The sequence below is a fragment of the Schistocerca nitens genome, chromosome 8 (assembly GCF_023898315.1).
Source record: "Schistocerca nitens isolate TAMUIC-IGC-003100 chromosome 8, iqSchNite1.1, whole genome shotgun sequence".
Lineage (NCBI taxonomy): Eukaryota > Metazoa > Arthropoda > Insecta > Orthoptera > Acrididae > Schistocerca > Schistocerca nitens.
In genome coordinates this window covers 440,782,654-440,992,020 of record NC_064621.1, presented here as the reverse complement: position 1 = coordinate 440,992,020, position 209,367 = coordinate 440,782,654, and the positions used below count along the sequence as shown (strand labels likewise).

The following is a 209,367-nucleotide window of genomic DNA, read 5'->3' as shown; positions in this document are numbered from 1 at the left end:
TGTTACAGTACATTTAAACTTATAAATTATTGCATATTTTTACTTTTCACCCAAAATATGTAATTAATTTTATGTTACAAAGGTGTGTATATGTTACTGCACTTTATCCTCATTCTGGCAGGTAAAATTCAGGTATGTGCAATAATAAAAAACAATTCCATATTATGTGGTGGGTGGTTGAGCTACTATTTTTTCTACGTTATTATTAGTAGTTTCCCTTCATATATGTACTACATTATTGTATAATCTATGACAACTACGATTTTGTTAATTCATTTCATTATCAAATGACAGTCTAGAAATAGATGAAAAATTACCAGAAGTATGACAAAAATTTTTCAACTAGATGTGTTTATATTTTACTTCACTCAAACTGCATCATAATAAAATGAAAAAATAAAAAAGAAAGGAAGGAAATAAATCTATGAGTGGCTGTGTTGCACTTTATAACTCTATACTGTTAATACTGAATAGCTTACACATTTTGTTCTGTCACATAGTGACAGCATGTTGGTTGTCATTAGGTGGATCTCATGCTTATAGGATTAAATCATAGATTCACTTTCCTGTGGTAAACCAGTTATTATTTATGTTTCTGTAGACAATTCTCAATCTATAAATTTGATTGAATTTGTTCACTTTCATTTTTTCTTATAATTTCTACAGTGTTTAGCTCTCATCTTTCATCTATCAAATGCATCCAGCTCATTCCTAAATCTATTAAAAAGTTGTTAGTTCAAAGATGATCACAGGTTTTAGGAGTAACTTTCTTTTTCCTTGTACTCTGTGCATTTCTTCCTATTTCCTCTTTTCACCTTTTGAAATATCTTATATATGTGAAGCTGCACCATGGTTTTGTTTGTGTTAAACTGTAGATACCCAAGAAGTAGCTAAAATCAATTACAGATTAAAGAAAAGCAAGGGAACACTATCTCAAATGAAACTGCAGCCTCTCTGACAGTATTTATGAAGTAAGTTTGCAACAATCTCTCTCAAATACAAAAATTATGAATATTGACGCACCAGTAATGTCTCACAATTCATTTGTTCCAGAAATGCTCTGTGCACTCCATTTCTGTCAGCTCATGGCAAACTTTTTCTCTCATTGAAGACTAGGTAAATTCTTTGTTCATAGATTTTAAATATTTGTCGATAAAACCACTAAGTCACATACATATGGCAAGAGGTACACACTTAGTCTTCCTCGAATCGGTAGAGTTCAAGTGGTATTTAAGTATATACACCCTTCCACTCTTTTGTTCCTCAGTTTCCATCCAGACTACAGTTGTGTTCTGTGAGAATTTGGGAAGAACATTTAACAAGTAAGGATGTGTGCCAATTAACCTGTGTGTTTTGTACCAACAGACAGTACAGGCCTGGTTTTGAAATAGAACTTCTAATGTAATATATACATGTGATTCCTTCATTTGTGTTAAATTAACGGAAAATGTCACAACAATGTAGCCATAAACTGGATGATAGGAAAAGCATTCCAAGTCAACGAAGCTGATACATGAAAACCAGTTAGATTTCCCACCAGGATGTAACAAACTGAACAGGCTATTGCCAAACAGGTGATCATGCTAGGATCTTCTGATTATACAGTGAACTCATGTAGTTTTCTCTTTATTTGCTTAAATTTCTCAAAAAATAGAGAGAACTTCAGAACTATTAGCTGTGTGTCGCGGTATTATCCTGACTATTTTCCACAACTTTTTGAACAGGGTCTAACGTTTGAAGGTGCAGTAAGTAAGCTGATATGCAGAATGCACACAAATGTAGGAATTAAATGAATTTCCTTCCAGTATAAATAAAGAAAAGAATTCGCAAATTCCCAGATGTTAAACATATACATAAATATTCTCATTAGCTATATGAACTAAAGTACAGTAAGCAAAGAGCTACATTTATCAACTCGAAAAATCCAGAATGGAATGTAATAATATTAGAGAAGGGAAGTTGCTACTCACCATATAGCGGAGATGCTGAGTCGCAGATAGGCACAACAAAAAGATTCTCACAATTATAGCTTTCGTCCACTAATTCCTTTGTCAACAGCACACACACAAACACACAGACACACACATATACACACACGCACACACAAATGCAACTCGCACACATGACTGCAGTCTCAGGCAACTGAAACCGGTTTCAGTTGATTGCACTCTCAGGCAACTGAAACTGGTTTCAGTTCCCTGAGATTGCAGTTTTATATATATATAACAAAGATGATGTGACTTACCAAACGAAAGCGCTGGCACGTAGATAGACACACAAACAAACACAAACATACAAACAAAATTCAAGCTTTCGCAACAAACTGTTGCCTCATCAGGAAAGAGGGAAGGAGAGGGAAAGACGAAAGGATGTGGGTTTTAAGGGAGAGGGTAAGGAGTCATTCCAATCCCGGGAGCGGAAAGACTTACCTTAGGGGGAAAAAAGGACGGGTATACACTCGCGCACACACACACATATCCATCCACACATATACCTGAGGTATACGTGTGGATGGATATGTGTGTGTGTGTGTGTGCGAGTGTACACCCGTCCTTTTTTCCCCCTAAGGTAAGTCTTTCCGCTCCCGGGATTGGAATGACTCCTTACCCTCTCCCTTAAAACCCACATCCTTTCGTCTTTCCCTCTCCTTCCCTCTTTCCTGATGAGGCAACAGTTTGTTGCGAAAGCTTGAATTTTGTTTGTATGTTTGTGTTTGTTTGTGTGTCTATCGACGTGCCAGCGCTTTCGTTTGGTAAGTCACATCATCTTTGTTTTTAGATATATTTTTTCCCACGTGGAATGTTTCCTTCTATTTTATATATATATCTGTGTGTGTGTGTGTGTGTGTGTGTGTGTGTGTGTGTGTGTGAGTGTGTGTGTGTGTATTGCTGACAAAGGCCTTAATGGCCAAAACTATAATTGTAGAATCTTTTTTTATGCCTATCTGCGACTCACCATCTACATTATATGGTGAGTAGCAACTTTCCTTCTCTAATATTGTTATATTTATCAACTTGAGTCTACACAGACAACAATTAAAAGAAACTGTTGAAATTACTTAAATGGTAGACAGTACAGGTTTCTTGTGAAGTAGTTTCAAATCCTCTACATCTCTTAATTTATTGGCTTCTGATACTCTACTGATTGGATATCATACATAAAACAAATTTTATAAGTGGTTCCCTATGGTGTAACATATAGGCAGCACTTATTACTTCTTGTAACACACTGTAAAAAAGTCATGAGTAAGGAAATTACTTTTTCATGTGTCCAGTCTTAAGGCTTGGTAAGTTCTGCTCTAACAGAAATGTCACCTCAGATAAGTGGATGCTAGAAAATTTCATTAACAAACTGCCTCGAACGCCAATCAGAAAAAAACCAGCAATTATAAAATTATCTTATCTTCTCGTAACAACCCATACTTTTAATTCCTTCACAGAGCAAAGGAACTTTAACAAAAAATAAACAAAAATGAGGACAGGTAAACACTCATCTATAACTGATTGTGTTATGTTTGGTGCTTGTATCATGAATGTAATCTTTGTCAACATACTTTGTGATAGAAAAGCAAAAATAATTAATCAGACAATGAAACAACTTATTTGTGACATCTGCAAACCAAGTAATGTGAATTCCAAAGTTAAGAATATATATATATATATATATATATATAGAAATGGTTGGAAGAGTGGAAAGTGTACATGTATAATCCACAAAATGTTTATTTTCCTATGATGAATGGTTGGTTTAGAAGTGTGCCTCTAGAAATCAAATGAACTTTAACATTCAAAATGCTCTGAAAAAAAGAATCTTACAAAGTTGTTTTGTTTGTAGTATTTGTATGTGTTCCAAATTTTAAAAATATAAACAAAAATAATTGTTACATACTGTGCAATATGGCCTTTGATTGTTTTGTAGCTAATTAATTATACTGTACAGTCATTGTATTAATAAATTAATGTCAATGTTAACTTGTTTTTAAGTGTTATTGTAAATGAAGAATAATACACTCCCTATTTGCTCACCTGCAAGGAAGAATGTTCCAGACCTTTTGAAGATCATATAATTAGATTACAATATCGTACTTGTATGACAACATCAAGTTAATAATCCTGATAGGAGTGAAACATGGAAGGACATCATTTTGCCACCATTGATGAGATAGATATAGAATTACCGAAGGAGCTGGACACCATAATGAACAGTGGGTTCCAGAAGTGAGTCCAAGATTGGAAAAAGTGCTGGCAGGTTTTCTACTGCATCTCACAAGTGCTCAACAGGACCAAAGTATGGTGACTTGAGGGCCATACTAGCACCTCCGTATGAGCGGAGTGTTTCTAAAACCAATACGGGCACGGCTTAGGAAGGTGGGAGGCTGAACTGTTCTGCTGATATTTCAGGTAGCCTGCAGGGAGCTACAGACAAGCAAATGATGGCAAGTGATCAGACAAAAGGTTACTGTACAGCTTAGCAAAGAGACATGATAGCAAATACACTGAGATGACGAAAGTCATAGGATACCTCCTAATATAATGCATACCTCCTTTTCCCTGGCATAATGCACCAACTTGATGTGGCATGAACTGAACAAATCATCAGAAGACCCCTGCAGAAATAGTGAGACATGCTGCCTCTACAGCCATCCACAACTGCGAAATTTTTGTCAGTGCAGGACTATGTGCACAAACTGACCTCTCGATTATGTCCCATAAATGTTCGATGGGATTCACTTCAGACAATCTGGATGGCCAAAACGTTTGCTCGAACTGTCTGGAATGCACTTCAAACCAGTCTCAAACAACTGTGGCCCAATGACAAGGCATATTGTCATCCATTAAAATTTCATCATTGTTTGGGGACATGAAGTCCATGAATGGCTGCAAATCATCTGCAAGCACCAGAACATTACCATTTCCAGTCAATGATTTGTTCAGTTGGACCAAAGGATCCAGTCCATTCCATGTAAACACAGCCCACACCATTATGGAGCCGCTACCAAATTGCACAGTGCCTTGTTGACAACTTGTGTCCACGGCTTCATGGGGTTTGTATCACACTCGAACTCTACCATCAGCTCTTTACAACTGAAACTGTAACTCATCTGACCAGATCATGGTTTCCCAGGTGTCTAGGGTCCAACTTATATCATCACGAGCCCAGGAGAGGCACTGTAGGCAATGTCATGCTGTTAGCAAAAGTACTCGTATCAGTCGTCTTCCGCCATAGGCCACTAATGCCAAATTTTGCCACTGTCATAACGGATATGTCAGTCAAATGTTTCACATTGATTCCTGTGTTTATTTCACGCATTGTTGCAACTCTATGCAAATGTCATTGCTCTCAGTCATTGAGTGAAGACTGTTGGCCACTGTATTGACCTTGATGAGAGGCAATGCCTGAAATTTGATTTCTCGGCACACTCTTTAACAGTGTGGATCTAGAAATATTGAATTCCCTAACAATTCCTGAAATGGAATGTCCCATGTGTCTAGCTCCAACTACCATTCCATGTTCAAAGTCCGTTAATTCCCATCGTGCAGTCATAAGCACGTCAGAAACCTTTTCACATGGAGCACCCGAGTACAAATGACAGCTCCACCAATGCACTGTCCTTTTATACCTTGTGTATGCAATACTACTGCCATCTTTATATGTGCATATCATTGTCCCATGACTTTTGTCACCACAGTGTATATCTCAGACCCCATTTCAATCACTGTAAACTTCCCACAACAAGAATACCTTCAACATCTGAACAAAGTCCACCTCGATAGCTGAGTGGTCACCGCAGCAGGATGCCAACCAAAGGGTCTGGATTCAATTCCCAGCTGGGTTGGAGATTTTCTTCCCAGCTGGGTTGGAGATTTTCTCCGCTCAGGGACTGGGTGTTGTGTTATCTTCACAATCATATAATCCCCATTGACACACAAGTCACCGAAGTGGCATCACCTAAAAAGACTTGCACCAGGTGACAGGTCTACCCAACAGGAGGCCCTCACCACACAACATTTCATTTCATCTCAACAAAGCGTGTCCTGCTGGCTAGTGGGATGCATATGCTCATGTGATATTTGATGCACTCATACCATGGCCCCTGTTATTGGAGTGTAACAAGCTCATGAGAACTGGTTTCCATCATGAGGTTAAAGCAGAGTAGGACAAACGGAATGAAAACATTGTCTTATTCAGCAATGGACTGAGAATCCAGCCAGCAACCATCAGCAGCCAAGTTACTGCATGACAATGACCAAGGAGTACTTGGATGATAGCTCGTGGATGTACAGGGTAACCCAAAAGTCTGTTAACATTTGAAAATTCAATACTTCGGGGGATAATGTAGGTAGAGAGCTACAGATTGAGACATACTTGAAATTACTTTTTTTGAACCAAAAAAGCAAACAAAAGACCAACAGATAGCACTTCATATGATACAAAAGTAATCATTAGCATAAAAATCGATTTTTAGTAAAGACAATTGTCTTTACAGCAATGCTCAACATGTCAATCACCATTCATCAAAAATACCAGAAGTTGCACTGTACAGCATATCGGTAGGTATGATGAGAAATTCCCATTGGAGGTTGCCTTTTACCATCCATAATGAGGTTGGATGACCACAGTTGATGTGCGACTTCAGGTAACCCCACAACCAATAATCACATAGACTGAGGTCTGTGGACCAGAGAGGCCAAGCATGACGGAAGTGGTGGCTCAGCACATGATCCTCGCCGGATTATATGCGCAAGATATCTTTCACACTTGTAGCAATATGAGGTGGAGCATCATCCTACATAAGATCCTACCTTCTAGTACATGTTGATCAACCAGGCTAGGGATGACACAATTCTGTAACACAGCAGCATACCTCGTACTCATCATGCTGATAGTTTGTAAAGCAGCACATCACTGTCCAGCACCATCCGTTGGCCGCTTTTTGCACTCATGCCATTTCAGGATGTGTGAGACAAGTTTTACCTCTCTACCAACATTATTCTATGAATTAGTGCTTTCTCAAATATTAACCCTTTATAGTCCCATCATGCAGCTGGAAGCCAAAAAAATGTTTTATTCAATGGCAGTTACAATTTGCTACAAGAGCAATATTATGAGTGATCTTTTGCTGTGTCATCAGTCATAATATCTGAAAATATCAGCCACAACAAAGGGAAAGTGATTTCTTGCCACAGACTAAAGAAAAGCAATGAGAGGAATGTATTCCAATAGGTATGTTGTGGCACAGGCCGTGAAGAGAAGTGATGATGAAAATTGATCGTCAGATTGTGAATGGCTCAAGCAATATATGAGTTCTGTTAGAAAAGTAGACAACATTTGGCAGAGAAGGGCTTACCTGCAGTGTTGGACGTGTAATCACCCTCAGAATAGTTCTCTTGGGACTCCACACACTTCTCCCAGCGGTGCTTCCATTGTTGGAACAAAGCCAAAGAAACCTCTTTCGGAATGGAGTTTAGCTCAGCTGTCATAATGTCCTCTCTTGTCTCAAATTTCATTTCTTTTAAAAGCCTTTTGAGTTTGAGGAACAGCCAGAAGTCGCAGGGGGCCATATCAGGAGAATAAGGAGCCTATCAAAGCACAGGAAACTGGTTTCACATCAAAAATGTCTGAATCAAGTGCAAGGAACGTGCTGGAGCACAGTTGTGATGGAGGCGCCAATTTCTGGTTGACCAAAAGTCTGGTCTCTTGCCCCCAAACACCATTACATAAGTGACAGAAGATGCCCCTGCATTATTCTTTGGTGACTGAGCTGGTGGAGTGTACTTGTGGTGTACCACACTGCGGGAGTCAAAGAAATCAGTCAGCATCACTTTGACATCGCTGTGCGCTTGTCGGGCCTTCTTTGGTCTTTGTGATGAGAAATGCTTCCACTGTGACAACTGGCATTTGATTTCTTGGTTGTACCCGTATACCCTACACCCAGGACTTGTCACCCGCGATTATGATGTTCAAAAAGTCGGGCTCACTGTTTGTGGACTCCAACATGTCTTTTGAAACTTTAACCACAAGTTGCTTTTGTTTTGCCATCAGCAGCTTTGACACAAATTTCCCTGACACTCTCTTCTTGGCCAAATCTTCAGTCACAGTGGAATGTGCCAAAAAAGTGCTGATGCCCTCCCCTTCCACAATTTCTACAATAGTCATACAACGGTCTCACATCACCACAGGATTTAGTTTGGCCAAGACCTGGTCAATTCAGCGTGTTGGAGACCAACTGGAGCGTGGCTTTCTCTCCACCAATCTGCAGCCATCTTTGAACTTGTTGTACCACTCCTTAATCTGTGTGATACCCATATCATCGTCACTGAAAGCTGTCTGAATCTTCTGAATGATTTCCACCTGGCTGTCGCCCAGTTTCTGGCAAAATTTGATGCAGTAGTGCTGCTCCAGTCATAACGTCATTTGCCTTGCCATAGAAAACTAATGCAAGCACTCCACAATACCTCACTCAACAGCTGCTTGCCAGCAACTAATGCTATCGACAGCCGTGAAAAAAATTCACACATGTGTATGAAGGTTAGAAAAAAAAAATATGAAGAAGAAGAAGAGAGAGAGAGGGATAAGAAGAAGGAGAGAGAAAGAAAGTTACTTGGATACATTTCTAGCAGACCTCATATTACCTGGATTTCTGGACAAGGTATGATTCACAGATGAGGAATATTTAAATTAAATGGCTAAGCTAGTTCATAAATACACATACAATTTAGCAAAACCAGCTTAAACATGCACAATCATATTGTTGTACTCAAATATCACCACCACCACATTTTCTGCAATGTTAGCAGTTCCTTTGCATCTCCGTTTCCTGTAATCCACTGCATCCTTCTTAGTATTGCTGTATATGATGTCGATGAGCACATCATTTAGGATCTGAAATCTCTTCCTCTCTCACCTCATCTAACCTTCCAAATACCCCTCTAACAAGAAGACCACACGGAAATCTGATTTTTGTAATTTTTTATATTTACAGTAAAGTACATGAAGTTCAGAAAGCAAATATCAGTCACATGAAACAGTCTGATGCAACTCCAAAAAATTCTCTAGAAAATCAACATTTGAAAGTTTTCTAAGTGATTTTAATAGTGTAAAGAAAGATCGATTTTTCGACAGGCAGTCAGGCAGTCTAGTAGTGTGGTAAAGTACTTGTCTACCACATGGGCACCAGGGTTAGATTCTCGGCCTTGGTAAACTTTTAAGCAAAGGTGCATGTTCTACGTGCATTTCAGTCAAGCGGAAAACACAAAAAGATGAAAAAAATTAACTTGTAATGTTTTTCTTTAATTGAAACAAACCTTATTAACAATGTTTTGCAAAATATCAGTAAATAAGAATTTATATTTACAAAGGAAACTGGCTTTTTGTATATGATATTCAATTAGAAATAAGAAGACATCATTTTTCATAAAAATGAGAATTAGATATGTTTTAAGTAGGATATAACTGATGAATTTTGATTTTAAATGAATTGAACAAAAAAATAATGACTGGAATGAGACTCAAATCAGCAATTACCTGACTCAAGCGCTACAGATTTTTTACCATTTTTCACACATTAAGCATCATAGAAAATGTACATTTGTGTAAGAATTTGCAGTGGCCGGCAACTAAGCCTAGACTGCCCACTTGGCGTGTAAGCACTCTACCACAAAGCCACACTGCCCATCTAAAAATCGACCTCACTTTATGATATTAAAGACACTCAGAAAACTTAAAAGACAATTTTCTCGAACATTTTTGAGAGTTGCATCTAACTGCTTTGTAACACTGACATTTGAGTTTTGGACATTGCATACCACAAATATAAAAAATTTCAAAAATCTGCTTGCCATATGGTCTCCTTGCAAGACTGCTTTTATAATTCCCTCCTCATTTCATAATACGTGCCCAATTCCATTTCTTTTCCTCATTTTCTTTACATTCCATAACTGTATACATGTTTGTAGTCTCACAGCAAAGTTTTTGTTGATACTACATATCTGGATCATTTCCCTGGTTGCTGTTTGAACAGACACCATTGTTTGTACAATATGTCTGCTTAATATGTTCTGTACTACAGCTCACATCACAAATGTTCTGAACAAGACATGCAGCAATCAATCACATGCATTTCCCTCCTCACAAGGTGATAATACAAACTCTATTCAGATGGATACTGGTGTGCAGAATGAGCACATACACATTGCAGGGACACTCTTAAATTACAGACACAACAATTTATATATCATGGTGCTACAGTGTGCATCTGCCATACCAATGAATATCAATGAAAGCAACACTCTTACATAACAGTCTGCCAAAGGGGAGGTGAAAGAGAACCTATCTACTCTTGAATGGGACATATTAGTCACTAACACTAAGATTCTGACTTTTTTCCTGGTGGAAAATGTTTTACTTCTGGTACACAATATTAGTCTCTGTACAGCATTAAACATTGTAATTTTATTTTTCGAATGATTTAAGCACTTCAGAATTCTAGGCTGGCTGATTTCCTAAAGTTATTTATTTTTATACAACAGATTATCGCACTATTGAAATTTTGGTGATACGTAATCTCCATTGTCTGTGTAGAAAAATATGCTTTAACAGCTCAGCTAGGACCTGTAATATTCTTTTGCCATCTTGAGTCTGATTTAGTAGAATCGATAACTTAGTCTTCTGGATAATATACACTAGTGCTGTCATCTGTTTTCTTAAAACACCAATAAATTTACAAGTATTCATCCCCTCAGCCAATTCGTGCACAATATTCACAGGTGCTAGAAAGGGCTTATTTCTATAAAGAAGATCAAGATGATTTATTTACATTTCATTTTGCTGGTATTTCAAATTACATTCCTTACATTTGGGAGCAACATGTTACAGACTTCTGCACACGAATAAAATATTCCATTCCAAACCCTTCAGAAGACTGACAAATTATGTGTGTTTTTTTCTGTTGTTAATTTAAAAATTAATTTCCTTGTTAGCTATGGACAATGTTTGGTCTCCAATCCAAATATTGGTTTGTGGAAAGCTCTCCATGCTACTCTATGCTGTGGAAGCCTCATCATCTCCAAATAACTTTTGCAAACCACATCCTTCTAAATCTGCTAACTGTATTCATCTCTTGGTCTCTCTCTACGATGCTTACCCCCCCCCCCCCCCCCACACACACACACACTTCCATCTAATACAAAATTCATCATTCTCTTGCTACCTCACAGTGATCCCTTCTTTTGGTCAGGTTGTGGCACAAATTTCTTTTCTCCTCAATCCAAATCAGTACCTCCTCATTAGTTGCAAGGTCTACCAATCTAATCTTCAACATGCTTCTGTAACACCACATTTCAAAAGCTTCTATTCACTTCTTGTCTAAACTGTTTATCGTCCATGTTTCACTTTCACATGTGGCTACACACCAGACAATTACCTTCAGAAAAGACTTCCTAACACTTAAATCTAAATTTGGTGCTAATAAATTTCTATTCTTCAGAAACACTTTTCTCGCCATTACCAATCTACATTTTATATTCCCTCTACTTCGGCCATCATCAGTTACCTTGCTGCCCAAATAGCAAAACTCATCTGCTACTTTCAGTGTCTCATTTTCTAATTTGATTCTCTTAGCATCATCTGATTTAATTCAATTACATTCCATTGTCATTGTTTTGCATTTGTTGAGGTTCATCTTATATACTTCTTTCAAGACACTGTCCATTCCATTCAGCTGCTCTTCCAAGATGACAGAATTACAATGTCATTGAGAAAGTTTTTATTTTTTCTCCATAAACTTTAATTCCTATTCCAAAATTTTCTTTGGTTTCCTTTACTGCATGTTCAGTGTATATACTGAATAACATCTTGGATAGACAACAACCCTGTCTCACTCCCTTCTCAATCACTGTTTCCCTTTCATGTCCTTCAAGTCTTTATAACTACCTTCTGGTATCTGCAAATGTTGTAAATAGCCTTTCACTCCCAGTATTTTACCCCTGCTACCTTCATAATTTCAAAGACAGTATTCCAGTCAACATTCTCAAAAGTTTTCTATACATGCTATAAATGTAAGTTTGTGTTTCCTTTACTTATCTTCTAATATAAGTTGTAGGGTCAGTGTTTCCTGCATTTCTCTGGAATACAAACTGATCCTCCCCGTGGTCGAATTCTACCAGTTTTTCCATTCTTCTGTAAAGAATTCTTGTTAGTATTTTGCAATCACGACTTATTAAAATTGTTAGTTTGGTCATTTTCATACCTGTCGGCAACTACTTTCTTTGGAGCTGGAATTACTACATGGTTCTTGAAGTATGTGGGTATTTCGCCTGTCCCATACACCTTGCACATCAGATGGAGGGGTTTTGTCATGGCTGGCTCTTCCAAGGCTATCAGTAGTTCTGACAGAATATCGTCTACTCCCATGGCTTTGTTTCATCTTAAATCTTTCAGAGAACTCTCGAGCTCTTCTTGCAGTGTCATATCTCCCATCTCATCTTCACCTACATCTACATCTACTTCCCATTCTATAATATTGCTTTCAGGTTCATCTTCCTTACATAGACCCTCTAAATACACCTTTCACCTTTCCCTTCTTTGCTTAGGGCTGGTTTTTTATCTGAACTCTTGATATTCATACAGTTGCTTCTCTTTTCTACAAAAGGTTCTTTAATTTTCCTTTAGGCATTATCTATCTTTCCCCTAGTGAAATATGCTTCTAAATCCTTATATTTGTACTCTAGCCATTTCTTCTTAGCCATTTTACACTTACTGCCAATCTCAGTTTCTAAAGGTTTGTATTCCCTTTCAACTGCTTCATTCGCGGCATTTTTATATTTTCTCCTTTCATCAATTAAATTCAATATCACTTGTGTTATTCAAGGATTTCTACTAGGACGATCTTTTACTTATTTGATCCTCTGCTGCCTTCACTATTTCATCTCTTAATACTACTGATTCTTCTTCTACTATATTCCTTACTCATTCTAGTCAACGGTTGTCTACTGCTCCTTCAAATTCTCAGCAACATCTGGTTCTTTCAACTTCTCCATGTTCCATCTCCTTAATTTCCTACCTTTTTTCCAGTTTCTTCTGTGATACTCTACAGTTCATAACCAACAAATTGTGGTCAGAATCCACAACTGCCCCTGGAAATGACTTACAATTTAAACTCTGGTTCTTAAATCTCTGTCTAACCATTATATAATCAATCAGAAACCTTACAGTGTCTCCATGTCTCTTCCTCGAATACATTCTTCATTTAAGATTCTAACGCCAAGTGTTAGCAATGATTAAATTATACTCTGTGTAAAATTCTACCAGGCAGCTCCCTCTTTCATTCCTTTCCGCCAATCCATACTCACCTACTATTTTTCCTTCTCTTCCTTTTCCTGTTATTGAATTCCAGTCCCCCATCACAATTAAATGTTCATCTTCCTTAACTATCTGGATAAATTCTTTTATCTCATCTACATTTCTTCAATTTCTTCATCATCTGTGGAGCTAGTTGGCATATAAACTTGTATTACTGTGGTGGATGTGGACTTTGTGTGTGTATCTTGGCTACGATGATGCTTTCACTATGCTATTCATAGTAGCTTATCTACATTCCTATTTTCTTATTCATTATTAAACTTCCTCCTGCATTACCCCTATCTGATGTTATGTTTATAACCCTGCATTCACCTGACCGTAAGTCCTGTTCCTGCTGCCGCCAAACTTCACTAATTTTCACTATATCTAACTTCAACCTATCCATTTCCCTTTTTAAATTTTCTAATCTACCTGTCCAATTAAGGGATCTAACATTTCATGCTCCGATCCACAGAATGCCAGTTTTGTTTTTCCTGATGACAATGTCCTCCTGAGTAGTCCCTGTCTGTAGAACAGAATGGGGGACTATTTTAATTATTTAACCATACAGTAAAGCTGCATGTCCCTGGCAAAAAATACATCTGTAGTTTCCCATTGCTTTTTGCCATCCACAGTACCAGCACAGCAAGGCCATTTTGGTTGATGTTATAAGGCCAGATCAGTTAATCATTTGGTGCTGCCCCTCTTCAGGGACCACACATTTGTCTGGTCTTCCAACTGATACCTCTCCATTGTAGTTGCAGCTACAGTATGGCTACCTGTACTGCTGAGGCATGCAAGCCACCCCACGAAGGGCAAGGTCCACGTTTAGGGGGGAGGGGTTAATATTAAAGAGCTACCGTATTTACTCGAATCTAAGCCGCATTTTTTTTCCGGTTTTTGTAATCCAAAAAATCGCCTGCGGCTTAGAATCGAGTGCAAAGCAAGCGGAAGTTCTGAAAAATGTTGATAGGTGCCGCCACAACTAACTTCTGCCGTCGAATATATGTAGCGCTACACAAGTATGCTTTGTGGGCACAAAGATAAATACTGGCGCCAAAACCTCTGCATCAGTAAATAAATTTTAAAAAAAGGTAGAAGACGAGCTTTTTTTTTTTTTTTCTCCGCCCCGAGTTTCGACCACTGCATTTTCATACATTATCCAACGAAGTAAATACAAATTCCGTATTGTTCATCTTCGAATGTAGCAGAATTTCAATGTACTACGAAAATCCGACTGGCAAGACTGTTAGGGATGTTTGTTAATATGGCCAACTCTACGTTCCTAGTTTTTTCCTACCTGTGAGAAGAGATAGTTAGATGGTTGCTAATAGGAACCTGATGAAATGTGAATCACATGCAGTATTCTCTTCACCATAAGAATAATACGAATATAAACATTTTGCCATGTATTCTTTCGTGTTTGCTGCTATCTCATTTAAATCCTGTTTGCCTAATAAACTACGAAACTAGAGTGAGACAACAACAAACGCGGAAGAATATACGTATCGTGTCATGTTTATATTCGTATTATTCTTATGCCTAATAGTGATAACAGTCAGAAATGAAGCACGGCAACTGACTAGATTTTAAATGTAAGATGACTAATTTCTGTGCAGAATTTGATGTACTAAAGAAGCGGCCGCAAAGATTTTCAAACGGAGAAAAATTTTCGCTAAACACTCGTTCAGAACATGTTCTATCATACGCAGTCTATTATTTAGTTCTTGTTGATCATTATCAAAGAAAGCAGCAGTGTAAGTAACAACAAATAGCAGTCTCTTGCCATTGTTTCGCTAATGAGACGATTCCTCTTTTTTTTTATGCGGCGGTAGCGGGCACAAAAGCAAGTCATGCCGCGAGCGGCGACAGGCCGTAAACACGCACTATCAAAATGCGACAAACAATGCATGACACAGTACAGTAATGCATTTTCAGCTTAGAGTGACGTAAACACCTATAACAAAGAAAACGGTACTTATCAGATCAAAGCAAAATAAGCAATCGATTCAAACCAGACGAAGCACGTGAAAAAGGAAGGGTACCCGTATAAATACGGACGGAGCGCCTGACGCATAGCAATGGCTACCTGGTAAAGCTTAACTGCTAAGCTTACGACTCGAACCAACCTACTGTAGCTGTATCGTCTTTCATTCGACCTAAATTGTGTCTCATATTACAATGGACCAACTTTGTTTCGATTTGGAGGTGCGGCCTAAAACTTTTCTCTCCCCTTGAATTTCGAGTCTCAAATTTCAGGTGTGGCTTAGATTCGGGAATTTTTTATTTTTTTTTCCCTTTATTTCGTGTCTCATTTTTCAGGTGCGGCTTAGATTCGAGTAAATACGGTAATGATAACAAAATATTTATTATTAACAATACTTGCAATTTCAAGAATAGATTTTCAAGATCCCTTCCATTTCTCAAATAGACTCTCATATTCATGTTTAACCATATTTATCTTTTCCCTTTTTTTAGTTTAAGCATCCTGTATATGTGTAACTAGTTTACAAACCCAGCATTGGGCCAGTATTCATTTTGCCAATTTTCTATTACAGATTAAAACAAACAATGAACTGTGTTTGTAGTGAAGTTCCAAAACAATTCATTTATCTGTATTTGTGAAAAAACCTTTGAAATTACGAAACAGTTGTATAAAGACATACACACAATGTACAAATGCATAAGTGCAGTATCCAAATTTTTAAAAAAATGTGATTCTAAATAGTTTCTGTACACTGGGCACAGCAGCTTTGTGTGTCTACAACACAATTTTGTGAATTTCTCTATGGCAACACCTCTTCATAGCTCTATGGATGACTACTGTTTTTGCCTACAACAGTTTGCACTTGCCAGTTGAAAGCTGTTAAAAGCACTGCCACACGTCAGCGATTTCCTTAATTTGAGTCGACTGTAAAATTGTCTTAGTAGTAGAGAGTAGATGAGTTAAAACTTCATGCAGAAATTTTTCATACATCTTAGTATTTATGACTTCATCTCTGTTAAATGTCTCTAGCACAATGATTTGTATAGGTACATTCAGTGGCATATGTGTATATTGCTTGCGAAGTATGATTCAAATAGTTAGTAGGAAAGGACTAATAAATTGAAACGTAAAATATGACACAGCAGTTTCTCCTGCATCTCAATGTTTATGATGTCATATCTCTCAAACTATATTATGTAGGTGGTTCTTACCTCCACGGTAACTGTTACCTGACAGTAAAGAATATGTGTACCAAGTTTGCTCAAAATCTTTCTGACGGTTTAAGAGCAGATGTGGGGGCAAAAAAAAAAGACACACACACCACTCACATGTGTGTTTGTGTTATAAAAATATACAGGAAGTTCTCGCTGAGATTAAAAAATTATTTAGGAATAAAAGAGATGCCACACTGAAAGGCAGAAGGGCTGTGTTTTTGACAGATACAAGAACAAATGCTGCAGAACTCAATGTGGGTAGAATGGAGTGGGGTGAGAGATGGAGATAGGTGGAAGGCAGGGACGGGAGGGGGAGTATCTAGCAGCTCATGGGAGACTTCCTTGGGCTAGCTAAGCTGCAGGTAGAGTGGGGCAGATGGCAGACAGATAAGCACCCAAATTCACAGACTAGGCCATGAAATGGCAGCACACAACTAGCTGACACATACTGGGGCAGGAGCAATGGGGAAGACTAAACACACACACACCAGCACCACCCCTCCCCCCCCCCCCCCCAAAAGGCGAGGGGTGAGGGGTGGACAGCGAGTTATCTTGGATTTAGTCTAGGGAGATTATGGGAGCGAAAGATGTGCTATAAGGATAGGACCCATCCGCGCAGCTCAGAAAAGATGGTGGTGGTGGGAAAGATCCAGATGGCACGAGTTGTGAAGCAGCCACAGAAATCTCGCATGTTGTGCCCTGCTGCATGTTGTGCCACTGGGTGGTCCACCTTGTTCTTGCGAACAATTTGGCGGTGGCCATTCATTCTGATTGACAGATGGTTGGTTATCGCACCAATGTAAAATGCGGTGCAGTGGCTGCAGCAGACCTGGTATGTAACATGGCTTTTTTTCACAGGTGGCTCGGCCTCTGATGGGACAGGATAAACCTGTGATGGGACTGGAGAGGGAGGTGCTGGGTGGATGGATAGGGCACGTGTTGCATCTGCGTCTTCCACAAGGGTATGATCCCTGTGGCAGGGGGACTGGGGGTGGGAGTGGGAGTGGGAGTGGCATAGGAAGGGACTAGGATGTTGTGAGGTTGGGGGGACGGTGAATCACCACTTTGAATGGGCTTGGAAGTATCTTGGGTGGGATGACTCTCATTTCAGGGCATAATGACAGATAAACAAAGGCATGACGAAGGTGGGAGGATGCTGCCACAGGTGGCCAGGCTGTATGGGAGGGACTTTTTGGTGTGGAAGGGGTGGCAGCAGTCAAAGTGCAGATACTGTTGTTGATTGGTAGGTTTGATGTGGGCTGATGTGTGGATGGAGCTCTCTGAGAGGCGGAGATCGACATCTAAGAAGGTAGCATGATGGGTGGAGGAGGACCAGGTGAAGTGGATGTGAGAGGTGGTGTTGAGATTGTGGAGGAATGAGGATAAGATGTCCTGGCCTTGGGTCCAGATTATAAAGATGTCATCAAGAAACCTGAACCAGACCAGGGCTTTGGGCTTTGGGAAGCTAGCAATGTTTCCTCTAGGTGGCCCATTGGCATAGGAGAGTACTATTCATGAGCCCATGGCTGTGCCATGAATTTGTTTGTAAGCCTTCCCTTCCAAGGTGAAGTAGTTATGGATTAGGATGTAGTTGATTAGGTCTACGAGGAATTAAGTGGTGTGTTTGGAATCTGCAGGGTGTTGGGAGAGTTATTGCTCAATCGAGGCAAGGCCACAGGATTGAGGGATGTTGGTGTATAAGGAGGTTGCATCTACAGTGGCGAGCAGAGATCTCGGAGGTAAGCGTGTGGGGATGGTGGAGAGCCAATGCAGGAAGTGGTTGGTATCTTTAATGTGGGAGGCTTGGTTTTGGACAATTGTTTGCAGATGTTGATCAACAAGCGCCGGGATTCTTTCGGTGGGACACAGTAATCAGGCACAATGGGGCACCCAGTATTGTTAGATTTGTGGATTTTGGGGAGCATGTAGAAGAAACAAATTCATGGCACAGCCATAGGCTCCCGCATGGCACTCTCCTGTGCCAACCTCTTCATGGGCCACATAGAGGAGACATTTCTAGCTTCCCAAAGCCCTGGTCTGGTTCAGGTTTCTTGATGACATCTTTATAATCTGGACCCAAGGCCAGGACACCTTATCCTCATTCCTCTACAACCTCAACACCACCTCTCCCACCCACTTCACCTAGTCCTCCTCCACCCATCGCACCACCTTCTTAGGTGACTATTTCTTCCTCTCAGATGGTTCCATCCACACCCCAGTGCACATAAAACCTACCAATCAACAACAGTACCTGTGCTTTGATTTCTGCCACCACTTCCACACCAAAACATTCCTCCCATACAGCCTGGGCACCTGTCGCAGAATCCTCCCAGACATAATATACAAACAGATCTCCCATGCCATATCACCACACACACCAGAGCTTCACAGCCATCCCAACCACAAAGAAGTGCTGCCCTTGTCACCCAGTACCACCCAGGACTGAAATGACTGAACCACATCCTTCGTCAGGGCTTTGGTTATCTATCATCATGCCCTGAAATGAGAGTCGATACATCCAAGCCCACCCGAAGTGGTGGTCCACCATTCACCCAACCTCACAACATCCTAGTCCATTCCTATGCCACTCCAACCCCCCTTCCCCCTGCCACTGGGATCATACCCTAGTGGAAGACACAGATGCAACACCTGCCCTATCCACCCACCCACCACCTCCCACTCCATTCCTGTTACAGGCTTATCCTGTCCCATCAGAGGCTGAGCCACCTGTGAAAGAAGCCATGTTATATCAGTTCTGCTGCAACCACTGCACAGCATTTTACATTGGAGTGACAACCAACCAGCTGTAATTCAGAATGAATGGCCACTGCCAAATTGATGGCAAAAACAAGGTGGACCAGCCAGGGGCACAACATGCAGCAGAGCTCAACATGCGAGATTTCAATGTCTGCTTCACAACTCATGTCATCTGGATCCTTCCCACCACCACCAGCTTTTCTGAGCTGCGCAGATGGGAGCTATCCTTAAAGCAATCTCGCTGGCCTAAACCTAACGTAACTCGCTGTCCCCCCAAGCAAAGCTCTGTACCTATTGTTTATGTATCTATCAACGACAGAGTGCTTCTGCCTTTCGGTAAGTCAACTCCTTTATTCCTAAATAATTTGTTTTTGTCTTATAATACACAGGAATTTTGAGATGTGGATTCCTAGCTCAGTTTTGAGAATCACATGGTGATTTGAGTGGAGTTATTTCCAAAATCATGTGAGAGAAATACAGCAATTCAAAACCACGTCAGCTGTGTCACCAAGGCTATGATGTAACGTTCTAGTGTGTCAGTAGGTTTTTATTCTTTCTGTACTGCCTCTACATGAAATAAAAGAGAACCAATGCACAACGACGTCATTATTTGACTAGGATGGAAATCTGTAGTTGTGATGTACATGTAAAGACAAGGATATGATTACAGTTTCACAAAAATAGGAAGATTTATTCAAGAGAAAGAGGGTCACAAATTGAGCAACTCAAATCACACGTTTCTCCACTTCTGGCTCTTATGCAAGCAGTTGTTTAGCTTGGCATTAATTAAGAGAATTGTTGGATGCTCTTCTGAGGGATATCATGCCCAGTTCTATCTAAATGCCATGTTACTTTATCAGAATCTCTTGATGGTTTGAGAGCCCTGCTCTTAGTGCTCCAAATGTTCTCAAGTGGGGGGATTTTTGACGACCTTCCTGCCCAAGGTAGGGTTTGCCAAGTATGAAGACAAGCAGTAGAAACTCTCAACATGTGTGGGCAGGCATTATCTTGCTGCAATGTAAGCCTACCACGACTCCTCATGAAGGTCAACAAAAACGGGGCATATAATATCATCAAGGTACCACTGTGCTGTAAGGATGCCTCAGATGAAAACCACAGGGGTCCTGCTATGAAAAGAAAAGGCACCCAAGACAATCACTCCTGGATGCCGGGCCATATGATGGGCAACAGTCAGGTTGGAAACCTGCTGCTGTCTCAGGTGTATCCAGACACATCTTCGATGGTCTTTGGAATTCAGTTCGAGATGGGACTCACTACTAAAGACAATTCAACTCCAGCCAAAGAGAGTAGTCTGAAGATCTGTTTGGAAAAGCCCGGACAGTGGTGGCATACCAACTTGACAGTTTAGCGCAATACTGCTCGACAGCTAGTAGTGATGGTCTGGGCATCCATTTTTTCTGAAATTGTATCATTTTTTTGTCTGTACATGTACCTCACATCTACTGCTTTCTGTCCCATTTGGATAATTCCTCTGAGGTGTATCTTTTTTTACGTCTGAGGTGTGTGTTTTTTATGTCTTAAGAGTGTATCATTGGCAGCTGTGCTCTACCCTTTTGTTCACTTAACATTTATTGTTTACCCTAATACGAAAAAAACTCTACCATCCGAAAAAAAAAAAAAACTTACATGAGAAGAATCAAAGTTTTTGGCAAGACTGAATACTGTGTCACAACGTCCCAACTAGATATGTGATCACCATAGTATCACGCTGCAGATTACATTACCAACAATTGTATTTCAACAATATTGCGTCAAAATTTGAATTATTTGAAAAAAAAAATATGAACAACATTTTGGACAGAAAAATTGCATCCTTACCAGCTTGGGGGAATAACCCACTGATCACAAATGGCAGAGGAGGAGAGAGTAGGTTGGGGAGACAAGGGAGAAAGGGGGGAGGAAACAGAGGCAATTACAAAGAAACCTATACCTTCTATATCTTTCAACTATTTTAAACAATTTCTTCACTGAGAGAAAGGGAAATATAAGAAGTTAATGTAAGGAAGAGAAAAAATCTTTCCAAATGGTGGGTCTGTTGTGGTGTAACATTTCCTTCCATGTTCCTCTCCTGTCCCTTTATTACATATCTCCACTTCCTACTTAATGCAGCCCATAAGCACATAAATTGACAGGAGGGCAAGACCTATAAGTTTCAAAAGTGCTACCTGACAGTCCCAACCACACTTGGTTGACAAATCACTTTTACTGTAGATATGCAACCAGATAACAGAGTGGAGGATGGAAAAAGGTGAAAAGGACTGTGTCAGAAAGGGGACGATGACAATGGCAGTTAGAACATGGGAAAATGGAGGCAGTCCTTTGGGATGGTGGAAGAGGGGGAGCGGTAATATATGGCTCTAAGAGCATAGCAGCAAATTTTGACTTAATAGGAGAAAGAATCACAAAACTAATGCACAGTATGAGGAAACTAAAAAAACATACCAGAACAGGTGGGATAGGAAAAGCCAAGAGAAGAAATAGAGTGAGAGGGAAGGGAGTGGCTAAGAATGGGAAAAAACTGAGTTTTGTGCCAGAGGGATTTTGAGGATCGAGGATTTGCTGGAATGAGAAAAGCTGACTACACAGCTCAGAGAAGCTAGTGCTACATGAAGGTCTGGGGATTAGGGGGGGGGGGGGGGGAAGTGTCTAAAACGATATAGCAAATCTAATGATGCAGCTGTTTAGGTGAAGAGGGTTGATCAGTTGTCAAAATGGATATATTAATGGCAGCTACACTGACAGGCAGAAGCTTTATAAATGTTGGGACTGTAGAAGTTGACAGTCATCAGATTATACTTCATCACGGCTGTAGAGGTTGACAGTCATCAGATTTGTTTCTCTACCGAGGACAGGATAATGAGACAATGCAGCAACAGGACACAATTTTTGTAGTAAATTTATTTTTCATATTGTATAAAATATCATTTATTAATAAACCAAATTAATTTTTCAAAAAGTGTTACAATTACATTATTTTTTCAAGAGACTTAAGTCACTGCCTTTCTTACGATCTTCTAGATGGGCCTGTAAAACAAAATAAAATTCAGCTAAATATATATTTATAAACACACTAACGCTGATAAATGCCACTGAGAGTAAAATGTCTGTAGTAGACAAATCTACATGGTAAGTCAGAAAGAACTTAATAACTTAGGGACGATATAAAAATTTAATGAGATAACTAACAGAATTGGCAGATGTGTCATTTTGTAGCAAAAAATCTGAAGTTTGATTTACGTAGTGCATCAGTACTCCATTCTGCCACCAGGAGCACCAGTGTAGTTCACAGTTAAAATGGCTACTTTCACTGGTGCGGAGCATGCTCACTGTGTGTTTTGGTTTCATGCAATGAACTCTGCAACAACTGTTCAGCATACATTTTGCACCAAATACACTACTGTACCTCCAAGCAGGCCTACAATTTGCTCTTGGCACAAGAACTTTGTTGAGACGGGTTGTACACTGCGACATCATAAATTGCCAGGTAGCCTGCTTCTTTTTGATTATGTCAAACATGTTTGATAAAGATGAATGAGATGGGATGGTTTACTACCAGTGAGATGGTGAAGCACCTCACTTCCTCACAGGAGCACGAGGTTTTCTCCGTAATAGCTTCCCAGTCAATGGATTGGCCATGAAGTGCCAATGGCATGGCCACCTTGCTCCACACACTTGACACCACTGGATTTCTTTCTCTGGGGTTTCAGTAAAGATGGTGTGAATGTTCCCACCCTACCAAACAATTTAGTCGAGTTGAAAAATTGAATCTACAGTGCTGTTGCACAAGTTACGTCTGGTTTGCTGCAACAATTGTGGGAACAAACTGATTACCAGTGAGATGTTTGCTGCATCACAAATGGTAGTCACATCAGACCAAAAGAACACTTGACACTAAGTCATTTGAAACATGAAATTGTATGCTACAAAATGACACATCTACCGATTCTGTACCGCATCTCAATAAATTCCGAAGTTGGAATGTGCTTCTTGACTCATCTGTATCATCTAACTCTACTATTAAAAAATCTCCAATTACACACAAATTTCACATTCATACTATAGTTTTTGCTTAAGTAATACTCATAATTGTGATATAATTCTGCCAACCAAGCATGACTTTTTACAGAATATTATAAACAAATGCACATGTGAATGCAGTACACTTGAAGATTTAATTATTAATTCCATTGCAGTGGACATGATCTATTGCGTGTACAAAATAATTTCCTTGCTGTAAGGAAGTTAATGTTATACTTATACAGACCTCAGTTGCGTACACATGTAAGGTTACGTATACAAGGTTACTTGCTTTGGACTCACTTTACTAGATGTGATGTGCTAAAAGTCAAAGAACTTTTAGCATTTTTATATTTAAATTGAAGGTGGAAGGGGGAGAATGGGAAAAAAAGGGAAGGAAGCGGATTATTGATGTCAGTCAGCTGCATCGGGACTTCACGTGGAACCAGCAGCGACGAGTGAAAATGTGTGCTGGCTTGGGATTCAAATCGAGGATCTCCTACTTTGTATTTGATAATGGTGTAAAAGCTAAATCTATATTGCACAGAAGAAAAATGCAGTAATATACAGTCAAATAGCAATGTATTATTTCAAAAAATATGTAAGGTTGTCTGTTTCTTAAACATACTTCATGAGGTCACACCACAAGAAGTAAGTGATGGTAAATCAATAAATGAAACAAAAAATTTAAACTATACAGTTTTTGTTCATTGGAGATAATATAAGATTTTGAAGGTGGGACGTCAAAAAGTTGACTTTTTCTCTCTCTCTCTCAATTCACTTATGTCTTGTGGCATCATATTCTGGCACAATTCGTTGCCAAAAACAAAAGTATTTGTTGCACAGAAGCATGTGATAAAGATAATATGTGGCATCCACTCTAGAATTCTTGCTGATAATTTAAAAGTTGGGCATACTGAGAACAAGCTCACTGTACACTTACTTCCTAATCAGTCACAGTTTGAAAACTGCAGTGATATTCACAAATACAGTACTGGAAGGAGAAATGATTTACACTATCTGTCACTCAATCTTACTGTGACACAGAAACAAGTGAAGCATTCAGACATAAAAATAACTGACCATCTATCCTGTGATGCAAATAAGTTAATAGCTAATAAAATTAACTTCAAATAAAATCAGAAATCATATCTGCTCAACAACTCCCTCTACTTCAAACAGGACCATGTGGAACAATCTTACATGTTCTTGTACCACTCCTGACATTAATTTGTTTCCTTTATTTGACCACGCTTTGTAGAAAACACTCACATACTTATCTGACTGCTCACTTCAAGCAGGCACTTTACCTGATGTATTGAAAAGATCTTCAATTACTCCCGTATATATATTAAAAAAATGAGAGAGTGTATGTAAGTAACTACAGACCCATCACAATTTCCTCTTGAATTTCAAAAATACTAGAAAAATTTACATATGACAAACTTATGGAATTCTAAACAAAAACAATGTTCTATGTAATGAACAACACAGATTCTGAAATAAGAGGTCAACAACAACTGCATTTAATAGTGCATAAATTGCAGACTAAGCCTTATGGACAAGAAACAGGCATCGACACAAGTATTTATTGACCCATTTAAAGCTTTTGGCATGGTGGATTGTCAGATTCTACTGTCAAAGCTTGAAAAATATGGTACTTGAGGTCTGTTCCACAACTGGATTATTTCTTTCCTCAACAATCTGAAGCAAGCAGTATGCACCAGGCACACAAATGACAACCTTAAAACTACTTCTGAACACTTGATGGATTATACACTAATTAAATATGGTGTACTCCAAGGATCAATAATGGGGCCCTTCTGTTCCTTCTGTACATAATTAACCTAACAAAAATGGGGATAATCATCATTAACCAATCATATTTACAGATGACACCATAATTCTATTAAGAAGACAAGTAAGGAAGAATTACAATAACCTACATCTACATTTACACAGAAACTCCACAAGCCACTACACCGTGCATGGTGGAGGGTACCCTGTACCACTGCTTGTCATTTTCTTTCCTGTTCCACTCTCAAATAAAGCGAGGGAAAAATGACTGTCTGTACACCTCTGTATGAGCCATAATTTCTCATATCTTATCTTTGTGGTCCTTACACACAATGTATGTTGGTGGCAGTAGAATCACTTGGCAGTCAGCTTCAAATGCCAGTTCTCTAAATTTTCTCTGTAGTGTTTCTCAAAAAGAACATTGCCTTCCCTCCAGGTATTCCCATTTGAGCTCCTCAATCAGGGGGAACAAAAACTAAAATTTCACACCACTTCACAAAGAAAGTGTACACCCCATCTTTCTCCATCAACGATGAACCAGTTGGTATCAGCACAGAAACTAAGCTCTTGGGACTAAGTAATGTGGAACTGAAGAAATCTATTGAATGCCTTAATGCAAAACAGAGCAAGGCATGCTACCTTTTTTGCACGCTAGAAACCTGTTATAGTGCTAAAACAGTAAAAAATGCATACCATACTTACTCTCATTCTTGCCTTAAATGTGGAGTCACTTTCTGTGGAAGCTCTAAGGCAGCTACTAGCACTTTTAAACAGCAAAAAATGGTCATTAGAAACATGTCTGGATGCCTAGATACTCATGTAAACTTCTATTTAAGATCTCTGGATTCATCCTTTATCATGTATCTACATTGTGGAAGCCCTTATATTCTTTAAAATAAATGTAATGGGTAAGTACTGCGGATTACGGAAAATGAACTGCGATCCACATGATCACTTTATTGAGGAGAAAAAACTATATGATCCAAATCAACACATTCCCGTGTCAAAACTGTTCTTTCTACATGAGAGTTAAACTTTACAACAAAATTCCTGACAAAATTTAAAAGCAATTATTGAAGTCAAAACATTTGGAAAATATTTAAAGTCATATTTACAACATCACTGCCCTTATTCCACTGAAGAATATTAACATTTATGATGTATAAATACATAATGTATGTAGTTTATTACTGACATCTTAAATAAGTATTTGTAGAAATCACTTCCACTTGAATACTTATAAATCCTTTTGTCCAACGTCTTACGCATAAGCTGCTTTATAGACAAGAGAACCAATAAAATACAATCTACAAACACACATAAGACAATTAAACAAAATATTATTCTTATTTCATCTGATGTGATGTTTCACAATATAGTTTCGCAATCACTGGCAATAATGCTATAGTTAATTTATCTGGAAATAAGTTTCATAGTAAAATATTCATTATTTAAGTCATCAAGAATACACAGAGATAAAAATCTGCTGGGAGCTAGCTAATAGTTCCTCTTTGCTTAATTGATACAACTCATAAAGGGGTCTCCATTTTCCTCTTTTTAACAAATGTCTTTCTTTTTTCTAAACCTTACTATTTAAAAGTATCAACAAAAGTAAACAATTTTTGAAAATATAATATAATTGGAAAGATTTAAAAAAAAAAAAACCTTCTCGCTAAGCAGCAGGTGGAGAAAACACACATAAATGTTAACAAAATGTGCAAGCTTTCAGAACCAGTGACTCCTTCTGTCAGATGAGTTGAAGTGGAAGAAAGAGGAGTGACAGAAGAGGACTGGGGAGATTGGCATATGGGGAGAGTTACAAAACAGCCATCTGTAGCCCTGGGTCAGAGGTGATTTACGAGAAGGGATGAGAAGGAAATACTGATTATTGGGGACAGCACCAGACATGATTTGAAAACGTGAGAGCTTAAAAGGTGGAAGGTAGGGTAATAAGCAAGACAGGGATTACTGATAAACAACGTGCATGAGTTAATAAGAGCAGAAAGCTAGGTGCGCTCTACAACATGTCAGTCGTGACTCCGGTGTCTGTTTCACCACACGTGCCACCTGGTTTCTGCACCTTGACACCAGTATTTCAGAACTAAGCAGGTTTTGGGACTGGTGTTGCAACATGTCCTTGGTTATCCCTTTCCAATCGGTATTTGGTCTCACATACTTCACTCCCTCTCAGTTTTATACAACTTTTATTTCCTGACCTGTGTAAACCAATGCCCCCCCCCCCCTCCCACACACACACACACACACACACACACACACACACACACACACACACACACACACACACACACGTCTACCCCATATAATGCACTTAGTTTCTGTTCTTATTAACTCTTGCATGATGAGTGGTCAGTAATCTCTATCTTCCTCAGTACCCTATCTTCCACCCTTAAGCTCTCAGGCTATCTGGCAGAGCACTCAGGGACTACAATAAAGGAGAGGAGAGGGGAAAGGGAAAGATGGGTGGATACTGAAATTGCTACCTATCAGAAACCCTCGGAGAGCATTAAAGATAAACACCAGTCCTAATTGTTCAATTGTAAAGTGACCTGTTTCCAAATTACATACATAAAAAAAAAAACACTATTTCAGTATACATATAATTCGTAAACGATGCTTTGCTGATTAACATTGTTCTTATGTGAGAAACATAATATAAATGTGAGATTAATACTGTAACCAATCGAAAGAAATGTAGCACCTGGTCAGGATGTACCAGTAAACTTATCATTATAAAATTACTACAGCAAATTAAATAGAACATATAAATAAAGCACGTTAATTGAATCTCCAATATATGTTAGCACTAAAATTCAGGCACTAGTTGATTTGTTATAAACAAATTTAGAAATGGAATTGTTACCTGTAACATAATTAGTCAGAAAATGTTATATTAACTCGTAACTAAGTTGAAAATAGGTTCACCTTGTTCAGCACTGAGATTGTAAATTTTTAACAATGTGTATCTCATATTCGGCTTAACTTTTAATTGTGATTTTATATAAAATTGTAATTTTCATTGTAGGTAATTGTTAACAAAAGTATAAATAGAGGTCACCCAGGCACCTTGGGGCACTCGTTTTTTGGCTAGGGTTGCGAGCAAATGTATTGTAGGCTCACTCGTTTGTTGATTGTTGTGAACTCTGTGTCTTTGATGTCAATTTTGGGTACATGTGATGTAACCGGTACAGTTCACCAGGCTCGGACACCAGAGTCCTGGAAATATATTGGTGTTAAAACTGCACTGTACTTTTGAATTTATTTGGGAGTCTTCCACACTCTTTTTCATAGGCTGCACAGCGACGAGACATGAATTCAGGAATTTTACGAAACCCAGAGAACTAAACAACTCTCAATGTTGGTAGAATTGACGTGAAAACAACAGCGCATCGACTGGGCATTTCAATTAAAACATTTGCAATGCGGAGGTGGGAAAATATAAACATCTCAACGTGGTGGAGGAGCTGGGATCGAGTGGAAGACTGTGCAGAGGACGACTCGCAAGAATTCCATGTACAAGAGCCAGGAACCATAATCTTGTACGTTGCAGAATGCGCCATGGACGTCGCCAGGAGCAAAAGTGAAATTCTGGAATGACATCGCAAATTGATCAGATAAGTGCCCTTTTTAATTGTTTTTATTTCGGTCCCAGACAGTGTCCTACAATTTTCTGTTTTTGTTTCATTGTGTGCGTGTGACAATTTCACTTGATAGGCAGGAAAGTGTTTTGTCTAGTGTTTAGCCACTTTGATCAAAATGAGCGAAACTCAGTTAAATCGAATAGGCATAACCACGCAGTCAGGCCGTCAATTTCATGCTTCAACTCCAAATGTACACTTAAACAGTGAAGCAAATTCCGCGAGCAGTAGTTGTTCGCCTTTTCATGGTTTTTCGGGAGCAAATCAGCAACCTAATTTAATTGATCAGATATCTCAATTGTTCAATAATAAACTAGAACAATTGGTAACTCAAAATAACCAATTAGGTAGCAACATTAAAGAGGTCACAGAAAAGCTGGACCAAAATTTGAAATCATTGAGAGAAGAAATCAATGCAACAAGTAACACAGTACAAATTGTTGCATGTGACATAGAAAGGATAGAAACCAAAGTTGACTGTTTGGAGATTTTCACAATCTCCGAATTTAAAGAAACAAACAAAGGCATTGAATTAGTTAACGAACGTGCCAAAAACACGGAAGTAGTCGTTTTAAATGAATCAATGAACCGAAAAGATGAGTTAAAAATGTTGCAGGAACTCTTTGTTTCAGAAAAACAATTCATAGGGGAAAGATTGAAATAAAATTCTGAAGTTGTTTTTGATAAGATATCTCGTATTGACGAGAAAGAAGAAAGTGTAACAACAGAACTGCAAACAGTCAGCTCTGAAGTTTCAAAATCACAAAATAATATAATGTCCAATTTTGATTCAAACCAGATGTTTGTGCATAGTTGTAACAATGTTAGTTTAAAATGTTACCCAGGTGATGTGAAATTGCATCCGGTTAACTATGTGTATCGGTGCAAGGACAGTTTCCAACCAAACATGCCAGTGTCTGCTAAAGTTACATTTGCGAAACGTTTTTTGGATGGTGAAGCCCTTACATGGGCGAACCAAAACACTGATACAAATACTACGTCTTTTGCCGATTTTGAACGCCAATTCTTGGCAAAGTTTTGGTCGGAAAACAAACTGGCAAGAATAAAATCTTAATTTCTTAACGGTAGCAAATATCACACAAGTCTTGCAATTAGCATGCGAGAATTTTGTGAAAATCAGTTAGGGACATTGTCACATTTGAGCAAACCTTTGGACGAACTGATACAGATTGACGCACTGAAACAGCGCCTACCACACTGTTTTCAGTGGGGACTTGTATATGGACCAGATGACAGTGTTGACGAATTTTTACGTTATGTAGACAAAATTGACCATGCATGGCAGAATGATGAAAGACAGTACAATCAAAACCTCAGAAACACTCACAATAGGAATGGGGGGGTCACAACAATATAATGGGCACAGAAATAATAACTGGCGTGGTAACCAAAACAGTAGTTACAAAAGACACAAAAACCATCAAGAACAGAGAAACAGTAACCAGTTTCACAACAGCAATTCCAACCAGGGAAACAGGTAACCACCTCGTTGGGAGCCTGTCAATTCGAGGTGAATAATTATGGCACAAACCAGGCAAATACGAGGTTAAAGAGACGGAAACATAAAAGCAATCATTGTTGTTGTTGTTGTTGTGGTCTTCAGTCCTGAGACTGGTTTGATGCAGCTCTCCATGCTACTCTATCCTGTGCAAGCTTCTTCATATCCCAGTACTTACTGCAACCAACATCCTTCTGAATCTGCTTAGAGTATTCATCTCTTGGTCTCCCTCTACGATTTTTACCCTCCACGCTGCCCTCCAATGCTAAATTTGTGATCCCTTAATGCCTCAGAACATATCCTACTAACCGGTCCCTTCTTTTTGTCAAGTTGTGCCACATACTCCTCTTCTCCCCAATTCTATTCAATACTTCATCATTAGTTATTTGATCTACCCATCTAATCTTCAGCATTCTTCTGTAACACCACATTTCGAAAGCTTCTATTCTCTTCTTGTCCAAACTATTTATCATCCATGTTTCACTTACATACATGGCTACACTCAATACAAATATTTTCAGATACAGCTTCCTGACACTTAAATCTATACTCGATGTTAACAAATTTCTCTTCTTAAGAAACTCTTTCCTTGCCATTGCCAGTCTACATTTTATATCTTCTCTACTTCGACCATCATCAGTTATTTTGCTTCCCAAATAGCAAAACTCCTTTACTACTTTAAGCGTCTCATTTCCTAATCTAATTCCCTCAGCATCACCCGACTTAATTCGACTACATTCCATTATCGTCGTTTTGCTTTTGTTGATGTTCATCTTATATCCTCCTTTCAAGGCACTGTCCATTCCGTTCAACTGCTCTTCCAAGTCCTTTGCTGTCTCTGATAGAATTACAATGTCATCGGCGAACCTCAAAGTTTTTATTTCTTCTCCATGGATTTTAATACCTACTTCGAATTTTTCTTTTGTTTCCTTTACTGCTTACTCATTATACAGATTGAATAAGATCGGGGAGAGGCTACAACCCTGTCTCACTCCCTTCCCAACCACTGCCTCCCTTTCATGCCCCTCGACTCTTATAACTGCCATCTGGTTTCTGTACAAATTGTAAATAGCCTTTCGCTCCCTGTATTTTACCCCTTTAAATTAAAGGAAAATTCCAGGCAAAAATTGGAATGATAAAAGATAGAAACGGGAAAGATCTGAGTGAAGCGGAGGATGTTAAGGAAAGATGGGCAGAATATGTAGAAGACCTATACAAGAAAAAACTGCATAATGACAGGGCTCCTACTGCTGATGTTAATGTTAATTTAGAATTAGAGCCAGATATTTTGGAGAGCGAAATCCAGTGGGCCCTTGAAAATACGGCTGATAACAAAACTAGTGTACATGATGAAATACCAGCAGAATTGTTTAAAGTCACTGGAAAGGATGCAGTGAATGTGCTGCATTCAATATGTCAAAAAATATGGATCACGCAGCAGTGGCCAGAAGACTGAAAAAGATCAGTATTCATCCCCATTCCAAAGAAGAGAAGTTCTAAAGAATGCTCAGACTACCAAACAATCGCACTTATCTCACATGCTAGCAAAGTCGTGTTGAAAATCTTACAAAATAGACTTCGCCAATATCTAGATCGAGAGCTACCAGAAGAAGAAGCTGGATTTAGGAAAGGAAGAGGAACTAGAGATCAAATTGCTAACATTCGGTGGATTATGGAAAAAGCAAGAGAATTCCAGAGAGATGTGTACCTCTGCTTTATTGACTACGCCAAAGCCTTTGACTGCGTCAATCACAACAAATTATGGGACGTACTGAAAAACATGGGTGTACCAGATCACCTCATTCATCTGATACGGAGTTTATACCTTGACCAAGAAGCCACGGTGAGAACTATGTAAGGAACAATGAAATGGATAAAGATTCAGGCTGCATACTGTCACCGTACTTATTCAATCTGTATGCAGAATATGCTATGAGGAATGCGAGGCTAGATGAAGCAGAAACAGGAATTAAAATAGCTGGAATAAATGTAAACAACCTCAGGTACGCGGATGATACGATGCTGTTGGCAGAAAGTGAAGAAGAATTGAGAACACTCTTGCTGAAGGTGAAAGACGAAAGTGAAAAGGCCGGTCTTAGGCTGAATGTGAAGAAAACGAAAATTATGGCAACTACACCTACCAATCCGTGGGATATAGCAGGAGAAACGATGGAGGTAGTGACCACATTCAGCTATCTTGGTTCCCAGATCTCTGCTGATGGTGACTGCAGCCATGAAATCTGGAGACGCCTGTTGCTCGGTAGACAGGCGATGTCAAACCTTGACAAGGTTATAAGGTCCAGAGATATAACATTAGCAACAAAGATCCGTATTGTGAGGGCTATGGTCTTTCCAGTTGTGATGTATGGATGTGAGACCTGGACCATTAGAAAGGCTGAACGGCGAAGAATTGACTCCTTCGAATTGTGGTGTTGGAGGAAACTTCTTAGAGTTCCATGGACTGCAAAGAGAACCAACAGATCAATATTGGAGCAAATAAAACCAGATTTCTCCCTGGAAGGTCTAATGTTAAAACAAAAGCTGACCTACTTTGGACACACAATGCGAAGGCATGCCTCGCTAGAAAAAACATTAATGCTGGGGAAGATTGAAGGAACTAGAAGAAGAGGACGTCAGAGGATGAGATGGATTGATGGCATCACACAAGCAATGTGTTCCAATCTGGAAGGTCTACGGGAGAAAGTGCAAGACAGGAAAAAGTGGCGTGATTTGGTTCATGGGGTCACGAAGAGTCGGAACCGACTAAACGAATAGAGAGAGAGAGAGAGAGAGAGAGAGAGAGAGAGAGAGAGAGAGAGAGAGAGAGAGAGAGATTTTACCCCTGCCACCTTTAGAATTTGAAAGAGAGTATTCCAGTCAACATTGTCAAAAGCTTTCTCTAAGTCTACAAATGCTAGAAACGTAGGTTTGCCTTTCCTTAATCTTTCTTCTAAGATAAGTCGTAAGGTCAGTATTGCCTCACGTGTTACAACAATTCTACGGAATCCAAACTGATCTTCCCCGAGGTCGGCTTCCACCAGTTTTTCCATTCGTCTGTAAAGAATTCGCATTAGTATTTTGCAGCTGTGACTTATTAAACTGATAGTTCGGTAATTTTCACATCTGTCAACACCTACTTTCTTTGGGATTGGAATTATTATATTCTTCTTGAAGTCTGAGGGTATTTCGCCTGACTCATACATTTTGTTCACCAGATGGTAGAGTTTTGTCAGGACTGGCTCTCCCAAGGCCGTCAGTAGTTCTAATGGAATGTTGTCTACTCCCGGGGCCTTGCTTCGACTCAGGTCTTTCAGTGCTCTGTCAAACTCTTCACGCAGTATCGTATCTCCCATTTCGTCTTCATCTACATCCTCTTCCATTTCCATAATATTGTCCTCAAGTACATCACCCTTGTATAGACCCTCTATATACTCCTTCCACCTTTCTGCTTTCCCTTCTTTGCTTAGAACTGGGTTTCCATCTGAGCTCTTGATATTCATACAAGTGGCTCTCTTTTCTCCAAAGGTCTCTTTAATTTTCCTGTAGGCAGTATCTATCTTACCCCTAGTGAGATAAGCCTCTACATCCTTACATTTGTCCTCTAGCCATCCCTGCTTAGCCATTTTGCACTTCTTGACTATCTCATTTTTGAGACATCTGTATTCCTTTTTGCCTGGTTCATTTACTGCATTTTTATATTTTCTCCTTTCATCAATTAAATTCAATATTTCTTATGTTACCCAAGGAGTTCTACTAGCCCCCGTCTTTTTACCTACTTGATCCTCTGCTGCCTTCACTACTTCATCCCTCAGAGCTACCCATTCTTCTTCTACTGTACTTCTTTCGCCCATTCCTGTCAATTGTTCCCTTATACTCTCCCTGAAACTCTGTACAACCTCTGGTTCTTTCAGTTCATCCAGGTCCCATCTCCTTAAATTCCCACCTTTTTGCAGTTTCTTCAGTTTTAATCTACAGTTCATAACCAATAAATTGTGGTCAGAGTCCACATCTGCTCCTGGAAATGTGTTACAATTTAAAACCTGGTTCCTAAATCTCTGTCTTACCATTATATAATCTATCTGATACCTTCTAGCATCTCCAGGATTCTTCCATGTATACAACCTTCTTTCATGATTCTTGAACCAAGTGTTAGCTATTATTAAGTTATGCTCTGTGCAAAACTCTACCAGACGACTTCCTCTTTCATTTCTTAGCCCCAATCCATATTCACCTACTATGTTTCCTTCTCTTCCTTTTCCTACTGTCGAATTCCAGTCACCCATGACTATTAAATTTTCGTCTCCCTTCACTACCTGAATAATTTCTTTTATCTCGTCATACATTTCTTCAATTTCTTCATCATCTGCAGAGCTAGTTGGCATATAAACTTCTTCTACTGTAGTAGGCATGGGCTTTGTGCCTATCTTGGCCACAATAATGCGTTCACTATGCTGTTTGTAGTAGCTTACCCACAAACCTATTTTTTTATTCATTATTAATCCTACTCCATGTAAATGTAATGTAAATAGGGACTACTACTTAGATGATACTAGTTATAAGCAAAACTTTTGGTATCACATGTTGAGTGAATTGAATAATGCACATACTCGAGCAGGACCACAGTTTGAACTTAATGAACATGACTTAGCATTAATTGATGACACATTAACACCTGATGTAGACAGAACTTATGATATGTATGGTATCACTAGCTTGTTTTCTGATGAAGGTAAGGATAATGAGGTATCAATATTAGTAGAAATTGGTAGCCAAAATGAGGAAATAACACCTGACTCTGATAATGAAACAGGTAGCGATTTCAGTAGTGTAACTTCAGATGTTGAACACTTAGTAGTTAAGGCAGATGTGCATGCAGAGGCATCACCCACAGATTATTTTGATGATGATTTTGGTAAAGACAGTGTTGCGAAGGATGATGCATTTGATGACATATGTACACAAGAGGAATTAGATGGCATTATTTATTTTGAAATTATTGATAATGGTGTTGCAGCTGAAAGTAACTCTGAATGCGAAATTGGTTCATGTGAAGATATTAAGGGTGCAAACAAGGTATTGGTAACGATTTTTATAAAAGAAATCTTAAGTAAATCTACTAATAAGAAGGAACAAGCTAAGTTGATAGGTGAGAAGATTTTGGAATCAATTATCAGTGAAAATGAAGTTTGTTTAGAAAATAATAAGGAAAGTGAAGTCATCAAATCAGATCCATCCATGAAAGATAATTTTAAGTCTAATGAAAAAGGTATCTGTCTCTGTTGTGACTCGCCGATCATTCAAAGCACCGCCGCGCAATTACGTGCATCCTCTACGTGCGGCGCTGTCTGCCAGCCATGCAGTACCTGCGCCACCTAAGCGGCCAGCCGTGCAGCAGCCACTAGACTGGGACTTAGTGCTCATTCGAATGTTAACGCGTGCACATGTCTTGCTTGTCAACTTACTCTGTGATTTATATGTGTTGTGTCGTTCTGAAATATGTGTGTTCAACTTGACGTTATAACAATTGGCGACGAGGTAGTGGATTTCCATGGCTACTGTTGAGCAACTATTGCAAAGTCTCCTTGAGCAGCAAACGCTTCTAACAGCAGCGATTCGCAATTTCGTCATGGCGTCAAATGCGGGGCGTTTCTCATCGTTGGCTATACCTCCTTTTCCTCCTTACGACAAGACGGCGGAAGACTGGTCTGATTATGAAAAACATCTTCGACAGCACTTCTTAGCATTTCATGTCACGGACGAACAACCATGTAAGTCTCTGTTCCTTTCCTTGATTTCACCTCAAATGTATCGGTTGTTGTCGCAATTGGCTCCTTTGAAGGATCCTGCGTCTTTGTCCTTTGCTGAAATGTGTTCACTTCTGTCTGTCTATTTTCAAAAGCAAATGCATGTGGTAGCCTCTCGTGTTGCCTTTTATCGTTGTCAAAAACAGCCGCATCAATCCTATCACACTTGGGCTGCTGAACTTCACGGCCTCAGTCGAAAGTGTCAATTTGTTACTGACGTTCACAAAGAATCCTATGCCGATTCCATGGTACAGGATGCTATTATCCGATCGGCGCCCGACAAAGAAGTTCGGCAACGTGCCCTTCAGTTGGCAAATCCGACTCTCGATGAAGTTCTCTCCATTGTGCAGTCTTTTGAAATTGCTCGCGCCGCTGGGGCGCAAATCGAGGCGTGGGGTGATGTCGGGGAAATACAACCTCTGTGGGCTGTTGACGACGCGTGCGGTGCGTCCCCGCCGGCCGACGTGGCCGCAGTGCGCTCCCATGCGTAGCCTCGGCCTAACCGTAAACAACCCGCTAAGAAACTGCACCAAACCCTCGGCAACTTCCTTCATGTCCGCGGTGTTTTACAAAACATTCACGCGAGGATAGTCCCCAACATTGGGCTGTGTGTCACAATTGCAAAAAGAAAGGTCATGTGTCTTCCATTTGCAAATCCGACCGCATACATGATGTTCATGAACGTGCCACTGATTCTGATTCTGTGTTGTCTGTCAATTGCACTTCTTCCCTTTCAGGGAAGTTATTCCTAACTGTCCAAATCCTTGGTCGAGATGTTCGCATGCAGGTGGATACCGGTTCTGCTGCCACTATAATTAATTCTCAGACATATCTTCAGTTGGGTTCTCCACTCCTGTCATCTGTCACTCGGCAATTACGGACGTATAATAAACAGAAGAATTCTCTCTTGGGACAATTTAATGCTGAGGTATCTTACAAATCCATCGTTCGCACTGTTCCCATATTTGTGGTCGACCAGAGTAACGCAGAGAATCTTTTTGGTTTCGATGCCTTTCGTGTTTTTGGGTTCTCCATAGATGACTCTGTCAATATCGTCTCTGATGCTATTCCTTCTGCTCAATTGGATTCCTTGTCGACGACATTTTCGTCCCTTTTTTCTCCTAGGTTAGGCCGTGCAAACAACTTTGAAGCTCATATCACGCTCAAACCCACTGCTCGGCCTAAGTTTTTTCGGGCTCGGCCCATTCCTGTGGCCCTTCGTGATCAGGTAAAACAGGATCTGGACGTCTCACTACTTCAGGAGTCTTGCTTCCTGTCACTTCTAGTGAGTGGTCCTCTCCTGTCGTTGTCGTTGCTAAGCCAAATGGTGATATTCATCTCTGTGGCGATTTCAAAGCCTCTGTAAATGCTCAATGCCTCATCGACACTTACCCTATGCCCGGACCTGAAGAACTGTTCACTAAACTTGTTGGAGGCTAGTATTTTTCTAAAATTGACCTGTCGGAAGCTTATCAACAACTTCCTCTCGACACTGCTTCCCGGCAGTTTCTGGTCCTTAACACGCCTTTCGGCCTCTATCAATACAAATGCTTGCCTTTCGGGGTTGCTAGTGCCCCTGTTCTCTTTCAGCGATTCTTGGAACAATTATTGCTCCCTGTCCCTGGGTGTATCAATTACATGGACGACATTGTTGTCACTGGCTCCAACACTGAAGAACATCTTCAAAATCTCCGCACACTTTTTCATGTCTTACAGACTGCCGGTCTTAAGTGTAATCTTCAGAAATCACAATTTTTTCAGGCATCTACCACGTACTTGGGGTTTCAACTCTCTCGGCAGGGTATTCGTCCGCTTCAGCAAACTGTCGCTGCGATCGATGCCCTTCCTCGCCCTACATCTGTTAAGGAACTGCAGGCCTTCTAGGGGAAAATAGCATACTATCACAAGTTTTTACCGTCTGCGGCTTCAGAGGCTCAGCCGTTGCATCGCCTGTTGCATAAAAACGTGCCTTTTCACTGGCCCGCATCATGTGATGCAGCTTTCCAGAAATTGAAGACTATGCTGAAACAGGCCCCGAGCCTGGCTACTTATCGACCTGGCCAACATCTTGTTCTTGCCACAGACGCCTCTCAATACGGGGTCGGTGCAGTCCTTGTGCACCGTTTTTCTGACGGTTCGGAACAACCCATTGCTTATGCCTCCAAAACGCTCACGGATGCCCAACAAAAGTATTCTCAAATTGAAAAAGAAGCTTTGGCCATTATTTATGCCCTTCATAAGTTTGGTGTTTTTCTCTATGGCTCAAAATTTCATCTTGTTACCGATCACAAAACACTTGTTTCCTTGTTTCATCCATCAACATCACTTCCCGACAAGGCTGCACACCGCCTCCAGCGTTGGGCTCTTTACTTGTCTCGTTTCAATTATGACATTCATTTCTGGCCAACGGCTCAACATGCAAATGCTGATGTTCTATCTTGCCTTCCCATGGGTCCTGATCTGGCATTCGATAGGGACAAACTTTTGTGTTTCCACCTGGATGTTGCCGAGCAGCAGGTTGTGGACGGGTTCCCCATCACTGGGGACAGGCTGGCGGCTGCTACGGGTTCTGACCCTACCCTCTCCTGGGTTTTACACTGTATTCAGAAGAGTTGGCCAGATCGCCCATCTGCTAAGACTTCTGATCCGTTGCGGAACTACTATGCTTCGCGCTACCGCCTCACGGCTAGGGATGGTGTTATCCTCCTTTCCACTGACAATGCTTCGCCGCGTGTTGTGGTACCTGCGTCTTTGCGTGCTTCGGTCTTGCGCCTCCTTCACCAAGGGCACTGGGGTGTGTCTCGCTCAAAATCTCTGGCGTGCCGTCATGTGTACTGGCCTGGAATCGACTCTGAAATAGCACACATGGTCGCTGCCTGCGGCCCTTGTGCGTCACAGGCCACTGCCCCGAAGTCATCTTTGTCACCATGGCCTTCGCCTGATAAGCCCTGGGAGCGCATTCATGCTGACTCTGCGGGACCCTTTTTAGGTACTTACTGGCTCCTTGTAATTGACACCTACTCTAACTTTCCTTTCATTGTCCGTTGCATGTCACCTACCACCGCGGCAACCACCAGTGCTCTCGCCCGCATTTTTTCTTTGGAATGCCTCCCCTCTACTCTTGTTACTGATAATGGTCCGCAATTTGCCTCTTCCGAATTTGCGGATTTTTGTGCTCGTCATGGCGTTATGCATGTCACGGCCCCGCCGTTCCATCCACAATCAAACGGTGAGGCTGGAAGACTGGTCCGCACATTTAAGGCTCAGATGCGGAAACTTCTGACTTCTTCTGCTGCTGATGATGCGCTTCTCCAGTTTCTGGAATCTTACCGTTTAACCCCCATGGGCGACCACAGTCCAGCTGAGCTCTTACATGGCCGACAGCCCCGCACGCTACTTCATCTTCTGCGGCCTTCCACCTCACAGCCGCGGGTGCCTTCACTTGGCCGGTTCACCGCCGATGACCTCGTCTAGGCACAGGGATTTGGCAGGCGGCCAAAATGGAGCCCGGGCCGCATCTTACGACACCGTGGCCGACGCCTGTATGAAATCCAGACGGACACGGGTGTTGCAGTGCATCATTCGGACCAGCTTCGGCCTCGTGTGCCGGCAACGCCTGTTCCGAATGCCGCTACACCACCTTCGGCTCTACCTGACGCTCGGGATCTTGGCATCTCTCAATACTCACAACGCAGCCCTCTCACTGTCATCGCGATGCCAGCACAAGAACGGACGCCACCAGGAGGCGTGCCCATGCAGGAACCGGATGACCATCCTCTGTCAGAGCCAATCTACTCACCCCCTCCTCCAATGGACGCCGACACATTGCCCGTGTCTCCTGTCATATCAACTGGACTTGCCACAATGAGCAGATTGGTGCATGGGGCCCCAGCAGATTCGACCCCTACGTCTCCTGTCATCTCGACCCGTTTTCATCGGGGACACTTCCATCCGTACGGGAAGCCTCCTCCTCGAGACTTTACGGCGAGTCAAACAACGCCTATGGACGTTAGCCATCTCCAGGACGCCTCCATCAGGACCAGTGCAACAATTTCAAAGGGGGGAAAAGTGTTTTGACTCGCCAATCATTCAAAGCGCCGCCGCGGAATTACGCGCGTCCTCTACGTGCAGCGCTGTCTGCCAGCCATGCAGCAGCTGCGCCACCTAAGCGGCCAGCTGAGCAGTGGCCACTAGACTGGGACTCAGTGCTCATTCGAATGTTAACGCGTGCACCTCTTGCTTGTCAACTTACTCTGTGATTTATATGTGTTGTGTCGTTCCGAAATATATGTGTTCAACTTGACGTTATAACAGTCTCATGTGTATTTAATTCCAGTCATAATGATACTCAATCTTGTGTTGATTCTGACATTGAAACCTGTAGTGAAGAAGTATGTAACAACATTGATACAACTGAATTAGAAAATGACTTGTTGGCAGATAATGTGAATAGTGACCCAAAAATTACCTTAGGTAGCCCTTACGTAGAAATAAGCATTAACAATTGGTCAGGACTTTGTTTGATTGACACTGGCAGTCCCATTAGTAGTATCTCAGCCAAGTTGAGGAACAGGATAAAAGACACTGAAAGTTACATCGAATTTCCCATCACAGGTGTACGGATTAAAGGTGCCACCGGCAAGTTTATTAAGTTAATAAATAAACAAGTTTTAATTACATTTTCTGTTCGCAACATTAATATTGAACATGGTTGTTTAGTTATTCCAGATCTCAATGAGCAAATGATTTTAGGGATGGACTGGATAGTTAAAGCAAAGGTGAGTTTTGATTGGCAAAATTCAGAATTACTGTTCACTGAACCAAAGGCTAGTATTCAAGGAAAAGTAGTGATCCAGTTAAATTCAAGTACAAACAGTAGTAACCATATTAGGGAAATAATTTATCCAGAGTGTAGCCATTACATGGAGGAAGAGGAAAATAGGGATCACAATAACCAGAATTTGGTTGATGATAGTTACTCCCTAACCATATCAAAAAATGTAAAAGAAGCAAATGACTTGACTGAGTCTGAAAAGCAGGAATTGGAAAATTTTATCTGGGAAAACTGTAACATTTTTAGTGATCAACCTGGTAGGATCAAAGATTATGAATGTCATTTGAAGTTAAAGCCACACGAACCCTTTTTCATTAAGCCTTATGGGGTACCCATCTGTAAAAGGAAAGAAGTGGAGAGGGAACTCCAGAAAATGCAAAAATGGAGAATAGTAGAGAGAAGTCACAGTCCATAAACAGCCTGATGATCTGTATTTCAAAAAAGGATGGTGGTGTTAGACTGGTGTTGGATTCACATCACCTGATTAAGTTTATAGAAAGAGAAACAGATCATCCTGAATCCATGGAGGAACTCCTGTACAAATTCAATGATACAAAATATTTTTCTAGCCTGGATTTGACCTCAGGTTTTCATCAAATCACATTAGCACAGGATTTTTATATAATGGTAAATGTTTTCATTATTGTGTTGTTCCGTTTGGGCTGAATGTGTCTGTAGCCGAGTTTATTCGAGCTTTGGATCATGTGATTGGAAGTGAACTACTATCTAAACTAATTATTTACGTGGATGATATATTAATAACCAGCAAAACTTGGGAGGAACACCTTGATACTTTGTAAAAATTAGCCAATAAGTTCAGGCAAGGCGGTATGACCCTTAAATTAAGTAAATGCAAATTTGGAGTATCAGACTTGAAGTTTTTAGGCCATATAATTAACAGAGAAGGCATTCTACCTGACAGTGATAAAATTTCTGCAATTGTCCAGTTTCCATGTCCAAAGAACAAAAAACAGCTGAGGTCATTTTATGGTTTATGTAATTTTTATCTTAAGTATGTCAGCACCCAAGCTTTAATTGCACCATGTTTGAGAGAGCTATTAAAAAAGAACACCATATGGGAATGGACAGATCAGTGTCAAGCAGCATTCGATGAGATCAAACAACAACTAAATAACAGTCAATTACTCCAAAAAAAAAAAATGGTTCAAATGGCTCTGAGCACTATGGGACTTAACGTCTGTGTCATCAGTCCCCTAGAACTTAGAACTACTTAAACCTAACTAACCTAAGGACATCACACACATCCATGCCCGAGGCAGGATTCGAACCTGCGACCGTAGCAGTCGCGCGGTTCCGGACTGCGCGCCTAGAACCGCTAGACCACCGCGGCCGGCTCAATTACTCCACAGACCTGACCTTTCACTACCATTTTGCCTAATGACAGATAGTTTAGATTACGGATTTGGTGTACATTTTTTTCAACAGAAGGAAATTAATGGAAAAATAGAACATCTTTCAATCAGTTTTGGCAGCCGAGGTCTGCAGAAACATGAACGTAATTACACGGTGACTGAGAAGGAACTACTTGCCACTGTATGGGGTTTCACTAAATACAGGAACTATCTAGCAGGCCATAAAGTCATAGTTTTCATGGATCACAAAGCTCTATGTTATATTCAAGACTGTAAACTTTTCAATAGTAGATTAACCAGGTGGGCCATATTTTTGCAACAATTTGATTATAGCATTCAGTATATAAAAGGGGATCAGAATGTAATTGCTGATGCTTTGTCTAGATTACCTGTGGGGGGTGGTCAGGAAGAAGAACTATTGGATAACAAAGTGTTTAAAATAATGGACATGAGAGGGATTAAGGGTGAAAAGGAAATTACTAACATTTGCAGTCAGCTTAGGAGATACCAGAACCAGGATGACGATTTGAAACTTGTGAAAAGCCTTATTGGTAAAAATGGTTATGAAAAGGTTGGCATGTATTATCAAAACTTTAAAGGTATTTTATTCAGGAGACATAACACTGACTCTGACATCTGGAAGGTTTGTTGGCCTATACAATGTGTTGACGTTTTAATTAAGTACACACATGAGAGCTATGGACACTGTGGAATCATGAAATGCACTGACAAACTTAAGGAAAATGTCTATTTTAATAATATGTTTAGAAGAGTGAGACAGGTTATACAATAATGTGATCGGTGTCAAAGAGTAAAAGAGTAAAAGTCACAAATCAGAAATACCAAGGTTATTTACAAAGTATTGTGCCAAAAGGCAAATTGGAACTGATAGGAATTGATTTGTTTGGCCAATTGCCGAGAACTAAAGAGGGTTATACATATTTGTTTGTAGTTGTTGACTTATTCACTAAACTAGTAAAATTGTATCCACTAAAGAAGGCAACAAGCAGGAAAATTTTAAACTGTTTCTGTAATGATTACTTCACACAGATTGGAAAACCAAAAGCCATACTTTCAGACAATGGGAGCCAATTTACATTTAACGTTTGGAAAGATTTCCTGAAAGATGAAGACATTAAGCACATTCTTATTTCCGTATATTCTCCGTCTTGTAACCCAACTGAGTGCTATATGCGTGAAATAGGCAGGCTTTGTAGAACTTACTGCTCTAAAGATCATACAAATTGGTCAAGTTACATATGTGATTTTGAAGATGTTTTGAACGCCTTACAACATACAACAACTGGCTTTACGCCTTATGAAGTCCATTTTAACAAACACCCACCAAACATCTTGTATGAATTGATCAATTTCCCTGTCTGTAATGAGTTAACACTGGACGAGAGAATGGAAATAGTAAAGAAAAACACTGAAACACGCTGTGCCAAGAGAAAGCTTAAGGGAGGCTGTGGGGAGGGGAGAGGGAAACAGGTGCAATAAAGGAGAGGAGAGGGGAAAGGGAAAGATGGGTGGATACAATGGCACAAGATGGCACACAAAGAGGGTGGGAGATGAGAATAGGGAGGTGATAGGACAGAGGGGGTGGAAGCTGTTGGGTAGAGGGTGTGGGGTCAGCCGGTTACCAGCCGGGATAATTTCAGAATTAGAGAATGCGTTGTAAGGATAACTCCCATCTGTGCATTTCAGGAAAGCTACTGGTGGAGGGGAGGATCCAAATGGCCTGGGTTGAGAAGCAGCCATTGAAATTAAGCATGTCGTGTTTAGCTGCATATCATATCATAGGATAGTTTCTTTGCTCCTATGCACAGTTTGGCAGTGTCTGTTCATACCAGTGGACAGCTGGTTGCTCGTCATACTAATATAAAAATCTGTGCAATGATTACAGCAAAGCTAACATACGACGTTGCTGCTTTCGGGAGATGGCCTGGACTGGACTATCAATACTGGAATAGGAAGTGCTGGGTGGGTAGATTGGACAGGTCTTGCACCTTGATCTTTCACAGGGATCATATCCCACATGCAAGACCTACCCAATCAACTCACCCAGCACTCCTATTTCAATCCTGTCACAGGCTTATCCTTCCCATCAGAGACCAGGCCACTTGTGAAATCAACAACATCATATACTAGCTCTCCTGAATCACTGCACGGCTTTTTATATTGGTACAATTACAAACCAGCTCTCCACCAGGATTAACAGCCGTCGCCAAAATGTGGCCACAAGTGAAGTAGACTACCATGTGGCATAAAATGCAACTAAACATGACATGACATGCTTTATTTTAATAGCTGCTTCGCAAACCAGGCCATGTGGATCCTCTCCTCCACCAATAGCTTTTCTGAACTGCATAGACGTGAGTTATCCTTATAACACATTCTCTACTCCCAAAATCATTCCGGCCTCATCCTACAGTTTCCTACTGCCCCACACATTTCACCCAACAGTTTCCATCCCCTCTGTCCTGTAACCTCCTCCCTATTCTCATCTCCCACCATCTTCATGTGCTGCCCTCTGCCAACGTACCCACCTGTCTTTGCCCTTCCCTGACTCTCCCCTTTTTCGCTCCCTGTTTCCTCCTCCCCACCTGACTGCCCCACAGCCTCCTGATGCTGTGTCTGTTGAAACTCTAGTACCTGCACACTCCACCAAACACGCTCTTTTCCCCAGCCACCCATACCCTGCTATCCCTTCCCCTTCCCTGCCCCCTCCAGATTGCGAAACATTCCACATGGGAAAAATATATCTAAAAACAAAGATGATGTGACTTACCAAACGAAAGCGCTGGCACGTCGATAGACACACAAAGAAACACAAATACACACACAAAATTCTAGCTTTCGCAACCAACGGTTGCTTCGTCGGAAGGAGAGGGAAAGACTAAAGGATGTGGGTTTTAAGGGAGAGGGTAACGAGTCATTCCAATCCCGGGAGTGGAAAGACTTACCTTAGGGGGAAAAAAGGACAAGTATACACTCGCACACACACATATCCATCCGCACATACATAGACACAAGCAAAATGTCTGCTTGTGTCTGTGTATGCTCTCCTGCGAGCTTCTGTAAAGTTTGGAAGGTAGGAGACGAGATACTGGCAGAAGTAAAGCTGTGAGACCGGGCGTGAGTCGTGCTTCGGTAGCTCAGATGGTAGAGCACTTGCCCGCGAAAGGCAAAGGTCCCGAGTTCGAGTCTCGGTCGGGCACACAGTTTTAATCTGCCAGGAAGTTTCATGATGTAGTTTTGCTGCCTGCTCACTACTCCCATCCCTATACTCATCCTTCTTCTCAGCCAAGCTGGTATCACTGTCCCCCGTGAAACCTTTAGATAGGGTTGTGCTTGACCAAATGTGTATCACAGACAGAAACAACTTCCAGCGTGCAAATCATATGTAACAACTGCAACAATACATAAATGAAAGATCGTAATCACGATTCAGTCCAGTTCTCAATCTTTCGTTTGTTCTGCAATCAAATAGTGAGGTATGTTCGTACTATCTTCACAATGGGTCTTGCTGCTGTAATTTATTCTCGCAACAACAATTAGTAGGTTTATTTTGTTTTTTAGACATTTCATTCTGAATTAAATTTCCTTCTTGTTTCATCTCAAAGTCACCATCTTCTAAAGCTTATTAAATGCTGGTAACATTTTTACCTAGTATTCTAATACGTGAACAGCGAGAAAATTTCTCATTTCCAAATCATTTAACATATCTGTACAATGTCTCATAATCTGGGTTTAAAATCAAGCAAAGGGTTTTGAAAGACAACATTTGTGGTTTTTTGTGTTATCTTTACTTAATAAGCAGCATTAATGTTGGTATACAGTATCCATACACATATGAGAACTTTTATTGTAAACCTGTTCAAATACCACAAGAGTCTGTAAGTTGATATAATTTAGCACTACTTCCTCCTGTGTTTCACAAAACTGTCAAATTTCAGGCAGAGCAATAGATCGTTGGATGGGCTAGTTCATAGTTTCTTATGTATCCTTTGTACTAGCACCATAAGAGTCGAAAGTCATGACTGCTCAAGCAACATCAATACTGTAACGAGTGCTTCAACTTATCAGGAAATCCTAAGCCTGTTTGAAAGTCTAAATCATCTACCTAGCCCTGCTATCACAAATTCATCAAAATAAATCTGCATGTGACCTCATAGCCAAAGCTTCATCTGTAAATGTAAGATGACCCCTATACGCTATATTAAATAACGAAAAATCTCAACCCTGCAGCTATTGTTTAATTTGTGAATATAAGACAACTCTATTTTTAGAATGACTAATTTGTGGAAAAACCTCATCTTATAATCAGGTTAATACTGTTTTCCATTACTGCTAAAGAAAAAATAAGCCAAGTCTGAAAACCTCCTTGGCACTTCATCACACAATGGGCACCTTAATGGTCAACTGCCTTAATAGTCAATCACACTCACGGTACAACCTGCTTTGACTGCTTTAGCAGTACACACAGTCAAAGTGATAACAATGTTGGCCTAAGGAACTTGCTGAGTTTGTTCACGGATAAATCTTTCCTACATCAATTGCTTATAGTCATCTAATGAGTCATAACCTCACATTTAAAGAAGAACAAGTGATCTGTTGGAAGAAAATAATGTTTACTAAAATAAGAACAAAACTCAAGTTACCTCAAGAATAGTAGCAAAGTCTTCTCGACCCAGTAGCCCATATGCTGTTCCTGCTAACTGCCTGATGGTATTGTGGAAGACATCACCACCAAAACAAAACAGTGCTACTGCTAATTCCAGTCCCGTACCAAAATCACATTCATCAGTGGCGATATTGGCTGCTGTAATAATTTCTTGTAATTTTCCAAGGTGTGCATCACGTTCCTCATCTGTTGTTGCTGTTACAACCTTTTCCAACAGCTTCTTCAAGGTTCCTTTTCAGAATTGAAAGATAAAAGTAAGACTTACTAGTAAATATAAATTATGAAACTGAATTACTGGCCAGTAATGGAAGTAACTATTGTACTCTGCAGAGAAAGAAAGAACACACATTGAATTTTCTTTACTGTCTATATTAAACTGTTTTTAATAAAACTTCAAAAATTTGAGGAAAGAAATAACCTTCAAAATCGAATATCCTGTCCTTCCCTGCCTGACTCCCCCCTCCCTACACACACACACACACACACACACACACACACACACACACAAGATTTTAGAAAATTTTACATTTGTTGTAATAGTTAAAATTCAGCACAGATCTACTCTTAACGTTGCAAGTAACCTCTTGTTAAAAAATGGCATTCAATGTTACATATACCGGATAAACTCCACAAACTGGAATCTTACCCTAGTGAAGTGTAAAGCTGTAAATAAAAGAATAATGACCAATTCAAAGGCGGATCACGGCAATTTCATCCCTCCTTAGTGACCGGTATGAGGTACATGAGCTTTTGGCCGAAGCCTTCTTCAGAAATGAACACACACACATTAACACAAGCAAGCACACCTCATGCGCACATTACTGCTCTGTACATTGAAATGTAATCTGGTCATTCTTTCACAGGGATCAGTTCTCAGTTCACTTTTCTTTAGCTTGCACATTGCAGACATGCCAAAAACAAAATTATGAAAGTTTGGTGACCCTAGTGACTGCATACTTGCAAAAAGGTGTACCTAAATTGAACAGTCAGAAGAGATCCAAATGGAGGAACTGGAGGAAGTGGGAATTACAAATGGAGACTCCAACCAAATGTCACCAAAATGAAGGCTTTCTGCTTCCCCCTAAATAGTAAAAGTGAAGAAAAGAAATCTCAACAGACAGTTTGAAAACATTACACTTACTCACAATAAAACATATAAGTACTTGAGGGGAATCCTTGATAGAACGCTGTCTTTCAGAAGGCATCTAACAAAAAGGGCAAAAAAATTGAAAATCAAACTCATCAGCATTCAAAAGTTACGTGGTACAACGTGTGGAGCATCGGTATCCACCCTATATTCTTCTGCTTGGGTCTTGCCTTCTCGTCTATTGAACATTACGCCTCAGGTTGGCGAAACTGCCAGAATGCACAAAAGATAGATTTCCAACTAAATAACACCATGAGAATGATTGCTGACATCACTAAATCAATGTCTATGGGATAGCAGCCAGTACTAAGCTACCTTTCACACCCCCAACTACGGCAAATAAGTGCTCTCATGAAAGAGTACAAAAAGATAACTGATAGTAAAAATCTACCGATTCGTCAAGATGTGAATGATGCAGACTGTAACTGATTCTGCTCTAGATGACCACCAATAATAATAGCAAGGGTCGCTGTGGAAGATAAGTTCAACATAACTAATCCATCAACTCAAGAATGGACTGGACAATAAAATAATACAATGCCATGTATCACCCAAAAACCACTGGGATTTGACTTGCCATGCAAAACATGGCCAGTGCTAAACAGAATTAGAACCCAACATGGCAAATACACACACCTTTTACACAAATGGGATAAAGAACCATACTCACTTTGTTTTTGTGAAGAACCAGGAATTGTCAGACATATCATCAAATAATTCCCCACAAGATCATACAATGGCGGACCAGAAGACTTGCTGCTGGCGATTCCAAAATCAATAGATTACATAAATGCTGCAGATGTTTGTGTATAAGATTTTATACTGTAAATGTTATGTTCTAAACTCTGTGTATTTTTCTCTCAATGTGTCAAAAAGCCAAATGATAGAAAAACACAGGCAAAACATACAGCATTAAAGAAGAACACATGACACTATCCAGGCCATTTACCAACATGCATATCCACTTTATAGCTTTCTATAAAAAGATGAATACTACCAAACTGGCTCACAGCATCCATGAAGAACTGTCACGTTAAGGAGTTGTGAGACGAATTTGCTGAGCGTGCTCCACAACGTTATTCAATAGACCTACGTGATTGTTGTATTACACAGGACATCTGGATTTTCTCATCAAGAACCAGTTTCCTCGAACTCCAGGGGTACGAAATTGTCCTTCAAGATATCTGCTCACCATTTAATCAACAGTACTAGTACTTATGATCAACTAGTATACCATCTACCTCACTTTTATGCTTCTCCTGGATGCTGGATTTGTACTTGCTCCCCCCCTCCCCGTCTCCCCGTCTCCTTGTGGGTACTGGAACTGGGATTTCTACAAATGGATGAGTGGAAATCATAACTGCCTTGAAAGCTGAGTATTTAAATATATTTGCCAATGAGTAACGTGACTGCCCATGTTGATTCACAATCAATACCTTGAAAGTGAGAGCCAAACTCACTTAGAACATCTTGGTGTTCACAATGAGACAAATAAATAATAAAGGATGAAAAACACGAGTACAAGACTGAAACCATATATTGCATATGTGATATAATTCTGAATAGATGGTCAATACAAACTTTAACAAATAAACAATAAAAAACTATTAACACCAATAAAATGTTGGGCCACCAAAATCATATACAGTGGTCTAACAGCTCTAAATACCATCATTTAGTTAACAGTTTGAGGCACATGAAAGCCTGAAAAGTGTAATCACTTAAAAAATGTTTAATAGATGCAGTTCCAACAATTATGACACAAAAGATGAAATTAATTTATTCTGCTTTCAATAATATACTGGTCTACAACTGGATTTTATTTATTTCAAGATACTCAAGATTTGATCACGGAGTCATGGCTCAGTATCTTTAGGAAGCATGATTACTGCCACTACTTTTACTTCCTCACAAAAGCTGTGAAACCAAACTGTGATAGAAAGAAACATTATAGGTTTCGGGCAAACCAACGATTTCTAGGCACCTAACACTTTTGAGCTTCTGTAATCTGATCTTACAATCCTCAAATGACCTTAACCTCTTTAAACACTCGCGAAGCATATTAACAGAGAAATATGATTGCCTTCTTTTTCATCAGAAATTTCAACACCTTAAGATGTTGTCATTTAGTTGCACTTACTTTCAGACTCTATGAGGCTTCTGTAACCAAGTTCAGTCTTCTTGTCATAAGGAACAACCATTCCTGCCTGATGAAATGTCTTACAGACAGTTTTCCTAGATCGAGCTTTCATTTGTGGTGTGTTGAGATCCAGAGTGACCTTGTGGTTTGTGGCCCATTCTTGCAGACTACTCTGTATTCGAGAAACTTTCATTTTTTGGAATGGATCTGCTTTAGAACGGTATTCCTCAAGATATGAGCTGTGAACAGAATGAATGAAGCATGCAGAAATAGGTTACAAAATAAAAAAAATATTAAAAAACTAAATTTCTCAAACTATTGTTTTAATAATAATAATAATAATAATAGTGGTAATAATTAATGTGCTGTATATGCTATCTTGCAGTACATCATCCAGGATCTGATTCTCTTCCTCCCTTGCCTCCTCGTCCCTTCAACATACGCTTCTAAGATTGTTTTTATAACTCTCTTACTCCTCCTTTCTTAATATATGCTCTTCCTTTCTTAATATATGCTCTATCCAGTTACTTTTCCTTCTTTTTATTACACTCATGAATTGTCTCTACTCTCCCACTCTTCTCAGGATCTTCTCATGTTTCACACTATTCACCCAACTTATTCCTTGCATCCTACACCAAGTCCACATATCAAAAGTCTCCACCTATTCCCAACTTAAGTTTCTCATTACCCACATTTCAGCATCATACAGGACGGCACCTCCCACGAAATATGGATCTTGCCAAGTCGGAGGCTCGTGTACCTCAACAACACAGAAAGTCATACTGTACATGCAGCCAAAATGGAGATGTAGCAGTGCAGAGACCAGTGGGGCAATTTTCTTTTCAATAGTGGGGAATACTCAGGAGAATGTCATAATCAGGAAAAATAAGATTGGTATTCTGCAGTCAGAGAGTGGATTGCTACATTACTTACTCAGGTAGGTAGGTTAGAAAATGTAGAAAGGGAAATGGACTGGTCGAAGTTATATATAGTGGGAATCAGTGAACTGTGGTGGCAGGAATAACAAGACTTCTGGGTAGGTGAGTACAGGGCTATAAGTACAAAATCAAATAAGGGTAGACATAAAAATGAATAAGAGAACACAAATGTGACTGCTATGAATAGCATAGTGAATGCATTATTGTAGCCTAGGTAGATACCAAGCCAACACCAACCACAACAGTAGAAGTTTATATGCCATCTAGCTTTGCAGATGATGAAGGGACAGAAAGAGTGTATCATGATATGAAGGAAATCATCCAGATAGTAAAGGGAGATGAAAATTTACTTGTGTCAGGTGTCTGGAATTTGGTAGCAGGAAAAGTGAGAAAAGGACCAGCAGTAGGAGTACATGAGCCAGGGGAAAGGAATGAAAGAGGAAGCTGCCAACAAGAATTTTATATGGAGCATAATTTAATCATTGCTAACACTTGATTTAAGAATTATGAAAGAAGGCTGTATACTTGGGGAAGAGCCAAAAACAGTGAAACATTTCAGATTGATTACATAATGGTAAGGCAGAGCTTTTGGAACAAGGTTTTAAACTTTAAGACATTTCCAGGGGCAGACCATAAAATATGAAAACTGGATAAATTTAACAAACCACAGGTTGTTGAGAGTTTCAGAGAGAGCATTAGGCATTGTTGGATTGCAACAGGAGAAAGGAATACAACAAAAAATGAATGGGTAGCTTTCAGAGACGAAACAGAGAAAGCATCAGAAGATCACATAGGTAAAACAACAAGGCCTAGTGGAAATTCTTGGATACATTAAATTTAATCAACCAACACAGAAAATACAAAAGACAGACAAAAAGTGCAAAATGGCTAAGCAGGAGTCACTAGAGGACAAATGCAAGGCTGTAGAAGTAAGCATAACTAGCTGAGAGATAGATGCTGCCTACAGGAAAATTGAAGAGCTCTTTGGAGAAAAGTGAAGCAACTGTAAGAATATCAAGAGTTCAGATGGCAAATCAGTACTTAGCAAAGATGGGAAAGCTGCAAGTTGTAATGAATATATAGAGGGTCTATATAAAGGAACAAACCTGAGCACAATATTACAGAAAGAGGAGGAGAAGAAGAAGAAGAAGAAGAAGAAGAAGAAGAGATGGGAGGTAAGATACTGCAAGAATAATTTGAGAAAATGCTGTTGTTGATATAATGCACCTGGATTCATTACCTCAGAATTATTGAGATCCTTGGGTGAGTCAGCCATGACAAAATCATTCAGCCTGATGTGCAAAAGCAAGATATATGAGGCAGGCAAAATACTTTCACACTTTAAGAAGAACATAATAATTCAAATTCCAAGGAATGCAGGTGCTGACAGGTGTAAATATTACTAAACCATCAGATTAATAAGACATGGTTGCAAAATATTTACACAAATTATTTACAGAAGAATGGAAAAAGCAGTAGAGGCTGACCTTAGGAAAAATCAGATAAGAAATGTAGGAACACGTGAGGCAACACTGATCCTACAACTTAGAAGACAGATGGAAGAAAAGCAAGCCTATGTTTACAGCGTTTGTAAATTTAGAGATATGTTTTGGCAATGTGGAATAGACTACAAAATAGGTAGCAAGGATAAAATACAGTGACCATAAAGTTATTTAAAACCTGAACAGAAACCAGACTGAAGTTACGAGAGTCAAAGGATGTGAAAGTGAAGCCATAGTTGGAATGGGATTGAGACAGGGTTGTAACTTATCCCTCATGTTTATAGCTGTGAAGGAAATCATGGAGAAATTTACAACGGGAATTAAAGTTCATGGAGAAGAAATAAAAACTTTGAGAATTGCCAATGACAATGTAATTTTATCAGAGACAGCTTATGACTTGGAAGAGCAATTAAATGAAATGCGTAGTGTCTTGAAAGGTATTATACGATGACCATCAATAAAAGCAAAACAAGGGTAATACTATGTACAGAAGTTGAAATAAATCAGCCAACACTGAGGTAATTAGATTAGGAACTGAGACACAAAGTAGTGTACGAGTTTTATTATTTGGCCAGTAAAATAGCTGCTGATCACTGAAATAGGGAAGATACAAAATGCACACCGGCGATAACACAATAATATCCGGAAAAAAAAAAGGAATTTGTTAAATCTAGTATAAATTTAAGTGTTAGGAAGCCTTTACCGGAGATATTTGTTTGAATTTTAGCTTTCTATAGAGTGAAACATAGACAATACACAATGCAGAGAAGAAGAAAATAAAAGTTTTTGAAATAGGGTAGTATAGAAGAATGTTGAAGATTACATGGGAAGGTTAATAACAAATGCAGAGATTATGAATCAAACTAGGAGAAAGAGAAATGTGTGGCACAACTTGGCTAAAAGAAGGGACTGGCTGAATGGACACATTCTGAGGCATCAAGGAATTGTCAAAGTGACAACAGGAAAAGATGGATTGTAAAAGGAGATCAAAGATAGAATATAGCAAGCAGGTTCAAATGGACACAGATTGCTGTATTTATGCAGAGAGGATGAAGCTTCTTTCACAGGACAGACTAGATGGAGGGCTGCATCAAAACAGTCTTCATACTGACTTGTCTGGCATAGCAGTAATAGGTTATAAACACAAATATTCCTCATGAAACAGTCATCTATTAGTGAAAACTGTATTAAATTCCCTAAAGTAGTTCCTGAGATAAGCCTCCACATACAAATGGAAAAATGTGGCTGGGGACTTTAATTTATAATATTATTGATTTGCAAAGAATTAACTGGGTACAACTGGGTAAAAGTTAAGAAACATGCGATGGCTAATGCAACAGGCTGCATTAGCAGATCTCACCACAGCTGACCGAATGTTATTGCAATGGGGACTGCTGTTGGTACAAGGACTGCACTGCAATGCCAGGCAGTTACTATGTCGCTTGGTGCAGCCGGATTGGAAATATCAATGACACAGCAGGAAGGCAGAGACATTGCAGCACTGGCAGCCCAATTACTTCACTTACGAGCCACGGGTTTCTTGTGGCTTAAGTGATAAAAAACAATGCTGTAACAAAACATGCCAAGTCCAAAGTTGTGGAATTAGTGCTCTCTACCTACCCTTTGGGTCACTTGGAGGTCTCTGGCTATCATACAGGGCCATGCAACTGCTTGCAGGCAAATTTTTGCTTGCTTGCCTCTGTTCTGGAAAGATATTGCTGTGGTGAGCAGTTCCTACTATCCTACGACTACACTGTGATCTCACGCACCACATCTGGGGCTACCTGGTCACCTTTAGGAATCACAGCTGTTGCAGTGGGACACTGACTACCTTGCCTCCGGCATTATCGCTCCCCCACCTGCGCAAAACCACTGAGCTGTGTGCTGACCATCGTGTCTTCTCTGTCAGCACATACGGTTTTTATGTTCTGTGGCATTGGCCTCTATGGGCATCAGCACGACCATTGCAATACAAAGTGATAAATATGTGGTTTATCAATGTTGTATCACTGATGACATGTTGGATTCTATCAGGCATCTACTCACCACCTTGCTGCTACCCTGCCTGGATGCTGGGCCACAAGCATCCAGATTTCCAGAACCTCATGCATAACCCACCATAGGGCCAACCATCACAGTCACTCTAATACGTATAGAAGATATGTATAGATTCTGGTGATAATAATTTCATGTGGCTTAATGGCCTTGTGAAAGTCTTTCAATTGGACACCACTTCTGAGACTTAACTGTCCCCAAGGGGACTTAAAGTTTAATGTGGAATCTGAACTGTGTGTCATTTCTGGTGAATCTCCACTTCACTGAGATATGAGTGTTAGATTAAAAGGCAGACAGAAAAATCCGTAGCCCGAACTGGATTAATTCCATGACCTTCCAGTTTCCAGGCCCAAGCATTACTGCTAGATCACCAAGCCTGACATAGATTCAAGTCAATCTTTGCTGCTCCCTGTTGTTGTGGCAAATGTTTACTTTACTGCTTTTTTTCTGCCAGATACTGCCTTCTATGTAGCTGACTAGCTTATTTATATATTTAAAAACAAAGATGATGTGACTTACCATACGAAAGCGCTGGCAGGTCGATAGATACACAAACAAACACAAACATACACACAAAATTCTAGCTTTCGCAACCAATGGTTGCTTCGTCAGGAAAGAGGGAAGGAGAGGGAAAGATGAAAGGATGTGGGTTTTAAGGGAGAGGGTAAGGAGTCATTCCAATCCCGGGAGCGGAAAGACTTACCTTACCTGAGGGGGAAAAAAGCACAGGTATACACTCGCACACACACACATATCCATCTGCACATACACAGACACAATCAGACATTTGTAAAGGCAAAGAGTCCATGAGATGTCATTCCATAGGTCAATTAAATTCAGAAAAGATAAAAATACAAATATTAATGGTCCACAACTACTTAGCAGTAGCAAATTACACATAAACCTTCCTTGTGAATCAGTCTACCAATTAGTGAGAACAGTATTGAAATCACTACAGAAGTTCCCAAGATTAGTCTGAATTTCTGCACAGTAACTGAGGCAAGGGATGTTAATTTATAATACATATTTACTGATTATCTACTCAACCTATTAATGTTTTATCTTTATTTATAGAGCTGATGATGATCATTAATTGTTCATGGCAATTAATAATGTGACAATCCGCAACCCCAACTATTAAAATAAATATTTCCAGTTCTTTACTCACCATTCTCAACACAGCTTTCGTGGCATGTGTAATGTATGTATGTATGTATGTATGTAAATTATCATATACTGTAAAATCTTTTAATTAGTAACAGTTTTCACTTACACTTAGAATGATCTCCATGCAGCTGCTTTGTATCATTTGGCAACCTATTAAGGATACAGGGTACTTATAAATGGTGGAAAATGTTTTATGACTTTATTAAATTCTATACTCTTTCCTGATTACATTGATATATACATTACAGGGTTTCAAATGAAAAATAACCTATATATATCAAATTTTAAAGTTACAGTCATGTATGCCGCCACGGCTCCTCTATTTCTGTTACAGAAACCAGTATTATTTCGGAAAGAACTGTGAACTTTCTGTTTCCAGCGATTATACATATGACACATTGTATATGTTGTTAACAGTGCAGGTTTCTAGTGTCTGTAAATGATTATCTTTACTTTTGTCTCGTTGAAGCAGTTTGTTCACATGTTACTGAGTGCTTGTTGCCCAAGTGCTACATATACAGGGTGTTTCAAAAATGACCGCTATATTTGAAACGGCAATAAAAACTAAACGAGCAGCGATAGAAATACACCGTTTGTTGCAATATGCTTGGGACAACAGTACATTTTCAGGCGGACAAACTTTCGAAATTACAGTACTTACAATTTTCAACAACAGATGGCGCTGCAAGTGATGTGAAAGATATAGACGACAACGCAGTCTGTGGGTGCGCCATTCTGTACGTCGTCTTTCTGCTGTAAGCGTGTGCTGTTCACAACGTGCAAGTGTGCTGTAGACAACATGGTTTATTCCTTAGAACAGAGGATTTTTCTGGTGTTGGAATTCCACCGCCTAGAACACAGTGTTGTTGCAACAAGACGAAGTTTTCAACAGAGGTTTAATGTAACCAAAGGACCGAAAAGCGATACAATAAAGGATCTGTTTGAAAAATTTCAACGGACTGGGAATGTGACGGATGAACGTGCTGGAAAGGTAGGGCGACCGCGTAGGGCAACCACAGAGGGCAACGCGCAGCTAGTGCAGCAGGTGATCCAACAGCGGCCTCGGGTTTCCGTTCGCCGTGTTGCACCTGCGGTCCAAATGACGCCAACGTCCACGTATCGTCTCATGCGCCAGAGTTTATACCTCTATCCATACAAAATTCAAACGCGGCAACCCCTCAGCGCCGCTACCATTGCTGCACGAGAGACATTCGCTAACGATATAGTGCACAGGATTGATGACGGCGATATGCATGTGGGCAGCATTTGGTTTACTGACGAAGCTTATTTTTACCTGGATGGCTTCGTCAATAAACAGAACTGGCGCATATGGGGAACCAAAAAGCCCCATGTTGCAGTCCCATCGTCCCTGCATCCTCAAAAAGTACTGGTCTGGGCCGCCATTTCTTCCAAAGGAATCATTGGCCCATTTTTCAGATCCAAAACGATTACTGCATCACGCTATCTGGACATTCTTCGTGAATTTGTGGCGGTACAAACTGTCTTAGACAACACTGCGAACACCTCGTGGTTTATGCAAGATGGTGCCCGGCCACATCGCACGGCCGACGTCTTTAATTTCCTGAATGAATATTTCGATGATCGTGTGATTGCTTTGGGCTATCCGAAACATACAGGAGGCGGCGAGGATTGGCCTCCCTATTCGCCAGGCATGAACCCCTGTGACTTCTTTCTGTGGGGACACTTGAAAGACCAGGTGTACCGCCAGAATCCAGAAACAATTGAACAGCTGAAGCAGTACATCTCATCTGCATGTGAAGCCATTCCGCCAGACACGTTGTCAAAGGTTTCGGGTAATTTCATTCAGAGACTACGCCATATTATTGCTACGCATGGTGGATATGTGGAAAATATCGTACTATAGAGTTTCCCAGACCGAAGCGCCATCTGTTGTTGACAATTGTAACTACTGTAATTTCGAAAGTTTGTCTGCCTGAAAATGTACTGTTGTCCCAAGCATATTGCAACAAACGGTGTATTTCTATCGCTGCTCGTTTAGTTTGTATTGCCGTTTCAAATATACCGGTCATTTTTGAAACACCCTGTATTTGTGGAAGTACATATCCTTCAGTGTGCAATAAATATGAACTATGCCATGCATCAAGAAATTCAATAAAAGGAAATTCCTTGGTAACCAGTTCACAAACAAAGCAAGCCACATTGTTGAAAGTAACCTACATATCAGTTCTTCAGCGAAGATACTCCCACATGGCACGTCTCCTGGTGATTCAAATTTTTGTGTTAACAATGACACTGTTTGTAGTGGATTTGTTGTTGTTCATGTGGACATCTTATCTTCTTTGATAAAGGAAGAGGCAAAGTATAAACAATGTGATTGTGTAGATTGTCTGGAAATAACTGGACAACAAAGTAGCAGGAAGGTAGCGTCAAAATTGGTTCTTCTGTGTAGATCCTGCAATAAATCTACTTCGAAAATGACTTCAAACGTTGTGCATAATTCATATGATGTGAATTTGAAGTTAGTGTATCCAATGCATGCAGCAGGAAAAGGAAAAAAGGCTGCTCAAACATTTTGTGGTTTGATGGGCTGTCCTCCTCCTCCTCCTCCTCCTCCTCCCCCCAGTAGGTTCAGCAAGCACATAAAAATACTTTTAGGTGCCTTGACGGTTGTGTCTAAAGCATCTATGAAACTTGCAGTAGAAGAAACTGTAAATATTAGTGGAACCAGGGGCATTGCTGTTGCACTTGATGGGACATGGCAACATCGAGGACATCATTCCTTGAATGGTGTTGTAAGTGCTACTTCTCTGCAGAATGGAAAAGTTGTTGATTTTGAGTGCTTGTCTAAGTACTGCCGCACCCACCATGGTAACACTGACGGACATATTGAACATCATGTTCTAAGAATTATGATTGTTACAGTGGAGGTATGGAGTGTGATGGAGCTCTAAAAATATTTCAGAGGTCAGTGCACATTTATAACGTTAGATATACGAACTACCTAGGCGATGGGGACTCTAAAGCTTTCAATAAAATTAATGAGTTCATTGTTTATGGTGATACCTTGGTAACAAAACTGGAGTGTTGTGGACATGTGCAAAAAGAGGATGGGTGCTAGATTGAGGAAGCTACAAAGAGAAATGAAAGGAAAGTTGCTATCAGTTGGAAAACCTCTGTCTGGCTGAGGCAGATTGACAGAAACTGAAACAGACCTCCTTCAGAGTTATTATGGACTGTCCATTAGATGAACTGCACCTCTGAATGACGTTACAGCAATGAGAAAAGCTGTATGGGCCACCTACTTTCATAAGTTGTCCACAGATGACCATCCTGTTCACAGATTTTGCCCTAAAGGAGAAGATTCTTGGTGTGGTTACCAAAAATCAAAAGAAAATGGTCAAATATACCAGTATAAGCATTCTCTTCCTGAGCTTGTTATGAATGTAATAAAACCAATTTTTAGAGACATGAGTGACCCTGTTTTGCCTAGTAAATGTCTTCATGGAGGCATTCAGTAGACAAATGAAAGTTTCAACCATTCCATAAGGGAAAGATTACCGAAGAATGTTTTTGTAGGATTAAATACATTAAAAGTTGGTGTCCTAGATGCAGTGATTGTTTCAATGATGGAATGATAGGAAGGTTGGAAGCCTTGAGAAATTTAGGCACAAAATGTGGCTCTAATGTGGAAGATCTATTGCTTGCATGTGACAGACAACAGGTGCATGAAGCTGAAAGATTCACTCTTCAAGTTACCAAAGAAGCAAGAAGTGCTAAAAGGAATGCCAAGAGGAAGTTTGAAGATGAAGAAATGCTGCAGGATGAAGACTATGCTTCAGGAATGTTCCGAGGCAAAGTTTAACATATCTTCATTCACAATTTCCCACAAGAAGTATTTTTCAGATTTCAGGTACAAATATTTCCTAAAGTTTATAAAGCATTGCTCTAATTTTTTCTGTAACTTGCAAATATTCCATACTTATGTACGAGGGCGGTTCAGAAAGTAACCTCCGATTGGTCACAGTGTGGGTTGTGGGGGGAGTAGCGACGCCATCTGTGCGTTCACGCACTCAACAGGTCAGTCGGCATCAAGCCGTGGTCGAGTGAACGTCGTACCTGTGCTAGTTTAGTTTTTGTGGCAGTTTGAAATGTGTGCTGCAATAGAAAACCCCGCCAAATGTGAAGTGCGTGCTGTCATAAGGTTTTTTACAGCCAAAGGATATTCTGCAGCAGCTATTCATCGTGAGCTTTGTGCCGTGTACGGACCAAGAGTTATGAGTGAAGGAGTTGTCCGTGAATGGGTACGTTTATTTAAAAGTGGACGAGAAAACGTTCATGATGAAGAGAGGAGTGGTAGACCATCATTGGTGACTGACGAACTCGTTCAGACAGTTGATGCAAAAGTTCGTGAAAATCGATGTTTCTCAATGTCGGAGTTGTCTACTGGTTTTCCACAGATTTCTAAGACTCTCTTGTACGAGATAGTGACAGCAAGATTGGGTTACCGTAAGTTCTGTGCACGATGGGTGCCCAAAATTCTTACCGACCACCACAAAACTCAAAGAATGGCCTCTGCATTAGACTTTCTGTCACATTATGAGGACGAAGGAGAACCATTGTTAAACAGAATCGTGACCGGTGACGAAACCTGGATTAAGTACGTGAACCCTGAGACAAAAGAACAATCAAAGATGTGGGCACATTCAAATTCGCCTACCAAACCAAGAAAAGCCTCGCAAGATTTTTCTGCCAGAAAACTGATGGCAACGGTGTTTTGGGATGCCAAAGGGGTGTTGTTGGTTGAATTCATGGAACGTGGTACGACCATTAATCAAGACGTGTACTGTGAAACAATAAAAAAGTTACGACGGGCTATACAGAACAAACGCCGTGGTATGCTGACTTCCGGTATCGTTTTTTTGCACGATAACGCCCGTCCTCACTCTGCTCGCAGAACAACGGCCCTTCTTGAGTCCTTCAAAGTGGGACGTTATCAACCATCCACCTTACAGCCCAGACCTGGCGCCAAGTGATTATCACCTCTTCATGCATTTGAAGAAATGGCTCGGGTCACAGCGGTCTGATGACGACGAAGAGCTCAAAGATGCGGTCACAGGCTGGCTCCAGGCACAAGCGGGTGATTTTTATGCAGAAGGAATTTCAAAGCTTGTGAAGAGATACGATAAGTGCCTCAATCGCTATGGAGACTATGTAGAAAAATAGTGCAAATATGTAGTTGTAAGATGTATATATTAAAATATTTTTATTTAACTTGGTGTATTTTTTTAAATCAACCGGAGGTTACTTTCTGAACGGCCCTCGTAGTAGATGTACGCTTTATTGCAGAATCAACTACATTATAGAAAAAATAACATTTTTAGGAAAAAAAAGTATAAAAATTAAAAGGTAAGATGTGATTTTTTTATCCTTGCAATATACATAATAGGTGGAAATAAATAGGTCTAGTACCTCAGCCATCATGTCATGTGTATCTGGTAAAAATTTGGTCTCCTTCAAATGTATAACATAGGATTAAATGGTACCTCAATTTGAGGGAACATTTTGGAAAAAAAAATTTCATCAATGTCTTTGTAATTTTTTTTTAATAACCCCAAACAGGTTCAAAAATATTCAAAATACTTCTAATTTGTTTAGAAAGTGTGCTGCATTACCTGATATCAACAAAAAAATCTGTAAAACACATACATTATAAACAGTGTCTGAAGGAAATAGGTGTTGACTTTACATAATATTGAGCCGGAAAAGTGCCCTGTATCCTTAAAGAAAAGACTTCCAACAACAAGTGGGCTCTGATCCAAGAGCTCTTTTATTGCTCAATACTAAGATAATCATCTCTGATTGCAGTATTGTAATGATAAATGTATTTAATCATTGTGCTACTTTCTAGGTTCTTTTCTATGGATGTAATTGTCTTTAGAATAGACACAGAAAACACAGTTAGCAAATTATACTTACTGAACTATTCCCTGCTAGATTTACATTTATTTGAATTACCCAGTATTCTAACTGCTAGCTTCTATAGACTGTTTGGACTTAAGGATTGACTGCTGCCATGGAAATACTAGGGAGTGGAGGCCCATATGGGAGGCAAGGACTGCATTTTGCCAATCCCATAAGACCTGCCTAGCTGCAGCAACCACTTGAAGTTGCCGAACCTTGATACCACCACCACAAAACTTATTGCTTGCACTATGCTACAGTTTCAGTCTGCTCACTGACCTGTGTGACCACTGTACTCTGTGACTTTGTTCATTTTCGTTTTTGTAACTGTAGGATTTTATTTGTTTTTACCACTATTTGTTGTACGGTTCTGTACAATGTCAGTAGGAAGTCTGTCAAAAATTTAGAGTAGATAAGATCTCTTGGCCAGGGGATTGCCACATGAGGGCAGTCAAGGGTTTGCATGTTACATGAAAAACTTAATAGTGACCCGCTGCTCACCGTTAACAATGTAATCGATAGAACTGCTACAGTTTTGATACATAAACAAAAACACTGCTGTGAACGCTGACAAAGAAAAACGTTTGAGAATGAAAAGTGTATTACCAACACATGAGGGGCAGTCAAATAAAAATCGAACACCTGCCACAACAGGACCATGGAATCATTGCATTGAAAACTAATCATCGTACGAGTTAAGATATTTATCCCACTGAGGAATGAAATGATCAATTCCTGTCTCATAGAACGAGTCCAGCTGCTGACAGATGCACATTCGCTCTCATTCTTAGACTTCCTTGTCCAACTGAAACCAACATCACAACTTTTTTCTCGGGTTGTCAAATATGTGAAAATCACACTGTGAAAGACCTGGTCTGTACAGAGGATGCTGTAGTGTTTCCAAACCAAATTGCTGAAGCATAGTCTTTGCCCAATTGGCAGCACAGGTGCGGGTGTTATTGTGCAACAGGATGATTCTGTCTGACAGCATGCCAACAGCCCAAGGGTAAACGACAAAGCCAACAGTGGATAAATCCCACACCTCCCTTGCCAAAGAAATCAAAAGCTGAAACTTTCTGGCAGATTAAAACTGTGTGCCAGACCAAACTCGAACCCGAGACCTTTGCCTTTAGCGGGCAAGTGCTCTACCAACTGAGCTACCCAAGCACTACTCACGCCCCATTCTCACAGCTTTACTTCCGCCAGTACCTCGTCTCCTACCTTCCAAACTTTACAGAAGCTCTACTGCAAACCATGCAGGACTAGCACTCCTGAAAGAAAGGATATTGCGCAGACATGGCTTAGCCACAGCCTAGGGGATGTTTCCAGAATGAGATTGTCACTCTGCAGCGGAGTGTGCGCTGATATGAAACTTCCTGGCAGATTAAAACTGTGCGCCGGATCGAGACTCGAACCCAGGACCTTTGCCTTTCGCAGGCAAGTGCTCTACCACTTGCCTGTATGTTATTTATTGACATATAGGGCTACCAATTTTTTCTGTGTACAAAGTCTTCTAATATAATATTTTGCACTGTCGGGTGTACCACTGGAAAGTGAATTGGAAAAATACACACACACACACACACACACACACACACACACAGACAGAGAGAGAGAGAGAGAGAGAGAGAGAGAGAGAGAGAGAGATCCCTATGTGGCAAATGTACAAAAGTAATCTTGTAGCAATATATCATCTGTGTGCAGAACTCATGATTATAGGAAAACACAATTTTACATTCTTGTTGTATTCTTATCCCAAAATGAATCCAATCACAAATAAAAAATACAGCTACAAATGAAAATAATGTTCAATGTCACATGTCAATTTGACCACTGTCACTGTTTTACGTTTATAAAAAAAGTCCCTCTTTTCTAATGTTAACATGCTGGCTGTTCCACATGTTACTGTATTTGCAGGTGTAAAACAGTTGAAATACCTAACTAGTGGCAGGCAGTGATATACATTGGTCAGTAAAATTTACCCTTCTTCCACCATCTTGAGAACAATCTGACATTGTCTGTTAAGCTAGCTAGCTCTCTCTCTCTCTCTCTCTCTCTCTCTCTCTCTCTCTCTCTCTCTCTGTGTGTGTGTGTGTGTGTGTGTGTGTGTGTGTGTGTGTGTGTGTTTTCAATTCACTTTCCAGTGGTACACCCAACAGTACAAAATATTATATCAGAAGACTTTGTACACAGAAAAAATTGGTAGCCCTATATGTCAATAAATAACATACAGCCACATATGTCCTAACGTTATCCCTAGGAGTTTACAAGTAACTTTTATGTTTTGGCTTGGGGACAGCTGCAAGTATGTACACACCTTTTAGTAAAAATAATGATAATACAAACAAAGTATGATGTTCTCAGATTTACTGACAAACAATTGCTTTTGAATGGCAAGTGGCAACAGATGTGCCAGCATTGAGAGTAAAATGCAAGGATGTGAGAAATGAGAAGAAACAATACTTATAAGAACTTTGTGAGACTTTGTGACATGTAAATGCACAATCAGCAACATGGAAAGGAAACACACTAGCTAGGCTTGACATTCTTTGGTTTGAATTCAGTACTTGCAGGTATACACACATTGTTATTCCCAACATATATTAGGGCTCCAATATGAAGGCAGTAGTAATTATCAAATTTTTATTTAACTACTTTCATTCTAATGCGGTAAGTATTGTGAAGCTGTAAATCTTCTTACTGTAACAACTCACAATTAAGCTCTTGGGTTATGATAACTTTTTCTGTTATTAAATGCATGTTATCCTTACTTGACGGCACCAAAGAGATTTTCAGCCATGGGTTTTATCAAGCAATCCACAGCAGCACAATTACTTGCGACGAAGCAAGGTGCTTCTTTGGGATCATCACGAAAATATCCAATATGGAACAGTTTCTTTTCATCTCCTTTAATTACTGTCTGTAATTAAATAAAAGCAAGTTTAATGGGTGGCAAAAATATAATCAACTGGAATAATTAGTTACTTTTAAATTATTACTGAATAGTTACCACCACCATTACTGGATTCTCCATTCTGTCAATAAAGAATGCAAAACTCACGTACTATGCTTAAAAAATAAAACACTTCAAGAATAAGGCAAAAATTATTTGGAGCATCAAAAACAAGCCAAACTTGTTATTCAAATGAAACTGAGTGTCTGGAAAACAGCTCAGGCAGAAATGGTGACACTTTCAAATCATTTGCTACCAGTTCAATTTTTACTTCCTTATAATGCCTACAAGCACTGCACCCAATAATGAACAACCAAATACATATGCACTAAATCTCTTGTGCAGACACTGCCTGTATCACCAATGGACAGTAGTTTTAAAAATACAATTCCTAAGGAAACTACAGAATTCAGTAGCCAGTGCCACTGGCTATGATGGTGTTTCTAGCAGAAAATTAAAACCTTGTTCTGTCTTGATAGAATTACCCTTAACTTATCTTTGCAAATCAGGCAGTGACTTGGGGTATTTCCTGAAAGACCTAAATAGATTCTACTAACACCCAATGACGAAACTGGAGAACTGAACTACCTGTAATTACAAACCTATATCACTCCCAGCCTTGTCAGAAGTGTTGGAGGAGGTACCTTACAACTGAGCAGACTTGTTAACTGCCTCTCACTTTGGTTTCTGTACAGGATCCTCCACGCAGAAAACAATACAAGATCCTATGAATGGAGTATCAGCATAGCTAAACAAGAAAAATTATCCGGTTGATATATTCTGTGGAGCACAAAATTCTACTTAGCACACTTAGACTTCCTTCCCACTACCTTAAATGCTTTTTGTAGCAGATAATAAAAACCTGTTTCAACTAAACTGTGATACGCACATTTGCAGTACAATATACAAAAATAATATTCATGTAGACTGCCTTCTTGTTGATGGTTCAGTATGGAACTATGAACTATGCTGGTAAGACATTCAATAACTTACCCTCTAACATAGAGCAAGAATTTGGGAACCACCACCAGTTCAAAAGAAAATTAAAAACACACCTCATTACAGACTCTTTCTACTAAAGATCTGAATACCTAGTGCAAGGAAAGCTCTGTTAACTTTATGGGAAGTAGTAGTGTCTATTATAAAGCTGCACGACAAGTAATAATGTAATAGAAGTAGGACTCAGTACTTTTAGACGTAAAAAACTATATTATGCGAAAAACATCATTGTAATCAAGCAAATATTAAGCTACTAACATGAGTTAAACAGCGCCTATATAGTGAAACTGAGGAGGTAGCAGCTTTTTTTTGAAGAAGCAGTCTCTTTACAGCGTATGTAATATTAAGTAGGACACTGATAATTTTTGTTAATGCAGTACATAGATTTAAGTCTTTATAATGTGTCTGTCTCATGCCAGCTCATTGTACAGCCCTTGGTGTGGTTGGTTGGTTTGTGGGATTGAAGAGACCAGACTGCTACAGTCATCAGTCCCTTTTCCAAAACTTCAAACACCCACACAGAATAAAAATGAACAATGGAGGTGACAACAGACGACACAGGACAAGAAAGACTTAGACAGAGACCAGACAAAAGGAATTAAAATCACACAGAGTGTGACAGTGGTTGGCCGACCATAGAGACAAAAAAGGAAAAGCCAACCACCTAGAAACACACTAAAAAAAAGTACCCAGTCTAAAATCGTAGGCCAAAGGCCAGACTCAAAACAAAAAAATGACAAACACTCAGATTAAGTGATAAAATCCCCCTGCCCAAATAATACGCAGAACTAAGCCTGCCATGGCAGTGTCATCTGTTAAAAGGGCAGGCAGCGTATCAGGCAGCACAAACGTCTGCCTGATCACAGCTAAAAGGGGACAGGCCAACAAAATGTGGACCACTGTCAAAGCGGATACGCAGCGATATAGAGGTGGGTCCTCACAGCGCAATAAGTGGCTGTGCGTCATCTGCGTGTGCCCAATGTGCAGTCGGCAGAGGACAACAGACTCCTTGCGAGAGACCCACAAGGAGGAGCGCCATGCACTGGTAGCCTCCTTGATGGCCCGAAGTTTGTTTGGTGAAGGCAGGGTGCGCCATTCTTCACCCCAGGTGCGAAGGACAGTCTGCCGCAAAACTGCCCTGAGGTCACTCTCCGAAGGCCCAATCGATAAGGCTGGTGCACTGAAAGCCTGTTTGACCAGCATGTCAACACGTTCATTGCCCGGGATGCCGACATGACCAGGGATCCACACAAAGACCACAGAGTGGCCGCAATGGGCAAGAGTTTGGAGGGACCCCCGGATAGCCATCACCAGACGAGAGTGAGGGAAACACTGGTCGAAGCTCGTAAACCGCTCAGGGAGTCGTTACAGATAACGAAGGACTCACCTGAGCAGAAGCGGATATACTCTAGGGCACGAGAGATGGTGACCAACTCAGCAGTGAAAACGCTGCAGCCAGCCGGCAATGAGTGTTGTTCGCAATGGTCCCCTAGAGTGAGAGCATAATCGATACGACCAGCAGCTATCGAACCGTCAGTGTAGACAACGCCAGAGCCCTGATACGTGGCAAGGATGGAAAGAAAGCGGCGGCGGAAGGCCTCAGGAGGGACCAAGTCTTTTGAGCCCTGTGCCAATTCGAACCGCAGGCATGGCCAGAGCACACACCACAGGGGTGTATGCAGAGGGGCCCAGAAAAGAGGTGGAAGAGGAAAACCTCTAGCCCAGAGAGAAGCTCTCTGATGCGAACCGCGATCATACAACCCAACCGGGGCCGACATTCTGGGAGATGGACAACAGACTGAGGGAACAGGAGATGGTAGTTGGGATGCCCAGGCAAGCTATAAATGTGTGTAGCATAAGTGGCCAGTAGACGTTGGCGCCGTAACCGCAGTGGAGGGACACCTGCCTCCACAAGTATGCTGTTCACAGGGCTGGTCCGGAAAGCTCCAGTGGCAATGGCTCTGAGCACTATGGGACTCAACATCTTAGGTCATAAGTCCCCTAGAACTTAGAACTACTTAAACCTAACTAACCTAAGGACATCACACACACCCATGCCCGAGGCAGGATTCGAACCTGCGACCGTAGCAGTCCCCGCGGTTCCGGACTGCAGCGCCAGAACCGCTAGGCCACCGCGGCCGGCTCCAGTGGCAAGTCGGATCCCACCACTGAGGATAGGGTCCAGCACCTGCAATGCGGAAGGGGATGCTGAACCATAAGCCAGGCTACCATAATCCAGACAGGACTGAATTAACACCTGATAGAGCCATAAGAGGGTAGACCGGTCGGCACCCCAGCCGGTGTGGCTCAAGCAATGCAGAGCATTAAGATGCCGCCAACACATCTGTTTAAGCTGCCGAATAAGAGGGAGCCAAGTCAACCGGGAATCAAAAACCACATCCAAAAACTGACGTGTCTCCACCACAGCAAGAGGTTCACCGTCAAGATAAAGCCGTGACTCAGGGCGAACAGTGCGTCGCCGGCAGAAATGCATAACGCAGGTCTCGGCACCCGAAAACTGGAAGTCATGCGCGAGGGCCCAAGACTGCGCCTTGCAGATAGCGCCCTGCAGCTGATGTTCAGCAGCTGCAATGCCAATGGAGCTATAGTAGAGGCAGAAGTCATCAGCATACAAGGAAGCTGAGACAGACGTTCCCACCGCCGCAGCGAACCCATTAATTGCAATTAAAAACAGGCAGACACTGAACACAGATCCCTGCGATACCCGTTCTCCTGAACTCGGGGGGAACTATGGGAGGCCGTAACTTGCACGTGGAAGGTACAATGCGACAGAAAATTTTCATATGAAAATCGGCAGCGGACCCCGAAGACCCCAACTGTGGAGGATAGAGAGGATGTGATGTCGCCAGTCATATTGTATGCCTTCCGCATGTCAAAAAAGACAGCGACGAGGTGCTGATGGCAGGCAAAGGCTGTACGGATGGCAGACTCCAGGCTCACCAGATTATCGGCGGCAGAGCTGCCTTTACGGAACCCACCCTGAGACAGAGCCAGAAGGCCCCAAGACTCAAGTACCCAACTCAACCGCCGGCTCACCAAGCGTTCGAACAACTTGCAAAGAATGTTGGTGAGGCTAATGGGGCGGTAGCTGTCCACCTCCAGTGGGTTCTTGGCAGGTTTCAAAACAGGGATTACGATGCTTTCCCGCCATTGTGACGGGAAGTCACCCTCAACCCAGATATGGTTGTAAAGGTCAAGGAGGCGTCGCTGGCAGTCTGCCGAGAGGTGTTTGAGCACCTGACAGTGGATGCGATCTGGCCTTGGAGCCGTATCAGGGCAAGTGGCTGGGGCACTTTGGGATTCCCACTCACTGAACGGAACATTGCAGGATTCAGGGTGGCGCAAGTGAAATGAAAGGCTCTGACGTTCCAACCGCTCTTTCAGGGAGCAGAAGGCCAGTGGGTAATTTGCAGAAGTCGAACTCAGAGCAAAATGCTCTGCTAAGCGGTTTGCAATTATGCCGGAGTCAGTACCAACTGCTCCCTTCAGTGAGAGCGCAGGGACTCTGACAGGGGTCTGATAGCCATAGAGGTGCCTAATCTTGGCCCAAACCCACGACGGAGAGATATGGAGACCAATGCTGGAGACATACCTTTCCCAGCACTCCTGCTTGTGTTGGCGAATGACGCGGCGGGCCTGCACACAGAGCCCTTTAAAGGCGATGAGGTGTTCTAATGAGGGATGTCGCTTGTGACGCTGGAGCGCCGGCCGGCGATCTTTAATCGCCTCAGCGATCTCAGGTGACCACCAAGGTACAGTCCTCCGCCGAGAGGACCCAGAAGAACAGGGAATGGCAGATTCTGCAGCAGTAACGATGACGGTGGTGACCGAGTTAACCACTGCATCAAGGGCGTCATTGGAAAGAGGCTTAATAGTGGCAATGGAGGAGAAAAAGTCCCAGTCAGCCCTATTCATAGCCCACCTGCAAGGGCACCCAGAAGAGTGATGCTGTAGCAGTGACAGAAAGATCGGAAAGTGGTCACTACCACACAAGTCGTCATGCGCACTCCATTGGACAGTGGACAGACGGTAAGAGGCTAGGGCTGCAGACCGAAAGGTCGATGGCCGAGTACGTGCCATGCGCAACACTGAAATGTGTGCAGGCACCATCATTTAAAAGGGAAAGGTTGAGCTGTGCCAATACTTGCTCAACGTTACTGCCTCAGCCTGTTGCCACTGCTCCACCCCACAGAGGGTTATGGGCGTGTAAGTTGCCCAGTAACAGAAAAGGTGGCGGCAACTGGGCTATCAGCGCAGCCAGGACATGCTGCGGGACATCACCATCTGGTGGAAGATACAGACTGCAGACAGTAACAGCCTGTGGCGTCCACACCCGAACACCGACAGCCTCTGAAGGTGTTTGTAGAGGGACAGACTCGTTGTGAAGGGAGTGAAGGACATAGATGCAGACACCATCAGAGACTCTTTCTTAAGCTGCCCGGTTCCTCTAACAACCCCGATAGCCACGGAGGGCAGGGGTGCGCATTGCTGGAAACCAAGTTTCTTTAAGAGCAATGCAGGGGAAAGGGTGAAGGCTGAGAAGTTGTCGGAGCTCAGCAAGATGGTGGAAGGAACCGCTGCAGTTCCACTGGAGAATGACATTATCCATGGCCGAGAAAGGCGTGAAGGGACTTGGGAGGCAGATTACGCCTCCTAGTCACCTGCTGCCACCGATTGAGTACCTGTGCAACTGCAAGCCATTGCGTCTGAGGGACCGGTGAGATCCAGGCCCTCAGCAGACGCCAGAATCTCCACCTCATCCTCAGATGCAGAGCTTGAAGGTTGCGGTGGGGTGGGTGCCACCGTGAGTTCCTTGGGCTTAGATGTCTTCTTCTTGGATTTCTCACGCTGCTCCTTGGGTTTCACTGGCTGGCAGGGCTTCACCGATTCAGTCTCCGGGACGGAGGAGGATCGCAAAGCCCTACGACCAGCTGCTTGTGGGCACTTATGCCACTGTCGGGTGTCATCCTTCCCGCTTGTGGAAACCTGGGAAGGGGACCCAAGGGACCTCTTGTGAGTGAGAGTAGCCGAAGAAGTTGGACGCTTCTCCGGCTTGGAAGTGGGAACGGACGTCGCCGATGGGTGGGGAGTGTTGCTCCCAAGGTAGGCGGCGCAGGAGCAACAGGGTGGGTAGTGCCCCCCATGGGCAAGGGGGCATGTGGAGTTGTACGGCTCAGCGATCTGGCTGGAATTCGCTGAAATGACGCGGCTAGCATGGTTGTTGTAGCAGCGGCGTATGAAGATGTCATTCGCACGGGATGTAGTCAGTCATATTTCCTCTTAGCCTCCGTATAGGTCAGTTGGTCCAGGGTCTTATATTCCATGATTTTTCGCTCTTTCTGTAAGATCCTGCAGTCTGGCAAGCAAGGTGAACGATGCTCTCCACAGTTGACACAGATGGGAGGTGGGGCACATGGAGTATTGGGATGTGAAGCGTGTCCGCAATCTCGACATGTGAGGCTGGAAGTACAGCGGGAAGATGTATGGCCGAACTTCCAGCACTTAAAGCACCGCATCAGAGGAGGGATATAGGGCTTGACGTCACATCGGTAGACCGTCACCTTGTTCTCCGGTAATGTATCACCCTCGAAGGCCAAGATGAAGGCACCGGTAGCAATCTGATTATCCTTCGGACCCTGATGAACTCGCCGGACAAAATGAACACCTCGATGCTCTAAATTGGCGTGCAGCGCGTCATCAGACTGCAAAAGAAGGTCCCTATGGAAAATAATACCCTGGACCATATTTAGACTCTTATGGGGTGTGATGGTAACAGAAACATACCCCAACTTGTCACAAGCATGTAACCTTCGTGACTGGGCAGAGGACGCCGTTTTCATCAATACTGACCCAGAGCACATTTTGGACAAGCCCCCCCACCTCCCCAAACTTGTCCTCTAAATGCTCTACGAAGAACTGAGGCTTTGTGGAGATGAAAGACTCCCCATTAGCTCTCGTACAAACTACGAACCAGGGAAAATAACTGTCACTGCCATCCTGAGACTTACGCTCCTCCCACGGTGTGGCCAGGGAGGGGAATGATGCCCCAGGATGATACGCATCTACTCCTTGGCATACGTGGGGAGTTAATGGTGCAGGCATCAGCAGAGCGATCCCTGTGTTGTCAGGGGGCTACAACCAACAGGGTACATGGCGGCCCCACCACAACGCACTGGCTACCATGCTGGATATTAGGTGCAAAGATGTCCATGGTCGTCATCAGCACAAAAAGCAACACTGCGTAGTCATAGTGGTAATCGCACCCAGGAACATATCCTCGCCCAAGAGATGGAAAACGAGCGGGACAGCATTGCGACAACAAGAAAGCCGGATAAAGTTCTCAATGCACGAAGGATACAATGCACCATGTAAGGGGGCCCTTCCCCAATTGGCTCGCTCTTCGGAAGAATTTGGAAAGATGAAGGTCAAACCCAAAAGGGGATCATCACATAAGGCCGAAACTTTTGAGACTCCTTTTAGTCGCCTCTTACGACAGGCAGGACTACCGCAGGCCTATTCCTACCCCCGAACCCGCAGGGGGACCCTTGGCAATGCATTGGAAGAGCTGTTATTTGTACTCAGGTGATTCATTTGAAAAGGTGTCTGACATGATTATGACTTCATGATGGGAATTAACAGACTCTGAATGTTGAATGATAGTTGGAGCTAGACACATGGGACATTCTATTTTGTAAACCATTAGGGAATTCAATATTCTAATATCCATAGTGTCTAGAGTGCGCCAAGAATACTAAATTTTAGGCATTACCTCTCATCACAACAATGCAGTGGCCGATGGCTTTCACTTTACGACTGCGAGCAGCGGCATTTGTGTAAAGTTGTCAGTGTTAACAGACAAGCAATGAACTGGGTCCTCTGGTGCAATGGAACTGGTCATAGGCTGGAAATTGTTATTTCAGCTAACTGGAGACCATTTGCAGCAATAAGGTTTTTTTTTCCATTCCAGGCAATTCTCAGCAGTGGATATATGTTTAAAAAAAACTCATGACTTGGATCACATCCTTCATGATGGCTACAGTACATGAGCATGTACCTGATATGAAAAGATATATCCTCCATTGCCAGACATTGTCCTCAACGATGTTCCATGTATTCCATGAGCTGCACTGCATTAACTGGATTTTATAAGTACTAACGGTTTCGTCCATAAGCCAAAATCTGGTACCTAACACCACAGCATTCTAGTTTGTAGAAAAACATTAGGACAACACAAATTGGTGCCTAGAAATTACATAATAATATACTTACGAAAATCACTTGAAACATTTCATTTGTCATGAATATTGAAACAAAAAGCAATGAATGTATAACTTGCTGATGATGTAGATGACACATACAAGATTCATTATTCTGTAAACGTACAGTACAAGTACAAAAGAGTGAAGAAGTAGGGTACTGGAATTGCTGAACCTGTGGTAATTAGATCAACAAACCATAGTTATCTCCCAAGTATTGCTAAAATACAATTGGTTTTCAGTTATCTGACACTGCTCACTGCTCATAATTTTGATGTCTTACAATGTAAAAAAATAAAAGCTGAAGAGGGGAAACAAAATTCGTGTACAGTTTGAATCGCACTGCATTAGAGCTTGGTTATTTTCCAGTGTGTGATAACACAGAAACACACATGATGTGATGTAGAATGCCACAAAAATATCAATCGAATAGTGCTCGTGTGCAGCAAGAAAATGCCAAACATGTTTACCACCCAAGTCAAGATGTGTAAGAAGTACTGGTGTCGAGGCAAGTCTTCAGTGACGAAGAAACTAAACAATGTGAGTGCAACAGTGTGTCCACTAAGCATAGTCTCCACATGTCCTAACACCTCGGATGGACATCCCAGCACCATGCCAAATGAAGTTTGCCTTCTGCACCTTTGTCCATAAGTTGGCACCTGGTCTTTTTGGATGGCTACAGTCCAAGTGGGTTCCAGGAATGGACAGCAATGTGATCAGCATTGTAAAATGCTGAAGAAGGAACACTGTGCCAGATAGAGGAAAGAAGCGATGCAAGCAATATGAATCTGTGTTTATGCATTGCCAGCACCTTGAGCCATATAAACAGCAAAAGTGTCCCAATCCATTCACACATTCTGAAAGCTCATGGAATACATGGAAGATTGTTGAGGACAATGTCTGGCAATGGAGGGTGTTTCTTCACATTAGGTACATGCCCATGTACTATAACCATCATGAAGGATGTGATCCAAGTCACAACAAACAAGTATCCTATGCTTATGAAGGCTTACAGATAAGGCTGGTACAAAAATGCAGCACAATATTGATAAAGAATCTGTATATGACCAATGTGGAGTACACAAGATTAACTGTGAGCAATGTGACACATTTTATATTGGTCAGATGGGGAGAAACTTAAAAATCAGTTTTACAGAACATTCTTACCCAAGTAACACTTCAGTTCTAGAAGCGTATTTAAAAACACACAAACGTGTATTACGTAATATAAATGATCAGATGATTTTGTTACATAAGGCCAATAACAGCATTGGAAGGAATTTGTTGTATGAGACAATTTTTCTCTCTTTTTTTTCTTTTTTTTTTCTTCCCCCCCCCTCCCCTCCCCCCCCCTCCCCAATGCGATAACCCAGAAAAAAATACTCAATGAGCAAATTGATTTTTCTTTGATGTAATTTTCCTTCTGATAAGACCCTTACAGACAATAATTACGTAATGGGCAGGTATGGTTCTAGATTTTGTGATAAGGTTTTTCCACTTTCAATTCTGCTGGATTCTCTCCCACCTTAGCTATATCCAATGCATCACAGTGCATGTGTAGTAATAAAAAATATAAAGGAATGCTGCTAGCTTACTGAGTTTTATTCTTTTTATCATTTGGAGATTTTTGTAAGTATAGTGATGCTCATGGAGGCTGAGGTTCTTAAACTACTGTACCAATTGCCAGATATGTTAACCTGGCAGTTCTACTGTTATAGAGCATCAAGTATTCTACTCTCACTTATATCCAGAGCATTAACACAAATGTTTAGGTATCTATTAAGACGGTGTTTTTACATGAATGTTCTAGTTATTAGCTAATGTAACGAGAAAAGTATTTTCCCCCATAATTTCTCTGTCTGAAATAGGATACAAGACATACAACTCAATGAGGGGATTTATATTTTCACTGACACATAGGACCAGTGAATACACTGGAATGAATTTGTTGGAAGGGACAAGACAATATTCTCAGTATGATAACAAATGGTGAACAACTATGAGGTCAATTTCCATCTAGGATGACCCTTATAGTCATTAATAAATTGATAGCTGTGTGGAACTTGAATTTGTGGCAACATTTTTGCACTTTCAATTCTGTAGGATTTCCTCCCACCTTGTCTTTATCTAATGTTATGATATTACATGTATATTAAGATTTTTTTACTGCATCCTACTTTAATACTATATTACTGGTGAGATAATCCACCTGACAGATTTTTATTCTTACAGTGAGTTGAAATAGTCCACTGGTACTACCATCCAGAGTATGCATAAAATTGGACTGACAATAGTAAAGTTTTAATATAGGTAGAGTTTTATTCTTGAAGTATCTGTATCTGTGTGCAGACTGTTCCATAAAGAACTTACCGACCTGACTCAAATGGTTAGTCACCAAGATAGATTTTTACTGTTCCAACATACCTGGGAGATAAGCATGGTTTGTTGATATAATTACCATGGGTTCAGCAATTCTAGTACCCCACTTCTTCACTCTTTGTACTTTTATTGGGTGTTAACAGGATAATGAATCTTGTAAATGTCACTTAGAACATCAGCAAGCTATATAGAGCTGGAAATGCTTAGGGACAGGATATGTAGTAACTTGGATGAGCCACACAATTGTAAGATCTCACCTTATCCTGTCACTAACTTTAAAAAAATGATTGTTAATTGTATTATGAGAAGGAAAGTTGCCACTCACCCTATAGCGGAGATGTTGAGTTGCTGATAGGCACAACAAAAAGATTTTCATACTTAAAGCATTCGGCCAATGGCCTTTGTCAACAATACACTCACATGTGCGCACACGCAAACGCAACTCACACACATGACTGTAGTCTAAGGCAACTGGTTTCTGTTGCTGGGACTGCAGTCGCATGTGTGTGTGTGTGTGTGTGTGTGTGTGTGTGTGTGTGTGTTTGTGCACACACTTATGGGTGTCTGTGTGCACACTTATGTGTGTCTATTGTTGACAAAGGGCTTTGGCTGAAAGCTTTAAGTGTGAAAATCTTTTTGTTGTGCCTATCTGCGACTCAACATCTCTGCTATATAGTGAGTGGCAACTTTCCTTCTCATAATATTGTCACATTCCATTCGGGATTTTCCATTGTTTGATTGTTAATGGATCATTTTTATGGTAGGTCTCACTTTTGTTTCAGTCTGTGCTATAATTTGCACAATATTGTGGTACTGTAATTTATATAATGTTACATTCTCAGTCTTTAGATGGTGATTACGTCAATTGAGACCTTGATGTATGCTTTTCATTCTGTCTTTTTCTGTGTGTTAGGATGGCATGATGGTAGTAAAAAAAAACTACTGTGCTACATGACAACAGTGATGATAAGATTTAGCTTTCTTTATGTTATTTGTCACATTTTGTAATTGAATAACGTACATGTCAATATATCTTCATAGGTATATCTTCAGCATAAGGAGATCATTGGACTATGATGCTAAGTCACTGTGTATTTGTTGTTGTCATCATCTCATATGATTAGGATGATTGGTACACTTGTAAATGCTATGGTGAGGTTTTTTATTGTATGTGCCATGTGGATTAAAATATTCATTGCTTTGTGTTTCAATATTCATGACAAATGAAATGAGTTAAGTGATTTTCGTAAGTATATTATTATGTGATTGCTAGGCACCAATTTGTGCTGCCTTAATGCGGTTCTACAAATTGGAATGCTGTGTTGTTAGGTACTAGACGATGACTTATGGCTGAAACTGGTAGTACTAATAAAATCCAGTTAATGCAGTTCAGTGCCATGAGCTTTTTGAAACATTTGCAGCCATTTATGGACTGCATGTTGCCAAGCAACAATGGAATTTTTATGGATAACATGTGCCACATCACCAGGCCATAATTGCTCACTTTCGGTTTGAAGAACAATTTGGAGAACTCTAGCGAAAGATTTGGCCACCCAGATGGCTCGACATGAATCCCAGCAAACACTTATGGGACATAATCAAGAGATCAGTTTGTGCACAAAACCCTGCACCAGCAACACTTTGTAATTATGGATGGCTACAGAGGTAGCGTGGCTCAATATTACTACAGAACTTCAAACAACTTGTTTTGAATCATTGCCACATCAATACAATATTAGGAGGTATCCCATGACTTTTGTCACCTCAATGTATATATTAAAAGAATAAGAACAGACACAATATCGTGCCCTGTGGTACACATGTGAAAATTATTCCCTGTTCTAAGGATGACATTTCATTATGTACGCTACCTGGATTTCTTAATGTGACACTCCGCAGCTTTTTCTTTTTTTCTTTTTTTAATATAGATAAACAAGAAGCTAGTTACCAGCAAGATCTACGCCATAATATTTTACGTAAGCGAAGGCTTGCAACAGTAGCCAAAATGTCGGGCACTTTTATATACTGACAATGCAGTCAGTAGCCAAGAAGAATTTTATTGACAGCCATAATATTTGAGTTTCTCTAGAAGAATACTGTGAACTGCTCCATCAAATGCTTTTCACCAGTCACAGAAAATCACAAATGCATTGTAAGATGCCCCATGTGGAAGACATGCTCTTGTTAGTTTGTACTCCAAAATTTTTGCTACTGCGTGTGATAAACTGAACTTTAATGTTCATCTTTAGCACACTAGTGTACAAAAGTCATAAATTCAATTAAGTTAAAATATCAGTGTAATCCACATGTTTGTTTACATATTTAAGACAACTTTCAGGTTTCTCTTAATGAGAGAGTGCATGTACATTATAACTCCAATTCAAAATTCTAGATACATTACTGTACATGTCTTTTTCCATAAACTTTTATGGGCTGCATCACACCTTAAGGGTATAATTTGTGAGGTGTTCAGGTGCCACCCAGCTACCGCAACACCCACCTGACTTTCGTTCGTTGCTGAGTCTCATGGCTCCTACAGGGTAGTTATCCACTCTTTGTGTTATACGGGATGTAACAGCTCATGCATCATCTGGGTGAGCTCTGTGTCATCAACGGACTATAGCCGAGATGGTACATGATAACTCTACCATGTCGAATTGGCTACCTTGTTGACCTTTTTTAAAAATTTATGTAAAAACTCCTTTCCCCACATTTTCCCATTCATGTTTAAGATATGTATTGCTAAATTTACAAAGAACCATTGGACGAGCTTTTTTATTTAGAGCATTTGAAGGTGAAAACTGAATGGAGATCAAAAGAAATAAAGAGAAGAGCAACAAAGCATTTTGTTTGGACCATCCCAATTTTGTTTCAGATAAACTAGTACAAACTCCAAAGTGACTGAATGCAGTAACTTATCTCTTGTTGGGTTTGTCTGGAGCACAGAAAATTTCTGTTTACATCACTTCTTAGAGGGTTTGTAACTTTATTTCCCTTTTTTTTACACAGCAAAGCATAAACAGAAACTACTTCAGTGCAAGTAAAATTACTACATGTAAAATTTTATAAGAAGTGTTATATAGACTTAATTGATTCATTGTTAAATAGTATATGTATGTGTCTTTGTGTATTGTAACATGCCAATTCATTGAATGGGTGTACGTAGCTGTTATAAGTGATAGGAGGGAACAACTTTACCAATCTGAGAGGATAGTTTTAGCAACCTGAGGTACAGGTTGTTCTGCTTACACAGAGTATATACACAGACAAAAAAAAAAAAATTACAGATTTTTTCCAGATTTTCCAGTAAAAAACACACTTTTTCCTGGGTAAATTACACTATAAACGGGGTAAAATAAATATTTTTCCGTGTTAAGTGGCAGTATACTTTCACTTGGAGCTGCAAAACCTATCAGTCCTTTGAAAGGTAAAGGTCCTATACTGGCATAGGACTTCCCAGCACTTTAGGAAACGAAATCCAGCAATAAACAACGTGTTTTGAAAAGATCTTTGAAATGCAACACTATGTCCACTGCTTATTTTCATACTGAAAAAGTATATATACAAATGCCACCAATTACAGCACAGTAGCTTCTGGAGCTCTGACATAGAGATTGCATTGCGTGATGCACTTTTGTCAGCCAATCATAGCTCACATCAAGAGATATCGCCAGCCAATGACGGCAGATATTCAGAGCATTAGACAAGTTACATTGTCAGCCAATAGCAAAATCACTGTTATGTAGGGCGACCACACGAAGAGGAAAATTTAATGGTTTAAATTAATATAAATACAGTACTGCTACTTGAAAAGCTGAACTTTCACATATAATATTGGACATCAACAATTTTTTGCTGTTTTTCTCTGAAGGTATGGTTAGGCAGGAACCTACGAGTGCTTTGGAAACCAAACTTCAGTATCTGGTGCAATTCGTATTTCTACTTTTGTATTACACAAACAAGCAGTCCAAATAGTTCCAGAATGAGATTTTCACTCTGCAGCGGAGTGTGCGCTGATATGAAACTTCCTGGCAGATTAAAACTGTGTGCCGGACCGAGACTCAAACTCGGGACCTTTGCCTTTCATGGGCAAGAGCACTTGCCCGCAAAAGGCAAAGGTCCCGAGTTCGAGTCTCGGTCCGGCACACAGTTTTAATCTGCCAGAAAGTTTCAGTCCAAATAGTGATTGGCATCAAAGATCTTTCCAAAACGCATTGTTTTTTGCTGGATGTCATTTTCTTAAGTGCCTGTAAGTATAAAACCTGTAACCTTTCAATAATCTGTTTTTCAATAACTCAATTTATTTAATATTTATTTTGTGATCATGGTTGCAGCACTTTTAGGAGAACCTTTATGAAGAGTGATGCAACAACTTTTACATTGTTTTTACACAAAACTCCAGCTATAATGTACAATACTTGAACAACCACTAACATAAGGCTGTGAGCACTCACTGAAAGGTCAAAGCATTCAGCATTCTGAGTGACAGACTGAAGTGGCAATGAAGGATGGGACTGAATAAGAGCAGTCATCACAGCGTCAGCTGCTCATAGCAACACGATCCAATGACTGGATGAAGGGGGAAGAGAGACCACTGTGAGCTGAGGAGATGAGGTGAGGTGAGGCGAGGTAAGTGAGCCAGCAATCGGTCACACGAAGGAAGAGCCATCACTTTCACCAACTAACATCATTATATGCCTGCTCAGAATCCCAATACTGTGAAATGCCATAATCATACAGCTGCTGTTAGTGTGATTTAAATACAAATAAAACAATAACCATTTATACACCCAATAAAAATAAATATAAGTTGATATATGTAAAGTTAACAAAAAGCGTTGCGGCAGTATACGCGATTTTCGGACATGTAGTATGTTCTTGAGATGATCTTTGGCTACCGTGTATATAGCACACTTCGGTTTGTTTTTGTATCCTATCTTTGCAACAAATATTCCAGGATACGGAAGCAGTTACTAGAGAGCACTCCGCAACACCTAAAGTCTCCAGCCATCGGATCAAGGGCAGCCGTTCTGATTTCATGGTCCAAATACACAGAGCCATTCTGGCACGGAAATCCTTAAATAGGTTTTACAAGGCACGTAAAATGTGAAATATTAATCACAGTGTTTCCTTTACTGTGGACTTGATTAGGTAGAAAAATATGGAGAGGGGGACATCAAAGAACAGCTAGCAAACATAATGTGAACACAATAACACCTGAAGAGCATTTATTATATTTTTAGGTGTGAATAGGTACTTAAAAAGTGACATGATCAACATACCGGATGAAGTAACACCTTATTTTAAACTTAAGCAGGTAAATCATTCCTCTACAAGTAAATCAACATGTACGCTGGTATAGAATCTAGGCTTTAAATTAAAATCGGTATATGTACAACAAAAAGTCTAACAAGTCCTAAAGCAAGTTGGAAATTTTACATACAGTACACAGTATAGCACCTCTATTGTAAAATAATTGGGAAGTAAATTTGTTCGTAACCGCAGACTTCATAACTTAGAAATCATGGCTGGGAGGATAGAGCCGAGAGATACAGAGAGGGGAGGGGGGAGGGGTAACGGAGGGGGGAGGGGGGGGGGGGGAAGTGAACAGGAGTGAGAACAAAAATGAGGAGAATCTTGGAGAGAAGAAGGGAGGAGTGTGTGAAGAGCAGCGACCAAGATTTTGAGCTAGAGCGAAATGAAAGCAAAGGGATATGCCAACCAGCATTCAGAACTTTGGTCAGAGAGCGCAGCAGCCGTAGCATCTTTCATCTTTACAACTAATGCACTCTACTGTACACAGAAAATTAGCTAAAAACACACAATGGATTACTGGAGTAAGACTGGTTGATATTCTTGTCACTGATAGTTTCTTAAAAGGTCAAAGAAAGCTATTAGTAATTTCGTAACTTATGATGAATGTTGCTTGGCAGAGACGGGGTTGTCAAACCTGTCTTGCTTGCTTTTCAAATCACCCAATTCGTCAGTAGTCAATCAGTGTGCTTGGCTCACCTGACGAGTTCAGTTCTGCTCATATGTGGAGCAAAATTTTATTAACTGACAATGTGGGTACCACTCATTTGTGTCATATTTTGTCATGCGTAACAACAAGGCTCAACCTTATTTACATCTATCGGTCCTCTCTCTCCAATAAAGGTTGCCCATCAACAATCACTGAGACAGCACCCTGCCAAATTGTTTTCAAGGCAGCTGGCTTTCAGATCCAGCATTCAAGGACTGGTCGATGAAAGTACCCATGCACCTTTATAGTGCTAAATGTGAATATGTCCAGGGACCCCTATAACATCAGTACTACAGGAAGATCGGCTCTTACAGGTCACATGACAAAATCCAAGAAGCATGTCGCAAAAGCAGCTGCCTTCAGAAGCACAGCACCAGCAGGCAGGTTCTACTTCCACTACTACATCTACAGATTCAGCTGGACCCACAACAGCGATGCTGACTGCTCGAATTGTTTGCCTCTGCAGAAGAACCTCACTGCAACATCAAAACCCAGGGATAAACTGAGAGGATTTGATCAGATGACAATAAAGGATGAAGTAACAAAGGCAGAAATATTGTGGTATTTGTAGTGCATCGTTTCACACAAGTCACCGCCTAGTTCCCCAATAGTGAAGTGGCCAAGAGCATGTGTTTACAAAAGGACAAAATTGGTTATACCATGCAATACGGACTAGCTCCCTTTTTTGAGTCTGAAGTTAAAGCTGACCTCATAAATGTATCATGGGTTGTTTCTTTTGATGAATACTTCAACAGGGTGTGCAAAAGAATACAGATGAACATTTTAGTGCAGTAAAAAAAAAAAATCTAGTGTGCACTATTTACTACGCATTGGCTTTTTCCCAGCAGTTCGACAGCACCTAAACTACTCGAGTCCTTCAGGAAAAAAATACCCAGTGAAGCAATGAAAAAACTTTTTTACAAGTATTGATGGGCAGCCCTAGCATCAAACTCACATTCTTAAGGGAACTTAAATGTTTTGAAAGAAAACAAAGGGACAGAGACAGTTTTATTGAAAACTGGGACTTGTGGGCTTCATGTTGTTCATGCACCTTCAAGTCTGCAATACAGGAGACACAATGGATGATAATTCACATTTTACAAGCCTTTTACAACCTTTTTAAGGATGTCCCTGCCAGAAGAGCTCTGTACATTTCTACAACAGAATCGGATCTGTTTCCCTTAAAGTTATGCACAATTCAATTTCTGGAGAATGTGGAAGTTGCTGAGCAAGCTCTAGTAATGCTTCCATTTCTTCAAATATTTGTTCCAAAACTGGAAGACAAAAACGAACCAAAATGTGCAAGCTACAAGGTAATGAAAGATCACCTCAAGGACAAGCTACTCAGTCCAAAAACTGCCTTTTCCAAGACTCTTGCTGGAGACTTGACACCTTTTCTACAGGATTTCCAACTGATTGACCACTAGCATCATTCTTCCATTCTTATTTGACAGAGATAATGGAGACAATGATGACATGGACTGTCCAGCCGACGAAGATCTAGCCGTCAGTTAATTTGGACAAAGAATCCAATCTTTTGGCTGTGAACCACGAATGAGTTTAGGAAGTACAAGTCCCTCACAGCCCTTAAAATCACTACATTCTGGAACAAATGCAGAAGAGGAATTATCTAACTCTTGTCAAAGTTGATGGACAAATCACTCCTAAGTTTAGGTTGACAAAATTCACCATTTAACTGAAAATACGATGATAAAAGCACAAAATTCACCATTAAACTGAATATAAGATGATAAAAGCACATGTTCATCTTATTTTCAGTTAAATGGTGAATTTTATGAGCAGATTGATGGTGTTGCCATGGGAAGCCCTCTCTCCCCTCTGGTAGCTAATTTATGCATGGAAGACTTCGAGGACAAGGCACTGGACTCAGCAAGTTTTAAACCAACAGTCTTCTGGAGGTACGTGGACGACACATTTGTGGTATGGCCACATGGAATGGATGAGTTACATCGATTTCTTGAGCATCTGAATTCCATCTATGTTAGCATCGAATTTACTATGGAAATAGAGAAAGACGGCTGCCTCCTATTTTTGGATGTTGTTGTTCACCGTGAAGTTGATGGCACTTCAGAACATGCCTTATATCAGAAACCAACACACACAAATCTATATCTTCATACCAGTAGCGGCCATCACCCTTCACAGACCATAGGTGTCCTTAAGACCTTAGTGCATAGAGCGCACTGCATATCCGATAAATATAATTTGCAAGAAGAGCTCACATACCCAAGAGCATTTTTTAATCGAATGGATTTTCTCCGCAGCAAATTCGTAGAGCATTCAATACAAATCTAGAATGCAAATATGTGATGGGGAAGAAGACAGTAATTCCTTCAGATCTAGTGCATTTTTGCCCTATGTGGGTGCTCTTTCCTCGAAGATAGGCTGTATTCTAGAGAAACACTGTGTTAAGTGATCCTCCGGCCCCCCATGAAGATTGCAGCTTTGCTCGGCTCTGTAAAGGATGATTTACAGCTTCATAAAGCGGGTGTGTATCAGATTCCTTGCGGAAATTGTGAGAAGTCGTACGTAGGTCAAACAACACACACCATTCATGAGAGATGTGTGACGCATCGAAGATACACATGCTTATTACAGCCACACAAGTCAGCTGTGGCCGAACATTGTATTGATACAGGGTAGGCCATGAATTACAGTGATATGAAGATTTTAACACCCACTTCTTCCTTTTGGGAATCTGTCTTCAAAGAAGCTATAGATTAGATTAGCTAATAATTTAATAAATAGAGATAGTGGTTTTAATTTGGACGAAGCATGGAATCCAGCTCTTGGGATAATTAAACTGTGGAGAAGTCGTCATGGTGTCACTGCCGCCTATCATACATTGATAAGCGAATCTAATGCCTGTACGCCTTCGCCACAGGCAGTGCATGTGTAAGAGTATTTCTCTGCCGCCAACCAGCATCTGCGACTCGCATGCACAGTACTGCTGCAGTGGAGCATATAAGGCCGCACTTGGCAACTTGTCGTCAGTCTTGTGACTCACTCTGCGGCCGACATATCAGTGGAGGAAATTTTATTTGCGTGGCTGCATGCCCAAAATTTAATGGACCATACTTGTCCTAATTGAAAGCAAATTTCAGAGTGGTGAATAGAGTTGTTGCACTTGACACTTGTTTTCACTATATGTGAATCACCTATCGCTCTAAAACTGGACTAATTTCATACGAGAGCAAGGTACGAATGTGGTGCTACCTGTCACTTGACTGGTGCTGGCTTCTGTTGTCTATTTATAGAATTACTTAGAAAGAAGCAGTAGCAAACATTAGGAGAAGACGAGACAATTCATTGGCAAAACAAGGAGAAAAGAAGCAAACCAGTATTGCTCTTATTGCAACACATATCTCTGCACACCAGAACACTTCGCCTTTTTTGTAAAGATAATTACACTTTTTTCCATCACCATTGTATTATTTTTAATCTATGAAAGAACAAAAACAAATATGAAAACTAACCTTGAAGTTTGGTCTTTTTTAGTGAGTATTACCATTTATGACACATCAAACACAAATGTGCCAGTAAAATTTTAAATAATGGCGTAAGTGGTTAGTCTTCTGGGCCGGAAAATTTTTAAATAGCTGATCCTTCAATGAGAGTCAAACTCTCCACGATTTAAGAAATTCACTGCACATTCTCAAATATACTGTAATTCATCTTGCATGGAATTTTACTTTGAAATGAACGCTTCTCAGGCCACCATTTGCAATATTTTCCCATGATCTGTTAGAAATGTAAACAACTGTGACATAATGCTCATCAAATGTACATTTGTTGTTACGAAATACTGCATAGTCTTTGTCATAAAGCCTTTGCCTCATTTTTATCTCAAGAGACTTGTGTGTGCACTGTGTTTTGTTGTTGTAAATGGCCCACTTTCCTTGCAACTGAAGTTTTATTTTGGTGTTTACTCTCTTGTTTACATTTCATTTCTGCAGTATTATCCAGCAGTAGTGGGCTAAGGTAAAATTCTTTGTTAGGGTATCAGTTCTTAAAAGTCAAACTTACACAAATTTAACTGAAAACTAATACAATGAGAAATTCACGGAATTCTAAAAATTCCCAAGTTTTCCCAGATGAAAAACTCCCAAGTTTTTCCCAGATCTCCCAGTTGTCCCGGGAGAGATACTCCATTATATCGTAAAAAGAGTGTCTTTGAGAAATTATGGAAATTCTTTACAGTTGATTTTGTTAGGTCTATCTCACATTGAAAAAAAATGTATGACTGTTCGACAAGCTGGACAAAAGCATTCCCTTGTGAGATAGAGAGGTGGCATAAATATGAACACTTTCACAGAATACTTATAAAAAAAGGGCTGTGGATGTTTCATGTCAAAATTTATTAACAAATTACTTAAAAATAAGAGAAACTTGATAAACATTCATTACATGTTGGAGCATGTGTGATTTGTGTTCCTCACTATGATTATGAACACTTACTGTTCCAGACAGTTATTTACCTGGAATTCTGGTGGGTCATAGTAATATCTCCAATGGCGAAGATATTCTGATTTCTTGTACTTGCTTCCTGGACCCAAATTTCCACACAAAACATCAAATGGTCCTACCAAAGTCAGTCCAACTGGACATAATGCCTCTGTTGGAAAAAAAAAAAGGTATATGAGAGACATGCAAATGGGAGCTGGTGATTTTGAGTCGTACAGCAGCTCTTTACTTTATTAAGCTTTTTAACCTCTACGCAGAATGAAGCAATACCAAGTTAAGACATCTAGAATCATGCTAACGCTGTCTAATTATTTTGTATAGCCAATCTCTTCTTGTACAATTTGAAACCTGCATTACAGAAATCAACAAAACTGCTACTGCTAACATTTTTATGCAAAATGTATCCTGCAATATCATCCTATAAATCCTTCAGCCAGTGTTTGTCAACCACTGAATATACTATCGCAGTAGTAACATTATTATTATTATTATTATTATTATTATTAGTTAATATTATCATTATTAAGCAATGGAAAATCCGGGGTGGAATGACGACAACATTATGAAAAGATTGGGTTGCTACTCACCTTACGGAGGAGATGATGAGTTGCAGGCAGGCACAGCAAAAGTATCAACAATGCAAGAAAAGACAGATTACTACTCAACACAAAGATGACACACTGAGTTGCAGACAGACATAATGAAAATACACTTTCACATTAACTTTTGACCAAAGCCATCTTCGTAAAAGGAAACATAAACATATTCATTCATGAGGCGTGCTTGCTTGTGTTAACGAATGTGTGTATATTTTCTTTTGAGAAGAAGGCTTCAGGCAAAACATAATGCATAAGCATCTTTACATTGTGCCTGTCTGCAACTCAATGTGTCATCTTTACTGTGAGTAGAAATTTATCTTTTCCTTGTATTGTTGATATTCCAACCTGAAGTTTCCATTGTTTGATCAGTTCCTTTACTTAGAGAAAACTTAGAGGACTGGTTTAGGCCCCTCCCCCAAAAAGAAGACAAACAGAAGATGGGAATAAGAGTAATGGGTGTGTTAGTGGGATAGAAGGTTGTGTAGTACTGGAGTGGGAGCAGGGAAGCAGATAGGTGGGTGAAGGACATGGACTAGCGAAGGGTGAGGTCAGAGGGGTTATGGAAACATAGGATATATTTCAGGGAGAGTTCCCACCTGTACAATTCAGGAAAGATGGTTTTGATGGGAAGAATCCAGATGGTGCAGGCTGTGAAGCATATTGTGTTGGGCAGCATGTTCAGCAACTGGGTGGTTCAGCTCTCTCTTTGCCATAACTTGTCGGTGGCCCCTCATAGGGACAGAGAGCTTGGTATGCCAACATACCAAGAAGCACAGTAGTTGCAGCTTAGTTCGTAGATCACATGACTGCTTTCACAGTAGTGCTGCCATTGATGGGGTAGGTAAGGTTCATTCAGAGAGAAAGCTTGTTGTTTGTCATGCCAACTTGAGTAAGAAGTACAGTAGTTGCAGCTTACCTCATATGTCACATGACTGCTTTCACAATAGCCCTGCCATTGATGGGGTAGGTGCTGCCTGTGATCAGACCACCACCACCACCACCACCACCTACTCCAGCCTGGGGTTGGATCCAGTGATGTCGTCAGTAAACAGCGGTCAGAACAAAAATGCACTGCTATTTCACTCCACTAAACAAGTGGAATGTGTATCTGTACCTGCCAAGAGGTTCACAAGTGGTAATTTAGGGTGGGGAAAGCTGCTTGATTGGCTGCAATCCCACACAGACAAAGTCGTGGGTATAAGCTAGTTATTTCATACACACACAAGCAAACACTGCATGTGACTGTCATGCTTTCAAGAAATGTGAAATATTCCCAGTACTTAAATGATGTTGTCTTTGTTTTAAAAAATAGGGAAACTTACTTTCTGAATGTGCCTTGTAACTGATGAAACAAAAACCTAACCTCACACAAATTACTGGGATTCTATCATCAATGAAGTTGTAGAAGTCAGCATTTGCTGCAAAATGTTTCACTGAGATAGCACCTCTAATCTTAGTTATGGCCTTGACATTGATTGAAAAGAGAGAAATGCAGGGTGATCACAAGCAATGATACAAAATCTGGCAGCAGGACAACATCAAGATGTTCCTGATGAAGACGATGAGGTTTTTTTGCGCAAACCAGTGACAAGAGGGTAATATTGTGGTGTGTGTAACGAGGTGTGGTTCTGACCAAAGTGTGGAAGTTCACAGCCCGTCACTAGAGGGCACATGTGCACGTCACGTGACTATACAGAGCTAGCAGAAGCATGCACCGATTGTCCAACACTGCCAGTCACATTGCAAACAGTGACATGGAGGCATCAACAGAAGAGCAAAGAGGTGTTGTTTGTTTTCTGACAGCAGAAGGAGTAGGAGGAAAGGATCATCATCGACGAATGTCACAAGTGTACGGCAAACACAGCATGTCCCTTGCAAGGCTCAAGGAGTGGCACAAGCACTTCAGGTAAGGGCGGGTGTCGTTAGCCGATGATTCATGGTCTGGAGCACCACACTGCATTACTGATGACATTGTCCAGCTGATGGATGTACTTATTGCCCAGGACCACCAAGTGACAGTGAACGCCATAGCCGACATGGTCGGATTGAGCATTGGAAGTGTTCACACCATCATGAAGAAACGAATGCACATTTGCAAAGTGTGTGCCCAATGGGTGCCCCCAGTCTTCCACCACACCAGGAAGCATGTCGAATGGCCCACTGTCTTGCTCATCCGCAGCACTCTGCTTGGGAAGGGAATGCGTTCCTTGTATAAGTGGTGGCTGGAGGTGAGTCATGGTGTCATCACTTTGAACCAGAATCAAAACGACAAGTCTCCAGTGGAAGCATCCAGGGTCACCATCACCAAAAGAAGCCAAGGGCATCCACACGAGGGCAGGAAAGGTTATACTGACATTCTTCTTTGACCAAGCTGGCCCCTTCTGATTCACTTTCTGCAGCACGGGACAACAGTGAATGCCCAGCATTACTCGCAAACCTTGACCACCCTACGCCATGCGATCAAATCAAAACGACCAGGCAATCTCACCCATGGGTCATTCTGCTCCACAACAATATAAAGCTTCATACCACCAACACAGTCAAGGCACTCCTGCAGAAATTCAAATGGGAGGTTCTCGGCCACCCTCCATACAGTCCGGACCTCTTCCCTGTGATTAAGCCCCTTTTGGTCCCCTTAAAAAGGCTCTGAGGGGCAAACGATTCACCTCGGACGACGATGTCCAGCTGCACGTGCGGAACTGGTTAACATCGCAGCCCCGGGAATTTTATGAGACAGCCATTCACCACTTGTGTTGCAGTGGGACAAATGTCTCAACAGCCAGGGTCAATACTTCCAACATACAGGTACTGGTTTCTATAACTATGCCTCTGGCTTGTTTCTTTTTGGGTGCCCTTATACATACATACATACATACATACATACATACATACATGCACACATACATACCCACATACATGAAAAACACTATGCTCAGAAAAATGCATGGTACAGAAAAAAAGCACTGGCATCGAAAAAGCACTGGTACTGTGGGAGGGGGTGGGGTTGTACATATCTCACAAGGCACAGACATTACGAGTCATGAAAAACACCAATGACAACGCCGATGCCCATTTCATTGCCAGACAATGACTGCCGCTATAGCATGTGGTGGGCAGGACCAGTCATCAGGGGCAGAAGTGATGAGAGGCGGGTTGGTGCAGCATACCACTCTCATGAGAGGCTGTAGAACAGGACAGGGGACAGCGTCTCCATAGCGACGTCCTCACTGAGTTCAACAACGGCGCTGGAGAAGTCAACAGGGGCATCTGAGATGACAACAACACAGGACCCAGCAATGGAGCTGGTGGCGGCAGCGGCAGCGGCAGCAGCAGCAGCAGTGGGGACTGCATTAGTGATGGTAGTTGACAATTGGGGACAGAGACAGGAACCCCAGACAGCTATCTGTCAGGCAGCGATTCCCTCTGCAGCACGAACCAGACCATCTGTGACATACAAAAAGGTGTCGGAGGAGGTGGAGGTGTGGGAAGCGGTGGGCTCTCCAGGACAGGCCCCACCACATGCAGCCAAAGCTGGTCGAAGTGACAGGACATCTGCCCGTTAGAAGTTTGGATGATGCACAGGCACCGGCCTCTGTGATGCTCAATGATGGCAGAAACCCAGTTCGTCCGATAGCTGAAACCATGAGCCCAAACCGGCACACCCAACCAAGACCGTCACATAGCTGATAACGTCAGATGCAGCAGCTGGAGGGGAGTCCAAGGTTGGTGTCCATGTAGCGCCTCCACCGGGCTCTTATAACCCACCGGAGTGAAACAGTAATAATTCAAAATACGGTCTAAAGCAGCTTCGCGGGACCTGCCAGATACATACTTCCGCATCTGAGCTTTAAACGTCCGAACCATGCGTTCGGCCTCACCATTAGATTGAGGATGAACCAGGGGAGCTGCGAGATGGCGACACCACTAGCCTGACAAAAATATACATACCCTCGAGAAACAAATGAGGGGGGGAGGCACTGTTATCAGTACCCATGGTATATGGAGGATCCTCAATTGCAAAAATATTAGACAAGGCTGCAATAGTGGCCGCCATGGATGTGGGCAGACAATGCATCATATAGGGAAACTTGGAGTAGATGTCCACTGCAGTGGGTCAATACTGATTTAGGAAGGGCCCAGCAAAATCAACATGTAGACATTCCTGTGGGTGCTGTGGCTTCTGCCGGGGGGGTGGGGGTGGGGGGGGTGATGGAGATGTTTGGTTTCTGGGGTGCTCAACTGCGCGGTCATCAGCACCCATTTCCATATAATAAAGTCCCAATTTTTACACAGTCCAGTCTAGCCACTGTCACTGATGTCACTGATGATGATTATAATATGATGAGGACAACACAAACACCCAGCCATGGGCAGAGAAAATCCCCAACCCAGACAGGAATCTAACCCGGGACACCATGATTCATGGGCAGCAACACTAGCCACTAGACGACCAGCTGCGGACATCAGAGGGGGTGGGGGCCTGCAGAGCAGCCTGTTGCTGTGATTGCAAGTTTGAAGTACAGGACCTATGGCGATGGCCGATGCTATTGTGGCACTTATGATGGGAAGACCATCAACCGCGTTCTGATCCTCAATATCTAAATAGAAACAAAGCAACTCAGGCTGATCAAACACCGGGTCAAGCCGGATGAGAAGGCAAGATAAGGCATCAGTGTTGGTATGTTCCAATTTTGACTGGTAAAAGATCTGATAATGATAACGAGAGAGGAAAAGAGCCCACTGCTGCAAATGCTGGGATTCCTTGTCTAGCACAAAAGTCAATGTGTTAAAAAAGCAACCAATGGCTTATGACATGTGATTAAATGGAACTTACAACCACACAAGAAAATGGGAAATTTCTTTAGGGCGAACACAATCTCAGATGCCTTGTTTTCAACCTGAGAATACCAATGCTGAGCAGGAGTAAAAGTCTTAGAAGTGTATACAGTGGGTCATTCAGACCCATCCAAGTATTTGTGTGCCACTACTGTGCCAAAACTGTGCTGAGAGGCATCTGTAGCCAATACAAGATCATGACCCGGCTGAAAAGTGGCCAGTCTCGAGACAGACTGAAGCTTAGATTTAAGGATAGCAAATGCTATGGAGCAGAAAAAAGGCACATTTTGATGCAAAAGCGTGTGCAGTGGTTGAGCAACAGTGGACGCGTCCGGTAAAACTTATGACAGTAAGCAACTTTACCTAGAAACACCTGCAGTTCTGTAATGTAGGTTGTCCAAGGCAAAGCCACAACTGTATCAACACAGTGAGGCAACAGCCTGACCCCTGTGCAAGAAATCTCAAATCCAGGAACTCAATTGATGGCTGAAAAAAGTGAGGTTTGGCCAGATTGCACTTGAGACCATAGACTGCAAAACGGAAAACAATGATTGGAGATTGCTAAGGTGATCTTCAGTGGAAGAACATGAAAAAGTGATATCATCGAGCTAACTGAAGCAGTCGTGTACAGAGGCTGTCAACTGTTCTAAATAAAACATTGAAAAATTGCTGGTGCACTAGCGATGCCAAAGGCAAGTGTTGATATATGTATACACCAAAAGGTGTACTGACAATGAGAAGGTGCACAGTGGCTTCATCCAAGGGGAGCTGGAGGTACGCTTCCAACAAATCAGTCCTGGAAAAGTAGAGGCCACCTGACAATTTTGCGAGCAACTCATCAGGGCAGGGCAAAGGGTATGTATCTATCATTAACTATGCAGTAATCACGACACTGAGATCACCACAGAGACGACGTTTACCCATCAGCTTCTTAACGACAACCAGTAGTGTGGCCCACTCACTGGAAGAAATAGGCCAAATGACATCGAGAGACATCAAACTGTTTAATTTGGCCTTGACAGAGTTGCACAATGTGACAGACACCTGTTGCACCTGAAACAAATGAGGGTGGGCAGACTCTTTTAAGGTAATGCGGGCCTGAAAACTGTTATCACAACCAGCCCAGGGGAAAACTGAGATGAAAACTTAGAGCACAGGGACTCCAACTGCTGAGTCAGAACTTGATCTAACCCAACATGTCTGCAGAATGGGAATGATCCACAACAAGGAATGTGAGAGGACGAACAACAAATTTGTAAGATACAGGAGCAGAGAACTCACGTAGAATTGGAATCTGCTGTTTACTGTAGCTAACCAACTTCCGTGAAACCTTTGTGAGGGGAAGGGAGCCCAAGTCCATGTATGTTTGTTCGTTTAGTAAAGTCACTGCAGCTCCTGTGACCACTTGCATTTTTAGCAGCTTATTAAATACACGCAAGACAATAAACAATTTGCTCAGGAAAACAATCATTGTAGAGATACAGTTTATGTCCATTGGTACTACCGTATTCACCACACTGGAAGAGAAGTTACACAATGGAGCTATGTGGCCTTCCTTTCAACATTTGTTGCAAACCATCCAACTTTTAGGGCTTGCAGCAAACTCACATTGAGCAAAGCAGTACAAGAAGGACGGAAGGGGGGTATGCAGCTGCTGCTGCCACGCGGCCTGTTGCTACTGTGACCATAACAGGCACTGCTCCATGTAACACTCAGTTGGAGCTTGTACTGCTGCAACGGCTTCCCCTTCATCTTTCTGTGGACTTCCCTGTCCAGGGCCAGACAAACAACAACATCACGCACCATGTGATCAGCGTAGGATTTGTGTTTGGCACTAGTGACAAATTTAGACGACTTTTCAACCAGTGTAATTCTGCAGCCCACGTTTTGGGCATTTCTGACAATGGTAATATTCTACACGTATTGTAACGACATGTGCTCTGCCAGAGCAATACGTGGAGAGAAACTTCTACATTTCATGAAATGACACTCTGGGAGGTTCTGGCAAAGGCAGAAGTTGGCACAGCAACTGAAACATGTGCGGCGAAAGCCATGAAAGAAAGAAAGCCCCACACAGGTATGCATTGCCCACGCAAAATATGTTGACATAACCGTGTCTCACAGGAGTCTCAGTCTTCAGCCAATTCATCATATGCAGGAAAGGGCAATGGTTACACTGATCAGAGAGTAGTGTGACATGAACACGCAGATGCCTCTTGACTGAGAGCAGTGGTGAGAACCTGCTGTTGCTCTGCGAAAGCTTGCTGCTGGGCACTGAGATGTTGGAGTATTTCTTTCATCAAGATGTTTGTCAGGTGACTAAGCACTGACACCAACACGTGGGGAAAACGTAACCCTCACTTGTCATCAAGTTTGCTATAGCAAGAACAAACATGATTTATGGAACATAGTACTTTATAGAGCAACATGCAAGATACAGGTTGTACATAGCACTGAACACATTGACTGGGCAACAGTAACACAGTGTAAAGTATAGGCTGAACACTCATTTGTGATTGTTTAAATAATGCTGTTTCTTTGGCGACTCATCACAGCACTATACGGAAGTGCGCTCTCTGAAATCACGAGCACTATGAGTGAAGATACATCAATTAGAAATAAATCAGGTGCTCCCGAGTAAGAAGACATTAATCTGTTGTTTTCCCCTCTCAGTCAACTGTTTAATGTATGGTGTTACAGCTAAAATTATCATGATGAAAATTTATGCAGCATTTTTGGTTGTTTTCTTATTTCATCAATTGCTTGTGGCAAAAAAATAGATAAATAACATTCTGCGTTAACTGTTATTCGACTATCTAAAACAGTGGCCACGACATGTTCACTGTAACCTCGTACACAAGCGATCAATTTCTTGGAAGTGTTCCACATAACAATTGTGTTTGTTGATTTTGGTTAACCTCAGAACAAACAGATGGTTATGCTTTATTTCAAGCTGTACAAGTATGTCTCCTGTTATGATGTTGTAAATGTATTTTGTGTTCACCCAGTTGAATTTCATGAGCATTTCTTCACACTGACAGCCACATAACTGTTTCTGAGCTTTGGTCAAATTGAGGGACATCCATTGGGATAAGATCTTTTTCACATCTGAATATTAATGCAAATTTCATGTACTGCAGTCTTTCTCCATTACACTGATAGTCACATGCTGATCCTCTCAAAATTATGTTGTACACAACATTGATGGTTTTGTTTTGATCAACAGCATATAGTCTGCTCCTATGCTGCACACGAATATTTGAATATTTAGTGGCACTTTATGCTTTGTTTTATTAATAAAAACATGCTAAGATGCTTACATTTCTTTAGATATAATGTGAAACAGTTGACAACAAAACAAATCGCCATGTATTGGAACTTACGTAAGTGAATCCAACTATTCCACACCACATATAAAAAAAAATGTAAGCACTTTAACACGTTTTTATTAATGAAACAACTTATAAAGTGGCACTACACATTCAAATATCCTTGTGCAGTGTAGGAGCAGACAACATGCTGCTGATTAAAACATCTCTGTAAGATGGGCTTGGTAGCCCGAAACTAGTTATGGCACTAAAATAAAACATTTTACAAAGTAAATATGGCTGGTTGCATCATCACCAACTATTGGTGACAGATGCAGAGTTCACAAGAAGCAACTTGGATACAACGATAACAATTTTGATCAACCTTTCGAAATTCATCTTCAACAGACGTAAAACCATGTTGTAATCCTGGAAACCAATTGTAAACAGGCTTTCCTGAACAGGCTTAAAGCGTTTATTATTCATCTATGCCTCTACAAAAGATAATATAAAATCATCCAACAAAAAAAAAAAAAAACCCTTCATGAGATTTTTTTTCACAATACTGTTCCTTTAAATACTAAATGAAGACAAAAGTAAACCAACTACTTGCCAATTTCAGAGTTACACAGTAACAGCACATCTCAAGAGTGCCATCTAGTGTTCATTTTTAAACACTTAAAACTCAGTCCTCATTTCTATTATTGGAACATACCTGCACCATCTACAATTTACTTATGGCATTGAATTAAATGCCTATAGTGCAGACAAACCGCAGCAATAATTCAGTTAACTCAATGACGCAAGTTTAAAAGTAGGCTTACCATACTGACGATTCCTTGTTGCCTTAGGATGTGTCCTATCAACAAATGCCATCTTTTAGCCAGATTTTGTAACAAATTTCTCCTCTCTATTATTTGTTTCAGTACATCGTCAATAATTACTTCATCTAATCATCTAATCTTCTGCATTCTTCTGTAGCAACAGATTTCAGAAGCTTTTATTCTCTTTTTATCTGAATTGTTTAATGTCCACGTTTCATTTCCATGCCAGGCTACACGCTAGATAAATATCTATCCATTCTGAAACTTCCTGGCAGATTAAAACTGTGTGCCGGATCGAGACTCGAACTCGAGTTCCAGTCTCAGTCCGGCACACAGTTTTAATCTGCCAAGAACTTTCATATCAGTGCACACTCCACTGCAGAGTAGAAATCTCATTCATCTATCCATTGTATTCTAATGCTCTTCCAAGTCCTCTGACATCTCAAAGAGGATTATTGTAAGAACAAAATCTTACATTATCAAACTAATGAAAAACAGACTTTTGTATCTGCTTGGCTCGGCACAACAGCGCCATTAAACTGTCCTGTTGGCACAAATGTCGTGTTGGCACAAATGTTGCCTCCACTATGAAAACAAGGGAACTGGACTCCTGAGGAGGCAAAGAAACTCAATGTGCAATTTAGTCTAAGGGGGAGCAGTGTGTCCAAACACAAGATAGAGATGGGCACAGTGAAAAGCACAAAATGTGACCAGCACAAATGACTACACAACTAGCAAAAGCACCAAGAGAATAGCACAATACGAAGGTCAGGTCCGATCTGAACAAAGTCAACATAAGAACTGATGGGTCCAGCCTACAGCTGCCGACAAATAGACGCATGGGTCAGTGATTCCGCACCATACGACACACTGTATGCACCATCTGTGACTGCTTGCATGCCACCTGCGACAGCCTGCCGCAAGACCCATACCAGCTCATGTATGTCCATATTAATGTCCGCCAGAGAGCGTACCCAACAAACAATGCAAATTAGGAATTAAGTCATAGTTGATAAGTTTATGTATGCTAATGACATTGAACACAACAGTTGGATGCACACCAAATTAAGAGGAAAGAATGAGTAAAATGGTCTGGAATGCTTTCAGTAAACTTGACTAGATTTTAAAAATAAAGCTGCTAGTGCAAACAAACAGAAACGCTTACAATCTGTTGTATATGTGGCTTAAGTGATACAGAACAATACTATGAGAGGATGCCACAAAGGCACAACCACTTGCCTGATGCCTCTCAGTTCTGAGCAGCAGCCTCCAGGTGGCACTCACTATTTGGGAGCACTTACTGCTTCTGCCGCCATGTTCATCAGCAAGTCATATTCGTCCATCAATAGTGTTTCCAGCCTCCAAAGAGAACGCTGTCAACCAGGGACAACACTGTTCCTACCTAATACTGGCAGAGGTGGAAATCCTTCGACAGACAGGCAGAAAAACAATGTGCCGCAGACATTCTGTCAGTTCCAATCCTGCAGTCAGACAGTACTGTTATGTGACTACAGCCTTCTCATTACTCCTACTTCAATTATGCTACAGAGCACAGTTCCACAAGTTCTGTTCTGAAGACTACATTCCAACTTAGCAGTCACTATTTACATGGTAAACAGATACAAATAAGTATCTGTCTAATTATTTTCATTCATCATGACTATATTATAGACTGTCAAGTTATTTAAATTTCATTGTCTTGGGTATAGGACATCAAGGGTCATGCATCAAACTGCTACAAAAGATAAGTTTTGTAACATACTCTTAATAAATGTCATTTGTTATTTTTCATTGTGTTGGTACATTTCTGTTCTAGTGCCACCCGTAAAGCAAGTGTATAATTTTATAATAACTAGAGTGCAGTCTGCCACCCATATTAATGAATTATAGCAGTAAACAAGATTTTTGCTACTGTGGCTGTTAGGGCTGAATAATAGTAATACTCAGTCACAACATCCCAACATTTGTTGACAAGGAAAAGATTAATGATTATCTGTAATTTTTCATCAGCTGTCAAAATTTGGTGGCGAGGTAAAAGTTTACAAGCTTTTAACAAAAATTTTGGCATTTCCCAACAATGGTGACAAGAAAAACTGGAAATTGATCACAAATTTCAACCAGTTTCCAACACTGACAACAAGACGGTGTAGACCCACAGTATTACTGTCAACAAAGGTGATGAGCAAATGGAAACAACACTGGAGAAAAAATTCATTCGGGAACTAAGAAGAAATTTTACTATCCAATTTTTTTTTTAAAGCATAATTCATTACTTTGAGTTCTTTTACCAACATTGTATGGCTTATTAGCCTGTGCATATTAGATCCTAGAACTGCTAATTCATTTCCTTTCCGAGCAGACTTTTGTGAATTTTCTAAAATGTTCCGAGCATACTTTTTGGACTTGGCCTAACCAGAACTTGCTATTCTACGGCCCATGCTACATTTACTACAACTTCAGCAGCTCAGAGGTGCTTGGCCAGACTTTTAGAAGGCAGGGACAGAGATGAAAAACAACCACTGCAATTCAAGATGCTCCTGTCACCACCTTTCCAGCATTCAACTGGAAGGCCTGGAACAACTATATACAACATCTGGGGCAGCACTACCTAACGCATCAGGTATCAAAGAATAGGTCCTTCTTATTGGCTTATGCAGGCACCACAGTTTTCCAGATTATATCTAATGCATCAGGTATCAATTTGCAGGCACCACAGTTTTCCAGATTCTTCAGATATTGCCACCTACTCATGAAACTGGTTCTCTCCTGTATGAGACTAAAGAAACACTCAAGAAATATTTTCACTCTCAAATCCATGTTACTGCTGCCACACCGGTTTTTTTTTTTTTTTTTTTTCAATGTTTCAAGAAGTCAAATCAAAGCTATAAAGAGAAGATTACTCAATTACATGGCCTGACAAGGGACTGTACATTTCTTTGTCAAAATGATCAATGTAAGACAGCTTGAGCGTATTAACTAATTCACAATGTGCTATCATGCACTCCCTTGACAATAAACTAAGCAAGGACCTACTTGTTCAAACAAACCCATTTTTACAAGACTGCCTGCCATTGATTTGGGGATATGACCAAACACGTGTATTTGCTACAGCAACACAGTGCAACGATGCAGATGTATTCAGTATATTTCAGCAGCTGACGCAACCAAGCAACGGGCACAGGGAAAACACAGGATGCACTGATTACTCAACTGAAACAGTCAATAAGTTTTAAAGTACTAAGTAATAATCTTGTTCAGGCTGCGGTGTAAGCCACAAAAGAAGTAACTGTTTCTGTCTGAACATGTACTGTAATAATTGTGAAAGGACCAGACATAGGGCTGAGGTGTGCAAAAAAAAAAAAAAAAAAAAACACCACCAAGTAATGTTCATAATAAACAGGTGCGAATTCAAAAACTTTCACAGACAAAATATCAAGTGGATGCCATCTTGTCTGTTGATACCAAGTGTTATTGTCTTCATGTTAACAAAGTGCCGACCAATATTGACATGGGGTTGTGAATTTCAATAGTTAATCTACATGCAGTCAAGTAAAAGAAAAATTTTCAACAGATGTGTATAAATGGTTTATGAAACAAGTTACATTTGTAGAGGTAAATTCAAATAATGCAAAGAATTTACTAGGGCTAGATCTCTTCAATGCTTTGGGCTTCACCATTCACAAAGGAATGCATCAAATTCAACCTGAGATGCTGAAGAGAATATGATGATTTTTTTTCTGAAGCAACAGGCAATATTAAAGCTCAGCAGGCAAACATTACGCTGAAGCCAAATGTGGTACCAAAATTTTTTAAATCATATAACTTTCCATTTGTGTTAAAAGAAAGCAAAACAAGAACTCAACTGTCTTGAACAGAATGAGACTACAAAAGCCTTAACCAGTAGCCAATGGGCAACGACAGTTTTAGTTGTACAGACTCAGAATGGCTCACTAAGCATTTGCAGATATTTCAAAGAGACAGTTAATGTTCATTTTATTATTGACTCATATACTGTTCCCAAGCTGGTGGAACTAATGTCAAAAGTAGCCTGTGATGTGTGATTTGCCAAGCTAGATCTTAAAGAAGCATATTTCAAAATTCCTTTGGTAGAAGACACACAGAGAAGTGCACTGACAAATATTCCATTTCGTATCTACCGTTACACAAGATTACTTTTTGGAATAGCCAGTACACAAATTTTGTTTCAGAGGTATTTAGAACAATTAATTTGGGAACTTCTAAACACTGTTAATTACTTGGATGACAGATTTGTCCAAAGCATCACTTTACATAATTAGGAGTCTGTTTTCCAAATTCTACAAGTGACAAATCTGAAATGCAACAAAGAAAAGTGCATCTTCTTTCCATGTGAATTACAATACTTAGGGACACATTGTCTGCACACGGTATCAAGCAGACGCTGCAACATATTGATGCCATTACGAACCGTCCAGATCCCAAGGACTTCTTGCAATTACATTCCACATTAGGACAAAGAAACTACTGAAGTTTCTCCCTCATGCAGCTTCCAGCAGTGAAGCAGTGCACCAACTCCTGTAGCATTACTTTTCATTACAGTAGTTGTCGATACCAATAGTATTTTTTGAATTTTGGACAGGTCAATATTATCTCAGTTGCTTTTCTGAAAACTTTCATGTAATTTTATACACAGTATGTTATATTTCAAGCTAAAATTTATGAAAAGGAATTACTTTATAAAATATTTTGGTTTCAATGTTATAATCGATAAGTACTAGTTCTGAATGTACAGTTAAAATTATTTATTTTAGAAAATTTGAAATTATGAAATATTTGCACACTTAAAATTTCTATTATTAATTACACAATCCTGTACTATTTACTACGTTTATTTCTGGATTCATTTATGAAATAATAATTTAAATTAACAATGTAAAGAAACCTAGTAGGATTCATTTGTTAAGAAAAATTGTAAACCATTTGGAGTATTTTTTTCCACATAGTTGGAGAGTTGTAACCTTGCCTCTGATGTGCTCGGACATAATTTTGTAGAACAGGTGCAAACAATGTAATTTCAGCTTTGTTAATGTGAAGAATCAAAAGAATGTATGATATACTCAAATGTGAGAAAATATATTTATATATTTATGTAAGCACTGTCCTGCTGCATCAACATGTGCTTTTGAACAACCTATTGCATTTGCTTTAAAGACTCTGACAGTGGTACAAAGAAATTATAGTCACATCGAGGATTTGGCTCCTGTAATTATATCTGCAGCCAAGAAATTTCATTATTACATTTACAGACATACATTTATCCTCCTCATAGACCATAAACCTTTAGTAACTATCTTTGGAATGAATAACATTGTTCCCAAGCAGACAGCTTAATGTTAGCAGCAATGGGAGCTATTTCTGTTAAGTTATGCCTCTGGAATTATATTTGGGTCCACCGCACATCACACAAACACAGATTTGCTTTCATGTCTGACAACAGTGCAAAACAAAAAGTTTGATTCACTAGTTGAGTCTGTTTTCATATAAATATCAGTAGTCAAGATTGTGTGGAAAATCTCTCAGTCAGTTCTAATTTAACTGCTAAACTTGTGCATGCTTACCCTGTTTTGACTTAAATTAAACAGTGTATTCAAATGGAATGGCCTCAGGATAAGAAGTTACTTAATCAAAAAGTGATTAAATCCTACACGAATATGAGGCATCCACTTGTAGTATACAAAGGTGTCATTCTGGTACATTCAGAATAGGGCAACTTGCCATAAAAATCAAATCGGATGCACTAAGTTCACCTGCATTTAGGCAGAGCTCCTAGGCTATTTTCTTTCACATAATCAGAACACCTGTAAGCCTGAAGGACCAACCGGTACAGCTGGCAGATGTTCCCACCAACACCTCCAACAGTGGAGCCCAGCTGCACCAGCCAGCAGTGAATCAATGGAAGTGGACATTGTGCCTCCCACCTCAGACCAGCCTACGGACAGTGAAATGGCAAACCTCTCACTGTGGTTTTGAATGACTTTCCCATTGTGCCATGGGTGAATGCCAGGGGGCAGCAATATATGCCCACCCATAACAATGCACACTGGAAAGCAATTAAGTAGAATGATAATGAAGCCAACTGGCTTCGTCAGCCCCCCCCCCCCCCCCCTGTCCCCCACTCCTCCCATGCCAGGGGTGGGATGCTGTGTACATGGCTGAAAGGTACACAGTAATACTGTAAGATGTTGCCACCGCAGAGGCACCATCACTCACCTGGCACTTCTCAGTTCCAAGCAGCAGCCGCCAGAAGGCACTCACTTTTTGGGACCACTTTCCGCTTCTGCCACCACATCCATCAACATTTCGTATTCCTCTGCAAGTAGTGTTTCCAGCCTCCAAACTGAATCCTGTCAACTGGGGACAACACTGCTTCCACCTAGTACTGGTAGAGATGGAAATTCTCCCACCAACAAGCAGACAAAACGAGAGCCCACAGGGATCTTGACAATTCTGATGCTGCAGTCAGACAGTACAGTTCAGTACAATTCCTGCAAACGTGCTATGGAGCACAGTTCCACAAGTTATGTTCTGAGGACTTCACAATTTACATAACAATTAATGTCTGCCTAATTACTTTCACTGATAGTGGCAATACTATAGACTGCAAAGACAAATCCTAGTTATTTAGATCTCACTGTATCAGGTATACGAGATAAAGCGCCACATACCAAACTGTTACGAAAGTTAAGTAAAGTTTTGTGACATACTCTTAATAAATGTTATTAGTTATTTCTTATTGTGTTGATACATTACTGTTACAGTACCACCCTACAAGTAAATGGGTAATTTGCTGGTACTAAAGTGCAATTTGCCACCCATATCAATGAACCTTAACAGCAAACACTTTCTTTGCTACCATGTATATTGGGGCTGAATTATTAGTAACATTCAGTTACAACATCCCAACATGAGCAATGTTTATTACCAACCTATTATCCTGTCCCCCACCCCATCCTCCTACCATGAACCATGGACCTTGCCATTGGTAGGGTGTCTCATGTGCTTCAGCGAAACAGATAGCCATACAATAGGTGCAACCGCAACACAGGGGTTTCTGTTGAGAGACCAGACAAATGTGTGGTTCCTGAAGAGGGATAGCAGTCTTTTCAGTACCTGCAGGAGCAACAGTCTGGATGATTGAGAGATCTGGCCTTGCAACATCACCAAAACGGCCTTGCTGTGCTAGTATTGCGAGTGGCTGAAAGTGAGGGGAAACTAAAGCCTTAATTTTTCCCGATGGCCAGCAGCTCTACTATATGGTTAAATGATCGTGGCACCCTCTTGGATAAAATATACCAGAGGTAAAAGAGTTCCCCCTTCAGATATCCACGCGGGACTTAACGCAGGAGGACATCGTCAACAAGAGACATAAAACTAGCCTTCTATGGACTGGAGCATGGAATGTTATCTCACTTAATCTGTCCGGTAGTTCAAAAATTTTAAAAGGGAAATGGATAGGTTGAAGTTAGATACAGTGTGAATTAGTGAAGTTCGGTGGCAGGAAAACATGGCTCCTGGTCAGGTGAATCGATTGATATAAATAAAAAATCAAATAGGGATAATGCAGGAGTAGATTAGTAATGAAAAAGAAAACAGGAATGCAGGTAAGCTAGTATTAACAGCACAGTGAACACATTATTGTAGCCAAGATAGACACAAAGCCCACATCCTTCACAGTAGTACACGTTTATGTGTCATGTAGCTCTGCAGATGAAGAGATTGAAAGGATATATGCCAAGATATAGGGAATTCTTCTGATAGTAAAGGGATATGAAAATTTAATTGTGATATGAGACTGGAATTCAGTAGCAGGAAAAAGAGATAAGGAACAGTAGTAGGAGAATAAGGGCTAAGGAGAAAGGAATGAAAGAGGAAGCCACCCAGTAAAATTTTGCATTGAGCATAATTTAATCATTGCTACCACTTGATTTAAGAATTATGAAAGAAGGCTGTAAATATGTGAGAGACCTACAAACACTGGAAGGTTTCAGACTGGTTTATATAATGGTAAGACAGAATTTTAGGAACCAGAGTTTTAAATTGTAAGGCATTTCCAGGGGCAGATGTGGACTCTGACCACAATTTATTTGGTACAAACTGTAGATTAACACTGAAGAAATTGGAAAAAGGTAGGAAATTACGGAGATGAGACCTGGGTAACTTGAAAGAACCACAGGTTGTTGAGAGTTCCAGAGGGAGCATTAGGCAACAGTTTACTAGATGGGGGGCAAGGAATACAGTAGAAGACAAATGGGTAGCTTTGAGAGATGAAATAGCATCGGTGGCAGAAGATCAACTAGGTATAAAGACAAGGATTAGTAGAAATCCTTAGATAACAGAAAATATTGAATTTAACTGATGAAAGAGGAAAATATAAAAATGAATCAAATGAAGCAGGCAAAAGGGAATAAGAACACTTTAAAAAGGAGATTGACAGGAAGTGCAAAATGGCTAAGATGGAATGGCTAGAGGACAAATATGATGATTTAAAAAGCATACATCACTTGGGGAAAGATACATATCACCTACAGGAAAGTTAAAGAGGCCTTTGGAGAAAAGAGAAGTAACTGTGTGAATATCAAGAGCTCAGATGGAAAATCATTCTTAAGCAAAGAAGGGGAAGCTGAAAGGTGGAAGAAGTGTACCGATGGGCTACACAGGGGAGATGAACTTCAAGACAATATTATAGAACTGGAAGAGAACATGGATGAAGATGTGATGGGAGATACGATACTGCAAAAATAATTTGGTACAGCAACGAAAGACCTCAGTCGAGATCGGGCCCCAGTAGTAGATGACATTCCTTCAGGACTACTGATAAGCCTTGCGACAGACAGCCATTAAAAAACTCTTCCATTTTGCATGCAAGATTTATGGGACAGGCAAAATATCCTCAGACTTCACAAGAAGAATATAATTCAAATTACAAAGGAAGTAGGTACTGACAGGTGTGAACATTGCCGAACTATCAGTTTAATAGGTCATGGTTGCAAAATAAAAAAACCTTCAGCTGAAAAGCCCATGAAGGCCAACAGTACCAACCGGCCATTGTGTCATCCTCGGCCCACAGGCATCACTGGATGGAGGTATGGAGGGCCGTGTGTCAGTACACTGCTCTCCCGGCCATGTCAGTTTTCATGACAGGAGCCGCTACTTCCCCATCAACTAGCTCCTTAATTGGCCTCACAAGGGCTGAGTGCACCCCGCTTGCCAACAGCGCTTGGCAGACCGGACAGTCACCCATCCATGTACTAGCCAAGCCTGAAAGTACTTAAATCTGGTGATCTTACAGGAACTGGTGTTACCGTTGTGGCAAGGCCATTGGAACATATGACGCAATACTGGGCCTACAACTTATCTTAGAAGATACGTTGAGGAAAGGCAAAATTCTGAAGGTAGCAGGTGCAAAATATAAGAAGCAAAAGGCTATTTACAAGTTGTATGGAGACCTGACGTCATTTGTATAGTCAAGGGACATGAAAGTGAAGCAGTCATTGAGAAAGGAGTAAGACAGGGTTGTAGGCTATCCCCAGTCTTATTCAGTCTGTACATTTGGATTAGATTAGATTGGACTGGGTTAGTGTCAGTTTTTGATCCACAGACCCAAAAATGAGATGATTCTCATGGGTGTGGAACAAGTCAGAAAATACAACACAAAAATCATAAAACATTTGAATATAATACTCACTACCCTGATAATTTGTCAGGAGGTTGTCAAAATGTGTGAATACATTACAGTAAACTGGAACTACTAATATTTCCAGAATTAATACATTGTCAGAATGAAACATAGTTATGCACTTTTAATAAATTTATCAAACACAAAATATCTATTTTTTACTGTATTGACCAAATGCTGTCAAAACTGAAAGCTAAAAAACATTGTTACTTAAGCTGGTCTAACAATCTCTAAGATATTCTTCTATGGTGTAGAAGGAGCTGTCTTTTAAACTCTGTTTAAACTGTGCTTTATCTGAAACCAGTTTTTAATGGTTGCTGGCAATTTATTGAAAATTGTGTTTTCCTGAATATTGGACCCCTGTTTGGACCAAAGTAAGTGATTTTAGGTCTTTAGGTAGATTTTCCTTAATCCTAGGACTGATACTATGTATTGAGCTATTGGAAATAGAGCCATATTGCTTGGAACTGTCATATACTGACAAGCAGCATTTAGAATACCAAGTTCCTTGAACACGTTTCTACTTGATTTTCTTAAATTTACACCACAAATGAGTCTTATTACATATTTTTGCATGCTAAAAACTTTCATTCAGTTTCATGAGTTACCGCAGAATATGATCCCATTCCACGTAATGAAAGTAACCAAAGTACGCAAGTTTTTTTATATATCTCCTGCAGCTGACATCATTCTCCCTGCAAGTGCAGACTTGTTTAGGCACTTCAGTAATTCAGAGCAAGCAATAAAGGAAACCAAAGAAAAATTCGGGGAGAAGAAATAAAAACTTTTGAGGTTTGCTGCTGACATTGTAATTCTGTCAGCATCAGCAAAGGACATGGAAGAGCAGCTGAACAGAATGGACAGTGTCTTGGAAGGAAGATATAATATTAACATTAAGATAAGCAAAACTAGGGTAATGGAATGTAGTCGAATTAAATCAAGTGATGCTGAGAGTCAGAGTAGGAAACAAGACACTTAAAGTATTAGAAGAGTTCTGTTATTTGATCATCAAAATAACTGATGATAGCTGAAGCAGAGAGTATATAAAATGTAGACTGGTAATGGCCAGAAAAGCGTTTATGAAGGGAGATTTGTTAACATCAAATATAGACTTAAGTGTTAGGAAGTTATTTCTGAAAATTATTTTATGGAGTGTAGTCACGTATCGAAGTGAAACATGGACAACAAACAGTTAGGACAAGAAGAGAATAGAAGCTTTTGAAATGTGGTGTTACAGAAGAAAACTGAGGATTTGATGGATAGATAACATAACTAATGAAGAGGTACTGTGTAGAATTGAGGAGAAAATTAATTTGTGGCACAACCTGACTAGAAGAAGAGATCGGTTAGTAGGACACATTCTAAGACATCAAAGGATCACCAATTTAGTACTGGAGGGAAGACGGGTGAGGGGTAAAAATCATAAAGGAAAAATAAAAGATGAATACAGTAAGTAGTTGCAGAAGGATGTAGGCTGCAGTAGTTATTCAGAGACAATGAGGCTTGCATACAAAAAAGTAGCATGGAGAGCTGCATCAAACCAGTCTTCGGACTGAAGTCCACAACAACAACAACAACAACAACAACTTGATATAAAATTGAAACAGGGTAAACATAATTGCTGTACACGAACTAATAAACAGTCACTTTAGGGAACACAGAATAACAAGTACAATGATTTCAGATGAACAAGATGGCTGGATAATGGAACCAGAAAAGGAGGTGATAAGATGGAAACAACAACTGCAGAAACTTTAAAGGGGCCCAGATGAAATTAGGCTAATTGAATACGAGGACATGGTAATATAATAAGTATTAAAATAATTTTAAAAATTCATAATACTGGAAGCCTCTGTACCAGAACACACATTGTAATTAAGTTTTCCTTCAACATTATTATTATTATTATTATTATTATTATTATTATTATATAGGTACTGTCAATTTGGCCCAGTTGTGTAAACAGTAAATATGAGCTAAATGGATTCCCTGCTGGCAATGTTTTCCAAATAACCAAGCCTAAAAATAACCAAGTTCATAAGATTACAAACATTGTCACATAAAGACTACAGCACAAAACACAAACATTACCAAACAGTCAAAGCTTACAAGTTCTGTGTCTCACCTTGAGGCTTGTTGTTAGACAAATGTTCACAAAATAACCAGAACTCATAAAAATCTTCAGGCATTTCAACCAAGAACTTCTGCTTAATAAATTCTTTTACATCACAAGGGGAGGAACTTCCTTTGTCATCCATTTCACTGGAGTCATCTTCGCGAATAATATGCGCTTGAGGAGTATGTGCAGTTTCAACTTCAACACTGCTCGTGGATTGTTGCTCTTTTTTTTCATTTTCACCACCACTAGGCTGAAAAATCACATTAATTTACTACGTGGAGTCAAGCATATGAATGACTAACATAAACTGAAAGCACACAGAAGAAGAACGTAACTTTCCAACAATATTCAAAGCCACCATCAATACACGGTACATGCAAATATTTAATATTTTTTAAAACAGGGTAAATTTAAAACTGTTCATATTTTACTGATAATGAACATGCAAAATGTTGACATCATTGAACTGGCTTTGTTTCATATCCAAAATCGATGTAAGGAGTAAAGGAGACCACTACCCAAAAATAAGAAGCGTTGAGTTGTCAACACACACATGAAAAAGAATTAAAACTTTGCTAGATTCCACACAAAATCTTTTTATGACCTAGTGCGCACGTGCGCACACACAAATATATACACACATGCACCCACAGACATATGGACGCGTGCGCACGCACGTCCACACACGCACCTGAGCGCCCATTTGTGTGCATTGTGCGTCCCACTACATAATGTAGACTGTGTGTGTGTGTGTGTGTGTGTGTGTGTGTGTGTGTGTGTGTCGGGAGGCTACGTATCCATGCATGCATTTGTGTTCTAGCTCATGGAAGGATTTCCTCCAAAAGCTAATGAAGTTTTCATTCTTTCTTGTGTGCCTTCACTCCTGAAATATTTATTCTGCCAGAACTTTGTTTACTATACAAAATAAATTTAATTCACTTCTCAATCACCCCCCCCCCCCCCCCCCACCACCACCACCACCAACACTTTATTTTCAGACACAGATAATTTTCCAGAATGGGATTTTCACTCTGCAGCGGAGTGTGCGCTGATATGAAACTTCCTGGCAGATTAAAACTGTGTGCCCGACCGAGACTCGAACTCGGAACCTTTGCCTTTCGGGGCAAAGGTCCCGAGTTCGAGTCTCGGTAGGGCACACAGTTTTAATCTGCCAGGAAGTTTCACAGATAATTTTACATTTGCAGCCTGCACTCCAAACTAATGAAAACTAAGCTGCTTATAATTTTGTTCTGAACATACCTGGTCGCTGGAAGAATGGGCCGCCACTTCATCTTGACTCTGCTTTACAATGTTGTGCTTATCTGCTTTATGTCTCTTGTTTTGTTGCAAACCATGATGATCCTGAAATAAATTCAGTATTACTGCAAGCAGATCACTTATTATAACATAACTGCACTGATAAATGCAAAATAAAGGATCAAAGACATTTTACTTAGATGGTTGGGGGTGAGGCTGTTTAACAAACTGGTTCACATTGCTTACATTGACTTAGGCTATTCATTTTTTTAATACTGCTACAGCTCCTGTCAGCCACGAGATTCCCTCTTCACATACTGCCAGAAGACAATTCCATGAGAATGCAGGTTTTCAATTAAATTTCACTGAATAACTCTTCTCTATTAGCCAAGTGGTACTATTGCCTTGGAGCAATGTTTCAACAAATTTCCTATTCACTATCTTCATATAAAGATGATGAGGAAGAAACTTGTGGAACTGTTACTTTCATATGATGCTGCCAATCTGAGAAGATTTTATCAGAAATTACTTTTCCTCTCCACCAAACTATTCCATCTACACCAAACAAAGTGCAACAACTAGAAGAGGGATCAACTACAGATAGCTCACTAGTTTGCATTACCAAACATTGGTGTTGATGAACTGAAATAATGTGTATAGCTTTAAACTTGTGCAATCTATCATGCCATTATACTAGAAACTCCGTAGAAGTAGTGGGTCAGAAATGTCTGTGAAGAAATGAATTGTGTATAAAGTTAGAAGTAACAATTTCACTAACGAAGAGAAATACTAAATTATCTGCTACATCCGTGTCAGATTTGTACCAAGACTAACTAAGCCAGTTATTTACTGTTCTCCCAGTGGTGACATGCATGCTCTCAACAATAAATTAATCAAGGTTCAGGATGCAGTTTCTATTCCCAGGTAGAAAAACCTCATTTGCACAGACCTGAATATGAACACAGTGAATCCAGATGGGTTTTTGTGGGACATTATTTACTCAACAACATACACAGTTTTAGAATTTCACCAATGACACACACTGCCACAAGGATAACAAAAGATACAGCACCAGTCATTAATCATATACTAAATGACATAATAAAGGAAGTTGTGTTACTGTTGCAAACAACCTTACTCTTTCGGACTACTACCGCCAAAACTTGTAACAAAACACAATCCTAAAAAAAAAAAAAACAGAAGAGTCTTTGTCAATGCAAAAGGTTTGAAATGACTAAATAGTTAAACATTGAAAAAGAAAAAGGGTACTTAGAAATCAATGTGAATTGGAAGTTTTCATGATTGTTGTATATATCGAAATTTAGATTTCTAGAAATATTCAAGAAAGTATCAAATTCCATAGAATCACAAGAGACAAACAGCTAGGTACTCAAAAGTGACAAGCAAATCCTCTGCGACATAAACACAACTTTTACTACACATACAAACTAAATCTACACCTATAAATCGCAAGCCACCTTATAGCATGTGGCAGAGGGTATTTCTGGTATCACCATCAAAAAACTCTTCCCCATTCCATTTGCGAATTGTGTGTGGGGAGAATGACTGTCGACACACTTCCATATGAGCAGTAATTTCCCTGATTTTCTTGTCAGTTATTTCACGATATCTGTGTTGTGATGTTAAATAATATGATGGCTGGCTCCTTTGAATGTAAGCTCTCAGAATTTCAGTAGTAACCCTCCCTGTGATATGCAATGCCTCTCTTGTAGCATCTGCCACTGGAGACTGTTTAACATCTATGTAATGCTCTCATGCTTATGGAACATGCCACACTTTGTTGGCTCTCCTCTATCTCTTCTATTAACCTGACCTGCAAAGATCCCAGATCGATGAGAACAATACTCAAGAATTGGTCTAACAAGTGTTTTGAAAGCCACTTCATTAAAGGATGAATAGATTCTTCCCATGAATCTCAGCCCGATATTGGCTTTTTCTACAATTAAGTTTTGTAAGATCACTCCACTTTAAATGGTTCCTGAATCACAGACCTTAATCACTAACATCAATTTGCAATGTGATTTTGGAACCTATACTGTGTCTGAACATTACAAATTACCTTTAAGAAAATTATCTATTGACAAATAGCACACATTCAGAAAATATTGTTCTTGTGAAACACAACCAGCTCTTCTGTCACATGAAGTAATCATTGCTATCAACAGGAGATCTCAAACTGATTCAACATCTTAGATTTCCAGATGGATTTTGACACTATTTCTCACAAGTAGCTTCTAATCAAACTGCATTACTAAAGAGTATCATCTCAGTTGTGTGATTGCAATTATGTTTTTCCCATATGAAAGATCACAGTTCATTGTAACTGACGGAAAATTGTCGAGTGAAACAGAAATGGTATCTGGCATTCCCTAATGAAGCATTATAGGCACTCTGCTTTTCTTAATCCGTATAAACTATCCTGGAGACAATCTGAGCAGCTCTATTTACTGTTCTCCCAATGGTGACATGCCTGCTCTCAATGATAAATTAATCAAGGTTCAGGACGCAGTTTCTATTCCCAGGTAGAAAAACCTCATTTGCACAGACCTGAAAATGAACACAATGAATCCAGATGAGTTTTGTGGGACATTGTTTTCAAATGATGCTGTCACTGACCATCTAGTGAAAACATCAAAAAATCAAACAAATTACAAAATGATATATGTAAAAACAAAGATGATGTGACTTACCGAACGAAAGCGCTGGCAGGTCGATAGACACACAAACAAACACAAACACACACACAAAATTCAAGCTTTCGCAACAAACTGTTGCCTCATCAGGAAAGAGGGAAGGAGAGGGAAAGACGAAAGGATGTGGGTTTTAAGGTAGAGGGTAAGGAGTCATTCCAATCCCGGGAGCGGAAAGACTTACCTTAGGGGGGAAAAAAGGACAGGTATACACTCGCACACACGCACATATCCATCCACACATATACAGACACAATCAGACATATTTAAAGACAAAGGGTTTGGGCAGAGATGTCAGTCGAAGTGGAAGTGAAGAGGCAAAGATGATGTTGAATGACAGGTGAGGTATGAGTGGCGGCAACTTGAAATTAGCGGAGATTGAGGCCTGGTGGGTAATGGGAAGAGAGGATATATTGAAGAGCAAGTTCCCATCTCCGGAGTTCGGATAGGTTGGTGTTGGTGGGAAGTATCCAGATAACCCAGATGGTCTAACACTGTGCCAAGATGTGCTGGCCGTGCACCAAGGCATGTTTAGCCACAGGGTGATCCTCATTACCAACAAACACTGTCTGCCTGTGTCCATTCATGCGAATGGACAGTTTGTTGCTGGTCATTCCCACATAGAATGCATCACAGTGTAGGCAGGTCAGTTGGTAAATCACGTGGGTGCTTTCACATGTGGCTCTGCCTTTGATCGTGTACACCTTCCGGGTTACAGGACTGGAGTAGGTGGTGGTGGGAGGGTGCATGGGACAGGTTTTACACCGGGGGCAGTTACAAGGAGAGGAGCCAGAAGGTAGGGAAGGTGGTTTGGGGATTTCATAGGGATGAACTAACAGGTTACGAAGGTTAGGTGGACGGCGGAAAGACACTCTTGGTGGAGTGGGGAGGATTTCATGAAGGATGGATCTCATTTCAGGGCAGGATTTGAGGAAGTCGTATCCCTGCTGGAGAGCCACATTCAGAGTCTGGTCCAGTCCCGGAAAGTATCCTGTCACAAGTGGGGCACTTTTGTGGTTCTTCTGTGGGGGATTCTGGGTTCGAGGGGATGAGGAAGTGGCTCTGGTTATTTGCTTCTGTACCAGGTCGGGAGGGTAGTGGGTTATCTGGATACTTCCCACCAACACCAACCTATCCGAACTCCGGAGATGGGAACTTGCTCTTCAATATATCCTCTCTTCCCATTACCCACCAGGCCTCAATCTCCGCTAATTTCAAGTTGCCGCCACTCATACCTCACCTGTCATTCAACATCATCTTTGCCTCTTCACTTCCACCTCGACTGACATCTCTGCCCAAACCCTTTGTCTTTAAATATGTCTGATTGTGTCTGTATATGTGTGGATGGATATGTGCGTGTGTGCGAGTGTATACCTGTCCTTTTTTCCCCCTAAGGTAAGTCTTTCCACTCCCGGGATTGGAATGACTCCTTACCCTCTCCCTTAAAACCCACATCCTTTCGTCTTTCCCTCTCCTTCCCCTCTTTCCTGATGAGGCAACAGTTTGTTGCGAAAGCTTGAATTTTGTGTGTGTGTTTGTCTTTGTTTGTGTGTCTATCGACCTGCCAGCGCTTTCGTTCGGTAAGTCACATCATCTTTGTTTTTACATATATTTTTCCCACGTGGAATGTTTCCCTCTATTATATTGAATTTACAAAATGATTTAGATAAGATACCTGTGTGGTGCAAAAAGTGGCAATTGCTTCTAAATAATGAAAAGTGTGACATCATCCCCAAGAGTACTAAAAGGAAACCATTACATTTTGGTTACATAATAAATCACACATATCTAAAGGCTGTTAATTCGACTAAATACCTAGGGATAACAATTATGAACAACTTAAATTGAAACAACCACATAGGAAATCTGTAGGGAAGGCAAAGCAAAGACTGTGTTTTATAACAGTATTTTCACAGTTGTTGAAAATAGGCCAGGGATGCCAAGCCTGGTGCAGAGCGGAACCAAAACACTGTTGCATGAGATGCAGCAACATCACCAGCTGGTTTCTACACTGCCATCGGAGGCCCATGGCTTGCAGTGCTGCCGCCACAGCAGAAAGGCTGTACGACCGCAGCAACAATGGGCTACTTGCCACACCCAACTGGCTGCTGCCTTGTTTCAGTGTATGTGTTTATAAGCAGTACATCAGCACGATACTTATGTACATAACCAGTACAAATACCTGCCATTTCTAGCCAAAGTATTAGCTGTTTGGCAGTGCCTACAATGACAGGAGGTTCATGCCAGGTGACAGGGCGACACTGTCCTGTAAGACTCCACCTACTGGTTACTTGGTACATTCCAGCTGATTTGCTACCTCAGGCTCGCATCAGCTGTAGCTGGTCTCCTGCCTTGGAACGCAGAAGTTTTTGTCCAACATGGTGCAGCCACCCACCACCTGCACTTGTGCAGCCAAACTGTTACTGCATAACACTGCTTGCAGGAGCGGGCTCCACTGCCAGAGAACCACAAGAAACACAGCACGCTGCAGAATTTTGTGTCTGCAGGAATGCCCTGTACTGAATCCCAGAGCCATGCCAAGGTGGCACATGTGTCAGCAGTCCTGCTCTGCACTTATCATAAGGCAACCAATGTTTGGAAAATGCCTCAGTGACTACTGACCTCGGTGCCATCAACACAAGCCTCGTCAATGTTACAAGTGTTGCAACTTGAAACTGAATGAAATTTTTGACTACTGATGCCATTCAGATATGCTCTGATGGCCATCCTGACAACAACCTACTACCACGTCCCAAACCTGCTAGTGTAGTGACCAACCACACCGGCGCACTGCAGTTGGTGTCAGAAGTTTTGACTACCACCACTAACAGCAATGTTTGTAGTAACACATAGCATCAAGTCACAGCCAATGTTCACAGTGGAGTATTATTCTCAATCAGTAAGGTGTTCATAGAGCAACTTACTAGGGCACTGCATGCCATGCGCTAAGTCATTATCGGTGGGATGTTCTACACACCACAGCTATGGCCATACTGCTAGGCAGTGTACTGAAACAAAATGGTTAATGATTAGGCATAGGGCATGGGTCAGTATGCTATGGTTATGAGTTTGTAAACTATTGTTTTGTATTACTGATTTTTATATCTGGTTGTGTATTGTGGTTAAAGGTTCCACAATGGCAAGGTCCAGGACATGAGGTATTTTTGGGCACGAAGCAATTCAGTTGTTAATTAATCAGTTACTTCAATTGCCAGCAGATAATACGGAGTTGCATAGGCAACTGGCAGCTAAGAAGGAAAATGAGATATTGCCAAAGCCAGCTAGCCCCTAATACATGAAGCAACCACTATTACTCCCTTTTCTTGCAAATCAACTGAGGATGTTGTGTCCTCCTTGGATGACTCGGAGGTAGCAGCAAATATTGTAGGTTGGGTGGATAGTCAGCTATTGCAAATGACATACCTGAGATTGATAGAAGAGAGAAAATATTTTGTGAGATGTACAGATGGTATAAAAAATGGACACAAGTTTGAGGATTTAAAACAAGGCCTCCAGTAATGCTACAAAAAATGGAATAGCACAAGGTTGGTTTATCTGTGACCAGTTAAGTAGAATAGCGAAAAACACAATGAGATGGTTGAAAGTTTTTCTCATAGAATATGGAAAGTTAATGCACAGACTTATGAGCTGGGTGACAGTGACCAAGTAAATAGGATTAAACTGCAAGAAGCCAAGCACAGGGAATTAGACACCTTTCTGAGGGGGCTGCCACCAGACATATCTACAGGGGTTTGGTTGGTTGGTTTAAGAGGGGGGAAGGGACCAAACTACAAGGTCATCGGCCCCTTGTTCCAAAGGAAACAATGCCACAAGGGTGAAAATACGACAATGAGAATTACAGCACAAAACAGAATGAAAGGAAAAACCACAACAACAACTGAAGGGTAACTGGACAAGAAGGGTCAAGAAAACCACAAAGACGCAAGAAACAGGTAAAAGGATTTAAAACTAGAAAGCATGTTTTACCATGGCTGGCTAACCATGAGGATAAAAAGGAAAAGCCAGTCACTCTGCTACACATTAAAACCTCCACCCTGAAAGCACTAGGGTGGAGGACACACAGGGACAGAGGACATGTGTTAAAACTTAGAGCAAATGATAAAACTCATCCTCACGAATAAAATGTAAAACTAAAGCTGCTGTTGAGGTATTGTCACCCAACACTGAAAGTAGGGTGCTGGGAAAGTTAAAAGTCCGCCAAAGATCGGCTAAAAGTGGGCAGTCCAGCAAGAGATGGACGACCGTCATTCATGAGCCACAGCAACACCGAGGTGGGTCCTCATGATGGAGGAGGTAACCATGTGTCGGCCGTGCATGGCCAATGTGGAGCCGACAGAGAACCACAGAGTCCTGGCGAGAGGCACACACAGGGGTCTTCCACACATTCATAGTATCCTTAATGGCACGCAGCTTGTTGTGCGTACTGAGGTTATGCCATTCCGTCTCCCAAAGCCGCAAAACCTTGCGGCTTAATACTGAATGCAGGTCAGTTTCAGAGAAGCCAATATCCATAAGCGGTATCCGCGTAGCCTGTTTGGCCAGCCTGTCGGCAAGTTCGTTGCCTGGGATTCCGACGTGACCTGGGGTCCAGACAAACATCACTGAACAACTGGACCATTCCAGGGCATAGATAGACTCCTGGATGCTTGCTACCAAAGGATGACGAGGTTAGCACTGGTTGATAGCTTGTAGGCTGCTCAAAGAGTCAGTTCACAGGAGAAATGACTCATGTGGGCATGAGCAGATGTGCTCAAGAGCATGAGATATGGCAGGCAGCTCTGCAGTGAAAACACTGCACCCATCTGGTGAGGAGTGCTGTTATATATGTCCTCCATGAACACAGACAAAGCCAACGGGACTATCAGCCATCGAGCCATCGGTGTAAACCACTTCATGGCCCTGGTACATGTTGAGAATTGAGAGGAAGTGACAGCGGAGAGTTGCAGGGTTAAATGAGTCCTTAGGGCCACGTGAAAGGTCCAGGCAAAGCCGCGGCCTAGGTGTGCACCATGGAGGTGTTCGTGAACAAACCTCAAGTATAGGTGGTAAAGGCAAGGACACCAGTTCGGAGAGAAAGGATCACACACGAACTGCAATTAAAAGCCCTGACCTGGCCTGCCGATGAGGGAAATGAACCGTCATGGGCGGGAAAAGGAGACGGTAATTTGGATGCACAGGGGAACTACAAACGTGTGCAACATAACAGGAGAGCAATTGTGCATGCCTAACCTGCAATGGCGGGACTCCAGCCTCCACCAGGACGCTGGTCACTGGACTCGTCCTAAAAGCTCCTGTCGCTAGGCGAACATGACAGTGGTGCATTGGGTCGAGTAAACGCAACACTGAGGGTGCTGCCAAACCATAAACCAGACTCCCACAGTCAAGGCAGGATTGTACAAGGGCTCTGTAGAGCTGCAGCATAGAACGATCTGCATCCTAGTTGGTGTTGCTCAGGCAGTAAAAGGCATTGAGGTGCTGCCAGCTCTTCCACTTAAGCTGATGGAGGTGAGGAAGCCAAGTCAATTGGGCTTCGAAAACCAGTCCTAAGAATTGATATGTCTCCACTACGGTGAGTAGATCATCATTAAGGTAAAGTTCTGGTTCCGGATGAACGATACAATGCTGACAGAAGTGCATAACACGTGACTTTGCTGCCGAACACTGGCAGTAGCCCACGACTGCGCCTTGTGGATGGCTCCCTGTAGGTGCCGCTCAGCAACACCAGTACTGGTGGAGAAGTATGAAATGCAGAAGTCGTTTGCATACAGAGAAGGTGAGACAGATGACCCTACAGCTGCTGCTAAACCATTAATGGCCACTAAAAATAGAGATACACTCAAACTGAGCCCTGCGGCACCCCATTCTCTTCGATATGGGGCGAACTATGGGTGGCACCAACTTGGACACGGAAAGTACAAAGCGACAGGAAATTGTGGATAAAAATTGGGAGCAGGCCTCGGAGACCCCACTCGTATAATGTGGCAAGGATATGATGTTGCCAGGTCATGTCTTATGCTTTTCGTAAATCAAAAAAGACGGCAATCAGGTGTTGGCATCTGGAAAGGCTGTTTGGATGGCAGACTTGATGAACACAAGATTATCAGTGACAGAATGCCTTTGGCAGAAGCCGCCCTGACATGGAGCCAGTAGGCCATGTGACTCCAGGACCCAACCCAACTGCTGACACACCATACGTTCCAGCAGCTTACAAAGAACGTTGGTGAGGCTGACGGGCTGACAGCTCTACACATGAAGCGGGTTTTTACCGGGTTTGAGAACTGGAATGATGGTGCTCTCCCGCCATTGCGATGGAAAGATGCCATAACACCAGATCCGGTTGAAGATGACGAGGCGATGTCGCTTGTAGTCAGATGAGAGTTGTTTAATCATCTGACTGTGGATCCTATCTGGCCCAGGATCTGTGTCTGGGCAATGTGTAAGGGCACTGAGGAGCTCCAACTCTGTAAATGGGGTGTTATAGGGTTCACTGTGGCTTGTAGCAGATGAGAGGACTTTCCTTTCCATCCCCCGTTTGAGGGTGCAAAAGGCTGGGGTATAGTTCTCCGGCACAGATGCTTGGCATAGTGCTCAAAAAGTGCTCAGCAATCGCGTTTGCATCAGTAGATAACACGCCATTGATGTTAATGCCAGGGACACCTGCTGGGGTCTGGTAACCAAAAAGACGTCTGATCGTCCAGACTTGGAAAGGTGATGTATGGCACACAAAGGTAGAGACATACCCCTCCCAACACTCCTGTTTCTGTATTTTGATAAACTGGCAAATGCGGGCATGGAGCCGCTTAAAGGCTATGAGGTGCTCCAGGGAAGGGTGCCACTTATGGTGCTGTACATCTCGCCAATGCTCCTCAACTGCCTCAGCGACTTCTGGTGACCACCAAGGGATCACCTTTCTCCGGGGGCACACTAAAGGGTGAAGGATCGCGTTTTCTGCCGCTTTAATGATTGCTGTAGTCATCTGCTCAACCATCACATCGATGTTACCGTGTGGAGGAGTGTCAACGGTGACCGCAGAGGTGAAAGTTTCCCAATCTGCCTTGTTTAAAGCCCACCTGGGCAGGCATCCATGGGCCTGACGCCAGGGCAGTGATAGGAAGATGGGGAAGGGGTCACTACCGCACAGGTTGTCATGTGCTCTCCAGTGGATACATGGGAGAAGTCCTGGGCTGAAAATGGATAAATCAATGGCCAAGTAACTACCACGAGCCACACTGAAATATCTGGCGGCCCCAGTATTTAAGAGGCAGAGGTTAAATTGAGACAGTAAAGTTTCAACATCTCTGCCTCAGCCAGTAAGCATAGTACCACCCCACAAGGGGTTACGGGTGTTGAAATCTCCAAAAAATAGGAAAGGTTTAGGGAGTTGATCAATCAGTGCAGCTTATACATTCAGGGGTGCTGCACCATCTGGAGGAAGTTATACATTGCAGACAGTTATTTCCTGCGTCCTTATTCTGACAGCCACAGCTTCAAGAGGAGTTTGAAGGGACACAGTTTCACTACAGACTGAGTTTAGGACATAAACGCAAACACCACCTGATACTCGATTATAGTCACTATTGTTCCTGTAATATCCCTTATAGCCTTGGAGGGCAGGGGTTCCCACTGCCGGGAACCAGGTTTCCTGGAGGGCAACGCAGAAAGTAGGTGTAAAGCTTAACAGTTGCCGTAGCTCAGCCAGGCGGTGGGAAAAACGGAAGCAATTCCACTGGAGGATGTCGTCGTCATGATATTCGGAAGGCATGGAACATTCATTCAATGAGGCAGTTTATACCTCAGGGTCACCTGAAACCACCGACTTATTGTCTGAACAGTCTATGTCCATTGCGTCCGAGTGTCTGGCGAGATCTAGGTCCTCAGCGGATGCCAGAATCTCCACCTTATCCCCAGACACAGAGCTAGTAAGTAGTGATGGTGTGGGTACCACCACATTTTCCTTGCTCTTAGGGTTCTTCTTCTTGGACTTTTGTCACTGCTCCTTGGGTTTCTCTGGCTGGGAGGGCTTCACTGACTCAGTCTCCGGGACTGAGAATGATCGTGAAGCCCTACAACCAGCTGCTTTTGGGCATTTCAGCCACTGACAGGCATCATCCTTCCCACTAGCAGAAACCTGAGAAGGGAGGGACCATTTTGTGGTGCGGGAGCAACAGAGGGGGGGGGGGGGGGGGGGGAGTGCCCCCCCCCACCATCAAGGGGGCAGGTGTAGCCTTCTGGCTCTGAAAGCCGACTGGAATTCATGGCACTGATGGGAGCTACAACTGTTCTCTTAGCAGCAGCGTATGAGGAGGTCATAGCCAGAGGATGTAGGTGCTCATATTTTCTCTTAGCCTCAGTGTAGATCAGTCAGTCCAGGGTCTTATATTTCATGATTTTCCTCTCTTTCTCTAAAATCCTGCAGTCTGGCAAGCAAGGTGAATGATGACACAGACGGGAGGTGGGGCACATGGATTATTGGGGTGTGATGGACGTCCACCATCTTGATAGGTGATGCTGGAAGTACAGCGGGATGACATATGGCTGAACTTGCAGCACTTAAAGCACCGCATTTGGGGAGGGATATATGGCTTGACATCACTACGGTAGACCGTCACCTTGACCTTCTCGGGTAAAGTGCCACCTGATTCCTCGGACCCTGATGGACGCGCCGCACAAAATGAACACCTTGCTGCTCTAAACTAGTGCGCAGCTCATTGTCGGCTGGCAAAAGAAGGTCCCTGGACCATATTTAAGCTCTTATGTAGCGTGATGGTAACAGAAACATTCCCCAACTTGTTACAAGCAAGTAGAGTGCATGACTGCGCAGAGGATGCTGTTTTGATCAAGACTGATCCAGATTGAATTTTGGACAAGCCCTCCACCTCCCCAAACCTGTCCTCTAAATGCTCTACAAAATAACTGTGGCTTCATCAAATCAGAAGAGTCCCCATCAGTTCTCGTACATATGAGATACCGGGCTGAATAAGGTTCGGTGCCATCCTTAGCCTGGCGTTCATCCCATGGTGTGGCTAGAGAGGGAAATGATTTAGGGTCGTATTTTCTTGCATTGTACTGAGACTTGGAACGCTTAGAGACTACTGGTGTTTGATCACCAGCAAGTGATGACGTGGTACGCTTCATTGCGCGTCATCCACCCTGATGCCACCCACTCCAACCACGAGTGCTCCTCACAGACGCCACCCAGCCGCAGCAAAGGCCACCTGGCAGGATGGCCATTGCTGGGAGTCCCGATGCCCCAGGATGACAGGCATCTACTCCTTGGCATTCGTGGGGAGTTAACGGCGCAGACATCAGCAGAGCGATGCCTTTGTTGTCAGGGGACTACAACCAACAGGGTACACAGCAGGTCTCACCACAACGGACTGGCTATCGTGCTGTATATGAGGTGCAATGAAGTCCATGGTCATCATCGGCACAAAAAGCGACACTGCATAGTGCATGGTGGAAAACGCATCCAGGAAGGCATCCACGCCCAAGAGATGGAGAATGAGCTGGACTGCAGTGCGATGATGAGAAAGTGGGCTAAAGATTTCAAGGCATGATGGACACAATGCACCCTGTAAGGCACCCTTCCCCAATTGGCTCGGTCTTCGGGAAAATTTTGAAAAATGGAGGTTAAACCCTACAGGGGACCATCACATAAAGGCCAAAACATGAGACTCCTTTTAGTCGCCTCTTATGACAGGCAGGAATACCTTGGGCAGGGGGCTACAGGGGTTTGGATATATATCTCCTTTATGCCGCTGTTAGGTTGACTACAGAGTTAGAGGAGAATGATGTACCAACAGGGGTCTGTTTTCTGCTGATATAAAGTGTTATTGGTATGGATGATCAGAGCACGTCTAGAGGTGATGTTGTCAGCCAAAGATGAAAAGTGTTGTGCGACTGGACACTGACAACAAGACTGTAGGGGCAACAGACAATGTAGGAACAGGGGAAATAAGCAAATGTTAAATATAAATGGGAAACCCAAATCTACTTATGCAGAGACGGAGTGTGGTGATGTAGTAGGAATAGTGAGAGGCAAGAAATATAAATTTATGTTGGACACAAGGGTACATATGTCAATGGTAAGTTTGGACCTCATAGGGAGGAGGCAATTAAACCCACCAGGCTATAGTTTGCATGGTGTGGGGGACAGTGATGTGGAATCATTAAGTTCAGCAATTTTGAGGTTTCATTTTAGGGCACAGCAATTTCAGCACTATGTAGAAGTAGTGCCTCATGTACACAAAGGTTACAGCACAATTTTGGGGGACTTTCTGTTCAAACATCATGCCAAAATTGACCTTTGGCAATGCATGGTGCAACTTAGAGAAACAATGTCAGCTGACAAATATCCTAAGGCTTAATTCGCAAGATTTAAAGCCAGAAGGCACTGGGAAGTTATCTTGGGTGAGTGCAGAACTGGAGTTTACTGTAGATGTGGGTATTGAACACTTACTGGAGAGAGATGACAGGAGGGTAGTACCCGTCAGTTTGGATAATTTTGGCACCAATGAGGTAAAGGTGACCAAGAGGCTGATGGTAGAGAATTCGGGCATTCTAGATGACAACAATTGGGACATGTCAAGAGAACCATCGTCATACACAAACTGTCATTAGAACTGCTACTTATGAATGTGGTGCATCTAAAATAAGGAATGAGGTTGGAAATGGAAAAGCTGTTACTGGAATTCAAGAACCTATTTAATCCTCAGGGCCCACTGCCTGCAACAGATATAATGCAACACAGAACGCCAATTGGGCACGAAGCAGCGAAACATCGTAAACCATACAGAACACCTTGGCATTTACAGCCAGTTATTGAGGACTTCATTAAACAGTAGCTAGCCAATGGAATAATAGAAGAGAACACTAGTCCTTGGGGGACAGCTGTCTTGGTTATGCCCAAAAGATCAGCTAACAGTTCAAAAAGTATAGGTTCTGTTGTGACTACCAACATCTAAATCGTAAGGTGGTAACAGATGTGTAACTGATACTCAATATCATGGAGACCATCTACAATTTGGGGCAGCACCAGCACTTTGCTACAAGAGATTTAAGGAGTGCATATTGTCAGTTGAATGTGGTTCCAGAGGACTGACCAATGATGGCATTCTCAGTTTCCTGGTGTCATTACAAAGGGTCAACCGAAGCATCCGATCCCACCCGTCGGCTTTGACCTGTGACATAAGGCTGTTGTGGTGTGCGACATCACGACAGCGCGGAATTTAGTTTGTGAGTGGCGTGTTTGTAGGTGTCATTTTGATGTGATCGGTGGTGCTCTCTGGTGGTGAGTTAGGTGATGCTTCTGGTTTAGTTTGCATGTGTGGCATGTTTATAGGTGGTGTATTGTTGCGATTGGTGGTTATGGGGTTCATTTGCATGATAGCACTGTACGTGTGTGGTATCGGGACTGTGCTTCCAGCAGAATATTTTTCAGTGAGTTAACGATTTTAGTTTTGTTATTTCGACATTATTGTAGATTTTTTCTGTTCGTCGTGTGTGAATTTTGGTAAATTGCTTTTTTTATGCCTTTGTTAGGTATGGGTATGACTGACAAGGTCAACAGTTTTCGGTTGTCGGCAATGATGGGGGGCAGTGCATTGTCTCTAATAAAATTTCTTCAACTATTCGGATTTTTGGATGAAGTCATGAAGTGTTCAGTATGTCGTGAAGAAATGAGGCTTACTAAAGTTCCGGCATCTCGGACCAGGGACGGCTGTATGTGGAGATGTCATAAGGATAATAGGTCAGGGGAAGTGTTCGATTCCAATATTGTTGGTTTGTTGTGTTTTTTGAGGTAGTGACGATTGTGTACGTGGTTGTAGTTTTGGGTTTTATGATTTGGTACCAGTAGTTTCTGTTGACCTATATAGGTTAAGGGAAGTGTTTGATTCCAATTTGTGGGATCGGGAGCTGATGTTGAGCTATATAGGTCAAGGGATGTGTTCGATTCCAATTTGTGGGTTTGGGAGCTGCTGTTGAGCTATATAGGTCAAGGGAAGTGTCCAATTCCAGAGGATATTGTGTTTAGTGGAATTTGGGGAGTTTTGTGTTGTCGGTTTTTTTTCATCGTTTTGTGTGGTTTGGTATGGTGGTGTGTGTCTAAATTTGTTTATATTTACTTTGTCCCCGACCCAAAAACCCTCAATTTCCCATGTTTGTCCCGTTAGTTTCATTAGTTTTTTTGTGGAACATTTGTGTGGTGGTTTTTCAATGTATTTTCGTGTTTGTGGTCATGTTTACGTAATGACGTCCTAGACGCCATATTGGGGTCGTAGTGTATGGTCATTTCCGCCATATTTGTGACGTCATGGGTCAAAGCAGACGGGTGGAATCGGACGCTTCTGTATTTCCTACCAATACCAAAAGATTCAATTTGGATTAAAAAATTTGCTAGGAACATTTCAGCAGTTGTTGGATGGGTTTGAAACCTTGGCAACATATGATGTACCTCAACAATATAATTGTGTTCTCAAAGGATATGAAGGAGCATGTGCAATGATTGAAGGAAATTTTTAGAAGGTTAAGCGCTTCACGTCTACTGTTAAGCACTGAGAAGTGACATTTTGCTCTGAAGGAAGTTAGTGATTTGGGGCATATAATTACTCAAGACGGGGGGAAGATATACTCGAGGCTAACACAAGTAGTACAGGATTTCCAGACTCCTAAGCAAGCAAGAAGTTAAATCACTTTTGGGGTTGGCCAATCAATAAAGAAAATTCATGAAAGGGTTCACAAATGTTGCATGGCCACTTAAACAACTACTACAAAAAGAAAGAAATGAAACTAGAATTAATGAAAAGCTATACTTGAGGGGTTGAAAAGCTTTAATAAGTCCAGTGTTGGTTTTTCCAGAATATGAGAAAGAGCTTTTTACTATCATGTGAAGCTTTCAACCACGCATTGAGGTGTCTTTTGAGTCAAGTAATAGATAGTGTGGAGCAACCTGTGTCTTACACTTCTTGGCAGCTGAATAATGCAGAAAGGAATTGCTCCACAATGAAGGAGATACTAAGTGTAATATACCATTTGTATGGTAAGAAGTTCAGGGTGGTAACCAACCAAGCCACATTGAAATGGTTGTTGAGGTTGAAAGACCCTTCAAGCAGACTCACTAGGTAGGCATTGAGACAGAGAGAGTTTGACCATGAGGCCATTTGTAAGTCGGGCAAGAAACACAGGAATGTGGGCAGTCAAAGCAGGAAGGGTACAGTAGTGCAATCACTGACTTACAGTGTTGCAGAGTGGCAGACACCACAAACTGCTGATGCCAAATACAAGCTGTACACAACACAGGCACACTTCATTGTGCACATCTGCCTGTTATGTAGGTCAACTAAGTTGGGTCAATGCATGGTAGTATCTGCTAAGCTGAGAAGAGAGGTGTTGAAGGAAGAGCGCGACCATATGCTATCTGGGAACAGGGGTCGAAGGGCAATGAATCAAAGGATTGTGAAGTAATACTGATGGAAAAGAAGGAAAGAAAATGTATACCAGTATGTAAAAAATTTTGTACCATGTGCAAAATGAGCAGATACAAACCATCAGCAAGTACCATTACAAACATAACCAGAGGCAGCTAAACCTTCTCATACAACCTGTATATTGTGTTTGCATCACTGCTTGATCTCTTTCCATCCTCTAAATTTTTTCTTTCCCTTTGGTATTGTACAAATGACAATCTTTTTCTCTATGCTGTTGCAAGTGGCATTCAAAACTAAGTCAATTCTCTGGAGTCTGTTCTATCTCTTTTTGTTAGTTTTAAAGTTCCATATGCACTCTCCTGACTCATTTAACATTGTCAGTTCCACAATTTGCTGCCTTATCTAGTTCATTATCACATTGTTCACAATATCTTAGATAAAATATGAACTCTAAATATAAACATTAGCTATTGCCATGCTGTGGCTACATGCCATGGCTGTGCAGAAAAATTGTTTCCTTTCATCTGTCAGCATCGCCATAGTTAGCTGCATCTGTGTTTTGAAACAATCCTGCCACCCATTAGTATCCACCAATATTGTTGGAATTCCATATGTATGTGGTTTTTGACTTGGTTATTACCCGAATGCTTATTAAAGAAAGTAACAACACATGGAGTATTAAATGAAATCTGTGGCTGGACTGAGGATTTGTTGGAAGTGAGGGGGCACAGTATTATCTCATATGGAGAGTCAATGGTAGATGACTGCCTTCACACAGGGAAGTGAGCTGGGACCTTTGTATTCCAGTTCTATATTAATAACCTGGCATATAATATTAATAATCACTTCAGACTTTATGCATATGCAGTTACTTAAAATAATGCATTGTTGTGAGCTTCAGTTTGAAGACTGGTATGATAAGATCTCCACACTAAGTCCATCCTCTGCAAGGACCTTCATCTCTGCATACTTATTGCAATTTACAGCCATTTGAACCTGCTTACAGTAGTCATGCTTTGGTCTCCCCTGTTAATTTTTAGCCCTGCTCAGCTTCCTCTGTTACTAAAGCTACAATATCTTGTCTCCAGTTGAGTCCTATCAATCACTCGCACTTTTGAATGAATTTATGACCTACATTTCTCCCCCCCCCCCCCAAAAAAAAGTCCATTTAGTACCTCACAAAAATTGTCAGAGCTACCCTTCTAATTTCCGGCATTCTTCTGTCAGCACCACATTTCAAAAGCTTCTATTCTGTTCTACTCTGTAACTTCATCATCCATGATTCACTTCCATACGAAGCTACACTCCAAATGCCTTCAGAAAAGATTTCTTGGGGCTTAAAATCATATTCATTATTAAGAAATTTCTCGTTTTCAGAAATGCTTTTCTTGCTATTGTCATTCTTCATTTTATACCCTCACCACCAGTTATTTTTCTGCACAAATAACAAAGCTCATCTGCTTCTTTTAGCATCATTTCCTAATCTAATTCTCTCAGTACAACCTGATTTAAATACACCACATTCCATGCCTTCATTTCACTTTTGCTGATATTCACCTTTCAATTTCCTTTTAAGAAATTATCCAATCTGCTTAACTGTTCTTCTAATTCCTTTGTTGTCTGTGACAGAATTAAGTCATCAGCAAACCTCAAAGTTTCAGTATCTTCTTAGTGAATTTTAATTCCCTTTACAAATAGCTCCTTGTTTTTCTTCACATCTTGCTCAGTGTATAGATTGAGAAGCATCAGGGATATGCTAAAACACTGTTTCACTCTCTTTTCAACCACAGCTTCCTTACGGCTATTGTTATAATAGCAGTCTGGTTTCTCTGGTATTGGACCCCATGAAAGCTTAGTTGTGGCAATAGACAGTTCGAGGTCTGGATTGGATTGGAAGGTGACAGTTTGCTTATGAGTTGGAAAAGGCTCTGAGCACTATGGGACTTAACATCTATGGTCATCAGTCCCCTATAACTTAGAACTACTTAAACCTAACTAACCTAAGGACAGCACACAACACCCAGTCATCACGAGGCAGAGAAAATCCCTGACCCCGCCGGGAATTGAACCTGGGAACCCGGGCGCGGGAAGCGAGAACGCTATCGCACGACCACGAGCTGCGGACTAGTTGGAAAAGGCAACAAATGTGAAAACAAAAAATGTGGTTGTGGTAACAAACTAACTGATAGCAAAGCCTAATCTTTAAGTCTGTGCCAAACTGAAAAATGCAAGGGGGCTGGAGGTATCTTTTACCAAGAAATCAATCGAGTGGTTACATACGCTTACTCATTGATAAAATAGATGTCAGACTTCACTTCATTGATCATATAATGAAAAAATGCTATCACTCTAAAAATGAAACTTGAGACTGAAGTTTCTCACAAGCACATCCTTGTATAAAACATTCTCCTGGTGATCAATTGCTCCTGACGAAAATAACAGGTGATTGTTGAAAACTAATTTTAATCAGGCTTGACACACAAAGAAGACTGAGAATGTTTTACACAAAGGAGACTGGCTACAAAAAACTCATTCTACAATACTGCACAATTGTGTGGGGCTCACTCCAAACAGGGCTAATAGGGGATATCAAATGTATAGAAAGAAGGTCAGCAAGGATGGTCACTATTTGACTGATGGAAGGGCATCACTGAAATGCTGAAAAACCTAAACTGGCAGATGCCTAAGAGACACCAACTATACCATGAAAGTCAACTTACAATGTTTCAAAAACCAATAATACATGAGGAAGCTAGGAATGTACTATAACCTCTACACATCACTCCAGCAGGGACCACAAAGACACAATTAGACTAATTAAAGTGCATCTAAATGCATTTAAGCAATCCTCTTCCTCATCCTCCATATTAAAATGAAATCGGAAGAAATCCTAATACACGGTACAAACAGCAGTACCCTCTGCCATTCACTCAACAGTGGTTCACAGAATATGGCTATAGCTACTATTTGTTCTCAATGACATGAACAAGAGCTCCCAAGTTCTGGATTGGCTAAAGTCGGCAGAAGCTGGTCAACTTCTAGCAACGGGTGTTTTCAGAATGAATTTTCACTCTGCAACAGTGTACACTTATGCAATACTTCCTGTTAGATTAGAAATGTATGCCAGACTTGGACAATCTGGGAGCCCTGTCTTTCGCATGCAAGTGTTCTGCTTATGAAAGCTAAAGTTCTAGTCCCAGTCTGGCACACAGTTTTAATATGTCATGAACTTTCAACAAGTGTTCTGCGTCCAGCTGACACCATTAGCGGTATAAAAATACATTACCTGTGCCTAAAACTGTGTTTTGTCGAACTAGTAAGCACATGAGAAGTTGCCAACAGTGTGTGAGGAACTCAGAATCCCTCTCTCCCCGGGGTTGCCTATGTGTTGGGCTCCAGCAGGCACAGTTTGCTTTCTACACTCCCTAGCAACTCCCCCAGAAAACTATCTGGATGCAGGAGGCCATGAATGGAAGTGTCTAATAGTTACCAGTGTAATGGAATAAAATCTTACAACAAATTTCACAGCAAATCAAAGACAAAAAAAATGGACTCCATACCTGCAGAATAGGCTTAAAATATGATTCTTAAATTAAAGTTGCTAAACAGTTGAAGATTACTTAACATGGCACGTAAATTCTTTACTCAAACATTTATCTTCAGCACTTAATTTTTGTGATATAGCCACTGCACAATGTAGTAATAATATAAACATATAACAAAACAAGATAATATTTTGTGTGTGAGCGGGAGGGAGGAGGGGATTATGTATAAAAGCTACTACACTTCTGACAATATCCATGCAATGAAAGTTATCCGCGGACGGCGAATAGTTGGTTGGTTGGTTTCGGGGAAGGAGACCAGACAGCGAGGTCAATCGGTCTCATCGCATTAGGGGAGGATGGGGAAGGAATTCGGCCGTGCCCTTTCAGAGGAACCATCCCGGCATTTGCCTGGAGTGATTTAGGGAAATCACGGAAAACCTAAATCAGGATGGCCGGACGCGGGATTGAGCCGTCGTCCTCCCGAATGCGAGTCCAATGTCAAACCACTGCGCCACCTCGCTCGGTCACGGCGAATAAACAAACACTGTATTTAGTACTTATTATTAATACCTGACATCTCTTAGAATGTATCTACTGATGAAATGTACGACAAAAACAACAGTCACTGTACTAAAGTGTGGTCTTATTCTGCGTGTACATTCAAGATACAAGTTTAACAACAAAATTTTCGATTGGTGTTATCTGGTGGAACATTTACGAAACAGACGCCGTATCACTTACATCCGGACGTCGTTTTCGAGGGTGCTTATACTTCTTGTGATGAGTGGGATTTTTCTGGAAGCATTTAACGCCATATTTACAAGGTATTCTGGTATCTTGCTTATATGACTCGAATCCGTCATTCACATCTTCGCAATTACCCGCCATTTTCAACTTTCAATATGTAAACATACGCCTACGCCAATGCAGTTCAGTGTCACAACACGACTACCATTCAATGCTGATAGAGCAGAAGGATCCGCGAAGTCAACTGATAAAAATATGTGAATTATCGTCACAACTAGCGAATACATGTCTCTTGTGCCACTTCCCACTCCTTTAGTCTCTAGATGATTCAATTCATCTTTTGGAAATCTGTTAAGATTGCTTTCGAAGCACCATGTCTTTGCTTTAAAAATAAATAAAATAAAATAAAATAAAATCTCTAATTACTAGTTAAGTTATTTTCAAATTTATCCCGCCATTTGACTGAGAAATTATTTTATATGGTTTTGCGACAGATTTTAAACAGCGATAGAAGTTCATCTTGGAACTGTATGGAAGAGGTAGCTCTTTTACTCCTTGGCTGGAAAAGTGCATTGCGTCGGCTGTCAATAATGGTCGAATGTCAAAAGCTGAGCCAGTAGTGTCAGACTTCTGTTAATATAAGAAAAAATACCGTCTTAAAAAAATGGAGGATGATCTTCCGACAGAGTATGATGTCATTGTGGTTGGAACAGGCAAGTGTTGATTTTTATCTAACAAACAAATAATTTTGTTGAGGGGCATGCTCTAATGATGGTAGAATGGGGGTGAAGTAGTGCGCGATGTGGCACAGCTGCTGGGGAAAGGGCGATTGCATGGGAGCACTATCTTATTATTGTCATTTTTTTTATTTTCCCATGGTTTTATAAATAAGTTTCTCGCCCCAAAAAATATTTACCATTAAAATGTTATTTTTAAACAATAAAATTCGCCATATTCAGTGTTCCATAAACAAAAAAGGCTAGTGCCACTAGCTTTTTGTGTGTCTGTCACTTGACACGTTTTAGGTGCTGTGAGGTGCCTTTCAAATAAAAATTTGCAACGTCGTACCTGATCCTATTGCACTGGATATATCGTTAACATTATTAACTTGAATTCCTCGTTATGAAATGTCAATCTTCAGCCTAATTAGGTTTAATTTGCAAGAATCTGGCGTTTCCCTGGCTGCGAGTTAGAGCAAATTTTTATTGTTAAATGGAATAGTCTACAAATTAAAACTTTAACAAACAGAAAACTAACTATGAGCAATCTATTATCTGACCTACATGTAAAATTGAAATGTGCTAACTGAAAGTAACAGTTTAACGTGACTGTAGTCCGTCAGGAAAAAAGTTGGTTACAATAAAGATGCTGTAATTGTTTAATGTTCATCTCACCAATCATAATGATATATGACTATGAATAAGAATTGTCAAGATTTCTGTGTTATTTCATTTTCATAGTAATTAATAGACCAGTTATTTTCAATCATTTTTACAGTGCTACATTCCAGCCATTTATTCCATGAGAGAGTACCCTGAACTGCCAGTCTCTCGTGGAGCAACTGTATATTTAAAAATGCTGTAGCACTTTTTATCTTTTCTCTTAAGTTACTGTACTTAACAGTTCATGAGTAATGTTGTATTCATGAATAAGATACTCATTGCACTCTAGCAGAATAAACTAAGAGCTGCTTCTGTTTGAGTGGGTGTACTTTTAGTGTCATGAGCCTCTGTTTTCCAACCATGTTATTTTCAAATATTTGGAATGTATCTTGAAATTTAAATGGCCTGAATAAATTAATTTTCTGGTTGACATGTTGCAGGGGCAACTGGGTGAGGGGGTGGGGTGGGGAGAGGGGAGGGGGCAATGGGAGTAGTGTTGCCAATATCCTCCAAGTCAAGCTTGAGAAAGCTCCACGTGTACCTGCAAAAGAGGCAAGACAGCAAGCACATGGCTGTCAAGAAGTAACTGCAATTGGCTGGCATTCCTTCTACGAATAATCTGAGTATTTAGATTCAAGGTTTAAAAATTCCTGTTCATCTACAAGGCAGGTGGCAGTGTTCATTATAAAGCTGCAGTACTAGTATTACTACAACATCGTAAACAGGTCCCTGTTATTACAAATGTGGGTAACTATTTTCTCTGATAAATACAGTGTGATGGAATAAATATTAAGGGTCCATTCTCGTCAGTCAGCCCATAAGCATATTTTCCCAAATGAAGCAATGGATGTAAAAGTTTTTGCAAATTATTTATTGATTCTTGGATATCATGTTCAGATTTCTTTAAAGAAATTGTCATCAGTAAGCCCCTTCCCCAGTCAAGGAGTTTAAGTTGCTCTGTGCAAAAGATGTGGCTCTGACAGAAGTCCTGCACTCTGAAAATAATGTCAAAAAAATAACAATTTTATTAAGCTGTAAGATAATTGTGCTGGAGTAAGAGCAAAGTATTTTGAAATTTGAAAAAATAATAAAATGGTGGATGTTTGAAGCAAAGATTTAGTTTGAACAACAAATGCTGTAGTTTTGTTGATCACATTTTTTTGCAATAACTAATGAATATACTAAAATAACAGAATTAACATATTACTCCTTGTGGACATGCCCAAGGAATAATTCAGCCAAATTTCAAAAATGCATCTTTATTAGAGTGCCAGCAATCCATCCTGTCATTTTGGGAAACTGTGTTTCAAGCTGATCAAATGGATTGCGGACATACTAATAAAAATATGTGCCAGACTGTAGAGTTTCTGATATGCACACCTCATTTTGGACAGCAACTTTAAATCTTGGATGGGTCTTGAAGGTGGCATAATTTCTTTTAAAAAGGACAGAAAATGTCAAAGAGTCAATTAATGTGCAAAAAGATTTACATAGATTGCTTCATTAGTTTTTTCCAAAAAATAGCGTATTTTGTAGCTTGGCTAAGGAGGATGGACCCTTAAGCTATCAACAGAGAATGTACAGTGGCTATTTAATGCAACAGAGGAAGTTTCTGTGATCTGATTGTCTTTTGTTAATGTACTCTGAGACTTATTCCACATATCTGAAGGTTCTTTTTCTTGATGGGATCTACTTCAATGCTTCTGTTTATTATCTTCCCATTTTAAAAGATGATGATCAATTTGTTTGTGCCAAACACTAGTGTGTGTTGATCACTTAATAACTTGAAGGTTAGTTACTTGAAGTCTGGGGCAGCTAAGTAGGCTTCCCAGTTTTATTGCTGTAATCCTTCTCCATTTCTTCCATTAGTCTAATAATTAGAGACTGTACTTCATGGAATGGAAAATGCCTGGCTTAGGGCCTTAATTTTATATTCTCAGGGCCAGCTACAACTGAATGCACAAATGGGATTGTAGCAGACTTGTTTAATGGTCAGCCTAATGTGAGACACATTGATGAAGCTTAAGTATAGTTCTTCAGAAAACAGCAAAATCTCGTGTCAGTCTGTTCCAGTTTATGCTGTTGGGAGGTCAGAATACATCACATGTGATGTCACATGGTTATGGATAAGTTAGTGAAGATCCTAGTGGGAAGAGAAGAAACCCCTGTTTTTTATTTGATCAAGCAGGCACTAGGCCTATTTAGTATAAATTGTCTCCTATTATTAAAGCAGAAAGAACAGAGTGAAAAATAAAATTATATGTGTCACCAGAGAATAAGCAAATGTGAAGGAGGAGATTTTGTATATTGTCATACATTGAAAAAATTAGTAAACTGAGTTTAAGCAAAACTCTCAGTAACCCAAAGGTTGTTTGAGCACCACAGAGCTTCATTAAGCACGGTCCTTTTGGAGGTGGTACTCAGTTGCCTTCCTGTGACCTTTGAACTGACTTAACAGTCAGTTATAAGAGGATCTACAGTTTAACATGGGCTCTAAACCATGGTGCAACTTGACATTTTTCACATTAACATACATTGCTACAGGTGAAAGATGGGGTAAGCGACAGATAAAAATCTTGGGACTGAGTTAGGAAATAGTTACTGTAGCAGTTTTAATGAGGCAAAATCTCACTGAGATAGTAGGACCCTTTGATGAAAGAAATTGGCTATGTATTGTGCTTTCCACCAATAATTGCTGGAATGGATTGTTAATTTAATGACAACATTGTAAACAAAAAAGTTTAGGATTGAAAGATAATCTGAAGAAAGGCAAACCCATGTTTACTGCATTTTTAGATTTAGAGGAGTTTTTGCCACCATTGATTGCTCTACACTCTTTGAAATTCTAAAGGTAGTAGGAATAAGATACAGAAAGGAAAATGTTGTTTACAACTTCTACAGAAACTGCGCTATTGTCGTAAGTATCAAAAGACGTGCAAGTGGAAACAGTTGTTGAAAATGCATTGAGACAGGGTTGTAGTGTATCCCCAATGTTACTCAGTCTGTAAAATCAGCAAGTGTTAAAGGAAACAAAGAGAAATTTGGAAAGGGAATTAAAGTTGAGAGAGGAGTACTTTGGTATTTTATGATGGGATTGTAATTCTTTCAGAGATGGCAAATGACTTTGGAAGGTAGCTGAATGGAATTGATAGCATCTTGAAAAGAAGTTGTAAGATGAATGTCAAGAAAAAGTGAAACAAGGATAGTGAAATATAGTCTAATCAGACAATGCTGAGTGTCCCAGTTTTGTCTTTATGTTCGGACTAATATTGGGAACTACTCTGTGAACTTTGATACAGTTTTAACTAATTGTGGAATGATTTACATGGAAGGTTTGTGTACATAATTTATAAATATTTTGTACAAATTGGCTGAACTGTGATTAATTTGTCTCCTGCCACTGTGAAAAGATGTCATTGCCATCTAGCAATGAATGGCAGAATTCTGGGAAGCACAGCTGTGCACTGTGTGGTGAAGTTACACCCAAACTGTGTCTGTGTACAAACACTCCACTTTGTTTGATGTACCAACAACAGACAGAACATGTTCAATACAGTCAGTGTGGACACGCCTTGACACATTCAGATATGATTTGTTTGGACTTGTAAATTGAGGATTGAACAGGATTAAAGAATCCCTTGTTGATAAATATAAAAGATTTTGGAAAAAAGAGGACAATTACAGTCGCCGGTTTCTTTTCTCCTCAGATTTGCAATCACAGTTCACACTCATAAATTCACTCCACATTATTCAAACAATTGGCAGTGAGTTAACTTCAAAGAATCATAAACAATCATTTGAGAACAATTGCGTAGGGAAAATACCATGCATACAAAATATGTGGTTTTTAATTTTTTATGCTAGAAATAAACATTTTCCAAAATATTACTTCAGCAGGGGATGCAGCTTTGATTCGTTTTTCAAGTATCTTCAGCAGCGCAGCAGATGAATGAACTTTCAGTTTTCTGTTTTCCTTGATCAAACCTAGATGTGCACATGATTAATTGCAGCTATGAATCTGATCAGTGAATCGGTGCTTACTGGGATTTACAAGAGGTGGGGTGTCACAGGCTACATATCTAGCTCAGGTGTGGATTTTCTCTGTTTCTTTTCTTTATATTTGTGGCCTTTGGACATGATCCACTCAGCCAGCCTCCCATACACGATATGTTATGAATTAAGTCATATCCAATCTCATACTTGTAATCACTCTACTCTTTACATTGGTTGTCACTCCAACCTCCACTTAAATGTAGAACAGATAACATTCATGTCTCCTGAGACATTTCCTGGCATCCACTGCTTAAATCATTGAAGTTATATGAAAGTGATGATATTCGGTTATCTAACATTGTTCTCTGATTTTTTATGTATAACTCTATGCAGTGGCCCATAAACAAATTTATTGCTAAATCAGAAAAGTCGTGTGGCCTTAGGTACTGGTTGTGTTCCCCTTGTGAAGCTGTGGCAGGTTGCTAGTTGGTTATAAATTGAAGTGTTAGGAAGTCATATCTCAACAACAGTTGGAGACAAGAAGAGAGTATAAGCTTTTGAAATATGGTGCTCCAGAAGAATGGTGTAGATCAGATGGGAAGACTGATAGCTATTGAAGAGATACTGAGTCTAATTGGAGTGTGTTGCGGCACAACTTGACTAAAAGAAGTGATTATGCAGAGATGTAGACACTGGCACATTGTTGGTGAGCATAGAGAAATACATCAAACCAATCTTAGAAATGAGGTCAACAACAACAGTGTAAACTTTCAAAGTAGTAGACCAGATGTTATGTAAATAGATGTGGTAATTCAAATAAATTGAACTTACTATTAACATAACGATCAACTACATACATTTCTTAATCTGTAGAGGCATTGTTTAAAATGTTGACATCGCGCGTCCTTCTGGTGCATCAGTGTTGCTTTAATTGTTATGGTGTGCGCTTCAAGTTGTCCACAAATGATAATCACAACTGGATGAATTGAGACCATGGATGCAATAGGTGATTTCAGACTCTTAGGTCAGATTTTTAAGTGCAGCATTGTTCATCTGTCTTTAATTTTTGTGTGAAGAGGTCTCAGATATCAGCAAGCTAATGCACTGAGTTCATATTGTATATGAAGAAAAGCATTCCAGTGATTTTATTGTGGTTGACAATAACCACCACACTCTAGTCTCTGCATCTTGCAGTGGTAGCTTGCAAATTGACATGGTTACTAACATGAAATCGTGCCTCATCTGTCATAAATTGTAGACTTTGATAAAAAAAAACAATTTACCTTTCCTGCAGTAGCCACATGTCTGCAGAACCGTATACATTTAACATCCTCTTCAGGCTGTAACGTGGGCAGAGCCATGATCATTGGTGTCCTCAAGGTAATGTCTTTCAGGATATGCCAGCCAGTTGTTTGTAATACTCCCACCAGCTGTGAGGACAACTTCACTATGGATCTACATCATGCACTACCAAATATCTTCCATGTGTGCCTCAGTTTTTTCCAAACGTGATTATTTGTACACCTTATCAAACATGGATCCAGTTGTCTTAAACTTCTTTGACTTCATGTATCAATGATTTAGTAAGGAGATTATTATTAAACTTGAATGATTCAAGTAACTGAAACATTATATACTAATCATTTATTTGCCTCTACTGCGAACTTCTCTGTGGAAACCACATGTCTGAGTGAGTGTTCTTGTGTCTCTATGTTCAATAAGTTTAGTTCTGTCTGTGGATGTCAATTTTTACGATGTGAGTTGTAAAAATGTGCCATACTGAGAAATGTTTTAAGGTAATTGGTATTTAGAAAAACTATTAACTGGACAAGATTTGTCGAGGGCAGTAGAAATGTGCCTGAGAAATATTTTAAGTTAACTCGCATTTAGAAAAATTATTAACTGGACAATATTTGTTGAGGGTAGTATGTAGACTATCTATTTACTTGTGTCAGCAACCATCTCTTTAAGCACTGATATATAACGTAAGCAGCCTGTTCTATCTTCTTAAAGTTTCCAGTCACAGTTACACTACAGTTGAGTGAAATGAGAGAAGTGAAAGAAAAACTGCAGGAATGCAAAAAGTGTAAAAGATTATGTAATATTGGACTGCATAACTATTTGAAGTATAAGTTCAGATAGATAGATGGGTCTAATAATACTTAACTCTCCTATAGTTGTCTTTCTTCCTAACTGTGTCAAATGTGTTTTATGAACTCTGAAATGTAGTTAACACAGTGTATGTTAAATGTTTTTTGACCTACTCTCTTTGTTGCCTTTTCTTTTATATCTTTGTGTTCCTTCATCCTCATATAAGCTTGGGTTTCTCTAGGCCTGGCTGTGGAATGACCTGCACCCCATGTCCAACATCCTCCAAATCCTCCAAAAACCATTCCTCCATGCTCGCTCAAGAAAGACCATGTGGTTCCAAAATCTAAGAGTGCTGTTATTGATTTTTGTATGTTTCTATAGGTTGTGCAAAATCTGCATATTATTTCTCTCCTTGGTTCCAACCAAAATAAAATTCCGTGGATTTGGCTCCAACTAACTCCCTGAAGCTGTAACTTGTACACCAGTGGCAAGACGCAGTCAATACCTTCACTGCACGATAACAACAGTGAAGTCACTGATGACAATGCCACCAAAGCTGTGTTATTAAATATGGTTTTCCGAAACTCCTTCACCAAAGAAGACGAAGTAAATATTCCCGAATTCCAATCAAAAATGACTGCGAAGATGAGAAACATGGACGTAGATATCCTCGGTGTAGCAAAGCAACTTAAATCACTTAATAAAGGCAAGGCTTCCATTCCAGATGGTATACCAGTCAGGTTCCTTTCACAGTATGCAGATGCAATAGCTCCATATTTAGCAATTATATACAACCACTCTCTCACAGAAAGTTCCGTATCTAAAGTCTGGAAAGTTGCTCAAGTCACACCAATACTCAAAAAGGGAAATAGCAGTAATCCGCTGAATTACTGGCCCATATCACTAACGCCAATTTGCAATGGGGTTTTGGAACATATAATGTATTCATTATGAAGTACCTCAAAGGAAACGATTTACTGACACAAAGTTGGCACAAATTCAGAAAATATAATTCTTGTGGAACACGACTAGCTCTTTATACTTGTGAAGTAATGAGTGCTATTGACAGGGGATGTCAAATTGACTCCATATTTTTAGATTTTCCCAAGGCTTTCAATACCATTCCTCACAAGCGTCTTCTAACCCAACTGTGTGCCTATGGAATATCGTCTCAGTTGTGCGACTGGAATTCATGATTTCCTGTCAGGAACGTCATAGTTCATAGTAATAGATGGAAAGTCATCGAGTAAAACAGAAGTAATATCCGGCATTCCCCAAGGAAGTGTTACTGGCCCTCTATTGCTTCTGATCTATATTAATGACAATGGAGACAATCTGAGAAGCCCTCTTAGATTATTTGCAGATGATGCTGTCATTTACCATCTTGTAAAGTCATCAGATGACCAAAACAAATTGCAAAATGATTTAGATAAGATACCTGTGTGGTGCGAAAAGTGGCAGTTGACCGTGGATAAAGAAAAGTATAAAGTTATTCACATGAGTACTTAAAGAAGTCCGCTAAATTTTGTGTGGCGGTAAAGTTACACAAATCTGATGGCTGTAAATTCAACTAAACACTTAGGGATTACAATTACAAATAATGTAAGTTGAAATGCTCACATAGGTAATGTTGGGGGTAGAGCAAACCAAACGCTGGGATTCATTGACAGAACACTTAGAAGGTGCAATAGATCTACTAAAGAGACTGCTTACACTACACTTGTCCGCCCTATTCTGGAGTATTGCTGTGCGGTGTGAGATCCGTATCGGGTGGGACTGACAGATGATATTGAAAAAGTTCAAAGAAGGGCAGCTCGTTTTCTATTATCGGGAAATAGGGGAGGTAGTACCACAGACATGATATGTGAATTGGAGTGGCAATCATTAAAACAAAGTTTTTTTTTTTTTGTTGCAATGGGATTTTATCATGAAATTTCAATCACCAGTTTTCTCCTCTGATTGCGAAAACATTCTGTTGGCACTCACCTGCGTAGGGAGAAATCATCCTCACAATAAAATAAGAGAAATCAGGGCTTGCACAGAAAAATTTAAGGGCTTGTTTTTCCTGCGTGCCGTTAGAGAGTGGAACGGTTGAGAGACAACATGATGATGGTTCATTGAACCCTCTGCCGGTCGCTTAATTGTGAATAGCAGAGTAATCACGTAGATGTAGAAACACTCAAATGACCATCACTCAAAGAGACTTTGTTTCATGACAGAAGCCTGCTCCTCAGTGTTACAATGTCTTCACTGATGGCACATTGACGAGAACTTAATTGAGATACTGGAAGCAGTTGATGCCAGAATCCACCAGTTCTCATCAACGAGTACTGTCGCAGTGGTTCCTGGGTGTCCTTAAATAGAAATTCTCCAGGAAGAGATGTGCTGTGCCCTAGTAAATCATGACCAGGTATAGGTGTGGTCTTGTGATGGGGCCAGCGACCTCGTGCTGTTGCATACTGAGGTACCTGGCGGTCTGGGGTATTCTTGAAAATCCTGCATGGCTGCAATGGACCACATGAGCTTTGCTTTCCATGACTTGCATATTATAACCATCATGCGTATTGTGATTGGTGCCCCTCAGCGCCAAAGCAGGTTACATTGGAAGTTAAGTCTCCTGAAAGTAAGTACTGACCAACCTGGCTGTCTGCCTTTGACAGTTTTCTGAATGGAACTTTTCATTTTACTCGGTTAAGTGAATGTAAGAAATCTAAATGCAGTTAAAATTAAATTGTCCCTTACTTTCTTCATCTTGTACTGCTGCTGTTCATTCCCTGCCTTGGATGACTTTGGTAATTCCTGATAATTTACAAAAATTGACACATCTGACCAAGTACCTCATATAGTTAAATTGAATCTCCTCCCTTACTAAAGATTTTTACTGTAATTCAGTAATAGAGCCTGTTGCCAAAATAATTTAACAAGTTGGGCCTACCATTTCTGGATAACATGAATATTCTGAATATTGATGGCTTTGTGACAACAGATGTAACTTTAAATAATATAACTGGCTAAGTAGGGCTAAGTAGTTTTCTTTTAATCTTGTATTTGTAATATTGAACCATTTTTTGGATGAAACAGAACATTGTCCAAAGTCTCGGAAAACTGGTTGCGAAAAAGTATTACTGTGTGACTGAAAATAATTTACAGAATGGTGTCTAATTTGGAGGTGACATCATTTTAGAAGTACAGCGTGTGAAATATTAGGATCCAAAAAGATAGATAATTGGGGCTGGAAGAGGAAATGCACAACATCAATTTATCAGAAGTGCAGCAAAAGAGTGAAGTACGAAGAGGAGGAAGAGGAAGAGAAGAATTAGTTGAGTAATACATCTGTAAAATTTGCAAATAACAACAGTATATTTGTGTTTATCATATTCCTTCAGAACATATCAAATAGAAACTGGACTTAGCAGTGCTTGAATGGAACTAAAATTTTCATCAAATACTAAAGCAGTGTAACACAGTTTGATAATAGTAAATCACTCTTGAATTGAATGCGATTATTGATTCATAAGTTTGTGAGTAAAAAGTAGTTACATAGCTGAAAACATACAGGTTTATCAGAAAGGGAGTCAAATAGAAACCATGAAAAATTTGAGAGTAGGAAGACAGACCAAATGAAATTTAACTCGGTCAGCATCTTAGAAAACGGTTACGCAGAGCTACACCTTATGCATGCAGCAAAATATATTGCTGGTGTAAAGAAAGAAAAAGGAAAGAAAATTCCAAATAGAAAAAAGTATTAAAGAGAAGATGAAAATTTCAAGAAAATTATGATAAGAACATAATATAATATGTTGAATCGACAAAAAATGGAAATGTCCTTGAGAAGATTTGAAAAGTGGCAATAATAATTTGCTAAGTGAAATGATTGAAAACTATAAAACATGAAAGGAAAAAAAACTTATGTAGGGCGTCCATTATAAGTAATCATTTAAGGAGGCATGGTAACTAAAAGCTAAATTGTCATGAAATAGGGGAGAGAGTGCCATGGATACAATAAGCAAATGGGAGTGGCTATCATTAAAACAAAGGCGTTCATTGCGGCAGGATCTTCTCACAAAATTTCAGTCACCAACATTCTCCTCAGTGTGTGAAAATATTTTGTTGGTGTCCACCTACATAGGGAGAAACGGTCATTATAATAAAATAAGAGAAATCGGAGTTTGCATGGGAAGATTGAAGTGTTCATTTTTCCCCACACACTGTTTGAGAGTGAGAATGAAAGTGGAATTGTAGAGAAGTAGCTTGAAGGTGGTTCGATAAACCCTCTTCCAGACACTGAATTGCAGAGTAATCATGTAACAACAAAAATAATCAGTTTTTGAAAATATAATGTAATTGTATGGATAAAAAATCTACTCACCAAGCAGCGGCAGGAAAACACACATGTAAAAAGTATTGTTTACACAAGCTTTCAGAGCCAGTGGCTCCTTCTTCTTGGAGAGGGGTTGAAGGGGAAGGAAGAGGGATGAAGGAAAATGATTGGTGAGGTTTAGGAAAAGGGGAAGAGTTCAGAAAAGTCTCCCAGCACCCCAGGTCGGGGAAGACTTACCAGAAGAGATGAGAAGGAAGGGCCTACAATATATTCACTAAAGTTTTCACCAGCAACATTGAAGAAATATTAGATTTTAATCAAAGGAGAAAAACAAACTGGCTCTAGAAGTTGATATAGCACAGGAGACCATCTGTGCTGCAGCTCCATTAGACTTAATCAGGATAGTGAACAATTTGGAGGTGAAAGGGCAAGTTGAACAAGGTGGTTCTAGATTACAAAAACTAATTTTGGAAGTCCTTGAAACAGTTTCCAGATTCTTTAACGGGGAAAACAGAGGAATATATTCCAGTGGATCAGATGATTTTTTACTGTCTGCCTCTAGAGCAGATAAACAACAAATGGAAGAACTTTGTAGACCAACTCTGAAAATAAATTACAATAAGAAAAACAATTTATAACCAACAGGTCAAAAAGAAAATAGTACAAATAAACAAAGATGTCATAGAAACAGTTTGTTTTGTAGTTGGGACTGTTTATGACAACAGTTGGATGGACTGGAAAAGAAATTAACAGATTAGCCAAAATTACCTGGAGAGATTTCTTAAATTAAACTTAACTTCAGATATGTTTTTAAAGAAAAGGTTACCTTAATTTGAATTACCGATTTTGAATTAATGGTATCGAGACATGGACTTTAATGAAGAAAGGTAGCTCAGCAAGCAGTGGAGAGATGCATGTTGGGAATTGCTAGAAAACAAATAAATAGATCAGCAAGCAGATGAGTAAAAGATTGATTATGACTATAATTAAAATTAAATGGTGATGGGCAGAAGATACATCTAGGTGCATGGATGATCAGTGAACCATGGAAGTACTTTGCTTGATGCGGATACATAAAAAAACTAGGCATCCTGATTAAAGGAGGGTAGATGGCTCTAGAAAATTTGCAGAATCCACTGGGGTACATGTGCCTTAAGGCTATCAAATATGGACAGCTCTTGGAGGAGGTCTTCATTCAGCAGTGGATGAAATGACTTATTGTGTTACGCAGTAATGCAAGAAAATCATTTTGCTGTAATAATAGTCTACTCAGTATATTTTATTGGTTATAAGTCATTTTTTTAACTATTCAGTTAACAAAGTATTAATTTAAATTTCTGTTCACAGGAATGACAGAATCAATTGTTGCTGCAGCAGCCAGCAGAGTTGGTAAGAAAGTTCTTCATCTAGACAGGTAAGGGAAAAATTATTTCTGTTTTGATAGCTACAGAAAAATTATCTGTGTAGTATCAGTATAAAGATAATAAAATTAAGTGTATTATATTAAAGAGTTTACTGTTTGCAGTCAATCTTACAGTTTATACATATTTATTTAATTTTTTGTTCAAGTTAGGTAATATATTACCAGCAGAAAAATTCTACTTTGGGATCACAAAAGCTGAATATGTTGTTCTTTTTAAAAAACTGACAGAAAAGTGGGGAACCAGCTGTCTCAAACCTCAAAAAAAATTTTGGCATGTGAACATGTTAACACTCTTTTTGACACAGACATTGTAAATCCTTTTACCCAGTTTGTCTTTATAGTTCAGTCTTCATACTCAGCATCTCCTTGTCACTGCCACTGTCCATATATGTCACTCTCCCACTGCCTCCTCTTTCTCTGTTGATTTAAAATATATCTCACAGCCACTGACTCCATTCTCATTTACAGGGTTTCATTGTGTGTTTCTTTCCCACTGCCACTGCCTCCATCATACTTCGTCAGCTCAAAAATTGTGAGTGATCTTAACTTATTTTGTCCTCTTTACTCACATGTTTAAAATTTCAGTAAAAAATGTGCTCTCACCTATACCGGTATGTTAAAGCTCGTCATTCTAGGAGAGTCCAGATCTCCCAAGTGTATGCATGGTCTCCAAACATTTGTATTTTCATTTCCACTGTCTCCTCTTTATTTGCTTCCACTTCCTCTATCTCCACCCGTCTCTCTTTCTATTTTACTGCTGCTACCTCACAATGACCATCAGTATCTCCTCTCTTTTCCGCTATCACTGTCTCTTTACTACTCTCTCATCAAAAAAAAGTGTGAATGTTTGTGTGCCAAAATTTTTGGTGAGGAAGGTGGAATGAGAATGGAGGCAGCTGGTTCCCCAGTTTTCTTGCAGACTTTTAAAAGGGAATATATTTGCTATTTTTGTGCTCTGACAGGAATATATTTTTGCTGGTTCCCTTCTTTTCCCTGCCACAGCTCATATAAAAAAAGTTCTATACAATTCTTGAAATTTTCCTACTATAGAAGGTATCCCAAGAATTTTTGGAATTGCAGCAGGATAACATAGGCTTCTTGCCACAATATTTTGGCTGACAGCCATTCAGCCATCTTCAGGTGAGTGTTTCGCACTACATGTATACTAAAAATTGGAGAGGACATGCACAATGGCAGCTGCTTTATGAGCGACCGCTCTACTGTTATGCGCCCTCTTTGAATATTGCTCCATCTATGGCATGCAGGCACATGCATAATGTGATACTTGTGTGCACTCTGTCAAAATGCACACTCGTGAACTTAAAATTCAGATGTGGAAATTAATAAAATGTAAACACATTCCACAGATTCCTAATAATTGAATCCCAGAAGGATCTCGTCGAGGCCAAGATTTCCATGGAATGTCCTGCAGAGATACAATGCCTGGCTATAACAGACTTACTGAGCTGTGAAAGGCAAGCGAGGCAGTCATGTTCAATGCATCTTTGTCGCACTGTGCACATTGTCTGACCAATGTAGGTTTTGCCACACTGACAATGTATTCTGCAGATTCCAGCCTTCCACAATCCCAGATGGTTCTTTGACGAACGAAGAAGAGTACAAGTCTTTGTAGGTGGGCATAAGATTATTTCAACGTGCTGTTTCTTACGATTCTCCCTAAATCAGTGAAATACTGCTGATGTACAGGAGGAACGTCCTGGATTTGAACTGATCCTTCTCCTTGTGACCTTGTCTGTGGTCACATTTCTTCTTCCTTAAAGCTGTGTTGATCTGAAGTGAAGTGGGGAATATCCATCATCTATGAACATTGATTGCAGGTGTACCAGCTCCTTTACAAGGCTGTCTCCCTCAGACACAACATGCGCCTGGTGCATCAACATTCGAAGGATGTCCGTAGCTTGTGATGGGTGCTGGTAACTAGATTCCTGAAAATACAGAACTGTATGTATGGTTTATTGTAAACAGAATTCCCCAATGATCCGTCCACTTTCCATGTGGCCAAGATGTCTAGAAAAGGCAGACAGCCGCCCTTCCCCAATTTCATCGTAAATTTGATATTCTCAGATAGAATTCAGATGCTGCAAAAAGCATGACTGTTCTTATTCATCATGGAGCCACACTACAGAAGTATCATCTGCATTTTGCCAGAAGACTTTTGGTTTAAGTGCTGTTACAGAAAATGCCCTTGCCTCAAATTATTCCATAAAAAAGTTTGCTACCAAGGGGGGGGGGGGGGGGGGGGGGAAGAGCCACCTATGGCATCACCATCAATTTGCTCAAAATATTCACAGTTGAATAAAAAGTAGCTTGAAGAAAGGGGATGATGAAATAGTGGTGTTGTTTCGGCTTTGAACTTTTTGCTGCTGAGTGACAATGAATCCATGAGAGGAACCCGTAGTGAAGACTGAGATAACATTGAAGATTACTAAAAAGTCATTTTGACTCGATGAGTTGAATTTAAGTCTGCTAGTAAAGTCACTGGAGTTGTGAATATCATTGTGAATATCATGTGAACACTTCCCTACAAAAGATCTCAGTAAAGAATCAAGATGCCAGGTAAGTCATGGAGTGCCAATATTGCTCACAATAGGACATAATGGAAGACCTTCTTTGTGTATTTTTGGAAGACTGTATAACCATGGTGGAACAGAGCTGTGAGATTAATATTTTTGCAACTTCTTGTGGAAGGGAAGAGGAATTTGGCAACACTGCCATTTTTCTATTCTCTCTGTGGGGTCTCTATCAATCTTCTGATACATTGGTTCACTCAGCAAGCCATTTTGTAATAGCACAGTGGTGTTTTCCTTGTCCACTGGAAGGATCACCTTGTGAGGATCTTCTCACAGCTTTCCTAATGCGACCCTTTCAATCGAGGAAATGTTGTGCTTCAGAGGCGCAGCTCACTAGGGTCCCCCTTGTGGATTCATTGTCACTCATCAGCAGTAAGTCCAAAGTTTATATAGCAGTGCTGTTTTACCATGCCCTTTCCTCAAACTATTTTCTGTTAAACAGTGAATATTTTGAGCAAATTGATGGTGTTGCCATGGGTAGTCCTCTCTCCACTCTGGTAGTGAAATTTTTTATTGAAGACTTTGAGGAGATGGCTCTTGATTCGGGAGAACTTAAACCAAAAGTCTTCTGGCAATGTGTGGATGGTACTTCTATTGTGTTGCCCCAAAGAAGAACTGTCACACTTTTTGCAGCATCTAAACTCTCTCCACAATAATATCAACTTTATGATGATGGAAACGGAGGAGGGCGGCTGTCTGCCTTTCCTGGACGTCTTGGTCAGACAGAAAGTGGATGGATCATTGGGACATTCCATTTACCATAAGTCCACAGATACAGATGTGTATTTGCATGCATCTGGTTGCCACCATCCATCACAAACTACGGGCATCCTTCGAACACTGTTACTCCTTGCGAAGGATCTACACCTACAATCAGTGTTTAAAAATAATGGATATTCCCTGCATCAGTTCAGCACAGCTTTAAGGGAGAAAAAGAGTGGCCATCCACAGGATCAAGAGAAAGAGCAGTTGAAGTCCAGTGTGCTCCTCCTGTAGGTCAGCAATATTTCTTCGAAATAAGAGAGAATTTTAAAAAAACATCATGTCAAAGTAATCTTCAACCCACCTTCAAAGACTTGGCCTCTTCTCGCTATGGAAAGTATAATCTGGGATTGCGGAAGGCTGGAATCTACAGAATACCTTGCCAGTGTGTCAAAGCCTACATAGGACAGACGATGTTTACAATGTGTGAAAGGTGCATTGAACTTGGCCTTGACAAGATCTTACGGGATTTAGTTACTAGGAATAGGTGGAAATACATTTAGTACAAGCTCTTATTAATCCCAGTGGCGGCATTCAACTGGATAAGGTGTGGGACCCAGTGATTTCATTAATTTCTTCAGAGAGAAAATGTTTATATGACCAATGACCTGTCCAGCGATATTTAATTTTACTAATTTTGGCATCTGAATTTTAATGCCACAAGTGCGCATCCTAACAGGGAGAGGACATATATTATCGCATTACGCATGAGCCTGTACACCATAGATGGAGCAGCAGGGCGCATAACTCAACAGATATCACTCATATAGTGGCTGTCTTCATGCATGTGACTGTACACCAGTTTTTGGTATAAAGGTGGCAATATGAACTAACAATCTCAAGTGTGAAACACTCACCTGAAGATACTGTAACTTTTAACGTCTAGAGGTGGGTAACGGTTAATGAGGTGGGAAAAAATTGTGTACTTCCCTGAGAATACTATCACAAGCATATACTGTAAAAATTTTTGATGATTTACTATGGATTGAAATTATAGAAGTGGCTATCCCCACAATTGATACTTTCTGTATCCAAAAATCTGATTTTTCGTGGTTTTTTGTAGGAACTGCCTATGAACAAATAGTGCTTTTATAAGCCACCTAGGACCCATCCTGACCACACCTAATCCAAAAGAATCAACTGATTTGCTCAATTTGCTTGGGCTGGTAGAAGTGTGTAATTTTTCAATTGTGTCCCTTTATTGTAGGATAACTACAGTATGCTCATTCTTCTGATAGGTATACAAATGGTCATTAGACCGAGAGCTATCCAGAGCAGTTGACTCTCATATTTGTGATCATTAGAACCTGAGATATGACCCCCTAAAAAGCAGCATTTTCATGCACGGTTTTTGGAGCAGTGCATGGACCGATGGTTGCTTATTTGTTGATTCTCACCAATGCTCTCTCTTAATATGTTTGACAGTGGTTGTTTTAGAGGACAGAGTAATGCAACAAAAGTACACTAAATAAATGTCATCATTAGATTAGTTTTCAAATGTAAATGTTTTGATGTCCCAAGTGGTAGTATCCCAGTATCTGTGCATAATTTCACTCACTTGTAACTTCGTTTTTACTGTCAGCAAATTTTGTGGTGCATTTATACAACCAGCTTAATGGTCATTGGGTCCTGAACTGCCATGACCGGGGTTTGCAAATCTGAATATAGTGGTCAAAAGTTGGCAGTGTTGACCAGAGAAAGATAGTTTCCCTAACTGGCAGTGCAGATGTGAGCCTGGTTGAGCTGTTCAGCTGGTACTTGACATTGCTGTATGGCGAGTCAGTGCAGAGCTGGAAATGGCGTTTATGATTGTTGACTGGTTGCACATTGCATTGATGCCGGTGGAGACTATCAGAGATGAGACTGCACTAGGTGTAGTTTGCACTTCAGCAGGGGAAAGGGAGGTTGGCGGAGTTAGATTAAATCGTGACAACAGGCTCCCTTCCCTTTAGTGTCTCAGCCAGTGTAGAAATATCTCCAGCATGTACATGGAAGATGTAATGTACCACATTGGACTGTAGTATTTGCTCAGATTTGCATATTCTTCATCAAAATATCTAGGTGTTTTTTAAATAAAGTACACCAGCTTGAAGTTGGAAGACAGGCTTTGAACAGCACACTAATATGCATTACAGAGGACACAGCTTTTTGTAGGTAAACATTTTCAATTTGAAGCTGATGAACTAACAGAGCTATATATTGATAAGAAATTAATCATAACCTATTGGTTATATGGACGTTTTCTTCAGCACATTAGCTGAAGTTTTGGAAAGAGCCTCAGCAACTTAAACTAAACTAATAATATGTGGACACATGAACATGAACAAAGATGTTGAGGTTGAAATTAACTTTTCAGACATTTTGAACAGTTTTGGCATACCACAAATCATAAACACTGGTTCTAGGGTATCATGTCTTCTCTGATCTTTACTGTCAAATAATAAAGCTAGAAACAGGCTTGATAAAACCAACAAAAGTGTAGGGCTACAGGAGGACATTCTTGGAACACAAAATGCATACTTTTTCTGGGTACTGGCAAATCAAACCTGGGACATTCTCAATTATTTGTTAGAGGTATTCAAATATGTGTCTTCTCCTACAGTTCTTAACCTCTGCAGCTCCCTTTAGTACCATGGAGGTTATTCCCTGATGTCACAATACATGTCCTATCATCCTTTCCCTCCTCCTTGCCAGCATCTTCCACATGTTCCTTTCTTCACCAATTCTGCAGAGAACCACCTCATTCTTTATTTTATCAGGCCAGTGAAGTGTATACAGCAAACAATGTACATGTTAAGCTCTCTAAATTCTGCGCATTGCTGGAATTAATTTTTGGGGAAACATTTCAAAAGTAGCTACTTCAACAGCAGTAGCTAATGAAAATACATGGATAACTGGAGGTATCAAAGTCTCTCTGACACTTGAATTCCTATTCTTTACAAAAGTGCTGTACTAGTCAACAGTTCTTCCTATCACATGTAAAGCACAGTACAGTAAGATATAAAGAAGGGTAGTGCTTGCTGCAAAAAAAAAAAAAAAAAAAGTCATTCAATGATAATATATAATGCAGACAATAAAAGCAAAGTGCTATGGGATTTCATTGAAAATGAAACAGGAAAAGGCAGACACAATTATAAAACAGAGACAGGGGTAGGGTAATAGAAAATCTTTGGGCATTGGTAAATTTTGTAAATGACTGAATGCCCCAACTGTTAACAGTGGGAAACAACATTCAATGATAGTCAGTCATTGTATTTAACACAGTACATGACATGCTGTATTCATTTTAATTAATAGTTCCATGATAAAATGAGAGATAGCAGTTGTATTACAAATTTCAGATTTTTGCTAATAGCAGTTGTGTCAGAGAGTGTGCATGTAAACAGTGGTAAATGCCAGTAGTAGTAATGCAGGTGAAGTTCAAGTCAGGAAAATGCTTTTTGGGGACCATTAGTGTGAATCTGTGTGTGAATCATAGATTCATTTTGAAAATTGTTATACATTAATATTACAAAAATTGTTAATGCAAATCTTCGTGTCAGAAAGTGAAGCAATTTCGATCTTTTAAATCCATATTTTGAGAGATCTTAGGGTAAAGCTTGGTTAGTTTGAACAGCAGGTAAACAGTTGTAAGTCAGTTCTGACCCACATTAAGTGCACTAAGTTTGTGAGTAAACAATGTTAATGTTTCCACTGCCAAATTTTTAAGAATAAAATTTTGGGTAAAATTTACCATTTTAGAAATCTGTTGTTTCTCTAAATATATTTGAAAATAGCAACTTATCAGAGTTAAAAAATCACATTTCGAGCACTTGCTACATCTTATTTATAATATTTTATTGAAACTTTGCTGTGCAATTTCTCAAAATAGCCAGCCACCTTGTCCCAAACCATTGTTTACAGAAGAATTCTTCATTTCTCTGGTATTGTGAAGTTACAACAAAATCCTCCTAAAACACATGTAGCACTCACAATGAATTACATTGCAAGTGCAGTGATGCTCTTTCCCACAACAGTGAGCGTAGTCAGGAAGACAGTAAAACAGTTAAAAATAGGAAGTCAGCAAACATAGATGAAGTTATAGCCTCTGTTTTGAAAGCATGTGTAGGCAGCATGCAAGGTAACGTAAAGAATATACAAGACTAAAAGCTTGCTTCCCTACCTATCGAGTAGTCTCAAAATAATCGAATCAGTAATGAAAGATAGATTAATGAGTTTCATGAATAAATACAGTGTTTTTAATGAAGCACAGTTTGGTTTTAGACTTGTCTGAGTCATTTGACACTGTTGACCTTAAAATACTTGTTCACAAGTTAGGTGCATTAGATGAGACAGGAGTAGCAAACAAATGGTTCCAGTCATACATGAAAACAGTGAGCAAAAAGTAAAGGCACATAGTTCACATGTCTGCTGATAGTAAATTTTTAGTAAAACATTTGTCAGACATGAAACAAACAAACCTGTGTGTTCCTCAGGATAGTGTATTGGGTCCAGTTTGGTATTCAATATATATATATCAGGGACTTTCCATACAATATGACATGGAGAAAGAATTCTCTTTGCTGATGACAGCAGCATCATAGTAGCTGATAAAACACCAGAACTCCTATTGGAAGATGCAAATGAAGGCCTCAAGGAGGTTTATGATTGGGTGGGATGAAATAAATTAGCACTGGGTAACCAGAAAACAAGCATTACTCACTTCAGTATAAAGAAGAAAAACAACTCTGTCACATTAAGCATAAATGATATAGAAAGAAACATTCCACACGGGAAAAATATATTAAAAAAAGATGCTGTGACTTACCAAACGGGAAAGTGCTGGTAGATAGACACAATAAAAAACACACAAACACACACACAAATATCAAGCTTTCGCAACCCACGGTTGCTTCATCAGGAAAGAGGGAAGGAGAGGGAAAGATGAAAGGATATGGGTTTTAAGGGAGAGGGTAAGGGGTCATGCCAATCCCGGGAGTGGAAAGACTTACCTTGTGGGGGAAAAAAGGACAGGTATATACTTGCGCGCACGCCCCCACACACACACACACACACACACACACACACACACACATCAATCCGCACATATACAGACACAGGCAGACATATATACTGTGTAAAAAATTATAATTTTTAGGGATAAACAGTTGTTGTCAACTAAGATGGAATGAAGACAAAAAGATACTGGCAAAATAGCTCAGTCAACAAAGACCAAGAAAGGGGCAAAAGGGGGTAAAAAATTATGTAGTCACAATTTTTTTACAGTGTTTTAAAGGACTATAACGAGCATCGTACTAAAAATCCTGATGAGGGTGGGGGTGAGGGTGTAGTTAAAGATATCATTTTTATGTTTTTCATAGTTAACTCTATAACCACAACTTATATGAAAATTTTTACCAGTATAAAATTAAACTACATTAAATTTTCTATAAAAACGGTCCTATTCATTTTTTTCTCCTGTTCTAACAGTTTTTGTGTTTCAAATAATGGAAAAAATAACAATAATCAAAAGCTGTTTAGATGGTATAAAATTAATGGTTTTTGTTAAATGAAGGGGGTTATAAACAAATACTGCATGTGTGTATTGTGGTCTGGAGGGGGATGAGAAAGGGGGGGGGATGACTTAAGAGATAAGAATGGTTGTTGGGTTGTGATCACGCACTGTCGTTTTGCCTTGTCAATAGATTTGCTATCTGAAGAGTGAGGCAAGTCACCACTCTACCTACCCCACCCCACTATGTCACAAGAAACAATTACCGAGCGAGGTGGCGCAGTGGTTAGCACACTGGACTCTCATTCAGGAGGACAACGGTTCAAATCCGTCTCCGGCCATCCTGATGTAGGTTTTCCGTGATTTCCCTAAATCGTTTCAGGCAAATGCCGGGATGATTCCTTTGAAAGGGCACGGCCGATTTCCTTCCCAATCCTTCCCTAAGCTGAGCTTGGGCTCCGTCTCTAACGATCTCGTTGTCGACGGGACGTCAAACACTAAACTCCTCCTCCTCCCCCCCCCCCCCTCCCCAAGAAACAATTACAGGATGTATAATAAATCAGACAATGGAAACTTCAGGTGGGAATATCAACAATGTAGGAAAATACGTGGTGCTACTTTGCATAAAGAAAACACGTCAAGTTGCTGACAGGCACAGTTAAGACACTCGCGTAAAGCTTTTGGCCACAGCTGTCGTCAGTTAAAAAAACCACACACACACACACACACACACACACACACACACACACACACACGTCCACCAACCCCAGAATCTTCGGCCGAAATGCAACCATTGATAGTGGAGAAAATTAGAATGACATTGTTGATGACATAGTGCCAGCATGTTACACTTGCAGTGGGGTCTTCAGTGTGGTAGACAGTTGACAGCACCACCTGTTAAGTTTTCTTTTCATAAGATCTCACTTAACAACTGCAAATAAAAACTTGCTCAATAAACTGAAAATAATTCCACTGTATAAGCACTATCTTAGTGAAGTTATTTGGTATCTTCACATAAGAGAACTGGGCTGGGAATGCTAGAGGGGTATAGTCTGTTAAACTGAAAAGCAGGCAGTGCTGGTGGTGAAGAAAGTCGCCTGCCCCAGCAGATTGCACTTCTTGTAATGTAGTGAGGTAAAGAGAGTGGGGACTTACTGCTCGCTCTTCAGCTTGAAGACCTATGAACGAATGAACTGCATCATCACAATCTGCCAACATACCTTCCCTCATGCAATTAACATCCACCACCACCTCCTTCCATGTTACACCACCAGAACACATTTAATCCCTTAATACAGCTGTAATGCACATAGATGTGGTACAGTCATTTAATATTTGTTTTTGACTCACTTCGGTTAACAATAAACATTTATTTCATACTATTAAAACACTGTTTTTAATAATTTGTGATTTTTTTCCATTCCCTGATATGTCGAAGCTATTAGTTCTACAGAAGAAATTAAGAAGACCGTTATTCATAGAAAGTTTAATGTAGTTTGATTTTATATTGGGGAACATTTTATCTAGAAGCCATTTTCAAGTTATTCAAGGAAAAATATTAAAAAGTGACCATTTAAATGCATCGCTGCCCGCCAGGCTGTAGAGAGTGAAGGTACAGAATGGAGGAAAAATATGAATTACCACTTTGCCTAAGAATCATAGATTTTGGGGAACCTTCCGACTCAATTTCAACGAAAGTATGTACTAACAGCTCTTGAAAAACAAGTCATTGATTTCAGCATATGTTAATATAGAAAAGAGTACATCTCTTAGTACTGCAGCTTCCATTAGATTTCAACAGGACAGTTGAACATTCAGAACTCATAGAGAAGTAGGACAGGGCAATCAAGCTTTGAAATGCTTCAGAAATTGTACAACCAATAAACATGTGACTAATGAGGGTATTATTGTCATTAATTAACATATCTTCAAAGAAAGCCTATCTTCAGAAAAATAGGCAGTAAGATTATAAACAAAAATTGTTCTCTGTTTTTGCCATTGTAATTATAAATGTGATAGAATTTTTCATATATTAGCAGTAAAAACAACTAACTCAACCTCCTGTTTTTAATAAAATGAGGTCAGTTGTGTATTGAATTTAAGTATCAAGGGAACAACTCGTCAAATTTGCAGAGTCATTGAGAGTCACACACAAGAGAGAAAGAAAACTTGCTAGCTTTCAGAAAAAATCCTTTGCAGAGCTAGCGGACACACACACACACACACACACACACACACACACACACACACAAGACGTGAGCAATCGACCCAACCAGCACTTCCTACACCTGCCCTGCCACAGGCCTATCGAACACATCAGAGTGTTTCACCCGTGAAAGCAACCACCTCATTCCAACTGTGCTGCAATCGCTGCTCAGTTTTTTATATTGATATAACAACCCAACCAACTGTCCTCCAGAATGAATGCCCACCACCAAACTGTGGACAAGAACAGAATTGACCACCCAGTGGCACAACACGCAGCCAAGCACAACATGCTTGATTTCAATAGCTGTTTCACAACCTAGGCCATCTGCATCCTTTCCTCCATCCCCACCTTTTCTGAACTACACGGGTGAGCTTATCCTTGCAACACATCCTTCACTCCCATAAATATCCTGGCCTCTGTCTCTGTTAAACCACTGTACCCACATCCTCCACCCAACAATTTCCCCTTCCTCTGCCCTGTCACTGCATCCCCATCCACACCACCTCCATTGTACACTGAACTCCACTGGCTCCATTACCCGTGCAACATATGCCTAGCTCGTGCACCTCCCACCCTTCCTCCCTGCTGCATTCTCAGCCAGCAAACCTGCTACCTTCCTCTGAGCTGCTACCCACCGCAACCCCTAATCCTACCTACAACCTCTCTTTCCCTCCGCCCACCCCACCTGACATCAAACCCCATCCCACCACATTCCACCTGCACAAATGTAATCCTGGCATTGACTGCCCAGCCAGCACAATGTAGGGGCACAGGCACGTGCGTGCGCTCGCACGAATATGTGTGTGTGTCTATACTCATGCTCAACAAGGGATTTATTCTGAAAGCTATCTAGCAAGTTTTCCCTCTCTTTTGTGTGTGCCTGTCAATGGCTAAACAAAGCTGCCATTTTCTGAGTGGTCTTCTTTACACCCAAATTATTTGCATTCTACCAGAACTTTCCTACCACTTCAGTTGTATGTATGTAGAGTGGGTTGAAAATCTTTGCCCAGAACTTAAAAAGAAAATACTTTCAAACTTTTCTCTGCATAAATAGAAAGCCGTTCTGAATTGACTAACTTTGGTGAGTACATTTGACATTAATTTTGGAGACTGCTCTTGAAATAATAAATGGAAAACATTTTCCTTTTCATATCCCATATTTTAAAAATCCCTAACTGGGATTTGATTGCCATATAATTGTAACTTAATGTCTTTCTTTTCTATTCTTCATTTTGTAGCAATGAATATTATGGAGGATTATGGGCATCATTCAACTTTGAAGGCTTCCAGAAGTGGATGGAAGAATGTAGACAACCAGCTAAGGCTACTGATGATGTTGAATTATCAGATGGAATACTGAGGAATGGCGAGGCTGCTGTAAAGGCTGGAAATCAATTCTCAGTAATAACCAATATTGAGGAGAAATGGTGTATCATAGAGTAAGTACTGCATGATATTTCCTTCCAATAATGCTTCTTTTGGATTCTGATGTTGGCGTTGCGATAATAGTTGATGACTTGATTAATGTTGCGAAGCATTTGCGCATACTATAACTGTATTCTGTGAAGTGGATTGTCTCTGTAATTGTTTTTATGTATAAATATTGAAGAGATTGAAGCTTTATTAAAGTGGTAATTGCCATCAGAACTGATACATTACATCTACTGTGCATTTATGCTTCACTCGCTATATTATGTAATTCATTGACTATTGCTTTGCAGTCTGAGTTTTGATGCCGTTAAAAAAAATAGGAAGGTTAGGAGAATATGAGAGGAACTGCAAGAGAAGTGGGAGAGGGAAAAATGAAAATTAAAGAAGTAATTAATAAATAATGAAACTGTACCAATTGGGGGGGGGGGGGGTCATTAATGCAGGTCTAAGTCAAAGAGTGTGATAAAAAATATGTTGAAGGGCAAGTTTCCATATTGAAACCTTGAGGGGAAACTAGTCTTGGGTGTGAGAAATCTAATGACCCATGGGGTACAGCAGGCACTCGGTATGGTGAGTCACGCTGTGTAGCACATTTGGCTTTGAATATTTCCAAGGCAAATGGTTCTTCTGTATCCATTCATCCAGTTTAGTGCTCGTAATTCCTTTAGATTCATTAACTAATTTTTCTTTCCACTTTTTGACAATAGGAAACACCACAGATCTAACTCAATGTTGATAGATTGTGGATGCAGGACAGCAACTGGTCAAATATACCCCAAGTAAAGTTGCCAAACAGCCATATGTCTTGAGAAGTTTTTATTTTATTTTGTCAACAAGTTTTGGCATTTCAGTATGCCATCTTCACACCCCATATGACAGCAAGGTGGCACAGTGTGTAACATGCTGGACTTGCATTTTGCAAGATGATGATTCAAACCCATGTCCGGCCATCCTGATTTAGGTTTTCTGTGATTTCCCTAAATCACTTAAGGCAAATGCTGGGATGGTTGCTCTGAAAGGGCATGGCTGACCTCTTTCCCCATCTTTCCATACTACGATGGGGCTGAAAACCTCGCTGTTTGCTCCCTTCGCCAAACCACCCAACCAACAACCCAACCACCCCATTTGCAGTTTGTGTATAGTCATTCATATGTATCAGTATTGGCATACTGGAGCCATCAGTATCCGGCTACCATGAATTCATTAGTCGAGTGGTTCCTTCGAAGACTTAACAAGTTTTTGTAGGAAGCACTTGAATAACTAAGTCATGGTATCCAGATACTGATAGCTCCAGTATGCCAGTATCGATACATCTGAATGTCTATACATGAAATGGATATGGGGCTTGAAGATAGCATATTGAAATGCCAAAATAAAATGAAATAACTTCTCAAAAAATACAGCTGTTTGCCAGTTTTCCTTGGATCTAACCTGTTGCATAGTTGCAGAATATAATGCTCCTCAGAACATCTGAAGCAGTAAATTCTGTGCTTGCTACATCCTGTCTCTGGTTATTGATTAAATAACTGATTCTAGTCACAAACTAAAAATTGCACACGCAGTGTGTGTTTAGTTTTTACTGTGATATGGGTTTGATTATATGAACCAGATGCCTAAGTATCACTGATCTAATTTCTGGGATAAAATCTGTCCACTGATACAACTTCAGCAGACTGTGTGTCTTAATGAATTAGTAGATAATAATAAACTAAAAATGCAAAGTTTTTCCTTTCAAATCCCAGTCATAAGACTCTACTTTTTAATGTAGAATATTTTTTTTGGAACTTAAGATAATGTCTACCTGTGGGAAAGTTTCTTATGTACATGTGAGCAGTTTAATCAGACACTTGACTGCTTACCCAGCAGCCTTTGACAACTCCTTAAGCTCTGATACCTATAGATACTCATTGTGTTGACAACTCCATGAGACACGAAAAGTATTGGAGAACCATCCTGATATAACTACTTGGCTACCAGCTAGAACACAAGGAGATTGTGTCCATGCCATGCTAATTGTGCTCAGTGATAGCCCAGATTGACTCAACAGGATTGAGGTCAGGTGAAATGGGGAAACCATGTAAGCATCTTCAGGTATGTGGAGTATTCATCCATTTCATTATTGTCAGAATTTAGGAGGATAGTATGATGCATTGTTATGATGAAGATACAGGTGGCCTGCTGTGTGCTATGTTAACAAAGGGATGCATATATCCTCCATAATAGTAGTTATTTATTGTATGTTGCTAGTAAATGTGAATTGCCATAAAATCCAAGGGCATTTGTGCATTTTGTGGGAATGTATCACATCACTTTACTCTTTTCCTTCCCCTTCTTTTTATAATGATTTCATTGTAGCTTATTCACATGTCTACATCATCTAAATACTACTTACTAAGTTGTATTTATCTCCCAGGTGTTCCTATTCTAATTCATTCTCTCCCATTTGCTTCAAATTGATCTTCAGTTTGTCTGCTTCTAAGTAGTACCAAAATTTCACTACCCAATTTTGTGCATTTTTAATGAATGAGACTTGGTTAAGCTTATAGCTCAATAGATATCATTTCGTGTTTACAGGGAAGCTGCAGATTCTGTGGAAGGACAGTCATCCTCACAGCATACTCAAACTGATGGAACTGATGATGCAAAGGGTGATGCCGATGAAAAAGAATCTGAACAAGGTGACTCAAAAAAGAATGAAGAGAAGCAAATACCACCACCTTCAAAGCAGTGGAGCCAGAACAGAGTTCGTAAGGAGTACCGCAAATTCAATCTGGATCTAGCTCCTAAGGTAAGATGTTGCAAGAGAGTAGCTGAATCAGCTGTTCTGTACAAATACTGCATCAAAGGCTTCATGTGCAACATAGCTGAACCATTAAAAAATGTGCAATTGCAAGTAGTTTCTAGAGTTGATGATAACCTAAATGAGAGGCTGGGATAGATAATATATGGAGTGAAATTTTAGTTCAGTAGTTTTCTGTATCCCAAAATATCTGAAGATCAGCAAGATTTTCTGTTTAACTGTGTAGAGATAACTGAAACTGGATCTTGCATAAATTTGACCAAAACTGATTATGTGCAGTTGCTTTGAGTTTCTGGGGAAAATATGTTAGAGAGTATTGTTGTTGTATTTGACTTTTTAATACAGTTGTCCATTAATTGTTATGAATGTCTAATATTAGTTGCTGTACTAGTTTTCATCACTAAGTGAACATAAGTGAGTCCCATTCAGGTATGTTTCTTTGACAGCCTTGCAAAAATCTCTGAAATAAAGTTGTTAGTTGAATTTTGTTATCCGTAACTTCCTAACTAAGGGGTGATTTTCAACAAAAAATAGGGGCTAACAATGAAACTGACACTCATATTATATCCCTTCAGTTCAGTAATAATACTAAATTCCATATTCAAGGCTTTCAACTTTTTTGGTGTGAAGTGTACACCCTGATTTGGTTATGACTGACGTACAGAGAAATTTGGCATTGTGATATCACTATATCACTCTATCTCCCCCCCGCCAAAAAAAAAAAAAAAAAAAAAAAAAAAAAAAAAAAAAAAAAACTTTTTTTAGATCTTCCCGATGGCCACTATTATGAATCTCAAAAATAGTTTACAGTTTGACAATAATAAAGTTCTATTAAGTTTCCAATTTTTGTGAAGTGGACGGATTAAATATTTAGTTTCAGGCATATTAGATCATTACAGAGCAAATATGTGTGTGGAAAATCAAACAGTGGAAAATACAGGGTGATGTAATGACATTATTATGAAAACGATACATTGCTGCCCACCATTCAGAGGAGATGTTGAGACACATACAGGCACAACAAAAAGGGAGCTTAACATGTTCTATTTTGGCCAAAAGGCTCCCTCTCTCACACACAAGCCACTGAGGCTGGATTGCAAGTAACTGTATATGATGGAAGAAGCTATCTGGGTGGTGGAGGTAAGGAGGAGGTTGAGGTGGAGAAGGGGGGGCGATAGCAGGGTGGGGATGGGGTATGGCAAATTGCTGCTTGCTTGTGAGATCGTACAGGGACACAGTGGGGACAGGGGGTAGGCCAGTTAGGTAAAATGAGACTGGGGGGAGGGGGGGAGTATGCTTGCAAAGGTGAAGTAATTTTGGGTGAGGATATAGTTGGTCATGGTGACCAGGAAGGAGATTGTAGGTTGGGAATCAGTAGGGCATTGGGAAAGGTGGTGTTCAATAGTGGCAAGGCCATAGGCATTAGGGATTTTAGTGTGATGGGGGGTGGCATCAATAGTGATGAGCAGGGTGCCATTTGGTAAAAGAACAGGAACAGTGGAGAATTGATGGAGGGAATGGATGGTGTCTTTTCAATAGGAGTGTAGATTATGGGTAATAGACTGAAGGTGATGGTCTACAATAGCAGACATTCTCTCTGTAGGGGCCCAGTAACTGTTCACAATGGGGCATCCTGGCCGAATGGGTTTATGGACATTAGGAAGCATGTAGAAAGTAGGAATGTGAGGAGTGGTGGAGATTGGTAAAAGGGAGGGGGGGAAGGAGAGAGAGAGAGAGAGAGAGAGAGAGATCAAAGGGTGATGTTCTGAGCTGGGCCTAAGTATTTGAAGACAGACTGAAGTATTTGAAGACAGACTGAAGATCCTGTTAGTTACTGAAATTGGGTCACTGTGGCAGAGTTTGTAAATGGACAAATCTGACAGCTGACAGTCCTGCCGCCTGGTAATCCCTGTGGTTCAAAACCACACAGTGGTGCAGCCTTTGTCGGCAGGTAGGATTGTAAGATCGGAATCAGTTTTAGGTGGTGGATTGAAGTTCTTTTTGCAGGTATAAGATTAGCTCCCATGTTGAGGGATTTGGGGAATGATTGTGAGGTAATGTTTGGGGTTAAGAAATTCTGGAATGTTAACGGGATGTTTTGGGGGCAGTGGGGGTGGATAACAGTTGGCTGGAGGAATGAACTTGTCATGCAGGGTTCAACATAGGTTTTGGGTTGACTCTGATTGGTAGAGTTGATAGTGGAAAAGTGTTTCCACTGCAGGGGCCATGAGAAGAAGGGAAGACTTTTTAACAAGTCCAGGATAAATGGATTTGGGAGAGTGTAACAAAAGGTAAGGCCTTTGTAAATGACTGTCTAATCTCCCAACTGCACTTAGCTGCCCTACCTTGTCCCCATCACATCTCTGCATGCTCCCACAAGCAGCAGTACTTGAGCCCTACCCTGCTGTCTTTCCACTCTGTACCCCAGACTCCTCCATACCCCCCACCCCCACCCCCACCCCCACCCCCACCCAGATAGCTTCTTCCATCTTGCACAGTTAAGGCCTTTTGGCCAGAAACTTGCATGTTTAGCAGTCTTTTTGTTGTGCCTGTCTGCAACTCAGCATCTCTATATGGTGAGTAGAAATGTATCCTTTCCATAGTATTGTCAGATTCATGTTACAATATGATTATTAGTACTTCATATTCTAATCATCCTGTTGCTGATTACTTGTCGATTTTATACTGATAGCTTCAGGTGTCTAAAGATGGAGACCTGTAGCTTTGAAATCAATTACAATTAAATAGTAAAGCAATAAAATCAGGTGTTCAGATATAAAAGTAAAAGGGAAATAAATTATTTGGGGTATGCTCTAAAACAAAAAAAAAATCAAACTGAAACCACAGAAAATTGAGAACTGTTCATCGAGATGTTTTCGGGCAAAATGTAAGTATTCAGAAGAGCAATAAACAGAAAAATAGTTTGGAGGTATTGGTCTCAACTTACACGAGATGAGGGGGGACATGGATGTAGCTCACTAGAGGAATCTGGTATAGTGTTATAGGACGTCAATGCAGAAGAGCTGAGGTTTTGATTATAGTTCATACCAGTTTGGAAGCCAAAAGAAAGAATATGATTTTAAAATAGACTGGTAAATCCAGGATGGAATAACATTAAAATGGAAAGGATGGACTGATACTCACCAAGTAGAGGTGGTGTTGTCACAGACAGGCACAACAAAAAGACTGCTAAACTTTTAAACTTTCAGACAAAAAGTTGCCCTTCCAAAATAGATCTCTCTCTCTCTCTCTCTCTCTCTCTCTCTCTCTCTCTCTCTCTCTCTCTCTGTCACACACACACACACACACACACACATTCGCACCAGTACAACTCCGCCATAAATGCCTACTGGGCACGAAGCAGGGTGGGTAGCAAGGTAGGGATGGGGGAGGTGTGTGTGTGTGTGTGTGTGTGTGTGTGTGTGTGTGTGTGTGTGTGTGTGTGTGTGTGTGTAGGGATGTGGTTGGGATAAGATAGAGCTGCTAGAGCTGCTAGGTGCAGAGAGGGAGACTGTAAGGAGAAGGAGGGAGAAAGGGAGAGGAGAGTTGTAGAGAAAGGGGGAAAGTCTAGCAGGTGCATTGGTGGAACAGAAAATGTATGTAGTGCTGGAGTGGGAGCAGGTAAGAGGATAGATAGGGGGAGGATAGAGACTAGAGAAAGTTGAGATATGGGGGGGGGGGGTTACAGGAATGAAAGATGTATTACAGGAAGAGCTCCCACCTGCACAGTTCACAAAAATTGGTGTTGGCAGAAAGAATTTAGATGGTAGAGGCTGTGAAGCTGTCATTAAAGTGAAGCATATTGTGTTTGGGGGGTGGGGGAGTCATGTTAATCTGTTGTCTCTTGGTCACAGTTTGATGGTGGCCACTCATACAGCCAGATAACTTGTTAGTCCTCACACCACATGGAAAGGAGCACAGTGGGTACAGCTTCGTTTGTAGATCACATAGCTATCCTGGACTTTGCATTGTCTAACAGTATGAGCAGGATAGATTTCTACTCACCGCATAGAGGAGGTGCTGAGTTGCTGATAGGCAAAATAAAAACAATTCTGGAAATATCCAGCTTCCCAATTTCAGTGCTTGAGCAGATGTAGGAAACTCTGACACATTCAGAGAAGCATAACACATGCCCAAATTGCCACTGTCGTCTCCAGACACTAAGCTCCAACTTACAAGGAGAACACGGAGAGTGCTATAACCCGATTTCCCAGAAATTTAGCTTGGTGGAAGAGGGGTCAAAATAAGTGAAAATGTAGATTCTTGACCGTTTCTGAGAAAATGACAGTGAAAGTTTTTGATGCAATTTAGATGCCATTCATTGTATGGTAAGTTCAACTGAAGTGTTTACACAGTGTATAGTGTTGCAGCTTCCCAGCTTTGCACCCCATGTTCGAAACCCAATTCTTGATTTATTTTCTATCTTTCTTTTTCACTGATCTAGCCATGTCCCTACTACACAAATGCTTCTTATGAAGTAAATGGATATGAGGGTGTTATATTAATTATAAAACTTCAACTGGGTTTCACAATGTGTGTCATACGTTTATTACATAATATAAATGTGTGTGTGTGTGTGTGTGTGTGTGTGTGTGTGTGTGTGTTTGGAGGGGGTCCATTGCTATTTGTTCACTTTGAGAACTAATTTGGGAGTGATGAGTTTCCCGTACTGATTTTGTCAAGAGTACAAAACCAGCTGGGCAGGTCAGAATCAGTTGAAAAGAAGCCCCTCATTGCAGGCTGCGCTAGTAAATGCGTATACTTGCTGGATGACCACAACCCACTCCTCTGGAACAAGTACGCAACACCACCAATAAATATTATGGACAAGACACACAATAGGAATTTCGCTAAAAACAGTTTCAATTTTTCCACATTCAGTTATTGTTTTACACATTTGTGTATTAATCTTCTACAGGCATGGGTAGATAAATCAAACAAAAAAGGCAAATAGAAAGTGTTACAGTTTCGAACACGAGGTGTGAAAGTGTGAAGTCAGGGCTCTAGCAACTTTGCCACCACTGCATCTAAATGACTTGCGTGCTAAAATGCGCACAAAGTACCTTGAAAACTTTGACTGTTGTTTTCTCAGAAATGTGTCAATACCTACAGATAACCCGAGACACGTGTTTGCTTGTTTTGATCCCTCTTCCACTGAGCAAAGTTTCTGGGAAATTTGTTTACGGTACTTGCCATATTCTCCAGGTCAGACTGTGTAGGAGGTGAACAGCAGTGTACCTGGAGTTGGCAGTGGAAGTACAGAAAAGGTGTGGGACTGGGTAGGGAGAGAGAACTGGTTAGTGGTAGGGAAGATGCCAATGCTGCATGTGGGAGCATGCAGGGATGTTGTGGGGACAGGATAGGTCTGTTTGGTGCAACATTGTGAGGCTTTTCTGGGATTTTAGGGGAAAGGGATATGTGAGAAGTAGAGATGTAACATGAATTCTGAACAACAGTGCAACTAGACATCTCTCACTTCAACAAACATTGCCAGAGGGGAAAGAATTGGTTAGTATCAGATAAAATTCTACTTGGACTGACCTGAAATAAAATTCTAGACCTTTTAGATCCCCAATCTGACATTTTACCATTGTGCCACCATCTGACACAACCAAGGTAATATGCTGGAAGCTGTCGTCCATCAAAATTTGTTATGGATGAAGTAAATGACAGTGTGTCAGTGGGACAAACAATTAAAAGGAAAAATGTATCTGTTCTTAAATGAAGGGAAGAAAGAGAAGCCAAATCAGTGAAAAGTAAATAAAACATATAAGCTACAATTGTTAAGTTTTATTCCAGACAACCAGGTGTTATTTTAGTGTATTTGGTTGGCTGTTTTGAATGTAGCTACTCAACACAGTCTCACTAATGCACATTTGTAACCCCATGTTGAAGCCATTCTATCAGCAGATTAGAGAAATGTAGTTATGAAATAAAGATAGGTGCAAGAGTTTTCTTAAAGAAGTTATTTTCTTTGTAATGTCAAGATACAGTATATTCCAAAAGTTGAATATTACACATACTGTCAGCCCTCTACGAAACCTCAATTTTGTTGTTCCCTATACTTAATATCATTATTAATTTTGCTGCAGCTGCTCTTTGCTCGTGGCTCATTGGTGGAACTGCTTATCTCGTCAAACATAGCCCGTTATGCAGAATTCCGCAGTGTTACAAGAGTTCTCACATGGTTGGATGGTCGTTTGGAGCCAGTTCCATGTTCACGAGCTGATGTGTTTTCCACAAAGAATGTATCAGTTGTGGAAAAGCGTTTGCTTATGAAGTTGCTCACAGCTTGTGTTGAGCAAGAAGATGCAAGTAAAGAATTTGAAGGTACATGTTTATAATTATTTATCAGTATATATCGTAACTTAACCTACTTCCATCAAAGTTCTTACAATTTCAGCATTCTAATAAATGTCACCTACCTGTAACTTCTATATTTATACTATTTACTGTGGCGTCTTGTAACAGCTGCTTTCACTTCATGACAGTCTATCTTCCAGATGACTTCATATTGTATTGAATACCTATAGAGAAATAGTGATTATGTAAAAAATATATAATAAAGAGACATTAATTCAGGGAATATACTTCTTTGGAATACTAATACCTATATATCTGCCGCATTGTATAATAATTCAAAATAAGTTCTTTATATCAGTATTGTCAGTTTACAATTGGACTTGGAGGACTTGAATCAGACTGGTTTTTAGTATCCTTTAACTATTAAGAAACAAGAGATCAACCCTTTCAGTGCTGCAGTGCTGGTATACCCAAATATGCCTGTAATCTTTACAGCGACAAAATGTTGTTGTTGTTGTTGTGTTTCTGCTGCTGGTTGAACATACTGTTGAAGCATCATCATTTGTGACAAGCTTCAAATGTTGTGTAGAAATATTCTAGTTTTATGCAACTTGAGCCAATGTAGGGCCTGTTTGACTGTTTTTAATAGTTCTTATCACTTTTGAAGTATTGTATACTATACAGCAGAATGTAAACTGTGACATAAACAGAAGTTGGTAGGCATGTTTCTACAGGTGTAAGATGACATACATTCAAATTTCACACCAGTCACAAAGTTTGGCATTAGTAGCGCCACTATGAGAATGGAAATCAGGTTTGTCCTTAATACACGCTGTAATGGTCATGAGCGTTATTTACCTTTGAGATTGATGTAGCAAGTTGATGTTAGTAAAGAATGCCTTTAATGTAATAAAGACACCATTATCAACCCCTCACTGGGTTTCAAAGAATGCTTTTAATGCAATAAAGACGCCATTATTAATCCCTCACTGAGTTTCAACAAGATTGTGTAATAGAGCTATGAGAAACTGGATGTTCCTTCTGTGTGATTGCAGGAATACTTGGCAGGAATGTACCCATTGTACATGATTGCTGGCAGCAGTGGTCACAATAATGTGCAACTGCAAAAAGACCAGGCTCCAGACAGCCACATGGTACCAAAGAGAGGACTGTCATGTTCAGTTTGTGGCTCTGGCACATTGTACTGCATCTGCAGCTGCAATTTGAGCAACAGTTGGCACCACAGTAAGACAATAAACTGTTACAAATCGGTTACTTGAAGCACAGCACCGAGCCAGACACCCTGTAGTATGCATAGGGTGGAGATCTGTTGTGTTTTCTGATGAAAGATAGATCCGCCCCAGTGTCAGTGATAGCCATGTGCTGGCTGGGAGGAGGCCAGTTGAGTGCCTCAATCAACCTGTCTGCAAGCTAGACACACTGGACCGATACCTGGAGTTACAATCTTGGGTACTATTTTGTGTGACAGCAGGAGCACTGTCGTGGTTATACCATGCACTGTGACTGCAAATTTATATGTCAGTATGGTTATTCCATCTCTTGTGCCACCATTTGTGAACAGCATTCCAGTTTTTTTTTTTGCCCCCCAACAGGATAACCATCATCCACATACTGCTGCTGTAACTCAGCATGGTCTACAGTGTGTTGACATGTTGCCTTGGCCTGCTTGATCACATCTGTCTCCAGATGACAACTCCAGAATCATCCACAACCAGCATTAACGGTCTCTATATTGACCGACCAAGTGCAACAGGCATGGAAATCCATCCCACAAACTGACATCTGGCACCTATACAACACAATGCATGCACGTTAGCCTGCATACATATAACATTCTGATCATGAAACCAGAATGTACCAGCATTTCACATTTGCAATGGCTTATCTTGTGCTTACATTAACCTTTGGTCTTGCAATGTGAATCATTTAAATAGGTTACCTAGACAAATGTATTCCTGAAATTTCATTACCCAGAATTAATTATTTTTTGATATTGCAATTTTTTTCTGCTAGTGTACATATAAAAGTTAGTAAAAAATAATTAAATCTGTGCAGTCTCTCACAACAGATTGTTCAGGGTTATTTAATGCACTGTAATGCCTTACAGTGTTAATCAGCATGGTGTTTTGAATCTGGAAGTATGTATCAACTTTCATGGGCTTAAATCCTTCGGCCCACAGGACAGACATTTGAGTCACTTTTCACCTATTATATTGTCGTTGGTTATTTATCAGGATTACATAGTAAATAAATATATGTGTGAGTTTAGGTTTTCCTGGTGTATGAAAATTTTGAACATTTCTCGTGTATTCAGCTGGGTGGTGCCGTCCAAAAAGGATGGTATTTTGGTAAGCTGACTTATTGCCATCTTCAGGTGTTCCAGAGATGCCTGAAGATAGTAAAAAGTAAGCTTGTTGAAATGCTGTGCCACATGGATGACGCCACCTGGCTGAACACTCGACAAATATTTATGATATATAAATGTTGTATCAAAAGTTAAAGTGCAAAATCTTTTAAAATGACACTGAGAGGATGACTGACATAAACTTTACTTCAGGAGGCAAAAATCCTTCTATTGTTTATAGAAGCATGTAGAAAAAAAACTGCTAGCTTTTGAAAGTAATTGTTACTTCCTCCAAAATGGAAGGGATCGGTTGGGGGGGGGGGGGGGGGGGTTGAACACTGAAACCCAGCGTCAGTCTCTCACTTGTGATGATGAGAGAGGAGATGGGTAAAAAAAAAAAAAGTACATTGGTAAACACTGTGACAGTTTCAATTTGTTGTGAGAAATAAGTATAACTTTTAAAAAAAGAGAAAGAAATGGAAGTGTAAAGTAAGCACAGTAGACAAAAAATTAGTCACCCCCAGGAGCTATTGTTACTACGTACACCACCTTTAGTGTTGATAATGACCTCAATTCAGCAAGAAAGTCTAAAAGTTTCTTCATTATATGCCATACCAAGCTGAAGTCACATATTGCACATATTGTTGCAGGTGTTCTGAGTATTAAATATACTCCTTGCACCCACCCACACAGTAACATTTATTGCAGCTTCAACATTAGTAAACTCCAAAACACCAAAGGCAGAGGACCACACCAAACCAATCACCTTTTTTATAAACTGCATGATTTTTGTAGAGGAATAAACACTACTAAACTGGCTGAGCTCGTGTATGCATTGGTGACATCCAGTACTCTGTTTCTGAGCATACTCCACAGCATGCCTCAAGAGGCTTGAGTGTCTGCTATACTGCACAGGTCATTTCAGTTATCCTCCCCATACTACGTCTGTTCAAAGAATTCCGAAACTGTCATAATTTCACGCCAATGTTGTGTTGGAGCGAAATGCAGTTGGCATCCCTGAACTTGTCTGTGTTTAATTAGTAACTGCCAGAAGTTTCATTGTTGAGTGTCTGTTACTTATTGTTCAGTGTTGTATTGAGTAAAATGTTGTCACACAGTTTGCAAATTTCGAGATGGCAGAGTTAGAGGAGCAACACACCTGCATTAAATTCTGCTTGAAACTCAAGAAAACTTAACACCCACACACCAGATGATGTAGGAAGCCTTCAGTGATGAGTGCTTAAGCCATACTCTGAGTGCCTAAGCCATACTCTGAGTACGAATAGTTCATATGGTTAAAAAATGGCCAGAGGTTCAATCTTGGCGATGGGTCAGGAAAGGTTCTCAAAGACCCAAAAAAGCTCATCAGATCAGGTCAAATGTCAAAGCTATGTTCTTTGACTTTGATGGATTAGTTCATCATGAATTAGTGCCACAGGTATAAACTGTTTATCAGTGGTATTATCAGGATGTGTTGTGATGCCTGTGAGAAAGAAATGGCCTGAAATGTGGCGAGTCAATTCATAGCTCTTGCATCACAATAACGCTCCCACACATTCACCCTTGTTGATACGTGACTACTGCACTAAAAATGAAGTTGCTGTGCTGTCATCCTCTGTACTCTCCAAACTTGGTCCCTGCAGACTTTCTGTTATTTCTAAAGTTGAAAACCCTGTTGAAAGCACAAAGATTTGCAATGATAGATGAGAGAAAAGAAAATTTGGAAGCGGGGCTTCATGCGAGCCAGCAAGAGGTCTACCAAGCCTGCTTCTGGAAGTGGAAATGTCGTTGGGAGTAGTGTATCAATTGTGGAAGAGAGTATTTTGAAGGAGACCATGCACAATAAGTTAAAGGTAAGTGTAGAAAAAATTTGTGGACAAAGTTGTGGAATTTTTTGAACAGGCATCATATTCCTGAACTCTCCAATGTATTCTCTAACTCTGTCGCCCTCTGGGAGTTAAACTCCACTAAAAGCCCAACCCCCTTTTCCCATCTTGTATAATGTAATTACTCATTTATGTTTATTCTCAATTTTAAAATCTCTCTTCCTCACTAGGTCTCAAGTGCAGAATTCCTTCCTCCTCCCATTTGTCTTCCTTGTTTGATGCATCTTTCTTCTCTCTCTCATGCCCCTTTATCATCTATCACAGTGTTTACCAATACACTATATTCCATATCTCTCTCTCTCTCTCTCTCTCTCTCTCTCACACACACACACACACACACACACACACACACACACACACACACACACACACAAAACCTCCTCCTCATGACAGGGGGAGGGGGGGAGAGAGAGCACTCTCTCTCTGACTGAGGAACCTGCTCTCTTTTTCCAATTTTCCTCAATCCCTTTTTCCTCCCTGATGGCAGAACATAGACTTCAGATAGGTAAGATTACTGTTCTTGTGTGTCATTTGTGAACTCTTCTTGATACCCATGCAAACCTACAAGCATCTGTTGCCAAGCACTGCATTTATCACATTTGTAATTTTCAAATATTGAGATTACCTTTAATAATTCATACACTGTATATAGTCTTCATACTGTGTCATAAATAGTGTCCAGTCATTATATACAATAGATGGCCTCTAATACCATTTTCTACAAAAGTAGTTAATGTTGTGACCTAATCAGTGCAGCTGCAATTAAATTGGAATCTACTAGCTCAATGGATATAGTGATTCTTTTTGTACAGTTATCTTCCATAGAGCTTGTGTACCCATACCACATGCAGTAAAGTGATATGCCAGTAACTGTGATTTTAGCAAGGTTCATTTCAGCTGGTATTTTGCCAGATTGGACAGTAATGTTTGTTGCAGTCAAATACTCTCACAGAATATTTCAGTGGGTGAACCAGTTTAGAGTTTTCATTTTCCCCTGTCCATAGAGTCTTCAGGAAGACACCATCAACATAATTTGACACAGCCTTGGGCCAATAATAATTCCTCAACAATTGAAAATTACTGGCAAGTCGAAACTGGTGTAGGCATTGAAATATTTTATGTGAGTATTTTGACTGCGACAAGAGAGATATATCAACTGTTGCTCTTCACCAACAATATGCAAATACAAAAAAATTGGAGAATGCAAATACAGATTGTTGCTAGGTATTTTGTCACATGTGTAAAAAGAACTCTTGAGTGTAAGCTGTCAAAACCTGATGCTTTCCCAGCTTTCATTCCTTTTAGAGCTGTTGCCATTTCATTATTGGATGGTCTTGAATAGTTTATCTTGGATTTACAATTTAATTTAAGGACTGCTAATTCCTTCTTGACTTTAATAACTTGGAGTACTCTAGAGGCAAGGCTGTGACCAACTTGGGCTTAACAGATTTACTTACATAACTGGGAGGTTTGCCAGCTCCATGTCTCCTTAACACCACAAAGCTTTCCAATTTGTAACATTGAAAGATTAATGTTTTGATTGTATCAGTCCACTTTTTATGTCTCACTGCATTGATGCTATGCAGAAGCCCATCAGCTATCTCATATTCATCACTGTTACAAAATATCTTATATAGGCTCTCACTGTGTTCATGTCAGCAAGGTACCTATATTTGTGGGCCTTACTTTCCTTGCTGTGGATATTGTAGGTCCAGCAAACTGCTTGTAGCTTGTGCTTACAGTCGTGCTCATTCCACGCATTTGTTACACAACAATTGTTTCCACACAAAGGATGCTTAGTATCTTTCAAACACTTTGTAAATTCCATATAAGTATGTTTGGCAGAGCAAGTCCTTTTGCCAGACACTTTTTCGTATGGTGTGGGCTTAAGATAGTCAGAGAAAATTGTGCAAGTATTGATAAATGCAGTGTCAGCATTCGTCGCATGGTCTGAGCGTGCTAATGTGGAATGTACAGATTTAGCTGCAGAGTAGCACAGTTAAAGAGCTGAAGTCTGCTTGACATTGAAGCTTCCTCCACGTGAAGAACTGATACGTTTACAAACTAAGTTGTTTCTCATCTGGGCCTTCTGCTTCAATTACTCACTATTATTCTTAAAGATGATGGATCCATCAACAGTGACATGTAGATAGGTTGGTGAGTCAGTGTTTGTTCACTAAAGACAATGCTAACTTTCCTTTCAGCTGTTTTATTTCATGGACAGAATGCTGTCAATCTTTGTGTGTGTGTGTGTGTGTGTGTGTGTGTGTGTGTGTGTGTGTGGTGGGGGTATCCCCATCTGCTGTGTTTACTGTATTGTGAATGTCAATGTACAGTTTTCTATTGCACAATAAGACTGATATTTTGCTAAAGAAAATATCCTGTATTATTTTGAAACATTTACCAACTGGATTCCAAGTTGTACTGTGTTGTATGTGACTGTTAGCTCAACTATCACACCCTCTGTTACTTTCTTCTGGTAATACTCATCCTCTATGTCTTAAGTATTGTTAACTACTTGTCAGGTACAAGTTTCACCCCCCCCCCCCCCCCCCCCCCCCCCCCCCGAAACTGTCTGGTTCAGATATAACTTCCAATTCAACCAGTGGTTTGACATAAGCCAGGATTGTGTGTTCAGAGATTTTGTGAAGATAACATAAAAGTGAAATTTGATACTCAGGGTCTTTTTCTGGTTTTAGTAGTGTGCTTGCTTCTTAGGCAGTTGATTTAGCCTGATGCAGTTGGTAACTAAAGTAGTCTTAAATTTGAAACATTTTATCTGATTGTTCAAAATGTCATCTGTTTTAGCAACGTTATCATATTTAAACTTGCTCCCTACTTTCTCTGGTTCATTTATTGTTACTTTTGTGTGATAAGTGGTTTTCCCTGCCTTAAATAGCCATCTTTATTTTTGCTGGGCTTTTCTTTTTCACTTTTTCTGCTCAGTAGTTATTGAGCTGTTCTGTCTGTGATAATATCTATAATGTTCTTATATTTTGCTGATACTTGAATGGCCTCAAAGCTTTCTGCCCCCCCCCCCCCCCTCTCTCTCTCTCTCTCTCTCTCTCTCTCTCTCTCTCTCTCTCTCTCTCTCTCTCTCTCTCTCTCTCTCTTTTTAAGGAATTAATACTGTCAACTTTTACTTTTTACACTTTTCAGCAAAAGGATTATCACAATAATTTCTTTGCCGTAGTTTGCTGGTAGTGTTGGTTGAACAGCCTTTCATAAAATTCTCATAGGTGTGGAAATGATTTGATGTTTGTTATACTTGGATCAAACTCTTCCGAAAACTGAACCAAGTTTGCTTTGAAATTTTAATGTATTTTGCATGTGACCATTGATGGTCCTATTGAGGCACAACTTGAGAGATAATTGACCTATGTTGTGTTTTGGGAATGGGATCACACCTATTTTTTGACATTTTGTTGGCTTGTGTTAGAGAGATGAAACTTGAGTCTGAGTTATGGTCACATTTTTCATCTTGCATCAGTAAAAGGATGAAGTAGTTTAGCATCATAATCAATGTGTAATTACTTTATGTTGTCCAGTTTTCATTGGTTTCACCATTCTGATCAGTTTTCAGCATATCCTCATTTTTCATTGTGGCTGTTACAGCCACCTATCCATCAATAATTATGTTAGGATCAGTTAGGTTTACAATGTTTGGGACTAGTAAACAGGAATGGGGTGCTGGGTGGTTTATATGAAGAACAAGTGACTCTGTAAATTTTTTGTCATGAGCTCAGTTTTATTTACATTGGTATTGCCAGTTTTTATAGTAAAAGTTTAATATCTGGTCTGGTAAAAATGGCAGTTCCATAGTACTCGTACGGTTTCTCAGTCTTGTGCACATGAAATGTTGCATCTTTCAATAGTGCACATGTACTTAATACCAGGAGTGGACTGTGAAGGTTGTAAGAGAAATCCTGTAAGCGCTTTGTAGACACTGGGTGAGGTCAGCCAATTTTTTCAGTTGAGGTAAAATATGTGTCAAGAGTTGTGATCAGTCTTCTAGGCATTTGATAGGAATGTGCTTCAGCTTTGTGTATCAAATGCAAGGTGGGGCTTGTGATCTTCAGACCACCTGATCACAGCACTTTAACTTTCATGATTGTGTGTGTATTTTCATAGCATGTGATGGCTGTTGAGGTTTTCTAGATGTGTTCAGAATGTGTGTAGATATCAAACACTCATTTTGGCCCTCTTACTCAAAGGTTTTTAAACATTTATGGCTCTAGTTCCTGAGCTAGATAAAGTCACTATATTACATTGTTGTTAATTTTGCCTTTTGTATTTTAATTCGTACTAATTGCACTGAATGAACCTATTATTCATTACCTGCCCAAAGCATAATTTCTAAAAGATGAAAATAATATTTCAACGAAGTCTTATTTAATCAGTTGGTAGACAACGTTCATGAAGGTATACCGAATCTTACCATGAGCCATTGGTTGGAGAACCATACTTATTAGAAAATTCAGAAAACATAAGGGAATTCAAGCAAGTCTACTCAAAGTGAAATCATAGAAATAGATACATGAAAGCTTCCTTTAATAAACAGCCTTCACAATATTATCAGTACCATGTGGAAAGAAGAGCAGGTTCCACATGGCGGGAAAGAATTGTTTTTTGCCCTGTATGCAAAAGGAAGGGCCTGGCAGATTGTTGAAACTTAAGATGAATCACATTACTGAATGCAGCTTATAAAATGTTGACAAATATACTGTTAACAAAATTAAATCCATGTATTAAACATTCATTAGATGATGTCCACTGTGGTTCTAGATAAAACTAATCCACCATTCACATTTGATACATGCAAAGCATTTTGGATAAAAGAAATTGGTATTCCTAGCAAGTGGATACATTTAATAAATCCTGCACTTTAAATGCAAAATATAGAAGTCGCAAGCAAAGAAAACTGAAGGGGGGGAGGGGGCGGAGGCTAATAGGACAAATTAATGGAATTTTCACACAAAATCTAAAGAAAAACACTGTTGCCCATAAGAGACAAAGTAAAACAGATTGGGAAATGTTACGTAACAAAGAACTATATATCATATACAGAGAACCAGATATAGTAACTAAAATTAATGGCAAATGATGACAGTAGATTGAGCATATACAACACAGCACTATCAATGTGATCAAATTCCACTGGACAGTGATATTTTGAATGGCCTCATGTGAGATACCTCTAGCAGCCTAGATAGTAATCAAGTAGTTGTGCAAGCCAAGTGAAGAAAAAAAATTAAGTGCTTTGTTGCAGGGTTATTGTTGGAACAATAAAGTCACATATTATAAACAAATTACAAAAATTAACCAACCACAAGATTAGTTATGTCCCAGAATGTTAGCAACAAAGGAGAGTACGCCCATCAGTTGTTGTTTAAAGGTATTACGTATCCCAATTTTCAAACAGTTTTCGATATGAAACTTATTGGCAGAGCATATTGTTTTGGCATTTCTCACCTTGGTAGTAGATGGATGCTTTCAAAATAATGTTTTAGATCTTTCATTTGCTACCCTCAGTTTTTCCTTCTGACTGTAGTACCTTTACAAAGCAATAACTTAAAAAAAAATAAATGCACTTTTGTGACACAGCATTATTAACACTTTGCTCAAGCTTTCAGGATCAGGCGTTCTTTTCAGGAAAAATTAAGGACCTATGATGGAACAAACAGAAAATGTTAGGTAAATGTAAAATTTTCATTTCATGTTTGACATAAAGTATAGAAGAGACAAATTACTGTGTTAAATTATGTTAGTCCATTTTATTTTTTTCTCCAAAAGTTTTGAATTTAGCGTTTTATTCACTTTTGTTGCAGGATTTGAAGATAAGCCATTTGTTGACTATCTGAACTCAAAGAAGCTGACTCCAAACCTCATGCATTATGTAATACATGCTATTGCTATGTGCACGGAAGACACTTCCTGTGACGAAGGCGTGGCACGCACACAGCGCTTCCTCAGCAGCCTTGGAAGATATGGAAATACACCTTTCCTGTGGCCCATGTATGGTAGTGGAGAGCTACCCCAGTGTTTCTGTCGACTTTGTGCGGTGTTTGGTGGATTGTACCACCTGAAGAGAGCTGTACAACACTTGCTAATTGAAGATGGAAAATGCAAGGGCGTGGCTTCTGGGGGTCGCCGCCTTGATGCGGTTAATCTTGTGATGGGTGTTGGTCACGCACCTGCGGAGTACTTGGCAGCAGCCAAGCCTGGAGGATTGTCACGTGGGATCTTTATAACTGACAGGTGGGAGCTTGTTACCATTCTTTTCTGTGCAGCTCATAATAGTTATCACAAATGCAGCTTCTTGAAAGTGTGTGCAAATTCTTATAACATTGTAGAGCTGAAAACTTGCAGGGTTCATTTGTTGTTTTGCGAGAGTGTGTGGCTTTTTTTGTGAAATTAGCAACTTGTCGTAAACAGTTTATACTTTTCATGTAGCAGAGATGCTGAATCACAGATAGGCACAACAAAAAGACTTGTCACAAATAAAGCTTTCGGCCATTAAGGCCTTTATCAAAGCGTTTTCCATTGTTTGATGCAATTCATCTTTTCATACTTTTTCCCTCCATGCAGTGACTGCATCATGTAAATAAATAAGTAGTTTTCCTAAATTAGAGAATAAAACTCTAGCAACTCGCACATATTGTGGAAACTTGATAGTAGTAATATACGTCTGCTCAGATACCCCCCCTTGCGAAATATTAATGCAGTATTTACATGGAAAGTTGGTAATATAGCACAGATTTAAATTTTTTGAACAGGTCCATTCTGCCAGCTGATAAAGAAGCACTTACACTGCTAAGATTTCCACCAGTTGAAGGTTCTAAAGAACCAGTGACTGTTATTGAAGTTGGTCCAGCAACAAACGCTTGCCCACAAGGATTGTGTAAGTATATGACTTTTAAAGTGAGAATAACAATTTGTTGCCATAAGTTGAGACAGTGAAGAAATGTCGTTTAACAGGTGTAAGTGCATACAAAAGTCAATTTGTAGTGCAGATCAGTTGATACTTCCATAAGTATCTACACATTCGAAACACTTGGTGGAGTTCCTACTATATTAGGAACTTGTAATTCTCTCAAATGAGGGGAAATATTGAATCTCAAGCTTTTTAAACTATTGTGAAACTGCAAGCTTCAAAAGTATGATTGATAAGTAAAAATTGGGAGCTTTCCTTTGATACAATTTTTTATTCTTTGCTGGAGATCTTAGTGATATCGCATTGGTAATAGCACTGAAACTACGGCATGTACTTTGGCTAAATTCTGTAACCTCAGATAAAAAACCATTAGTTAGTGCTTTTTGGAAATTTAAACCAGTTTGTGAGAAATTGTTTTCCAACACAAATAAAAAACTAAACCATATTCTGAACAAGAAACATTATGGTGGTCAAATTTACCCTTTTTCGTATGTGAACTGAATTACTTAGGCGGTATGGCATTTCTCCTTTCTAGTCACAAAGCATTGGAAATATCTTTATTTAGTTCATAAGAGCATGTTTCACAAGTGAGCATACACTGATGAAGGTCTTCACATTGTCAAAACAGTTTGAAATATCTTGAAGTACATCCTAGAATACTGAGTTTCAGCTTAATAAGATAATTTTGAGCTTGTCATGAAACTTCATACAGTAGACATATCTTTGAATGGTTGAGGTGCCAGTCCAGACTGCTGTATATTTGTAGAGGTGCAACAATAGGTGTTAGTTTTGAAGGCCACAGAAATGACAAAGTTTTGGTTTCCTACCAGATGAGATGCTGTCATTTCATGCTATGGTAAAGTTAATTTATTAATTAGGTGTGCAAGTCAATTTTGCTAGCTTTTTGTGGTAAATTAGTACATGTTCTAGTTAACTTAATAACAATTCCATTTTTCCTGTTATATTACTAGAAAGAAAGGAAAAATAACACTGTTACCAGGTTAGTTGACAATGAATGGAGGAAAATGTCTGCTTAGTCTTACAAATAAGTGTAAATGTAAGTCTCTTAATATTGAACATTTTATTACAGGAAACTGGGAAGGTTTGGTTTCAGTAAGGTTGCATGAAAGTCTCCAGTGTTAAAGTTGTATCTGCAAGAATAAACATGCATCAGATTGAGTTAGCTGCTTTAATTGTAATCTGATTTAATTGGTTTTCAATTAATCATAAATGATAAGGAATATATTACTGATTTTGTCACTATAATAGTACTGAAAGTTAAATTTATTTGTATTTGTTCAGTAGGTCTTACTGTGGAAGTTGGGAGGGGGAGACTGATGCAACTAACGAACATGTAGATTTAAAATATCTGTTGTTATTTGTAGCAGTATCACCATAGGGGACAAATGTGTGTCCTGTTGCAGGCTGTTGTTCAGGGAGGAGAGGAGGAGTGCAATGCTTGTGTCTGCAGTATTTTTGTTAAAACTGTAAAATTACAAGGAGACAATGTCTGCCCAGTACTCATCTTCAGGGGACAAAGTTGAAAATCTTGTCAATAGCCAATAGCAATACTCAAAAAAAAATACTATTACCCAGCTTTCACAGCAATTAGTCCCATCATCAAGGAGGATAACTTTGGGAAGGTTTGAAAGGAGAGCAGGTCACTCAGAAATTCATTGAGACGGACCTAACAGTAGTCAGAACAAGGAGAGACAAAGATCTTTCCCTTATCCTTCCTTGAGGATGGAACTAATGGTTCGGAAAGCTAGGTTCTGTTGTCTTATTATTCATTTTGATAAAGCACCCCTGCCTCTCAGGATTCTCCAATTGGTAAGTGCCTCGGCCAGTAGTGGCTAAGTACAGGTTTGGCTGTTCCTGAACTTTCTCACGTAATTTGATATATTTTGTATTCCTAAGATACTAAAACCTCATTTTTGAAGGATTCTATAGTTTATAATTGATAACAAAAATTTAAAATAGTCATATAATCTGACAAGGTGTTCAGGTAGCATTCAAAATTTTATCTATCCTTGGCCAGGATATGTGACGTTTTCTTCTGTTGCATATGTGTGTCATACAGTGGGCTCTATTCTGAAAGCAGTTCAGACTAAATAATGCTGATAATTTAATATGTAACTCTAAGAGCTCATTCATGGAGTGCATTAGTGAAAAACTATTACAGTTTTTCCTTATTGATTACATTTATTTATTTAAATACAAATGCTTTATTTTAGCCCATATTAATAAAACCAATTTATGCTAGTGAAAAGCATACTCCACTTAAATTTCTTCACTTCTAGATGTTGTGCACATGACATGCCGACAACAAAAGACTGCTAGAGAAGATATGCAAGAAGTTGTGAAGAGTTTACTGCATACTGAATTTGATGATGGGACAGTTAGCCGTATTGATACAGATACACAGTCTACACAAACTTCACATCCGGTATAGTACTGTGTTCTTTAATATCATACAATTCACAGTACATTAACATAAAGTAAGGCTGAAACACTTACTGGCTTATCAAGTGACCTTTGGGTAAAGTATCGTACAGTCCTCTAACAATTATTCTAATAATAATAAAATGTTGCCAGTTTGTAATAAAGATAAATAGTCATTAATGAATCAAAAATACAATCTAAAAAAATCAAACTTCACTCACATTATTTTCTACTGAGAACCATTATTTTTATATGTGTAAAACTAATATTTGGTTGTATTGCTGCTATATTCCATTTTGTAATTTAACATTCCCAGCAGCTGTTTATTGAAATGTGTGAGGACTCAAAAATGGAACTGTTTCACAAGTCATCACACAACCTTCTTTGTAATGTTCGTGATCAGAATACATATTAGCAGCAAAACCATATAGGGATTTTTGTCAGTTTCAGTGCTTGTAGTTCTTGTACCCAAAGAAACTGGCCGTGGATTAATTGTAATTAGTGAAAGTGACAGAAAATAATAGTCAGTTTTATTGAGATCAGTAGTGAATTGCATATTTATAAGCTGTGTTGGAACAATATTTTGAGAGTGCTAATACCAGAAATGTTTAAATTTCGAAGGGTGGTGAAGGAGACGGGGAAACAAATGAGGAGAGTGCTACCCGCCCAACGGCATTGAAGCCTCAGGTTTTATGGTCTCTGTACTTCAATTGTCCAGAGACTTCCAGCTGTGATCTAACAACAGGAGTGCCATCAAATGTTTTTCTCTGCTCTGGGCCTGACCTGGACCTTGATTTTGAACATGCAGTTGCAGAGGTAAGTTAACAAAATGAAGTTACTATCTCACGTGCCTTGGTTTAAATGATTCATATTTGTATCTTGTCCACTTGATGCGTTGGAAAGCTAGGGGAAGCTCACAAGTGTGTGTGTGTGTGTGTGTGTGTGTGTGTGTGTGTGTGTGTGTGTGTGTGACATGGAATTTATGGAAGGATAGTATTTAAAAGGTATGACATCTTTCATTAATGTGGTAACAAATTGAAAGTTGTGAAAATGAAAGCAGCCAAAAAAAAGGTCATTTAAAAGGTGGTGGGTGTAGTATTGAACTGGTCAATAGGAAAATATTTAGTAAGATCAGATAAATTCTCATTTCTCTTGCATGCGAGTTCCATCTCACTCTTGGCTTCCCCACCCCACCCCCCTCTTGAAAAGAGGGTACACTAGTTTCAAGAAGTCCTGATTGTATTTTATTTTAATTCACATTGAAATATTATTTTCATAGGTACACCTATGTGGTATTCCTCACTAATTAAACAAAACCTGCTGCTATGAGGGAAAGTCAATTATTATCTGCAAAGTAGTTATAAAATTTTATTGTAATAAAATAGGAAACTTACAAGAATATCATGTTAGACATAGTCTCCTTGCATTTCAACGCACTTGGTCCCTAGTTGTACAAGCTTCCTGATGCCCTCATAAAAGAAGGTTCTCGGTTGAGCTGCGAGCCAGGAATGCACCGCTTCTTTCACTGCTTCGTCCGAGGCCTGCCTGTTTGAGAGGACCAAACAAGTCATAGTCAGGAGGGGCCAGATCGGGACTATATGGAGGATGATTCAGTACTTCAAATTTGAGTTTCTGGAGCATTTCAGCAGCTTGGGCAGCAGTATGCTGACAGGCATTGTCGTGCAACAACACAACACTTTTTGACAGCAATCCTCGGCGTTTGCTTCAAATTGCAGGCTTTAGCCTGGCAGTAAGCATTTCACTGTAATGTACACTGTTTATTGTTATGCCCCTTTCCCCATAACGTTCCAGTACTGGACCTTGTGCGTCCCATAAAACCGTAAGCATCAGTTTTCCTGCAGACGGTTGGGTCTCGAACTTTTTCTTGCACGGCGAATTCGGATGTTTCTATTCTATACACAGCCATTTACTACCTGGCATCGTAATGATCGATCCATGTTTCGTCGCCAGTAATTATCCTGTCTAAGAAGTTGGACCCCTTCATTACCATAGTGATCCAAATGTTTTTTGCAGATGTCCAAGCGGGTTTGTTTATGCAACTATGTGAGTTGTTTTAGGACTCATCTTGCACAAACTTTATATAGCCAAAGTCTGTTGCAGATGATTTTGTAGGCAGAACTGTGACTAATTTGCAGACGATGTGCCACTTCATCAATAGTTAATCGTCTGTCTAAGAGAATCATTTCACGTGAACGCTCAATGGTTTCTTCATTTGTGGCGGTAAACAGTCGTCCGGCTCCTTCACCGTTCATAACACTTGTGCGACCATTTCGGAATTTTTCAATTTATTCGTAGACACTCTGTTGTGGCAAAACACTGTTCCTGTACCGTACCGAAAGTCTTTGATGAATTTCGGGCCCTGATTAGCCTTCCTACCACAAAAAGCGAATCATCAAACATTGCTGTTCTTTGGTGCAAATAGACAGCGGAGCAGCCATGATTAACTTCATGGCAGCGATAATGAAACTAACCTATCAGCTTGAAAATTGCAAAGATATAACAACAAATAAACAAAGCATGCATCATCAACGTAAAATGACAGTACTGCCAAAATAAACAAAAATATGACTAAATTGTGGATAATAATTGACTTACCCTTGTATAAAACCCAATAAAAGACTACACTGTAATTTGGTTGATATTTCTTTATTTTCATAATATAAAGTTACATACAACCAGCTTTTAAAAATGTTTCACAGACTGTGTGTTACTCTTACTCAGTTTTCAATTTTTTCCAGCAGGAATTGTTCCTACTGAGCAAGGTGGCACTGTGGTTAGCATACTTTACTCACATTCAGGAGGATGACTGTTCAAATCCGCATCCGGCCATCTGGATTTAGGTTTTCTGCGATTTCCCTAAATTGCTTCAGGCAAATGCCAGGGTGGTTCTTTTGGAAAGGGCACAACCTTTCCTAATCAGAGTTTGTGCTGTCTTTAATGACCTTGCTGTCAATGGGACGTTAAACACTAATCCTCCTCCCATTTGTTCTTTGTTTGATTATATTAAGAGCGATTAAGAAAAAGTTGGGCTATCTATCAGTAAAACTTGAAGCAGCATGTTTTAATCTTTGCGCCTTGCGCTTAGTTCAGTTTTTGTGTGTTTCCATCATGCAATGTGAAGCCTGCCTGTTGTATGAGACTTGGGTTCTTTTGTAGGTTTGATTGTACCATCCATCGTAAATATGAGTCTTCTTTCATTAATATTGTCCATAGTACTTAGTGTACTAATCTCAGTTTCATCCCCTTCTTAGACTAATAAACAATATTGGATCTGTGCAACTTCATAATTATGTGGCATACTGACTGATCAGGCACAGAACCTCAGTTTCTTGATATGATATTTTGGCTGTATACTATTCAGCCATCTTTAGTGTGAACTGACAAAGTGAAGATAAGAACACCCCTACATTTTATATTAAAACAATGACGTGGAACTGTGCAGAAGACTTTCTGGTTGTCAAGAAACACATCAAAAATCGGAGTTACGCTACTCACTACCTTCTGAATCTCTTGGAATGAACAGAACAGTCAGGGTTTTACACAGTCAATGTATGCAGACACCATGTTATGTCTCGCATAGCATTTGTTAAGTCTCTTGAAATCTCATCATATGCAAGTACAATAATTGTTTTATAATACCACAAGAATATTCTTTAACTGAAGCCCATAAAAGTTTACTTTGTTTCAGTCTATTTGATAAGAACATGATTGAAGAACTGACTGTCCTTATCTGGCAATGATGGTATCTGTTTCGAATGTTGCTTATTGAAAGTGAAATCAGGCAGTAAGCTTTGTGTTGTCACTCAAACCACAACACACACAGTATGTAGTGAATGCATGGAAGTTACAAAACGTATAACAGATTTCCAACTGTCGTGTAATTCTGAATCTGTCTTCAGTATTACAAGTGATTTTTGAGAATGTTTTATTTTTAAAAATAATTTTTATGTATTTACTATTTTTTTCTTTACATCCGAACATTTGTGACTCACATGATGCTTACTTCCAGTTTTAAAAAAATATTTATAATGTTTTCACTGTTGTGCATTTGCTCTTCATTTTAAGTAAACTGGATTATCCATTAAATGGCACAATTATCACAATTCTCAGTTTACATTTTCAGATTATTTCTGGAAATGTTTCTTTTCTGATGTAGTGAATGATCCAGCTTCTACATCACCACATAGCACTTATTAATGATGTTTTGGAAGCTGTTCACAGACATCATTGGTGTGAGAAATATCTGCTTAAATACTTTTCAAATTTATTGGCTGGATTTGATTACCTTCATTCATTACAAACTTCATAGGTGGTACACACACTCGTATCTGTTTCTGCACAGTTCACTTGATTACTTCCTCCCCACACAAACAATGCATAGATTCTGTGAATTTAGTTGATGCAGTCCTGTTTAGAAAAATTGATGCTTGGTATTTGGCATTTTTCACTTAACATGAAGTAATGTTAGAGATCAGGTATATTAACTGTCAAGTTAAATCATAGAACTACTTAGAGATTGAAGTTGGATGTGACTCAGTGGAGATTTGATCTTATTGTACACCACAGCATCCATACCTGTTAATCACTGACCTCATAACATACTGAGCTATGAAATACAAAGGTGGCATGTGAAATGTGTCATATCTGTTAAAAGGTCACAGTCAAAATAAGACACTTACAAAACTACTTTATAAAAAGTATTCATTAATGCAGAATAAATCATTCTTGTTTCCTTTATTTTATGAGGTGTAACATGTATACATTATGTTGCAGGCAAAGTCCATCTTCATGAAGATGTACCCAGATTGCGAATTTCTGCCACGTGCTCCTGATCCAGAGGAAATCATTCTGGAAGGTGATGATGCACCTGGACCTGCATTTGAAAGTGGTGATGCTGTTGATGGTGAAGCTGAAGGAGAAGCGGGGGGTGATGCTCCTCCAGCTGTTGAGGGTTCTTAAGAAGCTACACCTTCAGTCAATATCTGTATAATACTCCCACTGTGACTGATCTTTAGGGAGCAAATGGCATTGGCACACAGTTATTCCCTTAGCTTGATACTGCTTCCAGAATATTAAAGCTTTGGGTGTTTCCTTGGAGTATCAGTTAAGTTGCTAGTCACACTATTATATTATTTCAGTGTCACCTTCAATGAAATTATTATAATTTCTAAACGTGACACTTTTTCTTCAAAGTGAATGATGATAATTCATTAGACATCAATTTTGAAAGCAAAGAATGAACTGTAGTACATAACCCAAAGAGCTGCAATGAATGCTAAATCATTCCCTTGTACTTATCAATTATGATGTTGCACTACTTTTCTTCTATTCTCATTGGGAAAGTGAGGCTTGGAAAAGCAGTAATTATGGTGTGATGGTACTTATGTATGACAGTGAAAGTTGCCTAGTATGAGAATTGTAAAATCTTTCTTCATATTTTTAAGGATCTCACTATTTTGTATGCAGGAAATTAAATAAATGCCCTGAAGGCATTGCCTGTGGCTTATCTGAATTTTGTCTTTTCCTTCTTCACCACTCCCTTTCTACTAAAGAATAAAGCACCATACTCAATGTAGGAAATGATTTTTAATTTTTGGACAGTGTACTTAACTAATAATTTCACTGCTGTTAAATGTGTTGACTAAATTAGAGCAGTCATTTTCCATCATTCTGACAGCACTACAGCACAATAATTCAGACTTGGCTTTTTTCCCCACAAGAGCTTGTAATTTGCAGCAGCAATGTTAGGGTCAGCTGAGAAGGCTGGGGTTACAATCGGATCCATCAAAACAATGAAAAGATATGTCAACAATGAATGTTTTTATTCAGTCTCCAAAACTATTGAAGGTTTCTAAATCTGTGGCTGTAACACAACCCAATGAATCCAGAAGCTGACAGTACACCATATGAGGTACAAGGAAAGGCTGCAAATGAAAGCGTTAAAAATGCCAGTAAAGGCCTTAATTTGCGGGAGGGGGCTATCAGAAATGGTGCAGAACCAGTAATTTTAAGCCAAGTATTGGGTTCAGTGACCCAACTGGTGAGTTGGGCTGTTTGCATACAAAACTCAGTAAATATGTGATATTATTCTAATTATGTGTGCAAGCAACAATTTGGACCAGAATCTCCGTTATTCATCAGAAGATCACTTCAGGCATTTCACTGGGAGTACCCCTGGCACGAATGTGAAGCTAGTGTGGTTTGAACTTGGTGTTCTGTGGAACTTTCTAGTCAACAACTTGCAGAATTACTCAGGAGAAGTGGGTGTTACTGCGGAGATGCCTCATTATTTAGTTGGTTGCATCATATGTGGCACATTCTTCACCTGAATGCTTCTGGAAAGAGGCTGGTCACCAGAAGGATCCATTCTGACCAAATCATGTTATTAATACAAGTGTATTAAGACTCAAAGGCAAAAACATTTCGCAAGTTGGCACTTATATTACAGTTTGTTGTTTTCAGTGTATCATATAATTCTGATGTAAGAAGTATGGTTATCTTTAAGACTTGTGATGTCATGCCTTATGAGAAAAGAATATAAATTCTTGAGCTTCTCAGGGTATGTTCTCATTTCTTATCCCTAAATTAAAGTGTCTCATGCCAGGGAGAGAGAACTCTCCCAAATTCAGAGGACATGTTGTTATAAACAGTCATGGAGTCTCCATTACCATCTGTACTGTAAAATATTCCTGTCATTCATTGAAATGTTAAAAATACGAAACATGTTGCGTTTGAAGAGTGGAATGAAAATAATGGTGTTCCCAAATACTTATTGTGGTAGGGATGGTGACATACAAAATCATTGGCCTCAGAGTTTATTATTTACAAGATACCAAGCTGTTACAGGTAAATTAGGTTAACTCCGGCAGACACTGCTTATACTATTGACTTGCCTACTACAATGTCCGCCATTTTTTTTCCTTTAGCCAAGGTAACTGGTGCAAATATATGGGATCACCCCCTCTGTCTTCTAAATTCGTCTGCAGATGTACTTGAAAGTACAAGAACTCAGCACATTGCCCTTAAGACGGTATGCCTAGTCCTGTGTAAGTTTGTCACTAACCGGGTGTGGGCCACTGCACACACATTTTCAGAAATGTTTCCTTATGGACACATCTCAGCAAGTTACCCCACCTCTACCTCTTCTGATACTTAGGGACATTCAGTTGATTCATCTTTTTATCTTTTCTCCACAGTTTTGTTTATATGATAAAGCTAATTTAGTAATACAGTCAATTGTTAAATGTGTCCATTGTTGACCTTCTTTTAACCTATCTCATATTGCTTATGACAACTTCATTCGTCAAGTGTCATTAAACATAATACATGTAGCTTTCCTTATAAGCTATTGCAATAATTAATTCCAGTCTCTTATTATTTACATGCAGCTTACAACCAGTATTGGCCATAAACTCCTTTTCATACTGTTCCACAAGTCTGACACCTCTTAATCCAGCTTGCTCCATTGTACTCACTACAACCATATGCATCCTTTATTATCTCAAGAGTGTGGCAGTTAAGCCTGAAACAAGTTTAAAAATGTAACTAAGGACCTTAAACAATGAAAACTAATTCACGCTTTGTGTGTTCCAATTTCCAGGTGGATTTCATCCCATCAGTCCTCCCCTAAACAGCTACCATTATTCTTGAGCTGTGCCCTTTTCTCCAGGTTGTCGTTCAGTCGTTTAATGCCCCATAGTAGACTTCTACTTCCTCTTTTACCTCACTGCATGAAATTGACTGCAAATAAACACATACATATAGTACTTACATTAGCAACTAACACCTAAGAAAAAAAAGGATGCACAATGAAGAAATTATCCAAATGGGACAGAAATCAGTAGATGTGATGTACATATACAGACAAACAAATGATTATAATCTAGAAAAACTGGAAGATCTGTCCAAGAGAAAGAGCTTGATTGAAATACTTGGTGGATATCCTCCTGAGAGATATCATACCAAATTCTGCCTAAATGACACATTAGATCATCAGAATCCTAAGCTGGTTGGAGAGCCCTGTCCATAATGCTGAGAACGTTCTCAATTGGGGAAACATCTGGTGACCTTCCTGGCAAAGCTAGGATTTGGTAAGTATGAAGACAAGCAGTAGACTCTTGTTCTGTGCAGACAGGCACTATCTTACTGAAATGCAAGCCCTTGAAGAGCAACAAAATGGGCCATAGAATTTAATCGCCATACCACTGTGCTGTAAAGGTGCTGCAGATGATGACCAAAGGGGTCCTACTATGAAATAAAATGGCACCCAGACCATCACTCCTGGTTCTTAGGCCATATGTCAGGTGACAAGACAGGTTGGTACCCCACCACAGTCCAGGGTGTCTACCTCCAGACATGTCTTTGCTGGTCATCAGGGCTCAGTTCATCCACAGCTTATGGTCTAGTGGCTAGTGTTGCTGCCGCTGGATCACGGAGTCCCAGGTTCGATTCCCGGCCATATTGGGGATTTTCTCTGCGTGGGGACTGGGTGTTTGTGTTGTCCTCATCATTTATCATCATCATCATCATCATCATCATCCATGACCTTGGCTAGATTGGACTGTGTAAAAATTGGGCTATGCACTATGCACTTAGCAACACCTGGAAGAGTGCACTGGATAAAGAAAAATTGCAGAGGAAAACTTCCCGCACTTTACCACTTGATTTAAGGGATGGCGCTGCAAGCAACTTGGGATAGAAACTACATCTATGGAAGTAGAGGGCACCACTTTACCACGCGCCATATCGCTGTTGCTATGACGTATTCCAGGCAATCAGAAGCTGTCCTTTGCATATAAAAGTGGGAGTCTCACTAGTTTACAACAGTCAGTTTTAGCCCTGAAGAAATGAGAGAGTAATAGCCTACGCATCGAATTACTGGGACTCTGTGATCCGGGAAGCAGTCGAAATTAGACTTAGCGATAATAACTTTAACAGAGACAACGGCTATGCACTTAGCAACACCTGGAAGAGTGCACTGGATAAAGAAAAATCACAGAGGAAAACTTCCCGCACTTTACCACCCGATTCAAGGGATGGCGCTGCAAGCAACGTGGGATAGAAATTACATCTATGGAAGTAGAGGGCACCACTTTACTACGCGCCATATCACTGTTGCTATGACGTATTCCAGCCAATCAGAAGCCGTCCTTTCCATACAAAAGTGGAAGCCTCGCTAGTTTATGAGTCAGTTTTAGCCCTGACGACGAACATGGAGGTAGTGGTTGAAAGCTTGGAGTTTTATCCTGAACTGACGCGGCATGTACACCGAGAAATTTTTATTCAAGAAAACTGAAAGACTTTGTAGCCAATTTTACATCAAAACATCACTAACTGAATGTGTGTGTGTGTGTGTGTGTGTGTGTGTGTGTGTGTGTGTGTGTGTGTGTGTGAGAGAGAGAGAGAAAGAGAGAGAGAGAGAGAGAGAGAGACAGTAGTTCTCACATCACTACAGGAAATTGAAAACTCTAAAGGTATTTCTGCACTTGCTGTGCTTGACATTATTCTGAAGTTATAGAAATTGAAGAGATTCACCTAGATGGACCTAAGAAAGTATCACTTTGCTGTATGCATAATCTGAGGTACAAGGTTGTGGTTATATTTTGAGTGTGTGAATTTTAGTATCAGATGACAGACCTCAATACTGATTTCAGTTTGGATAGTTCTGATCAAGGACACTTAACAGTTACTGATGTCCAGCTTTGGTTTGTTACTCACAGTAACATTTCCAACAAGAATAGGATGTAGTGCAACAGCAATTGATCATTTTCTTTTGAATCCAACTGTCTAACATGAAATATTATGAGCCCCACAACAAGGGTTTTCCTGACGTCGATGGCCAAATGGCTGTAAAAAAAGCATCCTCATCAGTCAGAATTTACTGACAAGGGAAGCAAAATTTCACACAATTGTAAATGTTGACTTACTTTTAATATTTGACAAGACATTTAACAACTACACACAGTAGAAGAGAACTTTAATTCTTTGCTAAAAATATTATTACAGCACTATAAATCCAGTTTTCGCATAGAATAGGCCAGGGACAACTACAGTGGAAGCGAAGAGAAAGAATGGCTGTAATTTAGAAGCAAAGTAATTTGTGCTGTTATTTACTGTAGAGGACTACTTACTGGACATCAGAAAAGCAAGATGCACAAAAAAATTCAACATTCTAAGAACAAGGCAATGAAAATTTGGGGCACTACTAGGCACAAAAAATAAATTTTATAAGGTAAATGATTGGTGTGGTACCACCCAAAGGTACCTGCACCTCTCATCGATACCACAAAACACAGTTATGTCTCGCTGCATACCACAGTGATGAATTGGAGGCATTGGCAGAGTCTTACCCTCTCTCCGAGCTTGCAGAGTTACTGCACATAGGCTGACATAAAGATGAACATAGAATCATTCAGCCAATAGTTTATGACGTCTGAACAGGTAGTCAACATTTTCTAGTTAGTACATATGATAGAACTGTCAGTTTGAACTTTGTACTTCAAGAGAAGAGTTTAGTAAATGTGTGCATCAAATGATGCTTTATTATTCAAAGAACTGTTATAAATATTTGGCTCATTCCTGTGGCAATGGATTGTATAAAGACAAGTAAATATTCTTGTAATAAGGTGAACTAATATTTCATGTGATGTAGTTCCACTTCACCCTCTAACAGAACAATCAAGAACTTATGGTTGTACTGGACGATTGTAGTTTCATCAGGTCATAATAATATGTAACTTCCAGATGACAATAGCAGTGAGACAGATAATATTGACATCAAATCATTGCCAACTAAATTCAACGAGTTCTTCTTAACAGTAGCTGAAAATGCCAGGACGTAAAATGGTCCATCAAAGGCAGATGCAAAAGAGTTACTGAGAAAGGCAATAATGCTGAAGGAATGATTTAAAAGTTCCCTTCTATGCTCTAAAGGGGAATACATACTTATCAAGACACGCTAATTAATAAAGACAACAATAAATAATGAGTGTGCTGAAAGAGGTATGTGAGCTCATTTGGACATATTATTCCTATAAGATAACGACTACAATAAAATTTAATGAGTTATTACCTTTTAAATCAAGGGGAGTCCTTGTTCATGACTGAGTCTTTGAACAGGGTGGACTATGAGTAGTTTACAGTACTTTATTTGGCATTGTCTGGTTGCTTGAGGAGACAAGTGCTGAGAAGGGGGACATCACACAATTTCGCTGGAATGGCGCCTGTATCCAGGTCTCACGAATCCACGGGAAAAGAAGGGAGGAAGTTTGGGAATGAGACGGACTTTCCTAGCGATCGAGGGAGCCAGTACGGTCAGAGAGAAAACTTGGCGGTAAATGGGCACCAAAATGGCCAGGGATGAAACGGCAATAAAGCTGCCTGGTACTCCTGGTGCACAAGCACATCACCACAATAAGTACACCACACTATTCCAGGTGCTGACACCGGGGAGACAGGGAGGGGGCAACCGGGCATCTCTCATCAGACTTTGTACAGCAGCAGTCGCGGGAAGCCCCTCAAGAGAACACAGCTCATGAAGGTTGTGCGGAAGAAGCAGTAGCACTTCTCTCGTCAGTCGGGCCGCAAAAAACACTGACACTGGACGAGGGGCAAAATCCTGATGTCCGCGCATACTCCAGCAAAGTGTAGCAGGTGACAAAGTGAGCCACATGGCATTGCATGAGATGAGCTGCTGAGAGCATGGCCGGAAGATGTTGCCTCATCAGAGCAGATGAAGAGAATGCTTGAGCAACAGTTTGACTTGCTTGGTATCCAAAAAGCATTGCTGTCTAAGCTCTGCCTCTGGGAGAAATGACCATCAAGGGTGCTGAGGAGATGCAGTGGTACTTTGGCCACCACGTGGTTCGCTGATCAGTGGTTTTCGGTCAGTGCAGATCGATGTCTGCTGCTACAAGTGGAGGCGAATGGAAGAAGTCACCACAATACGCTGGAGATAAGTTAAAAGTAGATAGATTGATACAAAACACTGAACCTCTTTAACACCAGCTTAGTTCGTTTTCCGTAAAAGCTTCTCTAATGAGAAAGTAGTACAATGATATAAAGACAGTTGTCATAAAAATAAATAAGAAAAATTACTCGGTTGACATTTGCTGTGATCTTGCCAAGATCTTTCATTGTGTGTATCATAAAAGTTTACTAAGAAAACTAAATTGATATGGCATTAAAGGCATAGACACAGCCTTATCTTAATAATAGGCAACAGATGGGTCACACTAACAAATGATACAACAGAAATAAGACAACATTCAGAGTGAAGAAACATTAAATATGGTTTCCTGTAAGGTTTCATGCTTGGCCTTCTCCTGTTCTTTCTCTTCATAAATGATTTACGTGGGACACTGGGGGATTCTTCAAAAAGTATAATCTTTGCTGGTGACAAGTATAATGATAAAGGGCCCAAACACATCTATAGCAGACACTGCTGGGGGATTGTGGTAAAGCTAACAACTGGTTCCTAGATAACAGCTTAACCCTTGATCTTAAAAAGATGTATTATGCAGTTCTAAACTCATAATAATCAATTACTAGTACCAAAAGTAGGGATTAATTGGGAAATCCAGGACGAGGGATCATGGGTGATGTTCCTAGGCATCCATATTGATAAACACATGGCAGGTGGCACTGGCACATGGATAAGTTAACCAACATTTTCCATTCTGCTCATTTTGCACTTAGAAATCTCATTGTGTTGACCTGTAGACAGAGCTGCTAACACTAATTCTATGGTGTGATCTTCTGGGCACTGCAGGCAACTTCAAAAATGTGCTTGCAGAAACATGCAGTATGAATATTTAGTCAAGTTGATAGAAAAATGTCTAGCAAGAGCCCCTTCAGGAACCTAAGGATTCTTACACTTTCATGCAAATACAGAGATTTCCTAATGGTATTTGAGGTCAATAGTAAAGGTGAATTTTGGCGTAACCACACAATTCACAACCAGAATACTAACAGTAAAAATAATTTCCATGTAGATTATGCACCTCTATGTAGGATTCAAAACAGTTTTATACTCTGCTGCATAAGCGTACAACAGAATGCCGGTGGACATCAGGCAGGAAATTGAAAAATTCTTAGGTATTAAAAAATGAAGCAAAAGAATATCTCATTAACCACTCATACAATTTATAAAGAACATTTGGACTCAAGGGTGTAAATTACAATTACCTTTAACATTTGTATTATACAAATTATTGACTTTGCCAGTATACTGATAGCCACTAGTAAGTACATTCAGTGTGAAATAAGTGCTTTGCTTGAGGTATTAGTAAAATACGGCAACTGAGTAGTGTGACAGAACAGAGCAGTACCTTTTTATTTTATATTTTTTTCTTTCCTCTCTCTCCAAAGTAGTCCTCTTTCTCCAAATACACATATATAAAGTAATTTAGAAGGAATTCCCATAATTTTCAGTGTAAGTATATTAGCAATAATTGTAATTCCATATCTATATCAATACTCTTCAAACCACCATGAAGCTCATGGCAAAGGATACGTCCCATTGTCCCAGTTATTAAGATTTCTTCCCATTCCATTCACATATGGAGCATGGGAAGAATGTTTGAATGCCCCTGTGCATGCAGTAATTATTTTAATCTTATCCTGAAGATCCACATGTTAGCAATACGTAGGGGGTTGTAGCATTGCTATAGCAAGAACAAACACAATTCATGAACATAGTACTTTATAGAGCAGCATGTAAGACACAGCTTGTGCGTAGCACTGAACATGTTGACAGGACAACAGTAATACAGGGTACAGAATAGGCCCAGCCCTCATCTGCAGTTGCTTAAATAATAATGTTTCTTTGGCAGCTCACCAGAGCGGGGGTGTCAACCTCTATAAGTGCGCCTGTGAACTGTATCTCTGAACTCAGTAGTGAAGGTAGATCACTCCTCCCTTCTACAGAGTGGGAAAACCACATAAATACATACACAAAAAACACTAGGCACAGAGAAAAAAATCACTGGTATCGAAAAAGCACTGGTACCATGAAACACACTCATCTCACAAGGCACTGAGATTACGAGTAACAGAAAACACCAATGACGTCTATTTCATTGCCTAATGATGGCAGCTGCTGCAGCAGGTGGCAGGCAGGCACCAATGAGTGGGGGCGGAAGTGATGGGGCGGGTGGGTGCACCATCACCCACACTCATGAGAGGCAGTAGGGCAAGATCGAGGATGGAGTCTCCATAGCAATGTCCTCGCCAAGGTCAGCAGTCAGTGCTGGAGGCGTCAGCGGGGGCGTCGGAGACAACATCCACACAGGACCCAGCAATGAAGGCTGTGACATCAGGTATTGTGGGAGCTGCACTGGCGATGGCAGTTGAGGAGTGGGGGCGGAGGCAGGAAACCCAGAAAGCAATCTGCTAGACAGCGACCCCCACTGCAGTGCGAACCAGACTGTCTGCAACACAGTTAAGGGCATTGGTGGGGGCAGGGGAGGCGGTGGGCCTTGTGGAACAGGCCCCATCATGTGTGGCCTCAGCTGGTCAAAGTGACGGGATGTCCGCCTGTCAGGAATTTGGACGACACATGCTTGTTGACCACAGGAACCCAGTTCAACCGGCAGCCAAAACCACAGGCCAAGATAGGTGGACCTGGCCGTAACTGTCATGAAGCTGGCAGATGTGGTGTTGGATGCAGCAGGTGAAGGAGGATCCATGGTTGGTGTCTACACACCAGTTCCACTGGGCCCTTGTCACCCAACAGAGTGAAATGGTATGAATTCAAAAATCATCTAAAGCAGCTTCATGAGACATACCAGATACATACTTCTTCACCATTAGATTGAGGGTGAAACAGGGGAGCTATGAGATGGCCAACACCACTAGCCTCACAGAGAGACGCAAATTCTTGAGAAACAAACTGGGGGCCTTTATCAGTAACCATGGTATACAGAAGTCCCTCAGTTGCAAAAATCTTACACAGGGCCAAAATAGAGGTCGCTGCGGACATGGACAGACAATGCACCACATATGGAAACTTGGAATGGGCATCCACTACAGTGAGCTGATACTGGTTTAGGAAGAAGGGCCCAGCAAAGTCAACATATAGATACTCCCACGGGTGATTTGGTGTCAGCACAGGGGATTAAGGTACCGCAGGGCTGAACATAGTGAGTGCAAGCTGTGTAATGTCCCCATTTATGCCCAGCCAATACACATGCCAGCAGGCCAAAGCTTTGGTGTGAGATGCCCCCCAATGACCAACAAACAGAAGCTGCAGTACATTATGGTATAAGAAAGTGGGAATCACAACCTGGGGAGCAGCACCCTCTGTAGCTAACAAAGGAACCCAATCAAACAAAGAAAGGTGATGCTGGAGGACAAAGTAATCATGCAAGAAATATGAGGTATGGCCTGGGGATTTATCCAGCTAGTTGTGCTGCACAAAAGAGAGGATGCAACTAAGTACAGGATCCGCAGCAATGGCAGGTGCTATTGTGGCCCTGGTCATGGAAAAATCATCGACTATGTTCTGATTCTTAATACCTAAATAAAAACAAAGCAATGCATCCTGACTGAACGCTGGGTCTGGCCCATTCAGAAGGCGAGATAAGGCATCGGCGTGTTGTGCTGTCAGCCAGTAATGGTTATGAATATGATAATGGGGGCAGAAGAGAGCCCACCGCTGCAAACAATGTGCTGCCTTCTCTGGTACAGGAGCTTAAGGGTTGAAAAGAGCAACCAATGGCTTGTGGACCATGATTAAATGGAACTTAGATTCATACATGCAGATGTGAAATTTCATGAGTGTGAACACAATTACTAAAGCCTCCTTTTCAATCTGAGAATACCGCTGCTGAGTGGAGTTAAAGTCTTAGAAGCGTAAGCAATGGATCATTCAAACCCGTCTGTATATTTTTTTGCCAATACCATGCCAAGATCATGCTGAGAGGCAACTTTAGCCAACACAAGATGCTGACCCGGATGAAAAGCAGCCAGACACAGGGAAAATTGAAGCTTAGATTTAAGCAAAGCAAAAGCTCAGTCACAAGCTGGGGGACCAGAAAAAAAGACACACTTTTACACAAAAGTGCCTGCAGGGGCTGGGCAACAGTCAATGTGTTCAGTAAAAACTTGTGTTAGTACGCAACTTTACCTAGAAACTCTTGCAGTTTCTTAACAGAGGTCAGCCATGGCAAAGCTGCAATTGGGTCAACATGCTGGCACAACAGCTTGACCCCTGTATGAGAAAGCTCAAAATCTAGGTACTCAAATGATGGCTGAAAAAATTGAGATCTGGCAAGATTGCACTTAAGACCCACAGACTGCAAAACAGAAAACAACGATCAGAGATTTTTAAGATGGTCTTTGCTGGAGCAACCCAAAACAATGATTTCATAAGGTACTTGATGCAACTGGGCACAGAGGCTGTCAGCTGGTCTAAAACACACTGAAAAATTGGCCGAAAGGCAAGCATTGATAGTGGTATAGGCCATAAGGTGTATTGACAATGACAGGGCCCTAGTGGCCTCATCTGAGAGGAGCTGGAGGTACGCTTCCGACAAATCAATTCTTTGAAAAGTTGTGGCTGCCTGATAATTTTGGCAGCAAATCATTAGGGTGGGGCAAAGGATATGTATCTATCACAGGCTGTTCATTAATCATAACACGTAACCCATCAGAGAGGTGAAGCTTACCTGTTGGCTTCTTAACGATGACCAGTGGTGCAGCCCATTCACTGAAAGAAATAGGCCAGATAACATCAAGTGATGACAAACAGTCTACTTCGACCTTGACAGAGTCGCACAACATAACAGGCACTGGCCATGCTGAAAAATAATGAGGGCAGGCAGACTCTCTCATGGTAATGTGGGCCTGAAAACTGGTAGCACAACTGAGTCATGGGGAAAACAGAGATGAAAACTCAGCAGAGGGATCCCAGTTGCTGATAACGGAACTTGATCTGACACTAAATTTACCTCACTGACAATGGAAAAATCAAAACCTTTAAAACACATCTAACCTGACAGGTCTGTGGAATGGGAATGATCCACATCAAGTAAGGTGAGAGGACAAACAACAGATTTGTAAGAGACAGGAGCAGAGACCTGACCTAGCATTGGAATTTGCTATTTACTGTAGCTAACCAATTTCTGTGAAATCTGTGTGAGGGGAGGGGAGCACAAGTCCACGTATGTTTATGTGTTCACTAAAGTCCCTGTAGCTCTTGTGTACACTTGCATTTTTAGCAGTTTATTGAACACACATAAGTCAATAAATAATTTGTTCCTGGAGACAGTCATTGCAGAGATAAAGTTTATGTCCATCTGTACTGCTGAGTTCGCCATGTTTAAAGAGGAATTACACACAGATGCAAAGTGGCCTTTCTTTTGACACTTGTTGCAAACAGCCCAAAGCTTAGGGCACGCAGCACTCCCATGTTCAACGAAGCAGTACAGGCGAGATGGAAGGGAGGCGTGCTGCCACTGTTGTGACATGGCTGCAACAGCTTCCTCATCATCCTGAACACTTTCAGAGTGCATAAGAGGGGTTGACTGAACAATTTCTGATAGCTACTCCCATGCAGCAATCTGACCACCTGTAGCCCATAACACTTCAAAGGATTATGCTACATTGAGCACATCCATAAGTGCTGGATTCTCACATTGAAGCATTTTTTCACAAACTTCCCTATCCTGGGTAAGGCAAATAATAACATATGCATCATGCAGGATTCATGATAGGTATTAGTGACAAATTTAAAACATGTTGACCCATGTAATTCTGCAGCCCATGCTTTGTAAGACTGGTTTGGGCATTTCTGCCAACGGTAAAATTCTACACGTCACAATGACATGCAATCTGTCTCAGTAATAGGGTGAGAGAAGCTTGCGCATTTCATCAAATGATAAGCTGGCTGGTCCTTGTAAAGGCACTAGTTGGCACAACAACTGATAAATGCACAGCAGAAGCCAGGAAAGAAAGAAAGACCTACACAAGTTTGCATCATCCACACGAAAAACCCGGAAATTATGGCATAACCCTATCTCCTGGGAGTCCCAATCCTCAGCTGATCATATGCTGGAAAGGGTGATGGCTGAGTTGAAGGGAGAGTAGCCTGCTGTGAACATGCAGATGCCACTTGATTGAGAGCGGTGGCAAGAGGCTGCTGTTGTTCCGCAAAAGCTTGCTGCAGAGCAGTGAGGTGTTGCAGTATTTCTTCCATCAAAATGTTTGTCAGGTGACTTAGCACTGACACTAACATGCGGAGAAAACATGAACCTCACTTGTTGTCATGTTTACTATGGCACAGTTTACAGAACGAAGTACTTTATATAGCAGCATGTAAGATACAGATCATGTGTAGCACTGGACATGTTGACTGGACAACAGTATTACAGGATAGGCCAAGCACTCATCTGTGATTGCTTAAATAATATTGTTTCTTTGACGGCTCACCAGAGTGTGGCAGGGGTCAACCTAGGTGACCTCTATAAGTGCGCCCATGAGCTGTATGGATGTACGATCTCTGAAATCATGTGCATCATGAGTGGCGGTACATCAAATATATTCCTAGGGTCGTCATTTAAAGAGGTTCTTCAACAAGCAGTATTCTAGAACTGGCAGCACAAGTGATTGGTAAGCAATCTCCTTTGTAGACTGATTGCTGTTCCTCAGTGTTCTACCAATAAACTGAAGTCTGCCACCTTCTTCAGTTACAACTGAGCCTGTGTGATCAATCACTTTCATATTCCTACAAAGTGTTACATCCAGGTATTTGTATAAGTCGTCCAATTCCAATTGTGACTCATTGACGTAGGATACTAAGTTTCTTTGTTTTTTGAAGTGCACAGTTTTACATTTCTGAACATTTAAAGCATGTTGCCAATATTCACACCACTTTGAAATGTTCTCAAGGTCTGACTAAATATTTATGCAGTTTCTTTCATGCAGTATTTCATTACAGGTAACTGCATCATCTGAGATTACTATTAATTATGTCGGCAAGGTCATTAAAATACAACATGAACAGCAAAGGTATCAACACACTTTCCTGGGGCACACCTGAAGTTACTTCTACATCTAACGATGACTCTCCATCCAAGATGACATGCTGTGTCCTCCCCACAAAAAGTCCTCACTCCATTCACAAACTGCACTTGACAACTCATATGATCGTACTTTTGACAACAATCTTAGATGTGGTACTGAGTCAAACTATTTTCGGAAATCAAGAAATACTGCATATACCTGACTGCCTTGATTCAAAGCTTTCAGTATGTCATGTGAGAAAAGTGCGAGTTGGGTATCACATGATTGACGTTTTCAGAATATGTGCTGGTTGGCATTGAGGATGTATCATTATATTTGAGCTCAGAATGTGTTCTAAGATTATACAGCAAATGAATGTCAATGATATTGGATGGTAGTTTTGTGAATCACTTCTACTTCCCTTCTTGTAGACAGGTCTGGCCTATGCTTTTTTCCAAGAACTGGCCAGGTTTTTTTTTTTGTTCAAGGAATCTACAATAGACCATAGTGAGAAGATGGGCTAAGTCAGCAGCAAATTCAGTATAGAATCTGACAAAAATGCCATCAGGCCCTGGAGATTTCTTCAGTTTTAACAATTTCAGCTGTTTGTCTATACCACTGACACCAATATTAATTTCCCCCATTATTTCAGTGGGGTGAGGGTTAAATTGGGACAGTTCTCTTGCATCTTCCATTGTAAAGGAACATTTGAAAATGCTTTTGCCTCGCTACCTTCACTTTCAGTTTTGTCTCATTCGCTAGGGCTGTTCACTAACTTAGTGCCACTAAAAGCCTCTATATCTGTCCAAAATTTCTTTGGGTTTTGTGAAAGATCATTTGACAATGACAATATTCACAGAAAGCAACATGCATTGCTCTCTTATCAGCCAGACACATTTCATGTAGCCTCTCTCTATCTGTAGTACTATTCTTTGTTTTACACCTGCTATGCAGTAGTCTCTGTTTCTTTAGAAGTTTCTTCAAGTAGCTGTATTCATGGAGTGTCCTCCCAGTATGAACTGTTCTACTTGGTGCATATCTATCCTGTGCACAGTCAACTATTGTTTTAAACTTGAGCCATAGTTCATGTACACGCTCTTGCCCAGTGCTAAAAGTTTCAGATTCCTCTTTGAGACTTGACACTGACTTTTTTATCTAGTTTACTGAACATATATATCTTTCTGCTTGTTTTAGTTGTCCTTTGTAATCATTGTTCTCACAACTGCATCATGGTCACTGATACTAGTTTCGATGAGGGCATCCTCAAAGAGGTCAGGTCTGTTTCTTGCCATTAGAGCCAATGTATTTCCATCGTGAGTGGGGTTCCTGACTGTCTGTTCTAGATAGTTTTCATAATGCATTTAGTAATGTTTCACAGGATGTCTTCTCATGCCGACCACTAACAAAACTGTAATTTTCCCACTTAATTGTTGGATGACTGAAGTATCCACTGAGAACTTACAAACAAGTGAACAGAGGTTTCCTCTAAAGTTTTTGGTTACATCAGGAAATGAGTCTGGTGGGCATGCCCACACCTGATACTGAGTCTTGCCCAAACAATCACAAACGCGGCTTCCATTTCTACCCTGGTGGATCTGAGTTTCTTGTCTACTAACACAAATGCACCACCTCCACTTCCCATCTACCTATCCTTTCAATATACACTTAACATTTCCCCAAAAATCTCACTGCTATCAATTTTAGGTTTCAACCAGCTTTCTGTAGCTAGTATTATGTTAGCTTTTCAGGAGTGCTTCAAACTCTGGTACATTGTTGCGAACGCTTCAGCAGTTAACCATTAGTATTTTAATACCCTCACCTGTGAGAAGCATTTCATTCAGTCTTACACTGATACTTCTGAGTTTCTACAGCTATCGTTATCTGCATTGGATGGAGAGTCGACTAATCTAAAAAACCTTTGTGTGCGCTCACAAAGAGTCAGCTACATGAGTAGCAGCCTCTAATGCACAGAGCACACCTGACCCATTTAGGGGGACCCTACAGTTGTCTACCCTATAGCGCAAGTCCATGGAGTTGTAGCCTAGCTTGTCACAGAACTTTCAAATTCTCTGGTTCGTCCTTCCGCTCGGCTCAGAACCAAAGGATAATGCTGCAATTTTGAGCTTCATTGAAACTCCGTGTGCAAGGCTAGTCTTCTCAGCCTTCTCTGTCAGTTGCTGGAATGACTCAAGTATGACCTCCGAGCCCAGATAACAGGCATCATTTCTTCCAGTGTGTGCCACAATCTGCAGTTGCTTGTACCCTGTTCCCTCAATGGCTGCATGAATAGCTTCTTCAACATGTTGAATGAGGCTCCAAGGCATACACATTGAGTCCTTTCTTGTCCCTTGCTGCCATTTTCCTAAGGGTCACCATCATTTTCCACATGTCTAAACTGCCGACGATCAGTAGACCACTACCCTTTCGCATTTACCTCCTCTCGGCACTGGAAAAACAGGCTTCCCCATAACAGGTGAACTGGTACCACTGGTTCAGTTTCAGTGAAAGACAGCACCTCAAACTCGTTGGTTATGGAGATCGGTACAACATCCGAGTCCTCCCTGGTCCCCATCTAACCTGTACAGGAAACCTAGATCTACCATTGACACATCACTTGCAGTCAAATGGACAAGTAATGACGAATCCTGTACTTTCTGCAGAAAAGACATGATCTAAAGTGAGGTACCTCTGATATCATTATTACATGTACACAACTCTTGGGAGCTCTACCAGCACACCAATTTGCAGCAATTGCCAATCATTTGACAGTAATCAGGGTGATTTCCAGCTGCTTATGAACATCAACCAACTCATCCCATGTTCAAGAACAGCATTCACAGTGGCAATTCGTTGTCAGTATACTTTGCAGTAATAGTCTGCAGTGGGTGTTTTTGCCGCTGTACTCACAATATGACTCGTTCCACATCCCTAATGAGACTCCATGGCATGATTTACAGAGTACAGTGTGTGAATGAATAAAAGGAAAAGGCAAAATCTGTTTCAAGATCAGCTTCAGTTATCTCATGAGGAGAAGAAAATATATTTGTCTAGCTCAAATATACATATGGTCCTGACACAAGGTGCAATTACTGCATCTTGTTATGGTTTCCTGTTAATTTGTCAGTGGATAAATTATTAGAATATTAATCTGGACATAGTAAGGCTGCTGGGGATAATAATTTCCTTGCATACCTGGCACTTAGTCCCTGATACTGCAAATATCCTTATTTGATGACAGTGATCCATCATTGATTACGGTACATTTTAGAATGCAGGCTTTCATGGTTGTTATTTGCATTAGTGGTGGTAATTGTTTTTATGTGCATTATACTGTGTTCATGGCATAATTATTTGCCCAGTGTTTCATCTTCCAGTGTTGGAGATATGGGTCTTTAATGACTCAGAAAGCACTTAGTCTTGAATCAGCTCAGCAAGCCAATCACTTCATGACATCAGACAACCACCTAAGATTGCAGAGTTGTGCTGAAGTATGTTATGGACCTTTTGGTGGGAAAGAGTTGGCACTGTTTGTTTTATTTATCACTAAGGCCCGCAACTTGTCTAATTTCAATCTTCCTCATGTTCTGTTAAATTTGATTTTCTGGTTTTGAATTTCTATGGCCTCTCTACATACCCTAGCATAGGTATCATTAGCTCTTGGAAAAATCGCAGCATCAGAGAAACGAATTTGATGGTTCCCTGATCCCATTGCATAATCTGCTACTGCTGATTCATTCATTTTGCTCAGATGACACTTGCGTTTCTAAAGTCAATTGTTACTGCTTCTTTTTGCACTACTGACCACAAGAGCATGGGATTTTATATACTTCTCCTGTGGCAAGTGGTGGACATAGACCCTTTGCAGTGTTGAAATATTTGCACACCTTTCTTGTTGGTTTAACAACTCTATCAATATTATGTGTTCTGAATACTCCGCTGATGCGATCTGTTCTGAATACTCCTCTGATGCGATCTGCGACAATGTTTATAAATGGAACGAAAACTTTCCCTAAAGCCCAGGGTTCTTTTTCATTACAAGCTGTACACCTTTTAGGGTTAAGTGCCCTATTTCTCTCTGGCAGAGTAGCCATATATTTGTTAAAGATGACTATACTTCGGTGGTTTATTTAAGTGAGCCTATCACACAAATTACTGAATTCAACTACAGTCCAATCCAGTGACAACAACAGTTCACACTCTTGATGATTAGAACACAGTTCAGTTCAAACGCTCATTAATTTTAGACATTAAGATAACTTGTAGAAAATTAAACATCAAAGCTATTGAGTTTCATGTTGAAGAGAATGTGTATTCTCACTTACTTAATATATACTGTTTTGATTTGAGTCAAACAACGAGAGTGCTTCTGACGTAGATGTTAACTGTTCAATTTCAAACCGCAGACTGACTTTACATGGCTTCCACCATGCTTCTTTTATGTAGTTAAAACAATTAAATTTTATTTGTACATTGTTGTTTGTTAGCTTTTCGCATATTTTGATTAAAGTTTTACCTTTCTGAGCAGCTGAGTAGTGGACGGACTCTCATTCAAACATGAAATTTCAAGTACAGTAATAACTTCTACAGTTTACACTTGTCAGTTAGTGCAAACGTGATACTATTTCAGTAAACAACATACAGATGGTAATTACTTCAAAATTAAATGAGTGCATGTACTGCTAACAAGGCTATTATAAATGATTGAGGCAACTTCATAAATTCACTGTCACTACATTAATTGATGTATTATCACAAAACTCAAAAGTCATATATAAAAATTCAAAAAGTTTTTTATATTGCAGCCAAACTCTAGACTTCTGCCATGTGAGTGCAGCAGAGAGCAATTGAGCAAGATGGTGACAGGCGCCAAGAAAGCGCATGTTGTGCTTGAAATGCATTCACATCAGAAGCAAGAACAATGTGACACACTTCTGAACAAAGTTCAACAAAGGTCTGCCAACTCCATTCAGTGATAGTATGTGGAGTTTAAAGCTTCCAGTTGTCTCTGCAAGGGGACATCAACAGGTCGGCCTGCAGTGAGCGAAGAAATCGCAGACTACAACCAGATGAGTTTTGCACATAGCCCACAGAAGTCAACGAACAGAGCAAGCAGTGAGCTGAATATACCACAACCAACTGTTTGGAAAATCTTAAGGAAATTACTGATGCTGAAGCCTTACAATTTGCAAATTGCTACTAGCCCTGACTCATGATGACAAAATCAGATGCTCTGAATATTTGGCATAGTTGTAACAGCTTATGGAAGAGGGTGGATTTTTTGATAAATTCATATTCAGTGATGGAAAACATTTTTTTTTTTTAATGGCACAATGAACAAATCTGGGGGACACAGAATCCCCTTGCTATCATGCAGCACATTCGTGATTCACCAAAAGTTAATATGTTGTGTACACTCTCACAGTTTAAAGTCCCCTTTTCTACTGCGAGAAGACCATTATGGGACACCTATATCTGGGTATGCTGGAAAACTGGCTCATGCCACAACTGGAGATTGACAGTGTGGACTTCATCTACCAACATGATGTTCATTAATTCTTAAAAGTGGGAGTTGAGAAACAGATGGATCAGCCATGATGGGGTTTATCAGTAATTCATGTCGTAGTCTCTCCAGACCTAACCCCCCCCCCCCTTTTTTTTATGGGTTAAGTGAAAGATTCAGTGTTTAAGCCTCCTCTACAAACCAACCTTCCAGAATTGTGATCTTGCATCAACAATGCTTCTGAACAGACTGACAGCAACACAATGTGCTGAACATGGGATGAACTCGATTATCGACATGCATATGGAGCACTTGTATTATGTAAAAACTTTTTGAGTTTTTCTACGTGTGATGCAAAGCCCTGTGTCGATATGTCAAATAACACAGCTACTGCAAATCTGTGAAATCACTTCAATCATTTATAATAACTCTAATTTTCACAGCTGGTTGCATGAATACTTTGTTTCTACAGCTTTCCCATCTGCTTTATCAGGAATCCAGAGAACTTGTGTAGGTTTATATATGAACAGAATATAATAGAGGGAAACATTCCACGTGGGAAAAATATATCTAAAAACACAGATGATGTGACTTACCGGACGAAAGTGCTGGCAGGTCGATAGACACACAAACAAACACAAACATACACACGAAATTCAAGCTTTCGCAACAAACGGTTGCCTCATCAGGAAAGAGGGAAGGAGAGGGAAAGACGAAAGGATGTGGGTTTTAAGGGAGAGGGTAAGGAACCATTCCAATCCCGGGAGCGGAAAGACTTACCTTAGGGGGAAAAAAGGACAGGTGTACACTCGTAGGCTTGTGTCTGTGTTTGTGCGGATGGATATGTGTGTGTGTGTGTGTACACCTGTCCTTTTTTCCCCCTAAGGTAAATCTTTCCGCTCCCGGGATTGGAATGACTCCATACCCTCTCCCTTAAAACCCACATCCTTTCGTCTTTCCCTCTCCTTCACTCTTTCCTGATGAGGCAACCGTTTGTTGCGAAAGCTTGAATTTCGTGTGTATGTTTGTGTTTGTGTGTCTATCGACCTGCCAGCACTTTCGTTCGGTAAGTCACATCATCTGTGTTCTTAGATATATTTATATATGAACAATGATAATGAAACTAAACTACTGATATTTTGTAATTAACAGAGTTTCCAGGCAGACTAACAAGCTCATTATACTCATAGTAACCAAAAGAAAACAATACATGATTAACACTGGGTCAATATTTGAGATTTTTATGTACTGGGCTCATGTTGTATAAATGGCAGCATTCAAGATACCACAAAATCCATGTGCTTTGTGATAAGCTGATTCTGCATTAAAGACTGGCTATTATATCGAAAAATTAAAATCCATCAGGTTGAGTGAAAGTTGGTTTGTTTTGAAGTTCTATCACTATTTATTATGGTCCCTCTTAATGAAGTAATGTCACGGTTGTAAAGTATTTTCTCAGAGGATGTTATAGATCTCTTTAAACATTGTCTTACATCAACTTACTTTCAGTTGTACGACAAATTCTACGGGCAAACTGATGGTATAGCTATTGGGAACTCATTCAGCGCAGCTACAGAAAATTTTTATGTGGAAAAATTTGAAGAAGCAGTCCCTCAGACAATGAAGAACAAATCCTTACGCTGGTTTCGTTATGTGGATGGTACTTTCCTTATATGGTTCCATGGAGAAAAAGAATGCTCAGCATTCTTAATTTTCCAAATAATATGAAGTCTAATATATAATTCATTGTGGAAAAATAAAGGTCAAATTTTATTTTTGGATGTACAGGAATGCAGAAAGATTTACAAATTTTTAGAGCACAAAATCTTCAGAAAGCTCATACTCAGAGATAGATGTCTTCACAGAAATCCCAAGCAAAAACAGAAGTTATAAAATCATTGGTGATCTGGGCTAAAAGACTTTGTGAACCACAGTACAGGAGGATGAGCTCTATCATTTAAGAACTGGCTTCTGAAGAAACGACTACTCTGACAAAGAGAGAAATCGGCCACTACACCCTAAAATGTCTAGAGCTTGTAATAACAAAGAGCCTTTGGCTTTTGGGAAAGTTTTCTTTCCACTTGTAAAAATTGTCACAGATCGCACCAACAGAGTACTCAGACCACATAATGTTGATACAGTTGTTAAACCAACAAGAAAGGTGCACAAATATTCCAACACAGTACATAAAATCACATGCACTTGTGGCCAAGTGCACATAGGTACTACAAAAAGAAGCATTAACATCTGCCTTAAGGTACACAAGATCAATTATCATATGGGCAACACGAATGAATAAGGAGTAGCAAATCAAGCACTGGGATCAGGAAACCACCAAATTTGTTTCTCTGACACTGCAGTTTTTGCAAGATCTAATGATAACTATGCTAGGATGTATAGAGGGGAAGTAGAAATTCAGAACCACAAAATCGAGTTTACAGAACATGAAGAAGATTGAAATTAGATAAATTGTGGGCCTTAGTGCCAAATAAAACAAACAGTGCCAACTCTTTCCCAGTGAAAGATCCATAACACATCGGCATGATTCCATGATCTTAGGCAGCTGTCTTCTGACTTCAAGAACCGACCATTGCATAGATAAATATATACAATGTGGCTTGTTGGGTTGCTTGAGACTGCAACTGCTTTCCAACTCATTAAAGCCTGTGGTGATATCTCCAGTATTGGAAACGAAACGTTAGGTACAGAATTACGCTTTGGGCCGAGGTCTAATGCCAAGCAATAAGGCAAATTTTTCACACATTATGCCACAGGCAGACAAAGATTAATAACAATATCAACTGAAGGGGTAAATTGTGCAGAAAAGCAATTTCCTTCCTTAAGAAACAAAGTTCAAGTCTTCCCTATTCCTGTAACAAAAACATACTTCAGGAGATTTTCTATCAGCACAGACTTTCCCAACAGAGATACTTCAATATAGCAGGTTGATGCTAGTTATAAAAGTACAATTGAAAAAGTGCATAACACAGTTGTTCTGAATGACTTTGCAGGAAGAGGTATAAAACTCTTTGTGAATGACTTTGCACTCAAAATGACATTTTCATAAAAAGTAAAACTGAGAGACAATTAGTTCTGTGGATTGCTGTTGCTGGAGAGCATAAAATAATACCAAACTGATGCCAAATTCCCTCTTAAGAAAACATGTGTTTACTCACATTTTGATCCTATGAAACTTGAAAAATAAAATTGAGTCCATTATTAACAAAAAAATTTCTGAAATTTTTCAGTATTTTTCTGGAGAATTTTGGTCACAATTTTTCTGAAACGAGTGACCTGGGTCTTAGAATAAAACATAAATTGGTGGAAATGGGGCGAGTATACTACTAATGAACAGAATTAACTGATGCATATATTATGTCCCAACTTCATGGGGCATGGGCTTCACCTGTCAGTTGCCTGAGCATGTCTTGCAGACGTTCTCCTTCATTCAAACAGGTCTGGGGAACACATATGGGAATAAGCTGTGTCCTTCCCAACAGAACCACTACAGCATTCACATGTAGCTACGGAAAACCTATTCAAGATTGCTTAGCAGGGATCTGAACCCCAGTTCTCCCCAATGTGAGTACAGTGTCTTGTCTCTCAACCACCATACTCCATAAAATTTAAAGCCCCCCCCCCCCCCAACACACACACACAGTGAACTCTTTGTTCCTGAATAAGAATATTGTCACAACAAACTGATGTTCTGTACTAGCAAGTTCAAGTTATTGTTTTAATATACAGTCAATCATTGACCCTACAATAGCAAGCAATAAGGATATTGTGCAGAAATAGATAACACATCCAACAAAGCTTCTTGACACAATTACCTGTACTTTCCAGTACATTTACTGTCGTGTGGTATTTTTAGCTCGTCATAAAAATAAATTTTTATACACAACAAAACTATGAGATACACAGAAGTCTAAGTGTTACACAGGCATGCAAACCTAAATATACAACCTGATCTGCATAAACCTCGATGACATCATTGCCCCACATTCTTGTCTGTAAACACATTAACCATTTCAATCGTTCAGCTGCTAGTTGGCATGTTAAGCTGTATTTTGAGCATGTTTGTATGAGCCCACAAGACTTTAGTCTTGCACTGAATATGATCACTCCACAATTGAAATTAACATGCAATATTAATAAGAAAAACAGTTTCAAATTTATGCGACCATACTGGATTTTTCCGTGTTTGCATTAACTCAGATGGCTCTGAGCACTATGGGACTTAACTTCTGAGATCATCAGTCCCCTAGAACTTAGAACTACTTAAACCTAACTAACCTAAGGACATCACACACATCCATGCCTGAGGCAGGATTCGAACCTGCGACCGTAGCAGTCGTGCGGTTCTAGACAGTAGCGCCTAGAACCGCTCGGCCAGCTTTGCATTAACTATGGAACAAATTAATGATAGTTAAATTAAATAATCCACTTATAGTTGGTACCAGTACTTTGCTATTTTATACATGTATTTGTTCCACACACATCAAAGTTCTCTTTCACGACAAAATCTACAACACAAAGTATGTATGAATGAATGAAGGTATATTTCACTCACCACCATCATATAAACTATAATCAGCACCAACAAAGAAAATTTCAGTGCAATGTAAAGAAGTAATAAATACATTACATAATAAAGAAACAAATACATCAATACTCTTCTATATAATTACCTCCATGGTGGAGACACCTATCATACAATGAAAACTTTACTGACAACACCCAACCATTCCTCACTTAATGGCTGACTAGGAGCAGTAGCTTTCATTTTGTCAACTTTGTGTAAGAGCAAGTCTCCTAATTTCCAAACCTTTCTCCCCTGTAATTTCTGCGTGATGCTGTTCCATTACTTTCTATCATTTTAGGTGGCCACACCACTCTCTCTTCTATTCATTCACTCATGCACACCACTCTCTCTTCTATTCATTCACTCATGCACACCACTCTCTCTTCTATTCATTCACTCATGCACACCACTCTCTCTTCTATTCATTCACTCACGCACACCACTCTCTCTTCTGTTCATTGACTCTCCCATCCCACCCAAAACCTTGTAGATTTGATAGCATATGCTGGTGCATTCAAAAACTCAATCACACACCTAACCTCATATTCAGTGGATATCAATGATCAGAATGGGGAGGGATGCTATGTAACAATTTTTCTCTATACACAGTTTGTAGATATTAACTACAGAGTCAAGATTAAGCTGTCATCACACCAACATCAAAATGTATTACTTACTGGAGTGCAGAGTTTGTTACTGTCACGTAATTAACTCCAACTGTTTCATAGCATGTAATGAACAAGTGGCAAGTGGAACCATAGTTTCCAGTACAACATTACAATGACAAACAACTACAGAATATTTTTGTTAACTTTTGATACTCTCTGTAGCATTAATATTTGTAATTCACTCAGCTTAAAACTGCAAGTATTTGACTTCATTTGGACTACATGGAGACAAACAGCACAATTATTTCCTCTAACATGGAAGTTGAAAATCAACCAGTGGCAAAGAATGTTTAAGTACAGTGCTGACCATGTCATCATTTTATCCATCAAGATGACCACAATCAATCTCTAGTCTTAAGAAACAAATGCTTCAATAAGGATAAAACTGGTCTGCTCACTGCACCAGTTTTGCAACAATTCGACATGTCACAAGCTTTTTCAAATTCAGCACAAAATCTAGGTCCAATAGTTTCACATGTTAAAAAATTATACAATACAGTATTTCATAATTAGCTCTTAATTTCTAATACACTCATCAGGGATCAACAATATTTTCAAACAAGGAAATATTTCCCACAAAGTGAGTAATTTTATTTACTTTTTTATTAATTAACATATACACATCTTTTAGATTTTAATTTCCAACTTCTGTGTGCAAAAATACCAGAAGCTTTGCATAAAAACATTTTGAGTTGGTACCATACAAGGCGGATGGAATCACCACAACACTTTCAGAGTTCTCCTAGAAGTTATGTGACATAGTCTACAAAATAGTCAGAAACACTATTAAATAATAACAGTGGTTTTCCCAATATGGTGGTTTTGTTTTACATCTATATGGCCACAACCGAGAAAATAACGTATAATGATGTATGGTTAAGAGTAAAAGAAATTTAAAATCTGTTCATTCCAAAGAACATTGCGGAATCTCCACTGTATCACACACATCACTTTCTGGACTGTGGAGCTCCTCTGCCTTTTACTTTGTCACCGGCTGCATCCGATCCTGAAACAAATGTCCTTTGCAGTCTGGACTTCTGCTTTTCTCTAAAACTGTTGGCAATACCTTCCGATAATTCAGAAACCAATTCCATCGTCTCCTTCGGATACCGGCAACCAAGTAGTTCAACATTTGTGAACACCTGAGCAAGGCAAACTACTCTTTGTTCGGGGTATTTTGTTTTATGGGCTTCTATAAATGATTTCCGTAGTTGCCAGTGTTCCTCGGATTCATGCTCCACTTTGTACTTTTCGACATCCCAATACATATCAAAACTCATTTCTCACAATATATAACCATCAAACAAATACACAACACACACGACACACTTCAGCGTCCTCCAAAGCCAACGATAACATCTCCAAAGATTATCAACTTGTCACTTTGAAGCGATGAGTCGATCTAGAGCGCAGTGTAAGCAGCCAACGAGTTAAAATTTTAATTCGATTGGCACGGTGCATTCTAGTTGGCGGCATTGTTACACTTTACAGTGATCGCCATTTATTGCTGCTGTGCTATAACGTAATTGGATAGACACAAAATCTACTCGTCAATCGGTGGCAGGAGAAAACATATTTAAAAGGTTTGAAAATACGCAAGCTTTCGGAGCTAGTGTCTTCTTCTTCTGAAAGAAAGACTGAAGCGAAAAGAAGAGAGATGAAGGCAAACGACTTGCGTAACGCTCTCCATTTCCTAAACATCACCAGTCCTTTTCCTTCTGTAGCGACGCTGCCGCGCGCTAATTCAAGCTCGCCAGTGTGTGTGATGTGTGCGCGTGTGTCAGTGCAGTGCTGTGCTGTCGTAATTACAGTACACGACGTCTGTGTAGTTCAGCGCCCAACCTCTAGAGGCGCTGTGTTTTCTAGCTTTTATATACGTTCTGTTTTTTATTATTATTATTCCTTGTTTTTTCAGTTAATTGGTAGTTTCGTGCCTCCTGGCTTGTGTGGACGAATACTGTTTTCTCTCCAATAACTACGGAAGTTTTCCCAGGATTAAGGATCCCTCTGTAGAGGCCGTAAGCAAAGTTTGTAACCCCGATAAGTC

The 209,367-nt window shown here is 40.2% G+C and overlaps 2 protein-coding genes across 2 annotated transcripts; one reads left to right on the top strand and one right to left on the bottom strand.

Moving 5' to 3' along the window:
- Positions 1-22,199: 22,199 nt before the first annotated feature.
- LOC126199385 (histone PARylation factor 1) lies at positions 22,200-129,301 on the bottom strand. The gene is made up of 8 exons (XM_049936304.1): positions 129,115-129,301; positions 108,673-108,774; positions 107,419-107,662; positions 86,026-86,162; positions 64,668-64,816; positions 50,292-50,530; positions 46,982-47,235; positions 22,200-22,341 (listed from the first exon to the last, which is right to left on the bottom strand). Exons 1-8 carry the CDS (start codon positions 129,259-129,261, stop codon positions 22,288-22,290), a joined length of 1,326 nt encoding a protein of 441 aa, XP_049792261.1. The 5' UTR covers positions 129,262-129,301; the 3' UTR covers positions 22,200-22,287.
- A 375-nt stretch (positions 129,302-129,676) lies between these two features.
- On the top strand, positions 129,677-183,077 carry LOC126199384 (rab proteins geranylgeranyltransferase component A). The gene is made up of 10 exons (XM_049936303.1): positions 129,677-129,833; positions 142,255-142,321; positions 154,622-154,822; positions 157,389-157,602; positions 163,707-163,944; positions 173,997-174,426; positions 174,945-175,069; positions 177,403-177,548; positions 178,166-178,360; positions 182,339-183,077. Exons 1-10 carry the CDS (start codon positions 129,785-129,787, stop codon positions 182,522-182,524), a joined length of 1,851 nt encoding a protein of 616 aa, XP_049792260.1. The 5' UTR covers positions 129,677-129,784; the 3' UTR covers positions 182,525-183,077.
- The last annotated feature ends 26,290 nt before the right edge of the window (positions 183,078-209,367 follow it).

Excerpts from the sequence above, each read along its gene's own strand:
- LOC126199384 (XM_049936303.1), top strand. The coding sequence starts at position 129,785 with ATGGAGGATGATCTTCCGACAGAGTATGATGTCATTGTGGTTGGAACA. Across the intron at positions 157,603-163,706 it reads ATCTGGATCTAGCTCCTAAG|CTGCTCTTTGCTCGTGGCTC; the intron begins GTAAGATGTTGC and ends ATTTTGCTGCAG. Across the intron at positions 177,549-178,165 it reads CTACACAAACTTCACATCCG|GGTGGTGAAGGAGACGGGGA; the intron begins GTATAGTACTGT and ends TAAATTTCGAAG.
- LOC126199385 (XM_049936304.1), bottom strand. The coding sequence starts at position 129,261 with ATGGCGGGTAATTGCGAAGATGTGAATGACGGATTCGAGTCATATAAG. Across the intron at positions 108,775-129,114 it reads CTCGAAAACGACGTCCGGAT|GATCATCATGGTTTGCAACA; the intron begins GTAAGTGATACG and ends AATTTATTTCAG. Across the intron at positions 22,342-46,981 it reads ACTTTGCTACTATTCTTGAG|GCCCATCTAGAAGATCGTAA; the intron begins GTAACTTGAGTT and ends TTTGTTTTACAG.